General features: G+C 39.4%; 1 protein-coding gene and 1 long non-coding RNA gene across 4 annotated transcripts; one reads left to right on the top strand and one right to left on the bottom strand.

The window, feature by feature from the left end:
- Positions 1 to 6929: 6929 nt before the first annotated feature.
- On the top strand, positions 6930 to 152011 carry phex (phosphate regulating endopeptidase X-linked). Of its 3 annotated transcripts, none has more exons than XM_062977220.1 (22): positions 6930 to 7618; positions 15965 to 16033; positions 18487 to 18648; positions 57807 to 57893; positions 58752 to 58978; positions 60531 to 60599; positions 64514 to 64630; positions 68107 to 68190; positions 68516 to 68661; positions 74383 to 74476; positions 75750 to 75878; positions 80372 to 80473; positions 101057 to 101134; positions 105459 to 105562; positions 121338 to 121396; positions 133892 to 133946; positions 142045 to 142112; positions 143259 to 143389; positions 143518 to 143583; positions 143716 to 143820; positions 145709 to 145785; positions 150189 to 152011. In XM_062977220.1, exons 1-22 carry the CDS (start codon positions 7495 to 7497, stop codon positions 150289 to 150291), a joined length of 2256 nt encoding a protein of 751 aa, XP_062833290.1. In that variant the 5' UTR covers positions 6930 to 7494; the 3' UTR covers positions 150292 to 152011. The 3 variants fall into 3 exon arrangements, with proteins under 3 accessions (XP_062833290.1, XP_062833289.1, XP_062833292.1); XM_062977219.1 differs by lacking the exon at positions 6930 to 7618 and adding an exon at positions 15163 to 15251; XM_062977222.1 differs by lacking the exon at positions 6930 to 7618 and adding an exon at positions 15287 to 15356.
- Positions 152012 to 210417: 58406 nt separating this feature from the next.
- LOC134298006 (uncharacterized) lies at positions 210418 to 230582 on the bottom strand. The gene is made up of 3 exons (XR_010004970.1): positions 222909 to 230582; positions 220017 to 220042; positions 210418 to 210691 (listed from the first exon to the last, which is right to left on the bottom strand). It is a non-coding gene; the product is annotated as an uncharacterized LOC134298006 (long non-coding RNA).
- Between the last annotated feature and the right edge of the window lie 13211 nt (positions 230583 to 243793).

Below are 243793 nucleotides of genomic sequence, written 5' to 3'. Positions count from 1 at the left end.
TTTATTACTCTGGGTAGTCATAATCTTCGGAAGGAAACGGTATTGTCAGTACTGGCTGAAGGGTGGCTGCATTTCCATGCAAGCTGACAAATGGGGAATGTCTAGCTGGGATGCTGGTTTTGTAGTCCAAGTGTGTATATTTCTCTGTGTGTTTTGGAGGATGAATACAGCCAGGAAGAATAAAACAGAATGTTCAAATTCAGAGAGGGGGAAAGGACAGCTGGAGTTCAAACAGTAAGCAGAAGTGCCTGGAAGGAAGGAGAAAACAAAGCTGACAACTGAAGAAGGCAGATAGTAGTCAACAATAAGAGCACAGCTGGAATCACTATAGTCAGTCCTCTACATTTGCACATTTATCTTTTGTCAATTTGATCATTCAGAGATTGTTTTCTGTCTCCCATGCTGCCCTACATTACTTTTAAAATGGATTTATAAGTCTTGAATCACATTCTAGTCTGTCAGTACAAGCCTTGTATGATGTTGAGAAACTGCAAGAGCTAGAGAAAGTGAGGTTAAAAACTGGTTGACCCATTTGCACATGGATATGCTGCTTACAAAGCAAACTGAGGGAAGAAAAGCTGAGGGAAGAAGCCAGATTAGGCCATGAGGGAAGGGTCACGAGAGTGAATCATTAGTTCTTCCTGTCTAAGAAGGGTCCTTTTGCACTGATCACAAGAGCTGCTTACAAAGGATAGGGGAAGCAACAAGTCCAGATCAGGCAGTGGCATGGGGCAAAGGTCTCCACATCTCTAGACAAGAAGAATTACCATTTGGTTCCCTCAATCCCCTTTCCTGTGGCTGGATCTAGGCTTCGTCCCTTTTATTCCTCTCAGGTTGCTTTGTAAGCAGTCCTTGCACACAAGTAAGCAATCCAAAGTGTGAGGCTTTGTTGGCAACAAGAACTGACAAAAGCTTGCTGTCTTGATGTTTGCAAATTCAAGTGCTGTATTGCACTTTCGACCCCATCAGATGGGCTGCCGAGATCACCACACATCGTGGCAAACCTGGCGGTGCCCGGTGTGGTGCGTGGGAACCCGTAACCCCATGCCCTGCATCACCTGGCTTCTCCCCACCAGAAGTAGTTCAATGTTGTGGGATGGAACTGGCGGGCTCTGTGGTAAAACTATAGAAGATCTGGTGCATGCCACCAAAAGAAACCCTGTCTGATGAGGTTGTTGGTCTCTCTGTGTTACATATGCTTGTTTGTTTTTAAAAGATATTGACAGTTTTCTCATTTTCCTAAGAGTCTTGCACACCTAAATTTCATGATTGTGAAGGGTTGACTTAATTTCTGAAGGCAACAATTAGAAGGGTTTGCCAGCCTAAATTGAATTCATGCAGACTGCCCACACTTGCAAGTAAAAGGGATTGTAGGGGAAATTGGCTGCTAATGAAGGAGAACAAAGGAAGCCTATGGACTATTCTACCAGGCAGCTGAACAGCAGTAATAGAAATGGTTATAGTATATTAGGAGTAAAACTAGCAGTCTACTCATGATGACTAATAAATTAAGACTTATCTTTAAATAAACATTTTTGTTCTTTCAAAAAGTCAATGTTTTGTCCCTTTGACTGAGCCATTATGAGAACCTATAAAGGGACGTTTATAGGTTCTCATAATGCTGACAGCAGTCTAGGGAGGGATGTGGTCTTCAAGAAAGATCAATAAATAAGGAGACCCGTCATATTGTGGTCACAATAGTAGAACTCTATAAGAATGGTCTGTATTGCTCCTTAAATTCTATCATTTTAACACAAAAGACAGATATTAGCTTGGACTTTTGATATTTTGTTTTCTGCAACATCTTGTAATAGAACTGGTAGAGAAATATGGAAAGATCTTTTTAAAGGTTTAAGGAGGCAGGAAGAAAGAGAGATGGGGAGAAAAGAAGAAACACACATATATTAATATGCATTAAAAGGGGTTATTCTCTTCCACAAAAAAAACTCAAATCCCAGCTGAATGAGACATCATGCTCTTTGGACACCAGCAGTCATGGAATATGAACTACCACTTGGAAATAGAACACGGAAAAGAGGGAGTAAGGCAGTGACTCAGTTGGCCTGGATACTGTATTCTTGCTCTTTAGAGTATCCCATGGCTGGCCAAATGAACCTTGACTGGAAACTTGAACTTCTGTTACAGAGTGAAGATGTACTGTGATATATTGTCACTGGGCTCCTTGTGATGTTAGCAATGTTCTGCTTTTTCTCAGAAATACATGGCAAAAACTAGTTTGGCTCAGACTGTTTTCAGTGGAAAAAGCCCAGGGAAATGTTCATTGCCCAGTGACTATATAACATCAAGGAATAACATGCCTATGCAACCAATAGCATACCTCAAAGCACCACAATAGAAATTTTGGGATCCCCAAATTCCTTTAAATTGATTTTGAAAACGCATTTAGTTATGAAATAAATAATGTCTGTCCAATGTTAAGTGTGAAACAGCACTAGTACTGACAAAGTCAATATGCCTGAAAATAGTATTCAAAAGTGTCCAAATGGAATCACAAAGGCTAAAAATGTGATGTTTAATGAAGGAAACCTCATATTTTTAAAAAGCTATATTCTGTCCTTTGGGACACCTGTGCAGAATTCGACACACAGCTTGGATTGTATGTTGCCTGTTGACATATATCTGCTTTCAGCCTGGGCAATAGTCCAGATATAGTAGTCTGCACCACTAAACTATAAATGGCATGTCATACAGTTGCTCAGTTCCTGCATTAGACTTTTCCGTCTTCACTTCAACTTGATGATCTATATTTAAAAGTCTTGACCAAAAGAATGTATTTCTGTGTGTCTTACTGCGGAGGCCAATCCAGACACCAGGCCACATTTTAAAAAAGAAATAAATTCATCACCATATAAACTATTGAGTTTTTATCATAGTAAGAACATAAACACGATCAATAAAGCCAGAGTTCTTGCGAAAAGAGGTGGGAGACTTACCGGGTAATTCAGACTGTGTAGAAGAAAAACTACCCTTTGATATGAAATGTATGGTCTGCTTTGGTCTGTAAGCAATAAAACAGTGGTTCCCTTTTCTGGGAAAGCTAGATTTCAATGGTAGAATTTGGCTCAGTGACACTGAAATATGATTTTGTCCTCAATTTCCTTTGGATAATTAAGAATAGGAGAAAAGTTGTATATAGTTATGCGATGAAATGTGTTGAATTTAATATGAGGTTTTCTAAATTCTAACATTACATGTGGAATAGTATCCCTAGGCAGCATGGCTATTGATGTGTGTGTGTGTGTACACACACACACACACACACCAATGAGGACATGAAACTATGTTTGGCCTACATCCAAAGGTGGAAGGTTCAAATCACACTGCTTTTATCCCATAATATATTTTGATTGTAAAATCAACTTCAGATGGTCAATAGTTATTGGAAAAGCTGATAAAACACACCAGGAACCTTTTAAACAAGCTATTGGAAATTCCTCTCTTGTTGTTGTTGTTGTTGTTGTTGTTGTTGTTGTTGTTGTAGGATGTATTTATTCCTCACCTCTCCCTATGGCTCAAGGTGGGATACAACATGGTTAAAATAACAAGATAAAACAAAATTATATTAAAATATATAACACTATTAAATATACAATGAAGTCAACATCTCAGCATTCTGCTGAAAACACTCTTGTTTGAATAATATGAAAGATCTCAAAAAACATATCCTCCAACTGTCCTGAACTATCTTCCAACTTTTCAGCTGCTTTTAAAATGCCCCAGTTTCTATCTCTTCATCCTCCCACTATCCCTATGTCCTCAGCTTCCTTCAATGGCTGCAAAGTAAATTCTATGTGAAAAATTACTTTGTATTCAATTAACTTTGCAGTGGGAGAGGAGAAAATGAGGCAGAACCTTGCCCTCCCAGTTAAGTTCAAGCATAAGCAAATTGCAGCATTCTGGCTTAGTTTCTGTATTCTTCCTCATTAATAACTTTTATCATAATGACCATATTCTGATATTGCTTAGCCAAGTGTGCTTCACCTGTGAAATGTTGGAGGATGTGCAAAAATATTTCACATGCAATTAGCTATACTGGAAAAATGGAAGCATATATTTGGCAGTGTATTGGAGCATCAGGAGCATCTGTGATGAGATTTAAAATGTCTACAAAGACCAAGCAACACTAACCTTTTAAAGGCACATTCTGCTTCACAAATAATTCTACAAGGCAACCCATTGTACCAAAGAAGTATGTTCACAGAGGAATCCGAATTCATGTAAATACTCAGCCAACGCACCTGCATTGGAGCTCTGTATTCATATTCTTGCTTTCAGTATTAAACAATAAAGTACTCATCCTGACCTGGGGCAGCATTGCTGATGTTAAAATCGAAATTCAGCTATCTGCCAAGGAGCGGATTGGGGATTTGGTGCCCAGTGCTCCCTGCTACTTTGCCAACAGAGGTTTATTTACTTTCTGTCCTGAAAAGATGTCTGAAACAGAGTCTCCCCCCTGTAAGAATGGTCAACATTCATTTTATCCCCTTTGACAGCCATTCAAAATCCCTGCACACTCCACTGATTGGTCAGGAATCAGCCCGACTTCAATCTGGGTCTTCATTGGCTGGAGAGCACTTGTGACGTTAGGGGTGGATGGACTCTTCTCCATGGCAGGAAAAATAAAGTTTGGTAGACTTGAAGCTGGAGTCAGTTGAAAAGGCCCACCTGGACAGGGAGTAAGCAGCCAAACGTGGTGAATCAATATGTTAGTTAAACGATTCATGATGAAATTATTGACCAAGTTTAGTTTGCACAATAGGGCTGTTATGCAGCTATGATTAGTTCAATGAAAACGTACACATTTTATCTGTATGTTGTTGTGATCTGTCATCATATAATCTCTGGATTCCCTGAGGAGATTGAAGTTTCTGTTGACACGATTTGGTTTTTCCATCTAGCATTGCCTCCTCTTAATGGTAGGTGGGAAGCTGACAAAGCCCCTCAAGTGCATAAATACAGAAACAGGATATTTTGTTTAAACTTTCACAAATGTGCTGGACTACATCTGTATAAATATGCTTTCCTGCCCAGTGTATCTTAGTTACTTTGATTACAGAAAATACATGTATGGCAGGTCTGTAGCCAGAGGGAGGGGTGAAGGGTTCCCCCCTCAAAAAAATGTTTCAGGTTTAAAAAACCTGGTTTACTCATGAATTGGTTAACCTGAAACATTGGGTGGGGGGGGGGGGGTTAAATCCCTAAACCCCCCTCTAGCTATAGCCCTGACGTATGGGTCTCAAAAGGGTTATAACCATGTGTATGATACAAATGATATTTTGAGAGAAGCCAGAGATGTATAGTTTGGAAGCATGAAACAGTTGATTTGGTTAGATTTTGGGATAGGCTTATTGTTCTGGGTTTCTTGGGCACACATTTCCTCTTCAATTATCCTTGGGGATTATTCTGGTGAAAGATTAATCCCCTCTGGAATGTATGGTTTCTGGCTAGACTACTGGAAATGAGGTCTATTTCAGACCATCAAAAAGATGGGACTTCGATATTGTGAAACTTAATATAATGTAAAATATATATAATAAAGTACATATTTTGGCTTTGAAACTTGAATTGAGTTATTCTTTTGGGAGGGGAGTAATTTTTGCCAGAAGGCAGATTTTGTTCTCAAGCAAAAATCTTTAACATTTCCCACTTTTTGGAACCAACAGGTGATTTAGGTGAAGGTAAAATTTCACAGAAACTGACACCAGATAAAATTAGGGCAGCTAGAAGGAGACAGATTTACATTCATAAATGCAGAAAAAAAGCAGAAGGATGAAATTAGACTAAGATTTAAAGGAAGTTTGAAATCTAAAGGCATTAATCTCCCATGAGAATTTCAGCTAGGAAGGCCAAATGAATGGAAACTATTTAGGGAATGCCTTTTTAAACCACTCTTTTTAGCAAAAGGGTCTTGGAAACAAGGATAACAGTGCCAGATCTTGGCTTGGGCAGAGTTAAATGTTTAGGAGGGAGTGCAGTACTTCCCCAATGTGTTCTGTGTGCCAGGGCTCCTCCCTAGAATGCATGAGGTATTTATTTATTTATTGGTTTAAAACATTTATGTACTACCCTTCCTCCAAAGAATTCAGGAAGATAAACAAAAAGACAAACCCAAACAAATACAAAGCTATAGGAAGTATGGAAATAATTGATTGTTGGCAATAATGGTTTCCATATCACAACAAATAGAAATTGCTCTGGGTATGTGGGATGTTGAAATGGTAACATGGGGTAAGGGAGAAAGTCAAAGCAGGCTGACATTCCCCTTACCCTTGCACAAATAAATGTAACCATCCATGTAACATGACATGGGGATCACGTGGCCCTTGTAGTTTTTACCAGTTTCCAGTGACAATAGACTCTGGCAGCTATAGCGCCAAACACTGAAGGCCAAAGGTTCTTAAGTTCTGATTGTATGTAACATTACATTTATTTGTCTCAGGATCTCAAGTTGCTGTTTCTCTCAAAGAGTATTAAGAAAAGAGAATATATTTTGGCCATGGCCCATTGCAGCCAGTTTTTTAGAAGGAATGTTAACATCTGAAAATACAGCCCAGGACTTTCACAAGGGAATAAATGCTGATCTTTAACATAGTTCAATCCTGCTGTCCACATAAGAATAGTTCCTCTCAGCTTTCTTTCTCGGAACAGAGGATTGTGTTTGGATGGAATTTACAAAAGGAGCACAGACACTGAAATATAACTTACTCATGTGGTGTGTGTGTGTGTGCGCGTCTTTTTAAACACATACACAAAACCCTTGTGTAGGTTGTTTTAATAGCTGCTTTGCCTTCTCTTAAGCATAACTCGGAAGTTAAGCACTTGGCATGGCACACAAACCTCCCAAAATAAACACCCTCTGAGATATCCCAAGAACTCCTCAGGCGCTTTAAAAAGAGATTTGCACTTGGACGGGATGTCTTTCTTCAGGGAAGAGGAATGGTGCAGCCAGAGTGAAACGAAACAGAGGGTCCGCAAAATAATTAGGTCCCTTAAATAGGTGCAAAGGAACCCTTCTGCCAAGATAGTGACTGAAAAACGGTGTGCCAGAAGTCCAATTTCTGGCAGGGAGAATTTATGTATGTATTTTTAATCGCTGGAAATTGGAATGGTGAATGTAACCATCTGCTTGGGGAGCATTGTGAAATGTTTGTCCTTCTGAACTGCTGATAAAAAGTTGGTCTGCTTGCAACCAGCAAAAGCTATAAATTAAGCTGTCACTGTGTGTTTCTCTCCAAGCCTTGGCCAAAAAAGAAAAATAATACTGCCTTTTTATGTTATTTTCCCCACCCTCTTTTTGGGAAGAGTGAGGGACTTCGAAATGGGTCCAGACAGCAACTGCTACTTATAACCAATAGGAAGGATTGGAAAAGGGGGCACCCATGGATGGGACTTCTCTGTAACCAAAGAAGAAACAAAGAGGGGTAGAGGAAGAAAAGGCATACTTCTTTCAGAGAGCTTTGCAAATCCATTCTGATGGAAGGAGAAGCAGCAGGCAGTTCAATGCCAGCCAACAAGAAAGCAGCCAGCAAGCCTCTTCGGATAGCCCTTGGCGTGTTTGTGACCAGCACGGTTGCACTTGGCACAGCGCTTTTCTTGGGTAAGTTTCAATTATTTCACTTCAGCAGAAGTGCAGCTTGTATGAAGCGCCTCAGAAGTGTGGCTGGAATGCTATTTCAATGTTTAGTTAACCATGCTAATCACATTTTAATGTTTCTTTCCCCACCCTCAGTCAGAATTGTTAATGAAATGTGGCTGGCAGGGGAACTTGCTTACTTTGCAAAGGAGGACAGAAGGGCTTGAGAAATCTGCCTTTCCAGCCTAGGGTGGCATGATGGTTGCAATCATGGCTACTGGCCATGCTGACTGGGGGAATCTGAGAATTGTAATCTAAAAATATGTATATCTTTGCAAACAACAACAACAACAACAACAACGTATTTCTTACATGTCTCTCCCTATAACTATGTTAACAGAAGTCCTATGCAAGCCTACTTAGAAGTAAACCTATTTTAGATAAATGAGTACAGGATTTCAGTTTTAGTTAACTGCTCATGTTTACTATATGGAGAGGCAATGCAATTTGTTTTTAATTACACACACACATCAGTCTTATTTATAACGCATCTTACAACTAGAAAGGATATAAGGCAACATAAAGATGTATTCAAATTCCAAATTAGTAGAACCACCAATCATAGCATAGAAACATGTGAAAGACCTCAATCTACTTGGCAGCTGAAAACCGGAGTCTCAAGACTGATGATCAGCATGTATCTTCTTAATGAAAGTAGCCCATATTGTATTTCTGTCTTTGCTCTGAGAGCAAATACTATTTGGATTTGATTCTCAATATAGTTATGGTTGACAAAATCTTCCATAGGTGAGCAGAACAGGTTATACCTCTCATTTAAACAGTTAAAATTGCTAGATGAACCGTGAAGTCTTCTTTGAGAGGAAGAGAAATAATATTTCTGATCTATATTGTAGTTAAAAGGCAAAGTAACTAAAAGGAAAATGCTCTGTCACTGAACATTGGATGTGACTGAACGGCTTTATGCATAAATACTGCAAGGATCATGATCATTATATGCATTTATGAAAAGATCTCACTATCATGTCATGTATCGCAGTAGACATATTCCTGACATATATTGTTTTCAAAACAATAATATTTTTCTTGAGAAATCAAAACTGTGGTGAAGATAGAGATATCAGAGGTGTTCCAGTACCTTTGCTAAAATAAAATCTCCATGATACTTGTGGAAGCATTGGCAAGTAAACATGAACAAACATAGATGTGCATCATGTGGTTAAAAGCAGGACTTTTCTGAATTACATAGTTTACTGCCAAAATCTTACTGATGAAATGATTTGCCTTAGGACCAGGTTTTGTTTGTGAATACAAAGCTGGAGGACTGATGAAGCAAGATCTTGCAGAATTGGGCAGGCTATTTTAACAGATTGTTCTAGTCTCTGTAGCAGAGATGTGAAGATGTTTTGTCAATGTCTTGTTTACAGTTGAAACAGACTGTTCTTGAGATGGTAGAACAAGCCCTATGAGAGGAGGGTCAAAATACAGATAATACTTATTTCATTCTGCTGTGCAGAGAATGTCTCTTGTGACTTTTTCTTTTGTAAAGCTAAGGACCCTGGTGGCACTGTGCGTTAAAGCACTGAGCTGCTGAACTTGTGGAGCAAAAGGTGCCAGGTTCAAATCCTGGGAGCAGAATGAGCGCCCGCTGTTAGCCCCAGCTCCTGCCAACCTAGCAGTTCGAAAATATGCAAATGTGAGTAGATCAATAGGTACCGCTCCGGCGGGAAAGTAACGGCACTCCATGCAGTCATGCAGGCCACATGACCTTGGAGGTGTCTACGGACAACGCCGGCTCTTTGGCTTAGAAACGGAGATGATCACCAACCCCCAGAGTCGGTCAAGACTGGACTTAATGTCAGGGGAAAACCTTTACCTTTGCCTAAAGCTAAGGGAAAGGAGACTAGCTGATTGTTCATAAAGGTGCAAGCAGCTCAATCAATGTTCTTGAACATTTTAAGAGTGTTAGCAACCAGGCAGCAGTTAGTATGGTAGAAAATATGGTCAGAAACTATATTTTCACAGAAATGTGCAAAAATTTATATTACAAATGTGCACATCATCTTCATGATTGATCTCTCTCCCCCCCCCCCCCCCCAAAATCTCACCATGTACTCTCTCACTGTATATCAGGATGAACCCTATGATTTTTATCACAGTATACGGACCTAAGAAATCAGATCTGAGTCTAGCCTCTACAATCCTCTTTCCCTTACCAAGAAGTCAGGCTATTAAGCTATAGAATAATGGGAGTTGTACTTTTACAAGGTGTTTAGCTTTCTTTGCCAAAGAATGTTAGTCCCTCACCAAATAACAAAAACTAGGATCCCATAACATTGAGCCATAGCAGTTCAAGTGGTGACAAACTGTATTAATTCTAGAGTGTAAATGTACCACATGATCTATATATATAAATGAGTGATGGCATCATGGCGACCAACAAAACAACAAAACTACAGGCCCCCCAACCTCGAAATTTGACAACACAACCCATCATCCACGCCTCTAGGTTGATACAACAAAAAGAAAAGAAAAATAAAGCCCTAATTAGAGGGAAAGGAAAAATTGTTTTTATCCAATTGCTGCCAGTTAGAGGACTAATCTCTGCCCACTTGGTCTCCTAGCAACCAACTCAGCCCAGGGGACAGACAGACTTAGGCCCTCAGGCCTCTTCCCCAGATTATCTAATTTGCACTGGATTATATGGCAGTGTAGACTCAAGGCCCTTCCACACAGCTATATAACCCATTTATAATCTTATATTATCTGCTTTGAACTGGATTATCTTGACTCCACACTACCATATAATCCACTTCAGTGTGCATTTTATACAGCTGTGAAGAAGGGGCCTCATATAATCCAGTTCTAAGCAGATAATATAAGATTATCAATATACAGTAGAGTCTCACTTATCCAACATAAACAGGCTGGTAGGATAAGTGAATATGTTGGATAATAAGAAGGGATTCAGGAAAAGCCAATTAAACATCAAATTAGGTAATCGTTATACAAATTAAGCACCAAAACATCATATTATACAACAAATTTGACAGAAAAAGTAGTTCCATGTGCAGTAATGCTATGCAGTAATTACACTTGAGTCTCACTTACCCAACACTCGCTTATCCAATGTTCTGGATTATCCAACGCATTTTTGTAGTCAGTGTTTTCAATATATCGTGATATTTTGGTGCTAAATTCGTAAATACAGTAATTACTACATAGCATTACTGCGTATTGAACTACTTTTTCTGCCAAATTTGTTGTCTAACATGATGTTTTGGTGCTTCATTTGTAAAATCATAACATAATTTGATGTTTAATAGGCTTTTCCTTAATGCCTCCTTATTATCCAACATATTTGCTTATCCAACATTCTGCCAGCCTGTTTATGTTGGATAAGTGAGACTCTACTGTACTGTATTTACAAATTTACCACTAAAATATCACAATGAATTTAAAACACTGACTACAAAAACATTGATTACGAAAAGGCAGACTGCGTTGGATAATCCAGAACATTGTATAAGCGAATGTTGGATAGGTGAGATTCTACTTTAATATGAAATAATTACTGGGATAGAATAATGCAGAACAATATAATCTCTAAAACCAGGACAGTAAATAAAGAGCAACACTCTGAAAGCAGGGAAATTGGAAATTCCACAAAGGAAACAAACAGGGCCAGCTAACACCTCCCATGAAAGGATTCTTCCAGAAAGGAAGCTGAGAAGGGAGTGAAGCACTGTGTATTACCAAAGTCATTATTATTACTATCATTATTATTGACACAACGACGTTGTATGACACAGCAAACAAGATAGATATGCTGGATTTCGTTTCACAAAACCACAAGTCGAACACTTCCCAAGTGTCTAGGACTGTGTGATGTATTTTCGGATGATGTGTGCAGATCCCAGCAGGGTGGCCTTTTGCAGTTGGCAGATCGTAATTTTGTCAATGTCTATTGTTTCCAAATGCTAGCTGAGATCTTTTGGCACGGCACCCAGTGTGCCCATCACCACCGGGACCACCTGCACTGGTTTCTGCCAGAGTCTTTGAAGTTCAATCTTGAGGTCCTGATAGCAGCTGAGTTTTTCCTGTTGTTTTTCATCAATGCGACTGTCACCTGGGATGGCGACATCAATTATCCAAACCTTGTTCTTTTCCACAACTGTGATATCTGATGTGTTGTGTTCCAGAACTTTGTCAGTCTGGATTCGGAAGTCCCACAGTATCTTTGCGTGTTCATTTTCCACGACCTTTGCTGGTTTGTGATCCCACCAGTTCTTTGCTGCTGGCAGGTGGTACTTGAGGCATAAGTTCCAATGGATCATTTGGGCCACACAGTTGTGCCTCTGTTTGTAGTCTGTCTGTGCAATTTTCTTACAGCAGCTGAGGATATGATCAATGGTTTCGTCAGTTTCCTTGCACAGTCTGCATTTTGGGTCATCAGCTGATTTTTCGATCTTGGCCTTAATTGCATTTGTTCTGATGGCTTGCTCCTGGGCTGCAAGGATCAGGCCTTCTGTCTCCTTCTTCAGGGTCCCACTCGTGAGCCAGAGCCAGGTCTTCTCCCTGTCAGCCTTTCCTTCAATTTTGTCAAGGAACTTTCCATGCAGTGTTCTGCTGCGCCAGCTGTCAGCTCTAGTCTGTAGTGTGGCTTTCTTGTACTGGTTTTTTGTCTGCTGTGCTTTGAGGAGTTTCTGATTTTTGACTTCAATCAAAGCAGGTTCTTCACTTTGCTTTACATATTCTGCCAGGGCATGTTCTTCTTCTTTGACTGCTTGTTTTACTTGCAAGAGTCCTCTGCCCCCTGATCTTCTAGGCAGATATAGCCGGTCAACATCACTGCGAGGGTGCATTATTATTATTATCATTATTATTATTATTATTATTATTATTATTATTATTATTATTATTATTATTGTGTTGCGGTCAACCGTGAAAATGAATACAATCTGGCTCCAAGTATTCAAAAACACTAAAATCAGAATATATAAAAATTAATGTGGTATAATAAAACAGAACAATACAATCTCTAAAATCAGAACACTAAATAAAGAACACTCTGAAAACAGGAATTCCACACAGGAAACAATCAGGGCCAGCTAACACCTCCCAACAAACTATTCCCATCATCAAAGTCTGGCAAATCCTCTGTTTTCTCAGGGCCAAGACAGTAGAAGCACATAAAATATTGCAAAGAACACCACTCTGAAAACAAGGGAATTCCAGACAGGAAACAATCAGGGCCAGCTAACACCTCCCAACAAAAAATTCACTCAGGGAGGAAACAGCCAGGCTTTAAAGCTGCAAGGCCATTACATCCTAATCATTTTCCCTAATTGCAACATTCATACTTGCCTCCAACAGACAAAAAAAAACAACAACAACAATCAGAAATATTGCATATTCACAACCTTTAGGAAATAATATCCCGATGGCACAGCGTGTTAAAGTGCTGAGCTGCTGAACTTCTGGACCGAAAGGCTGCAGGTTTGAATTGGGGGACCAGAGTGAGCCCTCACTGTTAGCCCCAGCTTCTGCCAACCCAGAAGTTCGAAAACATGCAAATGTGAGTGCATCAATAGGTACTGCTCCGGCAGGAAGGTAACGCCACTCCATGCAGTCATCCCACATGACCTTAGAGGAGTCTACGGACAACGCCGCCTCTTCGGCTTAGAAATGGAGATGAGCACCAACCCCCAGAGTCAGACATGACTGGACTTAATGTCAGGGGAAAACCTTTACCCTTTACCTTAACTACCACCAATTCCTCAATACTTTATTTCCCATACCACCATACTTCTCCACAGCAACGCGTGGCCGGGCACAGCTAGTTGATTTATATAGGTGTTGTTGGTTTACATCAGGATTGTGGAATCTGCAGCTCTCTAGTTGCTGTTGGACTGCAAGTTTCATCAGCCCCAGCAAGCATAACTAATGACAGACTTTGGAAGACCAGAGTTAAATGAATAACTCAATCCAAAAATGAAATTTGTGTTGCTACTTTGCTTCTATTGCCATGTGTCTGTGCTCAGTTTCAAAGGTAGACTATTGCCAAAAATTCAGGGTACATATCATTTTTTAAATGTGTAAACTGCCAGTAAAAGACAATCAAGGCCTGCTTGTCCTTTGCCATCACATTCTTGGCAAAACAGGAGTGCTTCAGTGCTTCCAGACATCACTTAATACATTCTCAGAAAACACTTCATAAGTTCCAAGATTTCTACATCTACATCATGTGCAATCCCAAATGCATGGTAGCAGTCGGACTGTGTACTATATTGGAAGATTACTGTGATAGCCTCCATTATCTTTGGTGTAAATACATAGTGACTTGGCCTTTTTTAAAAAAAAAATGTGCTCTTGAATATGTTCATAATTTGTGTTAGTTCCCTAATGTAGTATACGTTAGCCATTGGAAGGGACATATAACCAACCCTACACATTCTCTAGGACTAAGGGGCATAGGGCCCCCACAAAAGTGGAATACGATTTTTTTTTATCTGAGAGAACATCTCTCTAGAAATCCTTAAGTCCTACAGCATAGCTTTATGGTCAAATTCTTCAGGTGACCATAGAATCATGCTGGAGTGCCTACAAATGCCTGCAGAAATGTTCTCTGAAGAAATCTCTAGGTTCTGCAGTGCAACTTTATGGTGGAAGTTGACCATAGAGTTACACTGAAAGAACTAGAGATTCCTAGCGAGAACATGTTAAACAAATCCACAAAAGCAAAACCTACAAATGTAGAAGACATATTATATATCCAGAGATACCGAAATAACTTCTTTGAATTGATTTGTTCTACCGTTATTTGACTTACTCATGCCCTGGGTAATCTGACCAAATGTATTGCTCCAGAGCAAGTAATCCCACAAAGCAGGACTCGCCCCCTCCTTTCAGGTCCTATGTACATCTGTGCCCTTTGCCTTCATACTGCCCACCATAGCCCATACATTCAATATGTACACAACACCTTATCTACCTCAGCTTCTCTATGTGTTATGATTGGGTTTAGCTCATTTGTCAGTGTAGACCAACATTAAAAGTTACAATTCCACCCCCTCCAACATTATTTTCATGGAAGTGTGGAGTTGGTGGAGACCACAAGGGCCACCCAGCCTACCTTCATGCCATGCAGGAATACACTACCGTAGTACTGTCAGCCAATGGACCCAATGTGCTCTTGAATCTTATCAGCAAGATAGTAGGGAGGGGCTGAAGCTCAGAAACTTGAGGGGACTCAAATCATACAACCCTATTCCATATAAATGTATGATCCTGCTGCTTTCTTCTCTTCTTGGTTTCTTAGTTTATAATAGACAGTAGAGCCCCGGTTATCCGAGATAAAGAGGTGAGCCCCAGCTCGGATAACTGAACGGCTTGGATAGGGTGAGGTCTCGCCGAGGGATGTCCCTGGGTGAGGCCTCGCCCCTTGGGAAGCCCCTCGCCATCGCTGCCGTCTAGGCAGCAGCGATGGCAAGGGGCTTGCCTGGGTCCAGGTCTTACCCAGGGATGTCATTTGGTGAGACCACACCCCTTGGGAAGCGCCTCGCCATAGCTGCTATCTACGCAGTAGCGATGGCGAGGGGCTTGCCTGGGCCCAGGTCTTGCCCAGGGATGTCATTCGGTGAGACCACACCCCTTGGGAAGCGCCGCGCCATAGCTGCTATCTAGGCAGCAGCGATGGCGAGGGGCTTGCCTGGGCCCAGATCTTGCCCAGGGATGTCATTCGGTGAGACCACACCCCTTGGGAAGCGCCTCGCCATAGCTGCTATCTACGCAGTAGCGATGGCGAGGGGCTTGCCTGGGCCCAGGTCTTGCCCAGGAACATCCCTGGGTGAGACCATGCCCCTTGGGAAGTGCCTCACCATAGCTGCTAGGCAGCAGCTATCGCGGGGCGTTTCCTCCTCCCCTCTCCTTCTCTCAAACTCGATAGAAGGAGGGGAGAGGGAGGGGCACCCCCAGCGGCACCTCGGATAACCCACAGCCTCGGTTAACCGGAGCTCAGTTAACTGGGGCTCTACTGTGTGTGTATATATATATATATATGTGTGTGTGTGTGTGTGTGTGTGATGTGAGCGATTGAGAGTTTCCAATGATAATATATTACACTAATAGTTTAGTGCAAAAATGCAAATTAGTATGAAATTACAAAAGTTGCAGTTCAGGAATAATTGATTTAGTAGGCCAGAGATTTTGGACTTTCTTCCTTATGGACTAATACAGTTTCTGCTGTCATTTTTATTAGTGTGTGTTTCTGAGATGTTCCACAGCCACATAGGTCATGATGACTTTGACTCAAAAGAACAAATGATAATCCATTTATTCTCTCTTTTACAGTTAGCCAAGGCCATATAAAACTTCAGCCCAAGCAACAATATTGCTTGACTTCTGAATGCATTGAAGCTGGTAAGAGATCTAATATTCATTCTAGGATTAGTAGTTTAGCACATTGGCATGGAGAACATAAAAATATTTATGTGTTTAGAGTCGAATAACTATTTCAAAAAACATTAATAAATTTCAATGTGTACTTAAAAAACAGAATCTAAGGCATTTCCTGATAAATCTGGAATGCAGTAGCATTGCATCTGTAAGAACATGACAAGATCTTTGCTGGGTAAAATCAAATTGTCCATGTAATGAAATAGTGGGCAGAGAACCTCTGACTATCCAGATGTCCTCACCGACTTCATAGGCTAATCTAATCCAGAATTCTGTTTCCCAATGTTACTAGTTACATGGTTCTGGGAAAGTCCAGAGATTGTTAAGCTAATCCATTTGAGGACATTTGACAAGACTGTCAGATATGTGACACCTACTTCTGACTTAGATAAATTTACAAATCCATATTGCTGTACTATAATATCTTTGTAAGACTGTACAGGAAGATACAAAAATCTGTATGCAAACATTTGGGACCACAAATCGCTTTGTCAGGTAAAGCTGTTCCCCACTTTTGATTGTAAATGGTTATAACAACCCTTCAACAACATGAAAATCAAGAACAAAATGCAAAAAAAATGGAAAAGTGAACACCAAAGCAAGAACTGATGTGGGGAAATGGGAGTAATCTTGTAGTCAGCCAAAGCAGAGAATGCTTCCTGCTGGGTTTCCGCATAGTGTACTTCTCTTGCTGGAATAATGCAGAAGAGGAACTGTCCAGGAGATTTCACTGTTAAGGAAATCAAATATAAGAAAAGATGATCCTTCAAGTATTTTATTTAAATACTTATACATAAGATCCGCAGGCAGCGTAAAATAAATTCAGTCTGAACAATTTAAAGAAAGAGCAATAACAATTTAAAAATAAAAATATAGTAGTTTAAATATTCTAATACAAATTAAACAACAGTATAATTTAAAAAGTTAAAATAACAAACAATTCAAAAACATATATGTATATGTGTTTGGATGAAGTGATTGTATCCCAAAGCCCTGTGTAAAAAGCCAAAATTTGACTTGGAATTACAAACACTTTCTGTCCAGAAGTATATTGGCAATGCATTGTTGCTGTTAATATTTACTTCAACTTGTAGTAAACCTATGAATGTGAGACCTCTCCATTAGCTTGAGGGCCCTTCAACACTGGCACAAAATGGCATAAAAATGTATGTTATTCCCATGTGGGTGCTATATCCCACAACGGGGGTGCTGGTGTAGCGTTACAGCTCAAGAGTACAGATGCCTGTTTGGCATGACTGGGCATTGGGCAGTGCCTCCCAAGCCTTCCTGCACCCTTTTATCCCTCAAAAAACAGGAGGGAAATGCCCTGCTATTTTTACAACAGGGTATTGCAGGAATATGTCATTTTCCTGGATCATCCTGACTGATAATGCAATGGAGCATTGGAGTGGGAAATCTCCTTCCCTTCTTTAAAGGTCTGTCACATCATCAGTTTGGGCAATGCAGACAGAGGACAGCCCTCTGCAACGGTAAGGGCAATTCCCTGTCATTTTTGCATGGAAACAGGTTGCAGGGAGGCTTGGGAAGCACTGCCATCCCACCTCCCCAAGCTACCTGAGCCTGGGGATCTTAGGATGGCTGTGGGGATGTCATCTGGGATTCCACAGGTTGATCCCAGGTGGCACTATCCACAGCCAGGGCACCCACAAAGATTTGGATCTTCCTAGAAAATCTGGATCTTTGCAGATGTGTTTTTAATCTGAGTTCAAGCAGAGTAAAAGGCTTACACATTAGCCTGGGTGCGTTGTTTGGGAGCCCCAGGCTAATACAACAGCTACACTACATTACATGGGAGTGTAGATGGGACCTTAGTATTTAATAGCCTTTCAAATTTCCCTGGTACCTTCCTTTAGTGAATCAATCCATATTTAATGTAATCTGCCTCTTTTCTTCCTGCCTTTCACTTTACTCAGCATCATTCTCCCTCAGCTCCCCTGAGCCATGTAATCTCATGACAAGTCCAGAGTATAATAGCTTCAATTTAATTATATTTGCTTCAGGAGATAATTCCTTTAGGACCCATTCTTTTGTCAAGTTGACTCTCTGTGCTATCCATAGTACCATTTTTCAGCACAATATTTCAAATGAGATGATTTCGAAATTTCCCAATCAGAAAACCTATGACACAAATCATTCTAATTCTGGTATTTCGTGATATGAGTTTAGATTAGATAATCTTACCTAGTTCCATCATAGCTGCCCTTTCAAGTCATCCTACTACTCTTCTTGCTTACAGTTTCTGTTTTGATTAATGACTGAACCAAGTAATAAAAAATGGGGAAAAGTGAGCTAAGATTCAGGAAATGTAGAGAGAATTTGCATATATTTTGAACAATAATATTGAATGCATTTTGTAATGCCAAAGATCTTACATGAAATTATCTACATCTTTCCAGCTGCTGCAATCAAAAGCAAGCTCAATACATCTGTGGACCCCTGTGATAATTTTTTCCGGTTTGCTTGTGAGGGCTGGATACAGAATAATCCAATTCCTGAAGATTCCTCAAGCTATGGAATCTATCCTTGGCTGAGACATAATGTGGACCTCAAACTTAAAGGTAGGAGTCTGATTCTGAAATCTGAAATTCTGAAAAGCTCAAGAGTTTATAGTAGTAGAATACAGTGACCCCTTCAGAGTTTAGAAAAATTACTTCTTTGGACTACAGTATGCTCAGGCATAAGTATTTGGAAACAGTAACTGAAACAGTATCTTTTCTAGTTCTGCAAAATGCAATGCACTACTAAATTCTCCTGATTGAGCAAATATGATAGGAATGTGTGGTATCACTTGCTATTGCCTTTAGGGTTTTTTTTTAAAACATCCAAATAACATTTCCATTGGCCTGGACTACTTTCTGGCAGTCTATGCATAAGCTGTGACATTTTATCCCTTACCTCCAGTGAGTTTAATTGCAAAATATATTAGAATAAAATGTCTCCCTACCTTTGCTTTTTTAAAATAAGTTTTTCTTAGGGTTATATTGCATCCGTGAAGGAACACTTTAACACTACAATTCTTAACTCTAATAAAAACATAATAAAAAAGGAGAAATTTTGCCTTTCAAACTATCATTTCAGCAAGCCTCACCTTCAGTTTTAAAAAATGGAAGTATCTAGGTGTAGATCATATGTGTCAAACTCAAGGTCCGTGGCCCAATCTGGCCCTCCTTGTCATTTTATGTGATCTTCCTGAACTACAATTCCTATATTCTCCATCATTAGACATAGTGACTAGAGCTGATGGGAGTTGTGATACAGTAACATCTGGAAAACTGCAGTTTGTTCTGTTTAGTCAAGTTAATGCGGTTTGAATTTAGATACAAGGCTCATGGACATGCTATCTGATTTTGAAATGTCCTTTAACCTTTCCCCAACATCAGAGGCACAAGTGCTGTTGGGTTGCAATTCCCATTATCACCAGTTCACAAAGCAGATAATCAAAAGTGATGGGAGTTGCCGTTCAATAACATCTGGGGACCCAAACAGTAAAAACTAAAGAGCGCTGACCCCCTGTGTACATCCAGGAACTGATATGAACACTCTCATAAGGAATGGAATGGAATGAAATGACACAGGGCAGACAGCAAATAGGAAAACTCAAGGAGCTGTACTGGGAGGTGTTATGCCTCTTTAAACTAGTTTGGAAGAATCCATATAGGATGGTGTTTCAGGACAGTACAAAAGAACAATGCCACATTATCTCTTCTTTGGTTTGTGTTGGTAAGAAATTAAGAATACGGACAATCAAGGACAGACTGGGCATTTTAGTACTAAGAATTTTATATAGCAAAAATAACTGAATTAATACTTATGGCACTATCATCCCATGATCTACCTTCAAATCTCAAAACCATTCCTCACTGGTTCATTGAAACGTATGTTGCATAATGAAAGGAATAAAATTAAGTGACATTTTAATGTGTTCTTCCCCCATAAACCAAATACCTCTGGGCAAAGGCTCATGAAAATAATTTCCTCTTTTTTCTTATGTTTTATGTATGCAAAAAGACACCACCATCAATATGCAATTGGAGATATCAGTAAGGTTGCCTGATCTCTATCAGTTTGTAGAAACACATAAAATTATTTAGAGAGGAAGAGAAAGGTGATGTGACAGTCTTATGAACAATTTAATAAAGACAGAACATGCTTGGTGGTCATGAAATGCTTACTGATTGGAAAGGAGTAGGAGGGAGTGTTCAGAAAGTTACTTTTAAGAAGAATTAATATAATAACATGCTAAAGCTATTTATAACGAAGCAGGGGTTGGGTGATTACTCTGAAATTCAATTGACTTTAGCGTGCCAATGTATTCATTTGTCTGAAAACTAACTTTCCAAAGTCTGGAAAAACAGAATCTGGGTAGGAAGTGAAACAGGATGGGATTTTGTGGACTAGGAAGCATGGCCAACTGGGCAGGAAGAAAAACAAATTATGAAAATCAAATAAATATATGCATTTGAACGTGTTGTGTACAGTACATAGAGGTGGCTAAATTTAGTTTTTCTGGGTTTAGGATGTTTTTGTAACACACAGCCCTGGGGCCAGTATTCTGAGAGAACTATATGTTTTCACTGTGATAGTGGTGTAGTTACATCAGCAAGGTGCTTTGAGAACTATATTGTGTATAGCCAACTTTTCTTAAAGTTGTTTATTTGAAAAACTGATGAAACCCGATATTTTTGGCTTCCTTGGAAGACTTTAAATGAAGATGCCAAGGTGTGTGGTTCTCTTTAAATTATCTGTCACCAAGAAAATCCTTTGGGGAAACGTACGTGTGTCTGAAGACAAAATAGCCTGTGGTGGAAATATATAGGAAGCAAAATATTTTTATCCAACTGTTCTCTGTTTAAGCTGGATTGCATTGTAAACAATCTCAGTGGGAGGTTACACAGACCCACAAAGAAAAATATGAGTATTATTTTAAGCATCAGTGTTAGAATTTGTTACTGAGCATGATATTTAGTAAAATAGCAAGAAAGCTAGATAAGAACTGGCAGGCACTAACAATGCAATGGAAAGCATTTCCCTTCATGTAGTGTTAATAAAGGAACATGGGTAACTGCCTTACACTGACCCAAACCACTGGTCCATATAGGTCAGTACTGTTATCTCTGCTTGTCAAAATCTCACTAGGATTTTAGTCAGGAATGATTTTTTCCAGCTCTTTTTGAAGATGACAAAGACTGTGTATCTTTTGTGCTCAAAATAATGGGATCTGCCATTATGCTATGGGCTCTCCACAGTCCCTATTGTTTCCTACCCTAGAGCAATTTTATATCATTCAGTCTAAAGTAAAAGAAGGTCACACGAGCTATGATAGGGCACCTCCCTACACTTCTGCCCTTTGGAAGAGAAAGGGGCCACAGCTAAGTGGCACTGCATATATTTTGTCTGCAGGTTCCAGTTCCTAACTCCTCCATTTATAATGATCCCATGTAGCAGGTAAAATGGGGAAAATGTGTTGGAACTCACAGGCAGAAAAATTAGTATTTGCAAGCCAAACCTGAGCACGAACCAGTTTTGCACCACTACACCATATGTACAGGGTCTATCAAAGAAACAAAGTTGGCTTAGGTTTGACACTGCTTTAACTACTATGGCTCAGTGCTATGGAATCCCAGGATTTCTAGTTTGGCAAGGTACCACCACTATCTGGCAAAGAAGGCTAGAGACCTTGTAAAACTACAATCTCCATGGTTCTATAGCATTGAGCCATTGCAGTTAAAGTAGAACTGTGTAGAACTGCATTAATAGGGCCCTTCTACACTGCTCCTATATCCCAGGATCTGATCCCAGATTATCTGCTTATTCCAAATTATCTGGCAGTGGATATTCATATATTCCAGTTTAAAGCAGATAATCTGGAATCAGATCCTGAGATACAGGGAAGTATGGAAGGGCCCTTCCAGTCTTCTTCGATAAAACATATGACTCAGATTTACTTGCAAGTACTAAAGGTTTCATAACTTCTCATGGTTAGGTGCTCTGTAACTTGGACTCTTCAAACATGTAGGGAAAAGACAGAGAAATGTAGAATATAAATGATCAAATTAAAACTACCTGTTGACCAATTGATGCAGGGAGACAGAGGGTGTGGACAAGCCAAACAAACAAGAAATGGCATAAACACCCTCTTACATACACACACAGAACAAGTAAATATTACAGGGAAGCTGAGGTTGTTATCTCTGACGATTTAAAAGGGAAGATCGTTTTTTCTGACTTTGAAATTGAACCAGTGCTACTTGGAATGGACAGAGTCGATTTTATGATTTTATATGGAGAAATAGTATCACCTGGTACAAGGCAACTTCCTATGTTTGCATGAAGATATTAAGCAGGACTATGAGCTTTTGCTTTCTATGACAGTGGAACTAAATCTGTCTCTTAAATACTTCATTTTTACTGCATTTTATTCTTTCTGAATGTGGTTCTGGTAGTAGAATCAAGCACGGCCATTGAATGGAAAAGCAGGGAGACATATCATTAAAATCAATAGCATATAGCAAGGTAATGTTGGGGAAGAAGCAAGTTATGTACCACCTCCCTTCATACTGTATGTCCTTCATGTTGAGAGTAAACATTCTCATTGTATATGTGAAAGGGGAAAACATATATACAGAAGGCTTTCTGTTAGATGCATAAGCTTCTTACTCAATTTACGAAACATTAATACCTTACCTTGGATCTCTTTGAATTTGTCAGTATTAATATTTTAATGAAACACAACAGCAATTTATACCAGTTATGGTATAATTTATACCAGTTATGGTTTTTACCAGTGTGATGTATTTCTATATAATGTGCTAGTGCTGGAGTTCTGGTTTTGTCCCGCTTAAAGAGTCTTCTAGCCCTTGACCCAGGAATGAGTTTGCAGCTCATGCAGCAATGTATTTTGACAGTTGTTCTTGAAACTGGATGAATTTCTAGAGAATGTCTAGCTCCTGCAGGGAGAAAAGACTGGTGTAGAAATGAAGATCTGTGGCAAGCAGAAGTTATTCTTTGAGCTTCAATCTCAAAACCAATTCATACATCACTGGTATATTGGGGTGGGGTGGGAAGGGCATATGATTGAATTCCATGCCTGCCCTCCTCATGAGCTCAAGAGGTCACCCAGAGCTCATAAATCTCACTAGAGGAGTCATCTGAAGTCTGACTTGGCAAACTGCAGTGGAGGTGAAGAATTTTGTAAAGAAAAGGAAGTTAACTCACTGTCTTGGTTCTCTGTAACTTCTGCACCTATTCCTCAGTACTGTCTGTAATAAGTGGAGAATTGTATTCCTTGAAAATGACTTGGATGCTTCTCCTTTTTGAGAATCCTACACAGACATCCTAGTGATGCAAATCTTTTGCTAATGTTGATTTGCGTTTTCATGGTTATTCTTTTATTGCAAAATCAATCTTGCACTTTAAAAAAAGAGAACCATCGGATTCAAAGGGCATCAAACTCATTTTATGTTGTTTATAATTCCTTGGAGACAGAGACATAGAAATGTAATGTGAACTTCAGGATTACAGAAAGCCAGGACTGACAAGACCTTTTTTCCACAGAGAAGTTGTTCTGTAGCTGTAGTCCCAAACCTATCACTGTTTGGAAAAAATTGTCCTGATTTCCCTACGCTTATTTCTGGCTTTGGCTGCAACTGTATATATACTTGCCTACTTGTAAATAAGCCACAGACTTACCTCTACATAAATTTACACCACATTATTCTGTGGAAAGCTATTCGCATTAATCAAGTTATATTTGTGCTTGACCTGTTACATATTTTGAACACCAAGGTGGTATTTCTATTCCTTATATAGAAGTATATGATATAAAAGATTCAATGTAGCCTCAAGAAAAGCAAAGAAATGGAGTGAAAAATGAAGACTCTTTCCTTTGCACTGTGAAACTCCTTTGGATATTTGGAAAAAGACTGATTTTGATTCATAAAGGACATCATAGACTGGAATTTTCACAATTATTAATTTATGAATTATCATCATATATTTTTCTCAATATATAACTTTAAGAAACTGTACACATGGAACCAGGCATAAGAGTGAGATTGAGCTCTGAACAGTGATTATTTTATTGTGTTTTTAAAATACAATATAACCTCTGTATCTGCAGAACCAATCTATGTAGTTTCATTTATCCATGGTTTCACTTATTCACTTGGAGCCTCTTCTTGGTACCTCTATCATTTGTCCCAGTGAAAGTAATAGAGTTCACTATTATCTGTGGTTTCATGAATCCACATAAAGTTTGGATACATACCCACTGTGAATATGGGTGTCAGACTGTGTGTGTCCTACTTTATTCACCATGCTTGGGAGAGACACATATGACAGATAAAAGAATAATAGAATGTTCAAATAATATACTAAAGCAATGTATACACATGGGAAAGGTGTTACAATCAATATGATAGTGAAAGGGATTTATAACAGTTTGATCCCACTTTAATTGCTTTCACTCCTTTTTTATGAAGTTCCAGGATTGTGTAGTTTGGTGAAGCACTTGAGCTCCCTGCCAAATAATTCTGATTCCTTGGTCACCAAACTGCAAATCTTAGGATTCTAAAGGATATAACTATGACAACTGAAATGGTATCAAAGCATTCTAATCGTGTAGTGCGGATACATCCAAAGCTGAATTTAAATATCACTTTTACATTGGCCCAACATGGTAAGTAAATACGAAGTCAGTGAAAACACAGGATTTTTGAGGCAACATATCAGAAATAGTTTATTTATTTATTTATTTATTACATCATTTTTACCCCACCCTTCTCACCCATCAGGGGACTCAGGGCGGCTTACAATACAACCATAAACATCAGAAAAACAGTTTACATCAGATTTAAAAATCTTTCAAATTTAAAAATTAAAATTAAAATATACATTAAAAACGGCATAATTGTACATTTAAATAAACATTTAAGGCGCTTTTCATGTCCAGGTGGAGGTCTATCAGTGAGTCATATATTCATATCGCGATTCTGCTGGTACTCATGCTCAAATGCCTGATCCCATAGCCAAGTTTTTGTTCTCTTTCGGAAGGACAGGAGGGAGGGAGCCTGTCTAATTTCGTTTGAGAGGGCGTTCCATAGGCGGGGGGCCACCACTGAAAAGGCCCTGTCCCTCATCCCCGCCAGCCATTAAAGCTACTAAACTAACAGAATGGTTCTGTTACAGTGAAGAATACTTGCTTTCTGAAATGTCTAAGAGTTTATCTCTTGGACAAACTAATATGAATTAGAATCTAGATTTTTTTTGGCTGATCACTGGCCACTTTGTTGTTGTTGTTGTCAAGGATGATCTGGTAATATATTTTTCTGCTTGGAGTGCATCCTTGAATTCTAGACTGACAAGGAAAAGGCTGCAAATAAACATTATCCTCAGTCGGATACTTTGATAAAAATGGAGCATAAAGTGTATTATAGCCTTCATAAAAACACAGCAACTGTTTTGTTCCCTGGCAAATTCTCATATATTTTGATGTGCATTATCTCAGGTACCTTTTTTCTGAATTCAAACTTTCAAACTTTCTAACACTATGGAAAATAAATGTTAGATACAATGGTTTGAAAACAAGAAACATCCAAATGTTACTAAATGCAGATTTGGAATTACATTGTACTAGAATTGGCTTCAGTGTTTACACAGACTGTCTGAAATGTATTTTTGGAAACGGACAGTGGGAAAGAGGTGCTTAAGGAAGCAGCTGAATGAGGCGACACCCTTCCAATGGTAAACTGATACATTGGTTTGACTTCTGTGGGTCTGGAGACAAAGGGCAAAACAATATTTTGATTCTATTTATTTGAAGTGTGTAGTGAAGCAAACCTCCCTTGCTAGCAGTATTTATACACTGAGATTCCAATGCCAGGATTTATGGAATTAATTTTCTTATTGCTTTGTAAAAGGATTAACTAATTTTCATGGCACAGTATAGAAGGCATTCTATTAGCATGAAAATGGCTCTGTTCAGTAGCAGTAACAGTTGAATGCCTTATATGTATTTTTTCCATTACATTAAATCTTACGACCTCATCGGATGGGTTGTTGGAATCACCACACATTGTGGTGAATCCGGCAGTTAATGTCGGGATATGTGGGGAACCCGTTGCCCCATGCCCTGCATTGCCTGACTCACCCATTGCTCATCCCATGGCAGGAAGCGTCAGCTGCCTGGCTCCCCCCGTTGATCTCAATTGAATACGGGAAGTCTCCTGTGTTGCCAGTGGCGGCATATGCACCCAGTTGTCTTCCCTTTTACTGTAGAGCCCCAGTGGAAGTAGCTGTGCATCATCAAATGAAGCCGGTGGGCTCCGTTGCAAAAGGGAAGGTGAACTGGAACATGTCATTGAATTTACCCCGTATGATAATAATACTATCACTTTATTTATATTCTGCCCTATCTCCCCAAGGGGACTCTGGGCGGATCACAGTACGCATACACAGCAAACATTCCATGCCGTTTGGACAGACAGACAGAACAGAACACAACAGACAGAAAGGAGATATGTTGTGTTTGAAGTCCAGCTTCAGTGCCTTGGAGGTTGTGCTCAAAGGTTGTGCTCGGTTTCAGTCACAGGGTGTGCTGTTGCTCCATTCTCTATGATGAAGAGCCATCAGGACTTCCTCCTTTCATTTGGTCATCGGCATTTTATGGTATCGTAAAATACCTCTCCCACTAAATTAGCGGTACCTAATTTCTCTAATCACAGCTCAGCTGTTTTTGAACTGCTTATGTAAACAGTGAGCAGGGCTTGACAGTCAAGTGCTCACCCCGACCAGGCTTCGAACTGGTCACCTTTTGATTGGTAGATCTTATTATTGCTGGTGATTTCCCAGCTGTGCTAAAGCCCAGCTCCTGATGAGGTCATTAATGAGTGCAAGAACCAAAACTTGGAAAAATGCTTTAAAAAAGGAACGGGTTGCATTTATACCTTTGAGATTATCCTAACCCAATTACAAGAACAGTTATTTTTTAAGTAATATTATTTCTTTCTTTTTCAACAAGATAGTCAAATGCTCCAATCTTCTGGTCTCTTGTTAACAATACACTTGCCTCTCACTCATGTCATTGTCACTTTAGTGCCCATAGTATAGCATAAGAGAGCACAAAACAGCAGCATCGGGTATTACAAAGTCTGTGTCTAAACTGCCAATAATTCACCTTGAACTGCATTTTATGGGCACTTTACACCCATATAATGCTTCGCGGGCAAGGACGGGCTCTGCCAAGGGTCATACACAATGCATGGCGGGCCCCATCCACTTTCCTCCTAAAGTATGGGGAAGCGCTGAAAGGGGGAGGAAAGTGTATTTTGGGCAGCTTGGACAGAGCTTGTGGGCACTTTCTTCCCCATTTCCCCAATGCACATTGTCACACGCTACTACCCTTTCTACCATCTGGAGGGACCATTCTCTATGTGATGAGAGGAGGAAGGAGGGCGCATGGGCTGGCGCAATGGCATGGCCCAAAAAGGCCATGTGAAGAGGTCCCTAGTCATGGGTCAACATGAATCCAACCTAGTTGTTGTTTCTTCCTCCTCTTCCCCCTCCTTTAAAGAGAACGCCAAGCTACACATTTGAGAAAGTGAATATGAACAGGTATTAGCTTGGGTAAACGAAAGGAATATAAATAGGCAAATGTCTGATTCATGACCTTGGGAATACCAATTATTTAAATGTAGGGTTGTATGACTTTTTAAGTGATGCAAATAACTTTGGATAACTAACTACTCTTAAGTAACTTGAATCACTTGATAAATGCTTATTATCTGACTGCATTTTGACCAGACAGCAAATAATTAAACTTCCCCTCTTTCTCACTCAGTGAAACAAATTGTGAGCAACTGTTTTCCATATGGCTATCCAGGAAGCAATCAATTTGCCCTTGCATTTCAAACTCTCAGCATTCCACAGGAGGCTATTGAAAACAGAAAGAAAACTGATTATTCTGAGTTCTTTGTCATACATTTACGAGAGATCTTTATTCCTGTATTAATTTGTGAACAGGTGGCTTAAAAAACCACATGCAGTCCTCAGAGGATTCTGTATGACCCACTAGGGCTGGTCATTGCTACTGCCCTGTTCTGTGCCATTCTAGTCTGATCTGTCCACAAAGGGTGCATTTGTACTATACAGTTAACGTATTTTTATCCCACTTTAATTGCCATGGCTCAATGCTATGGAATCATGAGATTTGTAGTTTGGTGAGGCTCCAGCACTCTTTGACAGAGAAGCCTAAAGACATTGTAAAATTAAAACTCCCGCAATCTGATAGCATTGAGCCATGACAAAGGACTGAAAAATTGCATTGATTCAAGATGAACCCCATTAAAAATGTTTGACTGCTTTAATATATCAATACTATTTTTAAATCCAAAATAGTAAGGCAATACCATTATTAGTGTTGGCTTTGTGTAGAAGCTGGCTACTTAGAATCAGTTGTAAATATTATCTTAAATGAAGAGCACTGAGAGAATTATACCTGAAGAGAAAAAAAGGATAAGGTCTTATAGATCCTTGATAGGATAGCTGAAAGGAACGGAAGCCAGACATAAGAATATGATGGCTTGCGGACATTTAACTTTCTAAAAGTACTGTGTCTCATTTGTGGATGACAGAATGTTATTTTCCTTCAGTTTAAAGAGCTTTTACTGACAGGGATTTTTTGAGAGTTATAGTCTAATAAAGTATGTTTCCCCCCAACTTCTGTAGAAAGCTTTATTGAACATGGTTATATTTACTTCTGCAGTTACGTTAAAAAAACACCCAGTAAACCTTGTTATTTCATTCTCTCCAACAACTTCAGGACAACTGAAGTACTGGTGTGATGCACAAACACAGGTGTTTCTTTGTATACTTTTTGTACATTTGGAAAATTCATGCACAGAGATGAATAATTTTGATGGAAACCAGAAGTTGTACCACCAAGGTCAGGATGAGCCTTCCATAAATATTTTGCAATAGCACACAACCACAGAGCTAAATAAAACTGTCTGTCTGATTCAGTAGTATGAACTCCCAAAGCACAGAGGTGGTATCCCTCTGCTAACCAAAAGAAGTCTGTGGAAATCTTGTGGCTGCTATCCTGAGCAGTCATAAAAACCTTTCTCAGGAACCAAAATGATCTCCTTTATTCATAGCTGGTTTCCCACATAGCCATTACAAAGACAGCTCATCTGTCTAACCTACACCATCCTCTGACTTTTCTACCACCAGGTTCAATATTTTCACTTAAGAATAAATCATTTGAATATTTCACTCTTAAATGATTTCTAAACCATTTTATGCATCTTCAGTGCCTTCTGTATTTGTGCATATGTACAGTCTGTATTCAAAAAGGGAAAGTAGGCAGAGCTGGAAAAAGCTTACTTTCTGGATTACTACTCCCAGAATAATTTGGATTTTACACAGCAGTGTAAAAGGGGCCTAAGTATCTCCTTCATATTTGTTACATGTTTTCACCTTGGTGTTCATTAATTCCTTGTCAGTGAGCTTTTTTCTATTATTTTGGGGAGCAGTTTGTTACCAGAAATAATTCCTCACTTTTTGATGTTCCATTGTTTTTTGAAGGTTTTTTTTTTTAGAGTTTTAGTGCATCAGTGCAATAGTGATACAACATTTGGATTCACAAGTGCTATTATGATGAGGAAAGAGGAAAGAAAATGAAACAGTTGCCTTTATTTAGTTCACCATTTGTCCGATATGCAAACTGCACCTTTTTGGGACAGTGAAAAATTTGATCACATAGTACTCTTGGATTACTCTTCCTGCTAAATGTCCAACATAACCATTGGCAATAATTTATCTAATTTGAATACCAGTGATTTTCTTAATGTTGACAAATACCATAAGCACACTTATACATTTGCCATTTCCAGTTATTCTGTGCATATGTAGGCTTAATTTGATCATTAATGTTATTAAATATAAAGTGCCTCGAATGTCCCATAACTATGGCAAACCACATGTTTTAATGTCAATTTCACCTAAAGGAAATTAGGTGCAATAAATTTAATGTATTTGAGATTACCACTTTTAAAAGAGTAAGAAATAGCAATTTTATGTCTATGCAAGAGAAGGACAATTAGAAGAATCACATCAGGCAGAAAGGAGCAAGTAAACCTGGTCAAGAAATTCCACACCCTTTCTATTTGGCACAGGAGAGAGAATCCTGTTGGCATCAGGTGTTGTTTCAGAAATGAACCAAACTATACAGTGATACCTTGATGTAAGAGTTTAATTCATTCTGTGACCGAGCTCTTAACTCAAAACACTCTTATCTTCGATAAATGCCGTAAGCAACAGCCAAAACCAGAACTGGATAAATCACGGACCATCATCAACCTGACTGACAGACAACTCACTGAAGACCAAGTATCCATTCTAGAAAAAGGAGGAAATTTTGCGGTCACCACCACCAGGATCCCAGTAGAAAACATCATTGCCAATGTTGAATCAGCAATTTACCAGCTCCCTGAGGAAGAAGCAGAGGAGGTAAGAATGGAAACAGCAAGGATCCTGAGAAATGCAAAACTCCCCCCCCCCAGCAACATAACGAGAAAAGAAAGACAGGCCATCAAAGATCTCAACTCAGATCCAGAAATCATCATTCTTCCAGCTGACAAGGGGAATGCCACAGTAATCATGGAAACAGAACAATACAAAGAAAAAATCAGACAACTTCTAGATCCCACAATTTACAAGAAACTGAAACAAGACCCTTCTAACAAAATCACCAGAAAAACAAACACTCTAATCAAGAACTCCTCCATTAACTTTGACATACGCCAACAGCTGTGCAAATCAGAAGCCCTCCCACCCAGGCTTTACGGACTCCCCAAAATCCACATGGACTACATCCCACTCAGACCCATTGTAAGTGCCATTGGATCGCCGACTTACAACCTGGCAAAATTTCTGGCTACACAGCTACAAACCCACATTGGGCTCACTGCGCACTATATCAAGGACTCAACACACTTTATAGAAAAGATCAGCAACCTCAATCTAAGCACCAATGACATTCTGATCAGCTTCGATGTGGTGTCCCTTTTTACCAAAGTCCCAGTGGCTGACACCCTCACACTAATCAAACAAAACTTCCCAGAAGACATCACAGCCCTGTTTCACCATTGCCTCACCACTAGCTATTCTATGAACAGAAGGATGGAGTGGCCATGGGGAGCCCTCTCAGCCCAGTAGTAGCAAATTTCTATATGGAATACTTTGAAAAACAGGCCCTAGAAACAGCACCAAAAAAGCCAACTGTTTGGTTCAGATACGTAGATGATACCTTCACAATTTGGAGCCATGGAGAGGAAGAACTCAGCAAGTTCCTGGACCATTGTGATGACTCATGGGCCATGTAGTCCCGTTCCTAGCGCTGTTGTGGCAGATGAAGAGGAAAACTTAGGTTTCCCACCGTTTCAGCCAGAATTGGAGCTTTCACAGCCAGAGATGGAGCCCCTGCACTTTCAGCCAGAATTGGAGCTTTCACAGCCAGAGATGGAGCCCCTGCACCTGCAGGAGATTTGCCTCCCAGAAGTTGCCCAAACAAGCTCTGAGCCAAAATCTCCCCCTTTTTCTCGCCGTGATTATTATCAACAACAGAAGGGAGCTCAACAGGCTAATCGCAGAAGCCTGAGAATCGCCGCCAAACAAATGGTTGATTAAGCCTGCTTCCCATGGGAATCTTTAGGGAGTCATGCATCTGGACTCAGAGAATGGCTTTCAGTTCTGGTTCCCCAGAGAATTGTTCTCTGGCGGGAAAACGAGACCCTACTTAGGTGTTTTGCCCACGTAGGAATCTTGCGGAGTCAATTCGTCAGCTCCAGGAGTAGGTTGTGTGTGGACTACGCTGCTCCCGCGTTCAAGTTCTTGTTCCCGTTTCCAGCCTTGCTTTTGCCTTCCAGGACCTTGTTTTGCTTCCTGGATCTCGCCACGAATTCACCACGGATCTTGTTTTTGCTCCTCGTTTCTTGTTGCCTTGAATCAAGCCTTGTGTTCCAAGAATCAAGTTTACTTCCTAGCCTTGCTTAAGTTTCATGGACTAGAGGACCTTGTCATCTCCCCTCACTTTGCTTGGCAAAGTGAGTGTTTCGGTTACTGGATTACAACTTTGGACCTTAATATTTTATATTGGACATTGTTTTCCTGGACTATAATTGACCTTTCCTGAAAGGTCTTCTTCTGAACTATATTCTACACTTATTTTTATTGACTTTACATATTTCCTTAATAAAGATATTAGATAGATTCTGGCCTCTGTGTATGGTTATTGGTGCTCTGCAGCCTGGGTCTTGACAGTTTGACTCCGCCACCCTAAGCACCAATCAACCTCGGCCAGAATGTCTACCGGAGCCGGACCGGGTGACCAACCACTCAGCTACACCATTTCCAAGGATGAAGTGGACAGAATCCGTGATATGCTCCATACGCAGGAGGGGGAAATACGGGGCTTGAAGGAACGCGGAACCCGTCTCCCTGCCCTGGCGTTGCCAACCAAGTTTTCTGGAGAAGCTTCCAAGGTTCATGTTTTCCGTCGCCAATGCCAGGCATACCTAGAAGCCCGTAATGCCGAGTTTCCCCAAGAAGACATCAAGGTGGCGTGGATTTACAGTCTCCTAGATGGGCCAGCGGCCAACTGGGCGACGGCGCTGTTCGATCAAGCCTCCCCACACTTAAGTTCCGCGCAAAACTTCTTGGATCACCTTAAGGCAACTTGGGGGATCGAGGACAATTTAGAGGCGGCCGGCCACAAACTCCGGCGCCTTTCCCAAGGGGACAGGCCCTTGTCCCAGTACATAGCCGAGTTCCGAGTGCTGGCTCACAACACCGGTTGGAATGACATAGCCCTCAGAGGACAGTTTCGGGAGGGTCTCAACATCGAGATGTTGGAAGAAATCTCCAAGGTGGACCCTCCAAACTCTCTTGAAAGACTCATTGATCAATGTTTACGAGCTGAAGTCATGCTTGCCAACAGAAAGCAGTGGACCCGAGGCCAGAGTGGAAGAGCTGGAGCAAAACCTCCCGCTCCCGCCGGCATCCAGCCGCGTCCAGTGTGGAGACCCCCGCCACCAGCCCCATACCCCAGAGGAAGCGAGGAGGTGCCGATGCAGTTGGGCAATGTGCGTCCCAGACTAGATGTTGCCGAAAAGGCCCGCCGCCAACGTTTAAACCTCTGTTGGTACTGCGGAAACGGGGGCCACTTTGCCAGAGAGTGTCCAGCCAAAGGAAAGCCCGCCGTGGAGACGGAGACGGCCGAGGCGGCTGGCGCAAAGCCGGCGGGGGAAGCCAGCGACCGGGCGTAGAGAGGCTCGCCAACCCGGTCAAAAACCCCACTCAAGAGCCGCCAACCGGGGTCCTATTTCTCCTAGTGGTCACCTTGTGGTCAGCGAAAAAAGGACCCGTCATGATCCGTGCCATTATAGACTCAGGAGCGACAAACAATTTCATTGATAGAGAGTATGCCGACTCTCTGGGATTACAGTATCACGATTTCAAGAACGCCTGGGTGGTGCAAGCCATAGATGGCCGCCCCCTAAAGACAGGTCCAGTAAGCCAATGGACTGAACCCACCAGAATGTGGATAAGGGAACATATGGAAGAGATTTCCTTCTATTACCGCAAGTTCATTCCAGACTTTGCCCGCTGGTCTGATCCAATCACCAGCTGCATCCGTGGGAAACAGCCTTTCTGCTGGACGGAGCAAGCAGAGAAAGGGTTCCAACAACTAAAGAAATTATTCACGTCCCAGCCAATCCTTCAGCACCCAGATCCTAAAACCCCTTTTGTTGTGCAGGCTGACGCCTCCGATGTCGCAATTGGGGCTGTACTCTTGCAACCAGTGGGAGGTCATCTTCACCCTTGTGCCTTTTACTCCCGTCAACTAACAGCCCCAGAGAGAAATTACACTATTTGGGAAAAAGAACTTTTGGCCATAAAGGCAGCCTTTGAAACTTGGAGACATTGGTTAGAAGGGGCCAAATTCCCCATTGAGGTCCATACAGATCATCGGAATCTAGAGCATCTAAGAACTGCCCGCAAGTTAAATCAGAGGCAACAGCGCTGGGCTCTATTCTTTGAACGTTTTGACTTCCAGATTCATTATGTAACCCCAACTCAGACCAAGCAAGCAGATGCTCTATCACGGAAACCAGAATACGCTGCAGGGCGCAGAGAGACCTTTGAATCCCAATTGCTGCAGCCCGAGAACTTTGCCACGCTCACAGTGGGGAACACCAAATCCACTCCAATTGAATCAACTCCCTCTTCTCCAGGGCCCCTTTGTGCTCAGGAAATCAGGGCCAGTCAACAGGCGGATGCCTGGGCTCAAGATCAACTTCGTCAAGGACTACAATTTCCCTTCTCGCTTAAGGATGGGTTACTTTGCTATAGAAATCACGTCTACATCCCTCCCGGACCGGGCAGGGAAAAGGCACTTCGTCTGTGTCATGACTGCAAGCCAGCAGGGCATTTCGGACTATTTAAAACCATGCATTTGATCCTAAGAGATTTCTGGTGGCCCAAGATCCGCAAGGATGTGGAAAATTATGTCAATACCTGCCCGGTATGCCAGCGTTCCAAGACAAGAAGGGAAAAGCCCTCAGGGCTACTGCATCCCCTTCCTACACCATGCCGTCCATGGGAAATAATTTCTGCGGATTTTATCACTGACCTACCACCTTCCTTTGGATTCACCACGATCCTAGTGGTGGTGGACCTTTTTACCAAATTAGCCCATTTCATTCCCTGCAATGGCCTCCCCACGGCCAAGGAGACTGCAGATTTATTCCTTCAGCATGTTTTCAGATTACATGGATTGCCCAAGAGTTTGGTCACTGACCGTGGGTCCCAATTCACCTCTCGTTTCTGGAAAGCACTACAAAAACTATTGGGCATAGACTCTCGTTTATCTTCGGCTCACCATCCCCAAACGGATGGGCAAACTGAGCGCACCAATGCCACTTTGGAACAATACCTTCGCTGTTATGTAAACTATCAGCAGGACAATTGGGCTTCCCTGTTGCCGCTGTCGGAGTTTGCCTACAACAATGGTGTCCAGGCTTCAACCAAAGAAACCCCGTTCTTTGCAAACTACGGCTTCCATCCACGTTTCTTTCCTTCTGTCATTGAAACCTCAGAAGTTCCCGCAGCAGAGGACTGGCTGCAAGAACTCACAGCGGTGCAACAACTTTTGCTCCAGCAACTAGATCAAGCCAAGGAGGACTATAAACGCCACGCTGACAAACATCGCCAGCCGGGGGCCGAAATCAAGGTAGGAGACCGGGTTTTTCTATCCACTCGCTTCTTGCCCTCCCACCGTCCCTGCCGGAAGTTAGATGCCCGTTTCATTGGTCCCTATCCAGTGGTGGCGCAACTTAACCCCGTGACTTTCAAACTTCAACTTCCGCGCTCTATGCGCATTCATCCAGTGTTTCATCGCTCCCTGCTCCTTCCGGCAGATGGTGTGCGCCCTGATGCAGACCGGCCGGCCCCCGCTCCTGTTTTGGTGGATGGGGAGGAGGAGTTCGAGGTTCAGGACATTTTGGATTCTCGCTTTCATCGCCGCCGCCTTCAGTATCTCATTGACTGGGTGGGTTTTGGCCCCGAAGAACGCTCTTGGGAAGACGCTTCCTCAGTCCATGCCCCCCGATTTAACCCGCCGCTTCCATCAGACCTACCCCGCCAAGCCGCGGCCCCGCACCTCGGGGAGAGAGCCCATTTTTGAGAGGGGGCTTGAGGAGGGGGATAGTGTGATGACTCATGGGCCATGTAGTCCCGTTCCTAGCGCTGTTGTGACAGATGAAGAGGAAAACTTAGGTTTCCCACCGTTTCAGCCAGAATTGGAGCTTTCACAGCCAGAGATGGAGCCCCTGCACTTTCAGCCAGAATTGGAGCTTTCACAGCCAGAGATGGAGCCCCTGCACCTGCAGGAGATTTGCCTCCCAGAAGTTGCCCAAACAAGCTCTGAGCCAAAATCTCCCCCTTTTTCTCGCCGTGATTATTATCAACAACAGAAGGGAGCTCAACAGGCTAATCGCAGAAGCCTGAGAATCGCCGCCAAACAAATGGTTGATTAAGCCTGCTTCCCATGGGAATCTTTAGGGAGTCATGCATCTGGACTCAGAGAATGGCTTTCGGTTCTGGTTCCCCAGAGAATTGTTCTCTGGCGGGAAAACGAGACCCTACTTAGGTGTTTTGCCCACGTAGGAATCTTGCGGAGTCAATTCGTCAGCTCCGGGAGTAGGTTGTGTGTGGACTACGCTGCTCCCGCGTTCAAGTTCTTGTTCCCGTTTCCAGCCTTGCTTTTGCCTTCCAGGACCTTGTTTTGCTTCCTGGATCTCGCCACGAATTCACCACGGATCTTGTTTTTGCTCCTCGTTTCTTGTTGCCTTGAATCAAGCCTTGTGTTCCAAGAATCAAGTTTACTTCCTAGCCTTGCTTAAGTTTCATGGACTAGAGGACCTTGTCATCTTCCCTCACTTTGCTTGGCAAAGTGAGTGTTTCGGTTACTGGATTACAACTTTGGACCTTAATATTTTATATTGGACATTGTTTTCCTGGACTATAATTGACCTTTCCTGAAAGGTCTTCTTCTGAACTATATTCTACACTTATTTTTATTGACTTTACATATTTCCTTAACAAAGATATTAGATAGATTCTGGCCTCTGTGTATGGTTATTGGTGCTCTGCAGCCTGGGTCTTGACAACCATCTTAACAGCATCCACCCAAACATCCAATTCACCATGGAAAAAGAAAAGGAAGGAAAACTGCCATTTCTAGATGTTCTGGTCATCCGTAAACCCAATCAACAATTGGGCCACAGTTTACAGAAAACCTACACACACAGATAGATACCTTCATAAAAACTCCAACCATCACCCAAGTCAAAAAAGGAGCACAATCAAAGCCCTGACAGACCGTGCACAAAGAATCTGCGAACCTCACCTCCTCCAAGGTGAACTCAACCACCTAAACTGGGCTCTGCAGGCCAATGGATACTCCACCACAGACATCAGAAGAGCTGCAAGAACAAGCCATGAGAGTCAAGACAAAGATCCACCCAGAGGAAAGGTGTTCTTACCATACATCAAGGGAACCACTGACCGCATAGGCAAACTGATGAAGCAGCACAACCTACAAACTATCTACAGACCCACAAAGAAAATCCAACAAATGCTACGGTCAGCGAAGGACAAGAGGGATCCTCTCTCTTCTGCAGGAGTCTACCGGATACCATGCAGCTGTGGACAAGTATACATAGGGACCACCAAACGCAGCGCCCGAACAAGAGTCAAAGAACATATATATTCTTTCCTTTCCTTACTTAGTTTATCCATACCTCACAACCTCTGAGGATGCCTGCCATAGATGTGGGCGAAACGTCAGGAGAGAATACTTCTGGAACATGGCCACACAGCCCGAAAGACATACAACAACCCTGTGATCCCGGCCATGAAAGCCTTCGACAACACTCTTATCTTATGCTACTAATCCATTCCACCCTCCCCAGTTTTGTTACATGTTTTAAAATAAGAAAATGTACTTTATAAATAACAAATAATGTATAAATGCACATTCACATGGAACAATAAAAAAGAAAGACCAACTTTACAATGGTAGAAGCATTTGGACATGGAAAACCACAGGCGGACTCTCAGAGAAACCAACCCCTCTCTGAACAATTCTGAGAGAGCCCAGTTCAAAGCAGATATCATGGATTATCTGTCCTGATATTCTGGGTTATATGGCTGTGTGGAAGAGCCCTCAGTCACACCAAGGAAAGTTCCTACATAATTTTAGTTCTGCCTGCTATTTGTTTTGTTTTTAACATGAGTGCACAAACAGTAGCACAGATGTGTAAAATAGATAAAAACAGGATGGGTTTCGCCTGTGACCAGAGTACAAGTTGAGTCTCCCTTACCTGGTATGCTTAGGATAGAAGTGTTTTGGTTTCAAATTTTTGGGAGTTTTGGAACTTTTGCATGTAAATTTATACATAATATTTCAATACCTTTGTGCATGCAACTAAGGGCCTTCTACATAGCTCCTAAAACCTATAAAGGGAAACGGGTTTATCTGAGGCATCCAAATGATGGCTCAAGTAAATCTGCATTAATCTGGAGTAAATTGGGATTTCCCAGTTTACTCCAGATTAATTTGACACCTCAACAGATCCAGACCTTACTGAAAGGTCCGGATCTGTTGAGATGCTGGTCTTGTGGGGAATGACTTTCCGGATTGTGGAACATCAATCTCATAGCAATCCCAGTTCTTTGGGCTCCTGGAGCCCAAAGGAATGAGATGGCACCCTCACCCTCCTCTCCCAGCCCCCCATTTAGCCCCTAAACTTACCTGAGGGACCTGACTCAGGCCCTTCCATCCAGAGCTCCTGGTGCATAAAAATGACATGACAGGAGGTTGGGAAGAGGGAGTTTCCATCAGGAGCTTGGGGTACACCAAAAGCTCTGGACAGAGGTGCCTGAGCATGCAGACAGGCCCCTCAGGTAAGTTTAGGGGCTAAATGAGGGAAGGGGCTGGGGGTGGCTTAATACCCTCCCAGGTTTATCTCTGGCTGACCCATTAAGCATGTAGCCACCCCCCCCCACCTTGGGAAAGCATGGGGTTTGGATTGGGGTGGGGGCTAAATCCTGGGAGGAACTTGAATATAATATCCCAGTTCCTTCCGGGATTTAGTAATGTCTAGAAAATCCTAAGTTTATGTGCATTGAATCATTAGAAAGCAAAGGTATACTATCTTAGCCACCCACGTGGACAATGAATGAAATCTTTATGAAAGTGTCCCTGTTAGGTAAGATAGCGACACTTTCATAAAGATTGTATTCACATTCTCTAGCACAGAAAGGCTTAAGTTTTTGTCCGAATATTGTGGTTGTTCAACGTGTCAGTTTTGTTGCAATGACTGCGGGGAGCAAATTATTCCAGCTGGCGTAGGCTTTTGGGAGTGCGGTGCATGATACAGTCTAGTAAAATTGGGTCATTTCCCAGAAATCTGGCACTATCTGTGTTACACATCTGGCTACCAGTTATTTTTGGCACAAAGTGGAAACCTGGGACATGGAAATTGCTTCTTTGGGGCAAGAATATTAAAACTCTGGTGGTATTCTTCTTCTTTATTCCATTTAATTCATGTGCAAATAGTTATTGTTTCTTGGATTATCATAGCAATTGGAAATGATTTATGACTTAAATCTTTGCAGTCTCTGGATGTGCATATTAACTAAATCCTCATTACATGAGCATTAGTACGTATTGACTGATTGCCATAAATGCTAGATTTATTAATTAATAATAGTGAATAACAGGTAAAAAAACCCAACAACCTTGAGAATAAAAAAGATAAATAAAATAGAGCACAAGGTTTCTGTATACATATGACTGCCAGAATCAGGATTGTTGGGACACTTGAGGAGACAATTGTATGATACTGACTTTCAAAACAGACGGAGGCATATTTGATATGAGATGGTGGTAAATGGAATTCCCAACCAGAAAATCTGTGAGATTAGTAGCAGCCTGTGCAGCATTTATCATAAATTACAGTGTCATGATTTATTACACCAAAGATTGCATTCATTATAATGCAGAGAAGCATTAATTTAAACATGGATTTTGGTGACTTTAGTTTTTACATTGCTATAACAAATATGTGTGTGTTGTTTTTATTGTAATTGTGTTTCTCATTTTATTGTAATTGTGTTTCCCTGTGTTTCTCTAAAATGGCCTAAATGCCCAAAGGCACCAGATCCCACCTGATCTTGGAAGATAAGTAGGGTTGACCCAGATTAGGACTTGGATGGGAAACAATAAACAAATACAAGGTGCTATAGGCTATTTTTCAGATAATAGAACAGGCAAAACCACCTCTGAGTATTCCTTTCCTTAAGAAAACACTATGAAATTCATGGGGTGGGTGTCACCATGAATCCACAGGGAACTTGAAAGCACACAACACTCACACACTCACACACATTTCCCTGAATTACTATGTACTGTTTTGATTATACTATTCAAATTTACTTTTAAACACTTAATTGCATGTTAATATTGTTTCAGTATTAATCTTCTGAATTTTTAAAATGAGGTTAAATTGGTTTTAATTTATAGCTTGCCATAAGTCCTTTTTTGAGGAAAAGGTGGGACACAAATGACAATGATGATGATAGAGAAACAGTTTGACTAACACCTCAACACCTTAGATGTGAGAGGTATTGCAGCTTCCTAGGACCTTGGCACCATAAGAAAACTGGCAACATAGAGGGTTTCTCTCTGTAAGGACCTCTTTACACAGCCTTTTCGGGCTGTGCCATTTTGATGGCAATAGTGAAAAGTAAGGCATGCGGGGCAGCTCGTGGTGCTCCACGTGCCCTCCCCCCTTCCCTCATCATACAGTGGGGATGGGACAGCGTGTGTTGGCCCGCTGCCCTTTCTCCCGTCATATGGGGAAAAGGGGAAGAAAGTGTGGGTAGCTCTGTTGGAGCTACCCAAAACACACTTTCCTCTCCGCGGTGGAGGAAGAAGCGCCTACTGGAGCTTGCCCTCCACTTTGTGAGGAATATGGGCAGGGCCTGCCATGCATCATCTGATGATGCTTGGCAGGCCCCAACCAGACCCCAAATAAAAGCGGCAAAACGGGGCTATTTTGCCCCACGTGAAGAGCTCCTAAGACTCTTCCTCTGGGGCGTTTCTTAAAGGAAGAGGGTCTAAATGAGGTTCCCTCCTACAGAAAACTATAAAAAAGAGAACTAACACCATTTTAACTAAAGGATAACTGAGGCTCAATGAAAACGTAGTCAGAACTTTTGTGGGGGCATGACAGTCATGTAAATCAAATAAGTAAATAAATGTGTGAAAACACCCTTTGTGCTCACACTCCGCATCATCTATCTCAAAGAAAAACACCAATATACTTATGAAATGTCAATGTGCCAATCAAAGTATGATACCTTCTTCATCATTTTAGTGAAAGCTCTACTCTGGCCTCTGTTTGCTTTACTCGCACCTTAAGCAACTATTTCTCTTCCACCAGCCCAAAATCTATAACTGTTCATTGTTTCAATTAGAAATACTCTTGAATTGACTTCCCCAACCTAATGGCCTTCAACCCATATCTAGGTAGCACAGGCACTGTTAAGCAAATCTATTTTGGGGGCAGAATACTAGAAAAATACAGTTTCTGCACCAGTCCATCAAACACTCAAGAATTCAAACTTTACCTTTATATCAGTGCTTGAAAACCAAACTCTGCAGTAGATGAGGCTTTTTTTGTATTCAGAAAACTAATTCCTAAAAAAGAAACGTAACTATGGCAATTGCCAACACTTAACAACCAAATGATATCCGAATGAAAGGCTAGGAGAAGCAAAATAAGGATGACTAAATAACCCTCGTGCTGATTTCCAGATATTTGCAACCAGAATACTGAATTAAATTCGTTTTATTGCAACAGCAAGCAAAGCAACATCTCTATTAGTGAACTATATCTCGAAGGCAGTTATACTTATTAAAAAAGTAAAGTAGGACATCTATATCTTGAACATTAAGAACACATTAATTCAGTCTAAGAACATGCTTATGAGCCTAGCAACCATTTATACTGATATGAGATAAAAAAGCATCAGGTGAAAGTACAGTGGGGGCTTAAGTATCATCATCATTATAATAACAAGTGTTCAGTATCTGTTCATATATACAGTAGAGTCTCATCCAAGCTAAACGGGCTGACAGAAGCTTGGATAAGTGAATATCTTGGATAATAAGGAGGGATTAAGGAAAAGCATATTAAACATCAAATTAGGTTATGATTTTACAAATTAAGCACCAAAACATCATGTTATATAACAAATTTGACAGAAAAAGTAGTTCAATACGCAGTAAGGTTATGTTGTAATTACTGTATTTACTAATTTAGCACCAAAATATGATATATTGAAAACATTGACTACAAAAATGGCTTGTTTCTGGATAATCCAGAAACTTGGATAAGCGAGGCTTGGATAAATGAGACTCTACTGTATTGCATAGATATATCCCTTCTTTATTTTCATTCAATGTACAGAAATGACCATAACATCAGTTATAACTTTAAAAACAACCAATGTAAAATAGAGCAAAGTATTTGTTTTGGTCATCTTTAGATCAAAATATCTTTCCAAAAATTATCATGAAATATCAGAATGAGGCTAAGATGTCTATTATGATTTTTATGCTCAGGAGAAATAAGATATTCTTCATTTTAGTCCAGTACTACCTTGTCTACAGGACTAGTATCATCATTTTTGTTTATCCAAATCCCATAAAATATGACCTCTCTAAGCATTTTCTAGGTCATCCAGTGTGATTCTATGGCATTCTTGGGTTTCAATTTAATAGGATAAACTATTACCTTCAGTTTCACATATCTACATCATGTTCAGGAACATATTCCCTGTAGATACAGGGGTTATACCATATTTGAATGATATAAAGAGTACATTGAATTTCTGGATGTGTTGTATAGTCTGTGACTCCCTGATATCCTGAGTGCAGAAAGTTGAATTTTTGCATGATGATTCCCAGAATCTTCCGGCAACATGGTTTCTTCTACAAACTATGATCAGTTTTTCCAAACAATGCCTCTTTTCTCTCCTACATCTCCAGCCTGATGGTACTGTATAACAAAAACACTGAGCCTAATTTTAGAGGCCCATGGCTGTTGCATTTTTATTTTTGGCTGGAATGATATATACTTAGTGTTTTGTATATTCTCAAATACTCCAGATGTCTGTTGTCTGCATCGCCTATGTCTGTTTTTAGAACTTCTAGCAAAGTGCAGATCTGATGCTTGAACTATAATCCTTCCTGGAATGTGCTAGAGTAAAGTTGTGACCTTATAATTAAGGTTTGTGTGTTTGTCTTGATTTCCGGGGTTAAAACCACATCTCTGACTCCATGGGCTTTTAAGAAGGGAAACTCACCATTTTGGCAAACCACTGCTGAAAAGAACAAGGACACTGAAAACTAGCCTTACATCAAGTCAAACTATTAGTCAATATCATCTACACCATTGGTTCTCAATCTGTGAGTCCCCAGATGTTTTGGCCTTCAACTCTCAGAAATCCTAACAGCTGGTAAACTGGCTGGGATTTCTGGGAGTTGTAGGTCAAAACACCTGGGGAACCAGAGGTTGAGAACCACTAATCTACACAATTTAGAATGACTGTCCATATTTTCAAAGTGCAGTCCTGCCCAGTTCTCTTCAGAGGGACCAGTGATTGAACCTGGGATTTTTAAAACATGAAGTGTATATTCTGTCATAGTCTGTCATTCCTCACTTGGAAGATACAGCCACAAAGTGGCCACAAGTCCATTTTTGTCACCTGTCAACCTATAGTGATCCCGTGAATTTCATCAGTTTTTTTTGGGCAAGGAATTGGTATTCACTGATCCAAGTACTAACCACAGCTGACAGTGGTAAGAATCAGACAGAATCTAGTTAAGGTATCTAGGCCTTCATTCATCAATGCTATTGTGATGGCACGCTCGAGCCTTTGGGAGAACTATGGTGTCTGGCTTTACTCGGGGGCTATCTGTATAACTTCTATTAAGATCAATATCCTTAACAAACAGAGGCACTTTAGGCAGGATGGAAGTTAACCAAAACAAGGTTACTGAAAACAGGGAGAACAAAGGGTTAACTCCACCCAGGACTATTGTAAAATAGCTTACATTACAAATGGAGAATTTGCTGAATTCAGTCATCTTTCATCTTTCTGGGGTCCTGGAAAGTCTTTTGCCTCTGATGCAAAGTGGTGGACTTGGTCTTCTACATTCCAAAACTTGGGTTGACCACAAGCTTCTGTTGTCACTGGGACTGATGGTAGGGTTTATACGTGCTAAGGATGCCTGTTTGAATTGCTAGGACCTAAGATTTCCAGACAATAGCCAGGCCTCTAAACTCTGTAGCTCTAATGCAGAAAAAAGGAGGGCCTAGCAAGAAAGCTCTGTGCAGGCAAATGGACTGAACCAACTAAGGCTGGCCTCTAGGGGTTTTTAAAGCTCCACCCAAAAGCTAATACAAATGGAGGCATCTACACTTTTGGGAACCTAAACAGAGGGAATTGAAGCAAAGGAGAGGAAAGGCAGAGCCAAGACTTCACAGCTATGACTACCACTGCCACTACTACTAATGTCTATGTTGTTGTTACTGCTATTGCTTTTCTACCTCTCTCTATAGATTGATCTGGGAAAAAGCAGATTACTGTAATTAAAATACAGCAAGAAATAACAATGAAACTGGGAATCCATGCATTACACCAGATAATATGGCTAGAATTCCTGTAAAATCTAAGCAATTAATAATATGTGCTTTTGTGAAAGTTTCTCATTTGGTCCCCACAGGCAAAAGAAAACCACACTCACTTAATAGGAGAAGGAAGGGCTATGGCCAATTAAAACATTCCTGCTTGCTACAAAAAGCTTGAAGAGTGTTGAAGTGTTGCTAAATTTTTCCTTAGGATCAGAAGCTAAAATTAGTTGGAAAGAGGAAGGAGTAGAAAGCCAGTAATTGCCACTTGAGTAAAAGGGGAATACGTACAGACATTAAGCTTTCAGCAAGTAGCAGGACTGAGAGTTAGAACTACATCAGCAGAGAATGGAAAGGTTACATTGAAAAGGCATCCCCCTTCTCTTCTGTTGGGTAGAAAACATGAAAACTTAACATGACCCATAATCATAGAGTTAGAAGGGCTGCCATACTTCCCATTTATACTAAAGAGTAAATCATAGGACAGAAGTGTAGAAAAGAAGCTTGTATTGGAATAATAACAATCCAATTGAAGTTTAATGAAAACAAATCACATGTTTCTTACATGGCCAGATGTTTTAGTATCTGTTTATTATTTCTGTTACCAAACTAATTGGCTTAATTAATCATATGAACATTTTCAGCTCAGACGAAAAGCAGCTGAGAAGGGACATAATAGAAGTATATAAAATGATGGATGGTATAAAGAAAGCGGACAGTGAAAGTTTTTCTCCCCACTTTCAGCTCTAAAATTGGAATTTTGGGCCATCCAAAAAGAACTAAATTCATGGAAATTTAGAAAAGACTAAAGAAAGAGCTTATTTGCACACTGTCCAATTAAACTATTAAGTTAATAATTACTATAAGGTGTAGTGATAGTCACTGGACCCAAACTGGGTAAGTTTAAAGCACAGAAACTGAGGATACTATTAGCAATGGCTTATGGTCATGATAGTAATATTACCTTCAGTATTAGAAGCAATGTGTTTTTCTATGAATACCAATTTGTTGAGGGTGCTGTTGTGCTCCTGGCCTCCTTGTGGACTCCCCATAGTTATCTGGTTGGCCACTGTGGGAAAAGAATCCTAGATTACTTTGGATCCAGTAAGGCTGCTTTCATGTTTGAAGCTGTATTACTTTAAAATTCTATGCAAAATATAATAGATGCTTCTATCTATAATCCTTTCACACAGAGCAGATATGCAACTATCATAGTAAGATGAATTTGTTAAGCAAGTACATAAACTTGTTGTATAATTGAAAAAAATGTTTTAATATTTATAAAAAATTAATACAGCTTAAAAGAGGTCTCCCCACCCAATGTAATATGTTCTCTTTTAGGTGATTAAAATTAGCTAATTTAACCATACTGTATACAGTACCGAGTTTGACATACATAAGTCAAATTCATATATAAGGCAATGGCAGGTTTGGGGACTAAAATTATAGATTTTCATATGACCTTTGGATAAATCTTGAATCCTTCTGTGGAAAAGGAAAACACTGTGCTGGTATGGCTGTACTAGAAGCTCCAACTTTATTTTCTTTCTGCTAATGTTTGCAGTCATAGGGCAGGCCGCCTGTCCATCATCATTAAGTTTGGTTCCGCCCCTTGTTTAGGGCTCTGGGAGGGAAGGAGCCATTTTAAGTCAGTCTCTCTTAAGGAAGCTAAACTATAGGACTTAGACCAGCTCGTCCCGTAGAAAAGCTTCATATCTCAAGAACATCTGGGGATATAGAACATCTGAGGAATCAGAAACAGAAATTCCAGGGAAAAGGTCCCAAAGGTTCTGGCCAAGAGCTCACAGCCTCTCAGCTCCTGAGGGAAACAGCCCTAAAGTTTCCAAAGAAACCTCGGAGAGGGAACAGCACCACAGATACACGGAACCCCAGCTGAAACATCTGCAAGCCTTGGTTGGTAGGTCCACTTGATACCCAGACGCATTTGGAGTTGGTAGTGGGTCCCACATGAGCTAGGCCCAGATAATAGACAGCCTGGGAGAGGTTATAAGGGGAATTTCTTATAGAGAAAGCACAGTTATCCAAAGCCAATTGTATGTCCCCTGGGGACAAGATTGAAAAGTCAACAGTATTAAGGAAACCTTGAAGTGTTATTCGACTCCTTGAAGATTTATTATTTGTTCAACAATAAAGACTTTGTTATCTCATTAAAGACTCAAAGGACTATCCTTTTCAGGAAAATCCTCAAGAACCTCTCTTTTGAGGTGCCCTGGCTTCCCGCTGGGCATAAAGTATACGTCCTATACAAAGACAATAGTTACAGGCCCAGCGCATGACAGAACAAACACCAACACAGCTGCCCCTCTGAATCAGCAAAAAGGTGTCATGGTGGAAATACTAGGCAGGTCAGTGCTTCTTTTAGGTTCTTCTGGGATGGATTAAACTTCTCTCTACTCAGAAAAGATGATGATTACCATTTTTAAAATAAGAATAAGGTACAGTATCCAAATTCACCCATGGATAAATTGATCTTGGTTTTTTCGTTTGAATTTTTGACTAAAATTTCTTGACTTATATAGGATATATACACAGCTTTTGATAACTGTTCATTAGACAGCGGAGGACTGAACTATTGCCATTTAGAGTCTATAAAACATGAGCAACTCTGAGCAGATTCCATGCAAAATGAAACTGCGCACAATGTATAGAATTATTCACTTATCATAAGAATATTAATAGTAGGTTAAGCTGAAAGAAATAACTGGTTAAAAGATCTAGTGACTACTTTTATCACGAATCCCAAATCTGCATATCTGGGGGCTGGGGAGACCTTTGAGACATGTAAGAGAAAGCATAGAGGACAATTTTGAAACCACATGTATCATTTTATTATGTTTACTTTGGAAATGAAGTTTGTCTGCGGACCTCCAACAAAATATATTTTGTTTAAGATTGTTGTATTGTGACTCCACTTTGGCTTTTGTTGTTGTTCTATTGGACTGGCTTTCTATCTATGTTTCAATTATTTGTAACAGTGCCTGTTCATGCTATGGAAAAAATAATACTTTGTTTTTTAAAAAAATGATTGTCTCACAAACCCATCAGATTGTATGAGCAATAACAGTTTTGGTTTTAAAACTTACATTTCTTGATTTATTTCTGTGTATATTTATAAACTGTCTTCAATTAAAGATATCCAAGGAGACTATAAATACATCACAAAAATAATGCATTAAAATAAAAAGTGGATGACAGATGTTAAAAAATAACTCCAACAGCTACAAAACAGATATGAAATGCCTGGTCAACCCAACAAGTTTGGATATGTTGCCACAAGAAGTACTAATCTTTACCTCCTTGCAGAGACTGTTTCATAAACAGGATGCCACAAGAGAGTTGTTCCTTAATAGTTACACAAACAGTAAAAGACATTCTGAAAAGAACCTCCCATACATATCATGAAACATGGGTCATCACAGCCAATAGGATTAAACGATACTTAAAGGAAATTGTGGGAGCCAAGAACAGGGCACCAAGAAGAAAACACTGAAATGCTGGTAATGTTTTCACAGCACAGGCCAAACACTGGTCTCCCAAATATAAAAGTGCTTTGTGACATTGAGGACTTCAACAATTTTGCTTTATCCATTGTAGGTGGCAGTCCAATTTCACATCTCTTGATAAAGATTTGTTAAGCTCATTTCCACACTTGAGCTCTGAATTTTGGTTAAGTAGGATTTTAATTTTTTCGTCTCCAGAAATGAAATAAAATAGTTTTTTAATGGGCAGTGAGGGGTGGGAGGGGGAGTAAATTGCGGGATACACAAACCAAAGTGAAACTGTGCCTGCCTGTAGGCTGGGAAAGTGGCAGGATCTAGAAATAGGAACTAAGATTAAAGGTAATACATAACCAGAAGGATATAATTAGTCAGCTTTAAAATAGGTTTCTTTTTTAAAAAGGGAAAATCTGTAGGAGTACAAAATTCTCTTTGTAGGATGTATTTCATTTTAACAGGAAAGGGTTGGTGTTTACTCCTAGGATGGATAAACTGCTGACATTTTAGGATAAACAGCTGAGTGTAAGTGTATTTAACTCAAGGGAGAGCAATTTTGGCTTCCGGATGTTTTGCCTACAGCTCCCATCAGTCCCACCCAATGGGATTGTGGGAGTTGAAATTCAAAAAACACCCATATCCACCTCCAAATTTAATACAAATGGTTGTGTATATAAAAATTGGTGCTCTTTTTGAAGAGTAGCTGCTTTGCAAGAAGGTGATCTAGAATGCGGACCTCCTTCAAATAATTGCCCCACTTGTTTCTCTTCACCCCATCCAAGGTTTCCAGAGTTAAAACCCAATTTAAACTATAGGGATGGTAGATGCAGAAATAATTTAATGCTTTTCATTTGTGATGTAGACAGAAATAACAGAAAAAAGTTGTTGTCAAGACAAGGTGTGATCCCAGAAAATTCTAAACATTAAATTGCAAATGACACCAGAATACTTTTTATTAGGGATTACTGATATGATGAAGTACTTTTCAATTATTTAACAACTGCGGCGAGAATAGTGTACACAAGAAACTGGAGACAAGAAGAAATATCCACCATAGACCATCGATTAATTAAAATAATGGAAGTAAGGAATATGGACAGACTGACTTATTTACTAGCAAAACATCAAGGACTACCAAAGAAAACTACAGATTGTCAACCTTTCTTAGAATATATGAAAAAAAAACATAACTTCAATAGTATAACTACTTATAAGAGTACGTACTATCTGCTGAAGAACAAAACAAATTGAGGAAGCTGAGCAACCGACAAAAATAAAAGACTAAAGAAATAAATTTTATTTGGCAAGGAAGAGGATTAGGATTGGAAGGACGCAAAGTAGATTTAGATATTCTGTGTATGCTTTCTTTATAGCACAGCTGGTAAATCACCAGCAGTAATAAGATCTACCAACTGAAGGTTCAAAGCCCAGTCAGGGTGAGTGCTCGACCTCAAGCCCAGCTCACTGTTTACCTAAGCACTTTGAAAACAGATTATAAGATGTAAGTAGAAAAATTAGGTACTGCAAATTGCGAGGGAGGTATTTTGCAACATCATAAATAACAAGACGAGAAATGCGATGACTGGGAGCAAAGTGGAAGGAGGAAGTCCTGATGGCTCTTCGTCATAGAGAATGAAGCAACAGCACCCCCGTGAGTGAATCCGAGCACAACCCCCACCCCCAAGGCACTTGAACGGGACTTCAAGACTACATACCTTCTTCTATTTGTCTCATTCTGTTCTGTCCTGTCTCCAAACGGCATTTAATGTTTGCCGTGTATGTGTACTGTGATCCACCCTGAGTCCCCTTGGAAAGATAGGGCGGAATATAAATAAAGTGTTTATTATTATTATTATTATTATTATTATTATTATTATTATTATTATTATCATTATCTATATAACTTCTTTTCCTTCCCCTATTTTGCACTCACCTTTCTTTTCATTATATTGTACTTTATTATATTGACTTTTACACTTAAAAAAAGACAAGGTGTGATTTTTTAAAAAATTACATTTATGTCATTCTTTTCCTTACAATAGTTCAGTCAGAGACCTGTGTATGAGATTTTCCCATTAAAGTTGGCCCTTGGTGTCTGCTGGGGCTTGGTTCCAGGACCCCCTCTCTCTGTGAATTTCAAAACCTGTGGCTGCTTAAGTCCTGTGGTGTCCCTTATATAACATGGAAAAATCAGGGTTCATTTGTTGGAATTTTAAAACATGCTGTGGATGGTGAAATCTGTGAATGCAAAATCTGTGAATACAGAAGGCTAATTGTATATCTTCCTAACAACCCATGGAGGCAAATCTATCTATCTGCAAGATTGAAAAGAGAGAGAGGGGGGGGGGGACTGACCCAAGAGTTTCCTATGGGAAGTTGAATCTAGATCCCAACACTCCAGTTCCAGTATTAATCTACTATTCTACACTAATTCCTGCATGACAGTCTTCCATGTTCATTGTGTGTTATATATTTTAACATACATGGATCTATATTTATGTCAACATTGATGTAGATGAGCATGAAGCGGAAAATGAGCTTAGGCTTGCCAGGGACATTAAAAACAATAAAAAAGGCTTTTTTTGCTTACATCAGTAGAAAAAGGAAGAACAAGGAGGCAATAGTGCCTCTGCGAGGAGAAGATGGGGTGATGGTGACAAGGGACAGGGAAAAGGCAGAACTACTTAATGCCTTCTTTGCCTCGGTCTTCTCACAAAAAGAAAGCCGTCTTCAACCTCAGCAACATGGAATGGACAAAGGATTAGGGGAAATCCAACCCCAAATAGGGAAACAAGTTGTCCAGGTACACCTGGCCGCTCTAAACGAATTCAAGTCCCCAGGGCCAGATCAACTACAACCAAGAGTATTGAAGGAACTAGCTGAAGTTATTTCAGAACCACTGGCAATCATCTTCGAGAGTTCTTGGAGAACAGGAGAAGTCCCAGCAGATTGGAGGAGGGCGAATGTGGTCCCTATCTTCAAGAAGGGAAAAAAGAACGACCCAAACAATTACCATCTGGACAGCCTCATGTCGATACCAGGCAAGATTCTGGAAAAGATCATTAAGGAAGGGTCTGCGAACACTTAGAAACAAATGTGCTAATAGTCAACACGGATTTACCAAAAACAAGTCATGCCAGACTAATCTGATCTCTTTTTTCGATAGAGTTACGAGTTGGGTCAATACAGGGAACACAGTGGATGTAACATACCTGGATTTCAGTAAGGCCTTCGACAAAGTCCCCCACGACGTTCTGGCAAACAAACTAGTAAAATGTGGGCTAGGCAAAACTACAGTTAGGTGGATCTGTAATTGGCTAAGCGAACAAACCCAAAGGGTGTTCACTAATGCGTCGTCTTCATCTTGGAAAGAAGTGATGAGTGTAGTGCCACAGGGTTCTGTCCTGGGCCTGGTTCTGTTCAACATCTTTATTAATGACTTAGACGAAGGGTTAGAAGGCAAGATCATCAAGTTTGCAGATGACACCCAACTGGGAGGGATAGCCAACACTCCAGAAGACAGGAACAGAATTCAAAACAATTTTAACAGACTAGAGAGATGGGCCGAAACTAACAAAATGAAGTTCAACAGGGACAAATGCAAGATACTTCACTTTGGCAGAAAAAATGAAATGCAAAGATACAGAATGGGGGACGCCTAGCTCGACAGCAGTATGTGTGAAAAAGACCTTGGAGTCCTCGTGGACAACAAGTTAAACATGAGCCAACAATGTGATGCGGCAGCTAAAAAAGCCAACGGGATTTTGCCCTGCATCAATAGAAGTCTAGTGTCTAGATCCAGGGAAATCATGCTACCCCTCTATTCTGCCTTGGTCAGACCACACCTGGAATACTGTGTCCAATTCTGGGCACCGCAATTGAAGGGAGATGTGGACAAGCTGGAATGTGTTCAAAGGAGGGCAACTAAAATGATCAAGGGTCTGGAGAACAAGCCCTATGAGGAGCGGCTTAAAGAACTGGGCATGTTTAGCCTGCAGAAGAGAAGGCTGAGAGGACACATGATAGCCATGTATAAATATATGAGGGGAAGTCATAGGGAGCAAGCTTGTTTTCTGCTGCCCTGGAGACTAGGATGCGGAACAATGGCTTTAAACTACAGGAAAGGAGATTCCACCTGAACATCAGGAAGAACTTCCTCACTGTGAGAGCTGTTCGGCAGTGGAACTCTCTCCCCCGGGCTGTGGTGGAGGCTTCTTCTTTGGAGGCTTTTAAGCAGAGGTTGGAAGGCCATCTGTCTGGGGTGCTTTGAATGCGATTTCCTGCTTCTTGGCAGGGGGTTGGACTGGATGGCCCATGAGATCTCTTCCAACTCTACTATTCTATGATTCTATGATTATAGTTTGTGTTATAAGTAAAGCTTTTAATATTTTACAACATTTCTGTGCTCTAAATGAATCTTCGTTGAATAGTTACTGTTTTATTATTTGGGCATATGACAGATTGAGGGAGGGAGTCAGGGTATAAACTACTGCGGCTCTTTCTGCTGAGAGAGGTCAAAAGAAAGACAACAGCTACATAAGCTTCTTTGTCTCTTTAACTTTTCTGGCACAAGCAACTGAGTCATATGCACTAAAGCAATTTAAAGACTTTGGGCAGCTTAAGAGACAGTACAAACACCTTGAACCTGCTTTTTGAGTGCACAGATGACACTTCCTTAATGAGGCAAGTTATGGCTTTCCGCTGCCTGGAAGCATAGTTAACAACTGCCTTTGGCACCTGCTGCTTCCATTTCATATTTCAAGCTGAATGAAAATCCTGTAGCAAGACAGCCTTGCTCCTCTTCACTGGCTGTATGTTGCTGGTAATTAGGTCAAGACGAGGCCAAGGAAACTCCTCAAGAATCCTTTTGAAAAGATCTAGGGAAATGATGGCAGTGATTAAGGAAATCAAGCAATATAAGTGACATTTATACTTTCTGTGAATGATAGATACATAATATACATGAGTGACTCACACACACTTTGCCTATGTTAGATGTTTCTGTTTTGCTTTGCTTTCTTCGCTCTTTTATGCCCACCACTGTCATTGAACTGGTTCAAAACTTAATTGCAATCACAGCAAACTAGTTTAGAGAAATGTGATTACGTTATTTGAGTCCCTTTCACTCTATCAAATTACAGAGCTGTTATTTCACTTTGCCACGGAAAATCCAGTGGGTTCCTGAGATCTGTAGTTTTGGGAGACAATTAGGTCACCCCTGCCTTCTTAAACTATAGATCCCATGAAGTTCTAGACCAAAGCCATGGCAATTGGCGACCACATCAGACTTCCTGCCAGAATCCCACCCATTGTGGCGAAACTAGCAGTGACCGTCAGGGGGCATGGACAACCTGTTGCCCTGCATCGTCCGATTCACCCATTGCTCCATCCCAAGGAGGAAGTGCCTCCTACCTGGTTTCCCCTATTTAATGCAACACAGGAAGCATCGTGTGTTGCCGCTGTGGTGGCATGCACCTGTTTGTCAATATTTTTGTGATAGAGACCCGCCGGGAGTTGCTCTACGTTGTGGGATGGGAGCTGGGATGCTCAGTTGCAAAAGTATTGATGAACTGGCACATGCCGCTGTGAAGAGATCATAAATCAGTACTAAAGTGCTATAATTGTATAATGTGAAAGGATCTCCAGTCTGCTATATTTCATTGCTTTTATGATCAGAAGCAAAGTCTTATTTTATGTGTTGTGGAGGAAGAAGAAAGTGTAGCCTGAGGCCAAATGTAGTCTCAAGGGTGTTTATGTAGCCTTTGACATCTCCAGAATTCCCTGATAACATTTTTTACAGATGAAAATTAAAGAAGAAATGGCTGATCCTGGAAATGTCCTGGTGCAACACTTTAATTTTTAAATAGGCATCAAATACTGCCCAATGTAAAAACTAATATTTTTTGATAAGTTCTGCTTATGTTGGATTTTTGTTTTATTTTTTGTAGTCCATAAGAACCGTGCAGAGTCCTGGGACAGAAAACTGGTCCCAAGATCTGCCATAATTTATTTACCCAATTTTTTTCTATTGTTATTGCCAGGCTCTTCAGGCAAAGCTCCTTTCCCTAGGCTTTTTGTTTTTGCTTGATTCTTTTTGACTGGGATAGAAACTGGCAGCCTCTCCATGCAAAGCTTATGTTTGTTTGGCTTCTGGACTGCAATTTCCATGCCAGACATCCCGGGTAAAAACCCATCTGCTCCTGAATGACCAAGCTGGCTTGGGGGAATACAGGAGTTGTACTCTAATAAAAGCAACTCTCCCACGTTTTGCAGAAATCTTGAAATACAGGCATGCTATGAAGCCAGATATACCAATAAGGAGCCCTGCAAGGAGCAGACAGATCTGGTCTTTGCATTACAGCTGTAGATGTGAGAGATTTCTAAAGTAGGAGAAAGCGAAAGAGGAAAAGCAACGTGCTCCTTAAGCATAGATTTAGCTTCCACAGCCCTCTATTTCCATTGGAAAACCTTACATTATGGTTGATTACAAGAAATTTGATATGCTTATTTTGGCTTACAAATGGAAATGACATATCTTTCCTTTAAAAAATAATGAAAGAATTCATTCTTCCCTTATTTTGCCAGTGCAGTAAATATTCTGAAGCATGATTTTATATGTTATGTTTTTATCCCCCTTTGAGCCTGGCTTGAAGGAAACATTTTCTATTTGAATATGCAGAAGTGAAGCATAGGTAATGCAAATAGATTCTTTGGCTGATGTGGGTTTTATAGATGAAAGCAAGAATGGCTTTGCTATTTTATATGAAGGGGAAAAAATAACACTTAGGACTTTTCATTACCAAGGCTAACTTTTAAGGTTTTATCGGTGTGCATCAACTTATAGTGAGCCCATGATTTTCTGTGTGTGGCAACTGCTTTCACCTGAATGTACCTTACAGCACCTGGTATCTCCTGGCAGTATCCCTTGCAAATACTAACCAAGCCAAACCCTGCTTAGCTTCCAAGATCATAGGGGATCTGGTACCTTCAAGGTATTTGGGAAAGCTAGGTTTTATAATAGACAATAAAAATAAAACAGGAAACATCTGGCATTTAAAAATGATCTTGCATTATAACCCACAACATCCCAGATGACTGACCACATTATATGAAGCTGGAACCCAGCATAGAAGGCCACATATTCCCCATTCCTGTCTCATACCAAATCCTTTTTTTCCTTCAGGTTTAGAAGCAGGATTTAACCCAATATGTGCTTGAGTGATGTCACTCAAACATATCATTGATTTTCAAAGTCAGGATAGTCCATGCAATGGAATTTCGAGTTTCTATGGATGGTTGTGAAAGCCAGACAGGAAGACAATTAGCTCATTTGAAACATGGTGCTGGAGGAAACTTCTGTGAATACCATAGAACCATATGGATACGTGTGTCATAGAACAAATTAGGCCCCTTCTACACTGCCATATAAAATCTAGATTATCTGCTTTAAAATTGATTATATGGAAGTGTGAATTGATATAATCCAGTTCAAAGCAAATACTGTGGGTTATCTGCTTTAATAATCTGTATTATATGCCAGTGTAGAAGAAGCTCTACACTGCCATAAAATTCAGATTATCTGATTTGAACTGGATTATATGGCAGTGTAGTCTCATATCATCCAGTTCAAAGCAAATATATGGGATCAGATACTGATTTATATGGCAGTGTAGAAGGGGCCTCTGACTTAAATTGGGTGCTGTAATGGAAAATGTGGGTGAGAAGTAGAATGGAAGACCAAAGAATAAGGCATGGCTGGTTGGCTAATTTCCTGAATAAGGGCATTCCACAATACAACACTGTGATGGATATCTTACTTGTTTTATGTATTAAGGAAGACTGAGATCTTCAGTGCCCTATATCCCAGGATCTGATCCCAGATTATCTTCTTATCCCAGGCTATCTGGTAGTGAAGGCTCATATAATCCAGTTCAAAGCAGATGTCTGGGATCAGATACTGGATTATATGGCAGTGTAGAAGGGGCCTGAGATGTCTACCATGTGTCTTTTGTTGTTGAAGTCTGTGCAGAGCCGGCCTTAGATATTTTTCAAGTGTAGGCGAACAGAATTTTGGCGCCCCCCCCCCAACAATCACTGAAAATAAAAGCATTGGATAAGCGAAAATGTTGGATAATAAGGAGGGATTAAGGAAAAGCCTATTAAAAATCAAATTACATTATGATTTTACAAATTAAGCACCAAAACATCATGTTTTACAACAAATCAACAGAAAAAGCAGTCTCGACTGCGCCCCTGTATGTTTGGCACCTGAAGCGACCACTTAATTCGCCTCATTGTTGGACCGGCTATGAGTCTGTGGTTCCTCTTATCAAAGTAATGAGAAATATTTTAATTTATTTACAATATTTGTTGTTGTGTGTCTTTTCCAGCAATTGCAATCCTAAGGAGAACTTATCACAGGGCTATCATGGCAAGATTTGTTCAGAAAAGGCTTGCCATTGCCTTCCCCTGACTTGTCCAAGGTCACCCAATGGGTTTCATGGCTGAGCAGTGATTTGAACCCTGGTCTCCAGAGTCGTAGCCCAGTGCACAAACCACTGCACCACACTTTGATGTTTAAAAATGTCTAAGCAGTTAAAGTTTGTATGTAAAAAGATGGTATGGTAAAATAAACCTGTTTTTAAAGATTTATGCTTAGAGTCATAACTTGCATTTTCTCTATCTTCTGTTTCACACCCTCAACTGTTTAACTGTACTTAGATCTTTGTGATTTTTATATTGAAATCCATAAGTGTCTCTGAGGAAGTGGATTAGTATCCACAAAAGCTCATGCTGCAATAAATCAATTAGTCTCAAAGTTACTGTGCTCAACCTTTCTCCCTGGTCCTTTCTCTTCCCTTATGCTGAAATGAATTAACAGGGCTCTTTGAAAATTACTGTGTGCATTTCTCTCTAAAAATTCTCAAAAGCATTTAAAATAATGCATTATGAATGTTAAAAACACATAAATATTAATATATAAACAGGAGAATAAGGTAATTCTAGACAGTGGAAACCTGTACTGTATACACACAAATACATTTTAAAAGGTATTAAAGACATAACAGTGTTTCTACCTCTTGAAAAACAGGAAGGATGTTCCAAAATATTGGTGCTATCACAGAAAAGGTCAAACTTTGTAATTTTAGGTGACAAAATGTTTTGCCGCAGAACAAGCAATATGTCATTGCATGAGAACCCTACAGATTCTCCTAGGCCAATGTTTCCCAACCCTTTTTTGACCAGAGACCACTTGACCAGGAACCATTTTGACCAGGGACCACTCTCCAATATTAGTACCAAAAGGGTTACAAATCAGCTTTTGGTTGACTTTAGATTTGGTTTGATTATTTGGGGTTCTGATTCAGAAATCGTATTGGCTAGACCACATCAGCTCTATGCTACCCAGTAGTCGCCATCTGCTTGCCCACAGAAAACCATATTTAATAATTTAGAGCTGATGTGGTCTATCCGATGCAATTTTCTGAATCAATAGCCCAAATAACCTCAGGAGTAGGCCTAAAAACAAAGACACCAAACATTTTTTTTGGTTGGGCTTAAGATTTTATATTTAGTATTGTCACCAGAGCTCACCTCCTGTGGCATCCCCGGTGCCAATTTCCCCCACATGTCTCATGGACCTTATTTTAGGTCTTGATGCCCACCAGTGGGCCACAGTCCACAGGTTGGGAACCGCTGTCCTAGACAGATGGGAAAGCTTTCTATACTTATCTGATATTCCCTGAATTTCCACAGTGAAGAATTCAGATTCATTTGGAAAATGACAGCATCTTCTCTACTTGTGATATTTTGACTTTTTGTTGATGACAAGAACATTTCAGAGTAGTTTTTCTCTCTTTCTCTCTTTCAATATCACAGCTCTCCTTGAAAAACCTCTCAGCAAAAGACGGGACAGTGAAGCTGTACAGAAGGCCAAGACACTTTATAATTCATGTATGAATGAGAGTAAGTAAATCTTATTTTTATTTCCAGGGTTATAGGTTGGCATCTGGAGGTATAGCAGCAACGATGTAATTTAAAAACCGATAAATGCTTTCACGTACTACCATTTATTCATGCTTTCTCATTACAGTGCTAAATAACCAATTAACATTGCCATCAGGTTTTGGCACCTTCAGAGGCATATCTAGTTGAGCATTTAATAACAACCTCCTGAAAAATGGCCACCCAGCCATTTAAAAATGTCTTGAGAAGGAGATGTCACCATCCTCTGAGCTGGCATTTTCCACTGTTGCCAAACTCTTACTCTCAGGAAGCTCTTCCCTGTTTCTCTAGTGTTCATGTCCCAACACTCAAACCACTATCTTATGTTGGCTCTCTTAACTGCATTAGAGTATATTAATGCTATACCAGCCAGTATTTTCCCTTTAAATTGCAAAACATGCTGTACTTTTAGTCAGAAGAGAAATAATCCACTTGCTACACACCACTGTCAAGCAAGTAAGACGCTAATATGGTCCTGTAATCTCCACCAAGGTCAACGTTATGGCTGTGATGCTCTCCATGCAGTTGTCTTTAATAGGAACACAAGCAACAGTAGTTTGCAAGAGTTGTCCTGCTGTCCCTGCTTTCCATATGCCAGTTAAGACAAAATGCCCAATATAGCTTATAGCTAGGCTAGTCCTATAGCAGATCATGCTTTCACAGAACTGCAAACTTTTAAAATGAAGACTTGGAATGGCCAAAGAACATGCCTTAGTTGAAGAATTCACATATCTCCCCGCCTCCCCCCCCTCTCTCACACACAGGGTACTAATTGGATCACCTGAAACTTGTCTTACAATTACTTTTTTTGTCCCCCAGATAAGATAGAGAAGGCTGATGCAAAACCACTTTTAAGCATGCTGAAACACTCTCCATTTCGCTGGCCAGTGCTGGAATCAAACATTGGGCCTGAAGGACTGTGGTCAGAAAGGAAGTTTAGCATGGTCCAGACGCTGGCTGCTCTTCGTAGTCAATATAGCAGTTCTGTTTTCATCCGAATGTATGTGTCTTCTGATGATAAAATGTCTAATGAACACATCATAAAGGTATAGTGAAGTAGACCATGTTGGTGTGGTGTGACTTTGTATTATCTCAATAAAAACATCTAGAACTCCAGATTTAAGTCACCATATGTCTTGATCTATATCTGACTAGATTGGCAAATACGAAGTGGGAATTGGTGGCACTGGTGAACAGGAATAGGTCTGGTTATTAAACATCAGATAATATCATTACATAAAGCTGGAACAAATAATTTCTTCATCATATATATTGCAAAGTTGTATTATAGAATATCTTTTTTAAAAAGTACCATATTCCATCCTCTAACTAAATTTATCAACAGTAAGCATTAATCTTTTTAATGCCATGTTCAGCAATATTACTATGGAAAGAGGCTATTAGTATGCATATATGCAAATCACCGAGAGTCAGGAGAATATCTGTACCTGTATTCCTTAAGGTCCCTTAACCTTCTCTGTAATTTGATTTACACCAATTTCATGTGCATAAAGTACCTGGCACCATTCTACGTAGTTAATCAAGGATGAAACAAATTCTCCCAGATTAGATATGCTGTGAGGCATTTTCATCTTGACATGAGGAGGAAGGGAAAAGTAGATTTCTAAAATGTTCTATATAATCTGTTTCCATCAAGACAGCAAAATCTAGTCTTTTAATATAAATGTGATTTACTTCTGGTAACTTACTTATTTTTTATTATTGCGTAATCGTGGTACATGTTTTTAAAAAGCTTTTTGATGTGCCATCCCCCCCCCCCAAATTGTTCATTATTCTGATACATTTCTGGATATTAGTCCTACTAAATTGAATCCTATTGCCAGTCCAAGCAGAGCCATTGGATCTATTATTGAATGGGAATAATATAAATCCTATGGTTTCAGTGGGCCTACTTTGGTTGACATTATTATTCTTAACTATACTTATATCCCACCTTTCTCCTCATAGGCACTCTAAGTGGCTAACAACCACACAATTTAATAACAATTTAAAACAAAACAAATGCAAAAATAAAAGCAATTAAAATATTAATGTACAGATATGTTAAAATAAATTAAAAATACAATAAATACAGTTAAAATTACATAAAATTACACACACCCCCAAATCCCACCCACAACCTCCCCAGCAGCGTGCCCTTCATTCTCCTCCAAATGCCTGCTGGCACAGAAATGTCTTTACCTGCTTGTAACAAGCAAGCAGGAAGGAAGCCATTGTGGTCTCTCTCGGGAGGGAGAGAGTCTCAAAGTCTGGGAACAGCCATTGAAAAGACCCTCTCCTCTGTTCCCACCAAATGTGCTTGGAATTCATGTCCCTAAATTCAGTAAGGTTTACTCCTAAGGAAGTTGGTTTATATCATATATGTGTTTTTAGTATGTTTTACCCTTTGCATTTTATGATATTGTGTGTTTATATGCTGTAAACTGCTCTGGGTCCAGCTGCAGAGAAAGGCAGGGTAGAAATATCTTAAATAAATAAAAATATATAAATACAGGTTTTCAACCAAGTAAAATAGTCTTGTTAATTTCTAAAATAATTCTAATCCTTGCACCTGTATTGTTTATGCTGTTTTAATAGCTAGACCAAGCATCTCTGTCTCTATCAGCACAGGAAGATTATTTGAAGAACACCACAGAAGCAAAAGCTGTAAGTATTCTTTAATCATATGTCTAGATCAGTGGTTTTCAACCTTTTCTTCACTGTGGACTCCCTTTTAAATACCTTTTGAGGCCACGGACTCCCAAGACTTAACTCAAGATTTAAGCCATTAGACTCCTTTGAATAATGATTTCATTTTTTATTATAGTAATTCTATATAATTTAAAATAATAGTATGAACACTAATAATAGTTAATAATTTAATCCTTTGCGGACCCCAGGTGGCAAACCACTGATCAAGATAGCTTTTTTGACAAATCATGATAGCAATGCCTATGTGCAGGATTTCCTCTCCCATTTATGGTTAATTTTATTAATTCCCAGGACAAATATGGGTTTCCTACAATATACGTTGTATCCCATTCTCCCTACTCCTGATCACTTTCTGATTGCTCCCCCAATTGACCCCAATCTACATGGATGAAATAACATTCCCATTTTGAATCTGCTGGGAACAGTACATAATACAGATGACATACAGACAGTTTCATAGCACAAATCTTGCTTCCCCCTTTTAATGTGTTACAAGAAGAAAAAATATAGATGCTAAAAGCTGTAAGAAACTGGAGGCCGCAGCAGACTGCGAGGTGATCCTAAAAGTAAAATATTTAGGTATATGGGTCACAAACAAAAATATCAATTTATTCCAGGATAATTACGTCAAAGTATGGGAAGACATTAAAAAAGATCTTACTAGATGGCAAACAATCCCACTAACATGGATGGGCAGAATTGCAGTAATAAAGATGATGGTACTCCCCAAAATGCTATTCCTGTTTCAAAATATACCCATTATCAAAGGAATAATTTTTTTTGAGAAATTGAAAAGAAAGATTACAGATTTTATTTGGGCTGGAAAAAGAGCGAGGATAGCATACCGGAATTTAATTGATGATAAAGGAAGAGGGGGGCTAAGCTTACCCGATCTAAGGACCTATTACGAGGCTGCAGCTCTGTCCTGGATGAAGGAATGGATAAAATTAGAAAATAAGACCCTATTAAATTTGGAAGGATATGAATTAAGATTCGGCTGGCATGCATATGTATGGTACGATGGAGACAAATTAAATAAAGACTTTAATAAACATATAATTAGAGGGGGACTATTAGACATTTGGAAAAAATATAGAAAAGGTATGGAACCGAAAACACCCCTTTGGTTGAGGCCATTAGAAGCAGTTATAAGACCAGCCTTAAGTGTAGAAACAAGAACATATAAAGAATACCTTATTAGAGAAAATGAAGAATGGAAATTAAAAGGGTGGGAAGAATTGGAGATTAATGATTGGTTTCGATATCACCAATTGCATGAAAGATATAAAAAAGATATGAGGGTTGGTTTCGCAACTAAAAAATCAGAACTGGAAAGAATATGGGAAAAGGGAAATAAAGGGTTAATATCCAGATTATACAAATACATATTAAGTTATAATATGGAGGATAATACAGTCAAGACAGTAATGATATCCTGGGCCAAGGACCTAGGTAGGCCAATAGAATTGGATAACTGGGAGTACCTATGGAACAAAGAATTCAAATTCACAATATCTGGATCAATTAGGGAGAATCAATATAAAATGTTTTATAGATGCTATATCACCCCAGCAACATTGGCAAAAATAGATAAATCACAACAAGGTATTTGCTGGAGGTGTAGGAAACAGAAAGGGACATTCATCCACATGTGGTGGACGTGTATGACCATACAGGCATTTTGGGACAAGGTAATTAAAGAGACTAATAAAATGCTACATAATAAGATTAAAAAAAGCCCAGGATTGTGTCTATTAGGTCTACACAGAGAAAACAATAACCAAAAGGACCAAGAAATATACCAATATAGCTTTGCGGCAGCAAGATTGACTATAGCCAAAGACTGGAAAGGGGAAAAAGGTTTAACTAAAAAGGATTGGAGAGAAAGAATGCGGGAATATATGCTAATGGCCAAACTTACCAACAATAGGAAGAACAAAAGTAATGAGGACTTTTTAGAAACATGGAAGCTGGCCATAGCATATCTGAATAAGGAGTCAGTAACATAGAGGAGTTCCATTAGGAATTTAGGGTTACTATTAACAAGGATATATAAATTGGCTTAAAGGCTTCATAGTGCTTCAGGGTTGGAAGTCATGGTGAAGGGTGCACGGGTGTGGGGAAGGGGTTTTATTTTATGTGGGATAGGGGTTTTGGGTGCGTGCAGGGTTTGTTGTGTGTAATACGTTGTATGTTTTTGTTTTGTTTGAATATTAGGGTAAACTCTTATATTTAATTTCTAAAAAAATAATAAAAATGAATAGAAACCTGGATTGAGAGTGGTGGATGACATGTGGAAAGAGCAGTTCTATATGTTTTGAGTAACAGATAATAATATGTACTGTGTTAGAATTGGCAGGCTGGTTGACTAATGTAGATATGTATGTACATTTCAAAATGATTGTTATCTGACTATATTTGCGATAATTTGCTGTTTTGTTATGTAACGTTTCATTAATAAACTGTTTACCCACAAAAAAAAAAAAAAGAAGAACTGCAGGTTATTCCAGAGCTTCCAAGAAACTCCAGAGTGATCTCTGGTGTTTTTGACATGTGGACAGCTGAATTGGGCTTATTCTAGGATGATCCAGTGCCCACACATCGAAAGGACCTACAACTATAAGCCAGTGAAAAGTAGCTCCCTGACAGAGCATGACTAGTTTCCAGTGATTACATGCCTGTGCACCTTGTTGTGACTTCATCAGAAGCAATATCACAAGCAAGGCACCTCCAGTGAATTGTTTATGGCTAACAAGGTGGTGATGACCCCCAGGACAGACTTTAGGGCACTTCCATGCCAGTACATGAAGTATCCCTGAGGTGTATTTAGGGCAGCTCCAGAGCAGATTACTTCGAATTATTAGCCTTGTGAAGATGCAGCTCTAGTTTTATCCATTTAATGCAAAATTTGGTAATCTGTGCTTCCTAGACCCGCCCAGTCCATTACCAGTTTGCCCCACAGAGGAGAACTGGGGCACCCAGAAGTCTTCAAGAACAACAATTATCCTCTAAGAAAGCACTACTCAGAGTAGTAGCTATTACTAGTCCAGCAGCAATTGGCTGCTGTTCCCTGGATAATTTCTAGGAAAGAAAGAAACTATTGTAGCCAGTGGGGAAAATATGTGTACCAATCTCTGACACGCTAGAAATTTAGTTTCCTGTCCCCCACAACAGATAACTTAAGATGAAATCCTTTAAAGTAAGCTGAAGTGCTTTTGTTTATGGGCCTTTCTCCCAATTTCCTCCTGAACACTGAAGTACACATCTAGTTACGTCAAGTATTTTTAAAAATATAACAATAACAACAACAATAATAACAACAACAATAAGCTGCCTTTCAGCTGCAAATGGCCACCCTACTCACACCTGCACACATTATCTGCCAATACATCACATAGTCCTAGGCACTTGGGAGGTGCCCAACAGGTGATCCAATACAAAAGCAGCATAGTGATCTTGTTTGCTATGTACTAATCTTGTTGTGTATCAAATAATAATAATAATAATAATAATAATAATAATAATAATAATAATAATAATAATGGCACTTTGGAAAGTGTGCAGTCTGCTAAATGTAGCTGGAAAGGGACAGTAATTTCCTGCTGTGGCTTCTTTTTGCATTACTTTATAAATGTCACAAGGTAGAGATTTTCAGTTTCTCAGTGTATGCTTATAGATGAAACTGGGCTTCTAATTCAGTTTGATAATAGAAATGATCTCCATGATATGCTAATTTGGAGCTCAAAGTGTGATTAATGTGTTTACTGAAGTTAAAGATAAAAACAAGATGATTCTGCACTATTTTTATATGTGATTGTTTTGTAATTTAGGGGCATAACCAGCGACAATGCTTTCTTATTCTTCTACAGTACAGAGATGCTCTGTTCCAGTTCATGGTTGACATAGCGGTGCTTTTGGGTGCCAATGCCTCACGTGCAGAGCTGGACATGAAATCTGTGCTTAAACTGGAGGTCAAAATAGCTGAGGTTAGTGCCTTTCTAAATATGGGATAACAGTTGCATTTGTGGCAACTGGCACCTCTGAAGGAATGACCATGGTTTTAATCCTTCATTTAGCAGTATTCATTCTAAACATTTCAGGTCAACAGCTGACTAAACTATGAGTATTTTTGGTCCTGCTACTTTTCCTGTCAATTTTTGAGAGAAAAGGTGAGGGAAATTATCCTGCTCTTCAGCTCTCTAGAGACAAAATCACCTCACAGGCAGACTGGGAGGCTTTTACTCCTCAAAGCATATAGTATGGTTACAAGCAACGTTTTATCTGAAAGTTGCTTGTCCTCTCACCTCCTCATATCCCTCACCCTGGCCCTTCCCTTCACCACCCCGTCTCCATGGAGGTCAGCTCTCCTTTGCTCCAGGTGTGCTACAGCCCAGGCCTGACCTACTTTCCTGGTTCCCCACAATACCAGGAAAGGAGGTCATGACAAAAATGTGTTCTTCCCTTGTACCTGGCTAACTCCAGCTAGGAATGAGGTACTTCTCATAGTAATCCTTGATTCCTTTTGTGAAGAGATGATCTAGAACCAAGGGCAAACATGTGTTTTTAGGCACTTAGGTTTGGCAAGAAACAGCTATGACAATTTTCTAAAAAACATTCTGGGAATTATTGCCTGCTGAGAGGCAATGACCACACTTCCCACTCTGACTCAATATTTTTGTATCCCTGTGTGGTCTTTTAATTTTATTTTTGTTCTTTCTCTTTTGTTCATCTTGTTCTTGATTTTAATTATACCACTATAGTGTGAAGAATCCTAAAGATGGAACAGAAAAGGTTTAGTAGATATATATGAAGATGCCTTAAGAACTGCAGGATCTCTGGCCATATCCCAAGGGACAAAAGAATATATTCATGAAATTCCTTTAATAGCATAATTTCTGCAGGAGATTTCTTGCAAAACGTTTAAATGAGCAAAAGAAGGATGTCCAGAACTTCAATTCCTGTATTTAATGCAAACTTCAGGGTTTTTTTTTTTGATAAAGATCTTATTAGCTATCCCATAATTCTTAAAACAATGGGTTTCCCTTCCACTAGTTTTACCACTGTTGTTTGCCTGCTCATATAATTCACTGCATGGTATGTGGAGCTTTAGTAAATACCACTGCCAACAACAATTATTACTATTTTATTTTTGTTATAAAGTGTGATTAAATAGGAAAACAACATAAAAGAATGGGAAAGAAAAAATAAAGAAAGGAGAAAACGGAAACAGGATACAAATAAGGACTTGGCATATGCACTGATGTAAACTGGCCATATTTTAAACATGCATCTTCTTGAAGTTGACATCTATAAAACACATTGATAAATGTCAACCTTTTGTATTATTTTCTGACCATTGAATAAATAATGGTGAATGTTTGCCTCCTCAGCCTTGGCAGATAGGTCTTTTATCACAATAAATCATGAAAGATCCAACAATGCTGACCTCAGTTAAATTCAGTATCCCAGGAATATAGTTTAAAAGAAGATGTGTGTTTACATATATTGAAGATTTTTGTAATATAAAACTTATATGTTTTAATACATTGAACCAAGATGAGAGTAACCACTGAGTACAACGTTGTGATGAAGGGCTGCTTTTTTTCTAAAAAGGTATAAACATTCAACACATTAATATCTATTGGAATAAAACCACTTTTAGATTTTAATAGTTTTAGCTATTTAAACCAGTAGGTTTTCTATTGGTTCACTTGCAGAGTGTGACACTGCTCCAACTTCACAACAAACATTCATAAACGGGACTTGTTGGTTTTAGTTTCTCTGAGGACATTATGTTTCCCACACAGCAGGGTTGGATGAGGCATTGAGCCTGGTGGTTTGTATATGGATACCAAAAGGCAATACAACTGTACATATAGCCATACTGTATTTGGGCAATTGGTAGTTAAACCACAATATTGGTAGTAGAACTTATTAGCCTGGACCAGAAAATTGATCCAAAATATAAATGCCACAATCAATCTATTTCTTCCACAAAAGAGTTATTTTTCCATCCTCAAATTAGGATTAACACATTGTTTAGTATGGTCATATTAAGTATTTGTGGTAAGGATGATATACTGAAGATTAATGTTTTACCATGGGTGTTCTCTGAAATATCCCATTGTAAAGTATATCTCTCAAGTTTACTTATAGAAAATAAGTATTATCTTTAGGAAGTTTATATGGTGAGGGTGTCTTATCCTGTTTTCTATTCAAAATGATGCAACTGTCATTTTCAGAAAATAGGTTCTGTTTTCCAAACTTGACTTTGTATCATCATCATCATCATCATCATCATCATCACCATCACCATCATCATCATCACATTTGTTCATATACCCCACATCCCTCCTGCAAATCAAGGTGGCTTATCATTTTTCAAAATACAACGGTTACCATTTTAAAAAAATACAACACAGTTATTGTACTCAGTGAATGACTATTTTAAAATAAATAAAAACACAAAGTCAGCACTAAAATAGAATTCAGTGGTGTACAAACATAAAACAGTTTAAAACATACACCAACAAAGGATGAAATACAGTTGAGTAAAAACAATACAGGGCCCTCTAAAGTGCTTTCTTTCTTTCTTCTTTCTTTCTTTTTTTAAAAATCAGTTCTTACCCCTTGAAAATTTTTTTTAAAGTATTTGCCTATAAAAGGAAGGGCAACAAGAATATAATTATTCTTACTTTCCTGTGAAAAGAGTTCTAGAACCTAGGAGCAACCATTGAGAACAACCTGTCCAGTATTCCCACCCATTGTACCCATGAAAGTTGAGAGGTGTGACAGATGGGCATTTTTGAGGATTCAAACCCTGCAGAATTAATTAGAGTTTATTTTCAGCTATAATGTCTGGTTCATCCTTAACCAAACATGGAAACTAAAACTATACTCTCTGAAAGTCTTCTAGCTATGCAGGACAAGGAGAGATTAAGTGGGACTGACAATTACACTTCTTCACTCACATTTACTCAACTTGTGTATGTAGTATAAGCATGGAAGACAGATTAGAATAGGTGTCAAGATGGGTTTATGAAATCATCTTTAGTTTCACAGATCTTGGAACCATGACTTTCTGGACTACCATTCCAGTAATCCTCTTTAGACTACAATTGGTTGTGCTGGTTAATGGTTATGAAGAAAAGGGTGGGATAGTATGAAAAGTCACTTTTTCCAAATTCTTTAATTTTGTAACCTTTTATGAATGCAAGGAACAACAATTGTACTACCTACATGGAAGATCTAAAAATGGTTTCAACATGAAAAGGATGGGATTTATATTTTTGCTAATGAACAAAATTAAACAATAATAGCTTTCTTGAAATCAGCAGGCAACTTATTGCTATGTATAGAGTGCTGCCTATGTCAAGGAGGGATTAACAAATCTGTGGATATTAGCAAAATCAGAATGCATTTCTCAAGGTAGCAAATGTTTGTTTGCATTTATATTTTGCAGATAATGATTCCCCCCGAGAATCGAACTAGTGAATCCATGTACAATAAAATGAACATATCGGAACTTACCACCATGATCCCACAGGTTGGTTGAAGTTAATTGGAAAATGACTGTATTAATGCCTGATTGGACTGAGTAATTACCTTTTCAAACTGAATGGTACTTCAGACATATATAAGAAGGCTATTTACATGAAATTAGTAGAAACAGGTGTTCACCAATATTATTTTAAATACAGCTGCATTTTTATGTAAGTTTCAAAATATTTTGTGTTGTTGTGCAGTGAATTTCAACTTTGAAATTAGGCAAAAAAATTTTTTTTAAATCACTGAGGTAATGTTAAGCAATTAATTCCATGAGCCTTTTCTGCTGGGAAGAGCCAGGAGCTGAGCTTTTCTGTCTCTTTCAGTTTGATTGGCTGGCCTATATCAAGAAGGTGATTGATACTAAGCTCTACCCAGACCTTAAGGACATAGATGATTCAGAGAATATAATTGTCCGCGTGCCCCAGTACTTCAAAGATTTATTCCGGATCTTGGAAGGGGAAAGGAAAAAGTAAGGGTTTCTCACTTGTCTTCTGTTCACTGTTTGCCTTTGTTTGTCTATGCAAATTTTAACCTTGCACTCCTTTTTAAGGGGAACATTCAGGTATGTGGAGTGTGATGCTGAACCTGGAACACATGATTTGATCTTAAACTGCAAGAGTTATTTCTGTCACTGGGTTTTCTAGAAACAAAATGTATGTGAAAAGTGCAAGAAATGAAAGTCAATGCTGGCGATTCCCAGGATTTGTTTAATATTACCGTATATTGAATCCATTTTAACTCATCCAAAAAAAACATGACAAGTTCATGTTTGAATTACCTCTCCACTGTCTGCCTTTCATATAGAATACAAACCAGAACAAATCCAAGCAATTTTCTTTGTAAAACATTTGGAAAATTCATCACTATTTATTTCTGTGGGCACCTTCTTCTCAGCAGTTTGATGTCTACCTTGTCATAACTCCTTTACAACAACTGCACTGTTGAGATTCTCTTGATGTAATTGAGGTAGAGAAAAATGATTTCTTCACTGAACTCTCCGCTGTGGAATAGAGCTGTAATATGTTATGTATATAGAATTGTGGAAGTCTTCATAAGGATCTGACTGGGGAAAGAATCAATTTTACCAAATTATGTTGAATTGTTGTTATTTTAGTCCAAATTACATCTTTGAATTTTGCAAATTTTAGTGGCAGTAAAAATTCCAATATGACCCTTCAAGATGCAGTGGGTACAATATGGGCTCAATTTTGCTGAAATCTCCAAAATGCAGGTGCAGATATCCTAATCAGTGAATAGCCATTACCAGCAGCAAGTCTTTAATAGTACTATTTATCCAGTATTTACTGGAGAAATACTATTAGTGTGATCTTCCCTATTATTTAATTATCTGAAGAGATATAGGGACATCTGCTGAGTGATACAGCAAGAAGCCATTGCTTTTGCTGGATTTAGAGTTCCATTGTTCTATTCCGTGAGTGCTACTTCTGGTGACTTTTTGAAGTGGGTGGAATTTTTGTATTTTCCTTGCTTTATTGTCATCATTTATCCTTCATCTTACCTAGCTGGTAATATTTATTTATTTATTTAAAAATATTTATATTGTGCCCTTCTCACCTTGAAGGGGACTCAGGGTGGAGCACAACATATATACTGCAAACACTCCCTGCCGGGACATAAAATAATTATAAATATACACAAACATTAAAATCAGTTATATCTACTTTAATGAACACGATTATAATTTTCATGTAGAATGTGTATGGTTTTGGTTGCTCCTCCTCCTCCTTTATGCCACTTCTCATATGTTTGAATCTGCTGTCATCTTATAGAAAGAAGCATTCTTTGGTTTTGGCACCCTGAGGTTTGGAAGCAAGTTAGGAATAAAGGTGCTGGGGGACTGATAGAGCAGTCTTGCTTTAGAGAATTGTACACTTCCCTTAGTTTCTTTCTAACTTGACTCTCACAGTGCTAGGGCAGCTCAGTAATAAGCATGTGCATTAAGCCAAATATCTCCAAAGGGGATGCAAATACAGAAGTCTTAAGGGAATTCTATGACAGACAGGACAGGGTAAATAGATTCTGTCTGATTTGTCACAGTACAAGAAAGAAGTGTTGGGTATTAATGTGCACACCCAAATAGAGAAAGCCAGAGTTAAAGACCTACAAAGTCAACAAAGTTCAAGAGTATTAATGCCCAGGGTTCCATTTATCCAGAATATTAATTAGGTACAGATAGCTCTCTAAGAATAGTGCCAATGCAAAATTCAGATAGAAAATTAGGTCTGAAGGCTCACATATTTAAAAAACACTTTACTTCCACAGGACTTGCATGTCATGGAAGAGGGCCAACATCAATTTTTCATAAAATGTTAGTTTCTCTAGCATTGGAGATTTTTTTAATAGAAAAGTGAAACAATTAAGTATGCAACTTATGACTTGCCTACTAACATATTCCTTGTGTTGAAAAACAATGGTGCACTGTGGTTTTCCTAAAATGTGTAACCCCTATTTGTGAGTAATAGGTTGTGCACACGACATCATGGAAACAATGACACAATCTAGGACTCTGTGCCTCAAAAATAATGTGATGATGAAGACAAGCTGTCAGAAGGATCTCATAGCATTGTTGCTCCTGTTTCTTTTCAATGAAAGCATATGAGATATGATATGCACAGGTGCTATACTCCTGTCAGAGCTCTCTGGCAGGATTGAAAATATATGTTTCTAATATTTAGGGATTTATGGTATGTCAGTACTCAAAGCTCTTCACATATATTACTGTCTTTATCTTTACAACTGATTTCTTTCTTTTATTGTTTCTTTCTTTAGAACATTTAAACATCTCAATCCACCAGGGCCCCCAAAGTGATAAAGAATGGATAATAATATATGAATAAAAAAACAGACTTCTTGAAATATTTTAAAACACAGGCTCTTCGAATAGCTATAGCAGAAACCCCTGAATTTAAGCACTGAGTGCCATGTTAAATAACACAGCCTGCTGCAAATGCAAAGGGAGATAAAGCCAGCTTAATGTCCTTTGGAAAGGAATTCCACAGATGGGGTGTACTATAGAGAATGTCCTGTTGCGTGTAACCACCAACCAAGTCTCGCAGGGTGGTGAAGCACACAGCAGGGTCCACACATAATAAAATTCAAAGACATGTTAGTCTAGGACAAAATCCGTTTGTTCACTGATAATGTCACTTTTCAGATCAGCTCATATGTAAGAAGTAGGTTTTACTGATATCCTAGCTCTAAAGTGTTTTAGGCTTTGAAGGATTGTGCTCAACCTTGGATTGTGCTCAACAGCAAATTGAAAGTCTGTGCAGTTCTTATAAGACCAATGTTCTGTGGTTTCTAAAACTCACACTCACACAACTCAGAACTAGTTGCTGCTTCTGAACACTTTCAGGACTCTCTCATTTGTGTCTCTGTGACTTTAGCAAGGAGGTGGTGCAGCAATCAAAGCTGTATCTTCTTCTACCCATACCTTCGCAACAGTCATGGATGAATGTAATATCTTAATGTGTAGCCCAGAATCCTAAAGATATTCCATCATACAGATCCCAGAGAGGTACAGGGCTATAAGCCACACCCAAACCTTGCTTAGCTATATCTTCTTTCTATGGGTTTCTTGTGCTTCCACCAGTCTTCACTGCACACAGTGGAGTGGGGTAAGAGAAAAATAAGCTTTTGAAAGCTTCTCCTACCAGAGAAATTTAGTTAATTTATTTTCTATAAAACATACATTGTTCATATAGCTCTCATGAGGAATTATGTAAGGACAGGCAGGATATAAATGTTTTAGAAGGACGAGTATATTATTTGCTGGCCGAATTGATATGGAACACAGATTAGCATTAAGACAAAATTAAGTTTCATTAATAAATGTCAATTAGAATTAAAAGAGAAATTTTTAGTCATATGCACATGGTTATTCTTTTTCTCTGTTCTTTTTCTCTTTCTCAACAAATGAGTGAAGAAAAACAAATCCAAAGTAGAGATTTGCCTGCCAACGTTTTAAGCCCAGCATCTGTTGTTTGGGAAGTTACATAACACCATATGCAGTATTGTAGGGTGTAGCAGTGAGCCAACCTTTGTGATCTAATAAGATATAACTGAAGCTTCTTTATTTCTGCCTCTCTTCATATTACTCAAATATGTTGAAAACATTTTTTTTTTCAGAATGGTAGCAGTAATATACTAACTTTTCTTCCCAGACCCATCCCCTTTCTTGTATCAATCTGTCTTGGCTTCCTCCTCCTCCTCCTCCTCCTCCGCCGCCGCCGCCTCCTCCTCCTCCTCCTCCTCCTCCTCCTCCTCCTCCTCCTCCTCCTGCTATGCAGTATTATACATGTTAATTATAATTAAATTGAAATGAATTCAGTGGGAATTATTATCTAGTAAAATGATGGCCAATTTCCAAAGTATATATATTTGGAGGTCTACTTCCACTACCATGGAGGTGGGAAGCTATGAATCCTGGATTGATTATTATCTTTGCAGTTTGGAACTGATATGAAAAGTTTGTATCTGCTTGATTTGCATAGAAAACATAGAATACAGCATTTTGTGTACAGAAATTAATATTTTTCAGAGAAATATTATTTTATGGGCATAAGATGCTGTTTCTTGTGTGCAAAATATTGTATTTGTGGAAGCAATGTGTGCAAAATTTATACATGGTTGTCTTGCACAGAAACCAACATTTCCTGCATGGCTACACCACATTTTATGTAAAGAAAAAGAGATCTGTGCAGAAAGAGCCATTCTAAGTGAAAAAGGACAATGTGAGAATTTTGTGTAGAATAAGTCCTGAAATATTAATAATCTCTAAAAACTACAGCTTCCAAGGACTTCTTTATCGTAAGAAGAAAATTGGTAAATTTACTCATTGCTTCTTTCAGGAATTGACAAAGGATTACATCTCTATGTTTTATATGCTTCAAGTAACAGCTTTAGGCATTTAAAAAAAAAAAAATCACAATATATAGAAAAGTCCCATAGCTTCTCGCAAACTGCATAAACTATTTACATGTTTTTACAAAATCAGAACGTTAATCAGATTCATAGATTACATGTCACCTTCAAATATCCTAAGTTATGTATTTACTGTATTCCTATTTTTCTCCTGGCATCAATTCTGTTAAGGCATAATATACATCTATTAAAAACAACTCAATACATGTTAAGATAACAATGAAAAGCAGTGAATTAACTGGTAGATCTGTTGTGTGACATACACAGCTCAATCATCTGGCAGTTGGAGAGTTCATAAGGGGCACCAAAAGGATGCTCCCACTGTCCCCACTCTATGCTGTCTAAGGGTGCTTCCAGACATAGGGAAAACCTATGTAGAAGCAGATTTTAAAAACCCACTTCGGCATGGGTTTTTGTCCCCACACCTCTCCCAGGCTTTCCTGGGGGGGGGCATGGCATCGTGGTAACTATAGAGATGGCATGGGCCACCCCAAACTCCCCAAAAACCTGTTTAAAAGAGGAAATAACTTACCGTGTTGAGAGCAGAAGTGGCCCTAGGTAATTTCGCCTTGTAGGCAAACCTAGTGGCCGCGTACCCCCCCCCGAAGGCCCTGCACATACCTGCGGTGGCGGCGGCAGCCTTATGTCACCACACGAGCGAATCCCTGCACATGCACAGAAGAGCCCCATCGGCCATTTTGGCCAATGGGACTCATGCGCATGCACAGAGGGTCCCTCGCTCTCGTGGCACGGGTAAGGCATCCAAGCCACCCGTCCGCGTGAGCGATGGACCCTTCCACGCCTGCGCAGAGATTCTGCCACGGAAAAACAAAAGAGAGGTGGTGGTGGGTGACGGTGAGGCCACGGCGGCACCACATTTTCACGGGGGTGCCTCAAGTGCGCCCCCTGTTGGTGTGCGCCAACGGCGCCCCCCCTACTTAGCCTCACCGTTGGACTGCCTCTGGTTGAGAGGCAGGACCTTCCTGGAAGTCGACCACAGAATCACCCTGGAGGACCTAAACAAATATATTATTCAAATCTGCAAAAGTCAAACCCACAAATATGGAGGGTCAACTATAGTTTTGTTATTGTTCGTAAGTGTTCAAGGTAAAGCTGTTACTATAGCAAGCAGTGCACCAATCTGGAAAATAGAGTTATTTAAGTATTAATTCATAGTTATCAGTCAGCTGTACATTAAGGCACACAGGGTTTAATGGTCTGACATAAAATGTGTCTGCTTTGACAGGACTATTGCCAACTATCTGGTATGGAGAATGGTTTATTCGAGAATATTTAACCTCAGCCGGCGTTTTCAATATAGGTGGCTGGACTTTTCAAGGGTAAGTGGGATTTTGATTTGAGTGTGTCACATTCCGCATATAAAACCACTGACAGCAATTGTTAGCAGAGTTCCATGAATTACTATAATTCCAGCTAGCCTGCCTGAATCAAAACCTTTAAAGAGAGGTCAAAAATATCTCTATCTTAATCTTCCTCAGGTCAGCAGGACTCAAATCCTGACAAAGATTTGAATAATAAATGTTGCCTCCCTGCCTGCAGGAAATTAAGAGATTAGCCTTTTGTCCATCCAATCTTTCTCCCTTTATTTCAGTATCTTCTTTCCATGAAGGTGTGATTTTTCATTCTCTTGTTGTTAGTACATGGAACACAGAGAGAAGAACTTTGTAAAGACCCAAATTATTGATTTTCCTTTCACGGTGGAAATACCTTCAGGCTCCCAAAAATCTTCTCTGTTTCATTCTGCCCTATTCCAGTTGATTGTTCAGTGTATATCCTGTCATTCTTCAGACATTTTCAAATGTTTTGCCTGGATTATATTATGTGTACAACAGAATGCATCTATGACATGTTTTTTAAAGTTAAAAATAACTGGAGGGAGGAAGAAATAGAACCTGAAAGAATCTCATTCTTTCTTCCTTTCTAGGTCTAGAGCTTCCTGAAACTCTTAGCTCAGTGGTCCTCAACCCGTGGGTTCCAAGATGTTTTGGCCTTCAACTCCCAGAAATCCTAACAGTTGGTAAATTTCTGGGAATTGTAGGCCAAAACACCTGGGGACCCACAGGTTGAGAACCACTGCCCTAGCTGATATGGCTACTAGCCATGCTGACTGGGGAATTCTGTAATTTGTAATCAAAAGTAATGTTCTGTGAGTCTTGATTGATTCTATAGGACACTGACGGATGTGTAAAGGAGTAATGCTTTTCTTTAATGCCGGGTTTCCTATTAAATATTATTTCAAATAGTTGAAAACTGCATGGAAAGGGGAGTTTGAAAGTCTTTATGGGGATTGTGTAAGAAATACCAAACATAGCAGTAGTAGTCTTTTTCCTAAGGAAACACACAATTTATCAGTGTTTGATCAAACCAGGTGATCCAGGGGACAAGTTCTATAGGACACTGACGGATGTGTAAAGGAGTAATGCTTTTCTTTAATGCCGGGTTTCCTATTAAATATTATTTCAAATAGTTGAAAACTGCATGGAAAGGGGAGTTTGAAAGTCTTTATGGGGATTGTGTAAGAAATACCAAACATAGCAGTAGTAGTCTTTTTCCTAAGGAAACACACAATTTATCAGTGTTTGATCAAACCAGGTGATCCAGGGGACAAGTTCCTTACAACCTCAATGGGATAAATGTGTAAACTTTGTGGAAAATGCTCTTCCATACGTTACTGGCAGAATGTTTGTAGATCTACACTTCCAAGAAGACAAGAGGGAAATGGTATGTCCTTATGTGCTTTTGGTTCTTTTGAAATTTATTTTTGTCTTTCATATAGCAAACATTAGTAGTAAACAATCACAGAAGGACATGAGGGATTATCCCCAAACATGGCATACTTATAGATTGTGAAGTTGCTTATCAGGACAGATCCTAGAGCCGATCTTCAAGTGGAGTGCAAGGATATTTATCCGCATAGCCAAGGTAGTTCTACATTTTTAATCACACTAGATCTTTTACATGATTAATTGGTTTTGATTTTTTAATCCAAGTCAATTCATTCTAAAATACTTGAGATTACAAGAGGGTAACACATAACAATACAAAATCATATCATCACCCCGCCTTCCTGACATGAGGCAAGTGGCATCAGCCTATGAGACTTGTAGTTTTGTGAGGTAGAGTTACTTTCTGGTTAAAAATTCAAAATTCCCCACTATAACCTGCATATCCTGGAATGCGAGTGGATGAGACAATGGAACTTAAAATGGATTTATATTGCTATAATTGTGTAGTGTGAAAGGGCAGGGAGACTTCCCCAGAAAATGTGGCCTTTACAACCAGTGACAGACCCAGTTATTCTAATCATCCAGCAAAATATATGAATTGATGGCAAAAATTAAAAAACAAAAAAATTATAACTGTTTCCTCCATAGACACATCTTTATTGAGTTCTCAGGAATATTTCGGCCATTTATACATATCAGATTCATGGCTATGATGTCTATCTTGAAAAAACACATGTACCTGCAGCCATATTCTAAATATCTGGTTCATATATATCTACAGAACTTACAGGCATGTATTATGGATTTGATTCTTTGTTGGAGGCCCCTTCTACACTGCAATATAATCTAGATCATCAAATCAGAAAATTCACATTATCTGCTCTCAATGGGATTATCTGAGTTTACACTGCCATACAATCCAGTTCAAAGCTGATAATCTGGATTTTATACAGCAGCATAGAAGGGGCCAGAGCCACTATTTCATCAGTGTTTCTGATAGAATGTCCTTTACCCACAGACATTTTGAATTCTAAGAACAGTGAAACTACCAAATAGTTTGGGGTTTTAAACTGATCTATGCCGAATCTATAGCTAGTCATACAAAATTCTCAAAACTCCAAAAGAGTCTATTTGTGTGAACTGTACAACACAGGAACTAGGAATGAGAACAACTTTTTTATAGTCAACTTTTTAAAGCATGCCATTTGCCCAAACATTTGCTGTTAGATTGAAGCCTTTCTCCCTTCAGACTACAGTAGAGTCTCACTTATCCAAGCCTCGCTTATCCAAGTTTCTGGATTATCCAAGCCATTTTTTAGTCAATGTTTTCAATATATCATGATATTTTGGTGCTAAATTCGTAAATACAGTAATTACAACATAACATTACTGCATATTGAACTGCTTTTTCTGTCAAATTTGTTGTAAAACATGATGTTTTGGTGCTTAATTTGTAAAATCATAACCTAATTTGATGTTTAATAGGCTTTTCCTTAATTATCCAAGATATTTGCTTATCCAAGCTTCTGCCGGCCCGTTTAGCTTGGATAAATGAGACTCTACTGTATTTCAAACACAAACAAACAAAGATTTTTGAATGTAGGAAATATTTCATAAATGATACAAACACACAGCCCTCTGTAGACTTACATATTAAGTACACTGGACTACAGCCTTAGAATGCAAATCATCACATACTTAATTTCAGTGTAAATCCTTTTGAAACCATTGGGATTGTCATTGGAGTAGACATGGAGTTTCAGTTTGGTGAAGCATCAGCATTCTTTGACAGAGAAGAAGAAAGATCTTGTAAAACTAAAACTTCCAGGATTCCATTGCATTGAGCCTCTTCAGAGTAATGTCAAACTGCATTAATTCTACAATTTAGATATACCCTAATTTGCTGGGGTGAACTTACAAGTTAAAGGACAAGCTTTTTGCTCGCATTAATTTTTTTAAGAGTTATAGTGCTATCATATAGAAGTACCACTTTAGAAATGCAGTGAGATACTAACTCTAAAAAGGAATAAATCAATGAAAAATGAAGCAAAAGATATATTTTTGTTTTTTCATTCTCAGAATTAAAAAGAAACCCATTCAAAGGTGGGAATAAGAATCCCAATGGATGGTGGCTGCCTTCGATCTTGTAAGAAGCAAGATGGCATATAAATAAAATAAATACATATAAAATATATAGTGGTGCAGTACCATAAATTGCCAAAAAGTCATTTGATATTATTGTTTAGATTTTTTTTAAAATCTCTGAAAGCGACAGCAATACATACTGCAACCTTCTAAGACGTTTGCCCCCTCTGTAGAAACCTACTTTTAAGAAACCCCCTCCTTTGATTTGGCCAGCAAAAGGCCCACACTAGAGAAATGGTGCATTATAGGAAGGGTTATGTTTTAGGATTTAGTCACTGATGAGCTCATGCCCTGGATTCCTTCTTGTTTCTCTTCTTTTATCAAAGAGATATTATTGGTCTCTAAATATAGCACTGCTTTTGACCTACAGTCTAGGCAGTGTTTCATCCAGCTATGCTTGAACAATTTTGATAACAACTCTTGATGGCATGAATAGATTCCTCCTCCCTCCCCTACTGCTACAGCTGGTGCATAAAAACAAGAATATACACCAGAGTCCAATTGTAGAGCTGGAATATGAACTGTCAACCTCCAAGTACAGGGAGTTCACCTCATTAGTACACTAAGTTAATTGAAACAGTACTCCGCCATCAATATTCTCCAAGTTACCTTATTCCCTGGGATGCAGTTTACTCCTGGCTGTTGAATGCTTGGTCATATTTAATGCTAAGTCTGTACTGCCTTCCATATTGTACCAAAATGAGATGATATTAAAAAGACAGCAATGAATCATATAAATGAGAGGCTACAATTCCCTTTGCTCATTTAGATAAGGAGTTGCTTTTCCTACTTAGGTCAATATCAACAGTCTCATTCAGAGGAGTGACCTGCAGCTTATTACATAGCTAAGTATTATTTTCTAGACATTTTCTATGTTTTTATGGATATTTAGGTTATAGTCTACCAGAAGTGAACTTGCACAAAACGTAGATCTGTGTCACAAGAATCCTTTAAAACCATCATAAGAATAGCAGGGTTTTTTTATCATCTTGTTCTTCCTTTTCTTTAATACCTAAAGCACATGCACAAATTGTGTGGTCTACAGTTCCCATTTTAGCCAGTAAAAATTGTTTCAAACTCATCCTTAACAATGAACACAACAGCGGTTCCTTCTGGTCATCACTATGTGCTTCTGGTGCAGACCACCGAGATCCCAAGGAAACAAAAAGTTCCCCTCTGACACACATAATTTGTCTTCTCCTAAGTAGTGGGTTTTAGGATAAAGAAGATGAACATAACCTCTAGTAATTCCACTTCATCTTAGTGACAGTAGAGGACCAGATGAACACTGTGATGCAAATGGGAATGCACACCCAGAATGCAGCTACACCAGGCATGGGCAAACTTGGAGGCTGCATTGCAGACCGGAGCCAGGTGGGTGGGCTGGGCAGGGAGGGGTTGTGGCTTGGTGCAACGGGGAGAGGGTTTCACACACAGCAGCTTGCCTGGTCCATGGCTGTGCCCAGGAAGTTGTACTCATCAGCACCAGCCCATGGCAGAGCCTCTTCCTGACCTGCACCTTGGCCTCCACTGCCACAGGACTCAGCTATTCCTCGCCAGCACACTACCCTTAACCCCGGTGACAAGGAGGACAGCTCTATCTCTTCCTCCTCCTCCACTCCTGCCACCTGGGCATGCGGCTGCCTAGGGCTCACCTTTCCTTCCTTTCTGCTCCTATTGTTCTTCTTTCCAAGGGGAAACTTGCCCTTTAGGAAGTTGGTGGCAGAAGAGGAGGTGGAAGAAGAGCCGTCCTCCTTGTTACCAGGAGTGAAAGCCTGAAGAAGGGAAACGCACTGGCTTAACGCATGCCACTGAGGACCAGCTAAGTCCCACGGAGGTGGAGGCCAAGGTGCAGGCCAGGAAGAGGCTCTGCCTGGGGCTGGTGCTGCAGCCATGTGTGGTTTCCCAGGCCTCCTCTCAGCATGAGGATGTGGGTGGGCCACCATGTCCTCATGCTTATAGGAAGGTGAAAGAGAGGAGGGCCTGAGAAAAGAGCCCAAAGGGCCGTATTTGGCACCTGGGCCTGGATTTGCCCATACCTGATCTAAATTGTAGAATTAATGCAGTTTGACACCACTTTAACTACAATGACTCAATGCTATGGAATCATAGTGGTTTTAATTTTACAAGGTCATTAGCATTCTCTGCCAAATAATGCTGGTGTTTCACCAAACTACAACTCCAGGACTCCATAACATTGAGCAATGGCAATTATTGCATTAATTCTACAGTGCAAATGCACCCTTCAATACACATCTTTATCTGCCTCCGTCTCTTTTGCTGCATTGAAATGAAAGTACAGCACACTCCTCATGATCTTACCACATATGATATTTATTGCAGATGGCAGAATTGACTGAAGGGATTCGTTGGGCCTTTATGGACATGTTGGAAAATGAAAACACCTGGATGGATTCAGAAACCAAAAGCAAAGCTGTTGAGAAGGTAAAGGCATTTTGATGTATTTGGGTTTTTTTAGTTCAGTGTAATGGACAGTGACTAACAATTTACTCGAAAAGATTTGTGTTTTGTTTTTGTTTTTTTGCTGCTAACAAGTCTGTGAACTCATTTTTTTAAACTTGCATTTAGTTCAATCTCCCTTGTTAGTTGCTTCATTGACTCTTTGACATTTGGTCCTATGAATAAACAAATTATAATAGAGAAATAACCTTAGCTGGGAAATATATTATTCCTCAATGCCAGCACAATTATACATTATTGTAGCCCTGGAACTGAATTTGAAACTGGATAATCTCCTTGTAATGCTTTGGTGATGTTGCAATCTGGGAAGGTCAAAATCAATAATCACTTTGCCTACATTTGGATCTCACTTTTATAAAATGTATTAAATATATTTGGAAAGGTTATTTGTATGAAGACATTGAACTGCTGCAGTGTCATGGGTTTTTATTATCATTACATGTTGAAGTAGAGTTCCTTTTATCCATAATATTTTATATAGTATAATTCCCAATCCACCAGGGCCTTTGTACAAATACAAAACAAAACAGATAGAAATGCATTTATAGAAATACAGAGGCAAAAACTTTAAAAACAAATTAAAATACTCTTTAATAAAATTCAAAGCAATCTAAAATAGTTCTTAAAATAGGTTTAAAACAAACAATTGAAACAGATATAACGGTTTCAAGCATCAAATGCCGAACAGTTTTAGATGCCCACTGGAAATTCAAATCAAATGGAGGCAATGTAATGTACTGTAGTATGAATTTCCACAATTGAGGTGCTACTATAGAGAAAATCCTGTCATGTCTGCACACATTCTAGACTCAAAAGGTGTTAGGGCACACAGCAAGGTCTCTGCTTAAGATCTCAAATTTTGGGGTAAGTTCATATTGGAGGGAGGTGGTCTTTCAGACATTTTGGGGTACATCTGAGGTTGGCCTGGAGTAGCAATGTTCCCACCCAGCTCTGTCCTGCAGTGGCAGCAAGCTGACCATTTTGCAATGCTGAAACTCGTCAGGTCCTGCTGAATGGTTACCTCTCCTTAAATGTCCCAATTGCTGCTACTGGATAGCTTTGGCTTATCCATTCTGTCTGGATTTTTATATATTGTATGTGTCTATGCTCAAGCGTAGCCTTTTTCCAAATAGGAAGAGCTTTTTTAGATACATCCAATCCCACCCCCTCCAAAAGGGGAAATACAGTGTTGAGGAATTTGTATCAGGGTGCATTTTCCCTTTTCTGGTGCCCTGAAGAGGGGAAATATTACCCTCCATCTTCTTGCTTCAACTCTATGTAAGTTCAAGGAATGTGCCACTTGCTGCTTAAATGAAATGATGATACACACAAATTTTGGTGGATCTTTAATTTCTTATAGTTTAGTGGCAAAAGGAGATACACTTGGTATATTCTTATTTCTCCTGTTGTTCTGTGGAGCAGAACAAACAACTCTGCATATATATGCTTGCTCACAATGTCCTGCCTCATGTACGGAGGAAGAGTTGCTTAAAGCTATAGACAATGTGGTTGCTGTTGCCCGCTTTTGGCCTAAAACTATTTAGCTGCTTATGATTCCTTTATTTTATCACTTTTAAACTTATTTATTATGCAATGCTTTTGGTGAGAAATAAATAACATTCTGTAGAAGTACAATGAACAGGATTTGCAAGTTTGGGATTCAATAATATTCTGAACTTCTAAAAGCTATGCATCACATTGCACATTCCCATTGGTGCAGGAAGGAAGGCAAATGGCAGTGACTCGTTGGGCTTCTATTTTTTATCTCCTGTAGTAAGAAATAGGCAGGTGGCATGTCAGTGTGTGCGCTTGGGGGGAAAGGATTTCAAATTTTCTGTGCCATGCCATAGTTTTATATGCATGGATTCCTTTAAGTGATGCACAAACTTCCAGCTGTGGTTCCATAATAAAACGTGCCATTTCAGCTTTGAATTATAATGCTTTCAATATGAAGTGTGACCTTAGAAAACAACAGGTATGTGGCCTGTTCATAGATGCCTGAAGCTTCTTGGAGCTGTGTTTTGTAATCCTCCATTTTAAGCTCTCAGGGGAAGCTCATCCAAATGCCAAGTGGAACATAGAATGACACTTTTAAAAAATACATGAGTACACAGAGGCAGAGGCAAAGAAATGGCCTCTTCACCTTATTTGTAGAAGTGATTGGGAGCTTCTGATTGGCAAATGCCCTCTGTGAGAGAACTGGTGTGAAGGCTGCCGCTGAGTCATTTCCCTTGCTGTGCTCAGATGAAAACAGGCAGAATTTGATTCTTCCTTCCCTCCCTATGATGCTGCAAAAAAGTAAACTGCAACGCTTTTAGATAATGGTGATGACAAAATGATTTGGCCAATCTGGACTTCACTGAACATAGTTAAATAGTGCACAATTTCCAGGAAAGTATTCAAAAAGAAAAGACATCAGGGGAAGTGGAACAATTTTAACGGTAAAAGTTCGGAATAAAATATGGAATTAAATTCAGGAACGTGCTTCAGAGATTGTGCTTTTGTGTTAGTGGATATATAGAGAGTTTCTTTGTCTGCAGTTAAAAGGCAGAGAAATTGGATAGTGAAGTTAGCTTGAGGTGATCTGCAATTTCACTTAACAAAGAAATCTTCAGACTGGGAAACACAGGAGATAAATGGCACAGAAAGTTTGAGCTTGTTGAATGACATGATTCCAGATTGAGATTTACTAATTTTAGCTCTCTGGTATAAACGTTTAACTTCCAGGACACAACCCCATTTTGGAAAACTCAAATAGAGGAGGAGCTTCCGGACTCAAATAAGGACTTATGGGAATTGTATGAGCATATCCAGGGATTGCAGCTGAGGAGGTTCAAGGTGGAGACAGAACGTGGATATGTTGTGATATAAATTCTAGAAAAGCCCCCCCCCCCCAAAAAAAAAACAAACCTGGCATACTTGCTGGTCTAATGGTTGGGGCAGTATGAACTACAGTAGAGTCTCACTTATCCAACATAAACGGGCCGGCAGAACATTGGATAAGCGAATACATTGGATAATAAGGAGGGATTAAGGAACAGCCTATTAAATGCCAAATTATGTTATGATTTTACGAATTAAGCACCAAAACATCATATTTTGCAACAAATCGATAGAAAAAGCAGTTCAATACATGGTAGCATTATGTAGTAATTACTGTATTTATGAAGTTAGCACCAAATCATCACAATGTATTGAAGACATTGACTACAAAAACATTGACTACTAAAAGGCAGAGTTGGATAATCCAGATTGTTGAATGAGCAAAGGTTGAGTAAGTGAGACACTACTGTAGTAGGAATTGATCTCTTTTGCAGAGTAACCAAACTGGCAAGGCAGAAGCTGAATAGGCCCCCCTCACCCCCTCAACCTAACAGAGAAAGGAGAGCGCTTAGTCTTTTTTTGTGACGCATACACATTATTTGTGGATAGTCAAGCATAGAGTCTTATAGATGAGAGTGATGAAAAAGAAAAAAGGCTGCAGGTCAGACTGATGCAGGAAAAGAGTGAGATCGGTGTGGTAAAACAAGCTTAGAGTATAATGTAAACCAGCAATAAGTAAATATAGATATGCAGTTGTTTCTGTAATTGTGGGATTTACGGTCTTAAAAAAAGAACTCCTTCAAAACTCTAAATGGTGAAGGTAGGCTTTCTCTATGAGTACAGCAAAATTATTTCTGTAAACATCTGGTTGATCTTTGTTATTTCTGTTACAAAATGACCTGATCACAGACAGACATGTAGATACAAGTGTGGTATGTTTTGACAGAATTTTAGAATCAGAAACATTTTGGCATGTGTTTGAAAATCTGTAGCTGAGTGACTTCAAAAAAAAAATTGGTTTCAGGATCTTGACAGAAAAAGGTGTGCTAAAAAGAATATTTAAATATGATGTGTGTGTGTGCGTGCGTGAAGATGAAAGATAAATGAGTCCTGAAAAAAAGTAAAATGAATCCATAAAAGGATATCCAAAAGTGATATGGAATAAGAATAGACTATTTTTGAGGCTGGTCACATTGACATAGTTACTTGCATCTGCATTACTTTCAACATTTTACAGATGAAAACTAGGACATCAGCAAACAACACAAAACTGTGCCCAAGATGAGAAATTTTATACGTGAAGAAAACGGACATGCTAGAAGAGGTGGCAGCAATTCACTTTTGCCTGAATCCTTTGGGAAGGGCAAGATATTGCCCTCTGCTCCCCTCTCCCCCCACCAAGTTGTTTGTAAATTACTTTTGCGCTTGGAACTCAGTTTGCAGTAACTGAATAAAAAGGAAGTGAGAGGAAGAGAGAGAAACTCAGACATTTAAAAAAGTCAAAAAGGTGGGATGGCACAGGATTAATTGGGATGGTCTTTGCAAAATTGGGACATGAAAGGATATGCATCTAAACCTTTTCCAGATCAACTAATAGTCAGCTAAGTACTCTCTTGGGTATTTTGATTCAATTTATTTCTTTTAAAGGTTTTTTTTTTAAAAAAAATAAAAGTACACATTCTACATATAGCTGGGGCTATCTAGTATTGTAATTCATGTGCAAATAAGTTGCCTGGGGATGAGATAGGAGAGCTATATATCAAAAACAGGATTATTTTCAAGCCCTGAATGAAAATGCAACATCTGAAATCTTGTTTTCCAGCTGAACTGCAGTTCTCACGCAGTTCTCTTGGTGGAGCTCAAGCTGCTTTCATTGTTTGAACATAGCTCAGAAAGATTGGTACATTCTGTTTTCGTGCATTTCACTTTTTTCTCCACAAATAATATTTTACTTATTTAACACTAATATAAGATTTTAAGTACACGTATAAATCCTTTCCATGTGAGTGTAATTTTGTACTTAGGGATTAAGTTGGCATTGGTTTAAACGAGCTTGTAATGAGAAGGTAAATAACTGCAATGGACCTCTGGTTTTCTTTCCTTGTTGTCAATGTTAACATAATGCATATATAGAAAAAGAACTCAAAGGAGATTATCAAAGGCAATTAGCTCTACAATATGGTGTAAAATCAGAAATATTTCTTTTTAGTGCCCAAAAATAAGCTTATAAATTCTGTCACATTATAAAAAATTGAGTCTTGTGATATTTTGTTACTCCATTGCAGATCTGTCTACGAAGTACACTGCATACATTTTAATATCAACAGATTTTGTCTCTTTTGAAAACATGGGAAATTGCTTTTCCATCAAATAAAGAGTCAAACTCCAAAGTGTGTCTGTACAGAAGAAAAAGTAAAGAATTTCTGTAAGGCTATGGCACAAAATGAACTCAGGCTTGCCAGAGAGATTAAAACCAATAAAAAGGGGCTCTTTGGTTATGTTAGTAGAAAAAGGAAGAAAAAGGAAATGGTAGAGCCTTTGTGAAGAAAAGGTGGTGAAATGCTAACAGGGGATAGAGAAAAGACAGAGCTGCTCAACAACTTCTTTGCCTCAGTCTTCTCCCAAAAGGACATTGGTGTTCAACCTGAACAATACCGAGCGGACAAGGTAATAGGGCAAATGCAACCCAAAAGAAGTCAAGAAGTGACTGGAATACCTGGCAACTCTAAATGAACTCAAATCTCCAAGACCAGAAGAACTACATCCAAGAGTATTGAAGGAACTAGCAAAAGTCATTTTAAAACTACTGTCAATAATCTTTGAGAATTTTTGGAGAACAGGAGAAATCTCAGCAGACTGGAAGAGGGCAAATGTTGTCCTGATGGTTAAGAAGGGAAAAAAGAGGACCCAAACAATTACCATCCAGTCATCCTGACCTCAATACCAGGAAAGATTCTGGAGCAGATGATTAAGGAGGCAGTCTACAATTACTTAGAAATGAATGCTGTGATTACTAAGATTCAATATGGATTCCTCAAAAACAAGTCATGCCAGACTAATCTTATCTCCTTTTTAGGTAGAGTTACAAGCTTGGTAGATGCAGGAAATGCTGTGGATGTAACGTATCTTGATTTCAGTAAGGCCTTTGACAAAGATTCCCATGACCTTCTTGCAAGAAATATAGTCAAATGTGGGCTAGGCAATACTACTGTATTAGGTGGATCTGTAATTGGTTAAGCGACTGAACCCAAAGGGTGCTCACCAATGGTTTCTCTTCATCCTGGAAAGAAGTGACAAGTGGAGTGCCGCAGGGTTCAATCCTGGGCCCAGTTCTGTTCAACATCTTTATTAATGACTTGGATGAAGGTTTAGAGGGCATGCTTATCAAGTTTGCAGATGACACTAAATTAGGAGAGATATCTAATACTCCAGAGGACAGGATCAGAATTCAAAATGACCTTAGCAGATTAGAGAGCTGGGCCAAAACTAACAAAATGAATTTCAACAAGGACAAATGTGAGATACTACACTGAGGCAGAAAAAATGAAATGCAAAGATACAGGATGGGTGATGCCTGGCTCAAAAACAGTCCATGTGAGAAAGATCTTTGTGGACAACAAGTTGAACATGAGCCAACAGTGTGATGCAGCAGCTAAAAAAGCTAATGGTATTTTGGGCTGCATCAAAAGGAGTATAGTATCTCGGTTGAGGGAAGTCATGGTGCCTTTGTATTCTGCTTTTGGTTAGACCTCGCCTGGAATATTGTGTCCAATTCTGAGCACCGCAATTCAAAAGAGATATTGACAAGCTGGAAGGTGTCCAGAAGAGGGTGACTAAAATGATCAAAGGTCTGAAGACCATGCCTTATGAGGAACATCTTAAAAAAACTGAGAATGTTTAGCCTGCAGAAGAAAAGGTTGAGAGGAGACATGATAGCCATGTATAAATATGTGAAGGGGTGTCATAAGGAAGAGGGAGCAGATTTGTTTTCTGGTGTCCTTGAAACTAGGACTAAGAGCAATGGGATCAAATTATAGGAAAGGAGATTCCATCTGAACATTAGGAAGAACTTGCTGACTGTATGAGCTGTTCAACGTGAAACTCTCTGCCTCGGAGTGTGGTGGAAGCTCCTTCCTTTGAAAATTTTTAAAGAGAGTCTGGAATGCCATCTGTCAGGGATACTTTGATTGTGCATTTCCTGCATGGCAGGGGGTTGGACTAGATGGCCCATGTGTCTTGTTCCATCTCCCAGGGGTTTGATTTGCATTTCCCCATGGTTGTAGGGAATAGTACCCTTTTTGCATTTTTTCCAGGGTTGCTGCAGACTCAGCAGTACCCTGACAGTTAACCATTAGCAGAGATTTGTAACCATTCTGCAAAGTCTTTGCTGCTGAAAGCTTGCAAAGTATCCTTTTGTTCTTGAGACTGCCCCCTTTCCTGGGAATGAAATCTCCATTTTGAGAAGCCTTTTTACAGAAGAGAAAAGAGCTCAGATGTGCTTGTGTGGTCAAGCCAGGCCAGCTCAGACAAGCCATCGTAAGTACTGACCTCTTGCCTTTGAGACTGGTGCTGAGCTTAGATAGGGAAAGATCTGCTCTTTCTAATATAGCAACTCAGCACTGGGGCAGAGAATATCTCAGGATTTCTCTGCCATTGGAAGAAGCTCCAACTACTTCATCTCCAAGCTAGCTTTGAGCTTAGATAGAGAAAGATCTGCTCTTTCTAATATAGCAGCTCAGGGCTAGGGTAGAGAGCATCTCAGGGTCTCTTCGCCTTTGGAGGAAGTTAGCCCAGCAGCTAAGGGGAAAAGTAAGAAAGAAACATCTGCATGACTTTATAAGTTGACTATTTATATTTGTAACCTTAAATATGTGTGACAAGTCTGTCAAGGACATTGAGAAAATAAAAATCTTGTTTGATGTTCAACTTGAAGTGGCCTTGGTTACTGGGACTCCTGAGCTTCGAAGTAAGGCCCCGCAGTTCACCTGGGCAAAGAAAGCAGCACATCTTAGTTTACCAAAGGTGCCCGGGTGTGACAGCATATGTCTCTTCCAACTCTATTATTCTATGATTCCATGATTTTATATATTCTTTCTCTCTGCCCCCTTCTTGTTTAAAATATACACATAACTGCTGGGAAAAGTTGTCCAGAGTTTGCAGTTTGGTTTCCTCTAATAACACCTAAATATGTCTTGTCATGCCTTGTACATGCAAGAAAGCCATGTCAGTTTCTAAATTAATGTCTGATGTTGATGGAAGGTTAATGCAGACCAGATTTAAGTGCTTGTGGTCATGGTCAGTCAAAATGCAAAACACATATGTAATAGGCTTCAATCTATTTTCAGTATAGTTACACTTCCCTTGATGGAGTTTTACTTAGGTTTATAATTCAGGGATAGTCAGAATTTCATTCTGTAGTTTCAGACCTCCTAGTTTCGATGATGGCAAGGAATCAATTCGCAAAAGTAAATGAGTCACTTGTGAGATCATTTCGGAGGGAAGCCAGACCAGTGTCTTCACTGAAGAATGACTTTATTAAACTAGGGAGCGACCTGGGACAAGAGTACAGTATAGACTGAGTTGGTCACAGTTCTGTTGTGTGCTTATCAGTAATTTCCAACCTATCAAATAGTTTTCTTGGCATAATTTGTTCAGGTTTGTTGTTGCTTTCATCTGAGGCTGAGAGAGTGTGGCTTGCAGTGTCAGCTCCTGCTTGGACTGCAAACCATTTTACACTGAGCTGCCTTTGGAAAGTGTTTGGAAATATCAGCAGGTTCAGAATAGTGCAGCCTGTTGATCAGGATTAGTTATGGGAAGCATGACTCCCTTATTATAAAACTTTCACTGGCTATCTCTAGTTTTGGACAATTGAAAAAGCAGATTATGAACTATGAAACCCACAGTACTTGGGACCAGACTGTTTAAAAGACTACATTTTCCCACTTATGAACCTACTTGCTATTTCTGATCATTCATATCTTTTCACCATCAAAGAGAGGAGAAAGAAGTAGCTTTTGAATCCCATGCCAGGGGAGACCAAACACCTCATCACGCCTACAGTCCTCCCCCACCCATTTTATGGCAGCCATCATAAATTTACTGGGAGTCACGGCTGCCATCAGACGACTTCCGATTGTCGTGGCTGCCCCCCACCCCCATCACAGAAATATAGAGTGACTGTGAACTTGGGTAGATCTGTAATCATGGGAAGAAATCGTTAATTTAGCTAAAATAGCACCAAGGACCCATTCTTTTGGCTCAAAGCAGCATGTGATGGGGTTTGTGACAGTCTCCGTTCTGTTTCAGAGTTTGCCATAGTGAAAAGGGGCGATCCGATGGGCGGTCATTAGCAGCAAGCTGTCCTTAGCAGTGAGCTGCCATCCTTCTTTACAGAAGTGCATAATAACTCCTACCTTTCACAAATTTCTTTAAAAAATGTTAATGACAGATATAGCATAATGGAGGCATTATAGAACATAGAACAGGCAGTTTTCCTTTTCTGGTTTGTCCCAATTATAATATTGTACTGTGAAAAGAAGTGGTTTAAAACAGCATCCCTGTTTCAAGGGTCCAATGGATTTTGATCCAGAACTATTGCATCCCATGGAAAGCAATGGTTTAAAACAGCATTTCTGGCTCAAGGGTCCAATGGGTTTTGATGCAGAACAATTGGATCTCATGGAAAGCAAAGGTTTAAAACAGCATCCCTATCTCAAAGGTCCAATGGGTTTAGATTCAGAACTATTGCATCCCATGGAAAGGGATTCTGGCAGATTTGCATGAAGAAAAAAAAAGCTGAGGGCAGAGGCTTTTTGCCTATGTGGGATGAGAAAGATAGCGAGCACCTACAGGGATGCACTAAAAGTTTGATGAGAGAAGAGCGAATAAAAATGAACAAGAGAGGACTGGAAGGTATGGTCAACTCCCGATTCCTCTCTTCACTTAATGATACCTCTAAATAATACCGTCTGATAAGGTCTCAGTCTAATTCCATCTTTTTATTGCTTTGCCATGAGGTTTTGGAGTTTAAAACTTTATTAAGCAGTTTAATGGAGGATATGCTATTTCTTTCCTTTTTTATCAGTGTGTTTAAAACTAATATGTCTTTATGCTTAAGTTAAAAAAAATCATATTGTCTTTTAAAGTTATAGACACCATGATCACAATCTGCTTTAGAAATCCAGGATCAATTAAAGATATGAAATCACAATGAATTTATCAAATCAACATGCTTTAAAAAATCACTTATTTTTAACCACTTCTGTATCTTTGGCGTATGTCTGCTATTGTATGCCTAACATGGTCTGCAGCATATTTTGTTAGCTAGTCATGAACTTACTTAATCAATAATTCTCAGCTTGGCCCAGCTCTTAGTCACCCTGTAGCGTAGTAGAAAAGTTGCTGAATGTGGAAAACACTTTTTAACGGGTTTTCCTTTTTCTCACATGAGAGGCATAGATAACAGCCTGCTCCATCAGCAAAACTCTCATGAATGATGTCGTCCATAATAAGTGTTCTGCAGAGAAAAGTGATGGAGGTAACCCAAGACTGAAACTATGTTAATGCCGTATTGTCATGGGTCCTCTATAAAATAGTAATTTACGGATGTTTCCTTGAAAGAAAATCAATGCTGGGTTGTCTTTCTGAGAAATAAATAATACTGCAATTCTATTGCCTGAACATGATATTTTAATTTATTATTCTCCCACAATCATAAACATGTTATTGAACTTTGAAAGAAGTTAAACTGACTGAGGGTGCATCTGCGCTGTAGAATTAATGCTGTTTGACAGCATTTTAACTGAAACAGATCAATGCTATAGAATCCTAGAAGCTGAAGTTTTGCCAAAGAGTGCTGGTGCGTCACCAAACTACAATTCTCAGGATTCCATAGCATTCAACTAAGAATGAATTTACAGAGAAGCTGGACAAAGTATAGCAGGACAAATTTCAAATATTTTCAAATAATATTATTATCTTATAAAATGCTGCTCCTCAAAAGATCACCAAATTAAAAATAATTTGACTGGCACACTGACATATAAACTGAAAGGGACTTTCTGTAAAGAATGCCAACAGTGAAAAGGCTGTGTATTTCATGTCAGCCAATTCAACTGGCTTTAATGATGGATTTCTGAGCAGAACTCAGAGCACAAACAGACTCCTAGGGACGCCCTTCAAATAACCTGGTCCTAACCCCAAAGCATGAATTTGATAACATCTTATATTGTGCATGTTCATAATGATAGATGGGCTTAAATTCAGTGAATTGTCACATCTGATCTAAAGAGAGTAAAAGGGATCTGGGTTGCTTAGCACGTGATTAGCCAAAATGGAATACAACTAGAGACCTTATAAACAAGTATCTCTAGTTGTACAACTGTTGTCACCTATGTTTTTTTCTGATACTCTATTGTTTCTATTTTTAGATGTTTCAAAAATGGCAGAGCAATAGAGGCAAGATCAAATGCAGTAATCCACACATAATCAAATCCCACAAATGCTTAACCTGCCTATGTGGAGATCTGGTTTTATTTGGCATAAGGTGTTTGGTTATCTTTTATCTTTTGATGTTAGATGATTTGCTACTGTCAGCTTCTCCCTTGTTACCTGGCCACTGCCAGTGCTCAGTCAGTTGAACAGGGATGTCAGTTCCATTAATAACCTGAGCACTGTGCAGATAGACTGTGGGAAACTGGTGAAGGGAAAGGAAATTATATTTAACCCTGGGCTCTCAGCTGTCATTTTATTTCCAGACTCTAGCATGTCTGTAAGGCCAATACAATTGCATGAGGCTGAAACATTTGTGGCCATTCTCAAATTTGACATGGAAAAGTAGCAGGTATGATTAAAACAATACTTGTATATGCATCCTAAAATCACTCTGTGGTAAGTTAAAATGCATCCATACACAAAATTAGTGCAACAAACATTCTAATAATTCTAATAGCTGAATGGAGCTAGAATAAGTACTGATAGCTCCCTCACTGGTATAACTGTCTCCCTTGTTCTTCCCATAACTGTGCGCCATACCTACATCTCAAATCTGGATATTTGGTGAAGTAGGAAATAATCAACAAAAGCTTATTCCATAATGTATTTTTTTTTGTAAAAATAATCTTTATTAGGTATTTTTTAAGAACATATTAAAAGACACATACAAAGAAAGAGGGGAGAGAAAGGGTATTTACCAGTCTTTAAGGTGCCATAGGGCTCTGTTGTTTTTATGGCAATAGATAAAATAATGCACTATATTAAATGTATGAATACACCTAACATTTTGCATGGTTTTTAGTTGCAAGTAAGTACATACAACCCAGAGATGGATCAAGCCTACCACGCAAGGGTAAGGGAAATGTAAATCTTCACCCCAAACTGTTTTCCCTTCTTGAATTTCTCTTCCATCATTAGGCAGGGGATAAAACCATGTTTAAGATTTCCATTCACACTAATTTATATATCTGTCATTAGATACAGGTATATAAAAAACACATGTGCTCTGTGTGTGTGTGTTTTTAAGAAACAGGACTACTGACCAATTTGATGAGTTGATCATGTATAATATATATTAATTAGAATAATGAACAAACATTTTTTTCTAGAACTATTTCTGTTTATCGTAAACTACCTCACATCCTATACATATCCAGCTAACATTTTTCAGGTATATTATCATGCTTAACAGCCATCCAATGTAGTTTTCTCTCTGCTTGGACAAGCTCATTTTTATTTTTAACAACCAAAAAGAAGACAAAAGTCACACAATTTCGTTAGTTCATTAATTGCTGTTTGTTAATCACACCAAGAATTATGGTGTGTGTGTGTGTGTGTGTGTGTAGCTTACTTTTGTCACTTTTGTTTTCAGCAACTAAGAGAAATATTTTGCTAATTCTGCTTGTTAAATTATTTCACATTGGATGAGATTAAATGTTGTGCATTTTCCCAATATTCACATACTGACTTGACCTGGATTTGTCCATACTTGCAGGTAGGAAACAACATGCCATCACACACCATGCATTTAACCAAGTACGTAGGTTTGATTCTAAAACAGCTAGTCTTTGGAAATTGCCATTCATGTAGGTCTGTGAGACACATATACCAAAATCATACCCATTTACAGTGTGCAGTTTGATGGCTTTGCTATGAATTTCTGTAGAGTATAAAAAAATGATGATTTGACATTTTTTTAAAAACCGCAAGCCATTAAACAGGACATTTAATGACAATGTTATATAATGTAGATTTTTAAGAGTTTGTACATGTATTACACATAATGAAAAACCATGGTGAATCAGAGCAATATTTTAGTATCCTCTTCACCTTTGTGTTATAGAATTTGCAAGGCACAAGACCCTGCTGCTTTTGTATTTTGTCATAGATGAGGCAGTGAAATATATTATTTTTATTACTCTAGTTTTCACCAAGAATCTAAGCTTAGAGGAAAAGCCAACATTGAGCTCTGCATGTGCCAAATTGCTTGCAGGACTCTGGGGACTTTAATCCAAAAAGTTCACTTTTATGAGCTCCATTTCTTTCTTTCTGTTGTTTTTTTGGTCATAAAAATAATAGATAGCTAAATAGACTAAATATATAAAATATCTAAAAACCAGTAATATTCATATGATTCTCCTATTTCCAGATCAACAGCATCTCATACTCTAAGATTTCAGGGCCAACATTAGACTCCAGACTATATCCTTGTGATGTTACAGAAGTGGGATTTTTTTGCTGTTGCAGAGCCAAAATAGGCAAGGATTGGCAAGTAGTCCAGAACTCTTTTAGAGTCAGTTTACTGTGGAAACAGACATGTGAGCAGTCTGAGTAAATCGTCCCAGAATTTGGGTAAGAATCAGCAAATATGGCTGTTTTCCATTTTCAGTTCAGTTGTCATAGAAGCATCATAATTACAGGAACAATGTAGAATTTCTTGTTGTTGGCAATGACATTATATCAGGAAGGCTAAAAGAATATAACTAACATCTCATCCATATGCTATCCCCTGTGTTTCTTTTAAAAATTAGAATAGTAAACAGAGCATGGTATGGCCATATCATTCTAGGTGCTGGTGCCAGATCTGTTACCAATTACTTGCTGCTCTCTGGATAATCATGGTGGTAGTAGGGATGGCTACTGAACTGCACTGCCCTAGGTTTCAGTCCCAGTAGGATCTGCTATTCTTCTTGTATAGAATGTATTTTCAAATGCCCCTTTTACACATTTCTGGACACAGGCACTATTTTGCTTAGAGTGAATAATGGACAACTGAGGTGGGTAAAGTGCAAGGCCAATTTTTGTAATCCCTTTGTAATCAATACTCAAATCTAAAAAGATCCTGCGGATTTTGGTGTAGTTCTCACCCTATTTTCAGAAAATCGATTTTAAAAACCCACTAAAAATGTAGCAGTTGGCTTGCCTCACAACTCTAGAGCCACTCCAATGCTTCCTAAAACAAACAAACAAAGAAGTCAAAAATGGAGAAAATATCACTTTCAATGTGTTGAGAAATGCAATAGCATGACCCAGTGGAAGAGAAGGAGGTAGGTTTTCAAGGTGAAAATTAACCCCAACTCCCTCTTCGGTGGCCTACTCCTGAGGTATAAAATAGATTGGATGAAGATGTTTAGCTTCTTTCCCTTTTGGCACATGTTTGGAGGCAATAGAATATCAGGAATATGTGTGCTGCAGTTCCAGGTATTCTGATAGCCTCCTTTCTATGAAAAATGAGAACACAGACACATACATAAAGAGTAAATTCATTGTTGCAATTAAATGGTCAATTACATTGCTATGAAAGATTCTTGTTTTCAAATGGGATTTTATGCTAATTTTTATGCTAATTTATTTTTTTCTTAAAGAAGTTCCAATACAAAAATAGTCCTTAAAGTAAATAAAGATAGATCATATAGCATTCATTAGATTTTTATTTTTGTATGTTATTCTACAAGTATTGTTGCAGCATTCAGGTTTTCTATGTAAAGTGATATATGTGCCCCATCTTAATTGGTAATAATAAAATGTAATGTTATATAGCAAGAATTTAGCTAAAGACCTATTTATTCTGCTTTGAACATAACTCTAATTTATAGCTTGTGTGAGGATCCTTTGCTGCACAAGCACAGTTTCAAAGGGCTTCAGATGAAATGGCCAGTTATTGATTCTAAGGACCAAGCATAGATTCTTTCAATAAGAATTCCCAATTATTTTGGGCTGTGGTAATTTCTCGGCCATCCAGCATATTTCTGAAGGCTAAGGAAGTATCACGGTTGGAAAGTTATTTAACTTTTTCCACTCTGCACCTCACTCACAACCTGAGCCTGGAAATGTTAGAGTTGTTTTTGGATATAATTCCACAAAATATCTAGAATGCATGGGCAATAATTTTAACTATTCCATGATTATATACAGAGACAGAGATAGACCAGTAGAAAGAAAGTCAAAACTCTTCCCCCTGATATTTAAAGTGTGGGAGTACTGATAAATCAAAATCATGGGAAAATCCTAATCATAGTCAACCCCCCTTCCCCATATAAGTGCTTTAGCAACTAGGAAGAAAAAAAAGGATTCAGATTAGGGAAGCTGTATCGTGTTTCTCTGTTGCAAGGCAGCAAAAGGGACCAGGCTTTTGAGCAAGAGTAGCAGTAGAAATGAGATATGATAACTATACGACTCACTGATAGCCCCCACTTGGACTTGAAATGCGCCTGAATGTATATGTATAACTATGTAGGTTTTTAATGTAAGCTCTTAATTTTAATATACTTTTTAATCTAAACGGATTTTTAAACGTGATATAAACTGTTTTGATGTATATGCTCATATTGTAAGCCGCCCTGTGTCCCCTGAGGGGTGAGAAGGGTGTGGTAGAAATGATGTAATAAATAAATAAAATAATAGTTGGGAAGGAACTGTGATAATTGGAAACAAGGATTAGTGATAAAGCTTTAGCGGAGACACCTTTTTCCCATGGTAACTCTTTCAGGAGTAGATATTCCTTCCTAGGAGTAGATTTCTCTCACTTCCTGTTGTCTCACCCCCATTCTTAACAATGAGATGTTTATAAATTGGATGTTTGTAATTTGGGAACTACCTGTACTCTGTCACAGATTACAGTTCTTGATAGGATGTGGAGATAGAGAGCATATCTCTTCTTAAAGGGAGAAACAAGGAAACTGCTGTATTAATCCAGGATTTCATTGTCTAAATTAGTCCAATGTCAATATGATGTTAAAACATCCTGAATAGATTCAGAGTCATAAATCAATTTTTAGTAGCCCAAATCCAAACTTTAAAAAGCCATTAAAATGATAATTCAACACCTACATAAGTTCCTTTGATTTAATGGACCTCGTTTGGCTGGGACTAATGATCAGATTTAGACTAAAAGGCATTCTCCTAACTCAAACAATCATTGTCTATGACTACTTTCCATATCATAATCCTCAATCAAGAACAACTGTCGCGAATTCTTTCCATAACTGAAGTTATAAAACAGAAATAATTTGTAAAAAATACTTTTAAAAAGTATTAGAAATTAAATGATATAATATAGCTTTGTTCTGTGTTGAAATGTCTATAGTGGTGGAATTGATTGCTCCAACCATGTTGGATCCAGTTAATTTTCAGGTTCTTTTCACAACCCCTGAAAATATAATCAAGTTGCAAAATGAAAGGCACCAGTTCACTAGCTATTATAAGTTATGTTGTACCTTGTGTTTGCATAACCAAAAATGCACTTATTTATATAAATACAACACAAAAGCAGCTTCATTCAGTAATTAAAATTATTATTTTTGAATACATTGAAGAAATTTGTGAATGACCTTGCTCTTTTAAGCAGCCAACACAGTAGAAATTTAAATAAGATAACTCCTTCTTGAGGTGAATATAAGAAGAAAGATCCACAAAAAGCCTTTAATATGTCAATATGCTACTTGTTATATGTTTTAGAGAACTGTACCAAAGTGTAATAAGATTATTCCAACAGAGGCTGTAGAGTTTCTCCTTTCTGTGAAATGCAGAGATATAGGATGGGTGACACCTGGCTTGCCAGCAGTATGAATAAAACGGATCAGAACATGAGTCAACTATATAATGTGACAGTTAAAAAAGCCAATTTGGTTCTAGGCTTAGGATGATCTTTGGGCTCTGTTTCCGTGCACTTAGGAAACAGAGCCCCATGGGAGTCCCATGGAGGCCATCAGATGACATAAGGGCACTTCTGGTGGCACTCTGTGGCATTCCATGTCCTAAGCGCATGGAAACAGAGTCCAAAGACCGTCCAAACTGGAGAAAGTGGGGAAAGCAAGGGAAAGCAAGAAGACGAAAAGGAAAGTTGCAGAAAGGATGTGCGATGCCTTCCCATCCCAGAAGATGGGAAAAGACTGTAGGGAACAGGATAAGATGGTTCCCTCCATTTTCCCCCACTTTCCCACTGCTTGTCTGATGAAGTCTTTAGTGTCTAGATCAAGGAAAATAATAGTACTAGTCTATTCTGCTTTGGTTAGAGCTCTTTTGGAATATTGTTTCGATTTCTGGGCACCACAGTTGAGAAAACATATTGACAAGCTGAATTATGTCCAGAGCAGGGTCAAAGGTCTGGAAGCCAACCCTTCAGAGGAATGGCTTAGGGAACTGGATATGTTTAGTGTACAGAAGACACGTTAAGAGATTATGTGAGAGCCATGTTTAAATATTTGAAAGAATATCATAGTAACTATGGGGCAGGCTTATTTTCTGTTGCTCTAAAGAAAAGAACACAGAGAAATGGATTAAAATGACAGGAAAAAAAGATTCCATCTGAATATTAGAAAGAACTTCCTGATATTAAGATCTGTTCAAATGTAAAATATGGTTCCTCAGAGTGTGGCGCAGGCTCCATATTTGGAGGGTTTTAAACAGGAGTTGGACAGCCATTTGTTGGGAGATTGTGTATTCTTGTGTATTCTTGTACTGGAGTGATGGCCCTTATACTCTCTTTCAATTCAATGATTCTATGATTTTACTACATTGCATGCAAATATTTTTACAACTCCCCTACTTATGAAAGTTTTTAATCTGTCTTGGGTTCCACTGTGGGTGAAAGGCAGCACATACATAAAACAAATAAAACAAAAATGCAAAATTAGACATTGATTTAAAGGAACACAGGAATCTGCCTGATACTGAATCAGACCATTGGCTCATCTAGACCAGTACTGGATTCGGACCCTGGCAGATGATAGTTCAAATCCTTGCTCAGCCATGGAAACCCATTAGGTGAGTTTGACTGGGTGACACTCTCTCAGACCTAAGAGGAAGGCAATGATGAAAGTGCAGTTCTTACATCACCATAAACACTGGTTTTTTTCTCATTTGGGAAGCTAAGCACGATCAGCCATGGTCAGTATTCAGATAGAAAACCACTTTGTAATAGAATAGATCTCTTGGCATGGCTTAGAAAGAAACTTGGTTGAACCTTGGAAAGTCCTTCCAGAATTGGCAGTATTGGGCTAGATGGTCTGATGGTCTGGCTCGTATAAAATAGGCAGCTTCCTTCTGTTATCCAAAAGTTAATCCCATTAGGTTTAGAGGGCCTCACTCCCACATAAATGTGCATGGGGACAAGAAGCCAATTTCTTCTGTTATCATATATGACTTCAAATACAATAAAATCAGTGTTTCTACACATTTAAGAAATGGCAATCCATTGTGCCCTTTACACAATGCAAGCTTCAACTGTGAGGGTGAGATATTTTGCTGTTTCTAAAGTTTTAGTTTTTCCAAGGATTTCTGAGTCGATTGGCAAGTGACTTATTTTTAAATTCCCTGCATAGATACAGGCCAAATGGCCAATTTCCCAGTGTGATGTTAAACATTGTTGCCCACTTTTGTTGCCCGCTTGTAAATAAAACGATGACACTGTGTGTGGGAGGAGCCGAAATGCCCATTTCCCCAGATCGCTAATGCAGAGGCTTGGAGAAAGGGTTAATTTAAAACCACTTCATATGATTGCCAAGGCAAAGGCCCTGAGAAAGACTAGGGTTAATTTAAAACTACTTCCTATGATCTGGGGTAATTTTGTTAAAAAAAAAAAAAGAAATAATCAAAATCCTGGAGGGACAATGGGAGGAAATTTCAATGCAAATGGCCCCAGGGAAAGTGCAGCCTTAAGAAAGGTGCGTCTGTTTCAGTCAAGGGTCTGGAGTGCAAATGACCCCAGTGCCATTTTAAGAAAGGTGTTTCTGTTTCAGTTGAAGGGGTTTGATGGCAGTGCTGCCTTAAAGGATGCCTGTTTTAAAAACTGTGCGGGTATCCTTGAAATAGGAGGAGTCATCGCCTGCCTATGTGATAGAAATTAAATGGATGGTTGAGTTAGAAGCTGAAGGAGGTGATCTTAGTGTGATGGCAGTGAGTAAATTCTTCATCTTCTTTACAGAACCCCATGAAACTCCACCCTTTCCCCCACTTTTCTTCATTTTATCCAGCTCAATATGATGAAGGCCTTAGTTTGTTTCTTATTTTCACCGGGGCACCATTTGTATTTCATTGTTTTTCTGTCACCGAGGACATTTGCATGACAATGGGATCTTTCTTGCTTAAGAGTTCATCTGTTCCTGCTGCTAATTACCCATCTGTATTCTTCACTTTGTCACATCTTAATTATCTGTCTGGCAATTAATTGTAATTTCACAGGTAGAAGATTTTAATTTCAGGTGGGAAAGAAAAACCTAGGGCCAGGAAGGCTTGGCCCAAAATGTTTTGCTCCCAGAGGCAGAGCAGTAAATGGTGTTCTCCCATAGTCAACGTGCATAGCCTTGGTACCCAGCTGGTGAATTTATTTTGCAGCAGAGACAAAATACAAACATATTTTGTCTGCCTACTGCTAAAATTCCACTAGAATAATAAATCAATTTACTAACAATGTTATGCCTTTCTTAATGGTTTGAATTCTCAATACCCATGTGTACAATATACTGTACCTCAGTGTCAATACTTCAGTTTTTTTGCAAATAGCATGGACTCTAGCAGTGCTACAGAATCAGTACCTACTTCTGCATTAGGATGGTGACTTATGTATCACTAAAAAGAGGACAGAAATGATATAGAATTGTATGAAATGTGAATGTGCAAAATTATTTATAGAGCCAATGTGGTGTAGTGATCTGAGTGCTAAAATAAGACTTTAGTCAGTCATGGAAACAAAATGGATAACTTTGGGGAAAGTCACATTTTCTCAGGCTGAAGAGAAAGGCAATGAAGAAGTCTTACAAAGAAAATTCCATGATAGGTTCACCTTTTTGATATGTCAGGAATGACTTGAAGGTACATTTAGCAGGTTTTGTGTGTATGTGTATGTGAGTGTGTGTGTGCGCGCGCGCATTTGAAAATAATTACTAGTTGAGTATGGATTTTGGATTTTTATAGATTTTGGAATACCTGCATTTACATAATGAGATATCTCAGAAATGGTACTCAAGGCTAAACATTAAATTCAAATTTAATTAACATCCTGACTGATAATTTGTTATCTTGCTAGTTATTTTTTTTGCTGTTGATATTTATTGAAATAATTTAAAAACAAAACAAAAACACCCAGCAAATGAATGTATGTTTCATATACACCTGATATACATAACCTGAAGGTAACTTTAAACAATACTTTTAATGCATGAAATAAATTAAATAATATAATAGTTTAAATTAGCATCATTGTCAACATCATGTTTCTGTTTGGTCCCAAAGGCAAAAGCTGTTTTGGCAAAAGTGGGTTACCCTGAATTTATAATGAATGATACCTATATTGCGGAAGGCATCAAAACAGTAAGTCTTGTTTGTAATATAATTATAGTTATTTGCAAAGATGGTGTCAATATAGGATGCACAAGAATACAACAGATTGAAATTCATCCTTGTTCCAAATTATTTTAAGGGATGAGTTGAAAGGAAAGGTCATGCATGAAAAATAATTTTGCAAAATTTCTATATAGAGTACTACAATTTGCCTGTAACTGATGTTTTGGTTGGTGAATATTATTTTTGTTGTAGTTCTTAGCTTGTTAAAAATATCAACTTCTCTTTTGGTTATCCTGACTTTTTTTCTGGCAATTCCTAGCATCAGTTTTCAATATTGTTTCCAATGTAAAATTGTCTTCTTTTTAATTTCGAGGTATACCAGAACACCCCCCCACCACCACCACATATCCATCTCTTATTTTCATTTTTCGCTATCATTTAAAATTATTTTAGAGTTACAGTGCATCAATGAAAAAGCATTTTAAAAATGTGCTCTTCAAAATCATACTACAACATCAACAAATTACACTTTGGGGTGGGGTTTTTTGTGTAAAATCTTCTGATGCAGATCCACAAAATTTCCATAGACATCAACTTTTAAGATGCATGGTTGTGTAGATGGCCTGGCAAGCCCAAAGAACTGCATCACAAGAGCACACACACTTCTCTATGCCATTCTGGAAGCACTCATAGTATCTTTTGCCTTGGTGTTGATGTGAAATTTAGTGTATATTTGGGTACATACAATACAGATGTTCCTGAAGATTATTTGATATTGACTTTCTAGATAGCTAGCCAGAATGCTCAATTATACTGGGCAAGTAATGACAACAATTATGATGATGATGTCATAAAATACACTACAATGATGTTTGATTGAGACTTGATTCACAACTGAAATTTGGTTTCAAAAAGAGTAATGATTTCAGGATATATTGCCCAAGACATAAATGGTTCACATATTAGTTCCCACTGGAAATGACTGGATATTAACTTTCTGAGTACTTCATTTCTGCTCTAAAATGCATGCCTATAACAGTTTCCTTTGCTTTGCACATTTTTTGTGTTCTGTTTAATCTCCCACATTATTTACATGAAGCTTCTGTCAAGAGAATAAAGCATTTTAATTGAAATTGAAGATGATGAGTAAGTACTCCAAACGTTACTTAACCCATACAGGAAAGTCTTAACTATGTCTATGGTTAAGTTTGTTCAGCAGTCGATGCAATGTGTATCTTTAACACAAAGCACCGATCACTGTCAACTGTGTCACTGAAGCAAATTAATAGCAGCTGTAATCCATTTTCTGAGTCATAATCTTTCTCCGAAATTGCCAATATTTCAGTGAGGTAGCCCCAAATACACCACACAATATCTTCACTGAGGCTATCGCTCTGTCTGTGGTAGTGATAATAAGGCTGAGAAATGATAATAAGTCACTTCTTTTATTGCTTTATTGTTCACATCCTATCAAATCATTGTAGTGTGAAACTTCATTATTACAGATATTTAGAGCCAGACAAAACAACAGCCACAGCAAACTTTCTATAGGAAATAGATCTGCAGCTGGGGATGATGAAAGCAGGTTTGTTTACAAGTTGTTCAAGCAACCAAAAATTGAAGTCACATTGAATTCATTGAATTAACATATGTGCATATGAAATGCACTCATCAATGCCATTTCTGTTGGCTAAATTATGTAATACTTATATCAAGGACCTCATCACATTGATGAGGTCCTGCAGAGTGATTTGCCAGCCTCCTATATTTTCTTCCTTCAGGTTGCATATTGTCTCCAAAGCTATTTTTGATCCCCTAAGTCTCTCTGAACTGTTTTTTTTCCTGGCAGAAAAAGGTGAATTGTTCCTCTAGAAACATTTTCATATTATCCAATTATAGTGGCATATGCCAGCACCATACCAAAAAATGTGAAGACTCTGCAAAATGATAGTCAAAGGATCAAACATTGCCAACAAAGAACATTAACATTTGAATTTTTATTAGTAATTATTGGTGATCTATGATTAGACTTGCTACTTCAGGACTGTCCCAGGTCCTAAGGTTCTGGCCCCAAACTGGAGACTTTCTGACAGATCCTGGTAATGCCATTAAGTAATGTCAATAAGCACCACCACAATTGCACACAACTTGTCATTCAATCGTGCACACAGAGAAAGAGAAATCTTAATTAAGAGGTGAAATGAGGTGATTATTCCTTCTCACTTACTTCAGAGATGACATAAGGAACAATTAAGATCGCCCAATTGATGGCTGGAGAGCAGAGCATGGAGTGAGCCCTGGTGTCACGGGGACTGGGACAGAAGGAGGACTAAATACATAGACAGACACCCCCAAAGTCTCTCCAGTTTGAAGCAACAAATCAATTAAGTCACAAAAATTGCAGGATGCTGCTGTTGTACTAGCTGACTTGGAAATTTTTGTCTACAGCCCTTTCAAAACTGGAAAATTTGTACCCTTGCATCTTACTTGGAGATGACCCATGAGCGCCTGAATGACAAACCACTTAGTTATGTAGTGTTGCTTAGTTCAATAGCACTGTGGTATGACTTACTCCAAAATAAACATGCATGGGATTTCAGCTTTAACCTGTTTAATCCATATGGGATGTTTTGCCAGGCTAGCAAACAAAGTGGAGGATAGAGTTTTAACTTCACTGAACCTTTAGTACCCACTGGGATTTGTGCTAGGATCTGCGTTTACCAAAATAATGATACTGAAGTCTTCTTATATACAATGGTGTTGCAAAATGGTTTCTCTGATATAAAATGGAAAAATCAAGGTTGCTTTGTGGGGTTGGGGTGGGGGGATCTTTTCAAGCCACGAGTGGTTAAATCTATGGATACAGAGTCCATGGACACAAGCACTCACTGTACACTACTTTTTGGCAGAGATGGGACTGAACTCATAATATAAAATATGCATTTAACTCGTTCTGTTAGATTGATTTTCTTGTAACTTAGCCCTTCTTCTTTTTAAAAATGCTATAGAGCTATTTTGTATTTTCTGACCGATATTGATGTTTCTCATGTTTCCTTGAAAACAATAGAGATGCAATATAAAAACCTCCTATATTGGAAAATGCAAGAAAAGAGAGGCAATACTTTTCCATATTTTGACTCAAAACCTAAAAGTTTTTTTAATACTAAGCATCTGGTCAACTCCTGGTAAATAAAAAATGTAGGTGGAATATGCCAAATGTAAACCTTGTGTGTGTGCACGCACATCTCTGGATATATGTAATTTGCTTTAATTTTACTTTAATTTGATTTGAAACAATATCTCATATTTTGAAGTGTGCAAAGCTGCTGGATCTTTCCAAATAGACCACTTGCAGCAATTAGTTGTTAATGACTTGGAATCCTTAGCCACATTCTCTGAGTCTGAAAGTGTGACCTAGCATTATATCCAATTACTAGCTCTCTGAGCCATCATCACCGCCAACAGCTATATTTTCTGACTGTCTCCTCAGTGTAATAAAATATTTATTAGCCCTTGAAGGATATAATTTGAAAAATAAATAAATAAAAACATAGCTGCTTAGAGCATCAATACTCTGGGGGAAGATCAATTTTATGTCTTCTCGGGCTTTTGCTTGTAAACTTCTCATGTTTAAATGTATGCTTTGGCTTATCTTACCCTTGTCAGAGTTATTAACTCTTTACCTATGTAAGACTGAAGGTCGGGATTTAAAATGCAGTTGCTCACACATCCTTTCTTTTTATATTGCCCTGTTTATATGGGACATCTCTATTTATATTTTGTAATAGACCAGATAATAGCCAAACCATCTTGTTGACTGGAATTTTTTGTCTGAATGACTAAAAATTCATATAATGTTGCCGTCTTCTAAAATCCCAGTATTTATCAATTTTGTGACATGTAAAATACAACTCTATGTAGCTGTATGTTTTGTTCAAAATAAAGTCCCACTGGGCAATGTGTATATGATTCTAGTTTTGCAATCATGTAGGTAAGCAAAATGTTTTGTTCATTATGAAACAAAACCACAAAAATAGCAGTTGCTATTAGCTGATTAAATGCAAATGGTGAAGGCACTGGAGTTCCATGTTGTTTAATGGAAACATTTCATTTCCCAACATTTCCACAATGAAAATAAAATGACAAGTAAATTAATAGTAACATCTCAGGGGGACTGCATATGAGCATTCACAATGGGGAAAATATTTCTGGAATTGGTTATGTTATACAAATAATTATGGTTTAAAATAAGAAGGGTTTAATTCTTGCTTCCTAAGCAGTGAAGTTATTCTTTGATCCTTCCCCTTGAATCTGTTGGTTAAACTTGCACAACCTTATGTTCTATTCCCAGCTGAAGTTTTCAGAAACTGATTATTTTGGCAACGTTCTTCAAACCCGCAAGCATGCAGCACAGTCTGATTTCTACTGGTTAAGAAAAGAAGTTCCAAAAACAGAGTAAGTAAGAAATGTATTAAGGGAAATCTGACATTTGCTTCATCATCCGATTAGTATTCAGTAACTATAGTCACATCTAGCTGCACTCGACTTCTCAACCCCATTGATTCAATGGAAGAGTTATACATGTGCTTAAATTTTGTGCCTTGGAATCAACGAGACTTAAAAATGTTTAGCTTTGGCTGGTGCAGAGCTTAATGCATTTTTAAAAGAAGCTATAATTGAATTGTAATTGAATTGGATTTCTGCTGGCAACTGTGGCAATTTGGAATGGTGCAGCTGGAGATTCTGTGCTTTTTATATTTCATAAAAAGAAGCCAAGCCATTAAGAGGCAAAGTTTCTATTACTCCCTTAGTTACTTGCTTCCCATAAGAGTGATATATGAAGAGATAATTGACTAAGATTATCTGGTTTTCCAAATTTAACAAATGCAATGCTTCAACAGAATGTAAGTGCTCTCCATACAAAAATATGAACTGAAAATATATTGGGTTGTATTGGACTATGTATTTCACTAATGCATAGTTTCTATTGCTACTTGTTCTGGAATTCTGATTGTGCACAGGCTTGAAAGATGGCTTTTGTGCAAGTTGTTCTTCAACTTATTTCACAAGCTTTTTTGTCACATCTTCCACAACCTATTAGAACATACTTTGGATTAGTACTGCTAGTTGTTCTGTTAGTACAGACCATCCCAACATTTGACAGATCAAAACAGAGATGCATATAGAGTGAAAATAGACTGACAATTGGGTCACATATGTCAAAGAAACAGCAATCTGTGTTCAAACTGGCAAAAGATATTAGTTACAAGCTGCAGCAGTTTGCCAGAAACTACAGGAAAGGACAAGATGCCCCCCTCCTCTCTTCTCCTCCCTGTTGATTTAACTCAACACTTGGAACTCAATTTGCACCAACTGAAGTAACCTGAGGACAAAAAGGGGAAAAGTGGGAGAAGGAAAGAGAACACCTCAGACATTCTAAAAAAGCTGAAAAATGGGCAGCAGATTAATCGGGACTCTTTCTTCCAAATTAGGAGGGTTGAAGGGTATGCTAGTACTTTCATTACCGCTGGAAGAATGATGCCACCTCTTGTACTTTATTCACTATCATAGTATTTAATATAGTCCAAAGTTGGCTTGCTTCTCCTAAAATGAGGGTGCTTGAAATGGCAATTCACCTCATAGTTCAAGCAGTTTCTGAAGGAATGTACCATTATTATCGAGATGGAAAAGGAACATTCTTAAATAACAACCACATACTGTAACTAACTACACAGTAGTAGTGTGCATTCGGGACTCACCTTGTCCCGTTTTCTGTTCCAGCTTTTGGTGGGGTCCTGTTCCATTTTTGTCTGACCTCCCGAATTTCATCTGACCCCCCAAACATTTCTTTTGTTTTGTCTTCTGGGCTGAAAGATCTGTTTTCTTTTGGCCCAAAGCACCTGGCCGAGTGCCGAGTGAGGAGTGCTTCTTACTCGGCAATCGACTGCAGGCCCTGCGAGGGCCAAAGCCTGCATCCATAGACCCAGGAGCTTTGAGCCTATGGGTGCAGGCTTTGGGCCTACACACCCAGGCCTCACAGGGCCTGCAGCCGATTGATTCGAAAAGCAGGCTTGGAGCCAATACCGTCTCCCACCTGCCTTTCGTGTCAATTGCATTTTTGTTTCAAAGGGGGGGCTTTCTGTTTCCTGCTTATCCGAATGGATAGTACGAAACGGAAATGCAAATGAAACAAATGCAACAAATACTGCACACATCTCTACTACACAGTACTACACAGTACTACAAATGTACATCCCTACTCTAATTACATATAATTCTAAAATAGAAGCATGCCTAAGTATGTTTATATATATGTATAAGAATTGCTGTTTTCTTTATTTGTTTTTTTATATTAACATTGAATTTTTTTAAAAGATAGAAAAGGAAAAGCTTTTTTGGGTAAGAAATCTATGTTGCAGCTGCATCCATTATTGCTGTTACTCCATGACATCCTGTTATTAGAATTTTCTCAGGTCTTGAAAAGTGGCTTCCTGGATTGAGTCTGTAATGTGGTCTTCCCTTTTCCTATTATCTTTTCCTTTATGCATTATGCTCATTTTAATGAGTAATATTTCTTATAATATGGTCAAGTTGTTCATTTCACAGATGCTACAGGATGCTGATTGACCTCAAGTTTATTGTAATTCAGTGTTTGCTGAAAACACACCTTCAGTATCGATATCACTGAAAGTTACAACTTTCTGTATTTTTTGTAATCAATCCCCACCTTTTATAATATTATACTGTTATATTCCTCATGCATTCTACTAATTCTACTAATTACATTTTTGAGCAAAATGTTACACACTGTTTAGTACAGGGGTTTTTTAAACAAGGGGGCCAGTTCACGGTCCCTCAGACTATTGGAGGGCTGGACTATAGGTTTTTTTTTTTTTTTAAAAAAAAACAAAACCCTGTGAACAAATTTCTATGCACACTGCACGTATCTTATTTTGAAGTAAAAAAACAAAATGGGAACAAATTTATTTATTTATTTATTTATTTCCAGCATTTATATCCCACCCTTCTCACCAGGGGGGACTCAGGGCAGCTTACAACAGTTGGCAACATTTAATGCCAAGAACATAATAATAAAACAAAAACAGTACATATAATTAATTAAAACTATAAAAATACATCATTAAAATACATTATAACATATGCAAATTAGATCAATTTGTCTAAAAACCTCATGCTTCAGCCTTCAATCGGACCATGTCAACGTTATTGTATTACTCGTTAAAAGCTTGTGCACACAACCATGTTTTCACAGCCTTTCTGAAACCCAGAAGAGTTGGGGCTTGTTGGATATTTGTGGGAAGGGTGTTCCACAGCCTCAATGTTTATCATCATCATCATCATCATCATCATCATCATCATCATCATGAAAATAATAAAGAGGGTTGGAAAAGACCCCTTGGGCTGTGTAGTCCAACCCCTTTCTGCTTTTTCCCCTTAAAAGCACAATAATAATAATAATAATAATAATAATAATAATAATAATAACTTTATTTATACCCCACCACCATCTCTTCAACGGGGACTCGGGGTGGCTTACATGGGGCCATGCTCAGAACAATACAATATAACAGAATATAAAAGAACAACAAATCCTAACACATTGAACAGTACAATAGATAATAATATACATTACAACGCAAAATCAGGGTAACAATAAAAACAAGGGCGGGCCACATGAACACTAAGTTAAAACTTGGGGTGAGAAAGAAATAAGAATAAAACCCACAAAGAACAGGGTCATAAGATAGTGGTGCAGTCTAGAGGATAGATATTGGAGGTGAGCAACAGAGAAGAAGTATATAGTAGTTACTCTCCAAAAGCACAACGGAAGAGCCATGTTTTCAGGTCAAAGCACCCCTGGCAGATGGCCGCCCAGCCTCAATGTTAGTAATAATAACAATAAAAATAATATCAAGGGTTGGAAGCGACCTCTTGGGCCATTTAGTCCAGCCCCCTCCTGCGTTTGTCCTCCACAAGCAAAGCACCCCTGGCAGATGGCCACCCAGCCTCAATGTTAGTAATAATAATAATAAAAATAATATCAAGGGTTGGAAGAGACCTCTTGGGCCATTTAGTCCAGCCCCCTCCTGCCTTTGTCCTCCACAAGCAAAGCACCCCTGGCAGATGGCCACCCAGCCTCAATGTTAGTAATAATAATAATAAAAATAATATCAAGGGTTGGAAGAGACCTCTTGGGCCATTTAGTCCAGCCCCCTCCTGCCTTTGTCCTCCACAAGCAAAGCACCCCTGGCAGATGGCCACCCATCCTCAATGTTAGTAGTAGTAGTAATAATAATAATAATAATAATAATAATAATAATAATAATAATAATAATAATATAATACATGAGCCAACAATGTGATGCAGCAGCTAAAAAAGCCAACGGGATTCTGGCCTGCATCAATAGGGGTATAGTGTCTAGATCCAGGGAAGTCATGCTCCCCCTCTATTCTGCCTTGGTCAGACCACACCTGGAATACTGCGTCCAATTCTGGGCACCACAGTTGAAGGGAGATGTTGACCAGCTGGAAAGCGTCCAGAGGAGGGCGACTAAAATGATTAAGGGTCTGGAGAACAAGCCCTATGAGGAGAGGCTTAAAGAGCTGGGCATGTTTAGCCTGCAGAAGAGAAGGCTGAGAGGAGACATGATAGCCATGTACAAATACGTGAAGGGAAGTCATAGGGAGGAGGGAGCAAGCTTGTTTTCTGCTGCCCTGCAGACTAGGACGCGGAACAATGGCTTCAAACTACAGGAAAGGAGATTCCACCTGAACATCAGGAAGAACTTCCTCACTGTGAGAGCTGTTCGACAGTGGAACTCTCTCCCCCGGGCTGTGGTGGAGGCTCCTTCCTTGGAGGCTTTTAAGCAGAGGCTGGATGGCCATCTGTCGGGGGTGCTTTGAATGCTATTTCCTGCTTCTTGGCAGGGGGTTGGACTGGATGGCCCATGAGGTCTCTTCCAACTCTACTATTCTATGATTCTATGATTCTATTATTCTAATATCAAGAGTTGGAAGAGACCTCTTGGGCCATTTAGTCCAGCCCCCTCCTGCCTTTGTCCTCCACAAGCAAAGCACCCCTGGCAGATGGCTACCCAGCCTCAATGTTAGTAATAATAACAATAAAAATAATATCAAGGGTTGGAAGAGATGCCTTGGGCCTTTTAGTCCAGCCCTCTTCTGCCTTTGAGCACCACAAGCAAAGCACCCCTGGCAGATGGCCACCCAGCCTCAATATTAGTAATAATAACAATAAAAATAATATCAAGAGTTGGAAGAGACCCCATGGGCCACTTAGTCCAGCCCTCTTCTGCCTTTGAGCACCACAAGCAAAGCACCCTGGCAGATGGCCACCCAGCCGCAATGTTAGGAATAATAACAATAAAAATAATATCAAGAGTTGGAAGAGACCCCTTGGGCCTTTTAGTCCAGCCCTCTTCTGCCTTTGTCCACCACAAATTAAATAATAATTAAAATACCTTTGTAAACACAAGTAAAACTCCAACTCCAGGCAGGCAGAGGGCAAGGAAGGAGGCGGGAAAGCCTTGTGCAGGGAGAGGGAGGAGCCAGGAATGGCTGCAAACGCTTTTGCAGGGAGAGGGCAGAAAGGGCTGCAAAGGGAAAGGACGGAGCGGCAGCATGCACCTTCCTCGGGGTAGGAGGAGGAAGCCACTGCCATGGGGGCTGGATAGATGCCTTCCAGGGGCCGCATGTGGCCCGCGGGCCTTAGTTTGGGGACCCCTGGTTTAGTATCAGGAAAAAAGTGGGACCTACTACCAGATGTAGAATTTTCTTGCTCATTTTAAAACAGTAAGTAATGCCCTCTGCTAAGAAAACTCAATTCCATTTTCTCCTTCCTCTATTTTTCCCTTGCAATTTTCAACAGAGCCAATTCCACTGGGCTGTATTGGCTCAAAAAGACTATTGTATTTTTGCTAACCTTGGATTTTCCTCAAATTTCCTTCTTTTATTTTGATGGTACCTCTCAGAAAAAAGACTTTGCTATTATAATATATGGCTATTGATCTTAAATTCTGATACAATGGGATGAATCTTCCTTACATAGGTGCAAAATTGCTAGTGATTTGTGACAAAATATAAAAGTATCATATTAGCAATGGCTGCAACAGTCGTAATTGTTATGCAGGCATACAATGAAACTGCAAGAGATAACCCTGAAGGGATCTCTCTCTTTTTCTCTCTTTGTTTTAGGCTCTTCTGTACAGCAAAACACATTAGATTTAGCTCTTTGTGAGTCCCAAGTAGTAGGGGGGAAATTGCTTCTTTATGAATGAGGAGATAAACACCCTTGATCCTTCATTCTGGTGGAAGTGGCTATTAGCTGCACTAATATATCCTGAAGAGATTCTTAGTATGATGGAAAATGTCACTGAAGGTGAAATTAATTGGCAGATAATCCCTGAAATGTACAACTTTAGGGCTGTCCCCTGAGAATCATCCTCCATCACTGCTATACTTTGAAAAGAAGGGAATTATTCCCTAACTCGGCATGTGGTAGAATGCAATTGAGTTTATCTCAATTCATTTTCCTCCTTCAAGGGCTGCTTAATGCCAACCCTTCCCCACTCGATCTTCATATTTGTGTGCCTGAACTCCGTTTCTACTTGTGTGCGTGTGCGTGTGTTTTTAAAGGTAGGCCAGTAAAGAGAAAAGAGTAGCTATGTGTTGTACATGTAACTTAAGCAGAATTTATGCAACACCATTAACTCTTGAGTTGTTCCTTAAAAATGTATATAATACATTAATATATTATAATGTATTATATTTATCAATTACCCATTTAAGCCACACAGGGTGCTAGTTTAGACTCTCTAGAGAGGACATTGCAGAGCTTGGGAGCAGATTTAGAAGGGTCTCTTCTAAAGATCTCAAGACATGGGCAGATAGTTATATAGCTTATATTTATCTAGGTCTATAGATTTGTATATAGGAGCCCCTAGTGGCGCAGTGGGTTAAACCACTGAGCTGCTGAAGTTGCTGACCAAAAGGTTGGCAGTTCGAATCCAGAGAGTGGGTGAGCTCCCACTGTTAGATTCCCGTAATGTGCTGGTTCCACCCTCCTTCATCCATGCAGCAAGCACAACGTTGTCTAATGGGAGCCAGTCAGTTCCATGGGTGACCGGGCTAAATCGGCGTATACTACCAATTCTAGCCCTGTATGATGAGGTCAATAGTTTCCTTGTGTTTCCATTGTTGTCTCACTCAAGGCCCTGAGTTCTTTCATCACTTCTCTCAGCTTTTGTAATGCAGAGGTAGTGTGGTAATTAGCCAGCCAGTCTAGGAGCAAGGTTCATTTCTCCATTCTGACATGATGCTCACTGAGTGACTATGTGTGAGTCACGTGTCCCCCTTCAGAGTAAGTCTGAAGATAAAAATGAGTGATTGGAAAGGATGTCCTCAGTCTTGAGTTCCTAATAGAAATAACAACCTATATATAAATCTATAGGTAAAGGTAAAGGTTTTCCTCTGACATTAAGGCTAGTCGTGTCCGACTCTGGGGGTTGGTGCTTATCTCCATTTCTAAGTCGAAGGGCCAGCATTGTCTGTAGACACATCCAAGGTCATGTGGCCAGCATGACTGTATGGAGAACTGTTACCTTTCTGCTGGAGCGGTACCTATTGATCTACTGACATTTGCATGTTTTTGAACTGCTATGCTGGCAAAAGCTGGGGTAACAATGGGAGCTCACCCACTCCCCGGTTTCGAACCACTGGCCTTTCAGTCAGCAAGTTCAGTCCAAGAAACAAGGTCTTCCTGTGTTGCCATAATTTATGGGGGGAAGTTGTGTGCACCATGTGTGCTTACACTTCCCCCATGTGGTCACCCTTCCAGTAATGCGGGCAATGGGAGGTATGGGGTGCCAGATTCCCCATATCTCATGGCAAAGCAGAGCACTGACACCTCCTGCTGCTGGCCGTCTGATGAGGTCATATGTCTGCAGTAGAGAGACTGCATAGTCTATACTTCTGAGATGTGAAGTTGTAGGTGGTAAAAACTAGAATGAATTTTTTAAATTAGAATTTCTTTTGCCTTTAACATGAAATAGCAAATCATTGTTTCTGTTACAGTTATACCGCATAGGTTGGATCCAAATGTGTTTCTATTTAGACCTACTGAAATAAAGGGGAAATATTTCTGTTTCCCAAGGACAAAGGCTAAAAAACAACAAAGGCATGGGGGAAACAAGGGGGAGAGTGGAATGAAATGAAAAAAAAAATCTGACAGAGGGTAGTGGCACTGCTTTAGGATCAGGACAGCTTCCTTGACATTAGACGGAAAGGAGTAGTAGAGTTGGGTGTCATCCTCATGTAGGTGGCACCGAACTCCAAAACTTCGGATGACCTCTCCCAGCAGTTTCATGTATATGTTAAACAGCATGGGGGACAAAACCAAACCCTGAGGAACCCCACAGGTCAATGGCCAGGGCTTCGGAGTCCCCCTGTTGTTGTCTGGCAAGCATCAGAGGATTTTTCTGAATGTTCAGAAGATGAGGCGGTGATGGGTTTCAAAGGGAGGAGTGTGTGAGTGATCAAGAGAATCACAGGCAGATGAGGGCTGATGGTTTGGATTCTTCAGCTTGTTCTCAAGCAACAGGGGAAATTGAAACTTCCAGTTCCCTTGAGAAAAGGCCTTTGGAAGGTGGGGAGTTTTCCAGGAAGAATAGATTAGACCTGAGAGAAAAGCCAGCAAACTAGATAGTCTCAGAGGATCGGAGACTTTGAAGTCCAGATGTTTCAGGCATGATGTCATGGGTGTCTTAGAAGGCTTAAATTAAGTGGTTTCAACGTTGTTATAGAAGATCAGTCTCCTCTTCATGATTCCTGTTCATGATTCCAAGTTCATATTTCAAGTTATTGTCAAGATTCCTGTTTCATGTTCCTGTTTTATGCCTATGTTTCTTTGGAGAATTTACCTTGGAGAAGTTCCTGTGTTCATGGATATACCTTTGGATTAATTCTGTGTTTTTGGGATTCCTTGGCTTTGTGTTCTATCCTAGCATTTTTGGATTACTGGTACTGAATCCAAGCTTTTTTTTTTTAGAATTGCATTTTATATATGTACTGACATTGACTTTTCCCCTTTTATGTTCTTTCTTTATAAATATTCTTATATTGGATCATTAGACTCTGATGTGGTGCTGGGTGAAAGGGTGTTCCAATGCTAGGTTGCCACACCCCCAGCACTTCCAGGAAGGACCAGAGCCATTGTAAGAGTGCCTCCCAGTCTCATCCCAACTAGACAACCCAGAAAGATACCATGGTTAATGGTACTGAAAGCCACTGAGAGTTCCAGGAGAACCAACAGGACCGCCCCCCCCCCCCCCCGCCAGCTCTCTGTGTAGGTCATCCACAAAGGTGACCAAAGCTGTCTCTGTTCCATGGCCAGGCCTGAAACTAGATTGAAATGGATCTAGATAATCCATATAATTCAGAAATCCCTGGAGTTGGAAGGCTACCACATGTTCCAAGATCTTACTCAGAAAGGGGAGGTTGGACACTGTCTGATAATTATCCATTATAGATGGGTCCAGGTATGTTTTTTTTTTTTTTAAAAAATATGCCTCACAACTTTTAGGCAAGTTGAAATTTCGCCTTGTTCCAAGGAGGTATTGATCACTTGCCAATCCCCCTCTGGCCTATTTAATCTGCCAGGAAGGGCAAGGATCTAAAATACATGTGGTAGCTCCCACCTCTCCAAGAATCCTGTTCACATCGTCAGGCTGTACAAATTGAAAGGTATACATGAACACTAGACAAATAGGAGCCAAAGTTGTATCCATTGGAACTGTATCAATAACTGCATCCAAGGCAGAACAGATCTGAGCAACTGGTTTGGCTCTGTTCCATGAGAGGGTATGTTCAGGAGCAATTGTGTCCACTACTCAGGTGATTTCCCCATTCCAGAGGTCAACCAGGACTTTGACATAATCACCTGCAGAGGTGACAGGAAAATCTCCAAGAGCCATCAGGAATCCATCCAGATCCATGAGCCTCCTGGGGTGGACGATCTTAATCGGTCCCTCATACCTGCAGAGGTTTGAAGTCCCAGCGAGTCTAAACCTGACCAGGTAAAGATCAGTCCATGACAATGGAACTGTGACCAGATCCTCAACACCACCATCACCATTATCCCATCCTCCAAAGGAAATAAGGTCCAAAGTATGTCCATTAGCATGGGTAGGGCAAGACATAACTTGGGGCAGACCCAAGGTTGCCATGGAGGCCATGAAGTCCTGAGTCACTCCCTAGCACTATTAGCCACTGAAACTCCAAGGCAAGACATGAGACAGTTAACCAATGAGCAATCATAATAGCAGTCTTTGTTATCTGTCTTTCACCCATAATAACATTTTAGACTCATGGAGGTTTCTCATGTTTTTATAGAACCTGGCATATTAAACCTTTGTGTGTGATGTACTTGTGAGAGGAGCAAAGCAACATAAACAAAGAAACAAAGAAACATAGTAAGGAGCTATTCAAAGACATATCTATGCTAGTCTGCTTTAGTATACAAAGGGATCTTGGAGCATTTTTGAGACTAACCTTTTCTCAGTCCCTGAGTAGGAACTAATATACTACCAAACAGAAGATACACATTAAGCTTGGTAATGTTGCTTGGTATTCTTAGTCACTGTTCTCTTCTGGAATCTGTCAATTATGCATTTAGTGCTGGAGAATTTTCCTTTTTAAAACATTGTAGAACCCCAGTCAAGAATCCTGTAGAAAAATACTGAAAGGTATCAGGTTGTAAAAGTATGTCTTTTTAATTAGGACTGCACAAATATGTGTATTCATATAAGCTGCTTGCATTATGTTAAACTAGGAATTTAGCATAATTTGTCATCAAATTAGAATGTTTAAAAACCATTCCATGCCAAATTAGTATGAGGTGTTTCCAGCTCTAATTATAGAGAAAGGCAAGCATGCAAAGACAGAATGTATTTCCATTTGTTGAAAACAGAAAGGTTTCAAGTGTCTCCATTAGGGCTGTGTGTGCATGGCTGAAATAATGTGGATTCATTGTTCTCTTGCTGCAGTGAGTCAGCATGTCACATGGATTGGATGGTAAACCCTATCTATTGCATCTAGCTATTAACCCACTTTAAGGGAACATGGGATTTACTTTGGAGCTTACAGATTTGATAAAAAGCTCTAGAGTGATCCGGCAGTGTTAGAAGCATGGACAGCTCGATTGGATTGGATCTGGCCCAATCTGCTGTCCATACGGCCAGTAGGGCTACTGCTTCCTTGCTGCCAGTAAGAAGCTTTTTCCTAGAGGCTCGCTGGCAATATCACATTTCTGGTGAGGTAACACTGAGTGCCAACACAATATATCTATAGAAAAGCAAACACTTCCCAATAATATGTTTTGTAGTTAGCCTCAGAGAACATTGAGCACCTTAGATAAACTGTGATAACCGCTTCAAACAACAAATACAAGAGGGAAAATTGGTAATTTTGGAGCCAGGACTTAACAATTTTTTAACTTCTCCCTGGTCATTTTATCCTTTATAATGCTTCTACATTTCATACATGTAAGAGCCAAACTAACCAAATAATAACTTGTCAGCACTTATTTAAAATGAGTGAATGAAAGCATGAGCATTTGAGGTTTTCCATTTTATACTCTTGAACCGTTTGACCATAATGACTATATTGACAAGTTTGAATTTAAAGATATTGCCATGCTAGCCTGGATCAGTATGCAAAAGGAGCTTATAGCAGCTTTGATACTGAGAAAAATAAATTGGTAGTGTGTGCTTTCATAGGTTACATCTTCTTCATCAGCTGCAGTCTATTTGTGTTTGAAGAAGTAAACTTAGGGTTTATATACATTGTTGAATAAATGCAGTTTGGCGCCACTATAATTCTCATGGTCCAATGTTCTGGATCCTTGGATTTGTAGTTTGGTAAGGCACCCTTTCTGGCAGAGAAGACTAAAGTCTACAATTCCCATGATTCCATAATAATGAAACATGGCAATCAAAGTAGTGCCAAACTGCATTAATTCTACAGAGTAGATGAGCTCTTCATCTTATGCTACCGACTTCTTGTTCTTAAAGACATTTTCTTGGGAATTAACATCATTTTGTAATAGAAAAAGACAATATGTTTAAATAACAACAATAATAAGAAGATCTGTAATTATACACATACCCAGATGGCTGCCTCTTAATGTTTTTTAAAAAGAAGAAAAAAGGATGTTTTGTGGAGCAGCATCAGCTTCAATCACCCACCATGACAGCCCAGGTTTTGACATCAGATCTGTTTACTATTGTCTCATTTGTTTTTTCTCCTTTTTTTCCTCATTATCTAAGGCTTTCCTTATAGGTTTTGCCCTAGCTAAACCAATGATCAGACGCTGAGGGTAGGAATGCAGAGCTGTATGTGGAATGGCCCATAAGCCTACCCTGCCACACCTTAGCTCATGCTGCCTGACATTGCATACAGTGGAGGACACCGGCTACTGTAGAAACAATGTCTAATCCATTTTGTACGTTGAATAGGGAAGGATTTCATCTTTTATTTTGCCTCAGGCAGTAAATTGTTTTGACTTAGTAATTAGATTCAAGATCTACATGAGGTATTGGTACATTGCACAACATGACATGCCCATCTAAAGCAAGGTGATAAGCCCTTTTGTCATTACTGATGAATGTCAGGTAACTGTCCACATTGGGTGCAAAATGAGCAATTTGTGGCTGCCTCACCTGTAATTTTTCGGTGTGAGGAAGTACCTCTTAGACTGAATCATTTGGGCTTGAGCAGCTCTCTGTGGAGTTATATTACTAACTGAAGCAACTTACAGAGAGTGGTCAACCCTCCTGTTTGAGGAACTCTATTGGCTACTAATCATGTTCCGGTCCCAATTCAAGGTGCAGGTTATCACCTACAAAACCCTAAACAGTTTGGGACCTGCCTACCTTCATGACTGTGTTTCTCCCTACGAACCTGCACGGTCTCTCCGATCGTTGGGGGAAGCCCTCCTCTTGCCTCCACTCCCATCTCAAGCATGGCTTGTGAGAACGAGGAGAGAGCTTTCTCCGTGGTGGCGCCTCGGCTCTGTAACTCCCTCCCCAGGGAGATCAGGCAGGCACCCACTCTGGCAGCCTTTAAGAAAGACTTGAAAACCTGGCTCTTCCAGTGTGCTTTCAACAACTGATCACAAGAATAACCTCCTCAGTATGGACTATTACTGGGCCTGATGTACTGTTTTCTTGCCCTTATTTGGTAATTACTCACCTCATTTATCCTACCCCGAATTCCCCTCTTATACTACAGCACTTTATCCACCTCATCAGGTTTTATTCATGCACTCCTCGTACCACTGCCCAGACTTCTACTATTTTAATCGCAGTATTGCTTTTACTTGGAGGTTTTCTTTGCCATTATATTATAATTTAAAATGTTGGTTTAATTTGTGTTAAATGTCAATGATGTTTGTTTTTATTGTGAATTGTATTTTATCTTGTTTAATGTGGAAATTTGGGCTTGGCCCCATGTTACCCGCCCCGAGTCCCTGTGGGGGAGATGGAGGCAGGGTACAAAAATAAAGTTGTTGCTGCTATTATTATTATTATTATTATTATTATTATTATTATTATTATTAGCTGCATTGGTTGGTTTGCACAGCTTTCCAGATACCAGTCCTCTTGAGGTGACAAATACACTCACCACTCATTTTCTTGTGGTTATTTGCCCAAAGGCCAAGTGAACCTAGTAGGAATCCCTAGAACATGTGCTGTAGTTTAGTTCCTTGTAGAAACAGTTGGAGAAAGGAGTGTATTTTACTTGCCATGACTCCGCTGCCTAGGAAGGAAGATTTGCCTCATATCATGGGAAGGAGTTGTTACACCTATATAAATTTTTAAAACTATAGAAATAAATCCAGCTCACTGAATGAAGCAAAATGTAGAAACAGATTACAGTATTCTGATCTTTAAGAAATGTTGTTGTGTGCTTCTGAGTCACTTCTGACTTATGGAAACTCTAAGGCAAATCTACCATGTGTCTTTCTGAGACAGAGAGTGCATGACTCACCCAAGGGTCACCTGGTGGGTTTCTGTGGCCAAGTTAAAAATCAAACCCTGGTCTGCAGAGTCATAGTTGAATGCACAATTACTACAATCGTTCCCTATCATAAAATCTCTACCAAGCCTATCTAGAACATTTGGAAAGATAAAATGACAAGCAACAAGAGGGAGCGGTAGAAAGCGTTTGCTTGTTTTATTTAGCAGTACAAAACATTATAAACATTGCTCACGAAAAAACATTTAGAAGAACTGACAACTTGATTTAACATACTCAAGTATTTAATCATTAACCATTTGAACTGATTGCTAAGAAAGGATTGGAGGCCAGCTTCAGTGATTTTGTGTTAAATCTCATAGTACTTTTTCTGTTAGAATCTAAGCAGAGAAAAAGCTTTGAGACAGCAGAAGGACATAGGAATAAAAGATGATGTCAAAGGTGGAGACCACGCTAGAGACTTCAAATGTGCAGTGGCATTTTAAATTCCCAATAAAAGTGTCCAATGTCTCAAAAGTGTCCTGACAGGTCATTGCAAAAGTCATTCAGTGCTGTCCTGTGTAAAAACCCCTCTTTGTAAGCAGCTGGTCTGCTGCATTTCAAATTAGTTTATTTGGCGGCTGCCATAAATGACTCTGAAATTGGAATGCAGTCAACCCTGCTAAATATTTTCTCCTGACTTCTCAGTCTAGATGTCAGTCATCTTTTGCTTTTCATTATCTTAAAAAAATATCTAGTGTAGAATCATAGAATCATAGAGTTGGAAGAGACCACATGCTTCATCTAATTCAACCCTCTGCCTTGCAGGAAAAGCACAATCAAAGCACCCCTGACATAAAGACTTTCAACAGGTTAGAATGCCTTTTAACAGGTTGGGTGACAGAACTACACAATGTTTTGTACATGTTCTAAATAATTCTGCAAACCAATAATCATTTTCTCTGAATATCTTATGATGGATATTTAAGGTATTTATATGATTTTGCTCCTTGTTGTTTCACTTGAATAACATTCAGCTTTCCTGTTCATTCAGATATGCAAAACTTTATGAATAATGAATGTACATTGCCAGTTTATAATGATTATACAAGAAACCATTGTCTAAATTCCCCCAATTATAGAGGCTTTTACAAGGATATCTTTATTTTTACAATATTTTATTAAAATTATATTAAACAGAATAAAAATATAATAAAGAAAACAATCAATATACTATAAAATTACTATCATAACAGTAAAGATTATCCCACACACCCTACATAAAATAGAAAAGAAAAAAGAAGGATAATGAGAAAGAGTACAGTTAACATCCAACCTATTTCACAGCAGCTATAGCCAAACCCTAAAAACCAAAGAGATGCTTCTTTCTACGATAATTGTCAATTTCATTAATATACATATGAAATAAATTTGCAACATTCGTTAACATTCAGAAAGTTAACCAAAAGTTAGCTCTCTAATATCTACCAATTACTAGTTGATGATAATATTGTTGTTAACCCTTTTGTTCACTACAAACATAATTTTCAATTCCAAATAAGCATCCTGATCTTATTAAAAAGGAAAGCAGCTATAGTACCATAGCTGGATCCATTATTCCTTTAATTTAGATGTTAATAAGTGAAATCTAGAAACTAGAAGTTGAATTAAGAAAGTCAGTTTTTGGTCCAGTGTCCATAAAGAGCTTCTTTCCAGCTCTTTAGTCAAGTAGACAATGGTTGGATAGGGCGAAATCAAACACAATCCCCCCTCCCAAATACTATTGCTGACCAGGTCTTAAAGTCTTCATTGCAACTACTGGGTTAAGAAATGTGTAATGTACCCAAAAATGTAGCCTAGAATTTGGGGTTGGCTGGAACCAAACTAACTGAATTCAGTGATGCCGCAAGGAGAGGTGGGTAATAAAATTATTGCTGCTGCTACTGTTGTTATTGTTATGAATTATTTAGCCAAAATATGATCCTGTCATTTATATGGATGGCATTAATATTTATTTAAAAGAACTTTCCAAGATTATTTTAAAACTGAACCTTTAATAGGAAATGCAGTGGGAGAAATTCCTGTTTTTTTCTGTACGCTGGTATCTAACATTTCTTCTTTCAATGTGTTTACTATTTGTTCATAAACTCAAACAAGGCAATTTGTTCTGTTTCTACAGGTGGTTTACTAGTCCAACTACAGTCAATGCCTTTTATAGTTCATCTACAAATCAGATCCGTGAGTACTTGCTTTTTACAACTTAATTATGTAGATGAGAGTGGGGGCACAAATCCCTCTTCTTTGGGAAGCAGCATCCTTTTCTGAACATCAAAATGATATCTCACTCAGGAATCCCCAGTAGGCAAATAAATCCAGTGCCAACCAGAAAAATGTTACTAGCAGTTCTTTATCTGTGGCCAGGTGAATACATTCTCATTCCCGCTTGGGAGTTACTTCAGTGTTTGATCAAGACGTACTGGTAAATGGGAAAATGACATTATTTCTGATAACAGAAATAGCATGATTATTTTGGGATGTAACATGGCATGTGCACTTTCCATGTTTCTCACAAAACAACTATGATATGACCCCAAACATGTTGAAACAATTTCCTGTGATTTTTCATAGCTTGGGCACTAGCGTTTGCTGCCATGTTCTGAGAAGATGTGTTTTGAACACTGCATATTATAACTGCATAAATCTCGTTTAAAAAAATAAATAAAATAAAAATTCAAGGACCTAAATCCAATTGCTAGTTGAACTGGAGTAGATCCATTTAATTAACATGATTTACATATGGTTGAATCTTCATTTACCAATAGTTTATATGATTTTACTAGAACTAGCTAAAAACAGAAGACGTGTCTCAAGGTGCTGAATGGATGAATGGTTTACTAATAAAAAGTCCAACATGTTTCAGCCTGTATATGCTCTCAAAGGCCTTCTTTAGGGGCTTTTAAATTTCTTTTAATTTTATTTATAAGTATGTCTTCTCCCACATGGGACCCAAATAACTACAGCAATTTCTGGAGCTGAAATTCTCAGACCATTTACTGGAGTAATTCATACAATTTTGTTTAGTAAATGGTATGAGAATTTCAACTTCAAACATTTCTGAACATATATTTCAAACAGCCCCCGAAGAAGACTTTTGAGAGCATATACTGGCTGAAAAGCATTAGGTTTTTATTAATAAATTACTCATCCATTGAGCACTTTGAGATGATGATAGTATGTAATGCTTATTTTTGTTCCCTTCTGGCTGGAACTAGCAATTTGATTTAGATCAATTGATGAAGTTCTGCAAAACATTTTACCCGCATTTAGCAGTTGACAAGATTATCTTGAGTTGCAGCCCTGTGCTTACTCCCATTGTTACCTGTAAGCGCTGTTAAAGTATGTCTTTCTTCCAAATAAGTATACATGGGAACAGATAGAATATCTTATTGCAGCCTTTCTTTCTTTCTTTTTTTAAAAAAGAATTTTAGTAAATTTTTTATACCACATCGAAAGGGTGAGAACAACCAAGGTATAGAAAAGTAAGAAAAAGAGAGAAAGATAAAAATCTACAATCTACAAAAATATACCCCCACACACGCACACACACAAAAAACAAAAAACAAAAAATGTGACTTCCATTCCATCTTCTTGAATAATATTTTCTTATTATTCAATAATATTTTTTCTTACTAAAGAAAAAAAATAGTAAAATTGTCTCTCGTAATCTTCATTTTCTCAAATTATCCAGATAGTTCTGAAGATCGTCCCAATTCATTCTTTTCATTATCTTGCCTGTATTTTTCTTCAACAAAAAAAGTCAATTCGTCCATATCCTTTATTTCTCTTATCTTCTCCACCCACTCCTCAATTGGTGGGACTGATTCCTGTTTCCATTCTCTAGTGAAAACAATTTTAGCGGTGGTCGTAATATAAGTGAAAAGTTTATCTTCTTGTTCAGTCAATTGTAAGTCTAAATCTGTAAATCCTAATAGATAGTACTCTGGTTTTCTTATAAAGTTTCTCTTTAAAACCTTTTGTGATTCTTCATAAATCTTCGTCCAAAACTGTGTTGCTTCTTTACAAGACCACTACATGTGATAGAAGGAGCCAACTTGTTCTTTACATTTCCAACACTTATCAGAAACTGTTATGTACATTTTGGCTAATTGTTTCAGTGTAGTATACCATCTGTGGAACATTTTTATCCAGTTTTCTTTCAAATCCGTTGCATATGTATATTTTAATTTTTTGTTTCACATTTGTTCCCATTCTTTCATTTGGACTGGCCTTCTTAAATTTTGGGCCCATTTTATCATGCAATTTTTAACCTTTTCCTTTTCAGTCAGCCAGGTAAGTAATATATTATAAATATTTGATATTACTTTCTTTTCTAATTTTAAAATCTTATCCCAGATCACTTATTCCCAACTAAAACCTAGTTTTTTATCTTGATTGTAATAGTCTTTTATTTGCATATAGTGTAACCAAGTAATATTAGGGAATTTTTGTTTTAATTCCTCATACGTTTTAATATTATTTGTACTTTTATTTAACAAATCTCTATAGGTTGGCCATTTTCTCCATCCTAAAAGTCTTCTCTGGTGAGCTTCCATAGGAGAGATCCATAGAGGTGTTTTAGAATAAAGGTGCCTTTTGTATTTTTGCCAAACTCTTAGTAAGGATGCTCTCACAAAGTGATTGCCAAAATTCTTTTCCTTTTTTTCTCTTTCATACCTCGAATAGGCATGCCATCCTACTCTTAAATCATTCCCTTCTATATTTAAAAAGTCTTCTTTGTTCAGTAATATCCAGTCTTTTATCCATGTCATAGCACATGCATCGTGATATGCGTTAAAGTCTGGGAGGCCCAAACTCCCTCTGTTTTTCTTATCAATCAAATTATCGTATTTTATTCTTGGTCTTCCTCTGGCCCATATAAATTTTAGAATCTCTTTTCTCCATTTTATAAAAAGTGATTGACTTCTAATTATCGGGAGGTTTTGAAAAAGAAACATCAGTTTCGGTAGTATATTCATCTTAACTAATGATATGCGGCCTAAGAGTGACAACTTCAAATAAGTCCATTTTTGTAAATCCTTCTGTATTTTTTTCCAGGTTTCTTCATAATTATTCTTTAACAATTGTCCAATTTTAGTCGTTATCCATACTTCTAAGTACTTAAATTTCTTAACTATTTCCAGGCCTGTTTGTTCTTTAATCATGCCCTGTTTTTTCTTCTCTACATTCTTTGTTAGTAATTTCATTTTTGACGTATTAACTTTAAATCTTGCAACTGTTCCAAATTCTTTTATTTTCTGCATCCATCTTATTATATTTTTACTTGGGTCTTCCATTATCCCAAGCACATCGTCTGCAAAAGCTCTTATCTTATATTCATATTTACCAACTTTAGATCCCTTAATCGTTTGATCTTCTCTTATTGCTTTTATTAATGGCTCTGTTAAAGTATGTCTTTCTTCCAAATAAGTATACATGGGAACAGATAGAATATCTTATTGCAGCCTTTCTTGACATTGCATAGTCTGAAATTTCCATCATTCCTTCTGAATAGGTCATGCTGACTGGGGAAGATGGGAGTTGTAGACCAACATGAGTGAATTTTGCTAGATTTGAGGGCACAGCATTATGGCATTATCAAAGTTCCTGAAATTTATTTAAGAAACTTTTTCTAAGGCATATTATGCTCTTCTTATTCTTCAGAAATATCCAGTCCATATATTTAACAGATGAGATGAGGAATGAGATGATTAAAATATCTGACAACATTTAAATTGTTAATAGTCAGTGATGATTGTGCCTGTGTGGAATTGAAATCACATAACTTAGACTTGTCAAATCATTTGTTTTTGCTCAGGGTCTGTAATGATTAATAGTTCCAGTCAAGGACAGAACATAGGGCCCTTCCAGAAAGGCCCTATATCCAAGGATCTGATCCCAGGTTTTCTGCTTTAAACTGGATTATATACATCCCCACTGACAGATAATCTGGGATAAACAGAAAACCTGGGATGAGATCCTGGGATATAGGGTCTGTTTGGCAGGGGCCATAGTAATGGCAGTTAGAATTATATTTTGTATCACTGCTCCTTGGCTTCATTAAGAAAATATTTTCACTTTGTGATTGTTTTGTTGTTTTCTTTTTCATGTCTTATTTTATTGTCTCGTTTCAACAATCTCTCTCTTTTTTTTAAAAAAACCCAGCAACTATTGCCTGTTAAAACTGGCAAGATTTCTTAAAGAACACAAGGAAACAAAATTTTCTGTTTCTGTTAAGTTTATCACAGAGTCTTGTATGTAGATTTTAAATATGAAAAGTATTGTCTGTTCTATTAGTCATTGTTGAATTCTCAGCTCCTTTCTTTTAAGTAGTTCTTTTTCAACACAGCATGATCTGGATCCCAGAGATGCCCTTGCTTTAGCAGATTAAACAATGCTGTACCAAAAAGTCAGAATACCTGATGTAAGATTTCACACTCAGCTGTGTCTAACAATATCAAGAGCTGTCAAACGTAACCAATCAGTCATAGAGACGCAATCAACTGGGCTTTGTATCTCTTCTACTAACCTTTTTATATCAGTAGCATTTGACCTTGAGATCTTGCTGCTTGCTAGTCTTTTTTTTAAAGGCTATTTTCAGGAGTTCATGTGGTATGAACTTGTCTTGGTAAAAGATGGCTTACTTTTGGGTCTAAGCACCAGAATTTATTTATATTACACACTCACACACTTACTTTTTGTTTGCTAACAGTTATGTACTTATACTCTCTGAGTTAGGCTGGGGACAGAAAGCCTAATTTTCATAATTTTCATAATTCCGATAACTAGGTAACTAATTGTGACACAGGAAGATACAGATACAATTAGAAGGGAAACCAGGCTGCTTCCAAGAAGTTCAGCCTGGGATTTTTTTATTTATTGGGTTTATGTTAATCTCACACAAATAATCCCTTCCTGTTTTTCCAACCTATACTGCTGGCAGCCTAATTTAAATATTGGAGAGGAACATTTGTTGTTGTCCTTGATGTGACTGTTAATGAATAGCATGTTAAACATTGATTCTGCTGTTCCTTTGGTTGATTCAGAAATGTGGAAGAGAACTGTCCCTGCAAAGTTCAGCACATAGGTTCAGGGTATGAAAATTATTTTTTCTGTTATATTACTCATCTCTAAATTCTCAGTTATTTTATTTAAGTAGTTCCTTTAAAAAAATCTCAGCATGTTTTCTATGCCAGATATGCCTTCAACGTAGCAGCTTTATTGCTAGTTATTACTGTAGGCTTTTGCAATTTATTGCCCATTGCCTAGAGATCTTTCAGCAGGTCTGCTTTCTGTCCATCGCTGTCTTAGATCCACTGCAGAGCTAAAGGAGCTATCCAAAGTGCTGAAATGATTTTGGAGATAGGGCTCAGCGCCTTGGACATTTCAATGTTTGGTCTAAAATCCACAGTAGATTTACCAGTATGTTGACATGGAAGTTACCACTGAGCTTTGCACTAGTGGGGATACAGTGAAAATCCTAGGCATACTGCCCAGAATTGATTAAAGGGAGAAAGGAAGTGTCATATCAGGGTAAAACTCATTTTCCTGATATCCGATGCCATCATATTGCTTTGTATGGCCTTATTTGTTAGTAGGAGAAAACTTCCATTTGTTTCCATGTAAATTACATGTTTTCTTGTTCCTGACTAATCCTTATACTCAACTTTCTCAGAAGTATGCAGAAGTATGAATGACTCTTAGCTTCATGTCATGCACAAAGTGAACTCAAATCTAAGTTTTCAGATCCGTTTTTGCGGCTCATAGATTTCATCTGTGACTGGAAATTCCAATACAGCTTGCAGCATGGTCTTAACCTGACACTTTTGAGGACAAGGGTGAGAATTATATGACCCTCCAAAGCAGAGCTTGCCAAACTGTATGGTGTGATATGTTAGTGTGTTGACTCCATCACCTGGTCTGAGGAGTGGTGGGAACCCAGGGTTGCTAGTAAAACTGAATTACTATGTTGCCAAATGATGTATATGAAAAAAGTGTGTCACCAACATGAAATGTTTGGAAAGCTCTGCTCAGATGTTCCTTGATATTAAGTCCTAGCATCCCTAGTTGACAGAGCTAATGGTGAGGTATGTTTTGGAGTTGCAGTCCATCAATATCTGGAGGGATGCACAATTCCAACCCTTCTTCTAAAGCTGAGACACAAGCTGCCATTTTCCTGCCATTAAGAAACTTGATATTTTAACATGGCTGCCACACTTTTCTGCAGGAAATGTTTTTCTTAACCATCCATGCAGAGATGGGTTACTCAGGTGCTTATTGGTGAGAAAACACTTTTTTAAATAGGCCAAAAGTTCCATATGGTCAACAGGCAGCATAATTCTGGAATTTATGTATTCAAGGAGGCATGTTTATTAAAAGACTGAAGCCGTTCTCATTTTTCTAATGACCAGTGCTTTCTTTTTTTATATGCTGTCTATATTAGTCATTTCCCTTTTTTATTACTCTTTTAAAGTACTCCTTCTTTTAGTCTTTTTTTTACTAATTTAAAAGGTGTTATCCATTGCAAATGTGGTTGAGAGAGATAGTGGGAGTGAAAGAGCTCTGCTAGATTAATGGAGATTGTTGTTTCAATGAAGGAAGGTAGTTTTATAAAAGGGGTATTATTGGAAGTTGCTAGCTAGTTTTAACATTCGATTTTTACTGTTGTATTGTGTGGTTCTCTTCAGACTCATGTTTACATTTGCCATGCCTTTGTTGTAAAAGGTAAATAATGATACCTTTCCTTGTATTATTTGTGCTTCTTACAGCTTAATCCCAGGCATATTACTCCAGAAGTAATTTCATTGTATTCAGTTCTATAACCGTATGTCATTGGATTAGTTAATCAAGCTCTACTCAGGTGTTCAGTACTGGATATTGGTATTAAGGACCTTTCCTCCCCCACAGATGTTCAGAAGTCAATGAGTTAGAGAAAGAAATGGACAAATTGTGGCCTATGGCTGCATAAAGCCCCTATGGCTAAAATAAATTGCTTTTCTTTAATAAAACTGTGTTTTTTAAAACTTGAAATGCTCTAGGTTTCAAAAGGAACATTAAAAAGGGATTAAAATGAAAGTTTGTAATTTTTTTCAAAATTGTTTTTGCCTCAATATATTCTTAAATGCCCCTGGAGTTAAGGAAGGTCCCAAAATGTGTCCTCATGTCCCCTATAGGGTTTGGGGGGCATTTCAAGGCAACATTTCACCCTTCAAAGTGTCCTAGTCTTCCAGAGGTGCCCACCTCTGACTTGGAGTTTCATTTTGTCAGCCTAGCTTAACAAAATTATTATGACAATAAAAGAAGTGCAAAACTGAGCTCTCTGGAGTAGGTCCAGACAACCATGTCACTATAATTTTCCAAGGACATAAATGATTATCCAGAATATGATAATTATTTGAATTGTCTGGAAGCCATCCTTGTTTTATGAAGATTCATTTTTTCACTCCATTAAAATCATTTATAAATTTACAGGAATATTCTTGATATTTTCCCACATACAATCTCATTCCTTCATCTGTATATATATATTTTTTAAAAATCCAGTTACCACTTGTTAAGATTATCAATTAATTCATTTCCGCCACTTCCAAATGAGCTGTTGTTGATTGTATTTGATGGATTATTTTCACAAGGTATAGAACATGTTATTATACTGGTAGACATTTAAGTCAAATTAAAATATAATGAGTTTGATTAGCTAAGTAATCAATGAACTAATCCATCTTAAATGTGACCTTCATTAGAACATCCAGTTAATTAGACTTAAGTCAGAATTAATTTGGCAACCCTCGGTAGTTAAATGATATTTGAAGATCTATTATTAGAAATGAAACCTAGGTTGTATTTGACTGGTATGCAAGAATGTATGTTTGCATGTACATATCACAACCCAAGAAAGCTTTAAAGTACATTCTGCTATAGAGATCTTCTTTAGCTCAGTCTCACAATGTAAACAATCTATATAAATAGTACTGCACTTAGTGGAGCGTGCCGAGACACTGGTCATATTCTTTTACTGGAGAGATTCACGGATGGTTGATGGCTCTATGTATGGCAATTTATGCAGAGTCACTAATTAGTAAAGAAAGAGAAGGAAGTGTGATGGGAGAGGAAGGAGGAGGAGGTAGGGAGGAGGAGGAGGAGGAGGAGGAGGAGGAGGAGGAGGAGGAGGAGGAGGAGGAGGAGAAGAAGAAGAAGAAGAAGAAGAAGAAGAAGAAGAAGAAGAAGCAGCAGCAGCAGCAGCAGCAGCAGCAGCAGTATTATTATTATTTTTTTAAAGGGGAAGAGTAGACAAATAATTTAAATGGAAAAACGTAATCCCAGGCAATGTAGAAGTCATACTTGCTGGCATGGTTTCCAAGCTTGTTCTAGCTGACCTGGCTTTTGCCCATGGTCAGTAATAGGAATTCTTAGAATGGCTCTTTCAGCCTTCCAGGAAGTGGAGAGAGTGCAGTGAAGGAGCCCGAGGCTTCAGGCTTTGTCTGAAGGAGATATTCTGATGGATCTTAACACCCATTAAGATGATTTGTAAGAGCGAAGAGAGCTACTGGTCTCCTCCTCATAGATCATAGCTTTTGTTGGCATGAAAGTGCTCCTTGGAATTGGTCTGGATAGTTCTTTCCTCCCCCGCTCCATTATATCAGCACTGTAAAAGGCGGCTGTAAAGCAACAGCCCTGGTTATGTGCTGGTTTCCTGTTAATTCCATGGTCAGAATGGATTTGTACATTTCATTGGGCAGCAAAAAGAAAGAAGAGATTCAAGTGCTTAGTTTGTATCCTGTTTAGGACACAACCAGGAATGCTCTGAACCGATATTTTTACGCTTCCTCAATAAAGGAGAAAAAAGTATGTGGCTAAAAGAAATATTGCCTCCTTTTTTGGAAGGAGGAAGAAAAGCATTAAAAGGACTCTTATCTCCCCTGTCTGTTTGGAGGGAAAATGGGAGCTAAGATCCTGCTGTCATAAGCATCACAACTTGCTTGTGAATAGACAATCATTCACTACATAAGTAAAGTCATCTACAGACCCACTGCCAAGACCCTTCACTCGGAAGGCAATCATACTTGGACACAAGGGAGTGCCAATGACGACGACGTAAGTACAGATATTATAAGACTAATTAACACTCCAGTCCCATAAAGGTCATCTTAGCCAGTTTATCACATTTCCTAGCCAGCATCACACTACATAATAACCTCTCCACCATTCATATGATTGGCTTCTTCCCTTAGCTTTAGGTAACATTGTTCCTCCAGTCTTTGTCACCCAGTGACCATTGTTAATATTAAATCTGCTATCTGGACAGAGTTCCTGGCCTTCAATGTACAAAACTAATTCCTTCTGGTTTTAGATACTTTATGAACTGGTGCTGCAATGACAATTGCTGTTATTTCTACTATGACTGCTACTACTATTTTCCTGTTATGATTTAGCTCTTAAATTGGCAAAGTTGGTGTATGCTTTTTTTGTAGGGGAAAGATGGTCTTTTTAAAGGACCAAATAGACTTACAATTTCTGAACAACATTTCACTCTGCCCCAAATATTGTAATCCTATTAGAAGACATTTGTATGATGACAATGCAGAACTGTAATGCTTGTCATATTAACTGATGATAAGACAGGTTTCTCTGAAATATTTGAAAAAGCTAAACCTGTGACAGAAAGCCCTCAGAATTTAAAAAATACTACCTAGTTATTAATATAGTTGACTGTTCTATCATCTAAGAGTGAAGAATATTTATTTGGAAATGGCTTAGTACCATAAAGTCAAGAACTTTAATAGGACATATGTGCTTTTTCAGATGTGATATATTGATGTAGAAAATGCACATAAAAAACCTTGATGTTCACACTGGTATACTTACATTGTTTTCATAATATTTGGAACAAGCTTCTATGACGTGTTTGAAACAACAGTAGTCCATTAAAAGAATTTCATAAAAATATTTTTTTTATGTTTTACCTCCTCTCATACATCAGTGCCAAAACAGGTGGCAGTGGCAGCAGGGGAATGACAGCAGACAGACAACAGATGGGCAGGCCAAAGAAGTGTATTGCTTGTTGCTTCACTAGACAAGGATTACATTTTGTATATCCCTTGAAATAATGCTGTAAAGAATGTTAGGGATGTTTGGTCTCTCACTGAGAGGATGTTTCATAAATTCTTAGAAATACCCCCACAAGGTTTAATAGGTTAATTTCTTGCTGGTGAAGGTTTTCAGCTATCCATATGGCTCTTGAGAAGTCTGATATAGCAGCAGGATAGTACACAGTGCACAATTGTCATTGGTACAAGAAATAGCAGCTAACCAAACCATGGACCTTCTAGCCATGGTTTTCTTATTGTGATACCCAGACTGGACACTTTAGCTCAATGGTTCTCAACCTGTGGGTCCCCAGATATTTTGGCCTTCAATTCCCAGAAATCCTAACAGCAGATAAACTGGCTGGGATTTCTCGGAGTTGTAGGCCAAAACACCTGGGGACTCATAGGTTGAGAACCACTGCTCTAGCTCGTCTCTTGCCTGAAAACATAAATGCTTGGTTTTATAGTAATAGTGCTTTTGGAGGAAGATGGCAAAAAGATTTTTTGGGGGGATAATAACAACAACAACAACAACAACAACAACAGGGTTGTTGTATGTTTTCTGGGCTGTATGGCCATGTTCCAGAAGTATTCTCTCCTGACGTTTCGCTCACATCTATGGTAGGCATCCTCAGAGGTTGTAAGGATGCCTGTCATAGATGTGGGTGAAACGTCAGGAGAGAATACTTCTGGAACATGGCCATACAGCCCAGAAAACATACAACAACCCTGTAATCCCAGCCATGAAAGCCTTCGACAACGCAATAATAATAATACTTTATTTGTTTCCTGCCACCACCTCTCCACAGGGACTTGGGGCAGCTCACAAAGCACTCAATAGTGCCACAACACCCAAAATACAGTAAGGTACATAAACACATAAATCAATAACAATATAAGTTCACAAAACAAATTTACATAAAAATCATATGAAAACCCTACTGATTTAAAAGATTCAGTAAAACACTGCAAAGGCTGCAAATATGAGCAGGCTGTATACAATGGGAAGGCCTTGAGAGAACAGTGCCAAATGTACTTCCTAATGTGGGTTCTTTATAGCTGCTCTTCCTTACAAATAATTATAATGTTAAACATTGTTTAAAGTAAAGTACAGCACAACCCTTGTATCCCTGGAAGATACGCTTCTGGACATCATATGGATACGCAAAACCATGGAAAACAGCCAATCCTATGGAAGTGAAGTACTTCTGGCCCAAGAATTTTACACGGTTGTGCTGGAGGGCCTAGAAAATGTCTAGAAATTACATATTTTGTTGGGTATTAATATATGCAACTGTGGATACTTATCACATGTATACAGTGTGTGTGTGTCATACTGTATGTTGATATAATATGACATTTGGGGCTCAAGTGTGTTTTTAAGATTTGCTCTCATTTTGTCTTTGAGTACATTTGTAAGCCAAATATGTTTATGTTTGACCAAGTGGGGTCTGCCTCATAAAAACCCATGTGGCAATATAATTGTTTAAGGTACATAGCTGTAGTTAATGCAATTAAAGTTGTCAACTGCTCTGGTATTTCTAGAATTGGGTCCCTCATATAAACCAATGATAGGCAAAGGAAGTCAGGGGACAATTACTTATTTCAGACTGCACCTCTGCAGTTCCTCTGAAATTGTTACTTTCTCTGGAAATGTCAGAGGGACTGCAGAGGAACATGGAGGTGTTGGGGGTAGAATGGGTTTCTTGCATCAATAGGGTGGGGTATTTTAATGTGTTTTCATGCATTTAGGGGGCTTACTGGGTTGGAGATTGTCCTAAACATACACAGTTTTTTTTTAAACTAGGGATTTAGAAAAACTGGCAGCAAGCTCAGAGACTACAAGGGAAGCATTGTGTCTGGGGGCTGTATTCTTCATGTAGGTCACCTATGCTAGTTACTGACAAATGCCCTAGTCCTTAGATACCCTGTGAAATAAATCAGGTATGCCCTCCAGATGTTGACAATTCTTATCATCCTTTATCATTGGCTATGGCTGGATAGAGCTCATGGGACTTATAATCCAATTGTATCCAGAAGTTCATAGGTTGCCCAACTCTGCACTAAATCAACTTTTCCTATTCTGTTATTTGATACAAAAGCCATTCAATAATATGGTAAAAACTCTTTTTAAAATGTAAGTTGCATCAGTGTCCTCAGTTTCTCTAGAAGCGATCACCCTTCTGATGAGATGAGTTTTTTGTAATTAGCAAGAGAGCCATGTCTGGATATGGGGGTCATTAGGAATTATCCAGCAAGTCAACCCATAGGGCTATGGTGCTCTCAGTTTGTGATTGAATAAGCTACTTACTTTAGATCTGCTTTTTGTTTTAATTGCTGCTCATTTTGCAAAAAGAAAGCAAGAGAGAAAATAGCTAATGCTTGTATTAAATGTGTTTTAAAATGTGGGAATCTGGCCTTAATGGTCTGGTTCATTTGCAAGGGCATAATAAGTTGCTGATTCATATACATTGTGTTAACCCATTTGATTAACTCTCTTGACCCCGAGTACAGAAAGTAACAAAGGTCTGTTTCATTATACAGTAGGACCGAATTGACGATTAGTATTTCTTTTTCTTTTAAATTATAGGATTTCCAGCTGGAGAACTTCAGAAGCCATTCTTTTGGGGAACAGAATATCCCAGGTAAAAGAAGTCTTACAAATGAAATGAAATATGGATATAAAAGAGGGAAAGTCCAATACAACAGGTTACTGTAAGAATCCAGGTAACTGGATGCCAGCAATTAATGCAATATACAGGGGGCCCTTGGTATCCACTTAAGCTTGGTTCCTGGACCCTCTGTGGATAGTCAAATTCATAGATGCTTTAACCGCATTATATACAATGTCATAGTAAAATGATATCCTTTATTTTAAATGACAAAATCATTTGTTTTTTGTATTTGGGGAGGTAGTATGAATCTATGGATGCAGAATTTATGGATATGAAGGGGTTACTGCGTCAGCATTTATAATCTTTAATTTTGGAAAAGAGAATGATATGAAGAGATGCTTCTTGTAAAATAGTTAATGTTCATACAGTAAACAAGAGGACAGTTTCTAAAAACAGTCACCAGTTTATATCAATAACCGCAATATTAATAATTTTAGTAGCAGTGCCATCTATTACTGTTGTTCACATGGTATCAGTAGAAATGAAGCCCAAAGCAGACCCAAATTAAATGTTCACAAAACGTCTGCATAGATATTAATTCTAGCTGAAGGGAAGAGAGTGGAACTTTCTAAAAGCTACAGCCAATTAAGTAATTAAAGGCAGAGGAGGGAATCCCCACTTCTTTGGTATGAAAGATAGAAACACTTCCTGTGTGTTTGTTCATTGGCTATAGGTACTACTTATTTTCTTGCCATTTCTTGCTCTATGTGAGTTAACTTGCAATTGTGTAATTTATGGTTTAAACAAGTAAGTATCAGATGATGTGAAGATGTGAATCTTTCGACAGAATCCAGCTAATAGTGACTGGCTAAACAGAGCTCAGCCATTCTTCCTTTTCATAGAATCATAGAATAATAGAGTTGGAAGAGACCTCATGGGCCATCCAGTCCAACCCCTTGCCAAAAAGCAGGAAATCGCATTCAAAGCCCCAACAGATGGCCATCCAGCCTCTGCTTAAAAGCCTCCAAAGAAGGAGCCTCCACCACAGTCCGGGGGAGAGAGTTCCACTGCCGAACAGCCCTCACAGTGAGGAAGTTCTTCTTGATGTTCAGGTGGAATCTCCTTTCCTGTAGTTTAAAGCCATTGTTCCGCGTCCTAGTCTCCAGGGCAGCAGAAAACAAGCTTTCTCCTCCCTATGACTTCCCCTCACATATTTACACATGGTCCTCATCATGTCTCCTCTGAGCCTTCTCTTCTGAAGGCTAAACATGCCCAGCTCTTTAAGCCCTCATAGGGTTTGTTCTCCAGACCCTTGATCATTTTAGTTGCCCTCCTCTGGACATATTCCAGCTTGTCAACATCTCCCTTCAATTGTGGTGCCCAGAATTGGACACAGTATTCCAGGTGTGATCTGACCAAGGCAGAATAGAGGGGGAGCATGACTTCCCTGGATCTAGACATTAGACTCCTACTGATGCAGGCCAAAATCCTGTTGGCTTTTTTAGCTGCTGCATCACATTGTTGGCTCATGTTTAACTTGTTGTCCACGAGGACACTGTAAAATCCAGTTCTGCCACAGAACTGCATTCATTGTTTTTACCAGAAATATGAGGTTGGTTTTAAATTAAAGTTGTAGGCAGAACTTGGTTTTCACTTTATTTTGCTCCCCCGCTCCCCCACTTTAGAACCATTATTGTATATAGTTTAGCATGGTGACATCTGCTCTCTCTCTTATATATATATATAGAAGATCACTTTCAAATAAAGAACAAAAATTCTCCCATTTGTAATTTTTTAGGGCAGTTGTTGAGCTGCATTGATCCCATGAAGGAACTTGGAATACACTTTTTAAAAAAGAAGACATGCAGGCACCATGTTTGCCATAAATGCTGGAAGACACCTTTTTTCCAGTAGGAACTGACCTGGAAGCCAGCTTCTGGGTGACTTCACTGGGTCCAAAATGGTCTAGTGAAAATGCTTCCCAAATGCACCACACACATTCTTTTACCCCAGTATGTGTTTGTTGGTATTCTAGAGTAAAACCTAAGAGCATAGGGGAGAAGAAAGGCTATGGATATAGGCACTGGGCTTCACTGTCCTCATCTCAGGTTTAGGATATTTGAAGTTTCAATGAGTGCATTAAAAAAAAAAACATTTGTGGTTTTTTTTTGGTTAACAGTCAGTATTCAAATGAACTAACTGCTGAAACTCCTACCTCAGAGGGAAAAATTCAAGATAGCAATATATTGTGTAGCAGTGAATTTTTTAAATTATATAAATGTTCATGAACTACATAAAGGCATGTTTTCCTGCAAACCCCCACCCCCAAATACACAGAAAATCTCAAGAATATTGCACAAGAGACATTGTTTTCACAAGGACATTGTATAGAAAATGCACTGTGTCCTGCTCCAAAACACTGTTTCTCCTTCCAAGCTCAATTTCTATGCAGAAAAGCAGCATATATTTGCACAAAAGTATTTTCGTGGCGAGATCGTGAAGTGCTTGAAAATAGTGCAGAAGTCTTCTTTCAGATAAAGGAGAACAGACACTGAAATAACATCTTGTATGCAGGATTAAAATAAACAAAGATTTAAATCTTTGTCTTGTTTGCTTTTATTACAAAGGGAAGAACAAAAGGTTGTGTGAATATCTGCAAGGCTCTTTCATCTCTTAGTTCATGAAAATAAAACCTGATGGTTTGAAACAGTCTAAATCAGATATTCCAATTTTCTTATTAATCTCTTCTTCTCCCATTCGCCTATCTTCCTGTCCCTCAGGCTGCCTCCTTTACATACTCTTCAATTGTTTTTCTGTTCTTACTCACTGCTTATTTTATGTTCCTCCCTCTTCACTAGTCTGCTGGCATTTCTTTCTCTTGCAACCTCATCAGACAGGGGAAGAATCAGTGGCTTACTCCACTTTGCTGCCCCTTTAAGCACGGAGTCTGCCAGCTCCCATTACATGACGCAAAGCTCCATGCTTAAAGGGGCAGCAAAGTGGAGCATGCAGTCACAGTGGCAACACAGGATGCTTCCTGTGTTGCCTTTGATCAATGAAGGAAGCTGGACAGTTGATGCTTCCCCCCATGGGATTGCCCTGCCAGTAAGCTGGGCAATGTGGGGTGTAGGTTGATGGATTCCCCATGCTCCCCTCCCCCTGATGGCAGTCACAGGATTTGCCACGATGTGTGGTGATCTCAGTGACCAGTGTGAAGAGATCCTTCCCTTAGCTTCCATGGTGTCTTTCCAGTTCTTAGTCTGCTTTAGAAATGTATTTCTATCATTGGATTGGTACCACTTTATTTTGTGATCTTAATCCCAACCAAACAGGAAACTTTCCTTTCACTAATATGTTTATGACATCACAGCCCCCCCCCCCCCCCCAAATTTCACAGGTGGAAATTGGTACATGTGTGGCAAAGCAACATCAAAGTGTGGTCAAAATGACAAACATTATGATGGTTCCTCTTCATCCTGGAAAGATGTGCCTAGTGGAGTGCTGCAGGGTTCAGCCCTGGACCCAGTACTGTTCGACATCTTTATTAATGACTTGGATGAAGGTTAAGAGGATGTACTTATCAGGTTTGCAGATGTCATCAAATTAGGAGGGATAGCTAATACTCCAGACAACAGGATCAGAATTCAAAATGAATTCTAACAGTGATAGCGAATTCTCCCAAAAATAGTAGCGCATCCAAAAACACAAACAGGATACTTAATTGAGCAGTTAGCTCACAGCAAGAAGAAGGTGAAGTGTTGTGGCTGCTAAAGAATTCTTGAGTTTATGAGGCAAAGATGCAGAGTTCAATCTTTAAAAGTTTCAAAAGCTTTATTTAAAAAATATATAAGAACTAAGTTTCTTATGCCTCCTGTATCTTGTGCATCTGTTTGTGAATATTTCACTCATTTCCAAAAGCTTCACTACCAGAAACACAATGATCAGGCTATTTACACAATCAAATCAGGATGATTCATGCAATTCTTCTAAAATGGCTCAGTGATAGAGGACAAAATATTAGCTTTGTTTTATATTCTAGTCACATTGCTTTATATTATCAAAAAGCTGAACGAGCTTACTTTTAAGATTGTATTTTATATCTGATGCTAGTCCATTCTACAATGCAATCTAAAATAATAAACTTGTCACAGAATGGGAATGTCTCCGTTGTTGAAATGTATAATTTTAACCTCAGGGCTGTAATGGGATTTTTGCAGTGACAGGGGAGAAAAAATCAGCAGGAAGCATTTTATGACATGCAAACTGTCTTTTGTAGAAGATATAACAAAATAAAAGGCTAGGGTAGAAATTAAATCATCCTGCCAGTTTTAGGCATGACTCAGAAAGCAATTAGCATGTTATGGATCATTAAACTGTATGAAAGATACAATTGAATGTCAGAGTGCACTTGGACCTTCATCAAGTCTGAAATCATTTTTACTGAAGGGCTCCAGATGATAGAAGCCATTACATGATGCAGTTTTTAAGCATATGGGGGACAGAATGGGGACACTGCCCCCCAATAAGAATTGTGCCCCACTAATGAAATATTTCCCAAATCCCCAAATTTCTAGCATTGTGAAGTGTGAGATAACATCTTCTATATGCTATATTTGCATTTTCTTGGTACCTTTTCATTACCCTTTTTTTTGGATGACTAAAGGTTCATTTCAAGTTTTAAAACAGTGATTCCCAAAGTGGGCGCTGCCGTCACCTGGTGGGCGCTGCAGCGATCCAGGGGGCGGTAATGGCCACAGATGCATTTTTTGTATTATCTTTCTATTCTGAGTTCAAAAAATAATTTCATAATTTCAAACTTCAATGTTTCTAATTTACACCTTTCTTTACTATATTTTACAAAAAAGGTAGAAACATTAATACATATATCTTCCTGTTTAATTGCTATTAATTTTTTTTAAAAAAATTAATTTCCAGGGGGTGCTGAGTAATATTTTTTCTGGAAAGGGGGCGGTAGGCCAAATAAGTTTGGGAACCACTGTTTTAAAATGCCACATTGCTATAGATTTGGGGAATGAAGGAAATTTTCGTGAAATGTTGCTCTTTTCCTACAGCTACATCCTGGGTCTCCTTCAAGGTTGGTTTTTCTAGGAAATTTGGTAAAGAAATAGATAAAATAATAGCAAAATATTTTATTTGCCTCATGGGAACCAATGTAAAAAACAAACCACAGAATTATAAGAATTTGGCCATGTTATATATATGGTAGTGTGAAGGAATTCACATTATATGATAATACTCAGAAGGTGTACACAGTGCATATTCATTAAGAGACATTGTAGGAGAAGCCCTAAAAGTCTTACAAATCTGGATGTTTTTTAAAACATGTTTTGGAGTGGTAACGGTTTCAGCAACTAGTTTTTGTTTGGATTAAATTGCAAGTGATGTTTTTTAACACAAGAATCATAAGTGCTTCCATAATAAATATGATGTACATATCCTAGGAGATACACATGATCATTATGATCAAAGAAATGGAAGTATGAAGTCATATTGAGACAAGCCCTAGGCAGGACTTTCAAGAAAAGCTTGCATCCTGTGATTGACAATGCCAAGTATAAAATATATGAGCTCAAGCTGATATTAAGTGATGATGAGAAGGTTGAAGTCAAAACTCAAATACCCCTGCAACAGGTAGGGAACTATACAGTATCTTTCCTGGTACATCTCCAATGAATCTGTCTCAGCAGAACCCGTAACAGTTCCTGTGAGACAGTTCAGTCTGCCACTTTGGCTCAGTTGAGCAACAAGTGTTAATATTCTCCAACACGTCACAGGGCCCATTTACACCAGGCAGTTTAGCAACGTATAAATATGCTCTGTGGCAGCCCTATATTCCGCATGTTCATGATGAATCTGTGGCCATTGTCTAAATGGCCCAGCAGTAAGTGCATCAGCTCTGTTGGAGTGGCTCTCATCACCTCCTCCATGTTGCCACCACAGCTTCTAGCTGGTCAAGTAGCTCTAGCCAAGCTCTGGGCTGCTGCTGCTGCTGCTAACAACAACAACAACAACAACAACAACAGCCAGGCTGTGGCGCAGCTGGTTAGTAGCCAGCAGCAATAAATAACCACTGACCGTGAGGTCATTCGTTCAAAGCCTGGATTGGGATTAAAGCTCCCAACTGTTAATAACCTAGCTTGCTGTCGACCTAAGCAGCTCGAAAGCAGATGTGTCTGTACGTAGAAAATTCTAGGTACTGCCTAATGTGGAGAGATTAATTTAACTTAATTTATGATATCATAAAACTGCCAATGGCGTGCGAAGAACATGAGGAAGTATTACCATCAAAAGGAATCAGCATCACAGTCAACGATGAAGCAGCCCCCTGTGGCTGAAATCAAGCATATCCTCATGAAGCCGGAAGCTGGAAAAACATGTTAAATAGCCTCTATGTCTGTTTGTATGTGTGGTATGTCTGATAATGGCATCGAGTGTTTGCCATGTATATGTGCATTGTAATCCATCCTGAATTTCCTTTGGGGTGAGAAGGGTGGAATATAAATACTGTAAATAAATAAATAATAATCATCATATTTCTTATCCACCTCTCCTCATGGCTCGAGGCAGGCTACAACATTGCCAAACACATAGTCAAAACACATAATCATTAAAGAACTCAATAAAATACACATATTAAACCATATTTCCATAAAATAAATATTAACATAGACAAAACAAAAATATAGAATGGAAGTTTAAAATTCATCATTAAAACAGTCTGGGTAGGCCTGATATCAGAGCAAGGCACCTGCATGACCAGCCAGAAGTGTATGTGTGCTGTATGTCTGTGCATGTGTGTGTGTGTGTGTGTGTGTGTGTGTGTGCATGCGCATGTATATGTGTGATAATGACTGACTTTTCACCTCCTGCTCTGGGGGGGAACGATCCATTTTTAATAACATTTTCTTAGTCAAGGAATACTCAGAGGTGGTTTCCCAGTTCCTTCCTCTGAAATATAGCCTACAGCACTTGGTATTCACTGGTGGGCTCCCATCTAACATGATAAAAGGAGGTTTTGAAGGCATCCTGTTTACAGCTTATCTTTGGCCTTAGGACAGAGAAGTTACAACCCATCTCATACAGTGTGGTTCTTCAATACCCAAAGAAGAGGGAAAGCAAACACTTCATCTCAGTTCTTTCATTTCTGGCACTTTCCTGGCTCATCCCATGGTGCAGTTAGAAGCTCGATTCTTCGCATCTGAACCAATGCATATTCCTTTTAACTGACTTTGCACCTCTTCCTTGTTCCTCTCCTCTTTGTCCCTTATGTGTATTTAAATAGCAAGCTTGAAGGCAGGTATTTTATCTTTTTTAGGTAATGATAAATTTAAACAAAACTACTCATTTGATTTAACCAATGTATGTTTATTGATTACTCATATGTCCCAATATGATATCTTTGATTATAAATAATGTGTTGATTGATTTATAACTTTGCTCAACTGGGCTTAAGAGAGTTTGCAATCCATTTTCCCTGCATTGCTTACAAGGTGAAAACAAATAGTACAAAGTGCTTTTGAGAAGTCAATTACCTGTCGCCCTCTTTATTTAAATGAAATCATGTTTGAAAGGTGTAGTTGTTAAGGGAAATGATTTCTTTGCCATCCTGTGACAAATGTGAGTTTTATTTTCCCCTTGTTCTATGGAGAGGTTTAATTGATGACAAGAGGTTAATTGTGAACAAACCATGAAAACTGTTGATATTAATGTAACACTCAAATATGATTTGTCCATTAATATGAACACTTCAATTCAAACAGTTGATTAAAAACACATACCATGTTTAGTACTCTAGGCATTTGTACAAGGCATTTATGGGTTTCATATACCCAGAGTTTGATGTGACAGTGTACCTACCTTTTATGAATATATCAATCAGTCTTACTTCTACAATGAACTATTGATCATTTCCAAGATCCTTTGTTAACAATCAAGCTCTCATAGTTAGTTCCCCGCCCCCAATGGATTCTTGAAAGATTTTCTCCTGTTCACTGTTTCCTTTTTTGACTGCAACAGTATTGACATTCTTATTTAGATGTAAAATTAAGCCACATTTTAGTCCTCTGTCTGTTTACATATTAAAAGGAGCACTGAATTTATTTTACAGGTCTTTAAGCTATGGTGCTATTGGAGTAATTGTTGGTCATGAGTTCACCCATGGATTTGATAATAATGGTGAGTGACTATCACTGTTTCATTCTTTGATTAGAAAACAAGACAACTGTTAGAGTCCTTTACACACTGATGTAGGAGAAAGGCCAAGCTGTCTGAGAAAGTGTGTAGGATTATGATGTACATCATGCTTCAGTCCCCTTCTCTCAGCCCTCTTCTAAGAAATATAAGCCTTTAGGTTGTTAAGAACTGATTTACACCAATGTACTTAATTAGTTGCAATCCTTTTTTATTGTAAATTAACCAACCTATAATTTCCCTTTACTTCAAAGTTATTTGCATATTATTTATTACTGAGTTTACAGTAACGTTATTGCAATGTTAAAGCTATCACGTGATTGTGAGCTGCCCACTGAATGACGTCTATGGAGCAGATGTTGCTGAATTACAATCACCCTCATTTCTAGCTAGGACTGATGTAAGCAGTTATCCAACAAATTCTAGAAGACCATTTGTTCTTCAATTCTGGTTTGGAGTGTGGGATGTTCTGGAATTCTCATTCATTAAACCTATAGTCAGTCCAATTAATTTAGTCTTTCTCATATTCTTTCTTCCCCGACTTTCACTTGTCTTATTTTTCATTCTGCCCTGCAATTCCTACCTAGGCTCATCTTCTCCATGTTTCCTAGTTCCTCCTTCTTGTTTCCTAATCCCTTGCCCCTTTCCCTTCTTCTGTCCTGAACCTTGGAGAATCTCAGAATCACCAAGGCAGAAATAACCTAGGATCACTTGGTTTCACACTGAATCATCAAAACAGATTATCATAATTAGAATCACAAGGCAAATTTCTCTGACAATTCTGGAATTCTCAAATCAAGTTGGCAAATGGAAGTGTTCCTCATTGCTTCTGTCACAGTAATACTTTGAGTTTGGCTGGCTGCTTCTTCGGTGAAAAAAGCTCATGATGGCATTATGCCACCCCACCTGAAACCCCAAACAGCAAGAAATGCATAGGTTTTAATTCTTGATCAAAATAAGAAAAGGTGTGCATGTTTTAGCAATTGTGTCTGTTTTTTTAAAATCAATTTTTGTGGAGTTTTGTTTATTTATTAGAATTGTAACCCACTGTCTTCCCCAGAAATGGACTCAAAGAGGCTCATAACTATTACCTATAACTTTAGATTTGTTCTCTTGAAAACAAAAATACAGGCCGTAAATATGACAAAAATGGAAATTTGGATCCCTGGTGGTCTTTGGACTCTGAAGAAAAATTTAAAGAGAAAACAAAATGTATGATCAATCAATATAACAACTATTATTGGAAGAAAGCAGGCTTGAATGTAAGTCACTGAGGAATGGTGAGATTCTCTGTAGATCTCCCCCCTACCCCACTTTTCCATATATTGAAATATTTTATGTAGAGCATATCAAAATGGCCTGAATTATTTCTATTCTTTCATTTCATCAGGTAAAAGGAAAAAGAACTTTGGCAGAAAACATTGCAGATAACGGAGGTTTGCGGGAGGCTTTTAGGGTAGGCAGCAATTTTGCTTCTATGCTCACAACCCTCACCCCATCCTCACACAAACTGAAGCACAATGTTGTGGTAACAAGAGCCAATGAGGTTTGCACCTCTTTAAATGTGCTCCATTGTACCCTTTATTAGGCCTATAGGAAATGGATCAAGGAAAAGAGACAAGGAGAGGAGGAGGCTCTATTACCAGGCATTGACTTCACCCCCAATCAGCTGTTCTTTCTGAGTTACGCCCACGTGAGTAATACTAAGTGGCTTTTCATAAATGATGTACAAATTTAGCTGCTCACTTCATGGTGAACAGACAATTCTTCTTGATTACAAAAAGTAACTTTGATATTTTCTCGAGCCTTGGATCTTGGGTGGCAGTGGGTTAGTTTTCCTCCCTTTTTCCTTCTGCTGAAGATTTCCTCTCTTTGTACCACATAAGCACAGACCAAACACCCAGACATTGGGAAGAACTAAAACTAATCAAACTATGGGAGAACAAGAAGATCCTTGTTGTGTATATGTGAATATGAAAGAAGATGAATTCCTTACTGAAAGTGGTATAACATTCGGATTGGTACTGCTTTAGTACAGTTAACCCATTATTTTCTGGTTATTCCTCTGAACGTAAAGCAATATACAGGCAGACCCCGAGTTACAAATATCCAACTTACAAATGACTCATAGTTAAGAATGGGGGTGAGACAAAAGGAAGTGCTAATAATATAATATATTGTATGTACATATAACTTGTAAGCCACCCTGAGTCCCCTTCGGGGTAAGAAGGGCAGTGTTTCCCCTAAAATAAGACCTCCCCAAAAATAAGACCTAGTAGGGGTTTGGGGGGATTGCCAAATATAAGGCCTCCCCTGAAAGTAAGACCTAGCAACTAAGGCTGCAGCAGAGTTCCATTGGGAAGCATGGCTGCAGGGCTAAAGCAGCACTCATACACACCGGAGGGAGGGAGGGAGAGAAGGTGCTTGCTTTCTGTGCCTCCCTGCCTGTCCCCCAGCCGCGGCTTGAAAAACCTTCCGTGGCTGCTGCGCTGCCGTTTTTTCCTTTGGAGACAAGGCTCCGTCCTGGCCATACTCTCTTCGCCCCCAAGCCTTCTGATTGGCTCCTGGAGCCAGGGCAAGGGAGGGTGGGAGGGAAGGAAGAGGGTTTTCCACTCGTCCTGCTCCTTCTGCTTCTTAAAGGTACAGGATGCATAGGGATTCTCCTCTCATCCTTATTCCTATCCTATGCCATGAAACTTATTATTTTATACTATTATTCTATTACCATATTATTATCATTCATGACTACATTGAAACTAGAATAGAGAGAAATCAGCGTGGAAACCTTGTGAAACCTAAACTGCAAGAGGTACCATAGATTGTTGTACATGTAAATAATGGTAGTAACAAGAAATTCTTGATAGGATTCATAGTTTGTCTGGTTATGCTGGTTTGTGATGACAACTACTTTACAGTATATAATAAATGTTCATTTTGTTGTTCAACAATAAATGTGAGCTCTTCTTCATGGAAAAATAAGATATCCCCTGAAAATAAGACCTAGTGCATCTTTGGGAGCAAAAATTAATATAAGACCCTGTCTTATTTTTGGGGAAACAGGGTAAATGTTGCAAATAAATATAAATAAATAAATAAATAAATAAATAAATAAATAAATAAAATAAGTGAGAGAAATCTACTCCTCTGAAGGGACAGTCACTCCTGAAAAAGTTCTCAAGGGGGAAAGGGGTCTCCATTGAAGCTTTTTTACCCATCCTTGTTTCCACAAGCCACATTTTTAAAAATCCAATTATCACAAGGACAGAAAGTGAGGTGAAATCTTCTGAACAGAGGCACAGACAGCAAAATAAACACCACAGGGGTGTTAACTCTTCCTCATGTGTTCCAAAGATAGATGGATAGATAGCTAGATAGCTAGATAGATAGATAGATATAATGTGTATATTCTGGAGTACTTGTTTCAATTTACATAAAAATTTAACTTAAGAACAAACCTACAGAATCTTGCTGAAATCAAATATGCTTTTCTTGGCTCTTGTACTTGCACTCGAGTCACAAGGATTTATTTGTGCATTTGAGATTGTAGACTCAACTTCATTTACCAATTTCCTTTGTTTTAGGTAAGATGTAACTCTTTTAGACCAGAAGCAGCAAGAGAGCAAATCTACACTGGAGCTCACAGTCCTCCTCAATTTAGGTACTTTAAGGTGTTTTTATTCCTTAATCTCCCAGTTGTACTTTTATAAACTTACACTTAATAGAAAATGTAAAAGTGAAAGCAATTAACTTAAGTTGTTTCTCTCTTCTCATAAAAAAGAGACAGATTTCAATTCCTTGATTTTTCTGTTGTATTGCCACATAGTTGTGTACTTCCCTTTCCTTCCATTTTGTACTTCAATCAATCCCCAGGACATATCTTTGGACAGTAGTGGGTACAAAGGAGGGACTATAGCAGGGGTCCCCAAACCTTTTAAACAGGGGGCCAGTTCACGGTCCCTCAGACCATTAGAGGGCTGGAATATAGTTTTTTTTTAAAAAAAAACTATGAACAAATTCCTATGCAGTGCACACTGCACATATCTTATTTTGAAGTAAAAAACAAAAACAAAACAGGAATAAATAAAGCCTCAATGTTAATCATAATCATAATAAAAATAATAAAGAGGGTTGGAAGAGACCCCTTGGGCCATTTAGTCCAACCTCCTACCTTTGTGCATCAAAAGCACTAGCAAAGCACCCCTTAATAATTAATTATTAATTAAATAAAAATTAAAATACCATTATAAACAAGCAAAGCTTTGGAAGGCATGCACCAGACGAGGGAGTAGACAGGAAAGGTGCGTGCCTTTCCCTCCTACCCTGTGCCACACGCACCTTTCTTGGTGGAGGAGGAGGGAACTGCCACTGCAGGGGCCGGATAAATGGCTTCGATGGGCTGCACGTGGCCCCCAGGCCTTAGTTTGGGGATCCCTAGACTATAGAGTGAGCAGGAGTTGGGAATGTTTTGATACATTTACAAACACATTCAAGTATGCTTCCTGAATGCATAAGGGTACAACATTTGTCAGGAAAGAGGGGAACATGTCTTGACTGTACCCTCTTTACTCTTTGCGTGTCTAGAAATCAGATACTTTTTTTAGTTTAATTCTTTCTCTACGGGTTAAGAAGTACCATATTTACTTGAATCTAATGCTCACCTTTTTTTGTCTAAATTACCTTCCCCAAATTAGGGTGCACATTAGATTCACGTAATATGGTAATCTTAGTGCTGAGCCAAAGGAAAAGAGGAAGCTGCTTCGGGAGCTGCACCTGGAGCTCCTATTTGAGGGACCTCATCTCTAATTTAATTGCTGTGGCTCTATTCTATGCTATGAAATGCTAGGATTTGTAGTTTGGTGAGGTATCAGCATTCTTTGGCAGCCCCCATGGTCCAAAACTACAGCCTCCATGACCCCACTGCATTGAGCCAGGGCAGTTAAAAGGGATACATTCTACAGCATAGATGCACCCCAAGATTTTTCTTTCTGTTGCTGAAAGATTTGGTGTTCTAGCATGCATCCACTGTAGTGCGCACCTTTTTTGGCCAAATTACAAAAAGTGATTTTTTTGCCACTGCGCATTACATTTTCCAGTAAATACTTTTTTTGGTTTCAGGATTTTGAAAATTAAAGTGCGCATTAGATTTGATGGCGCATTAGACTTGAGCAAATTTGTGTACATATTTTACTATGTATTTGGTTTGATTTTGTAGTTTTCTATTAGATTTTATTCTATTCCCCTTGCGAATTGCTGGATCTAAGTAAATATAGTAAGAAAAAATAATTGGAATTGGAAAACTCCATTCTACATGTGTGTGCACATACACACACATACACACAGGTTTGCCTGTGATGCTTATTGGGGACAAATACTTAAGAATTGAACGAAACACTTGACGGTTGCCTTGCTAGATTGACTAACAATTACACAGATCAGCATATTGGCATATTTGGCAATAGTATCTTCCACTGTATCTGAAGGCAGCAAGCTATCTGGTCAGGGCAATCCTTGTGAAACATACAGTTCTGTCCTAAAGCACCCTTCTTATTCACATCTCAGTTGGAAGTCTGTATTCCGCTCATTCAAAGAAAGGCTACGATGAAGCAACATTAGTGCCAGTGCACTATATAAGTAAAGTATCACATGTCCATCCTTGGTGCCTACTGAGTGCATTGCAAGATAGCTGCATATTAGCCTGCACACTTACCCAGGAGCCATTCCCCTTTTTAATCTTTTTAATTGATATGGAGTGTGAGACAGCAGCTAGACAGCAATATAACAGCTGGTGTTTCTGTCAATATATATGGGGGACTTCATCGTCCTCAATCAGCTGTTGTCTTTGCCTACAAGTAGGGCCAGCCCTGTGGATTGTAATCTTAGAAGTGTAATTGTACCACAGGATTGTATCATTTCATCCAGAAGAAATGTGATAAGAATTCTCTTTTTGTCTTTATGCTCTACATGGAATCAACTTCTCAATTGTACACATACTGCAGAATGAAGACAAAAGGGCTGGGGATATAGAACCTTTGGGGCTTAAAAAATGCAATTTCATTTAACAAGTTATTCTTCCAAAGGAAGAGTTTGGCAGTAAGGCAGCACAGTTCAATTATGGTGCAAGGTTATTATTATTATTTATAAATGAAGAACTCAAGCAAGAAACTAAAAACCATAAGAGGTACCAGACCAAACAAGTTCAATGTGCAGTTCGTTAAAGCGCCCTCCAATCAAAATACATTGTAAATTAATATGATGCACAGAGAAATAATTATTATAGATGTAATATGGTACAAAATGCCGACTCAAGGAAAAGGCAGTAACACTAAGATCACTATTTAATATGCTGCTGCAGACCACAAGTAAGACAGGATATCAGAATGCATAAAAATCTGGGATGAAAAATAATACAGGGGGGATTATAATGCAATTATATCAATTAATCATGTGCCCTCATCAAGACTATTGTGTGCAGTCTTGATAACCTCATCTAAAATATGAGTTTGCTGATCTGAAGTCAAGTGGTAGCAAGTATAATTAAGTAGTATGCATAAAGAGTAGTACCAAAGGTGATTGACAAGATTTGTGTTATTTACTTTAGAAAAGAGATGAATGAAAGGGAACAAAAAGGGCATATAATAATGGTTGTTGAAGGGAAGACACTTTAGCTCTGTCTTATCCGTGTTTTATCTGGCTTATCCAAGGTGTTGTGGATTATTCAGGAGTTGGACTCCCTCCCTTCATGTTAAATCTGTTGTTATTTTGTACCATATACAAATTATTGCCTTCCACATTGGCAGAGATTAGGGGTGAAGGAACCCTGCAAAAATTGAAGAATTGCAAATAGCTGGAGGGGTGGGGCATATCTCAAGGCTTCCTTCTGGAGCCAGTGCGTGTGAAGGATTGATTTACCTCCACCTCTCCTGAAGTTGTATGTGGGGGGGGGGGCACTTGATCCCCTTTGACAACCAACTCTGGAAGCCTAGGCTGGCAGAGCTGATTGGCTGGCAAAGGAGATCGCTGCTGCTCTTATGCACATATGCACTGGCTGGCTGCTAGAGTTGGTTGGCAAATTTGGTCACTGTTCCTCCACCTTCCTTGAAGCAGTAGCAATGGCTTACTATCCACCTCCAGAAATCCTTGCAGTGCTGTGGTTCCAGAAGTGATTGGCAAACAAACCCTTTGAGGTGAACTACATTACCAGTTGGGCTTTAACAGATTTTGCTCCTTGTGCATTGGATTCCTTTATTCTGTGGGAAGAATGTTTTTCAAATACAAAATAACATGCAAATATTACTTTGATTTTTCTACCATGGATAATAAAATGTTTTGAAGTTTAAACAGTTTTGCATACAGAAATAAAGAGGACATGATAGGGAAGGGCATTTTGTGTCTGTAGGTTTGAAGTAACATGGTCCTGGATGGGTAGTGAAAAGTTACATTTGCAGGGGAAAAAACAGTTGCTGTTGACAGTGCTAAGACAGCAATCTAGATTGGAGACACAAAGGGGAAAAGAAAGAGAGAAAGCTGTCTTAATTGCTTAGCAGGGAAACTCCATTTTTATCCCTCAGAAGAAGGAAAGGTTGTTTTGCTTTTGTTGGGTGCCTTCAAATCATTTCTAACTTATGATGACCCTAAGGCAAACCCATCACAGGATATTCTTAGCAATATTTGTTCAGAGTGGGTTAGCCCGAGTCTTCCTTTGAGTATGAATTTTTTTTGCCCAAGATCACCTTCTTCATGGTTGAGTGGAGATTTGAACCCTGGAATCATAGTCCAACATCCAAACTACCATATCCTGCTGGCTCCTAAACAGCTAAATTTATATAGCCCATCCTTAAATAAACTCTTCATTAAATACACCACATATATTTAAATGTCTTGAGGAAGAATTCAATAATCCTGTTACATGTTCAGAAGTAAGTTCCACTCTACTTGACAATAAGACATGAGCACATATGCTTGTTTAGAACAAAGATAGGCCACAACCTTTACTGAAAAAATCTGTGACATTTCATTTTGTTTCATTAAAAGATTTTTTCTCTCTCCTCCCACTCCCTCCAGAGTTATTGGTGCCATGAGTAATTTTGAGGAATTCCGGAAAGCTTTCACCTGCACAGAGAATACTACAATGAACCGAGGTGCTGAGTCCTGTCGGCTTTGGTAGCAGTTTCTCTGAAATCCTGCACTGAAATCACTTCCCCATTTTTAACAGTTCCAAACTCTTCCTGAACTGCTGTTGCTTCAAAACAGTAGAAGCCAGATGTGGACCAGATCCACATTTTTTTGTGATACATGTGCTCTGTCATCAAGGTAGACAACCCACAGAGACCTGCTATTATCTGCTTGTTCAAGGTACAGAATTGAAGTGAAATAGAGGCTATAGAAAGGAATATCCTCCATCAGAAAAACAGATGGAGATGATTCTGACAAATACAAACTATTGATTTAGCAGACTGATCCTTATCTATGTTTAGTCTGCAGTAAAACCTGCTGTATTCAATTTGTATATTTCAGAAAATATGAATAGGAAACCATCTTTATTGGATGGTTATGATGTTGTTTTGGAATTGGTTAATAGGAACATTTTACAACATAGACACACATGCCATCATAATCAAAAGAAGCTTTGGAAGTTTGGCTAGAGCAGTGCTTCACACATTTTCATCCTCCATATGTTTTGGACATCCACTTCCAGAAGTTCCTGTTGGCACAGCCAATACTCATATATTCTGTAAGCTGAATCCTAAACACCTGGAGGGCCAAAGAACCACTGAACTTAGGAAATAGCAGGTGAGGATCACAATTTCATTTCCCCAACAACTGATCTTTCATCTAGGGGTGGAAAAGGTATCATGCACTTCCTCTCTCATCTCCTTATATGAATCCATGCTCACACATGTGCATTTTGCATGTATGCTGTTTCCACATTCCTCTAATACCACTGCAAAGGCCACAGTTGCTACCATGAAGCAAAGGAAGCATATTCTTTACTTTTGTAATTTTAGTCCCTCCATATTGAGCTTGCCATTAATGATTGGCCTCCAACTTTCGTTGATATGCATCCCATACATGAGATTATCTGAGACCAAAGCAAAAGTGACTGGACTCTTTAGCAATGAGAACTGCTGCAGTGAAAACAGAATGCAAACTTCTGGCTGAAATGTACTGATTTTCCTATATACACATGTGTAGGGGGTTTGCTGTTATTTGTTGATTCTAGATATAATATTTGTGAATTTGGTGAATTTGGGATAGTGGTGGGAATGCATTAAATAATGAAATAAAAATACAAATGATCCTGACATAGGGTCTGAACTTCACTAAGTGAATTGTACTTATTTTCTACTGAAATCTTGCTAAATTAACTTGATTTTGATGAGACTAATATTTAGGCCTAAATCCCATTCCTACTCCTTGTTAGAGTAGACCCATTGAAGCAAAGTGATTTCATAAGTGCTGATTTACTATTCAGCTATTAATTCAGTGAGTTTATCCCAGCTGGGATTTTGCAGTTGGATTTATACCATTGTTCATACTTTTGTAGAACATAAGTGACAGACCTTCTGAAGAGCTGATACTTGGCATCTGAATGAACGTTGTAGGCACAAGCCATATCACATACCCAAACTATTGCTGAAGAACTGTGGAAACTAGTCCTCATGCAAGCTAAACTAAATGTAAAGGGTTAGTCTTTAGTTGGATTTTCCTTTTTCCTATTTGTTTTAATTTTTTACATTGCATAATTGTTCAGTATAAAATAATATGTATTTAGAATTATTGTTGTACACATTTTTGCACATTTATTTTTGAGATTAACAGTAATGTTGTTGAAGTAAAGGAATTTTGTTACTGATATATAATAAAAGCTTTATATAATTCCTTGATGCAGTATTATTCTCTTGTCTTCATTTGTAATAATCCATAATAGACATTTTGAGGTTTTCAGTGTATTTATTCTATATATGATATTGTTTCTTTATGTGATAAGGTGCCTTGCATTCACACATGAAGATATGTCATGTATTTAGAATAAATAATTCTGCAAGACTGCTTCAGATTTATTAAAATTGTTTTTGAGTCCTCATCATGGCACCATTGCTATGAGTGCAAAGAGCCCTAAACTAACCTTAAAAGGCAACCATTGGAAATGAAAAAATTCTGCAGCACTGGAAGTGATGCATCCAGTCCTTTCTCATCTACAAGTTGTATCAGACTACAGTAAGGAGGGGATGTGGTGAATATTTCGCCCTTAAGTGCCTCATTCACTAGTGCTTTGCTCTGCTTTATGGGCATTCAAAGGCCCATTTGTAATTGTAAGACTGTATAAATGTAACTATGTTGGCCCGGCATTGTCTTGTGGGCCACATAAATGATGTGGTAGGCGAGATTCAGTCCGAATGTGCTGACACATATGATCTATAATATGTCAGTAAGTCTTACTGGAGAGGGATTTCCTTTCTCTAGCCTGTGTAGGAACTAGTATTTCGAGCACAGGATTCTAGGGGAAGAAAGAAAGATAAAATCAGTCCTACTCTCTCCTTGACTAAGAAGAGAGAAGAAGAGGTGTGCAGGAAGAAGCGAAGCCCGAGAATCTCTAGAGTTAAGAAGGCAACAAAGTAGGCAGTAAGAAGAGGGAATTTTAACTATCTTAAGCTCTGTACAGCTTTATATAACTCACATGGTCAATACATGAATTTTAACTGATTAACTAAATCCCCATGAGTGTCCACTGAAGTTTATCGATGGAGCCTGATTTCTAAATTATTTCACATTATGGAACTATTCTTCATGATTCGCTAAAAAAGAAATCCCCCCCCCATTTTTTTTTCTGGCTAAGGCCCTGCAATCACTTCATTTAAAATAAATAGTTTAAATTCACTCTTTGACAGTATATCTTATGAATGTCTTCTCTGCAAATCACCTTTATGGTATAAGACACATGTATTCTTCTGTATCACTAAACCACTGTATGATTTCATGTCATCATTGTTGCTCTGTGTCCTCCTAGTTCAATTCCTGAGGCAGTTTGTAGTTTATTGTGTGAACTTCACAATACTTTAATGTATATTTAATTTCTTTCTAGAAAGTATCAGTTACTGTAGGCTGACAAATGTACACAGGCAAAAGTCTGCCTGTGTTTCCTGACTTCAGAAATGAAATTTTGCACTTACTTAAATTGCTTTGGGAAACCATGGCTTATCTACTCCAGAAAGAACCTGCTTCACTAATCAACTAATTTAATCCAATTTAAAACATCAGATATTTGAGATTCCCCTGTGATTATTCAGGCTAAAGCAATAGTCTTATTAAATATGCTATCAAAGCTTCCAGTTAAAAAGAAACCAGATAACAAACATTACACTAACTTGTGATCACAGAAACAGATGATTATATGATATTAGTTTCTGGTAGCACAGCTGTGAGAAGTAGTTCCAGAAATAGACTTCAAATTTTAATCACATCATATATAGTACAGAATCTTTCAGTATGGTTATACCATACTTTCTTAAGCAGACTGTATCACTTACTTTGTTAGTAAAGTAGACTGGAGTGATACAATAATGGTTGGGGTTGTATAACCTGCTTTCTAGTTTCACATTGCAATTCCATCAGTGACCAAAGGCACCCTAAACAATGGCACCACCAATCAGCAATATCAGTGTAAAGTGGTGTATAGATCTGACATCGAGGGGAAATTGGGCATACAGTGTGGATAAGTAAAAAGACCTCTTCACAAGGGGCATTTTTGCCCCGTTTTGCCACTTTTATACTTTGCTTGGGCAGGGCCTGCCGTGTGGCATCACATGATGCATGACAGGCCCCGCCCACATTCCTCCCAAAGTGGGGTGGAAGTGCCAAAAGGCGCTTCCTCCACCACTACAGGGAGGAAAGTGTTTTTTGGGTAGCTTCATGTGTTGCCGCCCTTTCTGCCATCTGATGGGGGAAGGGAAAGGGTGCCAGTGCTGCTCTATCCCCACCATGTGATGAGCAGAGGAGAGAGGGCACATGGGGCACCACGGGCTATCCTGCGCACTTTCCCTTTAGCGTCACAATAGCAAAAAGGGCCGTGTGAAGAGGTGGAAAGACTCACACACTTGTAATTCTCCAGTTTTGCAGTGCATTCAGCCATAAAACCTGGACCCAGTTCAGCTGATTTCTTAAATAAGAAATCAACTGAACACACCTCTCCATTCTTGACTATTGGGATGCTGATGGGAGCTTGAATTAACTAATATAGAGAAGATCACAAATTTCCAAATATTGACCTAAATGGATTGCTGGGGGAGAGATAATAACTCAGCCATCAGGTAGGCACCAAGTTGGTACCAAGTTGTCTACTCTCAATTTAAATTACCCTGACCTTGACTGGTCCATGAATTCACAAAGAGTCGGAAACGACTATGTGATTGAGCAGCAGCAGCAGACCTTGATGTGTCATAATGACATAGTTTCTTAGAAACTTAGACTTAAAAAAGCCCTTAGATTATGTCGTAGTTGTGTTGCAGGCAATCCACACCTTTATCTTTATTATTTCTAGAAATCAAAAGGATCTGTGCATCTGAGCTAGATAAAGGTCAATGATAGGTATCCATGGAAACTGGTCAGTCAAGCAGTCAAAAGGGCAGAAGACCTGAGTCACATTTATTTCTTTATCCAGGAACAGAAAACCTTTGAAGCACATGGTGTCATAAACTCAGGTGGGCAAAGAACTATCTTGATAATCTTTTGAAGTTTCCATCTGAGAATGACTAGTCAGAGAAAGCTTAAGTACTGCTGCTGACTCAGGGAAAAGAAGATTGTGTTTTAAGTAGGCAGTGCTGCCAAGAGAATATTGACTGAGGAGGACAGGATTATATTTAGATCAAAGGGAAGGCAGCGAACAAGTTAAAATGAGTTTGAAATATATTCAGGAATAAAGTCTGAGAAATGCCCCAGTCCAGCCAATGAGCTCTGCATTACAAGAGGCAGTTCTCTAGGGTTGCTAGAATTTTTTTTGAGAATTTTGCAGATTAAGTGGTTGTGTAGAACAGAAAGTTTCAGTTTGCATGACAACCAGCACCTGCTGAAATTCCCTCTTTTATACAACAATTATACAGATGCTGCTTCTAGTTTTCAATTCAATTACAATGCTGATATACAGTTCTAGGTACATCTTGTATTTCTAAGCACTGGAGAAATACATTGCTTTGCCATATAGTGGGTAGGCATAAATAATTGCTTGTGATTAGGGAATTACTGCGGTGTAGCAGTTAGGAGTGTTGGATGAAGATTTGCACGATACAGGTCTGAGTTCCCATTATACCACAACATTTATTGGGTGACTTCAGACTAGCCAATCTCTGACCTGCCCTGGATTATTGTGAGGGTAATGTTGTGAAACAGAGAACAATCCATACCATTTTGAGATCACCAGAGGAAATGTGGGATATAAATGTTTACTACAACAGCAACAACACTTTTAAAGCATAGAACACAATCCAATGCATATTTACTTACTAAGGCACACTTTGCAGAGATACTTAAACAGAGTAAATGTTCAGACATAGTCATGTCTAGCTGGATCAGTAAGCAAAGGAATCATGCCACACCTTCGAGACTGAACAAAAGAAATTGGTACCATAGATGTTTGCAGATTTAAGTATGCTCTGTTAGATGCATATAGTAAAGTGATTAAGAACAGGCCTTAAGAACTATAAATGAGCCAGTTGTGTGAACAGCAACAGAAATTCAAAACTTGTGGATATAATGATAAAGGAAAGGTTTGGTTTTAACAACTGCCATTAGGAGATAAATGCAAGAGGAAAGATCTTGCCTAAAGCTAAGGTGAGTAGACAACCATATGAATGTTGGAGGAAATTATTAGAACATTGTGTGATGCGGCCTGGGAACCAGAAAAGAGATGTGATGAACTGAATAAGAGAATCCTTATGAGACTTGAGTGCTATTATGTGTTGTGTGCTCAGAAATTATTGTCCTCATTTAAACCACTGTTGATGGACTAGAGTTTCCTTTTTTTCTTTCCGAAGTGATGTGATTTGATCCCCTGATGCCATTTTCTGAGTTTATGTGTGGGCAAAGTTGGCATCTGAGTTTGTGGCAAAGTCTTATACTGGCCCTTCATCTATGGCCCCTTTTACACTGCCAAATAAAATCCAGATTATCTGATTTGAACTGGATTATATGGCACTATGGTCTTATATAATCCAGTTCAAAGCAGATCATCTGGATTATCTGCTTTGATGATTTGGATTATATGGCAGTGTAGAAGGGGCCTATGTTGTGTGTTTTCCTGCAGATAAGTAGTAACTGTTGAGATTAGGAGGCTGTTAGTAGCCAAGGCCTGCCACCAAGAGCCCTTGAGAGCGCAGCAATATTGTTCAGAATAGGTTGCCTCTGTTGGGAGTTTTATGTGACTACTAGGGAGGTTCTACCATTTTCTGTCTTTAATCTGCTCTGAAATAGATTAATCCTGGATCCAAGACCCCATCTACACAAAACCTGGAAGAAAGTGGGATAAAAGGAGGGATGGGGTGGCTAAAAAATGCAGACCAAAAATGCACGCTTGAGACTGCATAAAAATGCGATAAAAAGGTTTGCATAAAATCCGATATTGGGCAAAAAATGCACTGCTATGGAGCACTGTACGCTTCCAATGCTCCCCATAAAATGATACTTACTTGTAGTATGCTTATCCTCATTTGAAAAATCCTGAAACATCTGATGAAGGGTATAAACAGCTGGAGCTACAGACACACAGGTGGCTAAATTGAACCACAAGTGGAAAGTAATTCCCATGAGAACGTTCTCCAACCGTTCATTTTTTCCTCATATTTCTGAAAGGACACAGAGCAGTGGGCACCAGCATGGCAGGCAAGTGATCCCAAAAGGAAATGGGGTTCAGGAGGGAAAACCTAAAGACACCAGGAGGGTGAGGAGAAATGATGACAGGAAACCTGCTTGTGTGCACTTCAGCCTTCCTGAGCATGCCGTCTTGGACCACAGAATACATAGTAGTTCTTGAAAAGAAGCAAAACCCCCCCAAATCTACGAAGGGAGATTGTGAAGAGAAATAGCAGATCACAAATAGCAGCTCATCAACAGTAGCTATAGAGGTTTGTTCCTAGGTACTTCACTTTATGCATCTGATCAAGTAGACTTAAGTCTACAAAAGCTTATTCTACCAAATTCTTTCTATCAGTCTCAAAGGTGTTACACAAAGTAAGTGTGTATAATCTTTGTTTTAACAAGGTCAACAGCAACAAAAAACAAAATGAATACTGGAAAAAATTACAACACCAGAGAAGATGAATTTCATATTAGTTATGTAAGCCTGTTCATCTGTTAATTCTTTAGTGGATTTTAATCAGATGTTTACAATGAATAACACAAGGTTTATCGAAGAAAAATGAGAATTAGTCAGGCAAAGAGAGAATCAAGAAGTATTTTTCTCTTTTAAATCCCCTTCACATGATTTTTTTCTTCTTTTATTGCATTATTAATGAAAATGTCATATTAATTCACCTTAATTAAAATCCTGCCATGCAATTCTTTTGATAGAGAAGCAATTTTTAGTCCTTACCCAGTTAAATCATTTAATGAAAGATTTTTCTCCATGTTAGTAGGATCAGCACCGCTGCTTCTCTTTGATTGCCATCAGGTGTAATGGCTTTTCCAGCTGCTTTGGAAAAGAGAGGGAAAAAAAACATAATTAGACATAGGTCAATGCTTTCCTGCAGGATTAGCAGCCTAGCTATAGAAAATGGACCTTGAATATTGATTTTTCTTCCTAAGGTAGATTTTGTGCAGGCATTTGTAGGATGGCGGTATACAAATGCCTCTGCAATCCAGCTCAATAAGTGTTTCTATGAGAGTATTCCAAACCAGTGCCACAAATTCCGGCTCAAGGACTTCAAGATAGAGGGAAAGGTACCTTCTTCCTAGCAGGGAAGGCCTGTTTAACCCAGAGGCCCCATCTATGCCTCTTGTAAATTTATTCTACAGTCTGAGATCTGCTGTTGGGTGGAGTAGTGTGTGGGCACAGCTGGGAGGCAGTTTTGGAATCAGGGACCAAAGTTGCTTCCCTATGATATTCCAGGATTGGATTCTTCTACTACACCAGCCTACAGACTTAGGCCCCTTCTACACTGCCATATAATCCAGATTATCAAAGCAGCTAATCCACATTATCTTCTCTGAAATGGATTATATGAGTCTACAGTGCCAGATAATTCAGTTCAAAGCAGATAATCTGCATTTTATATGGAAGTAGAAGGGGCCTAAGTCTGTAGGCTGGTGTAGTAGAAGAACCCAATCCTGGAATATCATAGGGAAGCAACTTTGGTCCCTGATTCCAAAACTGCCTCCCAGCTGTGCCTGTTATAATGTCCTCCTCCTCCTCCTCGGCTTACTTTGGGAGTTGTCCCCAGAAGTGCTTAGAGTAACCTGAGAGTTACAGATGTCGGATTAATTTTCAAAAAATTAAATTATAATCTTTGGGGTACCTTTCCTCTAGTTTAATATGATCGAGCAAGGATTGGGCACATTTGGCATAAAAATATCTGCTTGGACAAAACAAATAAAAATTAGGTAGTGGTAGTGATAGCACTGGAATATTATTACATTAAGACATGGCAGGCTGGAGTTCTCCTTTTTGTAGGTGAGGGAATACTATAACAGTTTGTTACACTTGTACTTCAAAAATGCAATGAAACTTTTTCTCATTGCTATCATCCCCCTCCTTCTCCTTCGTGGGTCTCTTCTACCTGTAAAAGCTCCTTATAATAATCCAAAAATCCACAGGAGGGCAGAATTCCTGATATGAGGATCTTTAGTGAAAAAAATGCTTCTGTTGTTTGTTTGCATAATTCCCGGTGGTTATTTATCTATTTAAGATTATGAGCAAGAAGTGTCTCACCTCCCAAATCCTAAACATGTTTCATGAGAATCTTTTTAAGGAATTTCTCATGTTTTAACTTTATTAAAAAAAACAGTTTAAAAAGTTACATTAAAGTTATTTATCTATTTAAGATTATGAGCAAGAAGTGTCTCCCCTCCCAAATCCTAAACATGTTTCATGAGAATCTTTTTAAGGAATTTCTCATGTTTTAACTTTATTAAAAAAAACAGTTTAAAAAGTTACATTAAAGTTAAAAAAGCGAATCAAGAAAGGAAATATAGAGTAGAAATCCAAAAAACTTAAAAAGAAATAAAACAAAAAAGAAAGAAGAAAAGAAAAAGAAAAAGTAGATATCCTCCCGTTTATTCTTACCCAACCAAAAAAATAAATAAAACAAAACAATGATGTGTCAGCTAGAGAAGAAGTCTGTGATAATCATCAGAGAAACAAGGCTACTTGTTTCAAGTTGCCTATTTCTTCAAGTTGTCATGAGAACCAAATACACATTGCGAAAGGCAGTTTGCAAAATTGCCTGTTCTGTGACACTTTAACTTCAAAGATCACGAGGAATCTACCTTCCTTTTTTCACAATAACATACAACTGAAGTAAAAGTGGCCCATACTATTGGGAGAGATATTCATGTATGAAAGCAACATAGCCAACAATTAACCAAATGGTTAAGGAACCCCTGATAGCACAGTGGGTTAAATCCTTGTGCCGGCAGAACTGATGACTTGGAGGTTGGGTTGCTGACCTGAAGATTACTAGTTTTAATCCAACTTGGGGAGAATGCGGATGAGCTCCCTCTATCAGCATCCCACAAGGATGGTAAAAACATCAAAACATCTGGCCATCCCCTGGGCAATGTCCTTGCAGATGGCCAATTCTTTCACATCAGAAGCGACTTGCAGTTTCTCAAGTTGCACCTGACATGAAAAAAACAAACAAACAAACAAATGGCTGCTAAGGATCACTGGCATAAAAATTTGTGTCAGTTTTGTACCCACACTCACAAAACAAGACATATATTGGCAAAATCTCTTTCAAGGACATTTGTTTTTAATGTGTCAGTCGTTGTACCTGGCTAGGCCCTGACACCCTAGGAAACTGAATCCTGAGAAAGATTAATCAATGAAGAAACCAATTATTCATGATTAATCCAAAACAGAGGAGAAAGATGGGAATAACATTTATTTTTTATATGTCATTCTAAGACATAAGAAATACATGTTGTTCTTATTTGTAATTCTTAAGACATGCCATTGTTCAAAACTTTAGCCTTTGTGTGTGTGTGTGTGTGTGTGTGTGTGTGTGTGTGTGTGTGTGTGTGTATACAGTAGGGGAATGTTGGATCAGAATAATGCCATGAGAACTTGAAATATCTTCATGGACCATAGTAGAATTCCCACGTTAGAGGGTCCTTCCTTCATATTGTCAGTGTCAAACGCAATGAAAAAAATGCTGGAAAGGGGTATTTTTCCCAAGTCTTTGTTCCAGTCAAGGCCAGCTGTTGCAGCTTAGTTATTTAACAAATACATCTATCTTTCTTGAGTTATGTATTTATATGTTCATTTATTTAGGCTGAACTAAATATATGAAGGCAACCCACCCCTTAACCCCTCTAATATGATTTTTTTCTTGGTTTTGGGTGACTATAACAGTATGTGGTACTTTCAACAGTCAGCAGCAAAACTGTCTACCATATAGAGAGCATCTTACTTATTCCATGTGATAGTTACTTCTTAAAGACCATCTGTTCTTTACATGTGTTTTGGATAGATTCCATGACAAACCATTGGTGATGCCTTTTTTTGAAAAGTAATAATAATAATAACTTTATTCTTATTACCTGCCTCCATCTCCCCAAAGGGACTCGGGACGGCTTACATGGGGACCAAGCCCAGAACAAACAGAAAGTTCAATGTACAAAATTAAAATACATAACAAAAAACAATTAAAACCCGAGGAAGTAAAAGTATCATAAAAAATCAACATCTCAAAACGAAAAATTGGGCATATTCAGATTTGTGAGGGAAGGGCGAGGCTTGTGCAAAATGCAGAACAATAAGGCCAGGGCTGGGAATAAAGTGCTGGAAAACTGGAACAATAAATAAATTAGGGCAGGAAAGGGATGGTTGCAAGCTAAACTGTTCTTTGAAGGCACGTTGGTACATCCAAGTTTTCAAGTATTTATGGAAAGCGCCTTTCGTGGGGTACTTCCATGATGGTCTCAAGTCTTGACATTCAACAAAATATATTGAGAAACATTTCTAACTATACAACTTAATTCTAATAGTTTATGAGAAGACCATTAGACACTTATGTGTAAGAACATTTGGATTGGGTTCTTCTAGGGGCCAGAGTCCAAAATCTCTACCAATCTATCATTTCTCTCTGGTATGTAACCTTCCCCTGAAGTTGCTTGTTTCTCTTGTTCCACCCCACATCTGTCTATCTACATGAGGTAATGATGGATTAATATCAGATTATGCTCTTTCAACAGCAGCTGTGACATAGAGCATAGTTATTAAAGTGGCATTGATTTTAGTGGGACTAAAAGCATGTTTAACTGTGCATGTGTAACCACGGCCAGCCTCTCGCTTTGTGACTGAGTGGAGGTTCAATACATGGTTTTACTTCATTTCTAGCTATAAAATGAGGGGAATGTAAAAGCTATTTAATAAGCTGTACTGAAAATTCAACCTGAACGATATTTATTGATCTCCAACTAAAGCCTAGTCTGAAAGTTTTAAAAAACAGACTGCTATTCAACAAAAAAACCATTACATGTGATCATAACAAATGGCTTATGCCAGGCCCTTCTCTGCTGCTCTTTTCTCTCTCTTTCTGCAGTATCTACAGACAATGAGGTGAGTCATGATGTTACAGAGAGGTAAACTGTGGAAGATGCAACAGTGACGTGCCCTCAGGTAGCTCTGGAGGTAGGCTCTGTTTCATGCATCATGGCATCAAGGTCCATTGCACCAAGATAAGTAATGGAAACATTGTGTGATTGGGAGCTGTTGACGGGTTTTTCCCATAATTAAGAGGGACAGAGAATTATGGGGGATGCAAACCAGTAACAATATGAACATGGCATTGTGTGGTAACTACCAGGACCAAATGTGATGGCCCAGCTGCAATGCCAGTTTGCTTGCCTTGTTTAATAAGGTTCTATTCCCCTCAACTATTATAGTCCAAATATTTGTTTATGGAATGCATCCGTCTCACTTCTCACCAGTGGTTTTAGTGAATGGTGAATACCCACGCATCATTGCATTTAGTGAATACCCACACATCATTGCATTTGCTATGCAATCTACCCCAGCTCACAAGTTACCACTTAAAGGTCTCAGTCATCATGGCAAAGAGGCACGGGCACTATAGTGATGCCTTTTGATACCAGGGTGTGTTGGGGCTGGGCAAAGATGTTTCTTTATTTCATAATGGTCTAAGAGTGAGGGCATATTATGGATCTTTTTTGAGAGCATTGGAACAATAAATGCAACATATTCCTTTTAAATCTCATTCCCACAATGTGAGAGTCAATGTCTTGGCTCTCACAGTGAAGGAGTCTTACTGAGATACAACCCCACACTCCAATTTAGCATTATCCGTTGCCCCCATGCTGCCTCAAATAGCTTTATAGGATTAGGCTGTAAATCCCATATTTACTGTCAATGATTGGGAGGATTTTTAAAAATGCTTTATGCATTGCAATTTTTGTTTGAAGGAAAGCACTGGAATTATTTTTATCAATTAAAACATCAATGTCCCTTTATTTTTATAAGAATCAGGAAATGTAATAGTTTTCCTGGAAATATTATACAGCAGAGAGTATACTAGTACTTAGAATAAAATCCTAATAAAATGGGCAGTGTGTGTGTGTGTGGGGGGGGGGGGGAGACCAATCAAGCAATAGTAAATGTATAATTCTGTAAAATGGATTCAATTTCACTGTATTGCTGTGCTAAACACTAGGGCTGTGCACAGATCTGTTTTTCAAAACGTGCTTTGGCTGGTTTGGCCAGTTGTAATGGCACAAGTGTCACACCGCCATTTTTTTTGGCTGCAACAGACCATATGGTTGCCGACTATGGTTACTTTCAGTTTCATTCAGCTACAAGTGGAACAGAGAGAGGCAGCTGCATGCCTACGGGGGGGGGGGGGGGGTCCCTATGAGCCTTGCCTGTTGAGACAATCAGAACAGAAAAAAAGCCATGACATGTCTTTTAACCAAGTGGGGCCTCCATTTTTCTATTGTGAGCAGGTTTCTGAAAGAGACAGATTGTGCTCCAGTCTGCTGATGATCTAAACACTCAGTGCCAATCGCAGCTCTGCATTGGTTGCATTGCTTTTTTACTCAAATAGCAATAAATAAATATTTACTTTCTATACACTTAAAAACTGCCACCGATGGTGCCCTTCACATAATGCAAAATTCAAATGTGGGGTAGAGGTATTTTGCCATTTCTAAAGCCACCATAAAATGAGGAGGTAATTTATATCTTTTTAAAGAATGGCTAAATCTCCTTAAGTTAAAACACTGAAATAAGTTTTTAAAAGGTGTCTTAACTCAGCATCGTTGAAAGGATTTTGATGAGAAACGATGCTAGAAAAGGTGGTTTCTTAAGTCTGATGCCTTAACCCAGGTCTAGTTGAAGGATATTAGGAGAAATGATCCCAGAAAAAGTGGTTTCTTAAGACTGATGTCCTCAGAGCGAGCAGCAAAATAAATTAGCCTAAATTACTTTGCCTCTCCTCTGCGTGGTAGTGAGTTGCAGTCCTTTTCTGAAGGAAAGAAGTGCCTCAGACTTTACTTCCACCGTTTTTCCTTTTTCTTTGTATCTGAGGAACTCATGAGACAGGGCTTGGGAAGTGTCTTAGGATGCTTCCCCATCAGTACAGTGACAGATGGGCACGCTGCCCATCCCACGACATCACTGGACTTCCGGCCTCCCTCCCAACATGAGAGCCTCCCTGTGTTGTGTTGGCTTCCATGGAGCCAGGATGGATCCTTGCAGCTCAAACAATGCTTCCCACATGTGATGCTTCCCACAAATTCACCCTGCTGTCCCTCTGTTCAGCTGCAGAGCCAGGCAAAGTGGAATGCTCATTTTCCTTTGGAGGAAAAAACTGCCAACTCTGCACTGTTCCTTTTTCTCACTTGTGAGGAAGAAACATAGCTTTGTCATAAAGACCCTACAGCAATTTCATGGTGAAGCTAAATTTCTCTCTTAGAAATGAGGGAAATGAACAGCACAGAGTTGGTGGTTTTGCCGCCATATGACAAGGAATGACAGAGGCAAAGAGAGGCAAGAACTGAGGCCCTTCTACTTTACTACCTCCTTTTCCCTCTAAAACAGCCAATCTAATGTTAATTTTTAACATAATTTGGAGCCCAAGATTCCAACCTCCTTGAATAAAGGTTTGATCATTGCTAATGCAATTTGACACCACTTTAATTGCAATAGATCAATGTTATGAAATCATAGGAGTAGCAGTTTTATAAGGTCTTTAGACTCCTCTGTCCAAGAGTACTGGTGCCTCATCAAACTACAAATCCCATGATTCCAAAGCATTGAGCCCTGCCAGTTAAGGTGATATCAAACTGTATTAATTCTACAGTGTCGATGCATCCCTATAGAACATAGCTACACTTCTCCTTCCAGTCATTCTTGTAAGATGGGACATATATGACTCACCAAATATTGTTCAGCTGCTACCACCATGATCCTTAGCCACCATGAACAAAAGTTAGGGGTGATGAGAGTTTACTCATCTGTAATCTCTCTGGCAGTCCAGCAAAAGGGAACCATATGGTTCATAAGGTAATATAAGTATGGCACATACCGTGTTTGCAACTAGGGGCCCGTTCAGACAGTACCTTTATTCCAGGAGCTCCTGGAGCAATAAGGGGGGTGGTCAGATGCCATTCCCTGTAAACCCGGAAGCAATCGCTACAAAAGGCAAAAACCGCAAGATTTCCAGGTGTGAGAATATTGCAGTTTTTAGCTGAATATCCGGATCTTCACCTGTCTGTATGTCCCTGCAATCGGAAATCACACAATTTTTATCTGGGTTTGTGCCCAGGTTTTAAATGTTTGTTCCTGATTGGTCAGTTCCTAAAAATAAGGTGACACTTGAGTAGAAGGCAAAAACCTTGTCCTGGGAAGAGGAACTTCGTCCTTCACCTGTTTAATTAAGTTTGTGGCAGAAAAATGAAGTTCCTGGGGTGCAACAAGTATTTTCACATTAAGTAGTACAGGAACATTCAAACCAAGAACAGAATGTCATCCTTATTGTAATTAGTTAGACCTTGTTGTGTGGCCATCTGTGCAGACAGGTTTTGTGGTGTACTTGTGTCAGGGAATAACAGGATGATGTTGCCGGGTTATACATGTTAGTTCCTCATTGGGTATATGCTGACAACATGGGTACAGTTTACTAAATGGCAAAAACTTACTACTGGCTGTTGAGACATGGATGTGCTGGAGAGGAATGTAAATACTGAGAGCCAAGATCATGAAGGAGGCTAATAGGAACAGCCATGTATAACCCAGGAACAGCACCCTATTGTTCCATGCCACAAGTACACAACCAAATCTGTCTGGACAGATGGCCAGGCAGCCAGGCTCTAAAACGTGTCAATAATGACAAAGTTCTGTTCCTGGGTTGAAAGTGTGAGTTCCTGTTTCATTGTGCAGTGTGACTTGGGCAGAAGTGGTCCTACCTCATTAGGTTTGTTGGTGTGGCAGATACTTCATGAAATGTCTGAAGGGCACAGTTTTTCTGGCCAGGACAAAGAACCAAACTTTTGCAGGGATCTGCATATCCACATATTCGTATATCTGCATCCTGGGGCCTTTCTTTAAAAAAAAAATCTGCTGAGGTTTCTGGCAGACGTTTCATGTTGGTCATCTTGGGAGCCTCTAAATCTCGGAACAAAGCAGCAAGTCTCGACAACAGAGGCAGAAATCCCAGGACTAACAGGTCTATATGTGGATCCCTTCTGAAGACCTGGGATTTTTTTGCCCCTGTTTAAACTCCATAATGATTAAGAAAGCCCTGACAACAATGATCCAGAGACCATCATTTCATCCATAGACAAGGGAGCTCAAATACGAATGTTTCAAATTGCTTTTCTTTCTCAAAGAATACCTAGTGAATGCCAAGAACTTGGTAGAAATGGCAACCCTCTCCATCATCTGAATTCAATTCAAACTATCCGAGGTTTCTTTATTAATTACATGCTTATCTTAATACCACAGAAAATAGATAGCATATGCTAAAAGAAAGCTAAAGTACAGTAGGCATCAAATCCTTTTAGTGCTAATGAATTTGTATTGTGCAGTTTAAAAATACAAAGCAGTCAGCAGAGCTCCATTTGAAAAAAAAACTTCAGGGAAGTATAGTTATAGCATTTGATGCTTTGTAGCACTTTGTTTGAGAGGATGTTCACAATTTGAGATTACTAATGCATATAATCCGGGAGCACAGACTTTTAAACTAGGTATCATTTTATTGCACAGAATGTGTGTTTAAAAAGTTGAGGGTGCATTTTAACAAGTGGAAACAGCACATTTTTAATAAGATTTTTTTTAAAAAAACAAACATGAATGCTGTCATGTTATACAAAGCTCCCATTGTTCCCTGTGAATCTTAGCTCTACTTTGAGTAACGATAGGTTGCATACCTGTAACTGTGTTTCTTCAAGTGGTGCTCTATGTATTCACACTTGTGGAGTATAATGTATTTGTGCAGGCCCCAACAGAAGCTTCCCAAGCTATAGTGTTTCAAATTTCCTGTTAAGGTCAGCCTGGTCACACTTACCCCAGTGAACCACCAGACAACACCTTCACTCGTCAATATAGAAATCTGCTTGAGGCCCAGATACCTGAACCAGGGAGGAATTTTGAGGGAGAAAAAGGCAAGGTGAGTGACCAGGAGTTCAAGGGCTGTAACTGTAAGGTTAGCCTTGAGAGATGATCCATCACAGCAACTAAATCTCATGTATGCCTATCCTCCAGCCAGAAGCAACTTCAACTGATTCAGAGCAGTTTGCTTCCAGGTTTGTTACTCATTATAGTTGAGCATGGAAACATATTGAAAAGAAGGACTCAGACAATGTTTGATAGCTGGATTTCACGACTGCCTGTTTACCTCCCACTACATGACATCCCATGAACCTATTTTTGAACAATGCTGTTAATGGCTTTAATAATGGCTTATGTAGTAAGTATCACAGTTTATATCTGCTATTAATCATCTAGATACTTTAAGACTACACATGCTGCCACTGTAAATGAATAAACTGAGCCATAAATCCCAACTGATTACATATAATTGCACCAAGCCTACAATCTGTTTTACTTATCTTTCATCAGGTCTCCTCTGGAAGAGTGTTCTTAAAACAAACAAACAAAAATTGGAATATATTACTTTGTTTTTCTAGAGATACCAGAGTAGAATTTCTAATGCATTTACATACTTAGTTGCATCAGGAAAAGGTCAGTGCAAATCACTTGATAGTCAAAAGATTGAGCAAAGAAATTGCAGCATATCAATAATGGTATAACATTCAAATGTCCATTTGTCATTGAAAGGTTGAACCAGCTCTCCAAGGGTTGGACACAGGAGCAAAGGGTGAGGTCTAGCTAGATCAAGATCCTTTATTCCATTTTCAGACAACACCTATAGATCAGTACTATGTTAAGAAGGCCTTCATTTGAAAGGAAAATTGAAAAAAGAAATAGGGATATTGTGTGTTTTCTGGGCTGTATGGCCATGTTCCAGAAGCTCAGAAAACAGCCTAGGGTTGTTGTGTGTTTTCCAGGCCATACAGCCTGGAAAACACACAACAACCCTGTGATTCTGGCCATGAAAGCCTTCAACAACAAAGAAAGAAATATTGACTGGGTCTGAAATCCTCATTGCACCTACATGGGAATAAATCTGCTAGACTAGGGATGGAAAAACTATTTGAATATTTTTTATGGTTGAAAAACTATTTCTAAAGTATTGAGAAACCCTGATGAAAATTCAAAACATGCACACACAAAAGGCACATAGGGTATTTTTGGGTGCGGAAATTTGAATTCTTTGCGCAGAAATACTGTTTTTGATGTTTTCTGTGCTGAAAGTGCCATTGTTTCTATGCACAACCCCCCCCCCCCAACATGTTCCACTTTTGTAGCCAAAAGGAAAATGCTAAAATGATTTCCTTCACTCAAGAATGGACTCAACAGCCTTAGATTGGACCCAGTGGTGTGGATCCAGTCTTGCTCCTCCATAAATAGAAGAACTTCATCAATTTGTGGAGACAACCAGTGGTTCAACAGAGATTTCCTGCTGGGGAAAGCAGGAGGGACAATGATTATGCCCAGCTTCCACCTCCCTCTGCTTCTACCAATGTTACCTCTCTTATTCCAGAGTAACTCAATAATTCACCATTACCACCTTCAACAATGCTGATTATAGTCTGATGCATTGTGGGATGCCTTTTGAGACTACTCTATCTGTTAGAAGTGAAAAATCTTTGGACTTTGATGTTTTGAGTTGCAAATCCTTGATTGGACTTCAACCCCCTTATGCCCTATTGGCCATGGTGGATGGGGCTTCTGGGACTTCTGGAGAAACACAAGATTTCTTCCCCCATCTTGCAGAGAACTTTGCAGAGAACTACCTTTGCATTGTATTAAAAAGCCAATTGAAAGAAAAAAAATCAAAAGAGGTCCAGATAAACCAGTGGTTCTCAACGTGGGGTCCCCAGATGTTTTGACCTTCAAATCCCAGAAATCCTAACAGCTGAGATTTCTGTAGTAGGCCAAAACTTCTGGGGACCCACAGATTGAGAATCACTGATAAACGATCAAACATCTTCTGTGGAGTCACAAAAGTCAACATACTATGTGTGTACACAGAATGTGTTGTCCTCTGATAAAGAGGTTTGGAAGAAAACATGAATAAATAGATGGTATCAGATATTTATCCACAGTAACAGCAAAGAGTGAAACAGAAAGAGAACAAGCTGGATTCTTAGATGTCTGCTTGGTATTAGGCCAGCTAAAACAAATGACATAGCTGAAGGATTGATACAAATGCAAGCAACCATTCTTTTTTATTTTCTTTTTGAGGCATCTGCATAGTAGTGCAGATCCCTTTTATCCAATAAATCAGCCTGTCTCTACACTTTCACTACTATCCAAGCATGAAAACCGTGGGGATTATTGCTATGCCACAAATTTTGGATGATACAGCACTCACATTAGTGGAGAGACAGAGCGGGAGCTGTTTAGTGGTGTGTTTTCCCCCCTTTTGGCTGGTGCTCACAATTAAATAGATGTCTGTAGTCTATGGGTGTTCAAAGAGGTTCTTAAATCTATCATGCTAGCCCTTTTCAAAGATTCACTAAGAAAGTATATGTGTTAGAGCATTGTTTCACATTAACAAATGCACTTCTCTCTTGGGCTTTGAAAATGTTCAAGAAAGGATTGGAAGGTGGAATCAAATCATACCTTGTTTGAGCCAGTCTGTTTACAAAACCTGTGCATCTTGCAAATTCTTTTCGAAAGGTGCACCTTATAATTCCATGCATCCTAATTCCCAGTTGAAGTTGATTTAAAGTAGGAGCCTGAACAATCTAATGGGATAAAATAAGACCCTGCATTATTTTGCTGCAGAGTCTGTTCCTATAGGAATTTTGCTAAATAAAAGTGATCATTCAGGGAGAGGACTGTCCACAACACTGAGGAAAAAGTCTATTCCCCAGCCAAAGTGAATCACTAGGATAAATGCCTTACATGACAATTTTGTTCACATCATTTGTACTTTTGCTACATTCACCTGATAGCAATATGAACTGTGAAGAGAGTAGCAAAGGTCAATGTATTTATCCCCAGACATCTGAAAATACTATTACTCAAGTATGTTGTTTTTATTGTGCTACTTGGTCCCAGGTTAGATTAGAAGACCAAGAAAATGTTACAGATTTCCTACACACCTCTATGCATGTCCCTTTAGCTTCTGATACAGCCTAAGGGTACAGGACTGAGAGCCCAGGGAAATCTATCATGCCATTGCATTTCATCTCGGACTTGCATGCCATACATACAAGGCCAAAAAATATGTGACATTCATGCAGCATCACTAGTAGGTAGAATCCAGGGCTTTTTGGATTACCAAGATATCTCCAAGCAATATGGCCATTGTGTAGTCCAAAAGCACATGCAGGGACATGAGAGAAACCTCCTACAGGATGGTCAAACATCAAACATCCGGCCGTCCTTTGGGCAATGTCTTTGCAGACAGCAAATTCTCTCACACCAGAAGCAACTTGCAGTTTCTCAAGTCACACCTGACATGAAAAAAGTCCAAAAGCATAAAAAAATCTAGTTTCAGAAACCTGAGGTTGTGATGATGGCTATGATATGATTCCTTCAATTGGACTTTAAGTGGAAAGAAATGGAATGTTCACCTGGGCAAACTCTATCAAAGGCAGAAGAGCTGAGAGGATAAGAGGAATAAGCGTTACGCCAGTAAGAGTTCTCTCTGCTCCAAGCTACTTTTCTTCTGATCAGTAGTTTTCATGCTGGGAGCAAAAACAGCATGAAAAGACAATTTTGACAAGTAGGGAGAGACAGTCAGAGAGAAAAGGTTAAGCATCTATTCCCTGCTCTTTTACTGCTCTTCTTTTCTTGAAAGTAGACTGGCTTGGCTTCTTTTTGTTTTAAAACAATTTGGGATACTCCCCATCATCTCTAGTGTTGCCATAAGATTGACAACAGTATGCCTTCCAAATTTAGTCCTGCAATATAAGAAAAGAGTATGATGAGGGAAATAACACCTTTATCTCTCCTTCATCTTCATAGGCCCTAGCTAGTTTTAGAGGGGTCTTACTAGCTCATCAGATGGGTTCCTTTCCTTGTTGTACGCCACTTTCTCTCCCCTTTCCTGACAGAGCCCATAACATGATGCACACATACTTCCGGCTAGGCTCCATCAGAAAAGAGGAGAGCAAGCGATGTATGCCGCCACAATAACAACACGGGAGGCTTCCCGTGTTGCTGTCAGGACAGTGGGGGAAAGCCGGGCAGTGACGCTTCCCCCATGTGTTGGGGGCCCAGGTAAGCCACGGGGCATGGAGTGACAGATTTTCCACGCCCTCCCCCCCCCCTTTGTCAGGACCCCATGGATTCACCACAATGCATGGCAAATCCATGGACTTTTGTGATGAGGTCCTTATACATATTCTTCTTCCTTTGCTATTGTTAGGCAAAGTGCTATTATCTTCTGGTTTCTGTAGATATATTGTGTTAAGAGCTAGCATGAGAAGGAGTGCTAGCGTGGGAGTACGGGGCTTCAGGGCTCCATCTGTTCCTCCTGCCTTGTGCTGTTCTTCTTTTTGGGAGATTGCTGTCTGCTTTGCTCTTATCCACTTTGTGGAACTTTGGGTTAGTTGATTTTGTATGGTTTTTGTTCCTGGTATGTTTGGCTTCATGAAGAGAAATAGGGAGAGAGAGCAAGGGAGGGAGGCTGGAATGAGTACAGTATGAAGAAAAGGATGTTTCTGCCTCTTTGCTTTGTGCTTCTACCATTGTGCCAAAACTTTGTGCTTCTACTATTTTAAAGTTGATCTTTCTTTTTATTGTTCTATGTGAATGTGCAGGTTTTGCCTTGCTGTTATACTGGCCAACACACATTTTGTTGCCTCAAATGTGCTTCCTTGTCACAACTTTGTGCTTCTACCATTTTAAAGCTGATCTTTCTTTTTATTGTTCCATGTGAATGTGCATTTATACATTTCTTGTTATTCAGAAAGTAAATTTTCTTATTTAAAAACACATAAAAATGGGAAGGAGTTAGGGGGCTGGAACAGATTAATAGCATGTCAATGGGGAAATTCTCTTTAAGATAAGAGCATTTTGATTTAAGAGCTCAGTCATGGAACAAGTTAAACTCTTAAGTCAAGGTATCACTGTATTTGTGATTCCAATAAGATTCAGGCCTCTAGCTACTAAAGTTGGCATCCTGTTATTCAATAAAGTAACTTCTCTCAGCTTATTCAACAATCTCTTTTTATGTGACAGTGGCAGTTTAGTGTTTAAACATACAGAATGGTAGGTGGATATATTTAGTTGGCCTTGACTGAATGTGGTTTAACACTTTTGCTGATAAGCCTGGTTGCCCTCTGGCTTGTAGAGGTTATCCTTTCTAACTACAATCTGTTGAAAAAGATTTGTGGTTGAAAGGAAAAGTCCATTTTTTCTTTAATTACTGTAAATCTGCCAAAGGAAACAGCTGAATCAGTCCTGCAGCTTGGGGGGGGGGGATGAATGTTTTTCAGGGAGTGGGTGGAGAGAGGAATTTAGCTAAAGTGTTTAGATTAGGATTTACTGGACCTGTAGACTGCAGTGGAACAAAATGAACACCAGCAGTTTGTAGCAAGGCAAGAGATAAGATGGGCTGTTCTGAAAGAAGTGGAATTAAAATATCTTCCATTTCCTAACCCAGGAGGACTTCTCTGCTAAAGTACAACATAATGTTGTTAGCAAATGATTTATTTTTACACCATTACGGCACTGGGATTGAGAATATTGGTTTAGAAAGAAGAGATTTTCCTTGTTAAAAAAAACAAACAAGCAAAGTGAAAACACGAAACTGATAAAGTGTACCTATGGCAGAATGTGAGTGCCTTTGGATGGGTTTACCACACAGTATTGTGTTGCTTCTGTAGTTCCATTGCGCTTTGAGATTGGATAGCCCCCTTTCACTGACAAAAATCCCATCAATAAATCAATTATTGTTGTTCTACCACTCTCAGAGACCCCCAGTGATGCAGCGGGTTAAACCACTGAGCTGCTGAACTTGCTGACCAAAAGGTCAGCAGTTCGACTCCGGGGAGCGGGATGAGCTCCCGCTGTTAACCCCAGCTTCTGCCAACCCAGTAGTTAAAAAGCATGCAAATGTGAGTAAATCAATAGGTACCGTTCCAGAAGGAAGGTAAAGGTGCACCATGCAGTCATGCCAGCCACATGACCTTGGAGGTGTCTATGGACAATGCTGGCTCTTTGGCATAAAAATGGAGATGAGCACCAACCCCCAGAGTTGGACACAACTAGACTTAATGTCAGGGGAAAACCTTTACCTTTACTATACAACTCTCAATTATTGTACAATAATTTCCTTCTGCTGCAGTCCCAATATTGCAAGGCAGAAGAAGGCCTTGCAAGAATTATGAATCTGTGTGACTGTGTATGTGTGAAAAATAGAGAGGAAAAAAGAAAAAAGGGAAGGGGGGCCCTTAAGTGCATATGCAATGGAAAGGGTGAATATGAGTATGAAATGAAGCTGTGTGGAAGAATAAAAATGGGTATTACATCAACAGTGCCAGCATACCTAAATTTCAGAAAGTGTGAAAACTGTCTGTAATATTTTTCCATTTGCTTAAATGTTGGTGTGAAACAACAAGCTGGTGGGATAAAATCCTGAGACTAATCAAAGTGAATATCTTGCTAGAGTGATTTTTTGGGCCAGGCTTTTCTAACATGGTGTGGTCCAGATGGACTGGCTAGGAATTGTAGTGCAATGCATCTGGGGATCACCATGTGGCGAAGGCTGCTGTTTGCTACACTGTCTAACAGTGGTTGGAAATGTTCCTTTTTAAGACTAGAAGTTCCAGAATCCTATAGCCAGCAATGGCCACACTAACTAGGGGATTTTGTGGGTGACATCCTGTTGTGACATTATATGTGTACGTTGATGTTCATAGAATTATTTGCCATAAAACCATGGCTGAATTCCACTGATAGCAGCTAAAGTGTAGTTGCATATTCAGCACTGTAACATATCGCAATTGTGCAATGAGAATTACAGATGATGGCCAGTGACATGTATTGAGCAATGGTGCTATTCTGTGTAGAGCTGGTGTATTTTGCAAATACAATTTATGCTACACTAACAACCTTATCATACCTCCAGCAGCTGGCAGCAGTGGGCACTCTGCTTCACCATGGGTGGGGGAAAGCGTGAATGTGCGGGGTGCGTATGGCTTCCACCCACAGACTGTAAGGCAATACGGGAGCTCTCCTGTGTTGCCCTGCCGGCAGAATTTTCTAGTTCCACCCATTGAGCCGGCATGGCATTACGTGATGGGAGCCAGCTGGCTCCGTAGGTGACCTGGGCTAAAATCATTGCATGCCACCAATTTTAGCTCAATGTGATGAGGTCGTAAGGGGCTGTTTGAATGCAGTATCAGAATGGCAGTCACATTTTTTCTTCAAACTTCTACTATCATGAATGGCTCTGTAGTACTGCAAAGTTTGAATATATATACATAACTTCATAATACATCTTGAACATTGTGCACCCATGTGCAATGCATGACAGTGTAAGTTGCACACAGTGATACACATCAGTCTTTGCTCACCCATGTACATTAGACACTCTGCCAGTTGTAGGAACACAACAGCAACTCTCTACTGAATATGGATTGCTGCACAACTTCATGATTCTAATTGCTGAAGATGCAAGTCTACTTGTTAAGATGTAGGGCCCCAACAAGATTCTAGTCTCCTTGCAATGACTAATGACGTAACTAACAAATATGCTGCCACATCCAACATACAATAAGGTCTGTTATGTGTCATGATATCCCAAAATGTGCCCATGTACAGAGTGTGTATCATGGCATGCCACAAGCAGAAGGCAAACTAATTACTATAGCTGCTGGTCAGTCACACAAGAACTATGCAGTAAGGGTTGACCACTTCCCCGCATTCCATAATGCAATATTCCTCCATTGAAATGAAATCTGATTTCTCAAATGCATTATGCATGGAACTTCCATTGAAGGTTTCTCAGAAATATCACTTCTTTCAGAATACAGCTGAAGGTTACTAAGTAGGACAAATCATTGAAAGTACATTCTTACCCACTGTGAAACCATTTCATTAATTCTTCAGCACAGGGCAAATTGCTTGAGCTTTAAAATACTGTATGGCTTGGAGCCTAAGATCCTGTGGGAATACTTTCTTTCCCTTCAGAGGCCCCTTATGTGATGCCAGGTATCTGATAATCAGGAACAAGGCCTTTTCAGTTGTGGCACCCCAACTGAAAATGCTTCCATGGCACTGGGGTTTATTTCTATTGGGCACCAGGATTACCAGCTGAATTTATTGCATTGATGGTGGTGTTTTTCTGTTGCTTATGCTGGAGTTTTATCAATTGTCTTATGATGATTTCTGAAATTTCTATTGACTGTAAGCTACCTTGAGAGCTATGTTAATAGGAAAGGACACACACACAAACATTTTCTTTACAAATAGAAATATATAATTTAAGTAAAGGTACTTAGCTTAGGAAGAATTTATGCCAGTATTTATTTAGCTCTGCAGAATGTATTGTGCCAAAAATGCCTGCTCTTCAGTTATGAATACAATTCTTCCCTTATAAGATGTGATATTTTCACATATTAAAATACAGCCTTAATTCGACACATATAAAGGGTATATATTTGTAAAAATATAAAAATTTTGTTTACAGTTCATGTTACAAAAACATACTGATATGATTTTAATTTAGTGTCAGGAACTCTGACAAGCTTATTTGGCTTCTGGTTTTAAACTCCACTAACAGACACCAGAATTACTTTAACAACTGACTAATGGTATCTTCATTTTTTGGAATTGTTCTTGGCAGTGGGATATGATCTCTAATCACTTCAACTTTAATTTTCCTTTTGGTTATATATGTAGATCTAATTTCTAATCTTCTTCAAATGTTTCCTGCAAATTATACTTCAGTCTAAATTGTTCTTTCAAGATACATATTTCATTTTTATTATTGTGAGTCATCCAATTAATTGGCATGAGCTGCAAACATATCGTCACCATGGCCTTTGCAGAGAATGCTATGTTTAGAAACCGAATGAGCCTGCAGCTGGGTTATATAATGGTGTTTCTATTTTTAGATCTCCATTATACCTAGAGAGCTGTGTCCTGCCATCTGATTTGTTAACAATAAGCTGACAGAAATGTGATTATTGATTCCTTCATTGTGTCCCGCTACCTCCAGTCCCTGGAGAATCAACAAGATTTGCAATTCTGTTTACCTATACTTCTTTATGTCAATGCCGTCTGCAGGGCAAGCGCATTAGAAACAAAAAAGGGTCAACTAAAACATCATGAGACTGTGTTCCTGTGCTCATTTACAAGTCTTAGTGAAATCAATAAACTTTCCTCCTCAACAAAAATGCTTGGCATCTGTTTGAAAGGATGATTTTGACAGTAGAAATAAGGGGCCGTTTTCTAGCCAACCAGGTATTTTCCCTTTAGTTCTTTCCCATGTATATAAAGAGATGAACAACTGGGTGCCTAGAGAGTTATAGAGCTTCTCCTTTAGCCCTAATAGATTCCTAGTTCCAGTTCCCAATATATTCCTCAAGGATCTCTGGAGGAGCACCTCAGCTATCTTGCTAAGGACTAGGAACATGAGATAGACCTTAGTTCTCCCAAAAGCTTATATACATCCTCAGGCTGCACAAGCAGAAAAGCATCCATAAAAAGAGAACTAGGCTCCATCCATCTCTAACTGTTAAAATATAGTGTTAAAACCAGATCCACTGCATACACACCTTCTTGGGGCATCTCTTCTCAGATATTGCTCATATCCATGTTTACGTAAAGTTTCTGTAAAACAGATACCAGCCAAGGGATGGACCAATCTTCTTTCACTAGCAGCCTCAATGTCACTGTATCTTTAATTACCAATTAGGTTCAATGATGTTTACCCCACTGACTTGTTTATAAAACATCAGCAGAAGATACTTTAAAGCACCATGCTTTCATAGTAATACAAGAGAAATTTAAGACTCCTTAACAGATTTGTTAGAAACCCAAGGGGCTGAAATAGTGAGTTGAAGCTTATTATTTGCTGTGATTAATCAATGTTAATTATTTTGGTTTAACTGCCAGCTGATGCTGATAAAGGTTGTTTCAAAACTCTTTTGATGGCCAAACTCTGAAATTAGGAAGGAGAAATTTATGATCCTTGATCAGGTGCTTATCTGCATAGTACCAGGAGTTAACTTGAGGTGCAAACATTTATGATTTTGTTGAGCATTTGATAGAAAGATTTAAGAGATATATCTGTGGGAAATGAGAAATAATTAAACTTTGGATTCAGTAATAAATGCAGGCAAACTAATTGTTAATTGACATAAGGTTTTAATGGAAAGAACTGATATTGCAGGGGAAAAATTCATGAGAAGTTGAGGTTATAAAATTGTGGAATTTCTAAAAGGAGACCTCACTTCTTATTGTCCCTCAGAACTTTCTTTTCTCTTTGCTCCTTTCTTCTACTTCTATTTGGGATTTGCAGAAGTCTGTTGAGAGAAAGAAACCAGCTTTGGATAAGTTTTGAGCTGAAGCTAATTTCTGAAATTTTCCTCCAAAACAGAAAAACGCTCATAATGTTGAGAGACAAGAATACGGGAGTTTGGTTTTCTTCCCTATCTTTTCTTATATCTTTGAATGTGTTATTTCCTATTTTTAATATCTGTGTCTGAATTTCATCATTGCTATCTTGAATTTTATTAAAGATTCTATACATCAAGATAGGTGCATATATAATTTCTATTTTATTTAAGTTGTCTTTTAGTTTTGTATATGCTTTTCCTGGGCTAAACCTATGCAGAATCAACTCAACATAACTGAGATAATTTGGATCTAATCAGGCTAGGCAATTTATGTCAGGGTTGCTTTGTCAATTGCTTCTGCTTTGTTTCCACAAATTATTCTATTTTTGTGGCCTTTTTCTTTGGCTCATATATTAGATATTGGATTAAGACTCTGCTTGGACACGCTGCATTTAATCTTTAACAATTTAATAACCTTTGTATGTAATGTCTGAACTCTTAAAATTGGAAGGCTGGAGGGTGTAACATTTTTATAGTTATTTTATATTTGCTCGATTGTAATTTCTTTATTATCCAACCATGCATTTGCTAATCATATGGGGTAACTATTATTACTACTACTACCTCATATTTTATATTATTGTTGTACAATTACATATTGCTCATCACTATTTTGTCCATCATTCTAATAGATTTTTTTAGTATGCTGTTGGTTCAAAGATTAATCTCTCTGTTCATTGGAGCTATGAGTTGAGTCTCTCTTACCCAGAAATCCAAAATACTCCTAAAACCTAAACTTTTCACTGCTAACTATCCACTTTGAGAAAAAGGAACTAGTCACAAATGCAGCTTCTGTTTGGGATGTCTGCTTTTTGCAGGGGCTTGCCTAAGCCCAGTCTTCCACCCTTCCCCTATCTCATTTTCAGTCCAAAACCAGAGTACATGTTAGCAGGAGCAGTATGTTTAACAGTAGAGAGCATTCTTACTTTGTCTAAAGTATGTTAGTTCAATCGGTCCTGTCAGTGAACTGTAAAAAAATGGAGATGAAAATAGTTTGGATTTTGGCTAGTGTTCCTTTGCTTATTTGTTTATTTATGTATTTAAAGCATTCATTTATCACCTTCTAGTCTACCAAGGCCTCCAAAACAATGTGCAACAGGAAAAATAATGTAAGCATATACAGAGATAAACACTTTAGATGCAAATTAAAATATTATTTAAGAACCTTTTAAAGTACAATAAAATAGTAGTTAAAATAACTTAAAATATGCATGCTGATTGAAAGAGATGCCTTCTCAGTGGCTGCTCCCAGACTCTAGAACTCCCTCCCCAGAGATGTCAGGATGACCGCATCATTACTCTCTTCAATGTGTCAGGTTGAAACATTCTTGGGCCATCAGGCTTTTGCATGATGACAAAGTTTAGGGCTTTAATGGTGTTGTTATTAAATGTTTAAAGGATTTGTAGAAAGCTAATTTTAATACATTTAAACATTTTAACGCCTATTGTTTTAAGTTATAAAATATTTAATGTGCAAAAAGTGTATGGGTGAGCAGGAGGTGGTTGAGCGAGTGAGTGGGGGGCAAGCATGAAGTTGGGGGGGGGGGTCTGGACACTGCACAAATGGCAAGGAGACGACTCCCAGTGGTTGCAGTAAGTTAAATGTAGTTGCTAGTTTCTTTGAAGAACTGGATGGTGTAATAAGATGTGTGGCTTTCCTGGCTTGCTCCAACTGAAATCTGAGATGGGTTTGTAGTTCCAGACTTGTTTTAGAGTCTTGTGTGATAATGTCATAAATTGATAATGTAAAAAAAATCAAATTGCTAAAATCATAATGATAGACAATCCTTGTCTTCCTTTGTTCATAGAAAATTCTCTTGAGGCTGCAAAACTATAATGAATGTATTCTCTCTTGTTTTTATTTCAGATTCTATGGACTCATTGACATGTGCTCTTAGGCAAACTTTGTGCAGAAATAAGAAGATGGGGATGAATTTTTTAAAAAAAGTCTAGGCACATAGGCACATAGGTAATGAATGATAGGCATTAAAGAACAGTCACTAAGCTAGCCTGTTTAATAATAGACTTGAGCTGCTGCCTTGAGCTTTTGAAGATGCTTCTGACAGGATGAACTGCAAAGCACATTCCCCTGAGAGCACATCGCTCAGGTACCAACTTCACAAATGAGATGTGAGTTTTGCATAGCAGAGGGAAACAAAAGAAGGCTTCTGGGAACTAGAGATGTCTATCTTCTCCGCCTCCCTCCTTTTTTACCACAGTGAAGGGTGCCTGCCTGCCACTGTTTGGCAATGACACTATCTCAACATCAAGAGAACGGATGGAACGTCAGCAAGAGATAATCCACAAGCTCTTGGTTCTAATGTAGAAAAATCCATCAGAGACCAAAAAACCCCACCAAAAAACCACTGTGGTTTTTTTTTTTTTGCAGGGGGTGGGTGTAGGTGGGGAGATTAAAAAGTGCTTTGTTCAAGCACTTTGACATATGCTGCGGTAAAACTAATACTGATAAGAGTTAATATTTCATATTATCCAAGGTACTCCTTCCTAGGCCATCACTAAAATTAAGAAACACACTTGGTGCGTTTTGGATTACTCATTTTTGTCACTGCTGGAAAGACTTTAGGATGCAATAAATGTGCATGGATCCACCTGGCTTTCTGTAATCCATCCTGCTTTTGACAGCCATTAAAGCCTCTTTCTGTCAGCTGCAAAAGTCCATCTTATACACATTCATTCTGAGTCAGATATAGTTTCTTTAAAGAGTAACACATATATCAATTTGGCTTCTTTTCAAAGATTGGCATTTTCCATGAGATTTGTTATTCCTGGTGGAGGTACAGTTTCAATTCACATGCATCTTGCTATATATTGCTCTCTGTTTTCACCCTCTTTATACTTTTGTTCTCGTAAGGCATTTTTGCTGAGAATTGCACAATTTTCCATGGTGGTGAAATTGCATGTGCCCATAAGGTAAAAAACAATGCTGATGATAGCATTGCTATTAATAAGGTTTAAAAAGTCACTGGGAAACCAGTCTATAGGCACTAAAGCAGTGCTAGTGGCACATTAGTTAAATCTCTTCTGCACAGAAGGAGACTCTACTCAATCACTTCTGAGTGTCTTTTATCTCAAATGACTTATGAGACAATCCAAAATGAAGCAACAGATAATGTTCGACAATGGAACTCTCAAGTCAGAAAGCACTCAGATAGTTACTGAGAAAAAGCAAAGGACAGGCACAAGTAGTCTTGTGTCTAATGATACAACTGGACTCAAGATGGAAGAACGTTTATTTGCTGATGTGCCCAGATACAAAAGGAAGGCACGAAGCTACACAATACGTGGAACCTGAGAAGCATGAATTGTGTAAAATTAAAAATTTTAAAGCAAGAAATGGAATGCAAAGACACACATAGAATCATAGAATCATAGAATCATAGAATCATAGAACAGTAGAGTTGGAAGAGACCACATGGGCCATCCAGTCCAACCCCCTGCTAAGAAGCAGGAAATCGCATTCCTGCTTCATGAAAATAACCTGAAGTGGTCAGGACTGAGATATTAACACTAAGACAATTTATATATTGTTTTATCTTTGAAATCAAGAGGTGAAATACGGCAAATGCAGTCAGGTGATATCACGCAAGTGTGCCTGAATAATATTATTAAGACTTCAGGGAAAACCTAACAATATAACCGTAATCCAAATTTATGCTTTTGCCAGAGAAAATGAAAAGGAAACAAAATCAAAGGATTCTCTGTTGGCACCCAAGGGGAAATTGATCACGTATCCAAAAAGGATTTGTTGCTAATCATAAGTGACTGGGATGGAATCTGGAAAATAGGAAAGAAAGCAGAACAAAAATCTATAAGAGAATTTGGCCTAGAACCAAGTGGTGACACCAGAAGGTGGCAGATTTTGGTGAAGATACTACTCTTCCAGTATAAACAGCGAGCTGAGTGCTTTCAGACTCTGAAATTACTTTTGCAGTATACACTCAGTTTTCTGCAATTAAAGTAAGTTATGTATGAAGACAGAAAGGATGTGTAAGAGAGAGAAACTGGGGCATTTTAAAAACAACTCATAAAGTGGGACAACGGATTAATCAGGACTGGCCTGCCAAACTGGCACAATTGGTAGATATTGGAGTAGAAAGAAGTAAGAAAAGAAAAGGATTTATCTTGGCTTACAAGTCCAACATTCTGTTCAAATGGAAGACTAAAGCATTGCCTACCTCTTGGTCTGCAACTGCAACTCTGCCTTGTGTTCCCCAGCAAGTTAGTCAGTGATATAGTAACATAGAACCAGAGGCGGTTCAACCGCCAGGCAATATAGTCATTTGCCTGTGGTGCTGCCCTTCTGGGGGCACCCTCGAGCCCCCCGGGAGGATGGCGCCACCCCCCACCTCCTTCCCCTTTGGCCCGGGCCTTCGGGAAGGCTCAGGCAGGCCGCAGAAGCAAGGCCAGCCAAATCGCGTCCCTCTTTCAGGACGCGGCGCCCAGGTGAGGAGGGTAAGGGGAAGGGGCGTCTCACAAAGCCAGGGTGCACCCCCGCCTCCTCTTCTCTTCTCCTCCCCAGCTGAAGCCCAAAGAAAGCCAAGGAGGAGGAAGAGGCGAGCGACTGCTTCTCTCTCTGTGTCTCTCTCTCTCCCCCCCTCCTCCTCCTCCACCTCTTTCTTGTCCGGTGTAGGAGGCTGTGGCAAAGCTCCTAAGGAGAAGAAGCAGGAGGAAGGGGGGGGGGGAGAGAGGGGCTCTCTCTCTCTCTCTCTAGCTTTCTTTCCCTCCTTTGCTCATCTCTCTCACCGGTGGCTTGGGAAAGGGGGCTTAAGGCACAGGCTCCAAGGGGTATCTCCTTCTCCTCCTCTTCCCTGAGGAGAGCCCATGCCCTGGGGCATCTGCGGCAGCTTTCACCAGAGGGTGCAGTTGAAGTGCCTCCCCGCATCCTGGTTCAGTTTCCTCCTTTCTCCTCCCAACACCTCCCAACAAAGGATCCCCCCCCCCCTTTGCAGGCAACAGCCAGGATTTGAAACTGCAAGGCTAATCATGCTGGCCAGTTGCAACATTCACATTTGCCTCAAACAGACAAGAGTTCTTTCCCCCACCCTGGATATATAGTCCAGAAAACTCACAACAACCCATGGACTCAAATCTTCTCCAAAACCTGGGAAGAAGGGGGTGGGGAGGCTTTTGCAGCCTCTGATTCTCCTTTCCACTCATTGCTGACAATTTTAGGAGCCTCTTTCTCTTTAAATGTGCCCTAACCCGGAGTGCTACCGTCCCTTTAAAAAAGACAAGCCAAAAAGTGTATGCGCTGCCAGTAAACAAGTCACGTCCCTTTCCCTTACATGCCTATCACCAAACATTTAAAGGGTAGGTCAGTGTCCTGGGAAGAAGAAGAAGAAGGAGGAGGAGGAGGAGGAGGAGGAGGAGGAGACGACGACGACAGGGGAAGGAGGGAAACTCAGCCCTGGAGTTAATATAAACTACAAGCATGCAGACGCCCAGGAAAGTTGAGTTATATCTTCTTCACCTGTGTGTATATATATATATATCGCAAGACTGGGATGAAGGTAGCAAATCCACATCAAGTGCTGCCTGCATCTGTCCAAGGTGATCTTGTGTCCAGCTGGAGAGAAAGCGTCTTTTTCATAAGAAAACTCTAATATCAGGACTATAAATAAAGAAGAATCTGAAAACGGGAATTCCAGACAGCTAACATCTCCCAACCAAGGATTCCCCCAGGGAGGAAACTGTGGAGGGAGAGAAGTAGTGTGTATTACCAAAGTCATTATTATTATTATTATTATTATTATTATTATTATTATTATTGCTGTTGTTGTTGTGTTGCTTTGAGCCATGAAAATAAACACAATCTGGCCCCAAGTATTAAAAAAAACTCTAAAACCAGAACTGTAAATAAAGAACAACACTATGCAAATAGGGTAATTCCAGACAGGAAACAATCAGGGCCAGCTAACACCTCCCAACAAAGGATTTCCCCAGGCAGGAATCAGCCAGGCCTTGAAGCTGCAAGGCTATTCACTGCTAATCAAGATGATGAATTTCAACATTCTCACTGGCCTCCATCAGACAAGAGTTCTTTCAAACACTGGACCTTCCACAGATATGTAAACATCGCTTGCTTAGTTTCTAACAAACTGCACACACAGCCTTTGAGAATGCCTGTCATAGATGCAGGTGACACATCAAGAGAGAATGCTTCTCGAACATGGCCATACAGCCTGGAAAACTCATAGCAACCCCATGCTTTCCTTCCTTCCTGCCCTGGCTTCTGCCAAGAAAATGAGACTTTGTACTTGCATTGGTTTAATCTGTCGTTTCCCTGGTTCTTCCTGAGAAAGGTAGGATCAAAAAGGCTCAAGTTTTCAATAAGTTTTTGATCTCCCTATGGTAGGTGGTATGGAATACATTACTTACTTACTTAGGCGATCCCTTGTCGTTCGAGGACGATAGTCTTCCAACCTTGGTATCTTGGGCGTGTGTTCTTAGGTGACTGAAGAGACCGATTCTTGACCCGCATATTCTCCCGCAGTGAGGACATCGGTTTCCAGGTGGAAGGTGGTCCCGGTCGGGGTTAACTTGACGCTCCTTCCTCCTGGCACGTTTCTCCCTTAAGCCCTCCGTTCGTGCCTCTTCGAACTCCGCAGCACTGCTGGTCACAGCTGACCTCCAATTAGAGCGCTCAAGGGCCAGGGCTTCCCAGTTCTCAGTGTCTATGCCACAGTTTTTAAGGTTGGCTTTGAGCCCATCTTTAAATCTCTTTTCCTGCCCACCAACATTCCGTTTCCCATTCTTGAGTTCGGAGTAGAGGAGCTGCTTTGGGAGACGGTGATCGGGCATTTGGACAACGTGGCCAGTCCAGCGGAGTTGATGGCGTAGGAGCATCGCTTCAATGCTGGTGGTCTTTGCTTCCTCAAGCACGCTGACATTTGTCCGCCTGTCTTCCCAAGAGATTTGCAGGATTTTCCTGAGGCAACGCTGATGGAAACGCTCCAGGAGTTTGGTGTGACGTCTGTACACAGTCCACGTTTCGCAGGCGTAGAGCAGGGTTGGGAGGACAATGGCTTTATAAACAAGCACCTTGGTCTCTCTACGGATGTCCCGGTCATCAAACACTCTCTGCTTCATACGGAAAAATGCTGCACTCGCAGAGCTCAGGTGGTGTTGTATTTCAGTGTCGATGTTGACTTTTGTGGAGAGGTGGCTACCAAGGTAGCGGAAATGGTCAACGTTTTCTAATGTTACACCGTTAAGCTGTATTCCTGGCTTTGCAGAGGGATTAGCTGGTGCCTGTTGGAAGAGCACTTTGGTTTTCTCGATGTTCAGTGGAGGCCGAGCTTCTCGTATGCTTCTGCGAAGGTGTTTAGAGTGGCTTGTAGGTCTTCTTCTGAATGCGCACAGACTACGTTGTCATCAGCATATTGGAGTTCTATAACAGATTTTGTGGTGACCTTGGTTTTGGCTCTCAGTCTGCTGAGGTTAAATAGCTTGCCATCTGTCCGATAGATGATTTCCACTCCGGTGGGAAGCTTCCCATCAACAAGGTGAAGTATCATAGCGATGAAGATGGAAAATAAGGTGGGGGCAATAACACATCCCTGCTTGACGCCTGATTCCACCTTAAATGGGTCACTTTGGGAGCCGTTGCTGTCCAAGACTGTTGCCATCATGTCATCATGGAGGAGCCGCAGGATGTTCACAAATTTGTCAGGGCACCCGATTTTTTGGAGGATGGTCCAGAGAGCGCTGCGATTCACTGTGTCGAATGCCTTTGCAAGGTCAATGAATGCCATGTACAGAGGTTGGTTTTGTTCCCTGCATTTTTCTTGGAGCTGTCGAGCAGTGAAGATCATGTCCACTGTTCCTCTGGAGGGACAAAAGCCATTCTGGGATTCTGGGAGGGTGTCTTCTGAGACAGGGAGAAGGCGGTTTGCAAGGATTCTTGCAAGGATTTTCCCGGCCGAGGTTAGAAGGAAGATGCCACGATAGTTCCTGCAGTCTGTTCTGTCCCCTTTCTTGAAAAGGGTGATGATGGTGGCATCCTTGAAGTCAGCTGGGATTTTCTCGGTCATCCACACCTTTTTAATGAGCTGGTGGAGTTGTTGTATCAGCTCAGGTCCACCCTCTTTGAAGATTTCAGCAGGAATCCCATCAGGTCCGCTGGCTTTGTTGTTTTTTTGTTGGCTGATGGCATTGCTGACTTCTTCCAAACTAGGCAGTGCTGCAAGCTCATCCCTGGTTTGTTGTTGCGGGATTTGTGAGAGGGTCTCTTCGGCCACATTGGAGCTGCGATTCAGCAGGTTCTGGTAGTGCTCTTTCCAACGTAGTGCAATTGATGTTTTGTCCTTCAGAATTTTGGTTCCATCTGATGAGCGTAGGGGCTGTATGCCATGGTTTCTTGGTCCGTAAATGATCTTTGTGGCTTTGAAAAATCCCTGAGAGTCATGGGTATCTGCAAGGTGTTGGATTTCTTCAGCCTTCTTTGTCCACCAGATGTTCTTGAGTTCTCTGGTCCTTCTTTGGACCTCAGCTTTTGCACTGGCATAGATCTTTTTCTTGGCAGCACAGTTGGTGTCTCTCTGCCATGTTTGGAAGGCTTTCCTTTTGTTATCAATCAGCTGTTGGATCTCTTGTCGTTATCATCAAACCAGTCTTGATGTTTCTTAGTTAGGTATCCAATGCTTTCTTCGCAGGCTGTGATGATGGAGGTCTTCAGTTTGTTCCAATGTTCCTCAACATTTTCGGGGTGTTCTGTGGGTAGATGATCTTTGAGTGTTGTTTGGAGAAGGGCTCGTTTGGAGGGCTCCTGAAGGGCTTGGGTGTTCATTTTGCGCCTTGTTTTTCTTCCTTGGAGTCTGCGTTTGGGGACGATCTTGATAGCCATCGTGGATCGGATTAGCCTGTGGTCTGTCCAGCAGTCATCAGTACCTGTCATGGCTCTTGTGAGAAGCACATCGCGGCGGTCTCTGGCACGTGTGATAACATAGTCCAGGAGGTGCCAATGCTTTGACCGAGGGTGCTTCCATGATGTCTTGAGCTTGTTTTTCTGGCGGAAGAGCGTATTGGTGATGACAAGGTTGTGCTCTCCGCATTTGGTGAGAAGCAAGATGCCATTCGAGTTGCTGTTTCCGACCCCGTCTTTTTCTATGATCCCTGGCCACAGGTCAGAGTCCCTTCCGACTCTTTCATTAAAGTCCCCCAGGAGCTTGATTTTGTCCTCCTTAGGTATCTCCGATAGGATGGTATCCAGCTGACAGTAAAATTTTTCCTTGATGTCTTCGTCAGCATCTAGAGTTGGTGCATAGGCGTGTATGATGGTTGCCTGTTGGTTTTTGGCAAGGTTAATTCGGAGGGTTGAAAGTCGTTGATGCCAGTGGGTGCTTCAGTCAGGTGCTTCACCAGGTCGTTTCTGATCGCAAAGCCAACTCCGTGTATTCTTCGCTCTTCTTCAGGCAGTCCCTTCCAGAAGAAGGTGTAGCCTCCCTTTTCTTCCTTCAGCTGTCCCTCTCCTGCTCTCCGGGTCTCCTGAAGGGCTGCTATGTCGATCTTAAAGCGTCCCAGCTCCCTTGCAATGAGAGCAGACCTGCGTTCGGGGCGTTCGCTGTCAGTGTTATCTAACAATGTCCGTACGTTCCATGTTCCAAAGTTCATTTTTCTTTTTTGGCCGCAGAGTGGTGACCCCTCTGGACGCGGCAGTCCAGTCAGGGTAGGAGAGGCAGACTATGTTTAGGGCACCTTTTCTAGCCCCTTCCCCATGTGGGGTGAGCAGAGCGGATCCTAAAAAGGGCTGCTCAGTCATGGATACAGCTGCCGGACTACTCAACTGCCTCGGTCCTTGAGGTAGAACGACTGAGTCCATATCCACCGCCCATGTGCCAGTCTGTGACTAGGGGCTTCCAGATTTCACAGTCCTGCCCCCGTCGCCACTCGCTGATCGCCATGGGACTTTTGTAGGTTTGTTTTTATTTTTGTTGGAAGACGCCTGTGCCTGATTTTTTTTAATGTGTGGAGGTCAGTGCACGGCCGGTCAACACACAGTCTTCACAGAGTGAGGTTCCAGCAGTGGTGTGGTTAACACAACGACAGTGGCTTCTCAGTCTGTTGCAGCCTTCTTCCGCCTTCACAGCCGTTGTAACATGTACCATGTTATCCTCCGCCTGCTCCGCCGTTGAGGTCTTTGGGTCTTCGGATTGTGCTTGGTCTGGAACCTCCCCTGCGGCCACTCCTGGGAGTGCATCACTCCAGTGGTTGTGCCCACAGGTTCATCGGAACACGCAAGCCCCCTCACCACGGCAAGGTGACAATCCATCGAGGGGGGGAATACATTATCCTGGCCTCTGTTACATCAGCTCCAATGGCTGCCAATCTGCTACCGGGCTGAATTCAAAGTGCTGGTCTTGACCTATCAAGCCCTAAACACTTCTGGTCCAGGGTTGTTTTATGTTTTCCGGGCTGTACGGCCATGTTCCAGAAGTATTCTCTCCTGACGTTTCACCCCCATCTATGACAGGCATCCTCAGAGGTTGTGAGGTATGGACTGGGTTATCTGAGTCCACATTGCCTTATATCCAAGTTCAAAGCAGAAAATGTGGGATTTTATACAGCTGTGTGGAAGCGGCCTTAGGGAAAATGATCCTTGCAGTCATAATCTAGTGCAAGTGGTGAGCATGGTCCCAGGATCTCATTCTAAGTTTTGAACTGGATTATATTAATCTTCACTGCCAGATAATCTGGGATAAGCATATAATCTGGGATCAGATCCTGGGATATATAGGCCAATGTAGGTGACGATCCTGGAGGAGGAATATGGGTATGTGTGTGTGTGTATGTGTGTGTGTATGTGTATATATAGGGAGCTCCCAGTGGCACAGCGGATTAAACCATTGATCTGCTGGACTTGCTGACCGAAAGGTTGCAGGTTCAGATCTGGGGAGCACCCACTGTTAGCCCCAGCTTCTGCCAGCCTAGCAGTTTGAAAACATGCAAATGTGAGTAGATCAAGGGCAAAATGTGCTCACAGGGGAATCACACAGAGACAGTATGACTAGCCCAATGATACCCATCAGAAATTCATCAGAAATATCATCAGAAATTCAGACCCTGGTCTCCAGAGTCATAGTTCAATGGGTTGTTGTATGTCTTTCGGGCTGTGTGGCCATGTTCCAGAAGCATTCTCTCCTGACGTTTCGCCCACATCTATGGCAGGCATCCTCAGAGGTTGTGAGGTATGGATAAACTAAGTAAGGAAAGGAAAGAATATATATCTGTGTCCAAGGTGTGGCAAGAGTCCTTTGTCACTGGGAGCCAGCATTAATGTTTCTGTTAATCACCCTAATTAGCATTGGAGATGTTTTGTCCCTTGCCTGGGGGCATCCTTTGTTCAGTCAAGCCTTCATTGTGTTGGTTCCCATCTACTGTTTTGATTTTGGAGTTTTGTAATACTGGTAGCCAGATTTTGTTCATTTTCATGGTTTCTTCCTTTCTGTTAAAGTTGTCCACATGCTTGTGGATTTCAATGGCTTCTCTGTGTAGTCTGACATGATAGTTGTTGGAATGGTCCAGCATTTTTGTGTTCTCAAATAGTATCCTGTGTCCAGGCTGGTTCATCAAATGCTCTGCTATGGCTGATTTCTCTGGTTGAATTAGTCTGCAGTGCCTTTCATGTTCTTTGACTCTTGTTTGGGCGCTGCGTTTGGTGGTCCCTATGTAGACTTGTCCACAGCTGCATGGTATCCGGTAGACTCCTGCAGAAGAGAGAGGATCCCTCTTGTCCTTCGCTGACCGTAGCATTTGTTGGATTTTCTTCGTGGGTCTGTAGATAGTTTGTAGGTTGTGCTTCTTCATCAGCTTCCCTATGCGGTCAGTAGTTCCCTTGATGTATGGTAAGAACACCTTTCCTCTGGGTGGATCTTTGTCTTGACTCTCATGGCTTGTTCTTGCCCTTGCAGCTCTTCTGATGTCTGTGGTGGAGTATCCATTGGCCTGTAGAGCCCAGTTTAGGTGGTTGAGTTCACCTTGGAGGAGGTGAGGTTCGCAGATTCTTTGTGCACGGTCTGTCAGGGCTTTGATTGTGCTCCTTTTTTGACTTGGGTGATGGTTGGAGTTTTTATGAAGGTATCTATCTGTGTGTGTAGGTTTTCTGTAAACTGTGTGGCCCAATTGTTGATTGGGTTTGCGGATGACCAGAACATCTGATGAACCAGCCTGGACACAGGATACTATTTGAGAACACAAAAATGCTGGACCATTCCAACAACTATCATGTCAGACTACACAGAGAAGCCATTGAAATCCACAAGCATGTGGACAACTTTAACAGAAAGGAAGAAACCATGAAAATGAACAAAATCTGGCTACCAGTATTACAAAACTCCAAAATCAAAACAGTAGATGGGAACCAACACAATGAAGGCTTGACTGAACAAAGGATGCCCCCAGGCAAGGGACAAAACATCTCCAATGCTAATTAGGGTGATTAACAGAAACATTAATGCTGGCTCCCAGTGACAAAGGACTCTTGCCACACCTTGGACACAGATATATATTCTTTCCTTTCCTTACTTAGTTTATCCATACCTCACAACCTCTGAGGATGCCTGCCATAGATGTGGGCGAAACGTCAGGAGAGAATGCTTCTGGAACATGGCCACACAGCCCGAAAGACATACAACAACCCTGTGATCCCGGCCATGAAAGCCTTCGACAACTCATAGTTCAATGTTCAAACAATTATACCACTTTTTTTGTACAGAATAACCAATTTCACCATAACATAAACCAATAACCAACAAGATTGCACTGCCTTTAATATTAACTTAAGAAAGGTCCCCAATGATGGTCTCCTACAGTCTCATCATAAAGGCCAGGTGAAGCATCCTGCTTTGCCTGGCATCCGAGAGGAAAGAGGGAGCAGCTGGACAAATCTGTCACCCTGCATGCAGCTCCCTCTCCACAATGCTTTTCTCATCACATGGGGAAAGTGTTGCCCTTGTGGAGAGATGCCGTGCTGGTTCCAATGAAGCCAGCACAACACAGGAAGCCTCCCGTGGGTTGGGGGAAAGTGTCTGGTGAGGCTTTCACCTCAGTTGAGGGCAGGGTCTCCACTGGAATTACACAATGTTGTGTGCATGGGGCTCTGTCCTCTAGATGGGGTGAAAGCTGTTGGATTATGGTTGTATGACAACCACGCCAACAAAAGCATCCTAGGACACTGAATTAACTCCTAATATAATTTGTAGGTTAAGGTAAAGGTAAGGGTTTTCCCATGACGTTAAATCCAGTCATGTCTGACTCTGGGGGTTGGTGCTCATCTCCATTTCTAAGCCGAAGAGCCGGCGTTGTCCGTAGACACCTCCAAGGTCATGTGGCCGGCATGACTGCATGGACCGCCATTACCTTCCCGCCGGAGTGGTACCTATTGATCTACTCACATTGGCATGTTTTCGAACTGCTAGGTTGGCAGGAGCTGGAGCTAACAGCAGCCGCTCATGCCGCTCCCGGGGTTTGACCCTGGGATCTTTCGGTCTCCAGCTCAGTGCTTTAACGCACTTCGCCACTGCGGTTCAATCATTTGTAGCAGGTCATAATTTCTAGTCCCTTTTCAAGAATATGTCAAAGGAAGTGCCATTTTTTCAGAATAACATGATTGTATTGTACAATCTTTTTATCATTTGCAAATAGAAGAGATAATTTCCAAACACAGCTGGGAGATTGATTAATTGATCGATTGCTAATTCAAAGGCAGTAGAAACCTGTCATCCTATGATTTTTATTGATGCTTGGTGTGAAAATAATATGTGCGCGGGAATGCAGTTAGCTAACCTTTTAAGATCAGCACTACACTCTAGAAACAAGGTGCATTTTACCATCTGTCTTATATCTTCAGGCTATCAGACATACTGCCATTAAAAGTGGAATTGTTGGTGTTTTGTAGAATTATTTTTAGCAAGGGATTTGAGTGAAGTTTCAAAAACTACTTTCTGGAATTGCAGTTTTCAGAATTCCCCAGCAATAGCTATGTCCCCGTAAAAAAAAGAAAAACCTACTACATTTTCCCTGGAAACCTGAGGTTTGGCACGGCTTGCACAAAGACATTGATATACAAACCAAGCTAGAAAAATGCACACAAATTACCAAATTGCTCTCATTCCCTACCACTCCCCTTCCCTAATTACTTTTCCCACAAGGTGAGAAATAGCCTAGCAATAGCTGAAAGTGAAGGCAAAGAGAAAATACAACCCCATTGTATTAGTTTAACTGAAAACGTTTTTCAAATTAGCAACAAATGCAGCAACAGGCTTTAGTGTTCTGCTTTTCAGAAAAAAATCAAAGATATGTTAAGTTCAAAGTGAAAATGGGAAGATATGCCTGCAGCATATCAACTTCCTATTTCTCTACTGTTTGGATTTATATACTTTTGTTTATATGGATATCCACTTTTCCTTGGTTCCTTTAATGCACCTTTTTCTTTTACAAATATTGATGGGAGTTCTATTGGTTGTAACAATGCGAATATAGGTGTTAGCATTGGTGTAGCCACAGGCACATGGCAGGGATAAAATGCCATGGGTCACTCTTCAGAGTCTGAAAACCAGGGATAGGCTGGGGATTCCATTAGTGTACCATCCACTCTGCTGCCTAACAGACTCCCTGGCCGAGTTCACAGAAGTGATCTCAGAGGTATTGTTTGAGTTGCCCAGACTTTTGCTTCTGTGCGACTTCAACATACTACTAAAAGCCAGTTTGTCAGGTGCAACTTGGGAGTTCTTAGTATCCATGACAAACATGGGCCTATCCCAATTGGTTTCTGGATCAACACATTTAGCAGGTTATACCCTTGATGTGATTTTCAGCTTGGAACATACAGATTTGTGGGAGGAGGTAATCAATACCTCTGAATTGTCATGGACAGATCACTTTCTGGTCAGGGTTAGTATCACAGCTACAACCTACCCCTGCAGGGGTGGATGACCTAGGAAAATGGTCCAGCCTAGAAAGCAAATGGATCCTCTGAGATTCCAGGAAGTCTTGGAGGGTACTATGGCTCGCATCACTGATGATCTTGTTGAATCCCTGGTCAATAAATGGAATCAGAATCTACCTAGGTTATTGACATGATTGCTCACAAATGTCCTTTCCAACCAGTTACAAATCAGGCTCCTTGGTATACTGAGCCCCTCAGGGAAATTAAATGGGAAGGATGACGACTTGAGCACAGATGGCGGAAAACTCAAATTTATGTGACAAGACATGGTATAGAGAGCACCTCTGCTCTTTTAAGGTGGCAATATGAGCAGCAAAGAAAGCTTTCTTCTCTGCACGCATTGTGTTTGCAGCTTCACATCCAGCTGAGCCTTTCAGAGTGGTTAGAGGCTTAACTCAGGTACCTTCCCCTCCAAACCCATTATTAGAACTTTCAGTAGCTCACTGTGATGTTTTTAACAACCATTTCACAGATAAAATCTCTCGCATAAGAGATGACTTAGATGCTATCACTGGAGCAGAAAACAACAACAAGGTGTCCAGCAAGTTTGTGAGTGTGATTACACTGCATCAGTTTCAATTGGTGAGTACTGTTGATGTGGACAAGCTACTAGGAATGGTAAGGAAGGCAATCTGCTTTCTTGATTCCTGTTCCTCTTGGCTGGTCACCCAAGGAGGGGATGCAATTTGATTACAAATATTACAAATTATTAATATATCTCTCAGGGAGGGGAATTTCCCATCCTGTTTAAAAGAAACCGTAGTTATACCACTGCTGAAAAAGCCCTCTCTAGATCCCTTGGACCTTAATAATTACATAACAGTCTCTAACCCTTTTTTGGGCAAAATTATTGAGAAGGCAGTTACCCTCCAATTTCACGCATTCTTGGATGACACACACTTCCTCGACCCATTCCAAACTGGCTTCAGAGCAGAATACGGAGTTGAAACTGCTATGGTCACCTTAGTGGATGATCTCCACCTCAACACTGACAGGGGGAGTGTGTCCCTTGCTGGTGCTTCTAGACCACTCAACAGCCTACAATACCATTGACCATGGCATTTTTCTGAAACACCTGGGTGAGCTGGGAATTGGAGGCACTGTGTTGCAGTGGTTCCAGCCGTACCTCTCAGGCAAATTCCAGATGGTGGTGCTTGGGGACAGCTGCTCCTCAAAAAAGGAGCTGTTATATGGCATCCCACAAAGTGCCATTCTATCCCCAATGCTTTTAAATATTTACATGAAACTACTGGGAGAGATCACCCTTAGGCATGGGGCAGGGTGTTGTCAGTATACTGATGATACACAAATATATTTCTCCATGCCTTCAAAAATAGCCTCAGCTATTAAGGATAGCGTGTCTCCTCTGAATGAATGCCTGGAGAAGGTAATGGACTGGATAAGGAAAAACAAATTTGAACTGAATCCAGACAAAACAGAGGTGCTTGCTATCAAGGGTCCTCATCCGGAGAGGGAGGTATGGCAACCAATCCTTGATAGGGTTACGCTCCCCCTGAAAGACTGTGCTCACAGCTTGGGAATGCTCCTGAATCTGTCTCTTCAAATGTCAGCCCAGGTAGGTGCGACGGTCAGAAGTACTTACTACCAGTTTCAGAAGATACTCCAGCAGCTCCTCTTCCTAGATTTGAAGAACCTAAAGATGGTAGTGCTGGTAACCTTAAAGTTGGACTTCTACAATGCACTTTACATTGGGCTACCCTGCCCATTTTGGGCCTCTAGGGGGCAGCTTCTCCAGCCTGCCAGTATCCAACTAGCAACCATCACCCAGAGGATCTTTTCATCGGCCACCCCAAGATTGTGAAATGACCTGCCAGAAGAGATCTGACAGCTAAATGAGCTGTTGGAATTTAAAAACCATCTAAAAACCTATCTCTTCCAGCTAGCCTACCCAGCCAGTTTTAATCACGAATTTTAAACTTGCATCTTATGTTTAATCTTTCTTCTGTGTTTTAAATATGTATTTTGTAGAAATATTTTTAATACATCTATTTTGTAGAATTTTTTTAGATGACTGTGTGTTTTTAGTGATGTTGTAACCCGCCTTAAGCCACGAGGAGAGGCGGGTAAGAAATATAATAATAATAATAATAATAATAATAATAAGAAGAAGAAGAAGAAGAAGAAGAAGAAGAAGAAATCACAAAATATCTGCTTAATTTTCTGTCCTTTAACTGCTGCTATGCAATGTTCTCAAAAGCCCCTGATATAAAGGATTGAGAAATATGTAATGGTGTACTAATGATGTTTGTGTTGGTGATAATGCAACATTTTGTTCATGTGCTGTAGAAATCAAAATGTTAAAACTATTACCTTTTTGTGTGAAAGATAAGGAAATATTAAATGCATCGTTATGCATTTTTGGTCTTCGCTGAAACAACAGAAGATGAGCACAAATCGCTGTAATGAGATTTAGCAGAGCTAGCTTATGTAAGAGAAGGCTTCAGCTAAGACCTCAGACTGGCATATAAACAAACCTCGATTCTGATTTCTCAAAGTAAGGCCCCTTCTACACTGCCATATAATCCAGATTATCAAATCAGATAATCCAGATTATCTGATCTGAACTGGATTATATAGGTATACACTGCCAATATAATCCAGTTCAAAGATGATAATCTGGATTCTATATGGCAGTGTAAAAGGGGCCTCTACTGTAGAATGAATACAGATTTAACTGCTATGGACCAATGCTTCAAAATCACAGGAGTTACAGTTATACCATGTTTTTTAGTCTTCTTTACCAAAGAGTAATTGAGATTAACCAAACTACAGTTCCCATGATGCCACAGCATTGAGTAATGGCAGTTAAAGTGGTCTCAAACTATATTCATTCTACAGTATAGATTTACCCTTAGTTTCTTCAAGAAATGCAAAATGCAGTGTAAAGATAGCAGGAACCCCTATCTGAGCATTTTAGACTTCTCAAAACAGTAGTATTTTGAGAAGTTGAGTTTCCAAGGTTGGCAAACAGGTAAACAAATGTCCGTAACAATTATAAACACCATCAGACTGCAACAGATACAGTTGTGCCCGAGAGACATACAGTCTGCTGCTGTCTGAGTCAACAGGGAAGGGCAAAATTTCACTGATTTTCTTTCTTCCCACTTGCTGAGTTAATGGAGTGCAATCTACTAGGACATTTTAAAAGAAGTTGAAAAAATGGAGTGACAGATACTCAATCAGGGCTGTCCTTGCTAAATTGGAACAGTTGGATGATATGAGACAGGTCTCAAATTCATTTGCCTTAAAATGTTCACAGGTCAAGGTACTGTGGGCAGGAATTGCCCTGGGAGCATGTTCTACCATAATACCTAGCTTTGGGGATAGATCAAAGCTGGGCTTATTTTGCAAAGCACAACCTGCTGCTTTGTGTAGTTGGCACTACTCTCCACTGAAGGTGGCAGTAGTGTATGTGTGTATCTCTGTGTGTGTACGTGTGTGATAGCAACATTACTTCTCCTCCTGTTTCAAGTGATAGAATAGAATATGCCATGGCTGTGTGCAATATGTAGTTTTTGGCTGCAAAACATTAGTCATTGGAAAACAACTTTCCTTCGGTTTTTCCGTCCCTGCTAAACAATCCAATTTGAACACAATTGTGTCATTTACAAATGATGTCATGCATAAGTTTCAAACTATGAATTATGTGACATAGCCCTCTTCTGATAAAATATAAGTGTGTTTTTAACTTCAGGCGGTGGAAGCAAAATGAGAGAAGTGATTAATGACATATTGCTTTTATGCACTGAGTTTGTTTTTTTCTGTAAAGTATAAAGGCATAGTATTATCTCCATATTCACGAGATTAATGTGAAGCATCATCACATCTTTAATCCCCATTCTAGCTCTGTGTGTTAAAATATGGAGCTGTATTCCCACGTTTACATTTGAGGCAAGAAAAGAATTAATTGGTTTAATAAAAGGAGACAAAATCAAAAACAAACTGTGAATATATTAATGGACAAAGCACACACATTGCTGACTGCAGGATATTTTATAATGTATATTGCTCATGTCATTCCAGAGATATTGGGATAAGAGTGTATGATTAGCTATTTTCCTATTGTCACTTGCTTTATCTTATGTCTGTAATGGGCTTCTCACCCCCTTGGGATGCTTAATAAATAATAATGACGAGACTGACTCGGTTGAGCCTCAGCACAGTGCGAAAAGATACTGTCCGCTTCCACTTGGCTATGTTGCCTAGGAAACAGTAGTCTGAGATAGCGATGCAGTTTTTAGCAAGACCATTTTAAGTTTTCTCCAGAGAAGACATTGCAGGAAAATAATGTAAAGCTTGAGCGCGGGCAAGGAGAGACAGAAATGTGTCTGCTCATTGCCTTGCATATTAGTATGTCTCCAGGGGAAAGCCTTCAAAAAGCTGGAGCTTGCCTCCGCCAGAAAGCCAGCATTCAGAAAATGGTAATTGTAAAACTCCAGATCAACTAATCCAAAACAAATCCCAAACCCTTAGTTTGTTCTTTCTGGATTTCCCCCTAGTGATCTTAATCACTAACATGAATGGGAAATGCCATTTGCGTGTTCACAAGATGTCTCATGATTCCTTAGCACAAGCTACAAGAATGCTAAAACATGAGGATTGAAATGCTTTAAAAACAGTCAAAGGGACCTAGGACTTTATCACACAGACCCGCTATTCCACTACAGCTCCATTATCATTGATAGTGGATACATGCCCCTTTGGGGCACCTTTGATAACACATCTCTCTTCAGTAGTGCAATTCTACTGATTTGCCATTTGCCTTCCTGCACTACTGCTGTTTCTTAATTTTTTAGTTTTATTTTAGTGCAATTCCAGCAATTAAAAACAAACAAAATATAGCAAATATAATTACAGTACAGCATAAAAGGAAAACGGCCAACTTGGGTATGGTGAAAAAGAGAGGAGAGAGTAGAACCATCTTGCACCCTGATGGCACTTTATTGCCAGCAGGTCAGCAGAGAAGCCTAAGGGACTTATGGTACATAGATACATGACATGAATACTGCAGGATTAGGAGCTATTGATGGGGTTTTCCTCTTAATGTGGGGGAATCACAGGAGGGAGGGGGTGCAAATGGGCAGCTGGAGGCACATGTTGTCATAGGATGAAGTTCTTAGTGGTCAGAGCACTGATCCATCCATAAATAGACCAATATTGTTTACAATGTAAACTCAGCATTAAACAGTAATGCATTTCAGGGACTGAACTTTCAAGCAGCTTTATTTCCTAGGTGATGTCAGATATAGTAATAACCATTGAATTAGGCAGTCTCCTCTCTTCCCTTATCCCTACTTTTTCAGGATGTAATTATGGCAATTCTCCTACTCTCCAGCAGCCACTGAGAGACCCTCCTGCCATCTTTAACTGCCATTCCACCAGCTGCTGAGTGGGAGAGGGACAGTCTACCAACCAGGCACTCTCCAGCAGCTGCTGAGAGACCCTCCCTCCATCTTTAGAGGCTGTTGTAGCGCAGTGATTAAAACCGCTAGCTGCAGGAAATCTGCTGACCAGAGGGTTAGCAGTCTGAAGCCATGAGTTGTGGTGAGCTCCCAACTGTCAGCCCTGGATTCTGCCTACCTAGAAGTTCGAAAGCATGTAATGTGAGTAGATCAATAGGTACCACCTCGGTGGGGAGTTAAAAGGGTGCCCTATGCAGACATGCTGACAAATATCCGAGAAAGTCTATGGACTCCAGGCTTCTCGCAATGGAAAAATGGAAAAAAAATCACATCCCCATGGCTGGAGTTGAGCATTGCCTCCAGACACCGGAGATGGAAGGGGGAAGGCCTTTACCTCTGTCTGTGTATTGTATGTCTTTGTTTCTGTGTAAAAAGGCATTGAATGTTTGCCTTATGTATGTAAACTGTAATCCGCTCTGATTTCCTCTGGGGAGATAAAGCGGAATATAAATAAAGTGTATTATTATTATTATTATTATTATTATTATTATTATTATTTTACTGCCTTTAAATGTTTTAATGAATATTGCTTATGTACAGCAGTTGTCCATTATACTAAGAATATTGGGTCTTGATTCATAGCCCAACACACATTTTGGTGCCTCAAATGTTAGCCCCTTTTCTGGATATATTTAACATGCTGATTCCAGAAATGGCACCAGTCTTTCCCTATCAGCTCTAGTCTTTGAGATATAGAACATATTTCATTTGCCAGGCACCATCTGCTTGCCCATAGAAAACCATGAAAACTATATCAAAGAACCTAGAGCTGATGCTGTCTATTCAGTGCAATTTTCTGAATCAGGATCCCAAATAAACCAACTACATGTTTTTGATACCAAAAGAAGATAATAGCCATTTTTGGACCTCGAAGAGCATTTGAAAGAAAGTCAGGAAGCCAAAATAGACTTTTTTTTACAGGGATTCAAACACGGAATCTATGACTCAAAAACTGCAGAACTTGGAAAAACTTACTGTTTGGAGTACACTGCCCAGAATGCAATGTTGCTATTGCTGTTACTGCTTATTTGTTTATATCCTTCTTTTCTCCCAACCCTGGAACTCAGGGGAGCATATAAAATTTGAAACAGATTCATATCAAATCTACCATCAATAAAACATAGAAAAAAATATAATTAAAGTATTGATTGGCATTTTAAAATGTATTCATTACCAAAATAGGAAATAAAAACAGCAAAGCAAATTTTAAAAAGTATTTTTCTTCAGATACAAAGACATGTGAAACCCCAAAAGTCTTTTCCTGCAGCCAGAAGGACACCATTGGGGAGGCAGTCGAGCATCTCTAGGAAAGGAATTCCAGGATATTAAAGCTACTGAGAAATCTCTCTCCTGCGTTGCACCAGGGTTTCTTTCATGCTAGGGCTATGGTTCTGCTTTAACTGCCATGAAAACATCCTACAGTATCTTGGGAACTTGTCTTGTTTTGTCTTTCAAGAATAGCCTTAAAACACTGTGGTAAGAAAATGAAAACTGCTTTATTTCAGCAAAACATAAAGAACAGCACACTCAGTGGAGTAATGAAAAAGGAAGCAAGGAAGTCTTAGGGCAAAGACAGTTCTTAGTCTCTGATAAATTCCCAAATCAAATAGCAGTCTTACTTCAGACAAAGAAGCAGCAAATAATCTTTAGGAACAGCTTCCCAGATGCAGACTCGAAGCAGGCACAAGGGGAGTGAAGGCTTAGGCATTAAAGTCAGTTTGTTACCAGCAAAAGCTGGCTGCACCTGCTTCTGATTTATAGCCCTGAGTCCCCTCACAGCTGCTAGGGCAGTTCCCAATTACTCCTGAACACTTTCCTGAACACTTTCCTGAACAGATTCCTGAACACTTTCCTGTTCCCCTTCTTCTGAAGAAGAAGAGGAATCTCTAACAGAATTGCAGCTTAGGACGAACATTTACAATGTCACAGCCAGAGTGGTCCAGTGCTTTGCCAAACTACTAAGTTCAGGATTTCAAAGGATGTAGCCCTGACAGTTAAAGCAGAATCAAAGTGCTATGATGGCATAAGGGTTCCAGATGTCATATTAGCTGGAGTTCAAAACATCTATTTTCTCAGGGCTCTCCCTATATCCCAGGATCTGGTCCCAGGTTTTCCGTTTATCCCAGATTACCTGGCAGTGGGGACTCATATAATCCAGTTTAAAGCACAAAACCTGAGATCAGATCCTGGGATATAGGGGGCTGTCTGGAAGGGCCCTAAGTTTGGGATTCCTTTTATCACCTTTGGCCTGCCTGGTCATTTAGCTTGTGATCCCTGATACAATCCAGATGGAGTTTAGCATCAACACTCAACTTAAGCATTGTTAACTATTGGAATCTCAGGATGCTTCTATGGGAGAATGAGCAGGTTCTCAGTCTTTTAGGCTATTTACTATAGACAGTCATAGGTATACAAATATACACACTCCTTGTAGGGAGAAACATAGATGTATTAGTGTTTAGGTATATGGCTTTCATTATGTTACACAGTATTTAAGTCATTCATTACATTACAATATGTGGCAAGTAAATTATCACACTTTACACATAATACTAGTACAAAGGAGATAGAAAAAAACAAATTGCAAAATACACATAAACATGCTTCCAAGTCCATGTGACATGACAGTTTGAAAGCAAGAAGAAATAGAAAAAGTAAGCCATATAAACAATAAGCTTGGATTATATAATTGTCTCTTTACAGTGACAGTAAATGGTAGTTGTTGAAGAAAATAGTCTGCTTCTAAACTCTGCAATCAAACTTTAACATATGCTTCAACATTTCATCAATGAAAACCAGACTGTTTTGACTGCGGTCAAAATGGCAAAAGTTATTAATGAGAAAGAAAAACTAGGGGAAGCTGCCAGAAGTTTACTTTTGTCCGAGTCTGCTAAATTTGGACAACTGGAGGGCATGCTTTATAGGGATTTATCAGCAGAAAACAAGATACAAATCTCAAGGTACTCAATATAGAAACAATTATTAATATAAAGCCCAAAGCCCAGGCATTGGTGTGTGATCTCCAGTTTCCTTTATATAGGGATCTTATTAAGAAGCATATCTCTAGGTAAAGGTAAAGGTTTTCCCCTGACATGAATTCTAGCCGTGTCCGACTCTGGGGGTTGGTGCTCATCTCCATTTCTAAGCTGAAGAGCCAGACTACATAATGTATATTTGTAATAGTGTACAGTGTTCCCTCACTTATCGCGGGGTTACATTCCAGGACCATCCGCAATATGTGAAAATCCGCAAAGGAGGGACACTATATTTATTTTATGTGTGGAGGAGAGCAAACACAGACCACTTACTACAATGCAGTCTGTACTTTATTTTAACAGTTACAATATATAGCATACCAACAGAGAAGAAGAATGGAAGCTAAATAACCTTTTTATTTTCAATCCTTCCCTACCCTCCCCCTCCATTTATTTCTCCCTTTCCCCCCACTTCAAAAACCCTTTGCACACCACAAATACCCACAAAACAGCGAAAATACCCCGATAAATGTGTACAATAATATTAATTGAAAACCCGCGAAACAGTGAGAGAACGAAAAGTGACGCGTGAAGTAGAGAGGAAACATTGTATATCAAAAGTAATACAAAGGTACAATTAGCAAGCAAGCTTACCAGACAGATGCGGCAAGACCAGCTAATAATAAAAGGTAAAGGTAAAGGCTTTCCCCTGACATTAAGTCTAGTCATGTCCAACTCTGGTGGTTGGTGCTCATCTCCATTTCTAAGCCAAAGAGCCGGCGTTGTCCACAGACACTTCCAAGATCATGTGGCCAGCATGACTGCAGGGAGCACCATTACCTTCCTGTCAGAGCAGTACTTATTGATCTACTCACATTTACATGCTTTCAAACTGCTAGGTTGGCAGAAGCTGGGGCTAACAGCAGGAGCTCACCCCACTTCCCAGATTTGAACCGCCGACCTTTTGGTCAGCAAGTTCAGCATCTCATCCCACTGCGCCACCGGGCGCTCCTAGCTAATAACAGCAGAAGAAAAATCCATATGGTTGTGATAAGGATATAGATTGAAGAGGATTCATAATATTTGCCTGGACACTTCTTGTCGTTCTTTATCTAGTATTGTTGTTATGTGCCTTCAAGTTACTTCTAATGTAAGGCAACCCTCATACAAATCACAGGATTTTCTTGGGAAAATATGGTCAGAGGGAGCTTGCCTTTGCCTTTCTATGAGGATGAGAGGGGTCACCCAGTAGGTTTCCATGGCCAATGCGATTTGAACCCTGGTTTCCAAAGTCAGAGCTCAATGCTAAAATAACTATATTATGCTCACACCCATCTTTATCCAGCCTTCAGCCATTATTACCAAGGAAATTGCAGCCTAGTTACTTTAAATACCATATTTCCTAATCAAAGTTATGAGATTCATCTATATTGCTTTGTATCCCAATGAAATTGTCAAGAAACTAAAATATGAACATTAAAGTGTGAATTGTATTGGCTCTCAAATAACATTAAGTAATTAGAAGGACGAAGCTTTAATTTTGTAGCCATACATTCTCACAGCCCAGTCATTTCATTCATTTAATTTAAAAAAGAAGAAAGTGTGCTAATGAAAAAAGCGATTTGCTGGGATAATAAACTGCATGCTTAGAATGTCTTGAACTCTTGCTTCATTGTGCATGTATAATGCTTGGTTAAGGCAATGAAGATATTTAACATAATGAAGCAGATAAAAAAACAAAAACAACCCACCATATGGCTGGATAACTTTTCATAATTTTAATTCTTCTCCCCTTACCCTGTGCCAATTACTTTGCAAAGCAAAAGTTTAAGCATCCACGTTAATGACGTTTATTAGTGCTTGCTAAAGCAGTTCCTCCTAATGATGCTGCCCAGAGCTGGATATCTTTAAAAAAATATAGTATTTTGAAATATCAATAAGGGAAAAAAAATCCATAAACTGCAAATCAAGGCAATAACAAGGTTAATAATCTTTTTAGGCTTGAGGAAAACACATAGCTCCATGCTTTTTATAAAGAAAGTCACAGGTTCCCAGTCTGGAACAAAAATCTTTATTGGAACACAGCTGGGGTTCCTGGGAAGTGTAGGCTATTGCCTTCTCTGTGTAACTGCCACTTCTAACCAGCCATGGAGCTCTGCCTGAGATCCTGATCATCATGGGTACCTCTGCTGATATCAGAACAAGACACTCATCAGAACCAGACTTGTTCTGATACCAGTAGAAGTGCCCGCAAATAGCCACATGATCAGACATAGTTTATGTGGTAAGTTAAGAATGGCAGTGGTGACATGGACTTAATCCATCCCCTTTCTGTACACTCAGCAGTATATGTGATAAAAATGTGATAGCACCGGTTTCTAGTCTCAATAAAGAATTGTTCTGATTCAGATTGGATTTTGCTACCCAGACTACATGAAGCCCCAGGATGCTCTGTAGTTTCCAATAAACTCTGGAATATCCCTTGACTTTGCCAAAATAGAAAAAGTTGGTTTAAATAAAAGCTTTAAAAAATCCGAAACAGCGACTGTGCATTGTGGGGCAGCTAATAGTTCATTTCTGGTGAGTCTGGGGGGGGGGGGGTGTTGGGCTCATATAGACAAATAGATTTATATAGGTTTCCAGCTAGACTGTGTCCATTTTATAGTTATGCCAGATTACCCCTCAAAAACTGAATTGTTTAAAGCAACTTACAGGATAGAATTGATATGAAATAAATGCATAAAATGACTTCTAATTAAAATACATTATTTATAAGTTAAAGGCAACCACAATTCCCACCCTGAGGAAAACTGTTCTTACCATACGTCAAGGGAACCACTTGATGTATGGTCATCATAGAAAGCTGATGAAGAAACACAACCTATAAATTATCTACAGACCCACTAAGAAAATCCAACAAATGCTGCATTCAGCAAAGGACAAGAAGGATCCTCTCACCTCTGTAGGAGTCTACTGTATACCATGCAGCTGTGGACAAGTCTACATAAGGATCACCAAAAGCAGCATTGCTTAAACACGAATCAAGGAACATGAAAGACTAGCTCAACCAGAGAAGTCAGCCAGGTATTACAGACATGAATCAATCAGGGGCATCTAACATCTCTGAACAAAGGATTCCGCCAGGCAGGAATGAAGCTTGCAAGGCCATTAATGCTAATCAAGGTGATTAATTACAACATTCACACTGGCCTCCAACAGGCAAGAGTCCTTTCTCCCACCCTGGAACCTCCACAGATATATAAACCTGCCTTGCTTGGTTTTCCAATATACCTCACAACCTCTGAGGATGCCTGCCATAGATGTGGGTGAAAAGTCAGGAGAGAATGCTTCTGGAACATGGCCATACAGCCTGGAAAATGCACAACAATCCAAAACCTTTTGCTTCATGAATGAGGCAGCACCCTCCCATTCCAAGTGGCCCTTCACTAGACAGGGAATTGAATACTATTTGCCACTGGCAATGGAGCAGTACACTGAAAACAGCAAATGCTTTCAGAGAAATACAGTAGACTGTGTGGTATACAACAATCTGCCTCCACAACATCTTCTCTCTCAAGTATTGGTAGAAACAAAACATTCTTCCTATTGGTAAATCCAGCCCTGGCTGTGAAGATTTCCATGGTAATGGTGAATTCACCCTGAAATGTTGTCTAGACTTTAGTGGTGCTATCCAGACAATGAATTCTACATTCCAAATAGTGTGAAACCCTGGATAGCCCCTTTAAATTTCATATTAAATTCTAGGATGGGTTTATCTTTCCATGGATGTGGAAGCCACCACCTCTTGCTGTTTGGAAATGCTTGAGGTATACTTGGATGGAATAAAACTAGTTTAAATAAGAAATAAATGAACTCATTGAACATCTTGGGACTGATGGGTGCATTGAAAGGACATGGCCTCGGGTCATATGCATGCAGCTTTATATTTGTTCTTTTAATTTTAGAATGAGTCAAAGGATGTTGGTACATGGGGAAAGTGACTATTTGAATAGAGACTGATAGCTTTAGTGAACTTGGCTAAAATTAGTTTTTCATGAGAGGGCAATATGTTTCCTTTGTATTTTCTATCATGATGTTGAAAAAATCTTAAACAATTTATTGCTCAGAGATAATTAACATTATCTCCTCTTAAAAGAAATGGTTGCTGAAAGCTTTCCCAAATCAACCTTGGGATAAGGGGGGGCATTTAAATTGATATACTTGTTTTTAGATGAAATGTATAAGTGGAAACCTAACAAATGCATTGCACAAGGAGATAAAGACCAAATGAAGGATATGAAATAGGAATAGCCAAGGACAACTAAAGAAAAGAGAAATGAAGGCCCCTTAGGCTGCTGCATCTGAGATGGTGATGCCAGAAGCAACACCATTTGTTTCCAAAGGATGCAGGCTAATTCTTCTCTGCAGCTGGATGTCACTGACTAATGAAAATCTATTGGAACAATACTTGTAGGTTATTGTTCCATATAGCAGTGCCTTTCATCTGTGTGATGGCAAGCCGTCCGTGACTAGAAGCAATATGAATGCAACCAAGTATTTCAATATGCAAAACATATAATCCTATCCCCATTAGAAACAAAGTTTGACATGATAATGTTGATACTAGGAAAAGGATGGCAAAAGAAATTATTCTGCTTAAAAGGTTTGCTGTGCCTTCCAATAAAAAATTACTCGTCTTAAATATTTTATAGCAAAATGAAGCAAAACTGTCATATATTGTTAGCAGACCTGAAGAGTCTAGTTTTGGAAGATCTCTTCTACTATGCCTATAGATTATTTTTGTGTATTCCTGTACACATGCACATAACAGTAAGCCCTGTTGAACAGTGGGACATATGTACAGGTAGACATATACAGGTTTGCATTGTTATTAGAGATGCTAACCACTAAACTTCCAGACATTCCAGTAATTGTGATTTGCAAGGGGATAAATGGTAGAAGTTCTATTTGACTAATGATCCATATTTTCAGTAAGACCCCATATCCATGGTTGATACATTACTGGTATGACCATAATTAGCTGATATGATTAAACTCCATTAAACTACCTGACTTTGAAACCCCTGTATCCACAGCGGATACATTCCTGGTCAGACTGTGGTTAGCTGATATGACTGAACCAACACACCATATGTTTGCCTGGAGAACCTATCAAATTCCTAGAGTGATCATTTCCTCTTTAGAGTAGGTAAATGAAACCATGGGTATGGGTTCCACTGTGATAAGAGTCACACTGTTATTTTAAACCTATATTTCTATCTGCTAGCCTAAGAGTTAGGAGACATTTTCCCCATTCCTTGAAGATGGGCATTTGGGATCTATACTCTGGGTAACTGTGGTTGATGATTAACACATTATACTAAATGATATCACTAGGGACTGCCTATTGTAATTTCACTAGAGGTAAGCCTCTCTGAGTCCCCTAAGCCACTCTGAGTCTCTTCCGGAGTGAGAAGAGAGGAGTAGAAATATAGTAAATAAATAAATACCTGAAATATTTCTGTTCTGGTGACCACCTGGTTTGAGGAAATTCCATTCTCATTGTGAACAGAAGGAATTTCCTGGGTTCCCTTTATTTATTTATTGTTTATAATTCATTACCACTAAAACAAACCGATCACAAGTACTAGGTTATTATTAAGTACATTACTTCTAAATTCTGGGCTATCTTCCCCCTTATTTATTTTATTGGGACGGGTGCGGGGGGGGGGGGGGCTTGGCAGAAAGACATTTATAAATTTGTTTACTAAAAATAAATCTGCAAAAGTTGGAGATTTTACAGGTGTGCTGATCTCCACCTTTTTTTGTTGCTTTCACCTGTTACTCAATAACGATGCTATCTTAATTCATCACCTGACTGTGGAGAATTACCTTCAGTGTAGAAATTCTTCCTCTTATTAGGTTGACTGGGAAGTGTGAGAGAACTCTCTGATCGCTTGGAGCCCATTGATACTGGCATTTAATGCAGTTCGAATCTAGTTTCTAACTGCAGAGGCCAAACAACAAGCATACATAAAAGTGTGTGAAAGAAAACTCTTAATGCACATAATTACTCTGTGGTTTGTGTAATCATCATCCAGGTCTCAAACTGGTTCCAGGATTTCCTCTGTAATCATCTGCACAATGGAACCACTTTCTTCAATGCCAGTTTGAAATTGCATAAAGGGTCAGGTCTTTAAGGAGGATGTGAAATAGTTTGCTTCATAAGTAATAATAATAATAATTAATAATAATAATAATTTATTTATATCCCACCATATCTCCCTGAGGGGACTCAGTTCGGTTTTCAACAAAAGTAACAAAATGGAAAACATTCAATTCCAAAAACAGACAATGATAAATCAAATCAAAACTGTGAATAAAACAATCTCAAAATAAATTTATAAAACTAAATAAAAATAATACATAATTGAAATTAAATAAACATAATATAACCCATCACACACCATTTCCACTGACTGAAGTAGATGTCCAATATCTAGGCGAGGATATATATATGTGTGTGTGTGTGTGTGTGTGTGTGTACTAGTCTTCCTCCTCTCCATATGCTAAGGTGCATAAATAAGTTTTTAAAAGCTTTTTAAAGGAGAGGAGGGTTTAGTTTCCTTTTTATTTGGGATGACTCCTGCAAGGTTTGAGTCAACATGAATTTTGCCTGAGCTGAGGCAACGGCACATTGTAGATTTTTGTTTTTGTTTTCGTGTCAGGAGCAACCTGAGTCGCTTATGGTGTGAAGGTAGTCTCATTGGATGACTCAGAAATCAGTAACGTGAATAGTGCTACAAAAGAAAGCTAATAAATGAATCTCAAATCTAATCTACGATCTAGCCTGAAATAGAGATGAGAACATCCCAATCCCCCCTTCAAAAACCAAAACCAAAACACAAACACCATTTGGGAAATCCACTTTCTCTGCCTGATTTGGAATGTGTTCTGCTACAGGTGCAGAGTAAACAGAGAGGGCTAGGTGTAGACCTCTCTGTTTATAGAATGACAGCGAAGCAATCTCTAGGTCTTCAACCTCCCAATAGAACAAAAGTACAGGGAAGAGATTTTCCCTTAATGTTAGGTATCATCAAAGCCATCAGAACAAAATGTGGCAATGGAAAATTGTTCCTGACCTGGTGAAAACTGCAGTGTGAGAGATGCCATCCTGTTATACAGAGATCTGAAGAAGAAAACAAATGACAAAGGCAAGCAATCAAACAGAGCATTTATCCTTGTTCGTTTTGAACTATTCACATGTTCAGATTTTTCTGAAGTTGCTGTTGTTTCCCTAGCTCCCCCTGTAATGGGACATTTTAGTCTCCTAGAGACAGGTTTTGTTGAAGAATACATACAGAATGATACTTGCAGTGCAGATCATTGTATGGCATTGTCATCTGCACATTTGTAAACAAGGCCCCCAAGTTTCAACTACTCCCCCGCCCCCAATAAACAAATAGAGTAGAAAGGCTGGGACAAATTTATAGGGCTTTTTGCCACCGTCTGTTCTTTTTGTGACTGTAAATGTTCTTTAGATAAAGGACATTTTAAAGGAAGTAGCACTGAGAAATGTCTGAGTCTGGTACATAATGTCCACGGAAACATTACCGCGTTCCCTCACTTATCGTGGGGGTTACGTTCCAGGACCGCTCGCAATAAGTGAAAATCCACGAAGTAGGGACACCATATTTATTTTAATATTTATACATTATTTTAGTAGTTATACACTATTTTAAGTCTTTATCAACCAATCGTGTGTTGATAAATTGCTTCCTCCTCCTGTTGCTGCTTGGGTTCCTTTTCTCTCCCTTCAGCTTCTCCTTCCTCCCTTCCTTAGGCTGTAAATTGTACATTTTTATGATTATAATATTCTTTTAGAGTTTATTGAAAAACTGCAAAACAGCAAATCTGTGAAAAGTGAACTGCGAAGTAGTCAGGGAACACTGTATTTGCAGGAGGAGACCAGCCAGTGCAGACAGGCCAAGGCTAAGAGTCAAGGAACTCTGATAATGGGAAACCAAAAAGGTTGAGACCAGGGATCAGGGGCCTATTCATGCTACACAATTCTAGCACTATATTCCACTTTATCCACGGCACTATCCTATGAAATCTTGGGGCTGGTAGTTTGGTAAGGAACTAGAGCTCTCTGGCTGATTTAGATTTAATGGTAGAAAGCAGACTGTCCCTTCTTCACACACACACACACACACACACACACACACACAGATATATGGAATGTGTATATGGATAATTGCAGATCAGTATACTAATGTAGAAGTGCACGGGATGGCTAATGTCAACTTAGGTGGAAATTCACAGATGTGATGGGAAGAAAACAAAGGAAAGCAGTCACCACCATGTGGCCACCAGTAGTGCAAACAAGAGCAAATTCTGCAAGCAAGCTGACATCATGGTAAGTTCTACTGGGAGCATGTGCGGCTGCATAAGATGAATTCACAATGTTGCACATGCTGGATATGGCATTAACAATGCAAAAAACAGGTTCTATATTGAGATTTATACAGGTCTTATGTTTTATAATGGGTAAGTAAATTATGTGGTGCCTTTAGCAGCAGCATTCATGGTGCAGCCCTAGACTCCCACAGACAGATAGAGTGCCAAGAACAAAATAGGTGGGATGCTGTCATCCCCTGCCCCATATTGCAGCTGTTTAAAGGCACAGCATACCATTTGTCTTATTCTTGGCACTCTGGCGGTCTCTCCCCCTTCTGTTGGTACACGGGCACTCTAGTTGTCTCAGCCAGAGTGCCCATTCACCTTTGGAGGGGGAGAGTGGAGTTTCCTCCCCCATTTCCCTCAGTGTGGTTGTGTGGTTGTGCTCTGTTTGATGTCAGGCAGAACACCAAGGAGTAGGTAGGCGGCGTATTGCAGCTGGGCACAGTTGTAATGGGGGGAGGGGGACCCCGAGGATGGTTGCCCTGGAACACCAAACTAACTTTGGCAAGGCTGGGTTAGGGACTCCCTCCTGCCTTGAGGGCAGTTGAGAGCATTCCAATCAGAATATCATACAGCCCCGACCCAGCATCCAAGTGCCAGATCAGCCTCAGGTTTCCTGTCAGCATCAAAGGACCCAAAATCAAAAGAGGGAACTATCATATAGATCGGCATAGTTTCCTTCAGTCTTAGGCAGGCTCTGTAAGGATGACTTTTTGCCATGTAAATCTCCACTTCTATGGGGAGAGTTCCATTCTGCTGTTACACACCATTAGGAATGCACACTGATGTCAGAAATGGAAGTTCTCAACCAGTTTCTTCAACAGCCATCTGTCATTCATGTTGATGTCATATAACAATTCTATATTATGTTGCAAGGCAAAAGCTAACAATCATGGCTGTACCTTTGGTAATCTTGACTGAAAGGCATATATTAGATGAGTGACTCTCTAGTGGTGTCACAGGTTGCAAGTGGAAATATTGTCCTTTTCTAATGACCTCGCACCAAGCAAAAGAACTGGGAAGCTTGCTCCTTAATTTAAACAGATTCATTTATTTGGAATTGACTCAAAGTGTAGGCAACTGACACAAGCACCAGCTTCTTCAATGAGCTTGTTGAGACTCTGTGCTTTGCAAATAAGACTGATCCTCTCTTGTCACTGAGGATTCAGTTGTTTGATTTATTAACATGGATGCTGTTGAAAAATTCAAGAGATGGCAAAGCTCTCAAGGGGCATGTTTTGTTTCCAGATCCATATCTAGCAAGATTGGAAATGCCAATAAACATTGAGAGGTCAGAAAGGAGGTCTGTAAATCAGGGAGGAAGGAAGAAAGAAAAAACAATATTTAAGCATGCAAAATAAACTATGTAAAATAATTGATTGCAGGGAGAGGTATTCTATCTTCATGACAAAACCATTTCAGATGTAGAAGAACACACACACATATACATACATAAGATGAGATTTTGTTTTTGTTTCCTGTCACAGAGTCATGACATTTATTTAGTAATAGGGCACATGTTCCAGTCTATTGAGAAGACCAATCCTGATGTCAAATTTTAGTAATCAATCAATTCAGTAATTATTCTTCTGAAAATAGTTTTCTGTAGCTTTTTTAGAAATGTTTTGAAAAGTGGGAAGACTCCATGGAATGGAAGTGCATTATCTGAAATATTGATTGTCTTGGGCTATATTGGTCTTCCTACTTTATAAGGCTGAAGGGGTCAAGTTAATTCACTCACCTAATATAGCAACACATTAAGAGAAAGATATTAAAGAGACATGAGTCTGTATAGGTTCAAGCTAGACATGAATTCCCTTGCACACTGTACTGATTAAACCCAGTATGGAAAAACCAGACCAGCAGATGCAAATCTATGTGTGTGTTTATTTGTTCAGTCGCTTCCGACTCTTCGTGACCTCATGGACCAGCCCACGGCAGAGCTTCCTGTCAGCTGTTGCCATGCCCAGCTCCTTCAAGGTTAAGCCAGTCACTTCAAGGATAACATCTATCAATTTTCCCCTTGGTCAACCCCTCTTCCTTTTTCCTTCCATTTCCCCCATCATCATTATCTTCTCCAAAGTATCCTGTCGCATTATGTGGCCAAGGCCAAAGTACTTCATCTTTGCCTTTAATATCCTTCCCTCCAGTGAGCAGTTGGGCTTTATTTCTTGGAGTATGGACTGGTTTGATCTTCTTGCAGTCCAAGGCACTCTCAGAATTTCCTCCAACACCACAGTTCAAAAGTAACAAGGTAACAATCCTTTGCAGGAGTGCAAATCCATAGAACCTATTAAATTTGAATTTACTCTTCAGCTTAATAAACAGTTGCAATTTGAGGCCACATTGCAAGATGGATGAGTTATACTGGCAACAGATGGTCTCATCAAGTTGAAGGGCAACATCAGTGTTTGACCTTAAGATCAAAGTAAGGTAGAGCTATGATGAAGCAAAAATATCCTCAGCTGAGAAGAGTTTTAGAGACAGCAGAATGATTATGTTCTTAGGAATCTATAAGAAAAAAAACATTTATAGAGCACTCCAACCTTATCACTAACCAACTAGCACTTTCTGATAATAGTAATAATACTCTGGGATATAAGGGAAAGATTCAACATTAATAATTTTTATCTTTCCTGAAATGTCATTAAATAAATACAGTAATGTCTCCCATTCTTGGACAGTAAAAGAGGCACATTTCTTCAACAGCTCCTTTATCCTCCTTTGACTATGGACTACTTCTGGTGATATACCCAGGAGTGGTTCTCAACCTATTTTCTTATCAGCTCTGTGCCTTGAATATTGACAGTTACTTATATCAATCCTCCTGAGTATCCCCTCTCATAGAGTGGAGCCAAACTAGTTCCCTGTTTCCCTAATTCCTAATGAAACTAATAGAATGGTGTTTGTGATGGTGGAAAACTCAGAGCAAACCCAATAGCATAGGCTATTCCTCACAGAAATGCCTGTCTGGTGTTGCTTTTCTACCAGCATCGCTCCTGCTGAAAGTCATACAACAGATGCTTCAAATGACCAAGGGGTCTATTATTTTCTGGCTCACAAGAGGAAAATGTAAATCTCTCAGCAGTTCACTAGGAATAATTTCACTGATATCTTGCAGATAAAACTGGAGTTCATTTCAATCTTACTTCAGATTTGGTTATGGGATAGAGGCATTTGTTAATTTTTATGAATAACCCACACCAGGAATTGTCTCATTTGGTTCTATTGGATTTCTCAACAGCTTTCAAAGTCACCCTTAGTGGTTTTATTCTCAGATGGAACCCAATATCACTTTTTGTCAGTGACTCTGGCTCTTACTTGAAGACATGTTCAGAAAATTGTGCAAAGGATTCACACTTGATACCCTGGCATCTTTAGCATTTCCCAGCACCTCCCTGACCCCCCGCCCCCGCTATTTAACTATACGTGAGACAAATTGGAGAGGTCATCTGAAGAAGTTGAGTTGGATACCACAAATATGCTGATAACATCTACATATATTCTCCTTTATCTTTGGGGATATGTTCAAAACCGCATCCTCAATACCTGAAACCATGGATAATAATAAACGTTATGTTTTGACTATATTTCGCTGGCAGCACACCATAGAATTGCACCAGAAGAGAGAGCCTCAATCACTTTTGGGGAGGATTTTTTGGAGTGGTGGTAAAGGAAACCATGGATATTGAATCTGTGGAAAAGGGAGTCTAAACCAGTTTTTGGTCTTAGTAATAGTATCATTCACAGGAATGACTACAATAATTCCTACTGAACATAATTTTGATATTTTATATTGAGTAAGATCATTGGTTGATCTATCCCAGATCATTATGGTTTAAGAGATTACTTCCTAGCTCTACATACAGATGCTAGGCATTGAACCTAGGACCATATGCTCTACCATTGAGCTACATGAAACACATCTCATTATAGATTCATCTATTTCTTTAAAATTTAAACTACCTTCAAGTACTCCAGTGCCAAACTGCAATTGGAATCCCTTCAACTAATTGGTGTAACCTCCACCCACATGCTGTATTAGTCTTCAACATTTATTCCAGCCATTTTACATTATTCATGTAATTATCTCAGACACACAATGAGAAAAAATGACATTTTACTCAACAGGGCCATCTGATACTACATTTGCCATCATTTTACTTAGCCCTTAGGTACTGAGTGGAACATGGACATATCAAGAATTCTTTGCAGAAAAAAGGAAATGGAAGAGTTTGTCTAAATAATATTTTGATATATAGGTTAGTGAAGCCTTTAGGCATTCTGTAAAACCAGTCGAATTGGAGGCGGGAGGCAATATCCCATTTTGGTGAATCTTTAATTCAGACCTCTTCTACAAGAACAGAAAAATGCTCTTGAATACTTATGGTACAACTATGTGCTTGTTAGTTAAAGTAATCTCATTCAAAATCATTTATTTAGAAAGTCAAACATTTTCAGCTTTGTTGGGCTTTTTCATTTCTGTTGCCATGCTAATCTGTGGTTTGAATCTGAGTATATTTATTCATTGCCTCTGTTTTGAGGCTGCAATTTTAAAGTAGAATGAAGTAACAGAACAATTTAGATTTGTTTTTCTTCTTTGGTATTTATTTCACCTAGAGCTATGCCTTTTTATTGCAGCTTCCCAAACCCTCCTTCCCATGAGATATAGAATCCAAAAAGATAAAATATATATGCTTAAATATCCTAGTGGCATCCTATCTTGGAAGCTAAGCCAGGTTTGCTTGGGTTAGATTCCCAACAAATACTCCCACTGTAGGTTTCAGAGGAAACCAGCTCTGAACATCCTTTGTCTGAGAAAACCTTTATGGGGTTCTCTGGGAGTGAAGACTGGCAATCAGGGGATCCAACTGATTCTTGGGGGGATCTAAGTCTTGACAGGAGATGGAGGAATTGGAGGAGAGTCAAAGGAATTCACGTGAAGAACTGGGAGCAGCTGTGGGAGATGGTGATGGGGCGGTGGTCAGTTCATCCCCTGATGATGGTTTGTAGATAAAAGTGGGTTCAGGGGTGAGGGGTTCTTGCAGAAGGCAAGGTGTTGATGTGTGTTCATGTGCTGGGTATTGGGAAAGTTTCTTGTAGTCTTGCTGCTGCCTGTTTCATGTTTGGATCTACAGTTTGGACCTGAACCAGTTTGGCTGGAGGTGCTGCTTCTGCAGACATTGGAGCAACGCTGCTTTGGATTCTTCGTGCTTCAACCTTGGACTTCGGCTGATGACGCTTCTCTTCTTGCAACTCCCTCTGTTAACCATTTGTGTACTGTGCCTTTTTGTTTTGCCTTAGAACACTTTGTTTGACTTGTTGCTTTTTGCATCCAGTTGATCTGGATTACATTTCTGTTTACCCTTTCGAACCAGGTCTGGTTTGGGTTTTTGAGTTTTTGACCAGTGGAACTGCATTTAAGTATCCCTGCATCCTTTTCCTTTTGTTTCAATAAACTCTGTTTTGAAGACACTTTTAAGTCTGGCCCTTTAAGGCGTCTGAGATTCCAACAGGGGTCCCCAGATGTTTTTGGCCTACAACTTCTGGAAATCCCAGCTGGGGGAGAAAGCCGTTTTTCCAGCTGTTAGGATTTCTGGGAGTTGAAGGCCAAAAACATCTGGGGACCCCAGATTGAGAACTACTGCCCTAAAGGCTAGTTGTCATGTGTAGGGGTAAACTAGGCGTCATTATTGAGAAGAGAGCCCCATGGCAGTTCTCCTCCCAGACTAAGGACTTTATGACATCAACTCGTTAAACTTCTACAGTCATGTTAGTGTAGCTAATGGTTGAGCACTTTCAAAATCAAACATATCTTCTATAGCACAATTGCACCCATTTATTATTTTTTTGTCCATTTTATTTGGGGGGGGGGTCATACCCATTGAAGCCACATGGCAGGGCCGTAGCCAGAAAATAATTTCTGGAGGGGTTTTGAATTTGGGGGGGGGGGTTGAACCCCTAACACCTCCCCCCCCCCCGCTACAGGCCTGTCAATATCTGCTTGAGATAGTGCCTGGAGGGACTTAATTTTTTACATCTCATAGACTTAGCATGGGGATTTGATTAATCAGTTAAAATGCATGAGTAAACCAGGTATATTTTTAAATCTGAAACATTTTGGGGGGGGGGGGTTGAACCCCTACCCCCCCCCCCCCCCCAGCTACAGGCCTGCCACATGGCTACCTGGAATATCACAACAACACATGGCTTCAGTTGTTTTACAGTGACATTATTTGGCTATTGATGCTTTCTCCCCCTGTGAATGTGGAAAAGCACTACAATAAAGAGATGAACATAAACCTGCTATAGAAGAGCTCTGATGTCACGTGATAAATTGCTCCAGCACTCTCAGTCATTATGCAACAATTGTGATTAGACAGCCTCGGGTGATAAAGTCCATAATCATTTCATAGATTTGTAGTTCTGAACTACATTTATGAATGGTGGTGATGGTGGTGAGAAGTTTGCCTTTTTTTCTTTTTGGAGAGTTTGTAACTATTCACAATAATTGTTTATATCAAATTCATGTCTGAATTGTGGGTTTTTTGTCTTTGGCATATTCTGCTCCATGTTTACAAAAATGGAGACCCATATGGAAAAGACAGCAGTTCCATTGGCATCACTGATGCCTACCAATCACAGTATTGCCCACTCATTAAAAAAGTTGTTGCTGCCACCCAAGAAGAAGTTCCTGATGCAGCATTCCCTCATGACCTCCCTAGTGCTATTCTACAAATAAAAACAGAGCCAAATTATCCGAAATACAATGAACATATTGCATATACTTGAGTATATGTCAACCCGAGCATAAGCAGAAGCACCTAATTTTACCACAAAAAACTGGGGAAATGCATTGACTTGAGTATAGGATGAGGGTGAGAAATGCATCAGCTATTGGTACATTTCAAAAATAAAAATAGATACTGGTAAAATGACATTAATTGAGGCATCAGTTGGTTAAATGTTTTTTGCATGTTTACATAAAATTGTAATTTAAGATAATAGTAAGACTTTAATAAGGTAAGACTTTCCAACTCTGATTACCTATATATTCGAGGATAAGTCGACCTGAATATAATCCGGCCAGGATCCCCACTTGAATATAAGCCAGGAGGGGCTTTTTCAGCCCTAAAAAGGGTTCAAAAACTCATCTTATACCCATGTATATACAGTACTCCGCATTGAACGTAACTTTTTCTCTACTGAATTTTCTGTTTTCCCTCCCCATATCTTTTCCTTTGATGCCTTCAAAAAGATTGTAGTCCTATAATTTTAAACCACTTTGAGAACATTTTGTGAGTGAAGATTAGGGTTTTTAAAAGTGTTGAAGAAATAAGCAACAGTGATTTCATTTGGTGAACTTTTAAATTACAACAATTGCTGGTCTGTTGTTTCTGAGTTCATTTGCCCAAATGTCCAGGGTCCCCCCCCCCCTTCTCCACAGGCAGACTCACAGGATTTGCTTTTGTAAAGGTCATATTTACATGGTAAATGGCCTATATGAAGAGCGTGAGTATTTTGTTCTGTAAAATTATTTATCCATTTTAGAAAGTCCAAGGTAGTCACAGCAAGGAATGAATGTACAGAAACCAAATTCCATCAAAACAGCTGCCTCTTCTAAGAGCCTTCTGGGAATGTAGCCTGCTCAGGTGCAAAACAGATGTATAAGTTCATAATAGCTTTGATTTGAATCGTAAGAAGATTATTTTTTCAAGGAAAGGAAAATCACTTTGCAATGTAGTGCCACACTGCACACATAGAAAAATAGCATTTTGCAGAATTATTATTGTATATCAGCAGCATCACATTTTTACTGGAATTTAGTTCTGTCTTTTTCAAGACTACACCTTGGAGCAAGACTTCTTAAACATTTTCCACTCACTAACCCTTTCTTCCCGAGAAATTTTTATGTGACTCCAGGTATATTGGTATTTAAAATAGGTATAAAAATCAAACATTTACTAATAATAAATCAGCATTTGCAAGGGTTATTAAACAGGTTGATTTTCCTTTTTTGTGGAGTACAGCTGAAGCATTTTCTACAGTGCACTGTAAATGCTGCATTTTGTTGCTAACAGATTTATGTAAACAGGTGGTGTTCAGAAACCTTTTACTTTTGTTAATTTTTTCATGATCCCAACATTGAACTAAGTGGATCCTATTTGGGGTCAGGACCCATAGTTTAAGAAGCAATGCCTTAGAGAAACATTTACAGCCAGCTCTTCACAGTTGCTGAGGTTGGGGGAACAGGTCTCTCGTGAAAGTTAAAAACCATGAATAAAGGAATTGCTTCTTCTTCTTTCTTTTTTTTTACCACAGAGAAGACCTCTCTAAAAATTGAGGTCCTCCAGCATGATTCTGCGGCAGTGGTTCTCAACCTGTGGGTCCTGAAATGTTTTGGCCTTCAATTCCCAGAAATCCCAACAGCTGGTAAACTGGCTGAGATTTATGGGAGTTGTAGGCCAAAATACCCACAGATTGAGAACCACTGCACTACAGTCAACTTCCACTGGGGGACCTAAACATTGCTAAAGAGGTGTTTTCTCTTGATTTCTTTAGGACCTCCAGCAGGACTGGAGGAATTTTGCCATAGAGTCCCACTGGAAGACTTAGAGAATCCTGGAGAGAACATTTTAAATCAAATCCATGAATAAAACCTGCAAAAGTAAAAAACCTCATATGTGGAGGGATGACTGTACTTGTTTAGGTGAAATCCAATCAGCACCTTTTCCCAATTGGTCAGTGGAATGAGGAAAAAAGGACTTTCATAGTCCATGCTCTTGCCCCATCTATTCTAGAGGCTTGAGAAGGTGGGATAAATTGAACAAAGGAAGTTCTGCTGGACCAGAACCTGTACACTAGATGTAACCTTTCCTTTTGAATGCTTATATGAACTAGAAGTGTAGCAAATTATAAAGCTGCTCCTCTAATGGTAATATAAGCAAGGTTCTTAGCAGTGCAACATTTCAATACCTCTAATAGCAGTGGTTATTATCAGCATCATTTTTAGAGGCTGACTTTGGGTCACAGATATGACTTTGAACTCTTTCAGCTAAATAATAAAATTGCAATGTTAAGAGAAAAATATCCTTTTAGAAGTCATTATGTTTTTGCTGTTTCATAATTAACATAGATTGCCCCTTAATAAAAAAAACATTTGCCAATAAAATAAATTATTTAAATACATTTCAGTTTCAAATAATATAACTGACTTCATTAGGTTGCTATTTAAGGGGGCAATTTCGTGATCTAAAAGCATACTATGCTCCTGTTCATAGCTGTCTCTTAGAATCTGATGGATGCTGTGATCATCATCAAGGCCTGTGGAAACTCTGATTCAACTTTTACTCATGTGCTAGACTTCTCATATATTGTTTTAATGAGTTTAAAATAACAACAACAATAAAATCCATACTTGTCATCTCCGCTAACAGATGAATACACTCTGTCCCCCTAGTGGGCACAGTGTTAGAACTGTAATTTAGGGTGGGGTGTATTGTTGTTCTCTTTATGTATTTTGGCACCACTACTTACTTTCTTCAGAGGAATTATGCTGTTTCAGGTAGTAGCCATCACATGAGTCACAGAGTAAACTACCCCACTCAAGTAACTCTGAATCTATCTACAGCACCAGATCTTTATATCCTGATGCATTTTGTCCTCACAGTCTTTTGTGCTTTTCTCATAATTGCACTTGTATGAAATAGACTCATCCATTCAGTCCAGCAGTCCTCAAGATGAAAGCGCTGTGATATACTCATATAATAACTTTGCTTGATGGCTTTATTTTGCTTCTGAGGTGGCTTTCTTCTCTTTTTAATCTACTTTCAGAGGGCAATTTGGACCATCGATTTAAAATATTTTATTAAGTAGCATATCTAAGAGCTTTCTTTCTTTTTTCTTTCCAAGTAAATGGCAAAATATTTAGAAATGCAGCACACCATGCATGTTAAGGAAAAGCAGAAAAGATACAGGATTCATTTCTTTAGAAAGTGTAAAGGAACAAATACAAGAATCAATGTTTAGGTTTGGGAAGATGCTTTATCCCATTCAGACTTCTTTTTTCTTCTCCATATCCATGATTTATCCCTTCATTTTCCATTATTAGACTCCTTTTTACAGTTTCAGTGAATGCTTAAAGGAGAACGTCTGCTCTTTTTTCTGGAGTGGTTATGCCTTCTCCCCCTTTTCAGAATGTTTGAAGACTGCGCAAGTGTCTTAATGCCAAAGCAGCCAACTAATGGGAAGGAGACCTGAGTGCCAGCCCTTGGTCTCTTTGGATGTACTGAAGAGTCATTTAACCCAACTCATTTCTCCAGCATACCTAAAAGGATATGGTAAGAGCAGAGAACTAGTTCAAGTTACTTTTTTGACATCTCCCAGAATCTCTGGGCCATAATTCCTGGTAATGATACTTCAATATTTTAAAACTCTGGAAAGTAAATACCCTTGGATCTAAAATGTTTCCAAGTATGTAGGTTTGCCTTTTCAAGAGAAAGACCAATGTGTCTTCTCTGTATTCTTCTGTGGGAATACAATTAGGATTGCCCCTACTGTCACCACACCTCAAGCACAATGAATTCGTAAGTCAATCTGAATAGAAACTAGCTATGAACAAGTAACATACCTGAGTATTTTTTGTGCTTGAGTTATCTGTGAGAAAAATAAACAATAATGTTATTTGAGCAAAATGGGACATTTTTTCCTCTGTCAAAAGACAGTAAAAGTCTCAAATCCCACTTCCCTGGTATTTATGTTTAAAGAGACCCAGGCAGTTCCCCCCTGTCCAAAGAGAGTACTGACTAGCCCTTCCTCTGAACCATTAATGTCCTCAACAGATTTTTAATGCTTTTCCCCATACTGTCTTAGCTCACAATCTCCTTTCTGTGCAATCTCCAGCTTCTAGCTTCCTTAATACCATTGATTTCTTTCCTCTATTGTTCTACTCCAGTCAAAAGTATACATGATTTGCTGTCCTTGGGTACTTCCTATGGATTGTCTTCTAAGTACAACTTTCTTTTTCCTCACAAGAATCCTGTTCTTTGATGTTAACCTATGGCTACCACTGTTTCCTTAGCAATTAAAGGCATATACCCTCCCTAAAGGTCATATCAGTTTATCCAATAACCACAGAAGGAGTGGTCTATCTCACATGGATCATTAACAATTCCACCTCTTATCTCTCAAAGATGACTCAAAGCAGCTAACACTAAAAATCATACACTATGTAAATTAGAACCCAAAGCATTAAACCCAAAGAATTAAACTCATCAGAAAAATAGCTTTGTTCAGCTGAACTTTTACAAAGTGTCCCCAACCACACATGCAGTAATCGAATTCTTGTCAGAACTATTTTCATATATATGAAATTCATACACACACACACACACACACACACACACACACACACATACATATACATACATACACACACACACAGACACATACATACATACATACATACATACACACACATTCCTAGGACTGTTGTAGTGTTGATTTGTTTTGGGGGGAAAGCATGAAAATGTGTATGAATCTTGAATGTTTTTCATCACAAAATATGCATTGTGGAAAATGCATTTTATTCTAATTCATTTTATGCATTATAATCAGATCATTTTGACATGAATTTTGTTGTAGGTTTTGACTGTACTTAAGTGATCTGCAGAATTCAAAGAAGTGCAAAAAACTAGAAGCTAGTTGCATTCTGATTCATATTTTATCCCCAGAAGTGCAAATCAAGTTGATTTTGAACACTCCACCCCAACATTTCTTCTTCTTCTTCTTCTATTATTATTATTATTATTATTATTATTATTATTATTATTATTATTGACACAACGACATAGTATGACACAGCAAACAAGATAGATATGCTGGAATTCATGTCACAAAACCACAAGTCGAACACTTCCCAAGCGTTTAGGACTGTGTGGTGTATTTTCAGATGATGCGCACAGATCCCAGTAGGGTGGCCTTTTGCAGTTGGCAGATCGTAATTTTGTCAATGTCTATTGTTTCTAAATGCTGACTGAGATCCTTTGGCATGGCACCCAGTGTTCCGATCACCACTGGGAGCACCTGTACTGGTTTCTGCCAGAGTCTTTGAAGTTCAGTCTTGAATAATTGACAATAAATGCTGAGTTTCAGCTATTTTGGACCTCTTTTCCTGATAGATCAATCATGGATATGCAAAACAGGGGTTACCGGTAGCATTGGTTGGGTTGGAATTTGTCAAAGGATTGAGAAATATGGCGGGTTTCCAAATTAATTCAACACTCTAAAATATATTCCGTCACTCATTCTCTCCCCCATCATATAAATTTGAATTTTATATTACAATAGTAGTAACATGGATCAAATTGCAAGGGCAATTTCGAAGATGGCCCCGAGCAACTGGGGAATTCTTCCAAACAGTCCATTTCTTCTATAGACAGGAACACAGACAAGACTGCATTTTCTCACTGTATCTGTTTAACTCATATGCAGAACCAATTATATGAAAAGTGGAAGGAGAAGCGTGAAAAATGGTGGAATGGACACCAACTATTTAAATTATTCCACTTGCACCTTAATGCTAGAAGAAAATAGAGAAGACTTGAAACAACTATATATTGAAATTTAAAAACAGGAGAGCTTTTTATGGTGTTATATTATAGTTTTTTCTAAACCTGTGGGTTTATAATTTTATTTTGTTACTATTATTTGCTTTTAATTGTTTAAAATTTTTATTGTAAATGTCTTGAGCTGCTTATGATGCTGCCTTAGGTCCCACTTTGGAAGAAAGCTGTCATACAAATGAAATAATTGAAAACATAAACAAGATGAAAGTGCTAAAAAACAATGATAGTTGACCATTAAGAAAATAAAAATAATTACATAAACTGAAAGTAGGTGATGAAGACATTGAAATAATGAAAGATTTTCTATGTATTAGTTTAATTATTAATCAAAAGAAAGAATGTAATTAAGAAATCATAAGTAGGCTGAGACTTAGAAGACAGCTATGAAAGGTCTAGAAAAGGTCCTCAGGTACACTTATATAATTACATACCATTTCCAGACTTATCTGTGCCACAATATTTCAATTGCTATATATGCTTATGGGTAGTGAAGAAAACTGACAGAACAGAAAATCAATTTATCTGAAATGTGTTGCTGAAGGAGTGTTATATAGATCCCATGGACTGCCAAAAAGACAAATGAATGTGTCTTAGAGCAAATCAAGCCTGAATTCTCCCTAGAAATCAAAATGATTAAACTGTGGGTCTGATACTTGGACATCAGGTGTCAACATGTCTCACTGTACAAGACAATAATACTTGGTAAAGTAGAGTGTAGAAAGACCACATTATAGGTGGATTGATTCAGTCAAAGAAGTTACTGCCTATGCTTGTAAAATCTTAACAGGGTTGCCAATAACACAAGTCAAAGGCAATTTGACAGCAATTAGCTTCCTTAGAAATGCCTCACTAAATTAAAGAGGGCTTTTTTAAAGGGGATTTGTAGTGAACCTTACCTATTAGGCCGGGAATGAAGCCTTGGTAACACTGAGTGAGGCAGGCATCCATTTTGTAGAGGAATGCCAGGCCACCATCTTGAGTGTGGTTAGAAAGGGGGAGGAGCTTAGAGAGAGACTCCTAGGATTGGCCAACCAGAGCAGATGGGAGGAGCTAAGTCTTAGAGTGCAGAGGAAAAAAAGAGCTCCAGGTAGTTCTGTTTTGAGGGTTTGAAGAAGGGAGTTCTGTTTTGAGGGTTTGAAGAAGGGAGTTCTGTTTTGAAGGTTTGAAGAGAGCAGTTCGGTTTTGGAGTTTGGAGTGTGTGTGAGAGAGAGAACTAAAAGCTGTGGAAACTGACAGGCTAGGTCAGGCAGTTTGGATCTCTTGGGGGAAGATAACTCACGGGATTGACTCTCACTACTGGGCTGGTTAATAGAAGGACTCTAGGTTAAAGTTAATTAACAACCATGGGGAACTCGTGTCTATTCTCAGCAAGTAGAACGAGGGTTTTTGTGACCAATAGATAGATTGGTTGGTTGGAACTGTTTGAAACTAAGTGAAGTAATCTGAAGCATACAACTAAGTTAAGCTGAAGAACGTCTGTAACCGATTACGCTTATGAACCTCTCTGAAGTAATCATTTACCTGTTTTTAAGAAAATAAATTTTTATTCTATTTTCAACTTTCAAGAGCCTCCACAGTGTATATTTTCCATCAAGAAACCTTTATAAAAGTTCCAGCAATACAACAATAAAAATACCACAGAAAAGCCTCATAGTGAACATCAGTTTGGGAGTCAGGGGTAGAAACAGTGTGGGCAGGAAATGGGAGAAGTTTGCCTCAGACACACTTAACAACAAAAATCCTAAAGACATTTTAGGCTGGTGGCAGCTACCATTTAAAAAGAAAATCTAAAATGAAATGGTATACCCTCGCCTCTCACATACGTGTGCTTGAGTGAGTGTGAGTAAAGTGGAGAGTGGGTACGTTATAAATGGTGTCAGCTCCTTTCGTTATATTGGTGGTAGAGGTGAGATTAATAAAAGATTCCCCCCTGCCTGAAGGAGCCTCTCCGCGCTCGCTCATTCCTTTATATTGGTGGCAGAGGTGGGATATTTTAAAAGATTCCCCCCTGCCGCCATTCCTTTATATTGGTGGCAGTGGTGGGATTTTAAAAAAGATTCCCCCCTGCCTAGGATTCATGTGGACTCTTAGATGTTGTTGAACTATAACTTGTGGTTGCATAGTCAACACAGCCACAGGAATGCTGAGAGTTACAGGGCACTTCTAGATAGACATTTAATCCGGGAACATTCACATTTAAGACCTGGGAACATTCATGTTTAATCTACACATGCCTCAAATTGTGTGCTTTCTGAGGCAGGTGTCCAGATGCGCTCCGAGATCTTTCAGAGAAAACACCTGGACACCCAACCCCCCTCCCCAAAACCCATTTTAAATGTAAAAGAACTTACCCAGCCTCCAGTCACGTAATGCCGGAGCCCTCCAGAAGAAAGGGGGTAGGAGAAAAATTTCCCTTCCCCTTCCCACCCACCCCTCTCTCTCCTGGCGCATCATTCCTATGCACCAGGAGTACTCCAGCACCACGTGAGTGGAGGCCTGGTAAGTTCTTTTACTTTTAAAGGGGTTTTTGGTGGGTTTGGGGGAGGGCATTGGTGTTTTTGCAGTTTTCCGGCCTAATGTAGCCCAGAAAACCATGGGACTATTGTCTGGACTGCCCCCTGAAAAGCCCAGAGCTTTTGAGGGAGAAGTCCAGACAGCAGAAGTAGTGAGTTTATCCTGTGCCTTCCAAGAAAGTGCAGAATAAACCTACTAGCAAATTAATTTGCCACAAACCAGGGTTTTCCTGATTTGTGGTAAATTTATTTGTGTTTCTCTGGGATGTCATCTGGATGGCCCTCTTTTAATTGTGGGAATTCCCACGTTAATGGGATGGGCCCACAGTCTAACAGTGTCTAAAAGTCCACAAGATTCCTACTCACAGCCTAAACCTAGGTTAGTTTGTACACAAGTTCTTAGCCTGCATTCTATTTACTTCAATAAGAGGGAATTATAGTCTTAGTGACTAGAGATGAATATTTAAAGTGCATAAAGGATAACATGCCTATTTTGAAAAGGAAGCAAATATTTCTTTTACAGGATGCAATGTTGTGCAGCTGTTGCATTGTTTTGCATGCTTAATGATGTAGATGTAAATCCAATTGCTAGATCTAATTAGAGTAGACCAACTGAATCAATGGGACTTGCTTAAATGCTGACTTTAACACTTCAACAATTGATTCATTCAAGGTATTCTAGTTGGGAAAAAATAGCAATCAAATTTGGTGCTCCTTAGAATTCTAAAGACATTATAATACGTACCTCACTGTGTGGTGCTTTTCTCCAGGGCCATTTCAGTGCCTAACAATATAATAAAGAAATGCCACATACGGAAATAGGATAGTAACATTTATAAAATGCAACTTGAAAAATAGATGAAATATAAAGTCCCTTAAAGCATAAATAATCTATTATTAATATTTTGTAGTGAGAATCTTTGTAAACAAGAAACAGTGGAGATGCAGAGATTTTCAATTAGAATTGAAAACAAAACTAGTGGGCATACTGTTAAATCTCTCTCCTGTAAAGAAAATGTCTAACACAATCTTCAGTAAGGTTTGTCTAGCCTTTGACGTCTACAGTGTTCAGGGTGAAAGTCAGATGACTCTGTTGGAGTGCAACATTTGACCATACTGATTGGCACTCCTTGCACAACTTTGTCCTGAACCTGTTGTGATAACTCTTTGGCTTTATGGTCATATTTATTTAGCTACATTGTCCTACAAACCATGAAACCTTCTAAAAACAGATGTGTTTAATTGTTCAGATTACACTTCTGCATTTTGTATTCTACACAACTTCTGTGATTTCTGGAGGCATTGGGTTGCACCAGATTTTATAGAGCAGTGGTTCTCAACCTGTGGGTCCCTAGTTGTTTCGGCCTTCAACTCCCAGCAATCCAAACAACTGGTAAACTGGCTGGGATTTCTGGGCGTTGTAGGCCAAAACACCTGGGGACCCACATGTTGAGAACCACTGCTATAGAGGCATTCAACAGTTTAAGGCAAGGGTTCTCAAAGTTTTTAAGCAGAGGGCCAGTTCATGGTCCCTCATACTGTTGGGGGATGGATAGACGGACTATAGTTTGACAAAAAGACATGAACAAATCCTGATGCACACTGCACTTATCTTATTTGTAGTGCAAAAAAATGGAAGAACAATACAATATTTAAGAACAGTTTTAACCAACATAAACTTATCAGTATGTCAATGGGAAGTGTGGGCCTGCTTTTGGCTGATGAGATAGTCAAGTTAATTAGGGTTGTTGTGTGCCTTCAAGTCGTTTCAGACTTAGGGTGGCCAGAAGTGTAAAGTTTAGGGAGAGGGCCAGGTAAATGACCTTGCAGATCCCTAGCTTAAGGGGATGAAGACTTACGCAACCAATCAGTGCCAGTTTGTTTGTTTTTTTACTTAACTTTTGTAGTTCAGCAAAAATATTTTGAACTTTCAAAGTATCAAGTAAATTGTACACATCAAGTGTAACAATGCCAGTTAAAGTCATTTCTATTTCAACACAAGAAACTCTGGGAAGGCCAAAGTAGAGGTTAATTCTCCTGTAAGGTAGTGCACATAGAAGCCCAGGCTAACCTGATTTTTAAAAATGTTTGAAACTACCAATCTCATCCTATTTTTTGCATTGTGGGGCAACTTTGTAATTCAAGCCATATGTGTTGGAGGAAAGCGCAAGGGAATGCTTGCTTCGTAATGCCTTTTCTCTCATTGTTTCCAGTGTGCCATATCTGAATTGATCACTTGAGGAAATGTAAGAGCTATTTCCTGTCATTTTCAATCCACAGTCAGGTAGCTTCTTAGGAATGACTAAGGACCTCTTCACACAGGGCATTTAGCCCCATTTTGCTGCCTTTAAACGCAGCAAAGGAGGTCTTTTGATGGGGCCTGCTGGGTGTCATCAGACAAGGGATGGCAGATCCTGCCCACCTTTTCTCCCAGAGTTGGGGGAAAGTGCCAAAAGGCATTTCCTCCCAACTATGGGGAAGGTAAGCATGTTTTGGGTAGCTCCAATGGAGCTACCCGTATTTTGCGGCTAAAAAGCCCATGGAATGGCAGAAAGGGCGGTGGGGCAATGCGCATGTTGCTGCCCTTTCTGCCATCTGATGGAGGGGAGGGAAAAAGTGCTACTCTTGCCCTCTGTGTGAAGAGGGGAGGAGGGACAGTGCACTGGGTGCCATGAGCCACGCCATGAGCCTTCTCTTTGCCAGCAAAAGCTGATGAAATGGCACGGCCCCTTTGGACAATGTGAATAGGTCCTTATTCAACAAGTGAATTTTCTGGACTGCAGTAACAAGAACAGTGATAATCTGTTTAAAGCAATGAGTAAAGTAACCAATACCCTTTGAAATGGTGTAAAGCCTTGTTCTAGCTTATTCCTGCTCATTCATGTTCCACTAAACTATGAAGTAGAATAATGATATGAAAAGGGAATAAAAATCTGCTACTGCAAAGTCTGCTATGAATGTAGATTCCCAGATTCTAATGTTTATTGATCTTTATCAGTACTATCAGGAAAGGTGGAACATTTTTATATGCCAGATATGTGTACATTTGAGTAGATATTACACAGAAGGAGATATGAACTGAACATGCAGCTGTTGGTATCACATCTCCGTTGGCCTTGAATTATCTAACTGAAACATACTTAAAACTTTTTAAAATTTCACTCAGAGGAATATTAAATGCTCTTCTTGAACCAATGCATATGATTTCTATATTTTTCAGATGAAGACAAGTCAAGCAACTAAGTTTATCCCTTAGTGAAGAAGCTTATATCCTGAACCCCTTTGGGGTGAGAGTGTTGTAGAGCAATTTAGAACAGTATTGGACAGTGAGATCCAAACTGTGAATTAGGCCTGGTGAGAATAGAAACCAATAATTTCCAGAATATAACTCACCAGGTTGAAGCAGAAGCCATTGAAGAATTTTATTTAATTTCAGCTGAAAGTGATGCCAGCCTGCGATAGTTCGCCAAAAAAATAGACTGAAATACATAACATAACAAAGCATGCACTTTTATACAGTTCTAGTTTGAATTTCCTACCTCCCGCCCACCGGCCAGCTCTGTGCTGATTGGCTCTGATGTTAGAGCGGAGGGGGAGCCACTGGGGGGCTCCTCCAATGAGGGCATGAGCCCCATCTGTGACCTCACTCCCTCGCTGGCCAATGGGGGGGGGTGGAGGTGCGGCAACAGGATAGACAAACAGTAAACAAGATTATAGGTGACTCAACGATGCTTGTGGATCCATTGATTGATTTGGCCAGTTCCATGAATGGGAGTCTGACCCCTGCTGGCTTGTATCTCTTGTGGAAACAGGATCTGTGATGGAATTATATCTGTGACTCAAGGTCTGAGGAAAAGGGTGGCTTTGTCAAGCCTTGACTCTCCCTTCCAGGAAGATGAGTCTTTTTAAGATGAATAGTTTTCAAAATGTCCAAAGGGGTTTCTCCCAGGTGGCCTGACATTAATGTCCTCCGAGGTCTGGGGAAATCCATTGTGCACTGTAGATAGTGATATTCAGAATCCAAGGAGAGGAAGATGGCATTGTTCTGAGACAGTTCCATTAGCATGAGCCTGGGGCAAGCCAGTGACCCAGGTCGAGGCATGTTTGGCCAGTTCACAGCAAGGTCACTTTGCTTCAATTTGATATATACATACATGGAGGGAAAGACATTGCACAAGAAAATAATATTGGCAATAAGAAACAATAGTAATATAATATTATGATAGCGACATGCGAGGGAGCCCCAGATCTGGAGAGAATTTCCAGATAAATCCAACATCCCATGGGTCTGGGGAGACAAACACATGATTTCCATTGCCGTTTGTCCAGGCTTCCACCCCTGGACGTGTTTCCATGGTGGGAGCTTCTTTAGAAGGGGATCCCAGGATTTCCCTTCCAGCCCAGGCAGGCAAAGGGGCCAGGTTGGGGTACCCTGAAACTTGGAACGACGCAAGGAGAGGGGGTTACAGGCATGGAAGAAGGGGGAAGGAAGGTCCCTGATACTTCATAAAAGTTTATAAAAAGTTCATAAAAGTTTATAAAAAGCCCAAAAAATGATTTGGAGCCCATGGAACTGGTTGAAAGAAAAAGCAGTGTGGAGGGTAAGTTATAGTTTCCCAAGGGTTAGTGCAGCCTGGAATGGGTGCTGGGGGGGGGGGTGGGGAAGAGAGAGAGAGAGAGAGAGAGAGAGAGAGAGAGAGAGAGAGAGAGAGAGAGAGAGAGCCTTTTGGGGCTCAAAGGGAGGAAAGAGGGAATCCCGAACCCCAGAATCAGAAAGGAGAGATACATAGTAATACATGCAACAGTGAAAGAGGTCAAATACATTTTGTGATATGGTTTCCAGTAATACATTTTGTACCTTCTGCTATAAATGTATGAAATGTAGGACATAAGCCTTGATTAAAATGTACACACTATCTAACATGGGAAGGGTCCTTGTTATTGTTATTGTGGTCTTTGCAAATTGACCAAAACACCCAGCCTGATGTCCTTGTCAAAACTATGAATTCCTTAAATCATCAGTCACCTTCGATCACAAGAGGGCAAGTTATAAATAAAGTTTTTATTATTATTATAGTACATGTATAATGCTTACATGAAAGCTTTATATAAAAATCTTCATCTTATATCAAAATCTTATAAAATTTAGGGTTGTGTCATTTTTTGAAGCAAAGCTGAAAGTCATTTGATCTTTTCATTTTTCAGTCTGTGGACCTCTTCACACGTACCTTATTTTATGGGGTTTGATGGCATTTCTGGACTTCAGCCACAGAGTCCAATGTCTCCCATTGTACTCCAGCCAACTACTTCTGGGGTGGCTCTGTGCTGCCGCTGCCAAAGAATTGTGACAGCATACAACAGCACACTCCTCATCTTTCCAGAAGGAAAGTTGGGTCAAGTCTCCAAAAAAAGGGCTTCCCTTCATGTCATGTGAAAAGGGGGAAGCTGCGATGGAATGGAGCATGGGGAGGTGGATCCCCATGCCCCCTACATGACCGCTAGTGGGACGAAGTGATCCAAGACTCCATCAGCGGCACATGTGACAAGGTCGTATCTCAGCTTAACCCCATCAAAAAAAAATAAAAAACACCCTGAGGGGAAAATGCATACTCATTATTGGTAAGCATTTTGATGTTTGCCTGTAGAGAAGGCTTGGAAGGGGAAAACTCTAAACCTCTCTTGGAGGGTTCATTAAGGTTAATATTGAAAGACATGGTATGATTTCTTAAAGACTACTAATTAAATTTATTGCTCTGACTTTTCTACAAGGGTCAATATTCTGGTTGTAAAACACATGTATAAATGAGCCCCCCTGTTTAACAGTAAAAGCAATCAATATGTCATACTTACTCATGTGTCCAATTTGTGTTTCGTAACAAAAACATGCAAGAAGAAAATAAAAGAATCTTGTGTTATGAATTAGCCACCTTTGCAGTGCGAGAACAGGAGAAAATCCTGAAAATGTTAGTCTGGAACCAGTATCAGAGTGTGCAGGCATTCCAGTCACATAAGTGTTAGATGGCTAACCAAAGACTAATAGTAGATGATAATTCCCGCCCCCCCCCCCCCCCCCCCCCCCGCTGCCACTGTGTGATATTCCACATCTTTTTCTGTGATCTTAAGGTGGTGTATTTCCTAAGCATCACATTCTATATACTGATTTAACTTTTTTTAATTTGGGAATTTATCTTTGTCTGTTCATCTGTCTAGTAAAACAATTTGACTGACGAATATGTCCCCGCTTTACCCCAAATCTCAGCTTCTACAAGATCTAGAGACTTTTTTTTAATGAAAGTTTGGAATCTGGGCCACATGATAGTTCAAGTGGACATTGAGTGGCAGACCTATAATCATGATAAAGCCCTGACAAACCAGGCATATGGCAACCTTATTAGGAGGAAAAGCCTTACAAATAAAGACTCAGCAACCTATTTAGTGCAATTATTGTATATTGTTAACTTCCCCCTTTATTTTTTGTTATGCTCATGTTGAAATGTAAAGAAATAGCATTGTGCTTCCCCACCTTGCATTGTTAGTTATACAAAATATTCTAGATTCCAGACCTTAAATGTCCTTGGAAGACTTTTTTAAAAAAAATTGGTTTAATATGAAATGCAGGACAGCTGCAGAGGGAAAGAAAAATGGCATCAACTAAAAAGGGCACCATATGCTAATAGGCAAATGTGAATCCTTATCAAGAACTCTTTCTCCAAATGGTGAAGAAGAATCACTTTTCCTTTTTTTAGGACTCATAATGATTTTAGGACATAAAATAAATGCAGCAGCTTGCGCATTAAACAATCATTAATGCTTCTCATGGGCAGCTTTTTGCTGTTGTGCTGATTTAAAGCCGTAATGTATCTGAATGTTACGAATTAATGTCATTTGAAGCTTGAACTCTTATGTCTCTGCATATTGATTGAGTGGCACCACTTCTGGCTAGCAACCAGCAAACTGTCCAGTGATTTCCCAGCCACTGGCATTTTCATTTAAAGTTTAAGAATAAATCATCTTCAAAAAAAGAGTGGCTTATCCATATCATGGTATCCTTCTCCTTGGATCACCTGTTCTGATTGTAGAAGGCCTTATCTTTAATTTCCCACCATCTATAAATGAAGGTTTCCCAGTTTCGGATAGACGTCAGGTAGCATAGATCACTGGCCAACACACATTTCAGTGCCTCAAATATTAGCCCTATTTCTGGGTATATTTGACCTGCTTATTTAAAAAATGACACTGGTTTCTCCCTCTCCATCTTAGTTTTTGCGATACAGAACATATGCCATATACCAGTCTTCATCCGCTAGCCTATAAGAAATCATGATAATCATATCTAAGAAACTAGAACTGATGCAATCTATCCAATTTTCTGAATCAGCTCTCCAAATAATCCCAAGAACAGGCCTAAAAATCAAGACACCAAAATATATATTTTCAGTTGGACTGAGTAATTCTAGACTTCACAGTTTCTTTCAGAGTAAAGCACCCTCATACATTCCACCTTCCATTTAGATATATTGGGAAAATCAATGAATTAGACCACAAACAATAATACTTGTTAGTGACTATTTATAGAATGGCTTTGTGGTGGGTGCCTCCCCTACATAACTATAACAGTTGGATACCATTTTAACTATCATGGCTAATTACTACAGGATTCTGTGATTTTGGAGAGATATTTAGATTAGTTTGCTTGATTGTTGCTGTGGACTCCCTGTGAACTATAGCAGAATCCCTCAGCAAACCTCTAAACTCATGTTTCCATAGGCGAGATCCATGATGAAATGATTTTGGGGACTACTACAACTATGTAGTGCAGACATCACCTTAAGAAGGTCTTTCTTGTAGTAGTTCCCTTACCGAATTCCCTCTCCATGGAAGTTGTAATATATATATATATATATATATATATATACACCTTCAAGTATCCTATCAACTTATGATGATCCCATTAATTTAGTAGGGGTTTCTTAGGCAATAAATGGTTACTCAAGAAAATATAGTCTGCAACACCTAGTATTCATTGGTTGCCTCCCATCCAAGTACTGTATTAATCAGGGCCCACCCTGTTTAGTTTCCAAGATCACATAGAATCTAATGCTTTTAGGATATAAATTGCAGATGAACAGCGAAGATTGTTTTATTCTGTTTAACTTTTAATGGTGTTTTATATTGTTCTTTGATGTTAATAGTCCTCTTTGTTTTTATGTTAATTTGACAATATTGAATATTTTATATTAATTTTATAGTTTTTCCTAGTTCTTGATTTTACAATGTTTTGAGTTTTATTGTTTTATTTATTTTTATTACCCTGAATGCCTATTTGATCAAGGAGGGGTTCACAAGTGCATTAAATAAATATTAGTTCATTGCTATTGTAGGCATTAGGTATACTATCTAGATAGAAGGTGATGTGATATGTTTCAAGTAATAAGCTCTGTAAGATGTAATCATAATCAATTTAAAAGAGATTTCCAACATGCTTAACTTGAGTTTTGTGTGGTTTCTGGGCTTATCGCTGTGTTTTAGCAGCATGCTGAACTTATTTTTGTAATATTGCTCAGTACGCTGGAGAGTTATTTTAGCAGAATTAAGACATCCACCATACCACAGGCAGTAGATTCACCACTTTCTAGTGGTCATAAAAAATATCACGGCCCATGCATCTGGTACAATAAAGAGCTGCTTTAAACTTTTTTTAACTATTAGATATTTCCACAAATATCTAGCAAGTGTAGGAATTAAGCTCAAGAACATTTGCAGTTAAATCAATGTTTATTTACAATGTATATTAGTAAATGTAGAACAGAAAGAAATTTGCAAAAAAAAAAGTTACAGTTGGAATGCTCCTGTTCAGGCTTCTAGCCAATTAGTCAACCACACCTATTTCCATAGTATTTCATTCCATTTCTGTTTCATATAACGTAAGTGATGTATATATGTTCAAGTTGTCAGCTTAATGCAAATCCCATTGAAGTCAATAGAGTTTTCTTGGGCAAAGAGTACTATAGCACCTGGTGTAACAGCATATGCTTAAGTATGGGTTATGACTCTGGAAAAAAAGACTTAGATTCACTGTGCAGTATCATGTGTATTGGTTTTGAACTAAGCCCCACTGAATTCATAGAAATTTATTTCCATGTTATATGTGCATATGACTGCAGATCAAAATGTTATGTCCTCTCTCCCTCCCTCTGTATGTGGAAGCCTTTCCAATGAATTTGTTTCAACAGAACCGGAGAACTAGAGAAATAAAAAGAATTGTTGAGAAACCATGTAGAAGATTCCTTTCTTGGACAGTGAACTGGTGCATTCAGCAATAGATTAGACACATAAGCGCATAGGCAGAACTGTACAAACTTCATCAGGAAATCTTGACAGTCAGTCCCTAAAGTATCTCAGTTCTATAATTCTAGTTGCTGGCGTTTTTTGAGCAGAGACTGATAAATGTGCCAATTTCTCTCCTGACCTTGAATGATAAGGTCAAGCTATCAAATTCATTTCCGCTTGAAGCTGAGCAAGGACACAAGAATGGGCCTTCTTCCCAAGAGGTTGTGGCACGGGGGTGGGATGTATTGGCAAACAGAACAGAAGCGGAAAGTGACAGAAGGGAAAAAGTACCCTTCCATTTGTCATTTGAGTGTAGTCTTAAAAGGGTCTTTAAAGAGAATTTTCATGTTAAAACTGTTTTGCCTGTCAAATCCTTTCAGATATTTTATTTCAGATTAGAAAAATGCCTGTCATTGATGGATGTTTGTGTTTGTATATAAAGATTTAAACTGAATGCCTGGGGAACAGAAAAGGATCAACTGGTAGGTTTTCATGCATTTGGAAAAAAGATCAGCAATGCTGTGGTGTTTCATATCATATTAAAGGTAAAGGTAAAGGTTTTCTCCTGACATTAAGTTCTAGTCGTGTCCCAGTCTGTGGGTTGGTGCTCATCTCCATTTTTAAGCCGAAGAGCTGGCGTTGTCCATAGACACCTCCAAGGTCATATGGCCAGCATGACTGCATGGAGCGCCGTTACCTTCCTGCCAAAGCGGTACCTATTGATCTACTCACATTTGCACGATGTTGATCTGCTAGGTTGGCAGAAGTTGAGGCTAACAGTGGGAGCTCACCCTGCTCTCCGGATTTGAACCGCTGACCTTTTGGTCGACAAGGTCAGCAGCTCAGTGGTTTAACCTGCTGCATCACCGGGGACTCCCTGAGAGTGGTAGATCAACAATAATTGATTTATTGATGGGATTTTTGTCAGTGAAAGGGGGCTATCCAATCTCAATAAAAGCACAATGGAACTACAGAAACAACACAATGCTGTGTGGTAAACCCATCCAAAGGCACTCACATTCTGCCATAGGTGCACTTTATTAGTCTTGTGTTTTCATATCATATTAAGGCATGAGGCATAGATAAAATTATAGCATTGTAAGAGATTTTAGAGGTCATCTAACCTTTTCATCTTCTTATTTTTGGAACTGCAACTTAAGTTGCAATAAAGCAACAAAGTAATGCATCCCTGAGAGATGGCTGTCCCGTCTTAGGTTGATTCTCTCCAACAAATGAAAGCACGTCATTGCCAAAGCTGTCTGTTCCATCTGATACAACATGAAAACAAATAATATTCTTTATCTGATACTGCTAGGTTTCTGTCTCAGCTGATGTAAATATAGGCTATGATTATAATGGCTTTTAAATAAAGGATTCCGTATCAAGCAATGCCTACCTCCAGTGTATAAAATGAAGAATCAAAACCTTGCAAGGTTGTTCTGAGCATATGATGATATCAAACACAGCCAAAAGGTGAAGCAGTAGGCCAATGGAGGGATGGCCTTCTTAGCGACAGTGCCCTAGTTAAAGAAAACCTTCCCAGAAAGACTTCCCTGGCATCTATGTTTTCAACCCCAGGTGAAAACCTTTTTTCTTTTTCCCAGACTTTCAACTTTGGTGTTTTGAAAACATTGGACCTATTATTTTCTGTACAATATTTCATACTCATGTTATTTAAATTTCTATTTGTATGTATTATGATTTCAATTTAAATTTTACTTTTAGTTGACAGGTCATAAAAGAAATGGTTTAAGTAAAAAGCAATAGGAATTCTGCATATTCACTTAGGACGTTATTACATGAGGCTTTTAAGTCATGACATTGTAAACTCGCTGCAAACCAATCTTCAAGTTGCGTTGAAGCAGTAGTTTGTTAAAATTGTCAAATTCCAATTTAGGGCTGCTCAACGCACATGCAACCAGTCTTTCAAAGTGAGTCAGGATTGTGAAGCTGTTTCTGCAGCAACTTGGGGGCCGGTGACATGTATTGTGGGCAGGTTGAGGGTTTTCCTGCTCTACACTCTCAATCTGTTGCCATTGTCACTTCTGGTAGGTAAACAGAGAAGAAATCTGGCTGCAAAACGAAACGTAAAACCCATTTTACAAGCCCTGTGTGAGAACATCCTTAATCTATAAATTTCCCTCATCAGTCAGTTATTTTGGTAAAAGTAGCTCATAATTCAATGAGTTGTCGAAGGCTTTCATGGCTGGGATCACAGGGTTGTTGTATGTTTCCGGGCTGTATGGCCTGGACTTTCCACAGATATATAAACCTTCCTTGCTTAGTTTCTCCAAACCTCACAACCTCTGAGGATGCCTGCCATAGATGTGGGCGAAACGTCAGGAGAGAATACTTCTGGAACATGGCCATACAGCCCGGAAAACATACAACAACCCTGTAGCTCATAGTTATCCTATATTTTACAGGTGAAATGGTCAATTGAAAGATACAACAGGTTATGACGTGCGTTCAATAAGTATCCAACCATATTATTTGTGTGTAAACAAATGAAGCTATGGGGGTGTGCTTTGGTGCACATATGTAGGTGATCCTAATACTCATGCTTTTTTTTCCTGCCTGCAGAAGCTGTCCGTTGCCAGCAGATGGCCGATGAGTGTGGAAGTGTGAGTGCTACTGCATTAAATTTTGTGTAAAGATTGGCAATTCCGAAGTGAAAATGATCTGCAAGATTCAACAGGTCTTTGGGGATGAAGCAATGGGCTCCACACAAATAAAGGAGTGGTACAACCACTTCAGAGATGGCCACACATCAGTGGAGAGTGAAGCACATTCTGGTAGGCCCTCAACATCCAGAAATGAGATTGTCATTGACCAAGTGAGGACTCTAGTGGGATCATCCAACCACGATCAGAGAACTTGCTGATGAGGTGAGTATCAGCATTGGATCCATTCACTCCATTTTGACTGAGGATTTGGGCTTCAGTAGAATCTCAGCAAAGTTTTTGCCAAAGCTGCTAACGATCGAGCAGAAGCCATTCTGTTTGGAGATTGCAGGCTGTGAGCAGTGACCCCAACATGCTCAACACAGTGATCACTGGCAGTGAGTCCTGGGTTTATGGGTACAATCCAGAAATCAAGTTACAGTCATCACAATGGAAGCATCCAACATCCCCAAGGCCAAAAAAAAATGACAAAAAAGGTAGGTCCGCAGCAATGTCAAAATCATGCTGACCATTTTCTTTAACTCCAGTGGCGTAGTTCATCATGAGTAAACATCACATGACACAACAATCACAAAGAAGTACAACCAAGAGGTTTTGCATCATCTTTGTAACACTGTGAGATGCCAGATCTGTGCACAGCAGGCAATGGGCAGTTCCATCACAATAATGTACCTGCCCATTCTTCACATTTGATACAGAGTTTCCTGGCCAAGCACAGCACACCTATGCTTCATCGGGCTCTCTATACCCCTGACATGGCTCCGTGTGACTTATGGCTTTTCCCCAAACTGAAAATGCCCCGGAAAATAATTGGATTTCAGCCCAGAGAAGACATCATGCAGAATGTAATGGATCAACTATATGCCATCTCAAAAGAGGCATTTCAGCGCTGCTTCCAACATTGGTAGAACCATTGTGAGAAATGTGTGGCAGCCCAAGGGGACTATTTTGAAGGAGATTAGTGTAAGATTGTTGTATATTAATACAATTTTTATAAATAAAGTTTGCATACTTTTTGAACACACCTCATATATCATTTAATATGCAATGCCTCTTGACTATTTCTTTAGATGTATAAAAGTTCTTTGCAAAGACCAGTAATTAACTAATTAAAGTAGGAACAGCAATAAGTCTGAATGATAAGATATACAAATTGTTTGAACACAAAAAGTGATGATAATACAGCTAATCGTTTGTCCCCCATAGTGTGATTAATTCACTGAAGAAGCTGTAATGAAAGCTTGTGTGTATTGATCATCAGAATCTCTGAAGGTCATTATTTATGTGCACTAACAAAAGAACAAAGAGTCTTTATGAAAGTTGAATAAAGTCAACCCCCAAGATGCTACAGGAAAAATGAACTTCCTTTATCTGTTGAAATGCCAGGCGGTCAATGTTTACTAGGATTAAACATAAGGCCTGAATGCACACTATCTAGAGGAAGGATGAATGGAGGATGTCCTTAGTTGCTGGAGTTTGAGGAGAACTGTTTTTATTTATGGAATACATATTTCATTCTTGCTTCTTTGGAATAATGCAAAATAAACCATAGGCTATTGCTAATGTATCCCAGGGCCATTCTACACTACTTAAGTATAGCATTTTGATTCCATTTTAATTACTAATAGGAACATCCAATGTAATCCTTTAGTTTGTATTTTGAGGTGGCACCAGAGGACCTCTGGGAACTCTAAATACCCCTCCCTAAACTGCAAGTTTGATAACTGCATAAGATATTGCCATGACAGTTAAAATGGAATCATAGAACTATAACTATACGGAGGTAAAGGGCACCCGATGTGTATGTGATCTGTGAAATGGAAGAAAGTACCGCCTAGGGATTATTGAATGGAGTCATCGCAAAGAGGAGACAAATATCTAACTTTGTGGACATTAGTGCTGGTGCCGTTTTCCATAGAGCTTCTCCACTGTCTGTTTTGCTTTCAGAGCAAGACTGAGGGCAAACAATGTTGGATACAATGGTGATATGGGCAACAGCAATAAAATGGCAAGGGTAGAGGCAGAGCCGGCCCTAGGTAATTTTGGGGGGTAGGCAAACCAAATCTTTGTGCCCCCCCCCGAATTTGGCACCCACCCCTCCCACACACAAACCGATACCTGAGGGCTGGGGTGGCGGGATCATCACTCGCCAAATGGCCAAATGAGGAAGGCCAGGCTCCAGGAAGGCCTAGCTCCTCTAGGGAGACCTTGCGAGGTCTCGTGAAGTATTGCGAGGTCTCCCGAGAAGAGCCTGGCCTTCTTGGAGCCTGGCCTTCTCGTTCGGCTGTTTGGCGAGTGATGGTCCCAGCCACCGCCGCCGCCGCTGGGGATCATTACTTGCCAAACGGCCTAATGAGGAAGGCCAGGCTCCAGGAAGACCTAGCTCTTCTAGGGAGGTCTCCCGAGGTCTCCCGAGAAGAGCCTGGCCTTCCTCGTTCTGCCATTTGGTGAGCGATGGTCCCTGGCGGTGGCGGCGGTGGCGGGGACCATCACTCGCCAAATGGCAGAACAAGGAAGGCCAGACTCCAGGAAGGCCAGGCTCTTCTCGGGAGACCTCGCGAGGTCTCCCTAGAAGAGCTAGGCCTTCCTGGAGCCTGGCCTTCCTCGTTTGGCCATTTGGTGAGCGATGGTCCCCGGTGGCGGCACCTGGACAAACACCGGTGCTAAATTTACACCCCCTTGATGTGCGCCCAATGCAGCGGCTTAATCCGCTTCCACATTGGATCGGCCCTGGGTAGAGGCAATCATGATAGACATAGTGTGGTGGGTATGGTGATAATAGGGATTGAGTGTTGGCTTACTCAGACATGGCCACTACCAGAAGTTTATATGCATCATAAAAACAAGCTAGCAAGTCTGTTTTAAAATGTGATGACAGTGAGAGGAGGGTTTGTAGTAAAAGGAATGTTTAAAGGAAAGTTGTTAATTTGACTTCATTCAGCTGGTAGAGTAATGCAAACTTTTACTGCACACTACCTAATTGAAAATGAAACAGATGGGGGGAAATAAGTAGTGAGAATAATGGTTTCGAATTATTTTGCTGTTAACCAAACAGGCAATTCCTCACTGTTTCTTAGCATTGCCATTTTTCAAACTAAAATATTTTTTTTTCAAATAATGAACTTGAAAATTCCAAATGAGATTCAACACCCTTCCCCTTACATCATCTACATAAATATACTGCAAAACATTACTGAAAAGTGGCTGGGTGTTGCTATATAGCAGAAAAGAAAAGTGACAGTAAACATTTTTATAGATTTGGCAGAAATCCATTTCAGTGTCAGCTTGGCAGCCAATTTAGGCAGGAAAAGTGCTTTTCCCTCTGATATGATATAGAACATATGTGAGAAAAATATTCTTTCCAAGCTTAGCTGAGACATTCTGGGAACTGAAAACCAAAAAAGTAACCTTCCCATTTTTGTGATACTTTAAGAAAGGAGAGTAATTACACTTCAGATTCAATTAATTTGCAAAAGAAACTCAAAACTGAGCAAAACCATTCAATACAAAAGAAACACCCCCCTCAATTTTTTCACATGTACAGCGACATAATCAGTGTTCCATTCCTTTACTAAGAGATCATTTCTTTTGTCCGCCTTCTCTTTTCATACCCTTTATGTTCCTCAATATCTTGGCTGCAAACAAAAAATAAGATACTTCTTTGGCTACTGTATGAAGAGTGTAGAGGGGGAAAGAACCTTTTGAACTGGATTCCTGAACTCCTTTCAAAAGCAGAAAATGGCCTCAGCTTCACATAATGAGAAACAAAGACAACAATAATAACAACAGCAACAACAGTTCTTACTCTTGGGGGAAGAGGAGGAGGAAGAAAAGGAGATGTCCGTCCATTCCTTTCACTGACACAGAGACATGCCATAGCAATACTATGAGATACAAATCTGCTTTGCAAAGTGACAGTGAAACAGACATGATTCACCACCCACATCTCTTTAGAATGGGGGACTGAAGAATCTTTGCTGACTCTCAGCAAATCTAAATCTGTTTGGAACTTATTATCATCATTGTCTGGTTGCCAATTTGTGATTAACAATATAGTCCAAACAGGCAGATTTAGCTTAAGCACTTTAAAAGTACTGGAATCTCAATATGGGAGAATGACCAGGCAGTTGGATAATCTTTTGATTATTTTATTAACATAGATCATTTTTATACATATACTAGCTGTGCCCGGCCACGCGTTGCTGTGGCGAAGTCTGTTGGTCTGGGAAATAAAGTATTGAGGAATTGGTGGTAGTTAAGGTCAAGGGTCAAGGTTTTCCCCAGACATTAAGTCCAGTCGTGTCTGACTCTGGAGGTTAGTGCTCATCTCCATTTCTAAGCCGAAGAGCCGGCGTTGTCCGTAGACTCCTCCAAGGTCATGTGGGATGACTACATGGAGCGGCGTTACCTTCCCGCCAGAGCAGTACCTATTGATGCACTCACATTTGCATGTTTTCGAACTTCTGGGTTGGCAGAAGCTGGAGCTAACAGTGGGGGCTCTCTCCGCTCCCCCAATTCAAACCTGTGGCCTTTCAGTCCAGAAGTTCAGCAGCTCAGCGCTTTAACACGCTGCGCCATCAGGGGATATTATTTCCTAAAGGTTGTGAATATACAATATTTCTGATTGGTTTTTTTTGTTTGTTGGAGGCAAGTATGAATGCTGCAATTAGGAAAAATGATTAGGATGTAATGGCCTTGCAGCTTTAAAGCCTGGCTGTTTCCTCCCTGAGTGAATTTTTTGTTGGGAGGTGTTAGCTGGCCCTGATTCTTTCCTGTCTGGAATACCCTTGTTTTCAGAGTGGTGTTGTTTGCGATATTTTATGTGCTTCTACTGTCTGTGGCCCTGAGAAAACAGAGGATTTTCTAGACTTTGATGATGGGAATACTTTGTTGGGAGGTATTAGCTGGCCCCGATTGTTTCCTGTGTGGAATTCCCCTGTTTATTTACTGTCCTGGTTTTAGAGATTATATTGTTCTGCATTATTCTATCCCAGTAATTATTTCATATTAAAGAAGAATCTCACTTATCCAACATTCGCTTATACAATGTTCTGGATTATCCAACGCAGTCTGCCTTTTCATAATCAATGTTTTTGTAGTCAGTGTTTTAAATTCATTGTGATATTTTAGTGGTAAATTTGTAAATACAGTTCAGTAGAGTCTCACTTATCCAACATAAACGGGCCGGCAGAACATTGGATAAGCGAATATGTTGGATAATGAGGAATTAAGGATAACCCTATTAAACATCAAATTAAGTTATGATTTTACAAATTAAGCACCAAAACATCATGTTAGACAACAAATTTGTCAGAAAAAATAGTTCAGTACACAGTAATGCTATATAGTAATTACTGTATTTATGAATTTAGCACCAAAATATCATGATATATTGAAAGCCTTGACTACAAAAATGCTTTGGATAATCCAGAACGTTGGATAAGCAAGTGTTGGATAAGTGAGACTCTACTGTAAATACTACATAGCATTACTGCGCATGGAACTACTTTTTCTGTCAAATTTGTTGTATAATATGATGTTTTGGTGCTTAATTTGTATAACGATTACCTAATTTGATGTTTAATTGGCTTTTCCTGAATCCCTTCTTATTATCCAACATATTCACTTATCCTGCCGGCCTGTTTACGTTGGATAAGTGAGACTCTACTGTATATTGATAATCTTAAATTATCTGCTTAGAACTGGATTATATGAGGCCCCTTCTTCACAGCTGTATAAAATGCACAATGAAGTGGATTATATGGTAGTGTGGAGTCAAGATAATCCAGTGCAAAGCAGATAATATAAGATTATAAATGGGTTATATAGCTGTGTGGAAGGGCCTTGAGTCTACACTGCCATATAATCCAGTGCAAATTAGATAATCTGTGGAAGAAGCCTAAGTGAGGCCTAAATCTGCCTGTCCCCTAACTGAAACCTGGCTGTCCCTTGGTTGCTAGGCAACCAAGTGGGCAGAGATTAGCCCTCTAAACTGGCAGCAATTGGATAAAAAAAATTATTCCTCTCCCTCTAATTAGGACTTTATTTTTCTTTTCTTTTTGTTGTATCAACCTTGAGGCGTGGATGATGGGTTGTGTTGTCAAATTTTGAGGTTGGGGGGCCTGTACTTTTGTTGTTTTGTGAATTGCCATGATGCCATCACTCTTTTATATATATAGATATACTTTCTTGTAGAGAGGAACATAGATCTTTTAGTGTCCAGGACATTGCCGAGCTAAGCGTTGCACATCTTTTTTCTTATTCATCCTAGCAAACATTACTAAGAGGCATTATATGTTTATAAGGAATTGAACCTTCACGTACTCAGCTTTCTTTCTAGTAGTCATGTCTATATTTAATTCATAGAGGAGCTTAAATCTCTGTGGGTAAAACAGACAGACAATTGTGTACATAGCAGCATCTGCTTTATCTATATCTCTATACGTATCACACATTTATCTGTCTAGATAAGAAATGTTACGTATTTCGGTATCTGAGGGTCTATTTGTAGCATTTTGTGGTATCTATCAGCCAGGATTAACATTTTCAGTATCAGAGGTGTTAAAGCCAGCAAGGCTTGTCTGCATTGGAATGTGACTGTCATCAGCTTGACTTTCATCTCCTAATGACTGTCTTTAACTTTTGCCCATGCTCTTCACTAGTTCTTGATAACTTATAACTCTGCCATCTTATCAGAGATAAAATTTTTATCTGAAAACACTCAAGAGTCCACCTACATGGACACTATAATGTGGCTTCAAGATGACTCAAAACCACAGCAGCCACAAAATGCACACTGCCAAATCATGCTGCAGCATGGATTTAGAGGTATACAGAATGTCACAGGAAAGTCTGAGTGTAACCCTTTAATGTGCTGTAGCAGATCCCAACGTATCCCAGATCCCAGGGCAAAATTGCCTCCACAGAATGTGGAGCACATTATAGACATCTGCTCTTCTGAAGTGCTGTGTAGAAGTCAGAACAATGGGGTGAAGAGGCTGATGAAAAATGCCTCAAGTGCATGGCTGCTAGTAAGGGGCTAATTGACCCCCTCGAAGGGGTAATTGTTTGCCTCTACCTCTGTCACTTTCATCTTCTTTTACCTCCTATGCCCCTGGATTGCTGATGCGCATCTATCCTGAAAATGGAGGGTGGAGGGTTGCAGAGCAGTTTGAGGCCAGATTCTGTCATTAATGTAATCACTCACCTGGCCTCAGACTAGTTCCTGACCTGTCAATCAAGCCTTACAGGGCA

This window comes from Anolis carolinensis, chromosome 3 (genome assembly GCF_035594765.1).
Source record: "Anolis carolinensis isolate JA03-04 chromosome 3, rAnoCar3.1.pri, whole genome shotgun sequence".
NCBI lineage: Eukaryota > Metazoa > Chordata > Lepidosauria > Squamata > Dactyloidae > Anolis > Anolis carolinensis.
The sequence above is the reverse complement of the archived record's forward strand: the minus strand, read 5'-3'. Positions and strand labels throughout refer to the sequence as shown.

Excerpts from the sequence above, each read along its gene's own strand:
- phex (XM_062977220.1), top strand. The coding sequence starts at position 7,495 with ATGGAAGGAGAAGCAGCAGGCAGTTCAATGCCAGCCAACAAGAAAGCA. Across the intron at positions 16,034-18,486 it reads TTCTGAATGCATTGAAGCTG|CTGCTGCAATCAAAAGCAAG; the intron begins GTAAGAGATCTA and ends ACATCTTTCCAG. Across the intron at positions 68,191-68,515 it reads TTACCACCATGATCCCACAG|TTTGATTGGCTGGCCTATAT; the intron begins GTTGGTTGAAGT and ends TGTCTCTTTCAG.